The 253,766-nt window shown below is 38.6% G+C and overlaps 1 protein-coding gene across 1 annotated transcript; it reads right to left on the bottom strand.

Moving 5' to 3' along the window:
* Window positions 1-10,389: 10,389 nt before the first annotated feature.
* Window positions 10,390-150,368, bottom strand: LOC134531572 (sodium/potassium/calcium exchanger 4-like). Its single transcript, XM_063367283.1, has 8 exons — window positions 150,253-150,368; window positions 146,980-147,147; window positions 105,322-105,509; window positions 54,413-54,641; window positions 34,429-34,542; window positions 22,671-22,916; window positions 14,153-14,254; window positions 10,390-11,626 (listed from the first exon to the last, which is right to left on the bottom strand). Exons 1-8 carry the CDS (start codon window positions 150,320-150,322, stop codon window positions 11,298-11,300), a joined length of 1,446 nt encoding a protein of 481 aa, XP_063223353.1. The 5' UTR covers window positions 150,323-150,368; the 3' UTR covers window positions 10,390-11,297.
* Between the last annotated feature and the right edge of the window lie 103,398 nt (window positions 150,369-253,766).

The raw sequence follows: 253,766 nt of genomic DNA, 5'->3' as shown, positions 1-253,766 counted from the left end.
GTGACATAAATGCAGTACGAGTTATCGATTGGATTGCACAGTACCAGGCTGGAAGAAACATAGAAGAAATGAAGCTGCATGGCGAATTTTTTCATTTCCCATGCATGAACGCCATCCAGCAGTTGCGAGATTTGCGTGGAAACGTTCAACTATTCAGGAATACATTGACATTGTTCGCAGGAGATTTTAGGCAAACATTGCCTGTAATTTCTCGATCGACACCAGAGGGCGAAATAAATTCTTGCCTGAAATATTCAACATTGTGGCGACACGAACGTACATTGCAGTTGACTACGAATATGCGTGTCCAACTGCAGAACGATCAATTAGCCGAGGTATCCTCACGACATTTACTGGACATTGGGAACGTCAGCTGCCAGTCGATGAGACGTCAAGACGAATATCATTTCCTGATAACTTTTGTAATTTAGTAACATCGAAAGAAGAACTGATCGAAAAAGTATTTCATATTATTCAAATTAATCATGGGAATATTGGCTCAGTTAACGAGCTATCCTGGCCGCGAAGAATAAATATGTCTATCAAATTAATTATGTTATTCAATACAGCATTCAAAGTGAATAAATTACATATAAATCGATAAACACCATTGTGGAAGCAGATGAAGTAGTTAATTATCCAACGGAACTTTTTAACCCACTTGATCTGCCAGGGATGCCACCACATATATTCAAATTGAAAATAGGTGTGAAAATTATCATGTTGCAGAATTTAATCAGCCAAAACTCTGCAAGGCACGCCAATAAAAGTTAAAAAATTGATGAACAATGTAGTGGAAGCAACGATTTTAACGGGGCCTTTCAAAGGTGAAGATGTCCTCATCCCTCTAACTCTCATGATCCCGGCTGATAGACCATTTCAATTTAAAAAATTGCAATTCCCAATTCGATTGGTGTTCGCAATCACAATCAATAAATAACCAATCTTTAGAATTTTGTCGAGGACAGTTCCATAACGAATGTATTTCTGCAATACGAGAGCATGCAACACATATTATTTGCACAGTGTGTGTGTCAATAGGAGCTTTTTCATCGTACTGTTTAGTGGCGCGAGCTAGAGATCCAAAATATGATTGTGACAGTCTTCAGGGAAAGACAAAGGTTCTTCTACGAAAAAACGACGTATTGCCATAATCATCAACTGTCGCAAAGTGCCAACCCTCGTGTTCCAATTCTAGTATTCAGTGAAAATTTCCGACCGGATGCTTGCCCAAAATAATGTGTGCATACAGATAATTTACATAAAAGTGTCAAATGTAGGAAGAGGGGAATTCTAGGTCATAGCCAGACATGTAAATAATTTTGGCCATGGCATGACTGTGACTGACATTAGTTATGCCCCCACGCACAGCAGACTCCAAAAACAGGTAAATGTAAAGACTTGTGACCAGCTCCACGCGTTCGACTTTAGGCATCAACTGATTTCACGAAATCGCAAAGGAAAAAGCCCTTCCTTCTAGTCAAATTGAACTCCACATCGTCTGGAAACATGAATAGGGGTATGGTCATTTTTTCTGGGGTCAGACTTTCAGCGAGTGTCGTCAGATATGAATTTAAGAAATTTAGAGAGTCCATGAAATGCAGACTCACAGTGCGCTTGCTGCCGCCCTGCATAGTACCTTCCAAGGGAATGTATTTTCTAAAAGAATTATAGGTCTCCATCGTTATTCCAATACTCCTGACTGCACCGGCGTTGGTCTCAACAACATAAATATCCGGCTGAGGAATGCAATGCTAAACCAAATGTTTTATTAAAAAGTGAAAATTGTAGTGCTGCAAATCATGAAATATAGCAACCAAAAGGTTTTTTCACAGCCTGTATGCAAAAATGAATTTCAAATGAGCAAAATCTCGGATCACCCGTTAGATGATGTTAGTCTAATACGAACTGGTCACCTAACAGTTCCTTGCAAATGTGGCAGTGGGCTGGTCAGCCAGCCGAGCAGCCACGGTCGAAGTCTGCGTTTTTACTGAAACAGTTTCAGCATGTTATCACTGGGTTTACCTTTGTTTTTGTTAACGATTTTTTTTGCTATGATTAATTAATCTAGATTTGTTTATTTCTAGTAGATGGTAATATATTTTTTTAGTTTTTTTCTTCCGAACTTTCCCATGTGTGTGTGGTCTGGATGTGCGGACAAGTTGTGAAGTTGGTAACATTGTGAATGACCCCTTCGTGGCTATTCGGTGGAGAAGAAGATTCCCGAGTGAGGAGCCACGAGCGAGTGTGCGGCGAGCACCGCGAGAGGACTGCTGGTTTGGACGCCGAAGTGGGCACATCGGGAAGTGGCGGTGAGGTCTACAAATTGCGGCCGAGCACTGTTCGTCTTCCGGGCTACTGCAGTCCGAGGGTATGACGAGAGGCACCACGCGACGTGAGCAGCGTGGGCGAGTTCCCGGGCTCGGGAGAGCGCCGAGGTAGCGGCGTTTCATCATGGTGGATCGCAAAGTAAGGCAAAAAAATACATTATTCCCCACAATGAGTTTTCCCCAGTTGCAAGACATACCGGTAGTTGAATAGGACGAAGTATTTTGAGACTCGTGTGCACTCAGTCACTGCGAAGGGACTCACGTATTTTGGCTACTACACATTTCATATTGATGAAAGACAATGGATAATAACTTTTTCGTAAATAAATAATACATAAAATTTGGTACCATAATTACAACGAAATAGTGCGGTTTGATAATTGTACGTTGGCCATGTGGACTTATTAGTGAACTGTAAGTTCAAAATATATTTTTTTTTAATGTTTGTGTTACTACTTGGCTGTATAGTATTACCTATGTACGAGTTAATATGGTTGTTCTTGGATAGAGTCATAGTTCGTAACGAAAGAGGTGTATTAAATTTACGCGACTTAGTAAAGAATATTTAATTTTAGTTTTTGCTAATCTCGAACCCCATGGCCTCCCATTCCACATTATTATATACTTTTGTTTGTCGCTGGATCCTACACTGAAATAAAAGGGAAGGGCGAAGTTATGGATATTTTTTGGTTTTCCTGTAACAGTGGAGTGTGGAAGGTTTTATGTAGATCCCCGGTAGTTTTGTGTGAAGTCGGGCTGTAGCCCGGGGCTACAAGCATAGAATTTAGAAACCCATTTAGTCAATTTAATCAAGACGGAAACCATTTTGGCAAAGCAGTTCTCGCCGCTAAATAGCATACATCTTGAAAGCGAAATGTCATTCCTGCAAACCAACACTGCAGGCATACGGCATGTGCTCGCTCACAGACGTGACGCTAGATTTGCTGTCCATGGAAATGCAGGTATCACAAATCGCAAGTATGTCTCTGTATCGCAATACACCACAAAGCCCAGCATCTGCTGTTTACTTACTTTGGAAAACTGTGGTTATTTGTTCTGCTCAGTTGAGAATACCGAGCGAACGGCCACATGCTGGCGGCACAAAAAAAGGGGAATGTTTAATTTGTCCTCCGTGCGGAAATATTGGAGACAGTGCTCGCAAATACACTTCTTGTAATTACTGCGAGAAATCTGATGTCGCAGGAGACGATGCAAACTCTTACTCGTCATGAAATGCAAATGAGACTCGTCACCACTCGTGCGAATAGTCCAAACATTGGCATGTCTCTCACTTCGCTGAGGGGAAACGTGAAGAAGGCTGTATAGACGTGTTGTTAGGTCATTTGAAATCTTCAACAATGATCTCACAGTTTTTCCGCACACAAGAATACACTTTCACGGTTATTCCTTTGTGCCCTTCAAATACAGTAATTGGTGAAGGGTAACAGGAAAAGTCAAACCAGTTGAATCAAATTCGAAAGCGGGTTTCGGATAATAGTAGCACGTTAACTATATTTATCTGTCGGTGCCAATCTCGCCATTACAGAAAGCACTTATTCTCTGTACAGGCAATACTGATGGAAATTTGCTTTCGAACGAGGAAAACTTTTGGTGCATGGCCCCGACGGAAATGGGTGGTAAGGAAACATGTGAATGTCTAGCTGTGTCATTCGGTTAAGAGCTCAGCCAGAGCAGGGCCGCAACTAGAGTCTCTGGCACCCGGGGCATGAATGGATTCATGCGCCCCCCCCCCCCCCTCTTTTTTGTACATACCACACCAATAAAGCGGGGGGTCCGGGGGCCCTCTCACAGAAAAATGGTGCTATTTAAGCATTTTCCATACCTACATGTAACAGTTTCTGTGCTACTGTACCTTCCATGCATGAACTCACTATGTCCATAAAGTAGTCCGTATAATCACTAGACTTGTTCATTAAATATATGTTGAGACGTTATATTGTAAATCAGATTAGACATTCCTGGCATGCAAGTAAAAAAAACTTTTTACCAGTTACCAGTTGTAGTAGGAATTACAATGCAAGCGATTTCGGCGCCCCCACAGCTTTGCGCCCGGGGTGTATGCCCCGCTTGCCCCCCCCCCCCCCCCCCCCCTAGTTACGGCCCTGAGCCAGAGCCGCGCTATGCAAAGTCACTCGCATGCTTTTAAAGAACGGGTACGAACACTGAGTCGTAAATCTGGGCTCGAATATCCGCGAGCAACAGAGAAGTAGCCTTTGAAGAAAAGTTAAAGCTGATATTACTGGCATGCATGTCAGCGCCGGCCTTCTTGACGAAAGAGGCAGCATGACTTAAATTTTGACAGGGCGAGCAAGTCCTTCCACTAAAGCCAAAAAGGGATCTACGCACTTGACAAGAAAGCGAATATGGCCTGGATCAAATCCCACAGCATTGTTTTGTACGCGGTGATCGGCGAACAATTCCTGGGACGCGGTTGCCAAGGCGACGGCCTCGAGATTTTTTTAGGGGAGGGGGCCGTGGTTGGGGGAGTCACGAACCACGGCAAGGCGCTAGATGAAGCCTCGTCAGTGTGGCGACATTTGGGTGAAGTGGACATAGTAAAGAAAGAGCGGAAAACAGAAGAGGGCAGTGAGAGAGAAAGAGAGAATGGAGAGAGAATGAGTGCAGAGAGAGAGATAAATGTTGAAAGTAAGACATTAGCAGGTTTTGGTACAGTGAATCTGAGTTCAGAAAGACACATAATTGGTTAGGAATATTACTAAGAAACCCATTTGTGTGAAAAAATATAAAAAATGTAAAGTTTGGAAGCACATCAAAATTTCAATCACCTGAAATTTTTTTTAAAAAATTTCCGAACTTCATAATATAATAGCTAAGAACCCCTTCCATTTGGAAAAGCAACTACCGCCAATGCAATTGTTCGGGGTATAAAAAAATTCATTGACTTTCATCGATAGTGCCCTCTAGGAAACAGTGAGCCACGATCTAGGCTTCTGTACGCTGGGCTCAGAGGCTAGCGTGCGCAAATGTCATCAGTATCTAGAGCTCACAATAGTTAATATATTATAAAATCGCATCGCTCGGATGTACCGAGTTAGAAAACTGATGTTAAATACAAGCATTGTACTTTTAATGGGCGCAGTTAATATTAGGGAATTTTTTTACTGGTCATTCTGGCATGTGCCGTACGAAATACATGTCTGAAAGGCGAGGTGCACGTTAGCTGCGACCAGCGCCCAGATGATGCTGACACCTATTGGTAGAGAGGCGAAGCACGCCAGCCGCTAGCCGCTCCGACCCGTGCCGAGCGCACACGAGTCCCTGCGAGCTGGCAGCAGAACCAACATGGCGTCGTGGGACTGCAGACCCTCGGATGCGGTCCAGGGAAGGCTTACAGGTCGGCCGTTTGGCAGACTCGCAGGCCGGTAGTCTCGATGGCGAGCAGTTATCGGACAGATAACGAGCGTATGCGACCAGCACACCGCAGCGTGCATTTATATATGTGCGTTTGCATTGCTTTTTTTTAGGAGCGGGACAGTGGCCAACCTACGCGCGTGCGTGAAAGACACGTTTTATAGCTAGCCAAACTTTAAATTAAAAGAAAAAATCCTCATTTCGAAGCGGTTTGTTTTACTAAAAAGTTTTAACTAAAACTTTTTTTTTTTTTTTAGTCTTTCAAATTGGATTAAAATAGTAACTACTTCAGTACTTTATTTTTTATAAGATCTATTAATAGTAATAAAAATAATACAAACATTTAGACACAGCGAAACAATTTTTATTCACAATCCATTTCCATCACTATAAAAAAAATTCCCACACAAACATATATAATTTTTTGTTAAAAATCCTTTATTTTAATCTTAATAAACATTGTTTTACATTCCATTTCTACTAAAACTTTAAACACCTTAAAATGTTATAAATACACACACACACACACAAATAATAATATTATAAGGCGATTTTTCTACCGTGCTAGCATGAAAACGTAACATGACTGAAATTTTTTACATTTCACATAGTATTTTGTTTTTACTTTAACATTTTGTTTCAACTTTATTTTTTCACAATATTTTGTTTTTCACATAAAATTATATGTTTACTTTATTTTTCAGACAGTAACATATTTTCCTTTAACATCGTGTTAATTTAAAAACATTTGTATTTAAATTTTAAAAAATTGTAACTTTATTTTTCAAACAGTATAATGTTTTTTTCTTTAACCTAGAACATTATAATTTAATGTTAGACACGTTTTCTTTTATATTTTATTTAACAATTCAAAAAATAAAGACCGCCCAATGACTTAACTATGGCGAGCAGTCTCTCGTCCTGGTCCACGTGGTTTGTAGGTGGCGGCATGTACCATCACTGGCATCTTCAGTCACCGCGACAAGGATGGCGCAGCAGGCCTCCCGCGCAACACAGGGCGGCGACCAGGCGCTGAAATGTCGCCTCGGGCATTGGCGCGGGCGAAGTGGGCGAATCTTGCGCTGCTGCCATGCCGCGCGCATGCTCGTACACTTGGTCTACAGAGCATGGGAGTGGCATCTCCGCATGTGATCGACGGGGCAACGGCTGTAGATTGGACAGTCTATACTTCCATGGCAACATCGCTCGGTGAAGGATTAAGTCCGTGCAGAGAATAAAAAACACTGTCACACGATTCCGAGTACAGCTTCAGGACACCCTGAATCCAGCAGGTGTATTCGATCTTGGAGTACTGAACTACGGGCAGGTAGCGATTATTAGGATGAAAGTCCGTCTTTACGCCACAGTGACACAAACCACACTAGTACAGCTCTGGGTGTGTGTTTCTCTATTTATGATTCGTTTATGAGTTTGATTTATAATTCCAACAAAATGGTCGCACACTTGCACCAATCCTGCGCACATGACATTAAATAAATTTTAAAAATTTTGCTGCAAAAAATTTAACTGTCTCACATGCTGTAGGGTAAAAATGTTCCACACTGGGCGTTTTCAAATCATCGCACAAATGTTACCGGTCAAACAAATCCTTAACTTCACAATTCAATAAAAAAAAGTCTCGACATTCAAATTAAACTAATACATTCCTGGGCCATGGGATAACGCGGACCACACGCTGGACTGATCCTGCTACCATTTCTTCAACCAGGCCGCATTGCCACGCGAGGATAAAAAGCGGCCACACGTGGCTAGCTGCCCACACGTGTCCGGCTCTCGGTACGAGGCAAGGGTGTAGCCAGAGTAAAGGTAGAGTTCTCAAGGACGGACAGTCTAGTCCACCGTGGCCTTACCACATGCAGTAGTTATGTAACCACCTGTGCTGCTCGACTCCTGCCACTAAAACTGGTCTGGATAGGACTTTGGCCAATATCCTGGGCAAAGAGTCGTACCGAATTGTACCGTCGTTCCACCACAAGCCATAAATGTGTCTGGTTAGGCAAGTATGGGTACTTCCATGTTTTTCCTGAAGATGGTGCCATGGAAAGGGTGGCACAAACTTCCATAAAATAATTTTTTTCATCTTCATCGCTAGCTATGCTAAATTTCCTCAGGATGGTCCCATTCTGGGTGTGCAAGCCTTGTAGATCATCATTATGGATGGCGGTCTTGTTAAAACTGAGACATTTTCCCAAACCACATCAGAATTTTAACAAATTTGTCGTGCATGTTATATGTAATCATGCGGTCGTTTTTGATAAGCGTGTACGCCTGAGTGTTTTCTGATATGTTCATGTACATAACGATTTCTATTCTCAGGTCTATGATGTTCCCGCCAATTTTTTCCATCTGTTTTGTGAAATCGAAGACGAACAGAGCGGCCTTCGTTTTGAACTCCTGGGGGTCCAAAATTGGGGCACGCTCTCTCTCACAGAACAAATGCTGAAAGTTGGCAAATATATGGTCGGTTATGAGATATAGGCCCGTTGTAAAATTGGTGTTCATGTTTATGTAGGGGTATAATTCAGCATTTAGATACACTTTCAAATTACGAATGATTCTGTGGCCAAAATGGTATCCCTCCATGGTGATGTTTTCTTTCCCTGTTTGGAATGCCACTGTGACATAGCGAGGATGCCCCACAGAGAATGAACACATTACATTCCACTGAACCATCTGAGCCTCTGGGAGACATGGATATGTCTCTAGGCTCTAGGACCGAAACACCATGTCGATGTCACGTCTCTTATAGATGTGGCATAGCAAGAGCATGTGCTGCGCGGTTCTCACACTAATGTGTGGCATTAACCAATCGAACTAAGTCAAGGCCAAGGTCACAGGCTGCGGTTGGTTCGTAGTGCCGAGGATGGTATTTGTCTGAGAATTCGCGAATAATATCAAGAGCTCTTGTTTCGAATTTATGATTACATATTTGTAGTCTTCTGCGAATACGAGCAGCATGGACAGAGGAACACATACCTACTTTAAACTGACCATTCTCGTGCACCGGTAAACTATAGTCCTCTTCTAACTCCCAACATGCCATCTTTCTCACGGGCTTCTCATTACATGTCAGTGAGATATAGATTTCATTGAGGAAGTTATATCTACATCTCGAATTTGTTCCAGCTGCAATCCATTGAGTTCATAAGTTATCCTTCGAAGCATGTGCAAAACACCATTCCGCACAATTTTTTCATAGTCGGCCACCTGTCCTTTTGCTTTAGCGAACATACCGCGGATGCACAAGAGGCTTTTGGATGGTAAGCAATACATATCGCTGTTTTGTACTGGCACACGAATCTCTGAGGACAACTGGTGGAGCCCACTGTTCTACAGAGAGTAGCTATGAAGTTATAACTTTACAATTGGGTTCTCAATTAATAGCGTTTGCTGTATGTTGAGAATACTAGCATCTATTTTTAAATAACTTAATACCCAGATTCTTCAAAAACCTAATATTTAATAATGTAAACATATCATGTTCTACGGGTCCTGGGTTATTTTCCCCACTGTGTCTTTGTGTATTAAGTTGTACCTCTCTCCCATTATTGTTTCTTCAAATGCAGACGCAGAGTGACCTCCTCTGCTGTAATTTATCAGGTGACCTTCTTGGTCGAAGAAACGACATACCAAATCATGTACGACTTTCATCAGCACATGAAAATAAATGAGTGATTTCGGTCCATTTTTTTAAAGCCAGGCATTACCTTTGGAAAGAATTCATGGATTGTGTTATTCAATTTACCATTCAAGTAAGAATATCCGGTAAGTTCTCCTTAATACGAACGACGTTCACAGGGCAAATGTTTACCGACAGTGTCAATTCGTGTACGCGAACCTGTTTATATACATTTGGTTCAAAACCTAGCATTCCACCAAGCGTTTCACTGCCTGTAAAGTCCACTCGGACAATCATTGATTAAAGAGTATTGGGGTTCCCCCTTAACACAAACGACTCATCCACAGTGAGTGCCTATTTGAATGTATGCTTCTTAGGAATCCACGGCAAGATGGCCTGGTGCGTCAATTTCTCGTTTTACTTACTGTAATGGAAAATTCTGTTATTTTCGTCCATGTTTGGAATACCGTCCATTTTTCAAGTCCCGAGGGGAAAAACATGAAACAAAGTTCGGAGCCATAGCCACTGAGGATGATCGTGATTGGCATATTTCTTTCAAGTTGAACTGCGACCCACTATAGACCCACTTTTGTTTCACCAAAAGAGGCAGTTTAACATTTTTTAAGGTTTCAAATTCTGTTCTTTTCACCTCACAATTCCACAAAATAATTGTTTTTTCTATTTTTTTTTACCCCGTGTGTTTAAGTACCACTAAAGTTTTCTTCACTTCAAATATTTGGGACATCCATCGCTAAAATAAATTTAAAAATAAAAACAAATTAAAAGATGTATGGCAGATGTCATAAAATAATTAGAGAAATATAAAATTAAAATTCAAATAGCCTAATAAAAATTAATGGAAAAAATTACTTACAAAAATCTTTTTTGTGTGTGTGTGGCGTAGTTTCAGTGTCTATTTTTTTCGTCTTATGTAAAGAATTTTATTATTTATTTTTTATTCGTGTTCTAGTGAAAAAGTTTAACTTTCTCATAAAAACATTATTATTATCAAAACTGAAACATCTATTTATGGAATTTTCTTTAATACATTTCAGTAGAAGGCTTACAAGTGTTGCATAAATATGCGAGTATTCACAAAGTATATTTGCTAACATAAAAATGAGTATTATTATTTAACCAGCAGAAGAAAGTAATTACATGATAAAGTTACTAAGTCTAATTTATAATACCTTAATATCATAATTTTTAAATACATAAATAAAACATTCTGTTCAGCCATAATTACAAGTAAACTATAACATACCATTCGACCTTAAGTCGGAGTATTTGTAAATTAAAATCTCATATTGGAACTCATGATATCGAAACCATGGTAGAACTGTGCGGTTTGTTTGCAAGCCGTACTGGCAGAACGTAGGCCCTATGCACGTGTGGAGATGACGGCCGAACAGGTGGCACGAGAGACACGGACACTAGAACTGTTGTTCAAACAACTTTACCTACTTCTCCTGCTGATTCGCACATCTAGGCATAAAGATAATTTCCCTAGATTTTTGTTTGTAAATGTTCATATGCTTTGGTCGTGATTTAATTAAATCACGGTAAGGTTAACAACATTTGATACGTATAAAATAATTTTTACAAGTAATTTTCTATTTAATGTTAGTGAAATTTAAAATGGTAGCACAATGTTGCCAGGAAGATCAATACCTATATTATTACTTAAAGTTGTATCCTTATCTCGTTTTTGTGAACTTTCTAAGTCATGTGATAAGTTCATAAGACTTGAAACTTTTTCTCACTCAATTTTATGATAAATTTAATTAATTTTAGTTAAATTACTCACTTTACTGCAGTGGCAAATTATCTATAGTCCATGTCCATATGTGCCTCCACTCGTGTCGGGATGTAAGATAGCACATTGGCAAAGACCTAAACGGAAAGTAAATGTGCGAGTGCAACAGGGAGCCGGGCTACGATTCGCACACCGGCAGGTTGATCTGGAACAGCACGTTCATCTCCAGCAGCACAGCGAGCGTGATGAAGACCAGGTACAGCAAGAAGCAGCACATGCCCAGCTTCTTGGTCATCCTGAAGCGGAACAGCGCGATGGTGGAGTACAGGAAGACCACGCAGCCGAACAGGAACAGGCAGTTGTAGGTGAGTCCGTGCGAGATGATGGTGATCGACTTGGTGTCGTTGCTGGGCAGCAAGCACTTGATGAGCCACGGCAGGCTCAGACACAGCAGGATGTCCAGAGTGTTGGCGCCCATGGAGTTGCTGAGCCCCATCGACCCGACGCCTGCAACACGGAGCGAGCCGCACCCTCCACCATTATACATATGCACATTTCAATTGGAAATTTATTAATAATTTTTAGATATTTTCATTTGTATTGATGTGTAAACATCTTAACTCTCGGTTTACTGCATTTGGTATAAATAATTTCGTTAAAGGAACGGAAGTTGTTTGGAACGAAAATGTGTCCCTAAACATGGTGATGCAATCTGTGGAAGTCTCAAAAATCTTGACAGGATGTGTGTACCAGCGTGATTCATTCATTTATATTAACTTTCGTGAACATCGGGGGATGTACTAAGCGTATTGGTGCGCCAAACCAAATTTTATAATAGTAAAAAAATATTTTAATGAATTGTCTTAAATTATAATAAAAAATAAATAACGTTCACTTAAAAATTGTATTAAGATTTTGACGATTTAACACTGAAATGTAGAGTTAGCGTAGTGTTCGTAATACTTACTATAGAGACATAAATTATTAATGAGCATATATTCGACGAAACAAAAAATAAAAGAATTTGTGATAAAAATTTTATGGTTAAATCTTAAATATTGAATAAGCACAATAAGTTTTAGGTTTGTTCGTAGGAAATATTTACAGACTAATTTTAGTCGTTTAAGCAAACAAATTACCACACACACACACACACACACATATACATATACATATACATACATATATATATATATATATATATATATATATATCACGTGTTCTAATATGTGTTTTAAAATGTTTCAGGTAATTTTTTTAATGTACTGTTTGGACTGCAAATTTTAGTTTAAAAAATTTCTTAAAAGATAGTGCCGCGTTCCTAATGCTTTAGAGCAGATATTTCCAACGTTTTTGCAACTGTCTACCACTTGACATTTTTAGAAACGTCGGTATTCCACTAGACACTAGGCCTACATAAACTTTTCGTATTAGACATTAATAATATATAATTTAGTAATATGTTTTAAACTTAGAAAAAATAAAAATCTATTGTAAAATGGTAGTTTTTTTTTATAAAACATAACTATGAAAACAAACAATTGTAAACATTAAATCAATTTGAAGAACATAAAAAAAACTATTTTAGACAGTTATTTTTAATTGTGTTCAAAAATAACGATTCATAAAATACAGAATTTTTAGTGGGAATCTTGGTGCTATTTGTCCATTATTAAATGGAGCTTTACTTGACAGCACTTGATCGCGTACCACCTGCAACGTTGCCAGTACCACTAGTGGTACGCGGGGAAGCCCTGCTTTAGAGAACCTACATAATGTTAAATACCTTTATCGCCATATTTTTCCCAAAAACATTTACCTGGCTAATATATTATAGATACTTTTAATGTAGCGATTATATCGTGTTACAAATATTGGAGTTTACATAATGTATTCCATGATATTTTCACTACCACAAAATTTTCTTCGGCACACAAATACGCCTACTACCATGGACCTCTTGCACTGGCAAAATCGTGTATGTGAATGGGGTTGATAAACGTAAACGTCAAAACTATGTTTAAAAGAAAATTTTCTCTATAAGATATAATTTTACGTTTATTGTGTGCATATAGACCAAAATAAGGGCATTATACAACATACAACAAGCAACCATCCTATAGAGATGTGACTTGTGTCATTTTAAACCTCCACCCAAAACTTTTCCCTTCCCCCCCCCCCCCCCCTCCAACAAACACTCCAAGGAATTTCGTGGGCTTCACTTGCGATTCCTACAGATTTGCGCTATTAAATTTCCGTTCATTGCAATTCTGGTGAATACTACAATTTAGACTCAAAGCGCCTTAATAAGTATAACCCCAAAAAAGCAGGCGATGATATTTCCAGTCTAGGGAGGAATGTCACAGTTAACATTGAGGCATTTACATGTGACACGTACCGTACTTCTGTTGTTCGGATAGCCCTGAGTAATCAGTAGTACCATCTTGTTAAACGGAATAATTTTTCAGTTATAAAAAGGGAAAAAATATTTGTATAATTTTTCCATTAGGTGAATACTTCCGTATATTTCTCACGCTCAGCGTTTTTTTAAATAATTGTACTTTAATTTTCTTGCCATTGTTTTATATTTCAAGTTTATTTACAACCTGAAAATACATAAAACTGCCCGTTACCGAGGCGAGGGCAGATCTTCGCACGTCACTGGCGAGAACTCAAGACTAGAGCTCATTTTCATTACAATTTTATTATTAACATTCTTTCGCACCAAAAGTATAAATCTCACTACTTCCTACTTGCAAGTATATAGTAAATTGATGTTTTCAACTAACAAAAATACGTGATTAATATTTTTTTCTGTAATATTCAGTAACATATATTTTTTACTGTATGGCTAAGATGACTACAATTAGTACAGTTGGTTATGTCTGTTGGTGGACTTCAAAAGGAAGCGATAGTTAATTTTTTTTTTTATTTCACCTACAAAGACTCGAACTAAAACCTCTGAAGTATAATTTTGTTTATATAACTAATGTGTATCTATATGAATGCTGGAAGGCAGGCAGAGCACGGCACCTCGCAGCACCATGAGTGTGCTGGACACAGTCTCCGGCACGTCTCCCCCGGCCGCCACGAACACCAGCCCCATCACGGAGCTGGGGATGTAGAAGGTGTCTCCTGCACACAGCGCACAACTGCACGTCACCTCCTGCTTTCAGAACATCCTACACATCCAGCCACTTTCACTTGAATGAGGATTCACATTTGTTCAGTAACTGACGTAATTTAATTATAATCCGTCCTTTCAATAGCCTTTCTATTTATCTTGAGTAGAAGGTCAAATTAAAGAACAGTATGTGTACCTGTGTTCAGGCGTTTGAAGTTACACATTTATGGCTTTACTAAATAGTGTACCTTAAAATATTTTAGAACACTTACCTACTATGACACTAGACAGTGCCTAGGCCTATATGTTTATATATTTGTTTGTGATAAACGACATAAATGGGCTGTAATTACTTCCTACATAAAGACCCTTAACCATATTGAGATGATTCAACATTTATGTTTTAACGGTAAGAATATTATCACGAAACTATTTTATTCAACATGGCGTCAACTAATGTCACTTTTTGTTTCTTTAGTGTGTTGAATGTTGCGCTATCTATTGTTTTTGATGTTAGGTACAGACATAGCTTAATTTAAATACCAGCATTCTAACATATTTTTAAGTTAACATTATTCTTGATATTACTATAAATGATAGCAAAAAGTATTTCAAGATAGTTTTATTATTATTTTTTTTTTAATACAGGCTGTGTATGCGCAGGGCTAACGAACGAAATTAGTGACCTGGGGGGAAAGTAGTTTTTGGACACCCTCCCCTTTAAATAAATGTACAACTTTTCAAGCCTCACAATTAAAAATATAAATAAACTGTAAACCTTATAATGGCGATAACTATAAACTTATCAGTGTGTATCATATAACTTGTAAGGTTTCAAATGAATTATTTTATCAATATACTTTTAATTTTCGTCTCTCACAGTACACTGCGCATCGAAATTATCTTGTAACTCAAATAAGCGCACGGGGAATTGAACTCCTCCCATTGCCCCCTCTCATTTCCCCTTCTCTTTGGCCCTGTGGATGTTATGTGATGTGCACGAAAGCAGTGTATATGGATTAATCACGCTGACCTTCCATTATTTCTATATTTCTGCCCCTAAGGAAATATAACTTCCTTACATGCGCGCGAGCTGCCGAAAGCTTAAATTTCACTTCAAACAATGACCGTGAATAATGATGTTATTGAAAAAGTTTTTAAGCACTGATAAAACTTACATTTTGACCAAAACCTAACATTCTTTTAATATAAATATATAGCTTTTTTAAAGTTTTCTTCTATAATTGTATAGTGTTTGTCCAACAGTTGATTAGGATAAATAAAATCTAATTGTAGAACAAGTTAATTATTTTATATTTTTGAAGTAAACAATGGTTAAACACAAAAACAATTATGTCGTTTTATCTAAGTTGTGGCCAAGCCTCTAGCCAAAATTTGTCCATTTGTTATTTAAGACCGTTTGCTTATAAAAGCTTTTTCTGTTAAAATATTTTGTTAAAAATTTGTATGTCAATAATTTATTTATCGTATTTGCTAAGTTGATGTTTATTTCTTTTTAAATATTTTATGCTTTTAAATAGCATTTAAAATTTAAATATCTGTTTTCATTTAGTTCTTAGTTTAGATTATAAAATCTTAGGTTTTATATATTTCCGTTTACCTTTATTAATTGTATTAAGCTAGGGAGTTGCGCGGGGATTGACGAACCAGGTTATTAGCACTGGGTGGTTTTTGCGACAGTCGGCATCACTGAGTTGGTCAGCGCTTCGATGCGAGAGAGAGAGATGTGTGGGTGCGGCGGGCAGCAGAGAGTCCAGCGCGGAGCTAGTGGTCGCTCTGACGAGAGGAACTGAAGCACCGGCGCGCGATACGGCTCACGTGTCACGGGCTACGGGTGTGCGACCAACACCTGGAGCACGTTTGCTCGGCTGCGGGTTTGGGGACATAACACATATTCAACACTTTTATTGGCATAAAAATTAAATGCCTTTCGCTATAGCTAACGAGTGCCTTGTTCAACATCGAAGAGAATTTTAAGTACTTTGATTATTTCTGGTGCTGGAACGAACTTTTGTGACGTAATAATAGGATTGGGGTTTTCAGTTCTGAAATGGACAAATTATACGAATATGTGCATGGTTTTGCGCTCGCAGCAGGGATGACTGGTCGTGAAAAGAACCTTTATGGAAGGTTTGAAACTGACGTCGACATATAAATTAAATTTTTAATTGGTTCACGTACTCCCCAAATTTTTGTAGGACATTAAGTTATTAACTTTATGAAAATTATCATCTTAAATTTATAATTTTTAAGGAGTATTTTTTCAAGTGTAAAGTTTTGTTAATGCGAGTACGTAGTTTAGAAATTTTTGAACTGACAGCAGTATATGAGTAAAATTGTATTTGATTTAATGTATTATAAATATATATATTTAATTATATATTTTAATAATTAATAATATTATTTTGTGTGTATTTTAGTAATTATATTATAGGTGCATCACGGTTCATAAATTTATTGTACTCTGATGAACCCACATTTTTTTTAGTTACACATTTACATGATTTTTATAAAAAATATTTAGTAAAATTAAAATTTTTAAATGGTTATAACTAAAGTTTATTTAGATTTTACAAAATAACCACTTCGACACAGCTTTTTGATAAGTCGTCTGCTATTTTATTTTGCTTTACTGGGCTCGATACTTAGGCTAGGTTCGTATAGAAACATTTTTTATTTTCTTAATTAGAATTTAATTTTTTGTGGAACCATTTGGGTGTTGATATTGTTCTATCTTACTTGTGAAGAAGGCAGATATCACAAATTAAAATGCGTGTTATTGTATATTAGTTCTTTATTGCCCTAAATTGCACGTTTTTTCAGTTTATCTGAAAAAAAGCCATCGAGTATAGTCATAGTGTATATTTGTTCTTATATTGCCTAGTTTTAAGAATATTTTTGTCGAACCGATATCTACGATATTATTATAAGTGAATTTTTTTTTTATCTTGAGGTGAATTTTTGTTCTTAGCCAAGATGACTAATAAAAACTTTAATTTTACTTCAAATCTAAATAAATTTTTTCCGCAAAAATATCGTCATTCGGTGTGAGGGTTCCGGGATCAAGTCATACATAAATATAAAATTTACTCTCAGTGAGAGATTATAATAATTTATTTGAAGGACAAAATTGTAAAGAAATAATTATCAGTTACCTCCTTCATCCCGTGACACAAGTATGGTCTGCACCAGTACGAATATTCTTCAGTGTAGTTATTGCAACAATGAGATTCAATTAGAAAAAACAGCTAAACTTCAAAAATGTCAAGATTTAAGGATGACAAACTATGAAAAAATATGCATATTTTATAAAATATTTTATCTTTACTAACAACAGAACTGTTCGAGGCCAAAATATAAATAGTATCTTCAAATTTAATGAAGCGTAAAAAATTATATTTCGAACCGATAATAAACATAACAATACAAAAAGTCACTGTTTTAATAACTTTGCGAAATTACAACCCTAACGAGTAAAAAGGGTAAGCATATTTTTTTTATAATTATGGCTCGAAGTTTAAAAAAGCTAAATTTATGATTCGAATCACTAATAAACATACGAAAACTACCAACCAAAAATTTTATATTATGTGAAAAATTCAACTCCTAAATGGTGAAAAATAGGTAAGAATGTTTTGAAGAGTAATTATATTACTAATTTTAACTGACCATATTAATTAATATTGAAACCATAAATATAAATACAAATTCAAAAAACACAATTTTTATATTTTGCTAAATTCAACATCTAAACGGTAAACAAGGGTAGGTATGTTTGTAAATTTAATTATTATATCATTGAATTTGATCAAACGAAATACATTATATTGAGTACCAATGAAAATAATACTAAAACAAACAATCAAAAATTTGAAAAATTCAACCACTTAGCGGTGAAGAGCGGTAACTATATATATAAAATTAATAATTATATCTCAGAATTTAACAAGGGGTATGAATTATTTGGGTACAGATTATAAAAATATCTAATAACAGACAACAATTTATACATATAATATATATACATGGCAAAATTATAACTTTAATTGGCGAAAAAGAGGTAAGTATGTTTATAACAATAATAATTATATTTACGATTTTCTTAATCATAGTATATAATATTGGGTACCAATAATAAACATACAAAAGCTACCAATATTATTTTTTTTTACATTTTTGAAAGTCTAACCCTTAAGGTGTGAAAAAAGTTTAAGTTATTATTTAAGAATAATAATTATACCTCCAAATTTAATTTGGCATAGTAATAATATTGGCCACCAATAATAAACACACAAAAAATGACACTAGTTTTTAATATTTAAAAAAAATCATTGAGTGGTTAAAAAGTGGTAAGTACATTTAAATATAATTAATTAGGTTTTTCTGAATACAATTAAGAGACTAAATGATTTTGGGCAGTAATAATAAAAATAGGAGAACTGCCAAAAACAATTTTTATATATTTTTAGAATTTCAACTCTTAAAGGAAAATAAAGGAGCAAAGTAAATTTTCAAGAAAAATAATTATATATTACAATTTCAATAAGCGTAATAATTAATATTGGGTGGGTACCAATAGAATATATGAAAACAACAAATAAGTATTTTTTTTTCTTAAATTCCAACTCTAAGGAGTTAAAAAGGGGAACGTATTGTTTTAAGGAATAATAGGGAAAGGTGGGTAGCCGCGGACAGTGGGTATCCCCGGACACGTCGTAGTTTACCTTCTTCTCGCTAGGTGGCAGTACTGTCAATTTTTGTCCAGAACTCCCTCCGTATACAGTGCTGTCCGCAAACAGTTGAGATTTGTTCGTTTAAGCGTGTGGATGTAGTGCGTATGTTTGTGTTTTGTGGTAAAGATTTTTACAACGCAGTTAATATCTGAAAGCGTCTCACGACACTGTTGGTAAGCGAAATTGAATTATATGTACACAATGTCATATTTATAAGGCGTTTTTGAACATACCGTTTAGGGATTCTCGTATTGGCAACAGTTTTTATGTTATGTTTATTAGTTCGAGCTATTGCGTTGCGGGTAGCCACGGACACTCCAAAAGAGGGTAGCTGTGGACACATCATTTGATATGTAAAACATAAAATATTCTTTGTTTAGCAGGTTAATTATTTTTATTAATATATTGGGGTCGTATGTTACAGTTGGTTGACGCAACAATCATGCCGAAATTCAAACGAAGAACTACCAATAGGGGATCGTGGAGTGAAGTTACAATGAAAATTGCTGTAGAACATGTATTGAGTGGTAAAATGAGTGTACGAGATGCTGCAACACATTTTAATGTTCCAAAAAGTTCTGTTCAGGATAGAGTGTCACTGATTAAGAAAGGGTTTCAATGTGAACTGAAGCCTAAACTTGGACGTTTTGAACCAACATTTCCTTCAAATTTTGAAGAAGAGCTGGCACAACACATTAGAGAACTTAATGATAGGTTAGTGGGGTTGAATATAAAGGAATTTCTGAAGTTGGCAGTCGACTTAGCAGAGACACTTGGAATTCCACACAGATTTAACAGGGACACCAAATGTGCTGGGAAAGATTTTTACAACTCTTTCATGCAAATACATCCACATTTGATTTTGCGCTCACCAGAATCAACCAGTTTGATGAGGTGTGTTGGTTTTAATGAACCTCAAGTTAAATTGTTTTACGAAAAACTGACAATACTGGTAGAGATATACTACTTCCCACCTTCTAAAATGTACAATTCGGACCAAACTGGGGTTTCAACTGTCCACCATAATCAGAAAGTCTTGTCTGTTAAAGGAAAGAAGCAAGTTGGAAAATTGACATCAGCTGAAAGAGGCCGAAACGTTACAGTCATGCTTTGCATGAATCCTGTAGGCCATTTCATTCCACCTATGTTTATTTTCCCGAGGAAGAGAATGAATGACAAACTAATGATAGGAGAACCTGATGAAGCCATCGCTGCAGCTCAGTGAAATGATTGAATGAGTGCAGAAACATTCTTAGTGTGGTTGAAACATTTTGTTCGATACACTCAGCCTACACAACAGAACCCTGTTTTGTTGCTGTTAGATGGACATTCTAGCCACAAGGACATTGCTGTGATATGTTATGCTAGGGAACATAATGGCCACATGATAAGCACTCCTCCTCACACTACACACAAACTCCAACCATTGGACAGAACTTTCATGAAGCCATTCATTAATGCTTATGCTGAAAGTTGTGCTCGGTGGATTCGACGAAATGCTGGTCTAAGAATAACAGAAAATGAAATAGCAGGACTGGTTTCAAGAGCATATAGGAAGTCTTGTCGTTTTGATATTGCAAGCAATTGGTTTTCTTGCACAGGCATCTATCCTTTGAACCCTGGAGTTTTCTCTGACATAGATTTTATTCCTTCACTTCTGACAGAAATTCCTGAAGCACCTGAAGTCGAAAATACAAGAGCTCCTAACAATGATCTCGTTACTGCTGCACAACCATCTTGCAGTTCAATCTCTAATCAGGCAACAGAAACACACAGGCCTATTCCAATGACAGAAACCTCTGATGATCCTGTGAAATCGCCCAGATCAATCACTTTTAGGCCGAATGTTGAAGACAACAGCCATCCCTCAACATCAACGAATGTTACAAATGTTTTGAAAACTTTGTCACCTCTTACAGACGCCAGCAAAATAAGAAGTTCATGTAGGAAACGAAAGCTCTGCGAAGTGAAATTCTAACGTCAAGCCCTTACAAAGAAGCTGTGGAGCTTAAGACACGACCGAAAACCAAAAATCTTCTATAAAGAAAACCTAGCAAACTGTCACTTACTGTGGAACAGTCCAAGTCGAAACAGTGTCGGAAAAAATTGTCAAGTAAAACATATTTACCAGTAACGAAGACAATGTGCATAATCTGCTGTGAAAGTTTTGAAGAAACTGGATTCGTTTTGCATTCTGCTTTGCCCCTTCGGGCATCTCCGGACACCCTCGGGTAATCACCACCCCTCCCCCTTCTTTGGATGGGGGCAGTTACTTTCTTTAATTAGGCTCACCCATGCCCTTTTAAAGGATTTCGGCGGGCAGCATCTGGTCGGTACGGACCACGCGTCGCGATTCGCGAGAGTCCACCTCACTAGTACTTCCGAGACTCGACACTACGACATGTAGTCGCCAACGTCTAGGCATAGATGCCTTATTTTTCTAATTTGTATTTTTTTGGCTGCCTGTAATAAATTTTTTTTATCTAAATTATTTCTTCTTTTCTCGTCATGGCTTCCGCGGACATCCGCGCTGGGAATTGCCTTCTCGAATCCTGGAGCCAGCTAACGTGACTTCGCCCCGCTTCTTTGGGTAAGTGGTCTTCATACCTCCTCCCCCCCTCTTTTTGGCCTTTCCCTGGGCGTAGTCTTGCCCAGACTTAGCCGCCTGTTAATCAGTCTAAGCAATTTGGGACTTTGGTTACAGGCGGGGTGCAAGAATAACATACAAGAATAATGTGCAAGATTAGCCTGCAAGAATTAGAATGGAACTTCTCTACCAAAATTAGCAGTCCGTGATTGGCTACCATGCAGTCACAAGTTTTCCCCCCTCTCCGGTCGACATACAAGTTTTCTACATAAAATGATTTCTTCTGGAGTTTAATCTACCGAAACCTCCGGTGTCAGAACCTCCAGTTTTCAGGACACAGAATTTAGTTAAATTCATTTCCAAAGAAAATTAAAAACAAAATGTAATGGTTTTTCTTTTGAGCCTGCGAGCTCACTTAAAACCATGGTTATGTTTAAAAGATATGGTTGTTTTACTTTTATATGTATTTTGTTGCCCCGGGGCTCCCTTCTGTTTATAATTAAAATATGTTAATACATGTGTACTTAAAGATAAAAGAAAAACTAAGTAAATTATTTTAGTAAAAGGGCAGTTATATAAATCAAACCAGCATTCTTGTTATTTCATTATTATTCATCCTCGATCCACATAGCCTCCTAGAGTTCCTAGTAGGTTAAAGTTAAGTAAATTACTTTGTACAACGTCTGGGCACCTCTGTGATTTTGTTGTTGTTGTTGTTGTTGTTGTTGTTGTTTTGTTTTCTGGGCTGACGCTTCCAAAGGCCTTAATTTTTACTTATTAAATTATTGAGTGTTTACCTGCCGCCCAGCGTACGTTACATTTGCATTGAAATGATTTCTTCATTACTAGATTCAAAATACATTGGTATATACTATTGAAATCTTTGATCTAAGTAGTGACTGGATTTCCAGTTGAGGTTCAGAAATTTCTTTGAAAAGCTTTTTTTTTTTTTTTTTCAACAATGGTGAAATCTATTCTTTCATTTAAAAGTTTCATTAGCCTAACAATTGCCCTATGTAGATGATCTCAACAGCAGTGTTTTACTCGTAAAAACTTACACAAACGTTTAATTGTGTTGTATATTACCTATGATGGTGATCATCCAGGACACGAGGTAGGACGTCATGCCGATGAACACCACGCTCGTGACGAAGGTGAAGGGGTAGAGGTGCTGCTTGTTCTCGGGGCGGCAGTCGGGGATGGTCAGCGAGTACACCAGGTTGATGGGCCACGAGAAGAGCCACCACAGCTTCAGGACGAGTGACGAGTCCCCAGGGAAGTGCCACAGGTCCACAATCACCCACTCCTCGTCCTCGTCTTCTTCCTGCCGCCCTGCGGTCAAGCCAGCCGGTGAACAAGGCAGGCATTGCTTTTGTAAGTGTTCCTGACATCAGTTCTCCTGACCAGTTGATACGTTGCTTTATTTAAAAAAAAACAATCTGAAAAAAAAAAATTGTTTGTCTTTTGGGTCAAGAACACTTCAAGCAATTTGGTAACTTTTCCCCTGCACGCGTCGGGTTTTTATCCCTTCTTGTAATTACTGTGCTGTGTTATTTATTCCTAGTTAAGTGCGCGCGCATCCTAGGAACTATTTGGGGGCTCCTTAGCCTTGAATTGTTTTAGTATTAAATATTTTATGTATGATATTATCATTTTTTAATGTAAGGATGCTTCCATAGTTAATAAACGAGCGTTTTATGGGAATTAGTTACTGTTTGTTTTCGCTGCTTGTAAATTCTCTGAAAATCTTCATTAATATTTCCAACAGTTAATGTTAAGTCTTTTGTTTTAAATATGATAAAAATCTGTGTATCGTCAGCATATTAATGACATGTCATATTTTTTTGTAGTTTAAGGTTATGTATCTATATCTAAAACAAGAAAGATCATATTATTGATCCTTCAAAACTCCAGAGAAAATACCATTAAGAGATAAGTAATTTTCATATCACTTGATACTATTTCTACCAACTGAGGGCGGTAATTCGAGTAGTTTCTAAACCATGTAATGGCACTTTCGGATAGTTATCGTAAACATCTTATGAATAATGGTATTGACAGCTATTAAAAAATTTAACATAAATGGAATATTATTTGAGACTTATCTATTGCTTTGTTAATATTATTTGTTATATCTAAAAGAGTAGTACTTGTGCTGTAAGGAAGGGGAATCCAAAACACGATTTATTGTATCCCTGTGATGAGATAGGATCCCTGCGATAAATTCGTATTCTGTGATAAAATCGTATCCCTTCTATGAGATTTTATCTTTCTGATGAAATCGTATCCCGGTGACAAGATCTTATTCTGCGATGAAATCGTATCCTTGCTATGAGATTTTATCTTTTTGCTGAAATCGTATCCCTGCGATGTGATCGTATCTCTGCGATGAGATCGTATCCCTGCGATGAGATCGTACTCCTGTGATGAGATGATATCCCTGCGATAATATAGTATCCCTGCAATGTGATCGTATCCCTGCGCGGAGATCGTATTCATGTGATGAGATCGTACCCCTGCGATTAGATAATATCCCTGCGATATGATCGTATCGCTGCTAAGATATCGTACCATTTTGATGAGATCGTATGCCTGCGATGAGATCGTATCCATGAAATGATATCTTATTCTACCAAGTTGAATTTTCGTACAAATGTGTGTCCTGAGATATCTGGTCTATACGCCATAGACTGATAGAGCCAATGAAAGTTGGAGCCAAAGACTTTTGGAACCAATAGACTGTTGGATCTATAGTTTGTTGAAAGCTTTATATCCTATCATAAATTAGGTATCGAGTCCTACTGATTTGAATGATCGTGCTCATGTACGTCCTCCTGGTTAATTGTGCTTCCTGATTGTCAAATTATCGTCCAAATGTGCGTTCTTTTTCGTTAAATGTACTTCCTTTTAGTCGAATTTTCGTTGAAATGTGCGTCTTTTTCGTTAAATACATGTCCTATGTTAACATTACGTTTTAGGTGTGTAAATTGCGTGTTCATTAAGTGATCGGTGTGATCTAACGTGTTCATTATGCGTTCGGTGTATACATGTACATGCGCTACAATTATGTTGCTCACATGTGTCTGTTGGAGGTATGCACCTCTATGGTTACGGCCTCGCTGAAGACCACCGCGTGCACCAGCCGTGCTCAAGCGTTTTTTTTTTTTCAAATAAAAATATAAAAGTGAGTTTATGTTATAATTCTTTAGGAATGTTATGAGAAAAAAAAGGAGTGAATTTTTACGATGCGCTAGCAGCATACAACAAATATTGACAGGATGAAGAAAGGCTGCAAACAAATAATACATAAGTGAGGTTATTTTAAACTTCCTTGGGCACATTATGAAAAAAAAATATGAGAGTGAATTTATAAGATGCGTGCACAGCATGATACGAAATATTCATTCGATGAAAAATAAGCAACAAACAATATATATGTATGTGTGCTTTTAATTAATATACTTTAGTGATTGATACTAAATAATGCTCAACACAATTTTTTTTAACTCCATGGAAAGATAAGAACAAATAAAACCTAACAAATGAGTTTAATTTACACCCTTTTATATAGCTACTACCATATCTCTTTGATGATCCTTTATTTTTTCTGATATGAATGTCCTTAATGTATACATTAATCTTTAGTGTTTTTGTTTAGTGATATTTAATAAAATATTATTATTTTTTCAATACTTTTTTTAAATAAAACGAAGTCTATAGCACTCAGGTAAAATGTAGTAATATATTAATATATTTTCTGGCCCATGCTTAAGGCTGTGGAGCCATGAGCGGGTTAATGACCGACCTCTCTGATGTAACAGTGGCCATCTGGATCTGACCTTCAAATTTTGCCAAAAAATAACTCAAAGTTCCTAATAATAATTCCCTATTTCGTTTGAAAAATTAACACTTAGAGGGAAAATTCCCTGTTTTATTTCTCAAAAAAATAAAAATTCGAAATTCGAAAAAACTCAAAAGACTTTTGCCTTAGAAAGAACACAAATTAAAAAAAAAAAAGCCTGAGACTCCTTAAGCAAGCCACCATAAGCAGCTAATATCAGGAACTTGACCATAACTTGACCAAAAAATTCCGAAAAAATTTCAAAAAATATAAAAATATTGCTTACTTAAAATGTTTAGTTTCTTAATCGATTTCAGCCCTTTTTACGATTCCCGGTTGAGAGTAAACATGTAGTTCATTTATAATAAGTTTTTAAAATAAATTTTAAAAAAATTCTAACATCACACCCGACATCTTCAATTTTGACCTAAGTAGTATATAAATGGGACTCCTGGTCCAGGCTTCCGTAGGAGGTGCCGCAGAAGACGACCAACATCTTGGACTGTAACGTCACGGCAGCCATCTTGGATGACCTGGTCCTTGACCTTTGACCTTGAACATGAACTTGGCCTTCAAATTTTGCCCAAAATGTCCCAAAATTTTCACAGAATACGCCAAAATCCACCAACAAAATTAAAATTTATAGAAAAAATTAATTAAATAAATATTATTTTAATATCGTACTTACACCATGGAGTCCTTGGTTACAACCAGTGAGAGCAAAATATAAAAGGTTACCAATCCTTCCTCAACGGAAGCCACCACTAATGCCAATATATTTATTGTTACGATTTACCGCGGGTTCGTAAAGGATAGCCCAATTAAAGATTTTTATCACATAGTTTTATTTTTTGCCACTATTTACATTACTAGTTAATAATATAAAAATGCCAATTTATCAATTGTACTTTAAAAAAATGGGGTTTCCTCCAGTCACTCGTTTCTCACAATCCACACGCCTCGCTGGGCCGCACCTCTGTCGCAACTCTCGCCACAGCACCCCTCGTGGTCCTCCGTCGCAGGACTCCGTCGCTGCACTTTGCCGCCGCCGTCGCACTTCCCCTTCGCCGAGATCCCACTCGACGCCTCGCTCGGAACTTCGCTCGGGACTCCGCCGCACCCGCAGCACTATCGCCCAGAAACTTCGCCACGGGAAAACTCCCGACTCCACTCACTCACTCCCTGCCCTGGAACCTTCGTAAAAACACTTCGCCACTCAGTTGCACCCGCGGCACTATCGCCCCGGAAGCTCCAACGCGGGAAGACTGCCGCCTGAACTCTCTTTCTGAACTCCATGGACTCCCTTTCCTGACGTCCTCGGGCGCATATATATAGGCCCCGGCGCAATTCCAGAACTCACGTGAGCGGCCGGGGCCAGTCGCGTCATTCCGAGCCGTCCCGACGGCAGAAATCTCTCGAAAACACGTGTCGGCGGCTCGCGTAACTCCGCAGCTGGCAGGTTTCGGATGTCAAACTAACATTGCCGCGCAGGGGGAGCGGTAGGCTGGAGGGAGATAAAGCGGCGACCCAGGTGCGCACGGCACATCTCATGTTACGGCGTCATGTGATGCAGCCCAGCTAGCTCTGCGCCTGCACGTGACGTGGCCTTGCTAACGTTCGTAACATTATTATTAGCTAGTAAATGTTATGGCGGCCATCTTTTTTTCGTCTGCTGGAGGCTTCTATTTGGTTTTCGTTTACTAGAGTGCACTGCCGCCATATTAGAATTAATTTTACCCGCTAGAGTGCAGTTATCATTTTTTATACCTGTGGCACCTGCCATCTTGAAATATTGATGCCATATTGGAAATTCGTAATTATTTAGCTATAAATTTTGAAAATATTCCAACATTCATTTAGAAATTCTGCAATTAATATACTGATTGATTTGATCAGTTCCTGTCCTCGGTTAGATAATTTACCGATGTAAATATTTAAATTATATGTAAAAAAATTATTCAATAAAATATAATGAAAAGTCTTAGAAGAGGCATCCTTTTTCCCACTACCAGTCTACTATATGCCGTTATGATCACCATCTTCAGATGTTGTAATAATTAGCATAGAAACTCGGAAAAAATTCCCAAAATCATAAACAAAATCAATCATTAATTTATTGATATAATTTTGGATCCATGTGCTTGGTTCCAACCTTGGTCAATACAAATAATAAATTTAATTTTTTATCAAATCAATTTAACATAAAAGTAACATTTTCGCTAAAAAAAAATTACATACACCATTTAATACATAATTTATACTCTACTACAGGAATACTTGTTAAAGTTAGTAATCTTATAAACAATTAGTTCTGCATTGGCTTTTAACAGACTAATGCTTAGCTCCGATTGGTTTACTGAAACAGAGACCAGTCAGATCCTTTGCCTACATAGTCTTTATCTTCCCGACAGAGTTACTCTATATTGTGTTTAACAGATTGCTTCACATCGTCGGAATTGTAAAAAGGGAGTATTCACTTTCTTGAATGCACACATCTTCACTTTGTCCTGAAATGGATAAGGTTTTCCAAATACACAGTCCTACAACAAATTATATTTAAAAGGACCGTATATAGCTACTTCATCAGTAAGCTGATTGATAATGTTCTGCCTGATATCGTCAAGTACATATGTCTTTCGACTCACTAAAATATCTAGATAATAGTAGTCTTTTAACTTTACACGAAATGCAGATTTCGCCAAGTGTAATCCGTTATCATTTACATGTAATGCACCGAGCACAGTCTTAGGCTTAGATTTACGTCCAGAAGTCATCACATTCGTTTGCTGATCATCCGTTTTTGTGCTTGTACGCATAGGAGTCTCCAATGTAAAGCGAGAAGTCAAAATGTCTTCAGGTAGGTCATCAGTAGGAACACTGACTTTATTTTTGTATTTTTTTCTCATGCCGTCGCAAACTGTAAATTCGTAAAAACCAAACATAGCACTCATAGTAGCGAAGCTTCGTACGAGAAGGATTCTTTACACTTTTTATTAACTCATATCTTCGCGCATCATGGGAAAATGCGAACGACATATCACAGTATATGCAAGGATGTTTAGTTAATGAAGACGAACCTTTCAGACCCAAATAAAATGATGTTAACTGCATTTGTACCAACTCTCAATGTTCTCTTATGCATGACCTCTGCATGTCTTCATGTGCTTTTTCAAATTATTTTTTCTGGATAACTGCTTGTGACATTTCTCAAGCCAAACATTTTTCGAGGAGGAATCTTAGCACATAATTTCTTCTCGCGTCATCTAGTATTACTGTTGTTCGTGAATATCTTGTCACAGTAACGACGTCGATGCTTGATAGTAGTTGTCGAATCACCAGCCATTGAAGTCTCCATCGAGGGCGAAAAGTCGTCTGCAACCAGCACTGTAGTCATTAAGTTCTCTTCTACTGGTGGTAGCACGACTGTTGAAGTATCCTACAGTGTTTTCGACGTCGTTGCCGACGGGATCTGCGCCACCATCATCGACTCTGACGTCAGGGTTCCTGTACACGCTGGTACATCTTCCATCGTGTTCGACGGTAAAGACAGTAAAGATGCCATCGAGTTTATATGAACAGGTAATTACGCGAATTATGCACCAGAATAACTTAAACAGGCGATCCTTACACCAATGCAGCCAGTAACAAACTGAAAGTCCTTCCGTCTGGGACTCGATCGATTGATATACTAGTCAAAACAAGAATAATATTCTATAATACAAGAGTAAAAAAAAAAACTTAAAAAAATCTAAGCTCAACCAAAAAATGAAGCACATTTGGAAGCAAATTCGACAAAATAAATGGACAAGCAATAAAAACACTGTTCACGAAATGGACACACAATACACACAGAGGACAAGAAGTGTACACAAAATTACACACACAGGACAAAAAGTGTACACACAATAGCACACAAAATTCGCAAAGTACACACAATTACACACACTGGACACGCAATGTGCACGCAATGACCATGCAATGTACACACAGAACACCCAATAAACACATCAAACACGCAATGTACACACCGAACGCGTAATGAACACGCAAGATCACACCGATCACTTAATGAACACGCAATTTACACACCGAAAACGTAATATAAACATAGGACATGCATTTAATGAAAAGAACGCACATTTCAACGAAAATTCGACTAAAAGGAAGCACATTTCAAGAAAAAGGACGCACATTTGGACAATAATTTGACAATCAGGAAGCACAACTAACGAGAATAACGTACGTGAGCACGATCATTCAAATCAGTAGAACTAGATCACCAATTAAAGCTTCAACAATTTATAGATACAACAGTCTATTGGTTCCAAAAGTCTTTGGCTCCAACTTTCACTGGCTTCATCAGTCTATGGCTCCAACAGTCATTGACTCCAATAGTCTTTTGGCACCATAGACTGTTGATGGCGTTATATCCTATTATAAATGGGTAATTACGTCCTACTGATTTGAATTATTGTGCTCATGTACGTCCTTCTAGTTAAATGTGCTTACTGATTGTCCAATTTTCGGCCAAATGTGTGTCCTTTTTCGTTAAATGAGCTTCCTTCTAGTAGAATTTTCGTCCAAATGTTCGTCCTTTTCGTTAAATGTGCTTCCTTTTTGTAGATTTTTTGTCCAAATGTGTGTCCTTTTTGTTAAATGTGCTTCTTTTTTTGTCGAATTTTCGTCCAAATATGCGTCCTTTTCGTTAAATGCGTGTCCTCAGTATATATTAGGTATTCGGCGTGTACATTGCGTGATCATTACGTGTTCGGTGTGTACATTACGTGTTCATTACATGTTAGGTGTGTACATTGCGTGATTGGTGTGTACATTGCGGGGTAAATGCGTGGTCATTGCATGATCAATGCGTGTCCAGTGTGTGTATTGCGTGTTTATTTATTTTGTCGAATTCGCTTCCAAACGTGCTTTCTTTTTTGAATAAGCTTCCTGTTTTGAATGTTGTTTTGACTCGTGTATTATAGTAAAATGGCAGACGTGAGATCATACTAGCTGGCTGGCGTGGCATTAGTGGTGGGAGGTCAGTCCATAGAAAAGAGAGGGAGGGTCAGTCTGTCGGTGGTTTCCACGGAGGAAGGGTCTGTCGCCTTTTTATTTTATTTTTCCCTCACCTTTTTGAACCATGAACTCCATAATGTGAGTTTTGAAATAATAATTTATCAAAATTTGATTAAACTTTTTTATAATTTCTAATTATTTTCCATTATATTCTGATAATAATAACAGAGTTTCAAGATGGCGAACGTGACGTTATAATCCAAGGTGGCAAAGTGATTTTATTTAATACATTTATATTGTTTTTTATAAATTTACTTTTTTTTCGATTTTCTACCATTAAAAATATTGATTTAAAGATGGCGGCCTTTACGAATATTGCAACGATATAGAATTCAATATGGCGGTCGTAACGAAACGTGCAACGATGACGTCGTACACATTCACGGTGTGCGGGCGTAAAGAATTGTGCTACATTTCAAGAATCCAAGATGGTTATCGTAACAATATGTGCAATGGTGTTTTTTTAAAAAAATATATATTACATAAAAATTTATTAAACTTTATTAAATTTAATTTATGAAATTTAAATTTTTTCCGAATTTCTAGCCTTAAAAATTACGGATTTTCATGATGGCGATCGTAACGATAATAGCAGTTGTTAGGTCAAAGTATAAGATGGCGAGTGTGATGTAAGAAATATTTATTGATGTTTTTAAAAATGAATCTAATAATTTTTTTAAGTAATTATTAATAAATTACATGTTTACTCTTGCCGGAAAACGAAGCATGATATGAAATTGTTTATGTAACTAAACATTTGAAGTAAGCATTTTTTTTTTAATTTTTCGAAATTTTTCGGTTTAGTAAACTAGAAGGTTCTGATATCAGCGGCTTATGGCGGCTTGCTTTTATGAGCCTTAGCCATTTTTATAAATTTGTGTTCTTTCTAAACAAAAGTCTTTTGAGGTTTTTTTGAATTCCGATACTTTGAATTTTTTAGGAATAAAACAGGAAATTTTCTTAAATACGGGAATTTTTCCTCGAAATAGGGAATTTTGTAGGAGTTTTGAGACAGTTAGAGGCTTTTTTGTTTCAAATTTTGTAGGTCAAGGTCATTAAAGATAGCCGTCGTGACGTCAGAGAGGTCGGTCTTTGACACGCGCTCGGCTCAACAGCCTGAAGCCTTGGTCAGAAAATACATTTGTATACTACTAATGTAGGTTCCTATTAGTAAAAGAATTGTCAGAATTGGATCAGTAGTTACAGAGATTACCACTTCATACAAAAAAATACTTCCTTTTTATAACAGTAGTCTAGATTATAGCATATTAGCCTTTATACAGTTATAATTTTATTTGCTATCCAAATGCTAACCAGTTGACTTCAACTTCAGAACTGACGACTATTCTATATTATATACACCAATACCTATATGCAAGCAAAATAGTGATATTTTGCATACATAATAAAACACTCACAACACTTAAAACATGATAAATGCTTCAATGATAAAATAACCGTAATAAATTGGTCATAAATATATTTTTCTTTGATCGACGTATTTCATCCTTCACAGATCTTTGAAAATAGGACTGTTGTAACTCAATCCAGTACTCTTTGGTCCTGAATTGGACTCCAGTCCTTATTGAGAATGGACTTAAACAACACACTGATTCTCTTTGGAGACTGTCCTGATCAACTAACTCCAATTATTTTAGGGAACTTGAATGGTTCAACTAACTCCAATGTTGGTTTAGTATGGTAATGTGTGCTTAGGTAAAATTTTCCCACCTAGGTTCTTCAGCCTACTTTGTTTTTACCCGTAAATAAATCTTACTTTAAATTAGGTTATATGCTTATATGCTTCTGGCCTGTTAATCAACAACATTTATAATATAATTTTTATTGAAATAATTTACCGTTGACACATCAAAACAAAAAATTAAAAATAATTGAACGTTTTACTAGAGCAAGAAAGGCGTTCAGGCGAAGCATTTCCGAAGTTTTTATACCTTGTATGCTTGTACCATATGTACACACTGACATACATACGTATGAATACTATTTTAGTGCTAAAACTAATACATAATTATATATATTGGATAATAAGTATTAAAATTTTCGAACAGAACTTTAATACATTTTGAAGCTAGTCTAAAACCAAATTAAATTTAGCTTCAATTATAAGAATGTAATTATTATAGCGTCCTATTTAACCTGCCACCGATGTAAATTTACGTTATTTACCGAAGTTCTTCACCCAATAATTTTCACACAATTCGTTCTGTAAATATGATCCTGAATCTCGTACATTTTGAGCATTAGACCAACCTTCTTTTAAAACTTTGTTTAAATGTTATTGAAATTTTTTAATAAATTTTATTCAGAATATTTTGTTCAATTTATCAGCCTTATGCAAACAAATTTAAAAAAAAACATTACACTTTCTATTATTTTTCTGGTTTCTACAATTTTTTGAAATAACTTCAACTAAAAATTTATTTATTTTTTTGCATTTCATGCAGAAGATATGGATAGCTTTTATGTTGAAATATTTGGCATAATACCCCTCTTGTGGCCTGAAGATACAACTACCACGATATGTAGTAGGTATTTCAGTTACTTCAAAGTTAGGTTGCGTCCTTCCAATGAGTCAACTGCGCTTCATGCCCCGGGAAGTGGAGGACCCCTCCTTGCTGACCAATTAATCACTCATTATTATTAAGAATACAAAGTTGTTGTCATTTGTTGTCTTAGTTGAATGCAATATTAGTTTATTGCGATTACATTTGTAATGACAACGTCATGTACTTTGAATTCGGCGCGGCGTGGTCGTCACCCCTCATACCCATTCCCCCTCCTTTCCCCTTTAGATACGTCACGATTCCTTCTCCTGCCAACTGGTAATTGATCCCCCACCCTTCAGGTTTACTGCGCTTGCGCTGTTCCCCTTCTGGGGCGCGGCATTTGAGGATTTTCGGCGCTGGGTCTCGAGGCCTGTTTAGCTGTAGCCACCGACAGTGTCGGGTCACTTTGCATTCGAGCAGCATGTAGTTCCTTTTGTAACTCTTTAAGTCAGCAAGGGGTACGGTGATGGCGAGCTATCGACATGGTAAGCTTCTTCGCAGAACTTGGGTTTGTGTGCTTGGGCACCAACAGGTTGTGGCCCTGTTATTAACGTCATGTGATCGTTATGTAGCCTTTTGAAATTTTTTCTAAATAATTGTTTTGGCTTGCCACTTTGAAATATACGTTTGGAATTTTACAATAGGGTAACCATGTCATGTTGTCTCGTTGTACGTACTTTTTTGTGGCTCAATAATTTTTCAATTCCTTTTTTTTTTGTTTGTTGTAACTGTATCTTGCTTTGCCAGTTATTAATTATTGTCTGGTCTACGTTTAAGCCGTTTGAGGCATGATGCGCTGTATCTATTTGACTCTCTCTCTCTTTTTGTCATTCACAACTGGCTAGCTTTTCTTTGCGAGAGTCCGATTACGGGACCTGATATTGTAAAATATAATGGTTTCATGTTATGCTTATAATTTTGTACAAGTATTGAATATAACAGTTGCAGGGATCAGTATTATACATGTTTGAGCGAATTATCAACTATGTAAAAGCATTTTGTGTAAGAAACTATTTGTATCTATTTATAATGTACCTATTTGCAGTTGAAAGGATAATAATTAATGGAGACGTAAATATAAAATTTAACTTTGCTTGTACCTACAATAACACACCTCTAGTAGCCATTCCTAATCCAGCTTAGGACTTTGTCATTTGTTTTAAGGTACATAGGTATATTGTGAGGGTACTTGTTATAGTTTATCCATGCGTGGGTTGGAGGTTATTTGCTGATCTGCAACGAGTACCCTTCACATTAATGATAGAACACTGTCTAAATTCTTTCAAACCCACTGTTTTCTTCGTACTGGCAATAAGACCATGTTGTATTGTTAAACATAATATTGGTTAATGTTACTCACTCAACTGGTCCGCTTCAGTGTCTGCCAGAGACTTGTCAGACGCCGTCAAGTCTGCCGAGGAGTTTTGTGCTACACCATTCTGCTTGTCGACGGCTCTGGATATTGTCGATACACCTGCACAGAATAGCAGAGTTACAATACAGCCATGGTTTCCAGTTCAGAGCGGAACGACCAATAGGGAACAGCTCTGGCACAAGCACGAGACTCCGGGACCTGCAGCACAGACGGGAAGCCTAACATCTGGGACCTGGGACCTGGGACCTGGGACCTGGGAACTGGGAACTGGGACCTGGGAACTGGGAACTGGGACCTGGGACCTGGGAACTGGGAACTGGGACCTGGGACTTGGGAACTGGGACCTGGGGCCTGGGACCTGGGACCTGGGACCTGGGAACTGGGACCTGGGAACTGGGACCTGGGACCTGGGACCTGGGAACTGGGAACTGGGAACTGATACCTAGAACTGGGACCTGGGACCTGGGACCTGGGAACTGGGAACTGGGACCTAGAACTGGGACCTGGGACCTGGGACCTGGGACCTGGGAACTGGGAACTGGGAACTGAGACCTAGAACTGGGACCTGGGACCTGGGACCTGGGACCTGGGAACTGGGAACTGGGACCTGGGAACTGGGAACTGGGACCTGGGACCTGGGACCTGGGACCTGGGAACTGGGAACTGGGACCTGGGACCTGGGACCTGGGACCTGGGACCTGGGACCTGGGACCTGGCATGGACGAGGTTCTGTGCATAGTATAAACCGGTGAAAACGATGTTGTAACTTGAAAAATGCTCAATGTTCTCATTGTATAATATTGAGAAAGATGTATGTAATTTAGCGCAAATGAAATAAATTATTATTCTGCTTATATAAAAAAAAAGTGAATAAATATTATCTGTTCCAAATTGTTTTTATAAAATACGGATGGTATGGATAAACAACTAAGCAGAACATTCATAATTGAGAAACATTTATCATATCTTTATTTGTAAATAGAGTGTCTAAAATTTGCATATTCTTTTATAAAACCTTCTAACATTTAAAAAAAAATTTTTACAAAAAAAATTAAAATTTGCATTTTACGTTGCCAGTAGGTAGCCCACTGAGCATGCGAAACATTAAAAAAGTTATTAAAATATTATGAATTTCATAAATAATGTGCTTCAACAAATCATCCTTAAAGCATGAAGTAACACAAATCATGAGTGCATGAACAACCCCTGCTCTAGAAGTTAAACTTCAAAAGATAGAATTATGTGAATGTATAAGAATTTGTCAAGTATGCGAGTGATCTCGTTTGATAGTAAGTAAATATGCGAGTAAGAAATAGTAGTGCAAACTAGGGGAAGCTGGGACTAAGTTATTATTATGGGACTACGATTTTGTGGTAACTTCTTGTGGTGGCTTGCCAATCGTAAGGATTCGTTCATATTCTGGCGTGTTCTCCTATCGTTGCCTATGATCCGTATCTTGGCGGCCATCTTGAATGACACCACAACCACCATCATTGAATCCACTATTTTTAAAATCCGTAATTATTAAGCTCGATAATAGGAAGAAAAAAATTAGAATTCATCAAAAAGCACTTATTAATTTAGTGATTAATCAAATTGAATTCCTTCCTTTGGTCGATCCTTGCTCAAAGCAAAAAAAATACAATTTTAGTTTAAAAAAATACTTATTTAATAAAGTTTGGCGAAAAATCCTAAAAGAGGCTTAAATTCATCATCCACCAGCCGCCAATAAGCTGCCGATGCTATATCGGTGCCAACTTATTTTCAGTAATCGATACGAGGAGTGCACACATCATCTGCTAGAGTGCATTGCTGCCATAGTAGTTTAATTTTTATCCGCTGGAGTTCAGCAGTATTTACTACTGTGAAGCCCGCCATCTTGTCGTCAGTCGTGAACCATCATATTGAAAATCCATAGTTATTAGCTAGAAATTCGGGAAAAATTCCTAAATTCATAAAAAATATCACTTATGAAAATAAGTTTCATTGTGTTGATTGATATCAGTCCTTGGTTTGATAGCTGGACAACGCAAAAAAAAAAGGTAATTTATGTTAAAAATATTTATTAAACAAAATATTTCAAAAAACCCTAAAATCAGCTTAAGATCCTTGTTAATCAGCCTCCAGTAAGCCAATCATGACATATTGGTGCACCATCTTAGAAATTCGTAATAATTAACTTAGAAATTTGTGAAAAAATTCTAAAAATCATCAAATAAAGTCTATTATTGTAATATTAATTCGAAAGATTTCCGTCCTTGGTTCAATTCTCGGCCAGTAGTAGGGTAGACTGGGTACGGTTGAAACGGTGGACGGTTGAAACAAAGCGGGTATCTCGGCACCGTGCGTGATGCGGTGAGGAGTACAAGGGTAGAACGAAGCGGAAGACAATTCGAAACACGAATTTTAGTCGTGCGTCACTCTTCGCGCACTGTGCTTGTGTATAGGAGGCCCCATTGTGTTTTGTGACGGAAAAGTAAGTATTGTTTGTTCGCAAATTTTTGCAATTATTATGGTTTTATTAAAGTTAGAGTATTGAGAGTTTTTTATCGTTTTAATTGAAGTTTGTAGAATATATATGTATGATTAGTTTTTATTATAAATTATTATCATTAGTACTGTGAACCGTTTTATACCTAGAAGGGGGGGTGGGGACAGTTGAAACATTTTTTGTGGGTACGGTTGAAACAGTTTATTTATTTAGTTTTCTTGTTTCTTAGATGCCAAGGGTACGCCAAAGGAATACTAAGAGAGGCCAGGCTGACCTACCAGCATACAAACAAGCCTATGAAGATGAAAAAGCCGGGTCTTCGTTAAGAATAGCGGCAGAAAAGAATGGACTGAACCACTTTTCCCTGTTGAGGTATGTACATAAACGAGATGCAACTGGTAGCGATGAAAATCAAGAAATTGGATATAAGACTCACAATCGAGTGTTTAACCAGGAACAAGAGCATGAGCTATCTAAATATTTAATTATATGTGCAGACATATATGTTGGCCTAACTAAAAAAATATGTTATGAAATTGGCATACGAACTAACCTTCAAGTACGATTTATCATGACCTCGGACTTGAGATGACAACGAAATGGCTGGCGAAGAATGGTTTCGCATGTTTATGACAAGAAATCCTGAACTGTAGGTACATGCAACACAGGCTACAAGTCTTTCTAGGGCGACTAGCTTTAATTAAAATAATGTAGATGCTTTCTACGACAATTTGGCTACTGTCATGGACCGTAATAAATTTTAACCACTATATATATATATATATATAATGCTGATGAGACCGGCAAAACTACTGTGCGAAAACCCAACAGAATAATTGCTAGACGTGGTGCTCGTCAAGTAGGTTCAGTAACTTCAGCCGAGAGGGATATTAGTCACAGTAGCATTTGCGGTCAATGCCATCGGAAATGCTATCCCTCCATTCTTCCTCTTTCCGCGAGTGCGATACCAAGATCACTTTATCAGGGCTGGACTAATAGGATCTGCTAGAAGTGCAAATACTTCTGGCTGGATGCAGGATGAAACATTTATTAATTTCCTGGAACACTTTAAAAAACATACAAATGCTTCTCCTTCACATAAAGTCATACTTGTGATTGATAACCACTCTTCACATATTCACATTAACGCACTTGATTATAAGTATCGTGAAATACTTGAATATTAATAAAAATAAATTTCTGATGTTTAACTGTGTCATTACGAGTCGTAAAATGTTATTACACGATGAATAAACATGTTCATTTATTATATTTTGTATTATTTGCATTTCTTTCAATTGACCCCATGCACTGTTTCAACCGACCCTGGCATGGGGACGGTTGAAACAAATTACATTTTTTTTTTAAATTTGATTTTACACATTAAATACAATACAGTGATCTCAAATAACATTGCCCGTTAGCAAACAGATATATGGTCTTTTATTTAGTATATTTCCGTCATCGCTCGCTTAACTAATCCCGACGCAATGGACGATAAATGCTAAAATGTTTCAAATGTACTTAGTCTACCCTAAGAGTAAAAAAGCTTAAAATAGATCATAAATTATTTTTCCCATTACATTTCATGGAGTTTTTTTTAATCATTCTCTCTACGAAAAATGACTCTATACAAGATACCTGTCCGACGAAATAAAATCATTGTCGCTGTACCTACCATGGTAATCTAAGTGTCCGATACTTTAAATACCTTCCAACCAGTTCTTGTACAATGTTAGGAGTTTAGACCAGGCATCTCCGAACCACAAGGTCTATCATGGACTGACTAATGTCTTGTCGATAAACATTCAAAAAAAGGGAACAATTGGAAAAACATTTTAAAAAAGGAAGCACAATTGAAAGTACAATTAAAAAGGAAGAACAATTGAAGTTAAAGCACAATATTAAGCAAATTAAAAAAGTAACTATATCCAAAAACACATGCAACAATAAAGAAACCACAATCGGAAGAATAATGAGCGAAAAAGAATCATAATTGGACGTACAGACAACGAAAAGGAAGCACAATCAACAAAAAGGAAGCACAATCGGAAATACAATCAGAAAAAGGGAGCACTATTGAAAACACGTTTTTAAAAAAGAAAGCACATTTGGAAGCACATTCGACACAAAGGAAGCACATTTCGAAGCAAATTCGATAAACACTAAGCACAATTGGAAGCACAATTCAAAAAGGACAAAAACTCGGAAGCACATTCGTCAAAAAAGAAAGAACATTCAAGAAAAAGTAAGCACATTCGTCAAAAAAGGAACCTAATTCAAGAAAAGGATGCACAGTTGTAAGCACAAGCAACATAAAAGAAGCACATTTTATAGTACAATCACCACAATCGGAAGCACAATCCAAAAGGGGAACACGATCGGTAACATAGTCTATCTGTCAATAAAGGAACCACATTTAAACAAAGAAAGCCAATTCATCAAAAGAGGAAGCACGTGCTAGAAAAGGAAGCACATTTGGAAGCACTTTTCATAAAAAGAAGCACATTGGACAAAAGGGAAGCACTTTTGGCAACACATTAAAAATAAAACTTTCGTTAAAAAGGAATAACATGTGGAAGTACATTCATAAAAAGGAAGCACATTCAACAATCAGGAAGCACCTTTGAAAGCCCATTTAACGAAAATAAAGCACATTTGGACGAAACATCAACCTGTTATGATATAATTTCATCACAGGGATACGGTATAGTTACAGGGATACTAATTCATTTCATGGATATAATCTCAAAGGAAGGAAACGATAATAAAGGTTTGACTATGTACAATTACAAAAAAAAGGTATTACATTTACACGAAGATTCAACTCAGTAGAATATGACCCTGTAAGTAGGATACAGGATACAATGGGAAACTGCTTCAATTGATCCAAAGAAAGGCTACAGGGCTACGAGACTCCATAAGTATTTGGTTCCAACAGCTCCAACAAAATTTGACTACAGGGTTACGATGCTACAAAGCTACGATTCTACGAGGCTACATGGCTACAAGGCTACATGGCTACGACGTTCCAAGGCTACGAAGCTACGAGGATACGAGTCTACAAGGCTCCAACTAGCTACAATAGCTACATTCAGCAGAAAGAGTTAATTTACCTAAAGCAAAAAAAAATTTGTTGCAAGTAATACCGATTTTGCTAACAGATCTCGTTACATATTCTGTTGAGGTAAATATTATTTTTTATGAAGTATGCGAGATGCTCTCACGGTCGCAAGAAAAAAATAACTTTTCTAGACATCAAGGAGGTGGAAATCCGTCTTGTATGGCAGTGTTACACAACTGTTTCAAAAGATTTCTTGTATTTTAAGTAATGACTATTTTTATATGTTGTACAGACAGTCAATTTTTCATGTTAGAGATGCAGGATGCTCACTCACGATCGCAAGAGAAGGAGGGCTTCGCTTAATACCAAGGAGAAGTAAAATTATCTTTCACGATAGTATTTCTCAGCTTTATCAATGCATAGTAATTGACTGATTAATAATTTTATTTTATTTTTTGTTTTGAAGTCCACCTGAGATTTTTTCTTAGTTTTCTTAAGTCAATGTGAGTGACACGCAGATTTTCAACAAGCCCGCCAAACTAAGGATGCAGCTGATGTTACCAAACGAATAGAGTGGTTTGAGAACTATTCTCCCTTTCCGGCTACCAGCGACATCATGTATATTGCAACAGGGGTGGTTGGTGACAAAAAATGCTGTTACAGTTAGTAAACAAGCAAAGGCTAAAATGGTGAATTCTACATTTTCATATATCAAAATGTCTCGGAGAGATCGAGCACTCCCCCTTTTCGACAGTAAGCTCCTCAATCATGATTAACAACGAAAAGATGTCTGTGGATACTTCAATGCATATCCATAAGCAAGAATACCAACACAGATTTGTAAAATTATTTGAAATATTAATAGGCCTCTTTCAATTTGTCTACTTCAATGAGAGTGCGATGAGGAAATCGACGAAATCAATCCAAAAACCAAATATGTATATGGAAAACCATTTGACATTGTTATGGATGGAGGACTTCTCCTCCACAAAGTGATTTGGCAAAAATCACGACCTCATCAAAAAGTACCAAGGTCACTGATAAACAAATGCGGTAACGCCTTAGCAAGTCAGTTGACAGACATGGCAATCAGAAGACATTCATAAGTGTGAAGCAGGAAGACTTCCTGTCAAACACCTACAACAAAAATCGGCTGATTATCATGCTGAAGGTCACACTACAGGCACATGAAATCAGAACTCTTCAAAAAAAAACTATGTGGATGTCCTCATTGTAGACACGGCTGTGGAACGAGGATTCTTCACAGTCAAGGTCAAGGTTAAAGATCTAGTGTAATAAAATTAAACTAACATGAAGGTAGCGCTGTATAGCTGAAAAAAGAGATGGTGGCCTCAGGCAGACGAATTAAGTTGGCGGACATGACGTCATACATGGTGACGTAATACATATCTTGGTATTAGTGGTGGGAGGTCCGTCTGCCAGTGGCTTCTGTGGAGGAAGGGTATATCGTTTTTTTTATCACACCAGGTTCGAACCAAGGACATATTTGTGCTTTTTAATTAATATTTAATAAAATTTCAATTAATAATTTTTTTTGAATTTTAAGTTTTTTTTCATTGAAATCTGGTAAAAAAATAAAAAATTTAGATAGCGGAGCATAATGAAAATTGCAACCATCTAAAATCCAAGATTGTGTCCGTAATGAAACGCGCAACGATTATGTCATAGTCCAAGATGACGGGCATAACGAAATATGCAACTCCATGATGTTGACCTTTACGATATCTGCAAGGGTGTATATAAATTTGTTTGACCTTTACGATATCTGCAAGGGTGTATATAAATTTGTTTTATTAAAATTTAATGAAATAAACTTTTTTTATTATTTTTAGATTTTTTTCATTAAAATAGGATGATTACAGATTTTCAAAATGGCGGGCATAACAGAAATTCCAACGGTGACGTCGTAATCCAAGATGGTGGCCATAACATCCTAATTGACAAGGTATGGCTTTTAACAGCTGGTCGCTAAGGAATTTAAGACTTTTTAGGAATTTCGAAGCCGATAGCAATTTTGAGGAATAAGACGGGAAATTTTCCCTCAAAACGGTATTTTTTTCCAAGCAAATGGGAATTTTTTAGAAATTTAGAGTCATTTTTAGTCAATTTGGAGTCATTTTTGAGTCTAAAATGGCCGTCGTGACGTCAGAGAAATCGGTCATTGACCTCATCCACATTCCACAACCGTGAAGCCAGGCGTCGGACCACCATTTATACACTACTTCTACAAATAATTATTTAGATATGACTTTTTCGTAGGTCTAATAGCAAAAATTTTAGGTAGCATAAAAAGGCAAAAAAAAAGTAGGCATTTTTTTTTCTTTAAAAATTAGTGAAGTTCGAGATACGGTATCTCGGAAAATATTTTAGATAGCGATAGAGTGAATTGAGCAATTGTTGTGAAACATTTTATCAGCTTTAATTTTGCATTGAATGTTCTTTCCGCTATGACGCAAAGTTTTAGAGATAAAAGAGAAAAACCAAAAAAAAAAAAAAGACCTTTCGCGTGCCTCTCTGACCCCCCCCCCCCCCCCCTCCCCCACCCCTCAAACTCCTAAGAGTAATTTCATCAGTATCTGTGTCGCCGTGGGCGCCGCTACTATTGAGGTTTCTGCTGCTTTTGAATCCGCTGACATATTGTTCTCTGCTGCTGTTGGCGTAGTCGTCATCAGGTTCTGCACTGGTGATGGTAAACGGTCCATCAAAATCGACATTCGAAAACCAACTAAATTTCAGGATATGTACTGAAGAGAGCCGATTCGCACTGCACCAAAGTCAGACATGGACTAAACGTTCCGTCGTCTAGGCCTTACTTATATACTTATGATTGCTGGTATACTAAGTAAGATGTATCAAAAAATTTTGTTCAATTCAAATTTTAATAATTTATTCACAAATCCACCAATACATATTAGGTTAGGGCATTAAGCATTTTCATAAGCATAGACTTTAACGCTGCAGGAACTGTCTCATCTACCCATCCTTTTGCCTCGTTGATTCCAGTAACAACTGGTTCGACCACTCTGGCTGCAACTCGTATGCTAGCCTCAGGCTTGGGAACACAGGTATCCCACTGCTTATCTTCTGCAATACTTCCGGTGCTTCGTTGAAACACGGGCGACCATATCTACGACCACAGCTGCGACACCACATTGTCTTGGTGCTTCTTAAGACAGGAAAATTATCAGAGCACCACGAGACGTACATTGTAAGAGCATCTGCGTAGATTCATCACAGGTCACAAAAGGTTGCCATAAGTTTAATTTTGGTGTTGCAGGTGCAAACAAAGTACTACTTCTTCGATGCTGGCTGGAAGTATCTCGTGTGGTCTCATGGGATTGACGACACATTTTCCAGGTTCACATCAATCTAGCAGCTGCTGAGGCAGTTCATAGGACACAGAAAAGTGCGAACAACGACAGTGTTAAACGCCTACATAAAATGTTTCCATATATGTGTGCATCCCAGTAGCTGTACTCGACACTGCTGAAGCTAGGTCTTACGCTCACCTACACGTTAGCAGGATGGATCGAAAATATCGTTTTGCAGGTAGGACGACAACTTAAGGCACAAACCATTGCATGCCTTTTATATATGAAGGCACAGAGAAGTATACTCGCACGCGGATAACCATTTATGCATTAGATGTTATTTGCGCCAGGGTTATACTAATTAAATCTTGTCGCAAACAGATGTTTGCTCGCCATACATTGCACTAAGCTTGTGCAGGGAAAGAACATCATATACATTAAAAGCTGTCACAGGGGTTCCCCCCCCCCCTTTTCTTTTTTGACCCAGTGCTCTTAGCCGTTAGGCCCTACCGCCCTGGGGCCCCCATGGGCATGGATGCGGATACGCAGCATACGCAACCAGGAAGAGCGTTAGAGCTTTTGGCTATGCAAAGAGGCTGAGGCTACCCATCCCAGCTTATGCACCACCTCCGGCCCTCTACTCCACTCAGCTAACCAGCAAGTTGGATGCTCCCTTAGCCCTCCGGAGTTGTAATCACTTCTGGCGCCTACCCCAGTCTCCCGCTCTCACACTGGGACCCCTCAATCACCCAGTGAACCCGTGGTCCAGTGGAGGCCTACCCAACCTCTTCCAGCTGTCCAGGCTGGTAACCGGAGCTGTCCTCGTCGCTCACTACGTCAGCACGTCATAGGGCTAGGGAGTCCTGATACCTGCCCCTAAAGCACTCGGGGCACCACTCCCAAGTACGAGTCCTTCCCAACAAGAATCCTGGGTCTTTGAGGAAACCTCAGCGGGGCACCATTCAATCAAATAGTGTGTAAAGTTTACTTATTTAATTATGTCACAGTTATTGCTAAAGCCACTTAAATAAATGGTCTATGATATAGCTTTGCATTTACTTTAGTGGCAAGCAGGAAAAATTATCAAAATGTGAATATCATGATACCCCAAAGTAAGATAAATATAACTAATTGTATGCACGAAGTTTGGGAAAAATACTTGTCTAGCATTCAGGTAAATAAGGTATGAGATAATTTTTTTACAAATACCAAAATGAATGGTGAACAGGTTGTGACTTTCACTTTCTTCGCAAGATGTCGTAAATGTATATGTCATCAAAGAAACATGGACTATATGTAATGAAATAATAAATTCAGGATATATAGAAAAAGTTATTAATGTTTTAGCTGACGAATATTTAATAAAAATTTAATTTTAATAAGAATAAAATTTTATAAATTTATATTAAAATTGTTTCGTTATCATTCCGCAATGAAGTTCATTTGTGAACATACTGTTTTCTACTTTAAATAATTGGGTTCTTGGTTTAGACGTATGTGAATACTTTTAACATTACATGTATTGGAAGTTATTCTCCTACATACGGCAAGAAAAAGACAAAGTTGCTTTAATGCTTGAGGTAGGTATCGAACACATGGTCCTTACAATACGGGCGACTAGCATTTGTTATGTGTGCTTTCTCGTCTGACCTGCTTTTCTTTATAAAATAAATGGGACATGTTTTTTTTTTTTTTAGATGAATGTTAAACATTATTGGGCAAAGAGTCCTTTGTATAAAATACTAAGTGTGATATTTATTTTGTCTAGGTGTTAATTTAATAATACGTGTAAAGAATCGAGAAGATTATTTTTTGTTTCTAGATTTATGTAAGGATCTGGTAGTATACCACCTCACTTAAAGAACACTACATGATCTACAATTATAGACACTTGCCCTCATGAAACTACACTATAGGGGGAAAGAATTATGAGGTTCCTACGATTAAATGAATAGTGTTTTCCTATATAATTCTTTGATTTAATTTTGCTTGGGATGTTGGGTTGAAGGATTTTATACTTATTACTACTAGAAACACTTCTTTTAAAGAAATTGAAAACTATGTGGAATTAAGTGAAACTTTTAAAATCAATGATTGTGGTAAATCTCTGACAACATATATGTGTAAACGATATGATTAAATGAATGCTATTGATACAGCTCATGGTAATATTGCTGATAGGCACGAAGATGATGACTTCGAGACTGTGCTAGTAACATGGACTAGGGTATTTTAAGTATAAAATGTAAGCTTTAGCACACGAGACTTATTGTACATCGAGAGATAATTCAAATGATCGGTTTATAGAATAAAACTTCTTTTTGGTTCGTCAAATGCTGAAAATTTATACATCATCAAAAGAAATGTGCTAAGAAGTGCGGGTAATATAGAATAAAAACTATTTGAAATCTTATGTACATTGTTTCTAAAAATTATACAGTTTAATATTAAATAATTTAGTATTTTATTTAATATCATTCTTACATGCGTACTTTTAACTTTTGGTGTCTAAAGTATTCATGGAGTATATAAAACATTAGCATATCTGGTTCTACGATTTAACACGTTTAAAATTATATTTTGATAAAAGTCAATGACTGAAGTGATGCATGTTTTTAAATTTTATTCCTTTGATAACTGTTATTATGTTGGATAGTCCGCTTAAATGAAATAAATTAAAATGTAAATTTTGTGGCAGGATTAGTTTTGTGCTGTAAACTGCAAACGCGTGTATTGCGAGCCCATTCCTTGGGTAAAATTTGCTTCCATATGTGTTTTATTTATTTGATTTTGCTTATTTTTTAATGTTGTTTTTACTGGTGTATTAAATTAAAAGTTTCTTATTTTGACTAGGATCTTATTCAAATGGTTGCGGGTATATAAGCGAGTCCATAGAGGCGCGTCATCCAGTTTGTTACTGGCTGTGGTGGTGTAATGATCACCTATTATTTTTTTATCTTGTGCATAAGTCTCATAATTATCTGTTCTTGTAAACTCGATGGCATCGTTACCATCTTTAACGTCGAACTCGATGAAAGTTGTACCATCGTCTACGGGAACCTTGTTGTCAGTGTCGTCTATGATGGTGCAGATCCTGTTCGAAACATCTAAGACAACACTAGAGAGGAGACTTCAACAGTCGTGGTACCACCAGCAGAAGAGAGCTTAATGACTACAGTGCCTTTTGTAGAGAAAAACCACTGTGAACGTCTTATATCATTCGAAGGAAATTTAAATGATTGGTGATTCTTCAACAACAATCGAGCACCTAAGTCGTACTGTAACAAGATTTTCTCAAAAAACAGTAATACTCGACGACACATGAAGAAAGAATGTGCTAAGAATCTTCCTCGCAAAATGTTTGGCTGTGAGAAATGTCATAAGCAGTTTGCCAGAAAAGATAATATGAAAACGCACATGACATGCCAAGATCTCGTTGCCCATCAGAAAGTAAAGGTTTCGCTACATCGATTACTTGATTCGCTTGAGTGTACGCCCAGAATTGGTACAACTGCAGCAACATTAGTATTCGTTTCGGGCCTGAAAAGATTATCTTCGACAACTAGACATTCTTGCGGCTAGTGTGATATTTCTTTTGCATGTGACCTTGATTCACGATGACATGAACGGAATAAATGTATGAATAATCCATATCGTATGAAGTTTCGCTGTGATGAGTGCCATTTTAGTTTTAAACGTATTGACAATTTGCGACAGCTTGCAAAAAATGTAAAGGTGAAGTTTGTGTGCCTACTGATGAACTACCTGCAGACATTTCGACTCCTCGCTTTAGATGGAGACTCGCATGCGTACAAGCACAAAACAAATGTTCAGCAGCCGATAATGGTGAGACCTGGGCAGGAATCTAAGTCTCAAACTGTGCTATGTGCATTACAGGTAAATAATAACGGATTGTACTTGGCGAAATATGCATTTCGTGGAACGTTGAAAGGCTACTATTATATTAATACGTTTAGTGAGTTGAAAGACATTTGTACTTTTCCTGGCGATATCACAAAGAACATTATCAATCAGCTTACTGATGAAGCAGTTACATACGGCCCTTTAAAATATATCTTATTTTTGGACTGTTTATATGGCAAACCATATCCGTTCGAGGACGAAGTGAAGAATAGTGCATGCAAGAAAGTTCTAAATACTACAAATTACAATTCTGACGATGTGAAGCAGTCTGTTAAACACAGTATCGAGATAATCTGTCGGAAAAAAATACTATGTAGTCAAAGGATCTGGCTGGTGTCTCATTAATTAAACCGATTAAAGCTAAGAATTAGTCAGTTCAAGACAATTTATAACAAAGTTATTATTATATTTTTAAGTCTAGCAAGTGTTCTTGTAGTAGAAACGAAATTATGTAATAAATGGTATTTTTAAAAAAGTGTTGTTTATTGGAACTTATCACTGTTATGTTAAATTGATGTGATATATAATAAATTTAATTTTAGTTTTGCATTGATCAAGGATTGAATCAAGGACAGGAATCTAGCAAATAAATTAGTAAATTAATGAGTGATTTTTCGATGATTTTTGAAATTTTCCTGAATTTCTAGGTAAATAGTTAGAGATTTCCAAAGTAGCAACAAATATGTCCTAACTGACTTACTAGTGGCTGGTTGGGTAGGAAGCTAAGCTACTTTTAGGACTTTCCACTATAATTATTGAAATTATTATCTTCATTATCTTACATAAAATTACTTTTTTGCCTTGATCAACTATGAACCGATGGAGGATATCGATCAAATCAATCATTATATTAATTGAATGATTATTTAATGAATTTTGAATTTTTCCTTAATTTCTAGGTCAATAATAAAAATTTCCAAGATGGCATCTAAATTACAATATGGCGGGGGCAACTGTAATAGGCCTAATAAATGAATACTGCACTATAGTGAGCAAAATTTAAACTAATATGGTGATAGCGCACTCTAGCAGACGAAAACAAGATATAGGCCTCCATTAGACGACAACAATATGGCGGACCTGACGACATACTGGCTGACGATATACGTATATACCTTGGCATTAGGGAAGGGAGGTCAGTCTGCCGGTGTCTTCCGTGGAGGAAGTATCTGTCTCCATTTTTATCATGCGCTCACCCGGTCCTGACCAAGAACTATATGATGTAAGAACAATTTTTAAAATATTAATTTATTCAAAAATTGAATAATTAATTTTTTATAAATTTAAAATCTTTTCAATTCAAAATATGATTTTAATTACGGATTTTCAATATGGTGGCGTAACGAAAATTACAACGATCTAGAATCTCATATGGCGGCCATAACAAAAGTACAATGTTGATGTCATACTATTTCAAAATGTGGGAGTAATGAAACATGCAACGTTTCTATAATCCATGATGGCGACCGTAACTAAATGTATAATAGTGATTTAAAATAACATTTTATTAAAATTTGATTAATTATTTTTATAATTAAAAAAATCCCGATTTTCTAGCATAAAAATTCGAATTTTCAATATGGCTACCGTAACGAACATTGCAAGGGTGACGTCATAATTCAAACTGGCTGAAATGTCATCTTGATTGTCAAGGCGCGGCTTGGAGCGGCTTTTCCGTGGTGAATATAAGCCGCTTGTAGGCATTTTCAGGCATTTTGAGGACTAAAAAGGGAATTTTTCCTTCAGAACGTGAATTTTTCCCTCGGAAAAGGGAAAGTTTTAGGAATTATGGCAAATTTTGAGTCAGTTTTGAGGCATTTTGAAGGTCAGGGTCATCCAAGATGGCCGCCGTGACTCAGAGCAATCGGTCATTGACCCCATCCACAATCCACAGCCTGAAGCCTGTCCTAGGAGGAAATATTATACACTACTAATACTTATCATTGTAGTATAGCTTCTAACGGGAGTATCTAATTTTACACTCCCTTTTTTTATAAACGAAAAAGTTAAATAATAACACATATTTTCAATTTTTATTTCAAAATTAGTAGTGTTCAACATGTTTGAATATGTAACATTTATATAATTTAGGCACGTGCCAACTATTCTAGTTTGTGGTGGAGGTAGTGGAGGAGGGAGGAAGGAAACAAACTGTGAGATCTTTGAATAATATTCATAGTTGGATTAAGTTAACTTACATCACCCTCCCCCCTCCCCAATGACTCGGTACAGTTGAAACTTCACTTGAATATTTTTTTCAGTTGTTACCGTAAGATATCCTTAACCCAATTTTAAACTGTTACGTTATTATTTCGGAAAAATAATTTTTATTAGCTTTATCTTAGGCTTAAACCTACAACGTGAAAGCCCGTGTTCACATACGTAATTCCCACACAACTTCTGAGCAGGTATAAACCATAACCTATGTTAAGAAGTTGTAGGTTGCATTTCTGTCGTTGCAATAACAACAAGAAAGACTTAAGCAAACAACGTTTACGGTGGCTTTGTTCACGTGTGCCGTATTGGTTGAAACTTATGAATCTTAATGGATAGTGAGTGTAACGGAGTAAAGGTCATGGGTGTAAACTGTAATATAAGGGTCTAACTGCTATCACCTAATCATTTAATTGATGATGAGAAATTATTTTGTTTAATGTGTACAAGAACTGTAATATATTAAAAATTAATTAATTTTATCAAATTACATATTCAAATATTTTAAAAATATGTAAATTTTTTATGTGTTGATGTTTAACATCTAAACTCACGGTATACGACATTATTTGTTTGGAGTAATTCCGTGAATACAGTGGAAGTTAATAATGTAAATATGTAACAGATAATGATGCTACCCATGGCTTATATCGCGAACCAAAGTTCATAAATATACGCCTTACTCATGCTGGGTTTAAACCATGCAGGAGAGGTAGCATACATCGTGTGCTAGGAGGGGATTGTCCACCCATTGCTTATTCCCTTCACTTCTTAACTTTAGACTAAACTAGATAAATTGGTCCCAGGAAATACCTGCATAGACAAAGGGAAAACCCTGGGCACTTACATGCGGTATGCATAATTTCATGCATTAATTTATAGCAGGTTGGTTACAGAAAACAGTGGGATGGTTCAGTAAGAATAGTTGGACAGACTAGAAAGAGTCTACCATGCGGGGGCTGGGTGCTTGGACTTGTGTGTCCGCAATGGGTTTGTGGGACGCTGGTTCTTTCGGGGGCGACTTCATGTGGTTTCCCGCCAGGCTGCCAGCCAGCCTATCCTAAACTAGAAGGGGAAAGGTCTTTTTCTACGCCTATAAATTAATTTATATAAATAAACATAAAATTAAGAAACGTTCTTATTTGGTAATAATAATGATTCGCAAGCTACGAGTTATTTAATTAATATGTTTGACGCGAGTCTGTGCTTCGGGCTACATTCAGGAGTGGATAGAGCTTCAGGTTGACCGAGTTCGATTCCAGAAATTATCCTTTGCTTCATTGCGAGGCCCTAGCCTCAGCTTCTACTCATTAGTCGGCTACTTTAGTGTGTGTGCTGATGGTTTCGTTGAATGAGAGGAGGGGGGACGGTGGTATGGGAGGAACCTTAAATTTAAATTTAAATAAATCAATTCTAACTTAAGTTACATAAACTTCCAGCATACATGTATGTAGTACGCTGGTATTTTGTAGTACAATTGTAATACAATTGGATGCACACTGCTAAAGCAAAGGGCAGATTCATTTCCGCCAGTCCGCAAGGATTCGTTTGCAAACTGGCATGTGTGCGCACGCCCGGGGCCATAGGGCGACTGAGCTCTTCTTGGCGAGCGCAACTGGTTTTGTTGAAGTGTGGTCGCGCGCAACGTGCCGTCACTTTAATATATGTTATTTGATCAAATTAATTGTTGTATAATAATTTACAATTCTTTTACACATTAAAAAAAATTAAAAATTGCAATATGAAAACACTTGAATTTGTACGTTACTGTGGTTAGACGTTACACTTCACTGGCGAGTGCTATAAGACTCGCTCACATGTTTTTTTTTCTATATTTTAAAATATGTTAAATTAAAATTTTCGAAAATTGTTTTAATTTTTAGTGCGGCAATTGTCGAGTTCAAACATTGAGCTTCTGTAATCCGTGACATAAATGCTATTTTAAAAAAGTGTACATTGTTATTTTTTTTAATATAATGTAATTTTCAAATTCAAAATGGTGTCATAATATGGTGGGATGTAAAAATTTGTAAAATTATAGATGTGAAAATATAGAATGACGAATATTTATTGCATATTATTTTCTAAAGTCATTATCTTAAATCGGGCGGTTTTAAGGAAATAGAAGAATATTTAAAAAAAATAAATGCTATATCGCTTAACGATAAGTGTCTTGTGTAACAATTTTGTGTATCTGCGAATTTTCGTTTATTTTCAGGTCTTTTGATAGCACTTTTCTAAAAGGAATATAGGGAAATTTGTAATAACTTTAGGGAAAATTTCTACGATTTTTGAAGAAAAAAAAGACAGTTTTCAATATCAATGTCAACAGTCATAGAACATTACCAAGCATGGAGGCTTGAACCATGGTTTCACATCATCATAACTGTGCAAGTTTATACTATTTAATAAATAACATAAATAGTAAATTAAAACACATATTAATAATAAAATATTTTAAACAGTAAATGCTTTTGTATTAAAATTTATGTTTGAAGTTCATAAATAAAATTTTATAAACATTCAATTAATTACTATCCCTAAAAATACCCTTCACAAGAAAACAATTATATTAAAGTAATTTATGATATATGCATTTACACTAATCTTCAAGATTTTATGTTAAGGGTTTCACCAAGTCTATTGTGACTGCTCAGTACTGAGCAGTACCCAGACGAGGCTCAGACCTAGGACGGGAGACACTGAGGTTGAACTGGCGAGCGAGGTTTGAAGGCTTAGCTACTCGCTGCTCAGTACTGAGCAGTACCCAGAAGAGGCTCAGACCTAGGACGGGAGACACTGAGCCTGACCTGGCGAGCGAGGTTTGAAGGCTTAGCTACTCGCTGCTCAGTACTGAGCAGTACCCAGACGAGGCTCAGACCTAGGACGGGAGACACTGAGGCTGACCTGGCGAGCGAGGTTTGAAGGCTTAGCTACTTGCTGCTCAGTACTGAGCAGTACCCAGACGAGGCTCAGACCTAGGACGGGAGACACTGAGGCTGACCTGGCGAGCGAGGTTTGAAGGCTTAGCTACTTGCTGCTCAGTACTGAGCAGTACCCAGACGAGGCTCAGACCTAGGACGGGAGACACTGAGGCTGACCTGGCGAGCGAGGTTTGAAGGCTTAGCTACTCGCTGCTCAGTACTGAGCAGTACCCAGACGAGGCTCAGACCTAGGACGGGAGACACTGAGGCTGACCTGGCGAGCGACGTTTGAAGGCTTAGCTACTCGCTGCTCAGTACTGAGCAGTACCCAGACGAGGCTTAGACCTAGGACGGGAGACACTGAGGCTGACCTGGCGAGCGAGGTTTGAAGGTTTAGCTACTTGCTGCTCAGTACTGAGCAGTACCCAGACGAGGCTCATACCTAGGACGGGAGACACTGAGGTTGAACTGGCGAGCGAGGTTTGAAGGCTTAGCTACTCGCTGCTCAGTACTGAGCAGTACCCAGACGAGGCTCAGACCTAGGACGGGAGACACTGAGGCTGACCTGGCGAGCGAGGTTTGAAGGCTTAGCTTCTCGCTGCTCAGTACTGAGCAGTACCCAGACGAGGCTCAGACCTAGGACGGGAGACACTGAGGCTGACCTGGCGAGCGAGGTTTGAAGGCTTAGCTACTCGCTGCTCAGTACTGAGCAGTACCCAGACGAGGCTCAGACCTAGGACGGGAGACACTGAGGCTGACCTGGCGAGCGAGGTTTGAAGGCTTAGCTACTTGCTGCTCAGTACTGAGCAGTACCCAGACGAGGCTCATACCTAGGACGGGAGACACTGAGGTTGAACTGGCGAGCGAGGTTTGAAGGCTTAGCTACTCGCTGCTCAGTACTGAGCAGTACCCAGACTAGGCTCAGACCTAGGACGGGAGACACTAGGCTGACCTGGCGAGCGAGGTTTGAAGGCTTAGCTACTCGCTGCTTAGTACTGAGCAGTACCCAGACGAGGCTCAGACCTAGGACGGGAGACACTGATCCTGACCTGGCAAGCGAGGTTTTGAAGGCTTAGCTATTTGCTGCTCAGTACTGAGCAGTACCCAGACGAGGCTCAGACCTAGGACGGGAGACACTGAGGCTGACCTGGCGAGCGAGGTTTGAAGGCTTAGCTACTCGCTGCTCAGTACTGAGCAGTACCCATACGAGGCTCAGACCTAGGACGGGAGACACTGAGGCTGACCTGGCGAGCGAGGTTTGAAGGCTTAGCTACTCGCTGCTCAGTACTGAGCAGTACCCATACGAGGCTCAGACCTAGGACGGGAGACACTGAGGCTGACCTGGCGAGCGAGGTTTTGAAGGCTTAGCTATTTGCTGCTCAGTACTGAGCAGTACCCAGACGAGGCTCAGACCTAGGACGGGAGACACTGAGGCTGACCTGGCGAGCGAGGTTTGAAGGCTTAGCTTCTCGCTGCTCAGTACTGAGCAGTACCCAGACTAGGCTCAGACCTAGGACGGGAGACACTAGGCTGACCTGGCGAGCGAGGTTTGAAGGCTTAGCTACTCGCTGCTCAGTACTGAGCAGTACCCATACGAGTCTCAGACCTAGGACGGGAGACACTGAGGCTGACCTGGCGAGCGAGGTTTGAAGGCTTAGCTACTTGCTGCTCAGTACTGAGCAGTACCCAGACGAGGCTCAGACCTAGGACGGGAGACACTGAGGCTGACCTGGCGAGCGAGGTTTGAAGGCTTAGCTACTTGCTGCTCAGTACTGAGCAGTACCCATACGAGGCTCAGACCTAGGACGGGAGACACTGAGGCTGACCTGGCGAGCGAGGTTTGAAGGCTTAGCTACTTGCTGCTCAGTACTGAGCAGTACCCAGACGAGGCTCAGACCTAGGACGGGAGACACTGAGGCTGACCTGGCGAGCGAGGTTTGAAGGCTTAGCTACTTGCTGCTCAGTACTGAGCAGTACCCAGACGAGGCTCAGACCTAGGACGGGAGACACTGAGGCTGACCTGGCGAGCGAGGTGTGGTGCCGGCGAACCGCGCTACTATGGAGTCGGCGAAGCGGTGCAGCGGGTTGTTGAAGTACATGATGACCAGGTAGAAGAAGTAGAGCACGAGCAGGAAGAGTGCCTCGTACCAGTGCACGATGGAGTCCCACAGCACGGCCGTCATCAGGCCGATAGCTACCAGGTAGATGAGGCAGTCCCTGGTGAGCGGCCACCATGCCAGGGGCAGCGTCTGCAACCCGCACACACCCCTTCAGCTCGGCCGAGCGTGTAGTCGCTCAGTCTCCTGCACCCTTCGAGTGGAGAGTCTTGTCAATAATGTAACATATTCTGCACGGTTCTTTTACGGGCAGGAAATGAGTCTCGTCACATATATAATAGTTTTTTGATGCTTTGTTACAGTAGCTTCATTTTGAAGCAGAATAACTTGTCATTCCAAATTAGCTCTAACAATATTAAAGCTAAGTTTTTTTTTTTTTTTTGCTTCGAACAAACGAATTTAGGTATTACCTGGGTATCGGTCTCACACATAAACTACCCACTAAAGAACTAAGCACAAAATAAATTATTAATTTCCATAAAACCACACGATCCCCAAAGTAAAACAATTGCAATATTGTAGTAGTATGTAAATGGCGGTCCTGCGCCAGGCTTCAGGCTGAGGCGCCTGAGGTGCTGACCGCCATATTGGATTGTGACGTCACGGCGGCCATCTTGGATGGTTTTAAACTTGACCTTTGACCTTGACCTTGAATTTGTCCTTCAAAACCTGTCAAATCCGCCAAAATTGGGCAAAATTTGCCCAAAAATCCTCAAAATTTGCCAAAGTTACATTTATGTGGAAAAAAATTCCGCCAAAAAATCTCAAAAAATTCCACAACTTAAAAATTTCTAGTTTCGAGGAAAAAATTCCCGTTTCGAGGGAAAATTTCCCGTTTTTAGTCCTTAAAAATTCCGGCGGCTAGAAATGTCCATATAGAGGCTTAAGCATCCATGTCGACAGCCTCCTATAAGCCTCTGACGTCATCATGGAATATGTCATCTTGGATAATGATGTCACAGTTGCAATTTTCGTTATGGCCGCCATCTTTAACTTTTTTATTTACTATCCGATTTTAATGAAAAAATATTTAAAATTTATAAAAAAATTCACTTAATAAAATTTTAATAAAAATATTTAAAAAACAAACTTTTATGACATGGAGCTCAGAGTCCCCGGTTTGAACCCGGAGAGGCATTCAATCCTTCCCTCACAGTGGCTGGAGGCAGACTAACCCCACCACTTTTGTTAAAGTATATATATCGTCACCTAGTATGACGTCATGTCCGCCATCTTGAAAATCCGTAATTTCAAAGCTAGAAATGCGGGAAAAATTTCTAAATTCGTTAAATAAATTGGAAATAAATATACTGAATGATGCGATCGATTCCCGTTCTTGGTTCGATCCCTAGACGATGTAAAACATTTGATGTTATGTAAAAAATAATAATTTAAATAAATTATGATCAAAGTCCTAAGAGAAGCATAGTTTCCAAATCAACCATCATCCTATAAGACAGTACGACCGTCATCTTAGATATTTGTATTTATTATACCGATTTTAATAAGAAAAATTGAAAATTCATTAAATAATTCACTCATTAATAAAACATATTGATTCAATCGATTCCAGTCCTTGGTTCGATCACTGAACAAAGCTAAAAATAATTTTAATTTAATTATCAGAAAAGTGTCAGATTCGAGGAATTAAACACCGCAAGTTCTTTTAAAAACATAATATTTATTACATAATTTCTACTTTACTACACAAACATTTGCGAAAGCCAGCAATCCTATAATCATTTAGTTCCGCAGCGGTTTTACATGACTAATTCTTAGCTCCAATCGGTTTGTACTAGACAGAGTCCAGCCAGAACCTTTACAGACATAGTCCTCCTCTTCTTGACAGAGTTTCTGGATACCGTTTTTAACAGTTTGCTTCACATTGTTAGAACTGTAAATTACTGCAGCCGATGTCTTGAATGCACACTTCTTCACTTTGTCATCGAACGGATATGGCTTTCCATATATACAGTCCAACCACAAGTTATATTTCAAAGGTCCGTTTGTTGCTTCATCATCAGTAGGCTGATTGATTTTGTTCTGTCTTATATCATCAAAAAAATTACAATTTTTTTTTTCGACTCACCTAACGTATTTAGATAATAATAGTCTTTCAATGTTCCACGAAATGCAGACTGCGCCAAGTAGAAGCCATTATCATTCACCTGTAGAGCACCGATCACAGTCTTAGGTTTAGTTCCATGTCCAGATGCCATAACAATCGGTTGCTGCGCATCTGTTCTCTTGCTTGTACGCCTACGAGTCTCCAATCTAAAGCGAGGAGTCGTAATTTCTGCAGGTAGTTCAGTAGCAGGCACACGGACTTCACCTTTACAGTTTTTCGCATGTCGACGCAAATTATCAATTCGAGTAAACCATTAATAACACTCATCACAGCGAAACTTCATGCGAGAAGGATTTTTCATGCATTTGCTCCGCTCATGTTTTCGTGCATCATGGGAAAATGCGAACGACGTATCAGAGTAGCTGCAAGGATACCGCGGTGATGAAGACGAACCTTTCAGACTCGATCCAGATACTGACGTTGCCGCCGACGTACCATTTCCAGGCATACTCTAATGCACATCAATCATTCGCTGTTGTATAGACACCTTTACTTTCTGCCGCGCAACAGGTCCTTTGCATGTCTCCAAGTGTTGCTGCAAATTAGCATTTCTTGTAAATTGCTTACGACATTTCTCACAGCCAAACATTTTTCGATAAAGGTTCTTAGCGCATTCTCTCCTCTCGTGTCGTCGAGCATTGCTGTTGTTTGAGAAAATCTTGTCGCAGTAACAGCACCGATGTTCGTTGTTTGTTGTCGAATCACCATCCATTGAAGTCACCATCGAGGGCGAAACAGCGTTCGTCGAGGTTTCCTGTACAGCCAGCACTACCGGCATTAAAGTCTCTTCTGCTGGTGGTATCATGTCTGATGAAGTCTCCTCCAGTGTTGTCGTCGTCGTTGCCAACGGGATCTGCTCCTTCTCCGTCGTAGCTGTCGTCAAGGTTCCCGTAGACGATGGTACAACCTCCATCGAGTTCGTCGTTAAAGTCGGTAAAGATGTCATCGAATTCGCAAGAACTGGTAATTAATTACGTGACTGATGAACCAGAAGAAACAAACTAGGTGATCTGTACACCGTCGACGACAGTAACAAATTGAGCGACCTTCTGTCTAGGACTCACTTATAAACATGCCCCGAATGGAATAATACGCTAGTCAAATCAAGATCAATTTATTATAATACTAGAGTCAAAACAACATTAAAAATAGAAGCACCATCAATAAAAAGGAAGCACATTCTGGAAGCACAATAAAAAGGGCAGCACATTTGGAAGCACCGACGACGAAAAGGCAGCACATTCTGGAAGCACAATAAAAAGGCAGCACATTTGGAAGTACCGACAACGAAAAGGCAGCACATTTGGATGCACCGACAATGAAAAAGAAGCACCACATTTGGAAGCACCGACAACGTAAGGGCAGCACATTTGGAAGCACAATAAAAAGGCATCACATTTGGAAGCACCGACAACGAAAAGGCAGCTCATTTGGAAGCACCGTCAATGAAAAGGCAGCACATTTGGAAGCACCGTCAACGAAAAGGCAGCACATTTGGAAGCACCGTCAACGAAAAGGCAGCACATTTGGAAGCACCGTCAACGAAAAGGCAGCACCACCAACGAAAAGGCAGGACATTTGGAAGCACCGCCAACGAAAATGCAGCTCATTTGGAAGGACCGTCAATGAAAAGGCAGCACATTTGGAAGCACCGTCAACGAAAAGGCAGCACATATAAAAGTGCCTCCAACGAAAAGGCAGCTCATTTGGAAGCACCGTCAATGAAAAGGCAGCACCATTGGAAGCACCGTCAATGAAAAGGCAGCACATTTGGAAGCACCGTCAACGAAAAGGCAGCACATTTGGAAGAACCGTTAACGAAAAGGAAGCACATTTGGAAGCACAAGTTACGAGAACTAAGTCTTAGTTAGAAATCAGAATACAAGAAATAAAAACCTTAAATTTTTATAATTCAAATTATTTATTTTATTTCTTTACATTATACAAATGCAAGTAAAACAAGCCATTATTGTATGTAGTCAGATTTCCTCAGTTCTTTGAGTATGAAGGATATTTCTTTGATGCACGAATAGTTTCCTGCACAAAGCGAGCCATGTAGAAGTCTTAGCCGGTCAACCAATATGTTTGGATCTTACCATGATGTGTAATCAATCTCTTCTACCACCATATTACTTGCTTGTTTATTATAAATATTATGATCTCTGGTGTATTCCGTTTTAACACCAACCTCAGGGTAACTCTCATTATCGAGATAGTGATCATCACAAGCTTGATCAGATTTATTTAATATATCACGACGTTTCCATCGTTTCGGTCTCAGGACACCAACACAGTCTTCGATCTTGCCTGCTTTAGCTGCTTTATCACAGTCTATGCCTTTGTCAACAGCCTCAGAGTCGCTGTAGCAATCACCGTAGAAGGCATCATCTTCACCCAGATTACCGTAAGAATTCGATGTCGATGATGTCGAAGTGTCTTCATCGTCTTCATGCTTCCTTTTTAGGAGTCCATCATTTTTACAGAGTAGGAAAGATCTACTTAAAATACATAAACAGATTCTGCTAGTTTGTAAACTTATCATTGTTGAGCAAAGATAGAGTTCTTGCAAAAGCCAGAATTTTATGTATTTTTTTATTTTATTTCAATTTTTTTATTAATTTATTTTTATTTTTAAATATTTTTCCTGTAATTTTATGATATCAAAGAAAACATGTGGCGGTTTTCTCCGAGTGCTTCTGATTAATCTGGTCAATATTATGGTGGTTTTCTCCGTGAGCTCTTGATTATTCTTGTCAATATTATGATGGTTTTCTCCGTGTGCTCCTGATTATTCTTGCCAATGTTATGATTGTTTTCTCCGTGTGCTCCTGATTATTCTTGTCAATATTTTGATGGTTTTTCCCGTGTTCTTGCAATCATTCCTGTGGTTTCTTCAAGTGCTTCTGACTATTCTGAGAAACCGCTCTCTGCATGGATTTTTTTTTGTCTAATGATACATGTCATTTTATTTGGAGTTACATTTAATTCGATAATTTCTGCTACTAAATCAAAACTTGCAATATTTTTATCAGGTGTAATTTAAAAAATATCATTACTCAGTCAAATTAATAATATGCCATGAGACATCTGTGGAGCACCAACATGCAAGACGAACTTCCTTCTCCTTGATGTCTAGCGAAGCCATCCTTGTTTTGCGAACGTTAGTGAGCATCCCGCATACCACATAAAAGAACTAAATAAATTATGACTCAACACAACACGTGGCGACATCTCATGCTAATAATCGAAACCACATGTAACAATTTCTTTTGTATGAGGTAACTTAATTCTTGCTGATGAAATATTTAAAAAATTCTATTTAAGTAATGTATCTAATTTAATTCACTCAGTTTGCATCTGACAATAGTCTCAGTAACTAATATGAATCCTGATTCGGTGTCTGTTGCTGTATTGAAAGGACACAGGTGTAAGTTTTGCAGCAAAGAATTTATCTTCAGAAAGAATGGAAGACAACACGAGAAGAATGACTGTGTTAAAAATCCACTACGTAATATGATAAGTTGTGTAAGATGTAGCAAGTCGTTTACGCGGAGAGAGAGCTTAAAAAGACATGACAGAACTTGTAACGCCAAGCCTGCGTACAAGCTAGAGGACAACGATGGCTCTACTAGGCTAAGGAAGTGCGATTTGCATTACGACAATAATTTTCCTTGTCTTGGGAGAGATTATGTTCGCGGCTCTTCTGATCTCGACAAAAAACTTAAATTGAAGGACGATGATGATTTATGGAAGAATGAAGACAATGGAAGAATCCTTAACGTGAAAAGTGAGAATACATTCCAGCCGAATTCAAGTAGATCTTTCCTACTCTGTAAAAATTATGGACTCCTAAAAAGGAAGCATAAAGACGATGAAGACACTTCGACATCATCGACATCGAATTCTTACGGTAATCTGGGTGAAGATGATGCCTTGTACGGTGATTGCTACAGCGACTCTGAGGCTGTTGACAAAGGCATAGACTGTGATAAAGCAGCTAAAGCAGGCAAGATCGAAGACTGTGTCGGTGTCCTGAGACCGAAACGATGGAAACGTCGTGATATATTAAATAAATCTGATCAAGCTTGTGATGATCACTATCTCGATAATAAGAGTTACCCTGAGGTTGGTGTTAAAACGGAATACACCAGAGATCATAATATTTATAATAAACAAGCAAGTAATATGGTGGTAGAAGTGATTGATTACACATCATGAAAAGATCCAAACATATTGGTTGACCGGCTAAGACTTCTACATGGCTCGCTTTGTGCAGGAAACTATTCGTGCATCAAAGAAATATCCTTCATACTCAAAGAACTGAGGAAAGCTGGCTACATACAATGATGGCTTGTTTTACTTGCATTTGTATAATGTAAAGAAATAAAATAAATAATTTGAATTATAAAAATTTAAGGTTTTTATTTCTTGTATTCTGATTTCTAACTAAGACTTAGTTCTCGTAACTTGTGCTTCCAAATGTGCTTCCTTTTCGTCGATGGTGCTTCCAAATGTGCTGCCTTTTCATTGACAGTGCTTCCAAATGAGCTGCCTTTTCGTTGGTAGTGCTGCCTTTTCGTTAACGGTGCTTCCAAATGTGCTGCCTTTTCGTTGACGGTGCTTCCAAATGAGCTGCCTTTTCGTTGTCGGTGCTTCCAAATGTACTGCCTTTTTATTGTGCTTCCAAATCTGCTGCCTTTAAGTTGTCGGTGCTTCCAAATGTGCTGCCTTTTCGTTGTCGGTGCATCCAAATGTGCTGCCTTTTCGTTGTCGGTGCTTCCAAATGTGCTGCCTTTTTATTGTGCTTCCAGAATGTGCTGCTTTTTCGTCGTCGGTGCTTCCAAATGTGGTGCCTTTTTATTGTGCTTCCAGAATGTGCTTCCTTTTTGTTGATGGTGCTTCTATTTTTAATGTTGTTTTGACTCTATTACTATAATAAATTGATCTTGATTTGACTAGCGTATTATTCCATTCGGGGCATGTATATAAGTGAGTCTTAGACAGAAGGTTGCTCAGTTTGTTACTGTATCGACGGTGTATATATCATCTAGTTTGTTTCTTCTGGTGCATTAGTCACGTAATTAATTACCAGTTCTTGCGAATTCGATGGCATCTTTACCGACTTTAACGACGAACTTGATGGAGGTTGTACCATCGTCTACGGGAACCTTGACGACAGCTACGACGGAGAAGGAGCAGATCCCGTTGGCAACGACGACAACAACACTGGAGGAGACTTCATCAGACATGATACCACCAGCAGAAGAGACTTTAATTCCGGTAGTGCTGGCTGTACAGGAAACCTCGACGAACGCTGTTTCGCCCTCGATGGTGACTTCAATGGATGGTGATTCGACAACAAACAACGAACATCGGTGCTGTTACTGCGACAAGATTTTCTCAAACAACAGCAATGCTCGACGACACGAGAGGAGAGAATGCGCTAAGAACCTTTATCAAAAAATGTTTGGCTGTGAGAAATGTCGTAAGCAATTTACAAGAAATGCTAATTTGCAGCAACACTTGGAGACATGCAAAGGACCTGTTGCGCGGCAGAAAGTAAAGGTGTCTATACAACAGCGAATGATTGATGTGCATTAGAGTATGCCTGGAAATGGTACGTCGGCGGCAACGTCAGTATCTGGATCGAGTCTGAAAGGTTCGTCTTCATCACCACGGTATCCTTGCAGCTACTGTGATACGTCGTTCGCATTTTCCCATGATGCACGAAGACATGAGCGGAGCAAATTAATGAAGAATCCTTCTCGCATGAAGTTTCGCTGTGATGAGTGTTATTAATGGTTTACTCGAATTGATAATTTGCGTCGACATGCGAAAAACTGTAAAGGTGAAGTCCGTGCGCCTACTACTGAACTACCTGCAGAAATTTCGACTCCTCGCTTTAGATTAGACTCGTAGGCGTACAAGCAAGAGAACAGATGCGCAGCAACCGATTGTTATGGCATCTGGTCATGGAACTAAACCTAAGACTGTGATCGGTGCTCTACAGGTGAATGATAATGGCTTCTACTTGGCGCAGTCTGCATTTCGTGGAACATTGAATGACTATTATTATCTAAATACGTTAGGTGAGTCGAAAGACATTTGTAATTTTCTTGATGATATCAGACAGAACATAATCAATCAGCTTACTGATGATGTAGCAACAAACGGACCTTTGAAATATAACTTGTGGTTGAACTGTATATATGGAAAGCCATATCCGTTCGATGACAAAGTGAAGAAGTGTGCATTCAAGACATCGGCTGCAGTAATTTACAGTTCTAACGATGTGAAGCAAACTGTTAAAAACGGTATCCAGAAACTCTGTCAAGAAGAGGTGGACTATGTCTGTAAATGTTCTGGCTGGACTCTGTCTAGTACATGCCGATTGGAGCTAAGAATTAGTCATGTAAAACCGCTGCGGAACTAAGTGATTATAATATTGCTGGCTTTCGCAAATGTTCGTGTAGTAAAGTAGAAATTATAATAAATATTATGTTTTTAAAAGAACTTGCGGTGTTTAATTCTGCGAATCTGACACTTTTCTGATAGTTAAATTAAATTTATTTTTAGCTTCGTTCAGAGATCGAACCAAGGACTGGAATCGATCGAATCAATATGTTAAATAATGAGTGAATTATTTAATGAATTTTCAATATTTCTCATTAAAATCGGATAATAAATACAAATATCTAAGATGACGGTCGTACTGTCTTATAGGATGATGGTTGATTTGGAACCTATGCTTATTTTAGGACTTTGATCATAATTTATTACAATTATTATTTTTTACATAAAATCAAATGTTTTACATCGTGTAGGGATCAAACCAAGGACGGGAATTGATCGCATCAATCAGTATATTTATTTCCAATTTATTTAACGAATTTAGAAATTTTTCCCGCATTTCTAGCATTGAAATTACGGATTTTTAAGATGGCGGACATGACGTCATACTAGGTGACGATATATATACTTTAACAAAAGTGGTGGGGGTCAGTCTGCCTCCAGCCACTGTGAGGGAAGGATTGGATGCCATTTTTATTTTTTGCCCTCACCGGGTTCGAACCAGGGACTCTGAGCTCCGTGTCATAAAAGTTTTATTTTTTTAAATATTTTTATTAAAAGTTTATTAAGTGAATTTTTTTATAAATTTTAATATTTTTTCATTAAAATCGGATAGTAAATAAAAAAGTTAAAGATGGCGGCCATAACGAAAATTGCAACTGTGACGTCATTATCCAAGATGACATATTCCATTATGACGTCAGAGGCTTATCGGAGGCTGTCGTCATGGATGCTTAAGCCTCTATATGGACATTTCTAGCCGCCGGGATTTTTAAGGACTAAAAACGGGAAATTTTCCCTCGAAACGGGAATTTGTCCCTCGAAAAGAGAAATTTTTAATTTGTGGAATTTTTTGAGATTTTTTGGCGGAATTTTTTTCCACATGAATGGAAATTTTGGCGATTTTTGAGGATTTTTGGGCAAATTTTGCCCAATTTTGGCGGATTTTGACAGGTTTTGAAGGACAAATTCAAGGTCAAGATCAAAGGTCAAGGTCAAAACTATCCAAGATGGCCGCCGTGACTTCAAAATCCAATATGGCGGTCAGCACCTCAGGCGCCTCAGCCTGAAGCCTGGCGCAGGACCGCCATTTACATACTAGTTATTGTTAATTTTAATAGGAATAATAATAAAATATAATTTATTTATGATAGACTGTCACTATATTTAAGGTTAATGTGCACTTTCAAAAAATAAAAAGTACCACTTCAGCAATTTTTTAACAAGATTTGGTATATTTTGCATGTTTATACGTCATAAAAGATTTCTTATAGCCTGCTTGGTTATCTTCAGAGATACTACTTTAATCAGGGGCGGATCCAGGGCCGGGCGACCCGGGCAATCGCCCAGGGCCCCGCGCCTAGTGGGGCCCCGCGTCTGCCCTCACCCTGGCACCTGTCATGTAAGGTGTACACTCCTAATGTTTATTAGAACCTCTTTTATATGTATTATCCACAACATGCAGGGGACGTGTCAGATAATCGGGTTGGCAATATGTGGTTCACATTACCTGACACTTGCCAGCTGGCGATTCTGATTAGTGTTTGCTTCAGGGTACAGTTATCACAGATACGGCGACAACAAGGCTTTGCACTGAGTGTCGTTTTCCTCTGATATATCTCTGGGGATGGGCGGTGAAAATTACATACAGTTGTGCTTTTTTTGTTTTATGTTTATATTACTGCTGCCAGTTATCAAATAAATTGAAAGTGTAGGTCGCTATGTATACACTTAACTTCCTCTCAACCTTCTCAATTTACGTGACTAGTCAGCGGCTGATAATTAGCCTTCCCTTCCCTTTTACGTGTGAACGTACGCGTTACAGACCGATGTTGTTACTGCAGTGTCGCCAGATCAGTGGAAATATTAAGTCATGTTACGTGCAGTGCACATTTTGAATCTCTATTTGTTCGTCCTGTTATTTTGTTGTAACTACTTTCAAAGATATTTATTAATAGGGCTAGTTATTTTTAATTAGACAGTTTCATAATCAAAGCTGAAATTTTTATTTGTTAGTTTCAGTCAGATTAATTTACAATGACCTCTCGTGATTGTGACTTTGGTAGGAAATATTATTCTGGCAGTTCCAAAAGGAAAAAAAATTTGAAAAACGCAAAGAACATGAAAAAAAAAATTAAGTGGTTCTTTAACAAAATATTTTAAGACTGATAAAATTACTGGAGATAAGGAACAGTTGTGTGGTCAAGATTCAATACCATTAACAGAAGTTAAAGAAATAAAAATGGTACCCAGTAGCCAAAGTGAATCTCCCCTGAAAAACTATTAAGTGTTGTGTTCCGAGTGTATGTCTGCGTCATCTGAACATCTGTGCGTGCGAGATTCAACGATGGCAGAGGAAGAAGTTACTGTCGCTGCAGAGGTATGACTCAGTAGCCACAGTGATACACCTTTCGGAAGCAACGAGATGATGTATCCTGAGTCGACGTCATCATCATCTGCACATGTGCCATTAGAGGATAATGATGCGGACTTCTACATCCATGAGGAAATCGATACATTACCTACCAATGTAACTGTGAGTGACCCTTTTTTATGGCCTAAACAATTAAGTGTCTTACAAATAACTAGTATAGTTCAAAACGGCCCCTGTGATGGTATACAATAAATCTTACCCCAAAAATGAAAGTGGTCGAAATTTTACAGACACACATTATATAAAAACACTTATAAATGGTGAAGAGCAAGATAAGCGATGGTTAGTTTATTCCGAGACGAAATATGTTGTTTACTGTTTTGCATGTCGTTTATTCTCTCTTAAGACCTAATCCCAACAGCGCCCTTGGATCTAATGAAGGTATGAGTGACTGGAAGCATCTATCCGAGGTGTTCAATTCTCACGAAAAGAGCAAGTGTCACAAAGAATGCATGGTAAAATGGCTTAGTTTAAAAAACGGCCTTTCTTGTGAAAAAACTATTGATTCACAAACCCAGGCCCAGATTCGAGCTGTACAACAACGCTGGAGAGACATTTTAGAAAGGCTATTAGCCATTGTACAGTTTTTGGCTACTAATAACTTGGCTTTCAAGGGAATGAAGAGAGGTTGTCCAATTCGAATAACAGTGGAAATTTTTTGGATTTGGTCAATTTGATTGCACGATTTGACCCAACATTGCGAGAGCACTTGCACCAAACTATAAACAAGACAGTTTCCAGAAACCACTACCTGAGTAAAACTATTCAGAATGAATTTATCGACATAATGGCCAATCATGTTAGAGCTGAAATAATAGATAAAGTATTAAAGAATAAGTACTTTGCAATCATTTTGGACTGCACTCGAGATATAGCTCGGATTGAACAATTGTCATAAATTCTAAGAATAACAAACCAAGACACTGCAGAAATTGAGGAAAATTTTTTCAGAATTTGTAGCTGCAGAAAAAAACTACTGGTGAAAAGCTGGCCGATTACATAATAAACAAATTGGAGTACTTAGGCTTGTCCATTGTCAACTGTAGGGGTCAAGGCTATGACAATGGTGTTAACATGCGTGGGGAAAAGAGCGGTGTACAAAGAAGGCTACTCAACATTAATCCTCTTGCATTCTTTGTACCATGTGGAAGCCACAGCTGGAACTTAGTATTGGGAGACGCTGCTTCATCTTGTGCTCAAGCGCAGATATTTTTTGGTCTTTTGCAAAGACTGTACGCAGTTTTCTCTTGCTCAAGTGAACAATGGGGTATTCTGAAGTCGCATGTCAACATTTTTTCTCAAACCTCTTTCTGAAACCAGACGGGAGTGCCGAATTGAATCTTTAAAAGCTGTGAGGTATCAGCTAAGCAATGTTTGTGATGCTTTGTGAAGTCTTCGGAAGAGTAACACAGACTGTGGTTTAATAAGTGAGTGTCAATCATTAGAAAACGAAATTACTTCATACGAGTTTGTTGCATCTCTTGTGGTGTGGTACGATATTCTTGTCAAAATAAACACCATCATTATAGTATGGCAAAACGTAAATGTGCATTTAGGTGTGGCAGTTAAGCACTTAGAAACATTTGTCAAGTGGTTAGATGAATATCGTCTGAGTGGCTTCAATGCGGCATTGGTAACAGCAAGAGAAGTAGCAGAAGAAGTGGGCATCAATAGCGTGTTTAAGAGCAGCAGAAGACGGCATAAAAAGAAAATGTTCTTCTATGAAAGAGAAGATGAAACTCCCTAGCTTCCACCTGAAGATAATTTCAAAATAAACTATTTTCTGGTGATAGTAGATGCAATACGAATGAGTTGTCACCCAAGATTTTCAGCTTTGAAGACCTATAAAAGCAAGTTTGGCTTTATGTATCAAATCAAGGGCCTACAGAACATGAGTGATGAAGATCTGATGAATAATTGTCAAAAGCTACGAATTTAATTGAGCGCCGGAGATAGTGATATTGAAGCTGTGGAACTCTATGAGAAATTAAAAATGTTGGTCCTTATCTACGATGGAGAATAAGACGATGTATTTTCAGTTCTTAAGTACATTGTACAAATAGCTTGATAGACGTATTACCAAACATTTTTGTAGCATTGAGAATAATAGGTACAATTCCTGTGGCAGTAGCATCTGCAGAAAGGAGATTCTCCAAGTTAAAGCTTATTGAGACTTATATAAGATACTCCATGACACAAGATCGACTATCATCTTTTGCCCTCCTCTACATAGAAAACTAGTTGGCAAACATTCTAGATTACACTGTTCTCATAGAAGACTTCAGCGGGAAAAAATGTCGCAGGGTTACATTTTAACGAAGTGCAGTAAAAGCAAAATGTCAAAAGAGCTTGTATTGTGAGATGAGTTGGTGTTGTAATATTTTGCCTTGAAATGTTGTAGTTGGGTTTTTTCCCTAAAACCATTTATTTTCACCCATGTGATTTTAGTACCAAATTAATTTTACGACTAATTTACATAATTATATAGCCTAAACAGCTATATAAATTAACCCTCATTTACATGTGGCATATATTTGAGTATTTGTACAAAAATAATTCAAATTTATTTTCGTATTTTTATTTTTTTTCTTTGTATAATTTTATTTTATGTGAAAAAATATCGTATGTATGTAAATTAAAAAAAGAAACATTATTGATTTTTGTTTTTGCTTTTGATTTTTTATATTTTTTAAGATTTCACTTTTAAAAATATTCACAGCTTTTATAGACTTATAATATGACCAGATTCCACCAGAATTAAATTGTATGCATTAATAAAACTAACCCAACTACAATTTACCACGAAAGAAAATTTCTTTACCATCGTTACATGTAGGCTCAAAAGTTTAATTTTCCGGGAGAGTGACCACAAATCCCCCTTTCCACAGTGGTATTCCATACTCCAGTCTGATCCCCCCTTCCCCCCGATATACAAGGGCCCCGCTGAAATAAATTGTCCAGGGCCCCGCAGAGTCTCGGTCCGCCACTGACTTTAATAGTAAAAAAAAATGACCGCACTTCATTTAGCGTTCGAATGTGAAAAAATGTTAAATGTTTAAAACTAACTTTTCTTGGTAATTTCTGTATGTTTATTATTGGTACCTAATATAATTGTTTTTACTTAATTGCTTAGTTATATCTAGAGATATAAGTATTAACCTTAAAAGCATTATTACCCATTTTGTATCCCTTAGGGATTTAATTTTGCTAAATTTAAAAATTTTCGTTGGTATTTTTCGTATGTAGATTATTTCTACATACATACATATATATAATGCTCAACAAAATTTTGAGATATGATTAATCTTCTTTAAAACATAAGTACCATTTTCACCTCTAGGAGGTTGAATTTAGCAAATTACAAAAATGTGGTTGGTAGTTTTCGTTTTGTAATTGACGGTACTCAAAATTAATTTAGTACACTTATATTCGGAGATATATTTATTAATCTAAAATGCTTAATTAAAATTCTTTCATCCATTTGGGTGAATTTTTCAAAAAATTTAAATTGTAATTGGTAGTTTTTATATATTAATTGTGTGTATTCAACATTATTTATTAAACTTTATTGTATTTGGAGATATAATTATTAAAATTAAAAACATACTCATTCCGTTTTCATAGCTTTGGGGTTGACTTTTGTAAAATATAAAAATTGTGTTTGGTAGTTAATGGATATTTATTAATGCTAACCAATACCATTTATTACGCTTAATTATATTGGGAGATATAATTATTGATCTTTAAATCTACCTACCCTTTTTAAACTCCTAAGGGATGAATTATACCAAAATAAAGGAAATTGTGGATGTTTATATTTGTACGTTTATTAATGGTATCCAATATAATTTATGGCATTCGGAAATATTATTATCATCTTTAAAACATACTTTCGCCGTTTTCATTCCTTTGGGATTGTATCGCAAAAAAAAAAAAATAATTTTGGGTTGGAATTTTGTATTTACATTATTGGTACCTTATGTTTTTTAGTTAGCTTGATTTGTTTTAACGATATTATTAATTAATTTAAAACCATGAGTAGTATAGGAAAGTATGTCCGGCCACAGGGTTCAGGGTGTTATTTATGGCGGTTTCTGCTGCCTTGGAACATACATCTCCGATAACGTCACGGCGGCCATCTTGGATTACCGTGACCTTTGACTATGACCTTGACCTTTGACATTGAACTTGACCTTGGCGACCATATTGGATCAACCATATTTGTATCCGCCATCTTTAAATCAAGCGCCCCACTCACTCTAGATGAAATTTTCGCCACGGCCGCCATATTGATTTTTTTTTCTGTTCCGTTGGAGGCCAATATCTTAGATACCGCCGACTTTATTCTGCTGATTGTACCTAGAGAGCCATGGTCACTCTGTCTCATCACATAAGGTCGATGTTACATTACCTACCAGAGCTATTATGGTCCTTATCTACATATTAAATTTATTTTTTTATGCAAAATACACTGGAAGCACAGTGATTTGAACCATCACAGCTCTGATCTCTAGGTTGTAAAACATACGCCTTTAAACGCACGGCCATCGAGACAGTTACCAGACTGAGAATTAAATAAGGTTTATATAAAATTAACATGCATATTCGGACTTGAATTTTTTTTTAAATTGAAGTAATAATATCAACACTTGTTCGATACAGAACCACCATCTTGTTTTAAGACGTAACTGTTGCATGTTACGTTACAACCGCCATCTTGAAAATCCGTAAATTTCAATGCTAGATATTCCAAAAACAAATTTTAAAAAAAATTTAAAAATTTGCCTACTTCAAATGTTTAGTTTTTTTAACGATTTCGGTCCTCGGTTCGATTTCCGGTGAGAGTAAACCGATAATTTATTAATGTATTTAAAAAATTCTCAATAAATGTAATAAAAACATCTTACTGCACACCCGACATTTTTAATTATGTAACCTTTGTATCAATTATCGTTACGGATGCCATCTTGAAAATCTTTATTTATTATTGATTTTACTGAAAAAAAGTTCAAAATTCACCAAAAAATTAACTTATTAGAATACTGATTGATTATATCGATTCCCATCCTCGGTTCGAAACCGGTAGGAGCAAAAAATAAAAAATGACAGATCCTACCTCCACGGAAGCCGCCTAGACTGACCTCTCACCACCAATAACAAGGTATATATCGTCAGCTGGTTATGACGTCATGTCCGCCATCTGTCCTTCGTCTGCTGGAGACCACCATCATGTTTTCGTGTGTTAGAGTGTGCTGATGCCATGCTAGTATGATTTTCTGTTCACCATACCTTTGACCTCGACTGTTGGCATTGAACTTTGACCTTCACCTTGAAATTTGTCCTTTTAATTTGACTTTGACAATGAATTTTGACTTTACCTTAAAATACGACCTTGACTTTGAAATTTGACTTTGACATTGAAATTTGACTATGACCTTACCTTTAAATTTGACCTTGACTTTGAAATTTGACTTTGACCTTGACCATCATGGATCCGACATGTTGTGTTCAGTACATGCTACCACCTGTTAGAGGACATTGCCACCATCATGTTTTCGTCTTCTGGAGGACACCATCTTGTGTGTGTACTTTCTTATGGAGTGCATTACCATCATGCTAGTTTTATTATAACCCGCTACTAGAGTGCAGTAATCATTTATTATTACTGTGATGTCAGCCATCTGGATATTTGGGAGCCATATTGGAGTCATGTAATTATTTAGCTAAAGATTCGGGAAAAAAATCCAAAATTCATCAAAAAATTCACTCATTAAAGTATCGATTGATTCGAAACTTTGTTCGATCCCTGGACGATATAAAATTATGTAATATAACATAAATTTAGCTTAATAGTGGCAGGTTCCAGAAATAAAACACAGCAATTTCTTTTACAATCATAATATTTATTACTTAATTACTATTCTATTATAGAATCACCCTGCGAAGGTTAGCAATCTTAAAAACATTTAGGTCTACATACCCGTGAAATGACTAATTCTTAGCTGCAATAGGTTTACACTAGACAGAGACCAGCCAGAATGTTTATTGACATAGTCCTCCTCTTCATGACAGAGTTTATGGACACCATGATTAACAGTTTGGTTCACGACGTCAGAACTGTAAATTAATGCAGCAGATGTCTTTAATGCACACTTCTTCACTTTGTCATCGAACATATATGACTTTCCATATATAGAGTCCAGCCTCATGTTATACTTTAAAGGAACTTTGTTGCTACATCATCAGCAAGCTGATTTATAATATTCTACCTGATACCCCCAAGGAAAATAAAAATGCCTTTGGCTCCAAATGCTTCAACAGCACCAAAGCTCCAAAGCTCCAAAGCTCCAAAAGCTATAAAGCTCCAAAGCTCCAACAGCTCCAAAGCTCAAACAAGTCCAAAGCTCCAACAGCTCCAAAGCTACAATAGCTCCAAAGCTCCAACAGCTCCAAAGCTCCCACATCTCCATAGATCCAACAGCTCCAAAGCTCCAACAGCTTTAAAGATCAAACAGCTCCAAAGCTCCAACAGCTCCAAAACACTCATTCTCCAACAGCTCCAAAGCACTAATTCTACACCACTCCAACAGCTCCAAAGCTCACACAGCTCCAAAGGTCCAAAGTTCCAATAGTCATTGCTCCATCTTTCCATGACTCCAACATACTTTTGGCTCCAAAGCTCCAAGCTCCATTAGATTTAAAGCTCGAAAATTCCAACAGCTTCAAAACTCCAAAGCTCCAACAGCTCCAAAGCAAAAAATGCCCCAAATGCTCCAATAGCTCCAAAGTTCGATAAGCTCCAAAGCTCCAAATGCTCCAACAGCTCTAAAGCTGCAAATGCTCCAACAGTTCCAAAGCTCTAAATGCTTCAACAGCTCCAAAGCTCCAAATAATCCAACAGCTCCAAAGCACCAAATCCTCCAACAGCTTCAAAGCTCCAAAAGCTATAAAGCTCCATAGCTCTAAAGCTCTAAAGCTCCAACACGTAATGTCCACGCAATTGACACGCAATTTACGTGCAATACACGGAATGAATACACAGTACACACAGGAAACTGAATGAACACACAGTACACACAGTACTGTGCCGAATCAGTTCTACTTTAGACACGATTTTTTTTATTTTCTTAGTTTAACAAAATTTTAAATTTTTTTTATAACTTTAATTTTACTCTTTCGCCCGCTGCTTTCGCCCCGTCCAAACTTGTTCGGTCGAGTGTACCGGCAGGTTAGCTTGTTGAGCAGTATAGTGCTCTCACCGCCGTTTCCCACCAAATTTGCTGGGTCTAGCCGACTACAGGGCTATCATCAGCAACGGTATCCACTGGCCGTCGCGTTTAGTCACGAGTTTAGCGCTACGCGTGACGAAAGTAGCCGCCCTAAGCTTCCCAGGGTCACCTCCACCCCTTCTCGGAGGTGTGCTGAAGTTTGCGGTCTCTAACACGTTTTGGTGTCCTTTTTCAAGCTCCGCCGCACGTCCCGACGTCTGGCCGGCGAACTCTTCCAGGGCAGGTCATTCACCGGACATACCCCCCTCCATCCTAGCCCACAGCGGTCATCGGCCAGCCGCGGCAATGACCAACCTCAAGGCCAAAATCCCCCCCCTTGCAAAATGGCGGCCACCAAGTGCCGCGATGGTCTCTGCGAGACTCCGATCCGCATGCCCACACCATCTATCGGCGAAAGGACGAACCAGCTGAGAGCGAGAGCGCACTACTGACCACCCTATCCCCACCAGGAGAAACAGTCGACCTCACACTCAGTCGATAGGTCGCCGGAGCCCTTTTTTTTTTTTCGGAGCCCTTCGGAGCACTTCAGGTTTCCCGATCCCCTCCTCCAGAGGAACAGACGACCGGACTTAATTTTAAGTTAGCGTCCCGGCGCCATTTCAGGGATTTTGAGGGCAGCTCTCGTCCAGCGCGCATCTTCGCAACAGGTCGCAGTAACGACCAGCAGCTATCGTGATCCGCTTTCGGCAATAATGTAGTTGCTTTTTGAGCCAAGCCATGTCGCCTAGATTTTTTTTAGTTTTTCTTCGTAGCTGCCCAAATAGTTAAGTTTAATTTTAGTTTTTTTTTGTTTTCGTCATAATTATTTCTTCTATGGCTACCGCGAGCTCCCGCGCCGCGCGTCCGCGGATCACCCCCAGGGACAGCCACTATCTACTTCACCCTGCCAGCTAAGGTAAGCTGCACTTCGTCCCACACAAACCTGTTAGGTTGCCTTTTTTTGGGCTTAACTTCGCCCGGCATAAACTGCCTGCTAACCAAGCTAATCCAGGTGGATCATTGGTTATAGGCAGGGTTCCAGAATCCCAGAGGGTTCCAGAATCCCAGAGTACTCAAGAATTCCAGAGTGCTTCAAGGACCCCAGACCAGTTCAAGATGGCGGCCCAGTTCCGGCGCCACATTTTGCACCTCAAAATGTAACTCGTGAGCCTCTATAACGGAGTCTCCCTCCATCTTTCGGCACCCCTCAAAAAGAAGTGAAGAACAGCTTTACAACTCCGCCAGTTTTAGGACGTTTTCCTTATTATTATAAAATATTTTATTTTAAACACATATATTTGTTTTATGAGCCTGCGAGCTCAATGTTCCTAAACAGTTGAATTTAGTATAGCATGAAATGGTGTCCCCCCCCCCGCCTCAACCCTTTTTACTTCTATTTTATTCGTACTCAATGTAATGTATCAAAGATAAGAATCTAACATTGTTACCAGTTTTGTTTGTAATGGCGGTAATACCGTAAGATATTTTCAAATGTAAGAATCCGGCAATGAAAAAGATACTAAACTACTAATCAACAGTAAAAGCCTCTAATGAAACCAAACCATACGATTGTTTTCATTTGCTGCTACTTGAAACCACAATCCACGTAACCTTTCCTACTGTCAGGGAGGTTAATTTTAAATTGTGTTTGTAAGTGGGCTCTGCCCCTCTGGCAAGTTCTTTTAGATAATTAGCCTGACGCTTCCACCGGACATTTATTATTAATAATTATGGTTTTATCCTGAGCACAGCACCACGATTACAATTTGTTAGCAGTTAGCGTGGTTACTGTTACAATGTGGTAGCAGTTTGTGTGGTTATGGTTACTCTTAAATTGTTAACTGTATTTTGGTTTGATTTATGAGAATGCTTTAAATTTATTTGGTATAAATATTTTTTTGTTTGTCACTAAGATTTTCGTTATATAGTATTATTGTAAGTCCTAAAACTGGCACCCAATCTGATTCACCCAAAGTGAGTTAAATTAAAATTTGTCGTATTTTACGTCCCGCTGTGACTGTGTTTGCGCGCGGTGAGACACCGCACGGCCCCGTCGGCGCTACGTCCGTGGAGGCAGCGTGCCTTATCAGGCGCGCGTGTCATTCTCCCTGTCACCTCTTCACCCCTCCTCTTCACGCCTCACCGGCTGGTGGAGGCAAGGTCATGTCGTTGCCCCCGTGTCCAGCAGCGAAACAATGCGTTGCAATCTAGTTTGTTCCTCACGGCCGACAGTGCCCTGAGTTGGTTTAAATTTCTCCTTTTATTTGTGTTTTTTTTATAACACATCCGCCTGCAAACCAGGCAATCTTTGTGAAAAACAGATAATAGAATTCGTTTCGGACATCGTGGTTTTTTTTGTTTTGTCTGTCGGCGTCTTGCGCGCGCCGACATGTTATCTCTCCACATAACAGGGCCGCCAACCGCGCGGAACTCTTCTCTACTCCACCCACGTACCACGTATTTTGTAAACAAACTACCCATGCTTTGTATGTCCTAATAATATAATTTTTATGTCACAAAACAAGCACTATAAATAATCTATACTACCTTAAATCTAGCAGCAAAGTATTTTCTTAATCTAGGGTTACTAAAATATAACATAATAATTTTATATATACCTTTTAATAATATTAACAATACAAATAATGTGATAATATAAACCTTTTGTTTTAGCTAATGCTAAGAAACTGCCATTGTTTACACTTCCTAAGTATCTTAAAATTAACGATAAAGTATTTTAATAATACATAAAATAAATTTATAAAGGGTCAATTCATTACGTAATATAAAAAAAGGTTATGCTCTTAAGTAATATTAACAAGTACTCTAATCCTATTGCATCGTTCACAAGCAACGTGAATATACTTCGACGTACCATTTCATTGTGTTAGTACACACATCCATGTGCCTAGTTTTTGTTTAGAGTTATTTCGTGATCACCCAACGAGAGGTGCAATCACTCATGCCTTTAAGAAAAGGCCTGAATTAAATTGTTTATTTACATGGCTTGAATCCCCAATACTTTTTACGCTAGCCATGAGGTGAGGAATCTATTGTAAGATAGAGTACTATACTTTTTTAACGTCGAGTTTTCTATAAGCTATTTACCAATTAATCTAAGAAGGCTAAGTAAAGGATAAATAATATTTTTGTGATTATGATTTTTGAGTAAACCATTTACTAACTTTTATATTTATTTTGGATCGGTATCAATTTCTTTTATGAGGTGGCGTACAACTACGTATTTAAAACTGAGCACAGTAGCTCGTGCATCACTGTACACTAAATTTGATTGTTTTCTTGCTCTCTACCTAAAATTATTAGTTTGATGTTCATTATTATTTTACAGTGTTTAGCAACTGTGACTTCCAGGGTGGCATTAAGGTTTATTTTTGTGTATTTCTAAAGTCGAGCTAGGTCAAGCTAGTCACAGTGCAGCACTATATTCAGGCGTTAAATCGCGAGAGGTCCTCTGAGCCAATGAGCCAAGACCTGGCCCTCTAGGTGAAAAATCCTATGACCATAGAGTGTTCCCTGGGTTACATCCCCAGCACTCACCCTTTGGACGACCTATGTTCAAACCCCCTCTTAGGCAGTGTGAACTTTTGTGCCTGCCATGGAAGATCCGACAGCGAGATTATAATTAATTTAAAATTAGCTTTTTTTAGGATATAATGTAGCATTTTACGATGTTACTTATAGTTGTTTTTATTAAATTTGAGTGCAAGAATTATGATTTATTAAAATTATATAATAATAACTACAATATTATATCAGTCAATCTCTTATAATCTAAATTTTCTTTACATGATCAATTTTTCATCCAAATTCGTTGATCTTTCGGGTTTCAAACCCGAACTAACTCAGGGGTGAAATACCCTCGTAGGTCTCTCTGCTTCAGCCTGATGGTCTGATCAACCGTCAGAGCTTGAACATATTGAGCCTATGTGAGTTAATAAATGTAGGTATCAGGGACAGAGGTGTACTTCGCTTTTTAAGCAAGTCATAAATTCATATCATTCGTCTGATCCATCGTCAGATTGTGCAGAGCTATGACTCAATGCCTTCGACTTCTTATGGACAGCGAAACAATTATGTACAGGGGTTATATTCCCAAATTTAGTTTGTAAGTTACGTGTTACCATACCCATTTACAGGGGGTTACAGTCCCCATTAGTCACTGAGTGCTCAAGGACGCATTTCCCTTGTTTCGGCCTCAGTGCTTTTCGGCCTCCCTCATAGCGCCCATTTTGTGTTCCTACACGATATCCAAAATCTGAGATCAACGGGATGAATTTCATTTCATTAATATAACAACGGCATAAATAGTTGTAAGCATACAGGTACTTTAAATTTAAGCTTTGAAATTAATATTTTTTATTTATTATATGATTTTAAGGATTCATTTTGAATAATTCAAACCAAGTTTAAATGGACCCTATTTAATTATAAACCTTGTGTTTGACTCATAAAGTGTTACAGACAAAGGACATGGAATTAATTCGGCTTCTATTACAAGTAGTAGGGCAACAGACATATCTTTTTATATTTTCTTTTAGCTCATTAATAATAATAAAATCAATCATATTAAAATACGCATTCCCAGAAATTAAGCAGCTACGAGGTGACTAGTCTCATTTTAATATTTATAGCAATCATCAAGAGTGGTGAAATACTTTCAACCCCCAACGAGAGGTCCACTTAATTAATTTGGGTATGTTTGAGCATCCCGTTTCTAGGCTAGCACACTCTAGGTAATTTAAGATATTTTAATTTCTAATTTTTACATACTTAAGTTCAGTCTTTAACAAGCTACTTGACGCAAATAGTTTTAATGTTTTTTTTTTACTCAGAAATACCTCTCTGATATTTTTTGAATCTTCATGAAGTTTGTTCCACGATTTTATATATAAGTTTCTGATTACGTTCCTTTTTTTAAAAAAAACATAATTCGTAAAGTAAGCAAGAATAATGTTTGTAGTGTTTTTTGTACTGATTTTGCGTTAATACTTGTACATGTTTATTTCTTTATTTTCCCTTGCACGTAAATGTGATTTACAGTGACGTACATAGATTTTGAGCACTGAAGCTGTCACATCTAGCCATTTTCCTTTTTCTTTTGCATTCTACCCCAAAGTTGTATTTCTTTTACATCGTTTTTGATGAGATGGTTTATTTAAGTAAGAGCTATGTGACATCCAGACGGCAAACTGGTTTCTTTTATGTGTTTTTCTAAAATAGGAGCTAGGCCAAGCTAGCCAACGAGCGGCGCAAAAGTTAGGGTCCTCTGAGCCAACGAGCCATGACCATGTCCTCTGAGTGAAAAATCTCATGACCATTTTCGAGTGTTCTTTGGGTTACATTCCCACCATTCATCCCCTCTCAGGCAGTGCGAAGCCTATCAGCAGTCATGGAAGATCTAACCGCTTTATTATAATTTATCCCTTTTTGATTAATAATTGTTGGTTTATTGCATTTTACATTTCTTTAAATAATTTAAATTTGAGTGCGAAGAGTCGTTAATTTATCATTTGGTTTGCAGAATACTTCTAAATAATAAATATTAGTTAATAATAATAAGCATCAGAGTGGTATGCGCTGAAATTTCTTAATTTATCGAATATTAAATATTTTTAAATTCATTCTTTCCTACGGATTGTTGATCTGTTGGGGTTTTCATCCCCAATCATTTAAAATTCCGCCAAGGGAATACCACCCTTAGGCCATGTGTCACTCTGGGACTGAGGCTCTGTTTCGCCTTCGAGCAAGCAGCAAATTCGACTGTCTTCTCCATCGCCTGACTGTGCAGGGCTGAGTCCCAATGCCTTCGGCTTCTTATGGAAAAACTATGGTACAGGGGTTTACATTCCCACTTTCATTATTTTCAGGGGTACACAAATCCCCACCTTCAAAACTGGCACCCGACGGACCAAGTTCCGGTTCCGGCCCAGTGTTTTAGGCCCGCCTCACAGTACCCATGTTTAGAGTTTTTGTCACGTGACACCATTCCCAACATCTGAGATCAACTTTCCTCATAACATAATTCACCGATAAGGGTAATTTAATTAATTAAAATACACCTTTGAATTGACCATAAAAAATTTTTTTGTAAGTAGTAGGATACAGGCGAACCTGGTACTAGTTTTACTAATAAGTGTAAGTTTGTTTTTTATTTTCCCTATATGCTCCGCATTCAAGCGGGGGAGAATGTGCCGAATCAGTGCTACTTTAGGCACGATTTTTTTTATTTTCTTAGTTTTACAAAATTTTAAATTTTTTTTATAACTTTAATTTTACTCTTTCGCCCGCTGCTTTCGCCCCATCCAAACTTGTTCGGTCGAGTGTACCGGCAGGTTAGCTTGTTGAGCAGTATAGTGCTCTCACCGCCGTTTCCCACCAAATTTGCTGGGTCTAGCCGACTACAGGGCTATCATCAGCAACGGTATCCACTGGCCGTCGCGTTTAGTCACGAGTTTAGCGCTACGCGTGACGAAAGTAGCCGCCCTAAGCTTCCCATGGTCACCTCCACCCCTTCTCGGAGGTGTGCTGAAGTTTGCGGTCTCTAACACGTTTTGGTGTCCTTTTTTCAAGCTCCGCCGCACGTCCCGACGTCTGGCCGGCGAACTCTTCCAGGGCAGGTCATTCACCGGACATACCCCCCTCCATCCTAGCCCACAGCGGTCATCGGCCAGCCGCGGCAATGACCAACCTCAAGGCCAAAATCCCCCCCCTTGCAAAATGGCGGCCACCAAGTGCCGCGATGGTCTCTGCGAGACTCCGATCCGCATGCCCACACCATCTATCGGCGAAAGGACGAACCAGCTGAGAGCGAGAGCGCACTACTGACCACCCTATCCCCACCAGGAGAAACAGTCGACCTCACACTCAGTCGATAGGTCGCCGGAGCCCTTTTTTTTTTCTTTCCGAGCCCTTCGGAGCACTTCGGGTTTCCCGATCCCCTCCTCCAGAGGAACAGACGACCGGACTTAATTTAAAATTAGCGTCCCGGCGCCATTTCAGGGATTTTGAGGGCAGCTCTCGTCCAGCGCGCATCTTCGCAACAGGTCGCAGTAACGACCAGCAGCTATCGTGATCCGCTTTCGGCAATAATGTATTTGCTTTCTGAGCCAGGCCATGTCGCCTAGATTTTTTTAGTTTTTCTTCGTAGCTGCCCAAATAGTTAAGTTTAACTTTAGTTTTTTTTTGTTTTCGTCATAATTATTTCTTCTATGGCTACCGCGAGCTCCCGCGACGCGTGTCCCCGGATCACCCCCAGGGACAGCCACTATCTACTTCACCCTGCCAGCTAAGGTAAGCTGCACTTCGTCCTACACAAACCTGTTAGGTTGCCTTTTTTTGGGCTTAACTTCGCCCGGCATAAACTGCCTGCTAACCAAGCTAATCCAGGTGGATCATTGGTTATAGGCAGGGTTCCAGAATTCCAGAGGGTTCCAGAATCCCAGAGGGTTCCAGAATCCCAGAGTACTCAAGAATTCCAGAGTGCTTCAAGGACCCCAGACCAGTTCAAGATGGCGGCCCAGTTCCGGCGCCACATTTTGCACCTCAAAATGTAACTCGTGAGCCTCTATAACGGAGTCTCCCTCCATCTTTCGGCACCCCTCAAAAAGAAGTGAAGAACAGCTTTACAACTATGCCAGTTTTAGGACGTTTTCCTTATTATTATAAAATATTTTATTTTAAACAAATATATATGTTTTATGAGCCTGCGAGCTCAATGTTCCTAAACAGTTGAACTTAGTATAGCATGAAATGGTGTTCCCTCCCCCCCGCCCCAACCCTTTTTACTTCTATTTTATTCGTTAGTGTACTCAATGTAATGTATCAAAGATAAGAATCTAACATTGTTACCAGTTTTGTTTGTAATGGCGAAATGCCGTAAGATATTTTCAAATGTATGAATCCGGCAATGAAAAAGATACTAAACTACTAATCAACAGTAAAAGCCTCTAATGAAACCAAACCATACGATTGTTTTCATTTGCTGCTACTTGAAACCACAATCCACGTAACCTTTCCTACTGTCAGGGAGGTTAATTTTAAATTGTGTTTGTAAGTGGGCTCTGCCCCTCTGGCAAGTTCTTTTAGATAATTAGCCTGACGCTTCCACCGGACATTTATTATTAATAATTATGGTTTTATCCTGAGCACAGCACCACGATTACAGTACACACCGTAAACGAAGTTACAAGCATTGTTTACGCAATTGACGCACAATACACGCAATGTACACACAATTTACGCAGTGTACACGCAATGACTACACAACGTTCATGCAGGTCAAGCATTTAATGAAAAGTAAATACATTTGGGCGGAAATTCTACAAAACGGAAGCGCATTTAACGAAAAGGAGGTGCATTCTCGCGTACATTCAACTCGGTAGGATGCGATCGTCAATGTTAATTTAGGATATAATATCTCCAACAGTCTATGAATCCCAAAGTTTTTTGTTCCAAAAGTCATTGACTATAATAGTCATTGGCTCCATTAGTCTATGAATCCAACAGTCTTTTGGCTCCATCAGTCATTGGCTTCAACAGTTTTTGGCTCCAACAATCAATGACGTAAAAAGTATTTGACTCCAAATAGTCTTATACCTAGCGCTATTTGATTACAAGACTAGGAGTCTACGAAGAGACGAGACTACAGGACTGAACGTCTACATGAGTACTGGTCTACGCAGCTACAGGTCTAAATGGTTCCGATTGCTGCAACTGTCACCAGCAGAATTTTCTCTTTGACTCCAACTGCTCCAGCAGCATTATGTTATAAGGATTACAAGGCTACTTTGTTACATAGCTACAAGTCTACGAGGCTCCAAGGCATCATGATTGCGCGACTACGACTTATAAGGTTACGAGACTACGAGTCTACAAGGTTACGCGACTACGAGCCATGAGGTTACAAACCTAAGAGATTACGCATCTACAAGTTACGAGACTGCGAGGATACAGGACTACGAAGCTTCCAGAACACAAGGATACATGATTGCGTGGTTACAGGAGTACGAGTCATCTAGGACACAAGGTTACATGGCTAAGAGACTACATGGCTCTTACTGACAACAATAGCACCATTCAGTGGTGAGAGTTAATCTATCTCATGCAAAAATAACCTGTTATAAGTAGTCCCGATTCTTGTCAACGGATGACGCCACGTGCTGCTTGCAGGTAAATAAAAATTAGTTATTTTATGTGGGATGCGGAAAGCTCACTAACGATCGCAAAAGAAGAATGGCTTCGCTACACACCAAGGAGAAGGAAGTTCGTCCTTCCTATTATTTTGTTTCAATTTCATCTGATAAAAATATTGCAAGTGCTGATTTAGTAGCAGATATTTACTAATTATATATAACCTTTAATAAAATTACATGACTCATTCAGTAAACAAGCCTTCATGCAGAGTTCGGTTTCTCAGAAATAATCAAGAGCACACGGATAAAACCATCAAAATATTGACAAGAATAATCAGGAGCACACGGAAAAAACCATCAAAATATTGACAAGTATTATCGGGAGCACATGGAGAAAACCGTCACACGTTTTCTTTGATATCATAAAATTACAGGGAAAAAATGCTAGTAAATAAAACGTGAGACGGCTTGTCATTAGTAGTGTGCAATAGTATTTCCTGAAACTGGCGCCGGCGCGTGGATTGTGATTGTCGGTCCGCCATCTTGGATTGTGACGTCACGGCGGCCATTAATGACTCAAAATTCCTCAAACTTCCTAAAAAAATGACTCAAAATGACTCAAAAATTCCCGTTTTGAGGAAAAATTTCTCGTTTTCTTCCACAAAAATTCGAAAATTAGGATTTCTAAAAACCACAAAAGTCGTTTTACCTTAAAAACCACGAAATTCCTAATATAGGCTTAAGCATCCATGTCTACAGCCTCCGATAAGACTCTTTTAGGATTGTGACGTCACCGTTGTTACGGCAGCCATCTTGAAATTTGACCTTGACCTTGATCTTTGACTTTGACCTTGACGTCCATCATGGATCCATCATTTTATGTTCAGTACATGCTACCAGGAGCTACCATCTGCTAGTGGTCGTTGCCACCATCATGTTTTCGTGATGGGACTTAGAGGTTTGGAGCTTTGGAGTTTTTAAATCATTTGGAGAGTAGTATAGTATAGCCGGTCCGGGCACTGGTGCTGGCGCGTGGTGCCGAGTGCCGGTCCGCCATCCTGGATTGTGACGTCATGGTGGCCATCTTGGATGGTCGTGACCTTGAACTTGACCTTGAACTTTACCTGTGACCTTCATAATTTGCCAAAATGTGCCAAAATGTTCTAAAATTTTCCTAATATTCCTCAAAATTCCCCCAAATTTCCATTTTTTGTAAAACAATTTTGCCAAACAAACACAAAAAATTTATTAATTCAAAAATTAGGATTTCAAAATACCTCAAAATACTTTTTCCTTAGAAATAACTCAAAATCCTAAAAGCGGCTTAAAAGTCCTTAGAGCTAGCCGCTCTTAGCCGCTAACTTCATCTAGGATTATGACATCACCGTTGCAAATTCCGTTACGGCCGCCATCTTAAAATTTTTATTTATCATCAAATTTTAATTAAAAAAAATTAAATTTATAGAAAATTTTAAATAATAAAATATTAATAAAAAATATTTAAAAAACTTACTTTTAGGATATGGAGCTCGGAGTCCTCGGTTCGAACCCAGTGAGGGAAGAAAAATAAAAAATGGCGACTGATCCTTCCCTCACGGTGGCTGCTGGCAGACTGACTCCCCCCACCACTTATGTCAAAGTATATATATCGTCACCTAGTATGACGTCATGTCCGCCATTTTAAAAATCCGTAATTTTTATGTTATAAAATCGAGAAAAATGTTAAAAATCATAAAAAAATTAATCAATCGAATTGAATAATAAAAATTTAATAAAATAATACTTAAAAGCCACTGTTGCACTTATCGTTATGGTTGCCATCTTGGATTATATAAATGTTGCATGTTTCGTTTTGCCCGCCATCTTGGTTGAGTACGATGTCATCGTAACACTTGGCTACGTGAACGAGTAGTCTTGCAATCTTATAACATAATGCGGATGGAGTAGTTGGAGCTTTATAGACTCGTAGGCAGTTGGAGGAGTCTTGTAGACTCGTAGAATTGAAGCTATGTAGCCAAGTGGTCTTGTAGCCATGTAGCCTTGCAGTCATTTAGAGCCGATTAGACTTGAATCCTTGTAGCTTCATAGACATGAAGTTTCGTAGCCACGCAGCCTTTTAGCCATGCAGTCTCGCAGCCATGTATAACTCGTGACCAGCTAGATCCTTGTAGACTCGTAGCCTTATAGCCTCATAGTCTCTTAGACTCGTAGAATTCTAGCCAAATATGATTGGAGCTGTGGAAGCAAAAGGCAGTTGGAGCCAATGACTGTTGGAGATAATGACTTTTGGAGCCAATGACTTTTGGAGCCAAAAAACTGTTGGAGTCAATGACTGATGGAGCCAATGCCTATTGGAGCCAATGCCTTTTGGAACTAAAAACTGTTGGATTCATAGACTGTTGGAGACATTGTATCCTAAATTTACATTGACGATCGCATCCTACCGAGTTGAATGAACGGGAGAATGCACCTCCTTTTCGTTAAATGAGCTTTCATTTTGTAGAGTGTGCTTTTTTTTTTACTGACGGAGCGTCCAAAATGTGCTTCCTTTTTGTTGATTGAGCTTTCAAATGTGCTGCCTTTTTGATGATGGTGCTTCCAAAATGTGCTGCGTTTTTTGATTGTGCTTCCGAATGTGCTGCTTTTTTGTTGATGGTGCTTCCAAATGTGCTGTATTTTTGTTTATGGTGCTTCCAAAATGTGCTGCCTTTTTGTTGATGGTGCTTCCAAAATGTGCTTCCTTTTTTGATTGTGCTTCCAAATGTGCTTCCTTTTGTTGATGGTGCTTCTTAAATGTGCTGCTTTTTTGATTATTGTGCTTCCAAAATGTGCTGCCTTTTTGTTGATGGTGCTTCCAAAATGTGCTGCCTTTTTGATGTGATTCTTGGTCCTCTTGTAAGCGTAAAATCATGTTACGATGGTTTAATTGAATATAATTAGCTGACTATGTAGAAGGTCGTGAGGTTCGGAAATAACTGGTCTATACGTCTGACATTGTTTATGAGCCGACCTTGCGGTCTATATGTATGGATGGCTTTTTTCATTAACAGTTTAGAGGTTATTCTAAGTATCAAAAACTAGACTTTATTGTTAGACTTATCTGCAACGTATTTAATTCGTCGAAAAATATCGTATATTGTCTTGAGTTGTTTTTCGTAGAGTGAATAAACTCCGCGAAAGGTAATGGAAACCAAAATATAAAATTTATTTAATATTTAATTACACTTGTCACTGTTCAAGTATCGAACCAAGGTCAAGAACTGATGTAATCGATTTGTAAATTAATTGTAAATTTTTTTGGTGAATTCTGGAATTTTTCCCGCATTTCTAGCGAAATAATAACACAATGCCAATATTGCGCCCAAATTTCAAGATGGCGGGCACCTATGTAATAATAAATTATTACTGCACTCTAGCAGGTTAGAATAAAACTAGCGTGATGGTAATGATGGTAATGATGGCAAGACGAGTACACACACAATATGATCTCCTCCAGCAGACGAAAACAAGATGGCGGCAATGTCCTCTAGTTGGTGGTAGCTCCTTGTAGCATGTACTGAACACAACATGTCAGATCTATGATGGTCGTCAAGGTCAAAGTTAAATTTCGAAGTCAGGTCAAATTTCAAGGTAAGGTCATAGTCAAATTTCAATGTCAGGGTAAAATGTTAAGGTAAAGTCAAATTTGAAGGTCGAAAGTCTAATTTCAAGGTCAAGGAGCAAGGAGAAAGGTCAAGGTCAAGGTAAAAATTCAAGGTGAAGGTCAAAGTTCCAGGTCAAAGTTCAATGCCAACAGTCGAGGTCAAAGGTATGGTGAACAGAAAATCATACTAGCATGGCATCAGCACACTCTAGCAGAAGAAAACATGATGGTGGTCTCCAGCAGACGAAGGACAGATGGCGGACATGACGTCATAACCAGCTGACGATATATACCTTGTTATTGGTGGTGAGAGGTCAGTATAGGCGGCTTCCGTGGAGGTAGCATCTGTCGTTTTTTTATTTTTTGCTCCTACCGGTTTCGAACCGAGGATAGGAATCGATCTAATCAATCAGTATTCTAATAAGTTAATTTTTTGATGAATTTTTAACTTTTTTTTCAGTAAAATCGGACAATAAAAAAAGATTTTCAAGATAGCATCCCTCACGATAATTGATACAGTGGTGACATAATTCAAAATGTCGGGTGTGCAGTAAGATATTTTTATTAATTTTTATTGAGAATTTTTTAAAAACATTAATAAATTATTGGTTAACTCTCACCGGAAATCGAACCGAGGACCGAAATCGTTAAAAAAAACTAAACATTCGAAGTAGGCAATTTTTCACATTTTTAAATATTTTTTCTTTTTTTTTAATATCTAGCATTGAATTGTACGGAATTTTAAGATGGCGGTTGTAACGTAACATGCAACAGTTATGTCTTAAAACTAGATGGCGGTTCTGTCTCGAACAAGTGATGATATTATTACTTCAATTTTAAAAAAAAAATTCAAGTCCGAATATGCATGTTATTTTTATATAAACCTTATTTAATTCTCAGTCTGGTAACTGTCTCTATGGTCCGGTCGGCCTCCGTGGCGCAGTCGTTAACGCACCGGGCTACAGTGCGGGGGCTCTGGGTTCGAATTCCGGGTATACATGGATGTAATTTGTGTTGTCTTAATACGCCAACATTCTCAACTCCAATTTCGCAATGTCTCGGGGTGACATAACAATACAACGTTAAGGGGGGGAGATGATTGACACACTGGTTACTGTCAAGACTTGCCTGTGTGGCACTCATATTATTAAAAATATATATATATGGTCGTGCGTTTCAACCTAAAGATCAGAGCGGCAATGGTTTGAGTCACAGTGTTTCCAATGTATTTTGCATAAAAAATAAATTTAATATGTCGATAAGGACCATAATAGCTCTGGTAGGTAATGTAACATCGACCTTATGTGATGAGACAGAGTGACCCTGGCTCTCTAGGAACAAACAGCAGAATAAAGTCGGCGGTATCCAAGATGGTGGCCTCCAGCGGAAGAGAAAAAAAATATGGCGGCGTTGGGAAACTTTCATCTAGAGTGAGTGGGGCGCTCGATTTAAAGATGGTGGATCCAAAGATGGTGGATCCAATATGGCCGCCTAGGTCAAGGTTAAAGTCAAAGGTCAAGGTCATAGTCAAAGGTCACGGTCATCCAAGATGGCCGCCGTGACGTCATCGGTGATGTATGTTCCAAGGCTGCAGAAACCACCTCAAACCACACTCTGAACCCTGTGGCCGGACATACTTTCCTATACTACTACCATGTTTATCCCTTTGTAACACTCTTAGGGGAAGAATTCCGTTATTTTATATAGCTTAGGTTTTTAAGTTAGTAAAATATATTTCTAATAAAACGAAGTACAGCAATATACGTTAAAGTTTCCAATGAATGGGCAAACAAACGACAAACATACAAACAGACAAACAAACAGTCAAATAGACAAAAAAGTTGAAAAACTATATGTTTTATTCTTAATTTGAGTATATAATAGCCGCTTCTGGTTCAATGTATTTCTTATGTGACTAGTGCTTGATGGCTTGTTGGTTGGCCAATCGTGAAGATTCGGCCATGTTCGGGTGTGTCCACCAATCGTTGACTAAGATCAGGACCTCGGCGCTAATTTTTGACGATGCCACATACGTTATCATGGAATACCCAAATTTTTAAATCGGTAATTGTTTAGCTAGAAGTAGGGAAAAAAATAATAATCCAAAAATTCGCCTAATAAAATCATTATGGATTAGGTCGATTTCTGTCCTTCGTTAGATCCTTGCTAAATGCGAAAAATTTATAATATCAGGTAAAAATATATTATTTAATAAAATATGGTTTAAATAATTCTAGAAGAAATATAAGTTTCTCATCTAAGAGCCTACAATTTACCCGCTCGATTCTTGGCCTTGGTTAGATCATTAATAAATAAAAAATAATAATTTTATGAAGAAAAAAATTTAAGACATCCTTATAGTGGCTTAAATTAATGATAAACCAGCCCCCAGTAAGCTACCGATGCCATCTTAGCCGCCATTTTGGAAATCTGTTATTATTAACTTGTAAATTCAGGAATAAATAAATACTTTTTTTTTTCAATTTCTAAAAAAAAATTATCTTATCAAAAGAAAATATGTCTTAGAATCCTCAGTTCAAACCAGGTGAAGTCATTTGGTCAATAGTGTAGATGGATCCTTCCTCCTTGGAAACCAGCGAAAAATTGATCTCTCACCACTAATGCCAAGTCAGATATTGCATTCAGTCAATATGACATCATGGCAGCCATCTTGTGATTGCCATCTTGTTTTCGACTGATGGAGGTTTCAGTAATGTTTTCGTCTGCTAGAGTGCGCTACCGACATATTAGTTTAAATTTTGATCGCTAGAGTGAAGTATCACCAAACAGTCTACTGTCGTGACATCCTCAATCTTGTCGGTCGTCTTAACCGCCATCTTGGAAATTCGTAATAATTCACCTTGAAATTCGGGAAATAATCAAAAAATAATAATTAAAAGTTTATTAAAATAATCATTTACTCAGTCGATTTCCGTCCCTGTGTCGATGCAAGACATGGAAAAACATAATTTAACTAAAAAATTACCAAAAAAAAATACAGATTTTAGAAACAAAAATGATTTATTACCTAAATTTTACACTACCACAAGAACAAAAAAAAACAAGGAATTTACTAAAGTTCCAAGGTTACTGCAATCTGCTTAGAAGGAGAAATGAGTACTTAGAATTTATTTACACATGACAGTCGATCAAACATACACGACCAGTTGGTAGCTAGGCATATATTCGAATGTTAGGCACGTCCAGTAGGTGGCAATATGCATCCATCTGGAAACTAGGCACATATTCGATGGTCAGGTAGCAGTAGGTAACAAAGCGCGATCATTCGGTGGCCAGTCATATTTATTCAGCGGTCAGGCATGTATTAAGCGGAAACGCACGTTCAGTTTGTATACTAGACACATCCAGTTGGTGGTTAGGCACTACCAGATTTGATCAGGTTAACACGACTAGTATGTGATCAGGCACATACAGTCAGTAGCCAGGCACGACCATTTGTTGGCTAGTCACCTCCTTTCTGAGGTCAGACACATCAGATAGGTTGGACAGACATATCAGACGTTTGGTCAGGCTAACACCTCACGTTGGGGAAATGTATGCCAGTCGGTAGCTAGGCACGTCTATTAGGTGTCCAAACACGTAATCGGTGACCAGCCACGTCTTCATGTAAGCAATGCATGTCAGTCGGTTGGTCAGGGTAACACGCCTAGTTAATGGCAAGGCATGCCAAATCGGTGGCTATACACGTATTTTCAGTAGCCAGGAACGCATGTCTAGTAGGTGACCAAACCACCTCCAGTTGATAGCCAGGCGTATCCAATAGGTGGTCATAAACATCCAGTCAGTAGCCAAGATGTATTTAACGTCGATACTAGGAGAACATTTTAATCAGTTCATATAAAATGTCATTGGCATAGGTCAAGCATCTCCTAACCAAGAAATATTTTTCTTCGATAATCAGGAACCCTTTAAACAGGTCATGATCAATATCAGACTTATATACCAGTCGTCACCGAACCACAAGACTAATCTGGTTCTATGTATAGACTTTTCGATACTCATCAAAAAGGTTACTAGTCCAAAATTAATGTTAGGCGAAAAAGAAAGTTAATTCGGAAAAAAGGAAGTACATATAAAAAATAAGGCACATTTAACAAAAAGGACACACATTTGAACGAAAATTCAACATGGTAGGATACAATCTCATCAGAGGAATACGATCCCATCAATAGAATACGATATATCGTAATATGTGGTAAGATACAATCAATCCAACAGTATTTTTCTCCAAAAGTCATTGGCTACAAAAGTCTTTGACTTCAAAATCGTTTGGCTCAAAAAGTCATTGCCTCCCAAAGTCATTGGCTATAAAAGTCATTGACTCTAAAAGTCATTGGCTCCAACAATCTATGCCACTAACAGACTTTGGTTCAAAATGCCATTAGCTCGAGAAAAAAAATTGGCTCCAAAATATTTGGCTCCAAAATCATTGGCTATAACAGTCCTTCTCTTTAAAAAAGTCATTGGCTCCAAATATCTGAGCCTACACCAGTCTTTGACTAATAACATTTCTCTGGCTTCAATATTCATTGACTCCAGCAGTCTTTGGCAACAAACGTTATTGACTACAAAAGACTTTATTACAAATTGTCTTCAGCTCTTTCTGTATTAGGCCTAACTTATCAAGCGACATTTGGCTACACAGCGCTTGGTTATAAAAGTTGCCAGACTACAATACTATTTGGTTGTGGCTACGAGACTACGAGGCTACAGTAATTGTGCCGTTTATTGGTGTGTTTGGCACAGATTTTAAATTTCAAGTTTAAATTGTCATTTTAAATTTTTGCATTTTTATTCTTATTTAATTTTTGTCAGACTTCTGTTCACTCTTATCAAACCTTTTTCATCCTAGTTCTCTTTCCCTTGTGTTCAGCGCACTCTAGAGGCCGTGTCCTGAAGTCTCTCCCTCTCTCTCTTCTTTGGCCGCCAGAGCGCATTCTTGTCCCCCCCCCCCCCCCTCCGGCCTTTTAACCCAATCTGGTTGCAAGTCACCTAGCGCGAGATTTGCGAGTCGAAGTTAAACTTAGTTCGGCTGCGCCTCCACAAAGCGCGCGTCGCTCGACGGCTATCGAGGTTTTTACCAAGCAACAGACTTTATTTTACCTTGCCTCGGACGTCTTCGGCTCCGTTCGGCGCTGAGCAATATCCCCCACTCCTTCGTCCTTACGGGTCCAAGCATCCTTTTTTTTAGTCGATCTAGACGCCATGATGGAATTAATTCGCGGCCTGTTGGGCTGACTACATCGGCGTCTCTATCGAGTTGCACCTCGACTAATAAATCGCGTGTAGAATTGCCTTCTACTGCGCTATAGGATGTAATAGTCTCATCCGAGGGAATTTTTCCCTAAACTTTTCTTTATCTTCTGTTAGTTAGTCAGCCAACCCGAATAGCTACGTTTTAGTATTTTTTTTTAATTGCTTTCCTTTGTGCTTCCGCGACATCTCCGCGTCGCGTGTCCTAACTGGCGATTGCGCAATATGAGTGGAATCATCTGTCATCACCCTGCTTCGAAGAGTCTTTTGCTTTCAATTTTTCCCCCATTTCGCTCCTTTATAGCGGGCTTTTGCCAGATTGATGGTCTGTCTGCGATCTGGTCTAATCTCAGTCTATATTGGACCTTGTTGCAGGCAGGTGCAAGAGATACCCACCGATGGAAGAAACACCCCCGTCATCAGAGAGCCACCCCTGCACGAATGGTCGTGATTGAAAGTCAATTTAGGGAACCGCAACAAAATTTATTCTGCTCTTCCCGCCGTATTTTTCTCTGGTCGTGAGTTCTGAACGACAAAATTTCATCAATCTTGGTGTGCCAGTGGACAGGGGAGAAGTTTTTGTTAACGATGTAAAGTTATATCTTCAGTAGTTGTGACTCAAGAAGAATCAACCCTTATCGGACATGGTGATATTGTAATTTTTTTACATAAGATTCAAAACCAAGGCAATTATTCTATTTTTTTAAACATTTCACTATGGCTAGGACCTTCTTAAATTTTCGCTAGATTCGCGGTCCGGACTCGCTAGCACTATAAATTGTGTTCATGTTTTCTTCATTAATGATTGCTAAGATATTAAAATGCTAATTTGTTGATCGATGGTTAATATGCCTTGATGTTTTCTGGTAAAATCTATTAAAAGAAATTTTATACACTACATAAAAGAATATTAATATAAATAAACCAGGAAGCCTATAGATCAAATGACGTATTTTGTTGTTTTTATTTAATTGAGTACCTATATATATCTACCGATCCACTAACTACCAAATGGATTGTGTTTAGGGAGTTTCTAAATTGTTATGTCATTTTTGTAGCTTGTTGATCAGCTGTTTCCTAAGACTTTTAAGAGGTGTTTTAACACTAAAAATCAAGGGCACAGGGGTGTTACAGAATACAAAACTTCGAAACTACAAGTCTAAGACACTACAAAGCTGCAAGGCTACGAAGCTACAGTTCTACGAATCTACAAGTCTCCAAGGATACGAGCGTATGAGGCTACAGGTCTACGAAGCAACAAGTCTACAACACTACTAGACTACGAAGCTTCGAAGCTACGAGATATAAGGCTACAAGACTACGAGACAACGTGACTACAGAGCTACAGACTTCTTGGCAACAAAAGTAATAACTTAGAGACTATAAGGCTACAAGGCTAAGAGGCTTCATGAGTAGTGTAGGATAGCCGGTCCAGGGACTGGGCTTTTTGTGAGGTGCTGGGTTGGATTGAGGTGTTGGTCCGCAATCTTGGATTGTGAAGTCACGGTGGCCATCTTGGATGACCTGACCTTGTCTTTTGACCTCGACCTTGCCCTTCAAAATTGGCCATAAATGACCCGGAATGATCCACAATTTGCCCAAAATTCACCCAAATCCGCCAACATTTCCAGTCATCTGGAACAAAATTCCGACAAAAAAAATCAAAAAATTTAAATATAAAAATTTCTCTATTTCGAGGGAAAAAATCTCATTATGAGGACAAATTTTCCATTCTATTCCTTTAAAATGCAAACGGCTTGTTATCCATATTGAGGCTTAAGAATCCATATCTACATTCTCCGATTATCCTATGACGACATCGTGGATTATGACATCACAGTTGCAATTTTCATTAAGGTCGCCATCTTGAAAATCCGTAATTTTTATACTAGAAATTTGGAAAAAATTCTACAATTTATAAAACAAATAATAATGCAAATTTTAATTTTAAAAAAAAATAAATAAACACTTTTACGTCCTTAGTTCAAACCCAGTGCAAAATAATAAAAATGGCAACTGATCCTTCCTCCATCAAAGCCGCCGGCAGCCAGACCTCCCACAACTTATTCCAAGGTATATAAATCGCCAGCTAGTATGATGTCATGTCCACCATCTTAAAAATCTGTAATTATTATCCCATTTTAATTTAAAAATCTAAAATATATAATAAAATTAATTAATCAAAAATTAATAAAATATTATTTTAAAAAACCATTGCACATTTTGTTACATGATTGTTGCATTTTTCGTTATGCTTCGCCATCTTGAAAATATGTAATTTTTATGCTAAGAATTTTGTAATAATGTTTAAAATTTATAAAAAAATTGATTTATCAAAATTTAATTAAATATGATTTAAATATTTAAAAATCGCACTTACGTTTTCGGTTCTAACCCGGCGAGGACAAAAAAAATTGACATCAGAACCTACCTCCGTGGAAATCGCAGGCAGAATGACCTCCCATCACTAATGCCGTTGTATATATACATTGCCAGCTAGTATGAGACCACATATGCTATCATGTTTTCGTCTGCTGGATTCTACCATCTTGTTTTCGAATAGCTATAGAATGCGCTACCATCATGTTAGTTTAATATTTACATGCTAGAATGCAGTAATCATTTATTATTACTGTGGCGTCACCATCTTGACATTTGGACATTTTGGAAATTCGTAAATATTTAGCTATCATTTCGGGAAATATTCCAAAATACGTTAATTTTTATTATTATTATTTTCTTTAATTTTCTGATATTAAGGAAAATGTGCGTTAGTTTTCTCCGTGTGCGCCTGGCTATTTTTGACAATATTTTGATGGTTTTCTCCATGTGCTCCTGATTTGGATTCTCAAAGTGCTTCTGGTAATTCTTGTGGTTTCTCCACATACTTCTGGTTATTTCTGAGAAATCGATCCCTGCATGAAAAATTTTATTTGATGAGTCACGCAGTTTTATTTTGAGTTACATATAATTATGAATTTCTGCTACCAGCTTATAACTAAAGATAAATTTATCAGGTGGAATTAAAACAAAAAACATCCATTACTCAGTCAAATAATATTCTTTGAGACAGCTGAGAAGCACTAACATGCAAGACAAACTTCCTTCTCCTTGTTGTCTAGCGAAGCGTTCCTTCTTTTGCGTTAGTTAGTGAGCATCCCGCATACCACATAAAATAAATACATAATATTTACCTGCAGGCAACACGTTACGACATCTGTTGGCAAGAAACGAGACTACTTACAACAATTTCCTTTTGCATGAGATAAATTAACTTCACGCATCTAAATAAAGTCCAAAATAGTTAGAGCCAAGTAGTCTCGTAGCCACATAGACTTGTAGCCTCGTAGAATTGTAGCCTATTAGTCTTATAGCCTCGTAGTCTTGTAGACATGTAGTGTCGTAACTTCGTAGCATCCTAGTCAAGTAACTGAATAGCAGCTACGCCTAAGACATTTTGAAGCCAATATATGTTGGAGCCAAAAGACTGATGGAGCCAAAGACTATTGGAGCCTAAACACTGATAAAGCCAATGACTGTCGGAGCTAAAAGACTGATGGACCCAAGGACAAATGGAGCCAATAACTGTTGGAAACAATTTATGGAGCCAATGACTGATGGAACGAATGACTGTTAGTGTCAATGACTGTTTATATTCTATCGTAAATTGATGATCGCATCCTACTGATTTTATTGTATCTACATGTACGTCTTTTTTTAGATGTAGGTCTTTGTACTCGAATTTACGTTCAAAGGTGCGTCCTTTTCGTTAAAAGTGCTTCCTTTTTGTAGAATTTTCGTCCAAATGTGCGTCCTTTTCGTTAAATCTGCTTCCTTTTTGACGAATTTTCGTACAAATGTGGGTCCGTTTCGTTAAATATGTGTCCTGTTTATACATTGCGTGCTCGGAGTGTACATTGCGTGTTTGCTGTGTACATTGCGTGGTCATTGCGTGTATATTGTGTGTCCAGTGCATAAATTGCGTGGTTATTGCGTGTATTGCGTGTACATTGCGTGTCAATTGCACATAAGAGCAATTGGAGCACTTGGAGCAATTTAAGCAGTTGGACCGTTGGAGCACTTGGACCAATTGGAGATGATGGATTAATTGGAACAGTTGGAGCTGTTGCAGCAATTGGAGCATTTGGAACTTTAGAGCTCTTAGAGCTGTTGGCCTACTGGAGCCATTGGAGCATTTGTAGCTTTTGGAGCAATGGAGCTCTGGGAGCGATTGGAGATTAAGAGCTCTGGGAGTACTTATAGCACTTGGAGCTTTGGAACTTTGGAGCACTTGGAGCACTTGGAGCATTGGTGTAGTTGGAGCCTCTCGTATATTTGCGAGATCGTATCACACCACATCGAATTTTCGTCCATATGTGCTTCATTTATAATGCACTTCTTTATTATTAATGAGCTCTTTTTAGAAACTGCTTCCGTTTTTTAGATTAATGTGTATAGATAAGTCTGTACTCAGGGAATGATTGGCCTCATGGTTCGGAGACGACTGGTATATTGGCATGACATTGAACATGACCAGTTTAAAATGATGGTCGCAGTTCGCTGAATGAAACCTCTTTGTTTGGAGACTCTTTGCCTATGCGTATGATTTAGTACACGGACTGTTTAAAATGTGCACCGAGTATCGACGAAAAATATTTTTTTGGATATTGACTGGATGTGTTTGACCACCTACTGAATGCGCCTGGCTACCAACTAGATATGACTTGTCAACTAATGAACATACGTGCCTGAACGCTGAATAGCATTCCTGGCTAGCGACTAGGTGAGTAGTGACACCTACTGGACGTGCCTGACCACCGAATACATGCCTGACCACCAATTGGTCGTGCATTGACGCTGACTGGATATGCCTAACTGATAACTGGTCATGTTGACCACAAACTCAATGCTCCTGGACACGATTACGTTCCTGTCTACTGAATAGAAAGGCTTAACTTCCAATTCAATACATCTTGTCACCTACTGGATGTCCTTGCTGACCACTTAATATATGTGCCCGACAAAAGGCTGGAGGTGTCTAGCCAAAAACTAATGGCTTTTTCTGGCCACCGGCTGGATGTGACTGACCACTAACTAATCGTGTTAACCTGACATCAAACATCTAGAAGTGCCCAACCACCAACTGGACGTGTCTAGCCAACAGCCTGAATATGGTTGTACTCTAAATACATGCCTGACCACTGATTATACATGACTGGCCACAGACTGGACGCGCCTTGGCACCTACTGGACGTGCCTTACCGATGAATGCGTGCCTAACCACCGACTGGATGTGCCTAACCACCGACTGGATGTGCCTAACCACCGACTGGATGTGCCTGGTCGCCTATTATATGGCTGGCTACTGAATAGACATGCCTGGTTAATCTACTGATATGTATAACTGACTCAAAAACACATGTTAAGGCATGCAAAGGACTCGCTTTGTCTTCTAAGAAAACTGTACAAATTTGAGAAAGCAGAGTAATAAGATTGTCTGTATTTCTATAATTTACGTAATAAACATTTTATTGGAATTTGTGTTGCTTTATTTCTCGAACTTGTAACCTTTGTGGTATTTTATATAAAATTACCATTTTTGCCGTGACCAAGGCTCGAACCAAGGACAGGAACAAATCGAATAAATCAGTATATTAATTGAAAATTTATTTAATGAATTTATGGAAGTTTTCCCATAATTATAGCTAAATAAATACGAATTTCCAAAATGAAGTCCGAATTTCAAGATGGCGACACAACAGTAATAATAAATGGTTACTGCATTCTAGCAGATAAAAATTAAACTAATGTGATGGTAGCTCAATCTATCATTCGAAAACAATATGGTGGACTCCAGCAGACGAAAACATGATGACAGATGTGACCTTATAATAGCTGGTGATGTATATATACAACGACATTAGTAATGGGAGGTCATTCTGCCTGCGGCTTCCATGAAGGTAGGTTCTGTTTTCAATTTTTATGTCCTCACCGGGTTCAAACCGAAAACTTAATTGCTTTTTTAAAATAATATTAAATTAAATTTTGATTAATTATAATTTTTATAAATTTTAAATCTTTTTACAAAATTTTTAGCATGAAAATTATGTATTTTCAAGATGGCGGAGCGTAACAAAAAATGCAACACTCTAGAATCCAAAATGGTGTCCGTAACTAAACGCGCAACGATTATTTCATACACATCTAAGATGGCGGGCGTAACGAAATTTGTAACATTTCTAGAATCCAAGTTTTTGACCATAACAAAATGTGCAATAGTGTTTTTAAATAATATTTGATTTAAATTTGATTTATTAATTTTTTCATAAATTTTAGAATTTATTTCATTAAAATCGGATAATAATGACAATTTTTTTTAAGATGGCCGACATGACATCATACTAGCTGGCGATATATATACCTTGGCATAAGTGGTGGGAGGTCAGTCTGCCAGTGGCTTCCGTGGAGAAAGGATCGTTTACATTTTTATTATTTTGCACTCACCTGGTTCGAACCGAGGCCATAAGTGCGTTTTTCTAATATTTTTAAATTAAAGTTTGATTAATTAATTTTTTCATAAATTTTAAAACATTTTCCTAATTTCTAGCATAAAAATTACGGATTTTCAAGATGGCGAACGTAAATAAAATTGCAACAGTGACGTCTTAATCCATTATGGTGTTATAGGCTTATCGGAGGCTGTAGATATGGATGCTTAAGCCTCAATATGGACATTACAAGCATTTTGCATTTTTATGGAATAAAACGGGAAATTTTCCCTCAAAAAGAGATTTTTTCCCTCGAAATAAAGAAATTTATTATTTGTAAAAAAATTTGAGATTATTTGTCGGATTTTTTTCCCAGACAACTGTAAGTTTGAGCGAATTTTGGCTAATTTTTGGCACATTTCGGCACATTTTGGGTCATTTTTGTCAAATTTTTAAGATCAAGGTCTATTTCAATAGACAAGGTCAAGGTCATCCAAGATGTCTGCCATGACATCGCGGACCGGCACCTCAACCCAACTCAACACCTTAAAAGAAATCCAGTCCGCGGACTGGCTATTCTACACTATTTACATGGCAACAAAGACTACTTGGCAACGAAGCTACAATTTTACGAGGCTAAAAGGCTCCAATGCTACGAATCTGGGAGTCTACAGGACTACATGGCTGCGAGATTACGAGACTACATGGCTACAAGTCTACAGTGATTTAACTAGCTACGAGACTACAAGGATACTAGGATATAAGTCTACGAGGTTACGAGACTTCATGGCTCTAACTGTCATTGGCTACATTCAGGTGCGAGATTTGATTATCTCATGGAATAGAACTTTGGCAAGTAGTTCCGATTTTCGCCAATATATGTCGCCACGTGTTGTGTTGAGGTTATATTATTTATTTTTTATGTGGGAGGCAGGATGCTCAATAACGATGGCAAGAGAAGGAGGGTCAACGCTAGATGTCAAAGAGAAGGAAGTTTGTCTTGCATGGCAGTGTTTCTCAAATTTATCAAGGCATAGCAATTAATTGATATATATATATATATATATATATATATATATATATACTTATATATATATTTTTAACTAAATACCACCTTGTAAAAATATAATGGATTGGTAGAAGAAATTCACTAACTAAAGATATTCCGAACGAATAAATTTGCTTGTCTAATTACGATTATATATATATATATATATTTATGTGTGTGTGTGTGGTGTAGGTGTGTGTGTGTGTGCAGAAATACTTATCTCGGGAGTAAACATAAAACTAGAAGAATATAAGCAGAAGTCTTGCCAATAATAACCAGGAGCACACAGATAAATCTAACAAAATATTGACACGAATAATCAAGAGCACGCGAAGAAAACCAACAGAAAAATCTCGTCAGGAATAATCAGAAGACGCACTTGGAGAAACCAAAAAAATACTAACAGAAATAATATGGAGCACACGAAGAAATCGAATGCACGTTTTCCTTAATAAAGATCATTGAATAACAAAAAAAAATTAAAATAAAAAATAAATTAATAAAATTAACTAAAAAATTAAAAACATATTCCGTCTCATACTTTGATAATTTCATTGCTGAACAAAAAAGAAGTTCAAAATTAACATAAGTTGTTTGTAAATTTATAATTTTTATTTATTTATTTTATATTGTTTAGTTTTAACATAATTGTTTTATTCACTGATGTTGATTTAGGTAAACGTGCGTTAGTTTTCTCAGTGGGCTCCTGATTATTTCTGTCAATATTTTGTTGGTTTTCTCCATATGCTCCTGATTATTTCTGTCAATATTTTGTTGATTTCTCCAAGTGCATCTGGTCACTCATGGCGAGACTTCTGTTGGTTTTCTCCGTATCCACTTGATTATTCGTGTCAATATTTTTTTGGATTTCTCAGTTTGCTGATGGTTATTTTTGGCAAGACTTCTGCTGATATTCTCCTAGTGTTTCTGGTTATTCCTGAATAAAATATTCCTGCTTTTTTTTTTTTTTTTTTTTTTTAGTATTCAGACAAGTGTTTTTCTGCAACCAAATCATTACTAACAATATTATTATGAGTTGAAATTCGGACATATATATATATATATATATATATATATATTACACAGTCTATTACGATTTCTTTCGAAAGTTGAGAAACACTGAAATGCAAGTCGAACTTCGTTATTTTTTTAAGTATAGCGATGCCCTCCTTATCTTGCAATACAATATAAAAAATTATTAATATTTACCTCAACTCAACATGAGGCGACATCTGTTGACAAAAATCGGAACTACTTGCAAAAGTTCTATTCCATGAGATAAATTAAATCTCGCAGCTGAATGGAGTCAGAGACAGCTAGAGAAATGTAGTCTCGTAGTCTCGTAAACTTGTAGCCTAGTTGTATTGTAGTATCGTTTTTCGTTGAAGTACTGTAGACTTGTAGCCATGTAGTCTCGTAATCTCGCAGCCACATAGTCTTGCAAACCTGTAAACTCGTAGTCTCGTAGCCTTGGTGCCTTTTAGACTGGTATACTTGTAGCTTCGTAGCCAATTAGCCTTTGTTGCCACGTAGCCTCGTAGCTTTGCAGACTTGTAGTATCACGGACTTTTAGCTTTTTGGCCAAGAAGTCTCGTAGTCTCGTTGTCTCATACCCTTATATCTCGTAGCTTTGAAGCCTCGTACACTAGTACCGTCCTAGCATTGTAGTTTTGTAACCCTGTAGCCTCGTAGTCTCGTAGCCTTTGAGTCTTGCAGCCTCGTATAAATGTAGCTTCGTGGTCTTGTAGTCATCTAGCCTCGGAGCCAAGCAGCCTTGTAGTCTCATAGACTTGTAGCTTCGTAGCCAAGAAACCTGTATCCCTGTCATCTCGTAGCATATAAGTCTTGTAATCCTGTAGTATAGTAGTTATGTAGCTAAGTAGCCAAGTTGTCTTGTAGTCTTGCAGCTTCTTAGTCAAGTCGCCTTGTAGCCAAATCTTGCTGGAGCAGTAGAAATGAGATGGCAGGAGCCAAAGACATTTTTAAATGAAAACTTTAGGATTCAATGACTTTTGGAGCAAAAGACTGTTGGAGCCAAAGACTTTTGAACCAAATGATTTCTTGAGCCAAAGACTGCTGTAACCACAGACTTTCGTAGCCAATGACTTTTTAAAACCAAAGATGGTCGGAGCCAAATTCTTTGGAGACAATTACGTTTTTGGAGGCAAAGACTGTTTTGGCCAAATACATTTGGAGCCAACGACTTATGGAATCTAAGACTTTTGGAAGCAAAGACTGTTGGAGGCAAAGACTTTTGGAGTCAAAGACTGTTTGAGCTAATGATTTTAGAGCCAATGAATTTAAAGCCAATGACTTTTGGAGCCAATAAATTTTGGAAGCCAAAGACATTTGTAGCCAAAGACATATGTAGCCAATGACCTTGGAGTTAAAGGCGGAATAAGAAAATATTTCTGTGGTCAATGAATTTTGGAGCCAGTGACCTTAAGAGCCAACGATCTTTTGAGCAAAAACTGTTGGAGGCATTGTATCTTACCACATCTTTCGATCGATTGTATCCTACTGATGAAATCATATTCTTCTGATGAGACTGTATGCTACCATGTTCAATTTTCGCACAAATGTGTGTCTTTTTTGTTAAATGTGCTTTATTTTTTTAATGTACTTACTTTTGTAGAAAGTACTTTTTTTACGACTAAGCTTCACTTTGACTTGATGTAAGTTTTTGGACAAACGCCATTGCTAAGAACTTTTTCTGTTGAAGAAAAACTAAAAAATAAAATAAAGAAATAAATAAATAAAGATACCCAAAAAAGACAAAAAACACAAAAAATTAAGCAAACAATTGCTGTTGTCAACAAGGATATGAACACCACAAAATATTCCGTAACAGGAATATGGTCAACAAACAAAGAAAAACAAAGAAAAATGTACTTGTACTTTTTCCAGCCCCTTCTCAGTCGCACCTGTGTTTCCATACCATGTGCGTCTCTGCCTGAGGACGGGAGCAGATAGCAGTTCCCGAAACGTCGCTTGTTTCTGTTTTGGTAAAACTATTGTGTTCGTTTGTCTTTTCGTTTTGTCGTGTTTTTGTCTCGTTTCAACTGTTGTGCTGAATTATTTTGGGTTCAATATTTTTCTGTTGTCATCATTTGTGGGGTTTTTTTTTTTCGTTATCTTAGTACATTTTTCTTTGTTTTTCTTTGTTTGTTGACCATATTCCTATTACAGAATATTTTGTGGTGTTCATATCCTTGTTGACAACAGAAATTGTTTGCTTAATTTTGTGTGTTTTTTGTCTTTTTTGGGTATTTTTTTTCTTTATTTTTTTTTTGTTTTTCTTCAACAGAAAAAGTTCTTAGCAATGGCGTATGTCCAAAAACTTACATCAAGTCATGCACTCCCATTGCACAAATCATTTAAAGATAAGCTTCACTTTGTACTTGTATACATTTGATGATTATCGACGAGTCTGAACTCAGGATATGATAAGCCTCGTGGTTCGGAGATGACATATATATGCCTATAATAAACATGAGATGCTTGATCTATGCGCTTGTTTTGTACATGACCTGTTTAAAATATTCGACAAGTATCGAAGAAAAATACATCTTGGCTACTAACTTCATGTCTCTGACCACCTACTGGATCCGCCCGGCTACCAACTGGAGGTGGTCTGGCAACCTACTAGACATGCGTTCCTGGCTACTGCATAGACGTGTCTGGCCACCGATTTAGCATTCCTTGGCACCAAATAGGCGTGTTAGCTTGACCAACTGACTTTGCGTGCTTGGTGAACCAACTATTATGCAAAGCTTACATCAAGATGTGGCTGGTCACCGATTACGTGCCTGGCCACTGAGAAGAAATGCCTGACCACCAACAGAATGTGCCTTGCTACCTACTCAAAGTGCGTTCCTGGCCACTGAACAGACATGCCTAGTCTCCGACTGGCGTACCTTGACACCAACTTGGGGTGTTAGCCTTTCCAAACGACTTATGTCTCTGTCCAACCTATCTGGTGTGCCTAGCCACAGGCTGGAGGTATCTAGCCAACAAGAGGTCTTGCCTGGCTACTGACTGAATGTGCCTATCCACCAACTAATCTATTTAGTCTGACCACAAACCTGAAGTACCTGACCACCATCTGGACGTGTCTAGTCTACAAATTGAATGCGCGTTCCTGCTAAATACAAGCCTGGCCACATAATACACATGTCTGCCTACCGAATTGACGCTCTTTGCCACCTACTGCATGTGCCTGACTATCGAATGGGTGCCTAGCTACCAACTGGTCGTGTATGGTTAATCGACTGTAATGTGTAGATGTCCTGAAAACACATGTCAAGGCATGTAAAGTACTCGTTTCTCTTTATAAGTCGATTACAGTAATCTTGAAACTCTATTTATTTCCTGGTTTTTATTCTAGTGTTAGTGTAAAATTTATGTAATAAATGTTATTTTTTAATTTTTGGTTATTCCTCAAACCTGTAATTGGTTTGGTGATTTTAATTATATTATCTGTTGCTTTTTTTTGCATCAGTCAAGCATCGATACAAGGATGGAAATCAACCGAGTAAATAATTATTTTATCAAGCTTTTTTATTATTTTTAAATTATTTCCCGAATTTCTAGGTTGATTATTAAGAATTTCCAAGATGGCTGTCAAGACTACTGACAAGATGGCGGATGACACGACAGTAGACTGTATGATAATACTGCACTCTAACGGGTAATATTTAAACTAATACGTCAGTAGCGCCCTCTAGCAGAAGAAAACAAGCCTGGGACCTCCACTTAAACGAAAACAAGGTGGCTTTAATGACGTCATTATTGACTGAATACAATATCTAACTCGCCATTAGTGGTGTGAGGTCAGTTTGCCAGGGTCTTCTGTGGGGGAAGGATTCAACGCCAATTTCAATTATTTTACTTCCCCTGGTTTGAACTGAGGATTCTGAAATGTAATTGCGTGTTTTTATTAAAATTTTATTATTAGAATTTAAAAAAATTCAATCTTAATTCAGAATTCATAGGTTAATAATTACGAATTTCGAAGATGGCGGCCAAGATTGCATCGCTAGCTTACTGGCTGCTAGTGGATGTGGAATTCAAGCCACTGTAAGTTTTTTAACGATGGTTTTTAAATAAGTGTATTTTACATAATGTTTTTCTATCAAGCAAGGATCTAACCAAAAACAAGAATCGAGCGAATCAATTGGAGGCTGGTAGATGAGAATAGTACCTAAACCTTTTAAAGAATATTTTGACCATAATTTATTAAATAAATATATTTTTACCTGAAATTACAATTTTTTGCATCGAGCAAGGCTCCAACCAAGGTAAGACGAATTTTTGATGGTTTTTTGAATTTTTTCCGAATTTCTAGCTAAATAATTACATATTTTCAAAATTTGTGTATTCCAAGATGGCGTATGTAACTTCGTCAAATGAGCGTGGTGGTCCTGATCATAGTCAACGATCGGCGGACACGCCCTAACATGACCGATTCCTTACGATTGACAAGCCAACAAGCCATCCATCCATCTAGCTGTAGTCCTGTAATAAATAGACACTTTTGTCTAGAACTATTTAATTATTGTTTTATATAATGTGTTTAAGTGTTTATTGGTGACATAATCGCAGTGAATATTTTCGTTTAAGCCAAAAAATATTCTTCCGAGCTTCATCTTTCTCACAGTATCCATAATAATGAGAGAATCACAAAATGGAATTACGATTTTATGTACCATTAGTTATTTAATTATGAGATTTTCTGGTTCATAACAGAGCATTCAAGGATGTATGACAACAGAAATGTTATTTGTAACCCTCTTCATGACTCATACAAAATAAAATATATTAAGTGCAGGGGTTTGTGTAGTTAAAAAACAGAGTGGTTCTAAGTTATAAAAGTGTGTGTGGAATATTACAGTTTAAAGCATTGTGTGTGAACGGTATATTGAAAATTTAATGAGGACAGCAAACTAACTAGGTAAGAACATCAGGCAAACTATGTGCATGAAAAAGTTAAGAAACTTGTTTTGTAAGGATGGCAAGTGGTCTTGGTATGTGGGAGCAGTGGTAAGTAGACAAGTTGTGTAAAGGTGGCCAATTTTTCTCTAGGTGATTAAGAACTTATATGAACAAGATGTATTCGTATGGTAGGTGGACTAGCGGTGAGTATGGCAGGTGAAATATATGTGTAAGGTTGGTAGGTGGACTAGCGGTGTGTATGGCAGGTGAAATAGATGTGTAAGGTTGGTAGGTTGACTAGGTGTGTGAGTATGGAAGGGGGACTAGGTGTGTGAGTATGGAAGGGGGACTAGGTGTGTGAGTATGGAAGGATGACTAGGTGTGTGAGTATGGAAGGAGGACTAGGTGTGTGAGTATGGAAGGGGACTAGGTGTGTGAGTATGGAAGGGGGACTAGGTGTGTTAGTATGGAAGGGGGACTAGGTGTGTGAGCATGGAAGGGGGACTAGGTGTGTGAGTATGGAAGGGGGACTAGGTGTGTGAGTATGGAAGGGGACTAGGTGTGTGAGTATGGAAGGGGGACTTGGTGTGTGAGTATGGAAGGAGGACTAGGTGTGTGAGTATGGAAGGGGGACTAGGTGTGTGAGTATGGAAGGGGGACTAGGTGTGTGAGTATGGAAGGGGGACTAGGTGTGTGAGCATGGAAGGGGGACTAGGTGTGTGAGTATGGAAGGGGGACTAGGTGTGTGAGCATGGAAGGGGACTAGGTGTGTGAGCATGGAAGGGGGACTAGGTAAGGGAGTATTGCAAGTATACTAGGTGTGAGAATAAGACAGGTGGACTAGAATGAAGAGGCAAGAGGCTCGGCACGCACCATAGGCGCGAACATCCCCGCGATGCCGACGACGGCCAGCGTGTTGTAGACGGCTGAGCCGACGATGGTGCCCACCCCCAAGTCTGACTCCGTCAGGAACGTGCCGATAATGTTGACGAACATCTCTGGCATCGAGGTTGCCATTGCCATGAATGTCGCCCCCGCCACATCCTTCGAGATATGTAGCCCTGCAAGCAAACCATACCACTCAGCGCATGCGGCCCCCTTCTACTTGTCCTCTCCTGCAAACAGCTAGATGTTCACAATGTGTGACACTGCAAGCACACCATAACACTTAGTGCATACAGCCCCTTATTCTCTTTTCACTTAAACACTAGGCTATATGATCAACTTGTGTACCCTGCATGACCACCATACTAAACTGCGCATGCAGACCACTCCTCTTTGGACTTATACAACCAGTTAGATATTCACTATGTGTAACCCTGCATGCATACCATACCACTCAGCGCGTTCAGTTCCTTCTCTTTTCTTTGCTCTTCAAAATCTAGCAAGTTGTTCAAAATTTCTAAATCTACAAGCACACCATACTTCTTAGCGGATCCCACCCACTCCTCCCTCTGCTCTTATATGTCCAGCTAGATGATCACCTTATGTAACCCGGCAAGCACACTACAATACTTAACTCATGAAGGTTTACTCTCGCTACTTTGCAACAAACATCTAGATGTTCGCTATGTGTAAACTTGTAACCACACCATAACACTCAGCGCACGCAGTCTCCTCCTCACTATGATTTTCTCCACACATCTAAATTTTTATTATGTGTAACCTTGCATGTACATCATACCACTCAGAGCAAGCAGTCTGCTCCTCTCTCTCTACTCTTTTACATACATTTTGATTTTTACAATGTGTAACATTACATGTACACCATTAAACTCAGTTCATAAAGTTTACTACTCTCTCTGCTCTTCAAAATACATCTATATTTTTACCATGTGTAACCTTGCATTTATACCACACCACCCGGAGAATGCAACCCGCACCTCTCTCTGCTCTTAAACTTCCAGCTAGTTGTTCATAATGTGTAATGCTGAAAGTACACCATTATACTCAGCCCGTGCAGCCCCTTCTTCTCGCTGCAATTTACATCCTGCTATAAGTACACAATATTGACACCCCTGCATGCACACATTACCACTCATCCCATTCAGACCCTTACTATCGCTCTCTCTCTCTCTCTCTCTCTCTCTCTCTGATCTTTACGACAAGCTATATGTTCACTTTGTTTAACCCCGCAAATCCCCATACCAGTAAACCCATGCAGTCTCTTTCTCGCACTGCACTAAAATTGACCATATTTAACATTGCAAGCACACCATACCACTCAGTCCATGCAGCCCTTTCCTCTTTCTGCTCTTTGTATCCAGCTATATGTTCAACATGCTGAACCCTGCAAGCGAAACATACCAATCAGATAATGAATTCCCTATATCCTACTAATATTATAAACGCAAAAGTTTGTACGTATGGATGTTTGTTACTGTTTCACGTAAAAACTACCGAATGGATTTCAATGAAACTTTACAATTATATATCTTATACATCAGAATAACACATAGGCTACATATTAATATGAAATTCCATCCTAAAGTAGTGAAAAAGTGAAAATTTCATTTTATAACAGAAAAAATCATAGGTCATAGACATACAATTAGTGAGTGAAAGTCATTTCTCTATGTCTACCGCACGATCATACACATAGTAAGGTCTTGCAAATTCATATTTTTCTCCTTGGTGAGACCAGCCCGCTTAGTGGAGCTCGCAGCAGCTAGCAAAATAATGGTGCTAATAACAGTTTGGTTCTTAATTTCGTCAATAGATAGAGTTGCCTTGAATTTTAAACGCACCTTCGTTCGATGCGTTTGTCATGTCTTTAATTTTCGTTTGTTTGTGCCGTATGCGTTCCTATACCATTTATCCGATTGGGATTAAATTTTGGTGATTTGTTATGCGCATGCCGTGGAGGTTTCTGAGATGGTATAACTATTTTGCAATAGTTGGAGCACGAATCGTTTTAAAAAAAATGTGTTTATTTCATATTATATAGCGGCACTTCGTCTGTTTTTGTTGTCTAAGTGCGCACGCATGAGACAATTTATTTAAATATAAAAGATAGACAGAGATAGAGTGATATATATATACAGAGTGATAATGAGAGAGACAGAGAGATAAGTTGAGATGGAGCGAGGTATAGAGAATGAAATGGGTTAGATAAAGAGATATATAGATGTATAGCGCTATATAGAGATTTAAGTATTGAAGAGATAGAGATAGTGGGAGTTAAATATGTATATATGTAGATATAAAGAGATAAATATATATTTAGAGATATGGATGGATGATTTGTATATGTGTAACTACTTTAAACATATTACAAAACAAAACTGAATGAGGCATTGCAATGCATGCTGAGCATTAGCTAGATAATCGAATCATTTCGATATTAGTAATCTCTTATTTTACAGCTTTTTTCTATAGTGCTTTATAAAGTCTAGATTACATACAGACCACCAATTTTTCTATATATACAGGTAAATAACTATACACGGGCAGAACAACGTCTGTCGGGATCTGAAATTGATATAAATTATTTTGCACAATTGACATTCAAATTAAGAAAACAATTACTAACTACATCTGATTTCGAAAAAGGTCCCCTTCACCCTTTTTCAGCCCGGGCAACGCCGGGTACTGCAGCTAGTATATATATATATATATATATCCCTGCTCTTATATTCACTGTGTTTTACCTAAGTATATAATAGGGGCTCCGAGGACTGGCTTCTGGCTGTGGTGTGCGGTTTGTGGTGTCGACCGCCATCTTGGATAGTGACGTCACGGCGGCCATATTGGATGGTTGTGATCTTGACCTTTGACCTTGACCATGATCTTTGAACTTGACCTTGACCTCTACGGCCATCTTGGATTCGCCATCTTTAAATCGAGCGCCCCAATCATTATGATGAAATTTTCGTCATGACCACCATATTGACTTTTTCTGTTCCACTGGAGGCTGCCATCTTGGATGCCATCGACTTTGTTTCTGTTGTTTGTTCCTAGATAACGCTAGCATCGCTCTTGATTTTTTTCTGTTCTACTGGAGGCCGCCATCTTGGTTACCGTCGAGTTTGTTTCAGCTGTTTATTCATAGAGAGCGTCAGTGTCGCTCTGTCTCATCACATAAGGTCGATGTTCCATTACCTACCATAGCTATTATGATCCTTATCGACATATAAAATTTAAATTATTATACAAAATACATTGGAAGCGCTGTGATTTGAACCATCGCAGCTCTGATCTCTAGGTTGGAAAACATACGCCTTTAACCGCACGGCCATCGAGACATTTACCAGACTGAGAATTAAATAAGGTATACAGGCTGTATCAAAATTAATGTTACAATGCTTGAGGGTTCAAAGCTCTTATTATTTGCAAACATTTTTGCCAATATACATGTTGCCGGAAACGTGTAGTTAAGTGCCTGTAGCCCTAGATAGAGTCAGCGTAGGCAACCCGTTGTAGAGTGTTATGTTGTGGATGTGCGGGCATTCGAGTAGAAAAATTGCCTTTTTAATCGTGGCACAGATTTTAATTTCACTCTGAAATCAATCACAGCTTCGGCTTTGTTTCACAACATTGAAATTATTGCATACGTTTTAACAACGTGACAGCCTACAGCAACGGCTCAAAAACACCCCCACCTTGAGCGACACAGAGGTGGCAACGGCGAATCATGTTTTCACGGATACGCTGGAGCATGTGTGGAGTCGACCTTATGATTTCAAACGCTTCAATGATTCGCTGTGTAAGCTCTTCTACCGTTTCTACTGGTGTAGCGTAGATAAGCCCTTTTATGTAACCCCACATAAAGAAATCTAACGTGGTTATGTCCGGTGACCTTGGCGGCCATGCGACAGGGCCCGCTCGTCCAATCCATCGGTTTGGAAATGTTTGGTTTAAATACTCTCGCACTTGCAGGGAAAAATGAGGTGGTGCCTCGTCATGTTGGTACCACATCACACGTCGGACATGAAATGGAACCTCTTCAAGAAGACCTGGTAGTTCGTTCTGAAGGAAGTGGAGGTATCCGGCGCCGGTAAGTCGTGGTGGAAGAAAAAAAGGCCCGATGAGCACGCCGTCAACAATACCGGCCCACACATTAACTGAAAAACGTTCCTGGCGAGCTGTAACACATGTTTCATGCGGATTGACATCATTCCAAACATGACTGTTGTGCGAATTGAGAATAGAATCTTGAGTGAACTTGGCTTCATCGCTGAATAAAACCGCTAACTCGGGGTTCCTCAATACTCTGAGAATGTACCAACGAGAAAAGGTCATGCGAACAAGATAGTCCGCCGGACCCATGTGTTGCACTTTTTGAAGGTGGTACGGGTACAAGAGTTGCTCATGAAGAACTCACCAAACAGCCATTTTGTCAGCGTCCATATCGGAACCTTCTGCCCTTGTGCTTGTATCCGGACTCTCCTCAAATCTCTGAAGTACATCTTCTTCAAAACTGAGAGTACGAACCCTGCGTGGAACACCAGCATTTGGTCTTATGACGGCACATGTACCAGTATCACGCATTCGCTGAGTAAGTCTTGCAAACATGGTGTGAGCTGGAATCCTACGACCCGGATATCGTTCTTCGTACAGACGACGGGCGGCTCGTCCATTTTGTCTAGCTTCCCCGTAAACAAGTAGCATGTCCGTGTACTCACTAAACGTGTACTCCATTGAGCTCAATTAAAACGTTGCCCTTTTCAGAACCACAGCGAAAGAAATGACACCACGAGTTTGCTTGTACGACAGAACAGTCAACGACAGACCACCAGTGATTTCAAAACACACTGCGACACTGCGATGTCACGCTGCGCAGTGCTATGGCACGGCACGAACGGAAGAAAAGAGATGAGGGCGTCACTAACGAATGTAAAAAGGGGCGGGGGTCAGCATTCGACATCGTACAGTCCTCTCGAGCGCTGCCCGGCGTCGTAAACACGTAATTCACCACAGCATCGTCTGTCTCGCACAAAGCCTAAAGGGTTGCCTACGCTGACTCTTTCTGGGGCTACAGGGGCTTAACTACGCGTTTTGGCAACATGCTTACTGGCAAAAATTGTTGCAAATAATAAGAGCTTTCTACCCTCAAGCGTTGTAACATGAATGTTGATACAACCTGTGTATAAAAATAACATGAAAGTCGGAAATGTAATTTTTTTTAATTTGAAGTAATAATAACACCACCTGTTCGAGACAGAACCACCATCATGTATTAAGACATAACTGTTGCAATTATCGTTACGGTCGCCATCTGGAAAATCCGTAATTTTTATGTTAGAAAATCGGGGAAAAATTTAAAAATCATTAAAAACTTAATCAATAAAATTAAATAAAAAAACTAAAAAACACCGTTGCACTTTTCGTTACGGTCGCCATTTTGACAATTCGTAATTTCAATGCTAGAGATTCAAGAAAAATGCCAAAATTCATAAAAAAAAATTACCTATTAGAATACTGATTGATAAGTTAGATTCCTGTCCTTGGTTCGAAACTGCTAAGAGCAAAAAAGACAACAGTACCTTCCTCCACAGAAGCCACCTACAGACTGATCTACCGCCACCAATACCAAGGTATACAGGTATATACCATCGGCTGGTATGACAAGTCCGCCATCTTGTCTTCATTCGCTAGAGACCACCATCTTGTTTTCGTCTGCTAGAAGGTGCTGATACGATGTAAGTATAATTTTCTGGTCATCATACCTTTGTCCTCAACTGTTGGCATTGAACTTAAAACTTGACCTTGAAATTTGACCTTGACCTTGAACTTTGACCTTGACCTTGAAATTTGGCCTTGACCTTATAATTTGATCTTGACCTTGTAATTTGATCTTGACCTTGAAATTAGACCTTGATCTTGAAATTTGACTTTGACCTTGACCTTGACCTTAAAATTTGAACTTAAAATTTTACTTTTACCTTGACGACCATCATGGATCCAACATTTTTCGTTCAGTACATGCTACCAGGAGCTACCACCTGCAAGAGGTAATTGCCACCATCATGTTTTCGTCTGCTGGATGACACAATCTTGTGTGTGCAATCATCTTATAGAGTAAATTACAATCATACTTGTCTAAGTTTTTACCTGCTAGAGTGCAGTAATCATTTATTATTACTGAGGTGCCCGCAATCTTAAAATTTGGGCACCATCTTTGAATCGTGTAATTATTTAGCTGGAAATTCGGGAAAAAATCCAAAATTCATTAAAAAATTTACTCATAAAAGTAATGATTGATTATATAAATTTCTGTACTTGGTTCGAACCTTGGATGATGCAAAAAATTTATTTTATGTAAAAAATAATTATTATAATAAATTATGATCAAAGTCCTGAAAGACACATAAAATCATCTACTACCATCATCCTTCAAACCATTACGACCGCCATCTTAGATATTTGTATTTATTGACTTATTAGTTAGGGAAAAATTCCAAAATTCACACATTATTTTACATATTAAATAGAAACTTGCTTCGATCTATGGACGAAGATGAAAATAAATTTAAATAACAGAAAAGGGTCAGGTTCGAGAAATAAAACAGAGCAAGGTCTTTTACAAACATAATATTTATTACATAATTTATATCCTACTACAGGATCACTTACGAAAGCCAGCAATCTTATAAACATTTAGCCTTGCATAGACGTGAAACGACTAATTCTTAGCTCTAACCGCTCCAACAGCTCCAAATGCTCCAAATGCTCCAACTGATTTCAATTACTTTTTTTTATCGAACTTGACATGTTTACATGGATGACTTTATTTGTAAACATTTTAGATGTCAGTGGTGACGTTTTTACACCTTTAAGTTATAAGTTTTATTTAGAAATGAGCTTTCGAGTAATGATAAAATACATTTTAAAAAAATATTTATTTTTCTTCAAGTTTATACACATGCATTTAATTGAAACCATTATTTTATGTAGCCAGCTTCCCTCAGTTATTTAAGTATGATGGATATTTCTTTGATGTTCGAATAGTTTCCTACACAAAGCGAACCATGTAGAAGTCTTAGCCTGTCAACCAATATGTTAGGATCTTCCCATGTGGTACAATCAATCTCTTCTGCTACGTTCATCTTCCTTGTATGTTTATAATAAATATTATTATCCCTGGTGTCTTCTGTTTCAACACCAACTACAAGGTCACTTTCGTCATCGAGCCAGTGATTATCACAAGCTTGATTAGGATAATTTATTTTATTACGTCGTTTCCATCGTTTTGATCTCAAGCCATTATCACTGTCTTCGCTATTGACCGTTTAGGTGCTTCAGCATAGTACTCAATCATGTCAGCATCACAAACTTGATCTTCTTCAGCACAGTACTCAATCATATCAGCCTTACATGTGTCAGCACAGTCATCGATCATGTCAGCCTCAGATGTGTCACCAAAATCTTCAATCATGTCAGCTTCAGATTTTTCATCACAGTCTTCGGTCGTGTCAGCTTCAGGTGGTTCTACTTCTATCACCTTTTTTATGGAGATGACTAGATATTGGTGTAAATATCTTTTCATTTCAAATGAAGTTGCTACTTTCTTCGTTTGTTTTTAATTTTTAATTATTGTCTTGATCTATATCAGTATTTTTAGCATAAGCATTTTTACATTCTTCATAATCATTATTGTCGTCTAATGTTCTGCCTTCGCTCCTCTTCCACGATGTTGGAGCACAGTCTTCGTTATCTTTATTCATCTTAGTTGTACAGTTCTTGCAATGTCTATCCAAGTAATATCTTCTACCAAAGGATTATGACACTGACTGCAAATAAATAGTTTTTGACAAGGACCCAAATTACACTCGCTTCTCTCATGTCGTTTAGCATTCTTTCTGAAGGTAAACACCTTGCTGCAGTATATACACTGATGTCGGTTTGCTACAGCTACAGGCAACGAACCAGGGTAGGCTACATGTTAGCTTCTGTGACTATTGGCAGATGCAAACTAAGAGTTTTAAATTAAAACCATTACTTAAATAGAATTTTTTAAATATTTCGTCAGCGATAGTTAAGTTATCTCATGCAATAGTACTGGTTGTAAGTAGTTCTGCTCTTCATTAACAGATGACGCCACGTGTTGCTTGCAGGTAAATAATATTTATTTCTTTTATGCGGGATGCGGGATGCTCACTAACGATCGCAAAATAAGAATGGCTTCACTAGATTCCAAGGAGAAGGAAGTTTGTTCTTCCAGCTAGTGTTTCTCAGATTTCTCAGGGCACATTTTTTGACTGAATAACGATTTTTTTTTAAATTCCACCTGATAAAAATATTGCAAGTGGTGATTTAGTAGCAGAAATTAAACAAAAATTTTAAAACATACTAAAAATTCTGGCTTGGACTGTAACTCTAACTTTGCACAACAATGAGAAGTTCACAAGCTAGCAGAATCAGTTTTTGTATATTTTGTAATTTTTGTTTAATTTTTTTTAAATTTGTTTGTAATTTATCAAAGAAAATGTGTGGTGGTTTTCCCGGGGGCACCCGATTATCCATGTCAATATTATGATGGTTTTTTCCGTGTGCTCCTGATTATTCTTGTCAATATTTTAATAGTTTTTTCCGTGTGCTTGCGATCATTCCTGTGGTTTCTCCAAGTGCTTCTGGTTATTTCTGAGAAACCGATCTCTCCATGAAGGAGTTTTACTCGTAATGAGACATGTCATTTTATTCAAGGTTACATTTAATTAGTGAAATTCTGCTACTAAAACACCACTTGCAATAATTTTTTCAGGTGGATTTAAATAAAATCATTATTCAGTCAAATAATATGCCCTGAGAAATCTGAGAAACGCTAACTGGAATAACATTCTTCCTTCTCCTTGGAGTCTAGCAAAGCCATTCTTATTTTGCGATCGTTAGTGAGCATCCCGCATCCCGCATAAAAGAAATAAATATTATTTACCTGCAAGCAACAAGTGGCGTCATCTGTTGATAAAGAGCAGAACTACTTACAACCAGTACTTTTGCATGAGATAACTTAACTATCGATGACGAAATATTTAAAAAATTCTATTTAAGTAATGGTTTTAATTTAAAACTCTTAGTTTGCATCTACCAATAGTTGCAGAAGCTAACATGTAGCCTACCCTGGTTCGTTGCCTGTAGCTGTATCAAACCGACATCACTGTAGATACTGAAGCATGGTGTTTACCTTGAGAAAGAATGCTAAACCACATGAGAGAAGCGGGTGTAATTTGGGTCCTTGTCAAAAACCATTAAATTGCAGTCAGTGTCATAAATCCTTTGGTGGAAGATATTACTTGGATAGACATTGCAAGTACTGTACAACTAAGATGAATAAAGATAACGAAGACTGTGCTCCAGCATCGTGGAAGAGGAACGAAGGCAGAATATTAGACGACAATAATGATTATGAAGAATGTAAAAATGCTTATGCTAAAAATACTGATATAGATCAAGACAATAATTTAAAATTAAAAACAAACGAAGAAAGTAGCAACCTCATTTGAAATGAAAAGATATTTACACCAATATCTAGTCGTCTCCATGAAAATGAGAAAGATGGAGAAACACCTGAAGCTGACAAGACCGAAGACTGTGATGAAAAATCTGAAGCTGACATGATTGAAGATTTTGGTGACACATCTGAGGCTGGCATGATCGATAACTGTGCTGACACATCTAAGGCTGATATGATTGAGTACTGTGCTGAAGCACCTAAAGCGGTCAAGATCGAAGACTGTGATGGCGGCCTGAAACCAAAACTGTGGAAACGTCGTAATAAAATAAATTATTCTGATCAAGTTAGTGATGGTGACATGACTGAGTACTGTGCTGAAGCATCTAAATCGTGCAAGAGCGAAGACTGTGATGGTGGCTTGAGACCAAAACGATGGAAAGGCCGTAATAAAATGAATTATTCTGATCAAGTTTGTAATGCTGATATATTTGAGTACTGTGCTGAAGCACCTAAACGGTCAATAGCGAAGACAGTGATAATGGCTTGAGATCAAAACGATGGAAACGACGTAAAAAAATAAATTATCGTAATCAAGCTTTTGATAACCACTGGCTCGGTGACGAAAGTGACCTTGTAGTTGGTGTTGAAACAGAAGACACCAGGGATAATAATATTAATTATAAACATACAAGGAAGATGAACGTAGCAGAAGAGATTGATTGTACCACATGGGAAGATCCTAACATATTGGTTGACAGGCTAAGACTTCTACATGGTTCGGTTTGTGCAGGAAACTATTCGAACATCAAAGAAATATCCTTCATACTTAAAGAACTGAGGGAAGCTGGCTACATAAAATAATGGTTTCAATTAAATGCATTTGTATAAACTTTAAGAAAAATAAATATATTTTTTAAATTGAATTTTATCATTACTCGAATGCCCATTTCTAAATAAAGCTTATATCTTAAAGGTGTAAAAAAGTCACCACTGACATCCAAAATGTATACAAATAAAGTCATGCATATAAACATGTCAAGTTCGATAAAAAAAATAGTAATTGAAATCAGTAGGAGCATTTGGAGCATTTGGACCTGTTGGAGCATTTGGAGCATTTAGAGCATTTGGAGTTGTTGGAGTGGTTGGAGCATTTGAGCAGTTGGATCTGATGGAGCATTTGGAGCATTTGGAGCTGTTGGTTCATTTGGAGCTTTAGGACATTTGGAGCTGTTGGAGCATTTGGAGCATTTGGAGCTGTTGGAGCATTTGGTGTTTTTGGAGCCTTTGTAGCATTTGGAGCTGTTGGAGCATTTGGTGCTTTTGGAGCCTTTGTAGCATTTGGAGCTGGTGGAGCTGTTGGAGCTAAGAATTTGTCGTTTCACGTCTATGCAGGGCTAAATGTTTATAAGATTGCTGGCTTTCGCAAGTGATCCTGTAGTAGGATAGAAATTATATTAAAAATATTATGTTTGTAAATGAACTTGCGCTGTTTTATTTCTCGAACCCGGCACTTTTCTGGTATTTAAATTTATTTTGAAGCTTCGTCCATAGATTGAAGCAATTTTCTATTTAATATGTAAAATAATGTGTGAATTTTTCGGTGAATTTTGGAATTTTTCCCGAACTAATAAGTCAATAACTACAAATATCTAATATGGCGGTCGTAATGGTTTAAAGTATGATGGTAGTAGATGATTTTAAGTCTATTTTAGGACTTTGATCATAATTTATTATAATAATTATTTTTTACATAAAATAAATTTTTTGCATCATCCAAGGATCGAACCAAGAACAGGTATTGATATAATCAATCATTACTTCAATAAGTGAATTTTATCGGTGAATTTAGGAATTTTTCCCGAATTTCTATTTAAATAATTACATGATTCCAAGATGGCGCATAAATTTCAAGTAATAAATTATTACTGCCCTCTAGCGGGTAAAACTTAGACAAGTATGATGGTAATGTACTGCATAAGACGAGTACACGCACAAAATGGTATCCTCCGGCAAACGAAAACAAGATGGTGGCAATGACCTCTCGCAGGTGGTAGCTCCTGGTAGCATGTACTGAACGCAAAATGCTAGATCCATGATGGTGGTCAAGCTAAAAGTCAAATTTGAAGTTCAAATTTCAAAGCCAAGGTCAAATTTCAAGGTCAATGTTAAATTTCCAGGTCAAGGCCAAATTTCCAGGTCAAAGTCAAATTTCAAGGTCAAGGTCATATTTCAAGGTCAAATTTCAAGGTTAGCTCAAATTTCAAGGTCAAGGTCAAAGTTGAATGCCAACAGTTGAGGACAAAGGAATGATGACCGCAAAATTATACTTACATGGTATCAGCACACTCTGGCAGACTAAAACAAGATGGTGGTCTCCCGTAGATGAAGACAAGATGGCGGACATGTCATACCAGCTGATGGTATATACCTGTAGGCCTATACTTGGTATTGGTGGTGGTAGATGAGTATGTAGGTGGCTTCTGTGGAGGAAGGATCTGTTGTTTTTTTGTTCTTAGCAGTTTCGAACCAAGGACAGGAATCTAACTAATCGATCAGTATTCTAATAGGTAAATTTTTTGATGAATTTTCGAATTTTTCTCGAATCTCTAGCATTTTAATTATTGATTTTCAAGATGGTGAATGTAACGAAAAGTGCAATGGTGTTTTTTTTAAGATTTATATTATTTAATTCGATTGATTAATTTTTTAATGATTTTTAAATTTTTCCCGATTTTCTACCATAAAAATTACGGAATTTCAAGATGGCGACCGTAACGATAATTGCAACAGTTACGTCTTAATACATGATGGTGGTTCTGTCTCGAATAGGTGGTGTTATTATTACTTCAAATTAAATTGTTACAAGTCCGAATATTCATGTTATTTTTATATATACCTTATTTAATTCTCAGTCTAGTAAATGTCTCGATGGCCATGCGGTTAAAGGCGTATGTTTTACCAACCTAGAGATTAGAGCTGCGATGTTTCGAATCACAGCGCTTCCAATGTATTTTGTATAATAATTTAAATTTAATATGTCGATAAGGACCATAATAGCTATGGTAAGTAATGGAACATCGACCTTATGTGATGAGACAGAGCGACGCTGGCGCTCTCTATGAACAAACAGCAGAAACAAACTCGACGGTTTCCAAGATGGCGGCCTCCAGTAGCACAGAAAAAAATCAAGAGCGACACTGGCGCTATCTAGGAACTAACAACAGAAACAAAGTCGATGGCATCCAAGATGGCGGCCTCCAGTGGAACTAAAAATATCAATATGGCGGTCATGACGAAAATTTCATCATAATGATTGGGGCGCCCTGATTTAAAATTAACGGATCCAAGATGGCCGTAGAGGTCAAGGTCAAAGGTCAAGGTCACAACCACCCAAGATGGCCGCCGTGACGTCACTATCCAAGATGGTGGTCGACACCACAAACCGCACACCACAGCCAGAAGCCAGTCCCCGGAGCCCCTATTATATACTACTAACCTACATGCGCCCCAAACACTCAGCACATGAAACCGTTTTCTCTCCTATGCTTTTTACATTCAGCTAAACTTTCACCATTTTTAACCCATCAAGCACACTATATCACTAAGCCAATTTTGCCCTTTTCGTCTCTCTGCTATTTACATACAACTATATGTGCAACATGTTTAACCCTGCTATAACACCATACCACTCTGCCAGTGCAGCCCTTTCCTCTCTCTGATTTTTGCATCAATTTATATGTTCACCTTGTTTAACCCAACATGCGCACCATACCACTCAGCCCATTCAGCTCCTTACTCTCTATTTGCTCTTTACATCCAGCTGTATGTTCTACATGTTTAATTAACCCTGCAAGCGCACTATATCACTAGTAGTTTAGGAAAGGTGCTCCGGTGCCTGGGTCCTGGTTGTGGAGCCGTGCAGCCGATCCACCATCTTGGATTGTGACTTCATGGCGGCCATCATGGGTGACTTGTACTTTGACATTTGACCTTGACCCCGGTGGCTATTTTGGATCCTCCATCTTGGATCCACCATCTCTACATCGAGTTCCCCACTCATTAATGTTGCACTTTTCGTTATGCACAGGATCTTGGATGTGTATGACTTCTTCGTTTAACTTTTCATTATGGTCGCCATATTGGATTCTGGAACATTTCACTTCTGATGAGGCCATCTTATTGAAAATCCGTAGATATTATCCAATTATAATGGAAAAATTTAAAAATTTATAAAAAAATGAATTGTATTTTTAACTAAAAAAAGTTCTGCAATTTTTAAATTTGTCCATCATACTGAAATTCCATAATTTTCATACAAAAAAATTAGGAAAAAGTTTAAATCAAAAAATTAATAAATAAGAAAATTTTAATAATAAACACATTCATTTCATTAAATTTGGAGTCCTTGGATCAAACCAAGCGAGGTCAATCGATTAAAAATCGTGACAGATTATTTTTTCCATGGGAGCCACCAGCAGACATACTTCCCACCACTAATACCAAGGCAAATATTATGTCAGTTGGTATGATGTCATGGCGACCATCATGTTTTCGTGGGTTGGAGGCGACCATATTCAACCTGAAAATGTTTTCGTTTGCTAGAGTGTGCGAACGCCATATTAGTTTAATTTTTACCCACTAAAGTTCAGAAATCATTTATTTTCACGATGGCCCGCCATCTTGTCCACCATCTGAAAGTCTGTAATTTTTAAGCTAGAAATTTGAAAAATGTCTAAAAATTTAAAAAAAAACTTTAATTAAATTACTGATTCATTCGATTACATTAGTTCGATTATAGACATGTGATAAAAGTAACTAAAGCTTAAACTAAAATTAATATATGTTTCCCAATATATTTTGTGGAGTTTATTAATCAAACTCTCTACGAAAAACGACTCTATAAAAGACACCTGTTTGACGAAATAAATATGTTGTCGTTATGCCTAACATGGAAATCTTGTTTGTTGGAATACCTTCCAACCAGATCATGTACAATTGTTTATGCATATGCCAAGCGTTTCCGAACCACGAGTCAAATCATGATCTGACTGCAGTCTTGATTATGCACATTTAATGATACGACACGCATTAAACAAAAAAAAGAACATGAACACGCACTCGACACGCAATGAACACAATACACGCGTTCACGAGAACTCAGTATTAGGTATAAATGACAGGTTCGAGAACTAAGAACACCACAATTTTAACAAATAAAAATTCATTACATAATTTTTATTCTATTACAAGTACAAAAACAGGGAGACAAATTCTGTTCAACATTTATTTCTTCATTTCATGTTGAGCAGTTAAAGACACTGTAAATCTGTCAGTTCCGATTTCTTAAGTTGATCAGCGAAATTATTAAATCACAGAATACACACATAAATCTTATGCTGATGTTTTATAGCCTAAGATTTCATAAGCCTGGAAAATTATTTGATGTAACAGTCGTGTGCAGCATTGCTTTAAATTGTCAGAAGCAACAAATCGACATGACCTTCCCTTCATTGTGTAGTTAAACATTAACTTAGACCACAGGATTGTTTTTCTCAACAGGATTTATCTGATCTAATAGAGGTAGGCAGACTAGACCACTAAATTCGTACTTATTCCCCAAAGCACAAAACCTCTTATGAATTAATCCAACAGTCACGTCATAATCCAAAACTGGCGGTCATGGTGGTCATGACATCCTAATTGTTAAAGTCATGACCTCGGAGGTTTAGGGAGGCTGTAAATATGGATTCTTAAGCCTCATAACTGATTATTCAAGCTTTGGCATTTTTGAAGACGATAATAGGAGATTTTCTCTCAAAATATGTATTTTCTCCTTAAAAAAAGAAAATAAATAAAAAAAATAAAGATTTTTTGACTGATTTATTAAAAAAAATTATATTTTGAAGGATAATAACGAATTTTTGGCAAATTTTGGGTAGATTTTGGTAAATTTTGAAAGTCAAGGTCGAGGTCAAGGTCAAAGTCATCAAAATTTGCCATCGTGACATCAAAATCAAAGATTTCTGTCGGCTCCTCTTGCTTCTCCTGCCGAAGCCTGGCGCAGAACATAATATTCTACACTTCTATGGAAGAATCCTTAACAAAGGAATTGCGAATACATTCAAGGCGAATTCAGGTAAACCTCTATACTTTGTAAAAAAAGATGGACGTTTAAAAGGGGAGCAGACGACGAAGAAGCTTCAAAATCAACGATTTCGAATTCTTACAATAATACAGGAGAACATGATGACTTCTTCAATGACTTTGAGGTTGACGATTAAACAGAAGACTTCAAAGATCTTAAAAATATCAATAATGAATATTCCAGGAAGATACAGGCAGCTGAAGAGATTGATTACACGTCATGGTAAAATCGTAACATTTTGGTCGATTGTCTGAGACTGCTACTGATATCGATTTGTGGAGGGAACAATTCGCACCTCAACGAAGTAGCCACCATACTCCGTGAACTAAGCTGTGCAGTCTTCATATAATAATGACAGGTTTTACGTGCTTGTGTATAAATTTAAAAAAAAAGTCAATTATTTGGAATAACCTTTTTTTATTTCTCAAAATCTGATTTCTAACTACGACCGAGTTCACTCGACTGTGTGTCTAGGGTGTGCACTTTCTGTCGATTGTGTGCCCAGTTTTTGTTTTGTGTGTATTTGTGTGTGCATTGCATGTCCAGTGTGTGCATTGCGTGTCCATTTTATGGCCTTTTTTTGTTGAATATGTGTCGTTTCTTTAAATATGCTTAGTCATGACTGTAGTCAGCTCACGATTGGCCTTCGGGTTTCGGAATGCGCCTGGTCTATACGCTTGACATTGAACATTATCTGTTTAAAATGTTCGCCTATATCGACGAAAAATACCTGTTGGTAAGAAGGCGCTTGGTCTGTATGAAGTCGTTTTTGTGGCTTTTGGCCTGGATTCGACTCTGTGTTAGATCACCTGCACTACTTCATATTTGGCGGCACAAAAGTTACTTTGGTAGGCTCGCTTTCTTCTCTCGTTCTGTTTGTCGTACATTGAAGCCATTCCAACAAGTAATTACTTTTTATGTATTGGCTTGTGACTTCAGTTATGTTTTTAATAATTGGCGTGATGGTCGGTTGTTCGCGTGTCTCGATCGAGCAGCTGGATTGTCACCCGACGCTCCTGCAAGCTTGAATATCTGTCCCCGTGCGTGTGGTCAAAGTTTTAAACTCCGCTTCATATGCGACTCACGTCTTCGTCCAGCCTCGGGAATATTTTCAAAACCTTTTTTGTTTAACGTGCTTTAATTAAGGTACATTTACAGGACATATGGGAATACATTTAACTTCGCATTTATTTATTTTTATTTTTCTATGCAAGGCAAGAAAAAATACAAAGTTAGCGGATTGGATATCAATCACATGGTCCTTACCACATGAGTGACTGGCACTTAGTGTACTAACTCCTTTCTGCTCTGCTCTGCTGTTTCATGTGATATTGATGTTTTTTTTATTTTTTTTATTTTGAACCTTAGATTTTTTCATATGCATATATTTTTAATTACTTAAATTAACTCTATGCTTCCTGGTATCAAACCGCTTACAGGAATCAATCAAATCAGTATTTTTTGTGTTTTTTTTTATGATTTTAGGATAATTTCTCAATATCCTGTTTGATGATTAGGATTTTCATAGATGGGGAATTTTTATCAGCATAATACTGGAGGCTAGTAGGCTAGTTATTTAAGCTTCATTAATTATTTTTCACTATTATTTTTAATATGAGTGATTTTGATCGTCCAGTGATCGAAGCATTGCAAAGTATTTATTAAATCAATAATTATTTTATAAGCGTTTTCTGTATTTTTTTTTATTTTTCCTGAATTTCTATGTCAATAATTATGTATGTTCAAAATGTTCGGCAAGACGACCAACAATATGGCTGATGCCATGAGTCTTGTGATTGTCACTCTAGTGGGTAAACAATAAACTAATATCGTAGCAGCGACCTCTAGCAGTCGAAAATGAGATCGTGACATCCAGCAGACGAAAACAAGATGGCAGATCCATTATAGCTGCCATGAAATCATACTGGCTGATGTAATATTTGCCTTGACATTATGGTTTCACGTCAGCATGCTGGTGGATTCAGTTGATGAAGGATCCATCGTCATTTTCAATCGAATGACCTCACCTAATTCAAAACCAGTAATTTTTTATAAATTTTATTTTTAAATTTTAATTAATGTTTTTCCATGAATGTTTAAAATTTCTTTAATATTTTAGTTTAAAAAATACAAATTTTGCAATATGTTGGACATATTTCAAAAGGTGGATTGATGTTTTTTTTTTTATTTTATTGTTAATTATTTTTAACACTATAAAAATTTTACTGAATTACTAGCTTAAAAATTACATATTTTTAGCGATGGCGACCGTAACGAAAAGTACAACAGTGACATCATACACATCCAAGACGGTGGCCGTAACTAAATTTGCAAAGATTGGAATTGGAGCGTTCAATTCCAAGATGGCAAATTTTAATATGACGACTGAGGTCAATAATCAAGGTCAGTGTCATCTAAGATGGCCGCTGTGACGTCAGAATTCAATATGGCGACTAACGAAAAGTACAATGGTGACATCATCATGAAAATTGGCCACCATGATGTCAGAAATAAAGATGGCTGTCGGCACTGGCAAAGGATCCAGGACGCAGGCGTAGGACCTACTATTATATACTACTACCACTGCCATTTAAACCCTTTGGAAAACTCTTGGATGTAAAGAAAAAATGGTGGGGAAAAAACCTGATAAATTAAATATACAAAACAAAATCTGTAAAGGTACGAACTGAAATGTGATTGGCTCCTTAATGTCATGTGGCTTGTGGATGTGGATGGATGAATGGCTTGTCCTCAGTGTAACTCTCAGTTTGCCTCTACTCATGGGATAGTGCAGAGAGATTCTCCTGGCTATTATTCTACACACCTGTTACCTATGTTAACCGAAATTAATTAAATATTTTATACACAGACTAGTGATAGAACTAAAGACAGGAATCTATCGGATCAATATATTGATAGGTATCTATTTTTATTAAGATTTTTTGAATTTTTATATTTTAAAGTACCAGATTTTCAAGATGGCAGCCAATATGACAGACAAAATGGTGGACGCTATGATAGCTGACGATCTGATGATTGATACAACTGCATTCTAGCAGTTAAAGAAAAAACAATATTGCAGAAGTGCCTTCAAAATGACAATAGGAAAATCCAAAATGGCGGATAAAATATGGCTGTCTGGCGTAAATAGTGGCGAGAATAATATATCTCTTCGTATTAATGGGCGATATCACTATGCTGGTAGTCCCAATAAGTAAAGATATATTGAAATATTTCAAGCGCATTCACCGAGTCGAACAGAGGACTTTAAAGTCCATGATGTAAGCAGTTTCTTAGTTAAACATTAGTTACATATAATTTTAATTTACCATGAATTTTTTCTAGTTATTTTTTTTAGATAATCAAGGATGTACAATATGGCGGGCAAAATTGCAGATGCTACGATAGCTGACGACCTAGTAATTGGCATTTCTTGAACTCTGGCGGATAAGAAAAAAACTATGATATGGCTGCAGCATACTCTAGCAGACGAAAAAACAGAAACGTAACCAGGATTTTGCGAAGGATGAGATCTAGTTAAACCACAACTTATTATTATTAAGTTTTCTTCCTGACTGAATTACAAAAAAAAATGTCACACTAAAACTCCAACGTTCACACATTGATTTTAAGTAATTAATTTGGTCCAGAAAATAAAACTAAGATATTATTTATTTTATTTTATTGTTTTAAATACTTTGTTCTTTAATCAATTGTTTTGTTAAAGACAGTCATAAATACATTAATTTATTAATGTTATTAAATACATGAATCACACATGTCAAGTTTGTATGAAAGACATGCTTAGAGAAGCACGTATGCAAACCGGCATTAAATATAGACCATTTGACAACATAATTCCTGCCACTTTTGTGTATGAGGCATGTCGGGCTGTATTGGGGAGAAAATAAACTATTGTAGCCTACTAAGGATTACAACAGCCCTTCAAATTAATTTCTATGTATCCTTATGAAGTGTAACTGCTGTAATTTTTTTTATAGTCACTTTTTTTTGTTATTTTTAATCCTTACCGCCCCCTGGCTGCGTCCATAGAAAAAAATTATTCAAATGGAAGTTGCCGATATGTTTGCAGTGAGATAAAATGTAATTAATTTATATATATATATATATATATATATTGGTAGTATTAGTTGGAGTAAGTTTGCTTGCAGACATCATGGATGAAGGTTTCATTAGTTTTGCCCTTATCAGTTTTCAACCGAGGAATATTAACTCGATACTTTTTTAATAGTGTTAAATTAATTATTAAGAGGTTCTTTAATTTTTGTTCTGAATTTATAATTAGTAATTTATATTTCAAGATGATGGCTAAGGTCTGATGGGGCCTACTAAGTCAATTGGACCTCCGGATTTTCTCGAGGAACACAAAAGGAAATTTTCCCCAAAACCCAGAATTTGTTTTTAAAAAAATGTTTGACTACACGAATTTTTTTGTGTGGGGTTTTTGTTCTGCAATCTGGATGTTTTATAATTTTTTAGGACATTTTGAGTAATTTTTGGCAAATTTTAAAATTCAAGGTTGTGGTGAAAGCTGAAATTAACATGACGTCACACTCCAAGATGGCAGTCAGTTCCAGGCTCCAGGGCTCAGAGGAACTATTGTTTATGTCACGAAGTCAGTGATTTGCTGTTTTATTAAAAACTAGCTGCCCTACCCGGCTTCGTACGGCTATACTAATGGAAAAAAATTAAGCCACATCTCCCATTTACAGTAATGGTAAATTAAAAAATTCAGTGAAAAAGTATTACAATGCTGTATAATGTACCGGAGAGAAAATAAATAGCACTGATGGTTTCCCGACTCCTGCACGCAACGTTCAACTGATGTACCCGTACTTCGCTACGGCAGTCTACAGGCAGATCACTCTTGCGCCGCTCATTATACATGCCCCTCCTTGTGGGTACGCCACTGCCGCGCGATGCCCGTTGCCATGGAGACGCAGAAGGCTGCTTGCATGGTTTTAACACGATAATATTGTCAGGCTGCTCGTAATTTAGTTATCATGCATTACACGTGTATGTGTAATTTATAATATACTAAATTATGATATTATTGCATATTTTTTAAAGGCTTTATCTTCTTAAAAGCAATAGGTCTTTTTTTACCGGTTACATATGCACATAAATAAATGTAAAGTTTACATATAAGTATTAATTTATTTTTGTTTTAGCAGAATTTTCCTGTCGTCTTTTTTGAAGACGGAACCCAGTGTCTTTTATTTTTATGCATTTTCTTATGACTAAAAGTTTCTTCTCAATAAATAATATAAATGTTTATTTATATTTACTTTTAATGTAACGTGTTTGAAACTACAGAGTGAGTTCAAACGATTCGTATGAAGGTGCTCCATTGAATAAAGTTCGCAACACCATTAGCATGCTGATTCAATTTTGCCTTAAATTCTATTCGCGATCAATTTAATCATTTCATTAGCGCTGGAAAATTGACACAACAGTGTTTGGTAGATTCATTTTGCAAGTGGAGCCCAACAAATTGAATGATATTGACAAAATTACACGGCCAAATCGGGGCAAACGAAGCCACGGCTCGATACTTTATCACTAAAAATGCTAAAACTATTGGTCTCGTAAAATATGTCCCTATGCCTTCATACACATTATCTTTGCGCCACGGACTCGGCAGCAATGCTAAGGAGGAACAGGTTAGCAAAGAGCAATTAAAACGTCACTGTAAGCGCCAGAAAACAGAATTCATACGGAGTCAGTCAGTGAAGAGCGTAACTATAGTTATATCATAATTTTTATAACTTCAAAAAAATAGCCTTGGGCAATTGGACTTAGAGTAAAAAATAGCAACTATGATAATTTTGGTAATGGGTTTTGTCACAAAAAACCGTTATCTATACAAATGACGCACGGATAGTTTGATAAGAGTAAAATAACTGAATGGAAACAATAATGCTTTTTATTCTTAAGAATCTTAGATATTAAAATTCATAAAAGATTGGTTGACGTCATAGCACGAATCTTTTTTAATTACTGATAAAGGTTTACGATATTACTGTTGCGACGATTAAAATCATTCCCAGCAAACATTAATAAATTTATATTTTAATCGGTTTACTTAGACGAAATGGTGTACCAGCATTATAGTCAACAAAAATATGTTAATGTTAATGGTTCAGCAGTTATAGAAGATTATGAGAAATCTTGTGTAATTTCTTTGAAAATTTATAAATTAAATTTCGTGAATGAAGGCAAAGTTAAAAACTATCTAAAATTTGTTTATGGAACCTTCGGAGATAAATTTTCATGGACAAGAAATTATATCAAGCCATTATTGAAACAATACTCATTTTCATTTAAGTGTATTTTTAATATTAATATTAATGAATGAGTTGTTACTAAATAACATTTTATTCCTTAGCCATTTAAAAAGCATTATTTGTTTCTAATTAATTAAGCATATTATCAGTCGTCTGAAAGTTTAACTTTATATTAGTATTTAGACTATTGTAATCTGACCTTACAATATTTTTAACTAATGTTTTAGCATCGCGTAATGTCGGAACACGCTAAAATAGATGTTCTAAAATCGGACACTTTATCTATACTACAAAAAATTAAAAAGGCTTACGCTAATCCATTTTGAAAAATGGCATTCTTACACGGTTTTGTTATTTAATAAATCTTTCTTGCACCTATCAAATTAATTGTGTCTATTTATTTTAAAAAGTATATGTGTTTAAAATTAATCACGTAGCTTTCTTTCAGTGGTAAGATTTTAACAATACTCTGAAACTGTGCGAGCAAAGACGAGGGTTTTAAGTTAGTTAGAATACAAATGCACTATCTTATATTTTTGCCGTGTTTATTGAAATAAGTTGGACGAAACCACAATGCGAATGGAAGTAGTGAGGAATAAAAAAAGATTTTTTTTTTAGTTTAAATAAATACTGTGCATTTTTTAAGTGAAACTTATTCATGCACGATGAGAATAAAATTTCAAGGCCGTATTTATAGAGCAACGTTTTCAGGAAACGTTTTTATAAAACGTTTCTGACGCGAAAGGGATAGAGAATAGGTACTTGGGCAAAGATATATCAAAATACGACTGTGGTATATACTGTTACGAACGTGAACAAAGCCACGTCACGCTCAGGTGCAAAGCTAGCTGGGCTGCATCACATGCCGCCGTAACATGAGATGTGCTGTGCGCACCTGGGTCGTCGCTTTATCTCCCTCCAGCCCTCCGCTCCCCCCGCGTGGCACTGTTAGTTTGACATCCGAAACCTTCCAGCTGCGGAGTTACGCGAGCCGCCGACACGTGTTTTCGAGAGATTTCTGCCGTCGGGACGGCTCGGAATGACGCAACTGACCCCGGCCGCTCTCGAGAGTTCTGGAATTGCGCCGGGGCCTATATATATGCCCGAGTCAGTCAGAGTTCGGAGTCAGTTCGGAGTGTTCAGTCGGGAGTTCTCCCGCGGCGGAGTTTCCGGGCGACAGTGCCGCGGGTGCGGCAGAGTGGCGAAGTCCTTGGACGAAGGTTCCAAGACAGGGATTGAGTGAGTTCAGTGGAGTTGGGAGTTTTCCCGCGGTGGAGATTCCGGGCGATAGAGTCGCAGGCGCGGCGGAATCCCGAGCGAAGTTGCGAGCGAGGAGTCGAGCGGATCCTCGGCGAAGGGGAAGTGCGTCGGCGGCGGCGGCGGAGTGTGGCGACGGAGTCCCGCGGTGGAGACCCATGAGGGTGCTGCGCGCGAGAGATGCGCCAGAGGTGCGGCCCAGCGAAGTGTGTGGAACGAGTGTCTGGGGAATAGACCTTTCTTTAAGTGTTATTAATTATTTGCCATTTTAGAATATTTTTGTAAGTGGAATAAGTAGTGGCAATAAATTAAACTGTGTAGTGTTATAAAATCTTTAATTGGGCTATCCTTTATGAACCCGCAGTAAATTGTAACAATACGTTGCCGGAATCGTTTTCGTTCTCCTCGTTGTGCAATGGCTCGTCTCCCGACCAAAAAAAAAAAAAATATAATCAAGAGAAATAGTTCAACTAAAGAATAAGACAGTTGTGGGTGCAAGTGATTGTTTCAGAAAATAGATATAGGTATCGTATACAGTCAGCTGTCAATGCCTTGAATTTTATATTTTCTACCCGCACTCTCGAGTTCCTCTTTGTTAAACCAGCAGTGTAGAGAGTGCTGTTGAGATATGCTCTGCATTTCCCGCACAGATAGTGCTACCTGTTACTAATTTAATATTTCGTTCAGAGATTTGACACGTTCCAAATGGCAGATTTGTTTGAAGAAACAGTAAACATGTGGAGTTTTTTGTTACGGTGTATTTCAACAGTGAGTAATTTTTATTGTTACTTAATCATTTATAATTGATAAATAATATTAATAGCTTAAGCAGTTTTTCGAAGTGACTTATAATTTTGTTAATTTGTGTTTATTAATTTTATTTGGTTTTAATAACATTTTTGATAAGTACAACAAAGTTAGTATTCTTAAATCTAAGCCGAAAAACAGCCGCTTTGTGTTACTTGTTTCTCATCATTGTGTAATATGGCATTTCAATATTTTGGGAAGTTTGCCAAAAATTTACAGTTCAATGATTTGTTTAGGTTAGGAAATTAAAACTAATTTCATAGATTTGTGGTAAACCCTCGTTTTAAATATTTTAAACGAGTGTGAATGGTTGCTTATGTAAGTTACATATTTTAGTTACCATGAAGTGTAAATAGTGAGGAAATAAATTAAAAATTATACTGTATTTGGCTTTAATTTTTTCATTTAGATTCTTTAAATATTTTCCTAAATCCAATTCATATGATAAGTTTTATTTAGAAATTTTCCTCTTTATCTCTTACATCTCTCTGCAGTTTTACCTCTCATTCTATACTTACGAGTCGAGGTTCAAATTACCAAAGAAGTTTTAATTCAATCACGTATCCTGATTTACCCTCGTTCTTTTTTTTTTTTTTTTTAATTTTTGTATCTTTGTTTGTTTCGGCATCACTCTAAAACTACTTGACGGATTTTAATTAAGCGTTTTATTAGAAAGGTTTTTGGTTATCTTAAACACTAGGCTAAATAATTTTAAAGACTTCTATCCCTAAGGGTTGTACTAGAATTAAATATAGTTTTAATAAAATTAATTAATTATTTAAACATCATCCTTACAATTAAAGTTTTTAATACCAATATTAAATATAACATAACTATCAACAAAAACTTTACCATGTTTGCGAAATTTCTAAGAGTTTTTAAGATTACTAATTATATCTCCGAATATAAACAAGCATAAGAACTAATAGTAAATATACAAAACTAACAACAAAGATTTTAACTTTTTTTCGAAATTCAAACATAAGGGTTGTAAAAAAAAAGATCCATGTGGTTTTGAAACAAAAAGTTAGAACTTTCTATTATATTTATACTTGATATAATAAACTACGGTATTGTGAAATTTTTAATATATCCAAATTTAGTTTTAAAGCTTGTGTTAAGGAGTATTTATTTTTTTCATTTATTCCAAACAAATTTTATCTGAGACACTAAGAAGGTAGGACGTAAATTAATATTGGTAAAAATTATATAATAACAAACCACACATTATTTAAATCTTTTACAAGATTCCGCCCCTAAGGGTTGTAAAAGGGGTAATCTGATTTTTAAGGAGAAAATGCATACTTCCGAAGTAGTAATTATACGAATCTTCCTCCGGAAACTGGCTTCTGGCTGTGGAGCCGGGAGCCGGTCAGCCATATTGGATTCTGACGTCACGGTTGCCATCTTGAATGGTTGTGACCTTGACCTTTGACCTTGACCTTGACCCCGGAGGCCATTTTGTATCCGCCATTTTGGATGATGTCATTGTGTTCTAGAAAATTCCGGTGATGTGTTTTCTGCCATATTGGATTATGAAGTCACCGTTGCAATTTTCGTTACGGTCGCCATCTTTAACTTTTTTATTTATCATCCGATTTTAATGAATTTTTTTTTAAATTTATAAAAAAATTCACTTAATAAATTTTAATAATTTTTTTATAAAAAAAGAAACATTAACGACACGGAGTTCGGAGTCCTCGGTTCGAACCCGACGAGTGCAAAAAAATAAAAATGGCCGCCGATTCTTCCCTCACAGTGGACGCAGGCAGACTGACCCCCACCACTTTTTCAAAGCATATATATAGTCACCTAGTATGACATCATGTCCGCCATCTTGTCTTCGATGCTGGAAGCCATCATCATCATTGTATCGTCGGCGAGAGTGCGATGACGCCATGTTAGTTTAGTTCTTATCCGCTAGAGTGCAGTAATCATTTATTACTGTGACACCCGCCATTTTGAAATTTGGCCACCATCTTGAAAATCCGTAATTTTTATGCTAGAAATTCGGGAAAAGTTTCAAAATTAATTAAATAAATCACTCATTAATTTACATATTGATTCGATCCGCTCCTATCCTCGGTTCGATACCCAATCGATGCAATAATGTTTAATTTTATGTAAAAATAATAATTCCAATAAACCATGTTCAACATTCTTAAAGAGACTTTAAATCCTCTACTACCATCATCCTATCAGACATCAAGACCACCATATTGGAAATTCGTAATTTTAATGCTAGAGATTCGGGAAAAAGTTCAAAATTCATTAAATAAATATAATGATTGATTAGATCGACTAAGGTCATTGGTTCGATCCCTGGCTGATACAAAACAACTTTAATATTTTAAAAAAGTACCACTAAAGTGACAGGTCTGAGAAAGTAAAAACACCGCAAGTTCTTTCACAAAATAAACTTTTATTACATACATACTACACTACTACAAGTACAAAAAAATACACAGTCAAATTACTAAAGTCTTGGTTAAGATTTATTTCCGCATTTAATCTTGTGCTGTTCAAGACACTGTATAGCTGTGAGTCCTGATTTTCGAGGTCGATTAGCGTAATACTTAAAGCACATCTTACACATATAAATCTTATGTTGATGTTTTGTAACCTGGGGTCTCACACGTCGGGAGAAGTTTTTGATGTAGCAGTAGTGTGTAGAACCGCTTTCATTTGTCACAAGCAACAAATCGAAATGATTTTTTCTTTTTTGTTTGGTTACCCGAATCGGACACACATTATCCTCATTTAGCGCATACACATTAACTGAGACTTCAGGGTTATTTTTCTCAAAAACTTTTATCTGATTTAATGGTGGCGGATAGCACAGTCCATCGAAGTTGTACTTATTCTCCAAAGCATAATACCTCTTATCAACACGGTTTTGATGACTTCCCTCGACAAATCTTGCCAAAATACTCCATTTAAAACAAAACTGATCCTTCAAGATTTGGCAATTGACTACTGCTCTTTTGTTGACTATCGCCTCAGGTAAGGCAATAAATGACGATGTCTGATGGTATGGAAGCATACTATCACTTGATTCGTTTCCTTTGCACATAATCTTGTGACTGTCCAGACTGTTACAATGCGAAAAAACCTTATCGCATTTGTCGCACTTATATGTCTCTCGAGAGATTGTAAGAGACCTACTGCAGGTTATTGATGCACCACAATATTTGCATTGATGCGATGTACGCTCTTCATTAATTGATGTCTGGAATGCAGATGATGAAACGTCAGCTGATGGTGGAACAGCACGTATCGTTGTCTCCTCTGCAAATGGTATCGGGATCTCCGACTCCATCATCGTTGCTGCCATCGAGGTCCCCGCTGCTGTCGGTAAACATTCTGTTCCGGTCGACATAACTAAATCTCACGAAACTTAATGGAGAGAGCACGTCCGTACTGCATCGCAGCCAGAGGTGAACAGCCGGTCCAGTCGTCTGAACCTCGCTTATACACCTGTGGTCTACTGGTATGCTACATGAGTCAAAATATTGTCTGTATTTAAAATTTTATCAGGTACCTAAAAATTGTAGAAATAAAAAACACACGAGTTCAAGGTTTACACATTTATTTATAAAGAGTACACAAATACATATTAGGTTAAGGAATCAAGCATTTTCACAAGCAAAGTCTTTAATGCCGCACGAACTGACTCGTCGACTCTGGTTCCAACTGGTTCGTTGACTCTGGTTCCAACTGGTTCGCCGGTCACGCGATCAGGAACACAGGTTTCCAGCTGGTCATCTTCTGCGACGTCGACAACTCCGACAAGACATGGTCGGTGACGTCTGTGACCACGTCTACGCCTGGGCTTAGGCTCAGTGCTAGTTGGGACAGATTCACTGCCTGAACTGCGACGACGAGACGCACACCGTTTGGAAATCTGCGTAGAAGCATCACAGGTCGCAACAGGTTGCAACACGTCCATGTTTGGTGTTGCACGTGCAGACGAGGCGACTACCTCAGCGATGCTAGCAGGAAGGATTGTGTGTGGTCTCATGTGATAGACGGCACAGTTTCCAGGTTCGCAGCAATCTACCAGCTGCTGAGTCGGTTCGTAGGACACAGGAAAGTGCGCAAACCGCCAATGCTGAGCGCCTCCATCACAGGTTTCTGTATATGTACGTATATACCCGGAATCCCAGTAGCTGTACTCGACACTGCTGAAGCTAGGTCTTGCGCTCACGTACACGTTAGCAGGATGAAACGTAAACATCTTCTTGCAGGTCGAACGTCAAATGAAGGCACGTACATAGGTACGTCATTTATATATTCAGGCTCCTACTAACACTGTGTGTGCCATTTCTGCATTAACTGCGAGTTTGTACAGGCACAGACACGTTCAAACTTGTCACGTGGCTGCACGTCGTATATTGCACAAAGCTTGCGCAGGGAAGGACAGCCGTAGTCGGTCTGTAGGTCTACAATTACAACTGACGCATCACACAACTTGCTCAGCCATTTCTTCTGTTCAGGTCCAGCGACGTAGATTATTTCTTTTTGAACTAGTAAATCTTCAATAGTGTTTTTCACTTGGTAATATGGAATTTTTCCTTCGTCCCACTCTAGTCCGTGATAATATTTACATAGCCATTCATTCGACCGTTTACTTTTTTCGTCTAGTAGTTTCCACGGATACGGAGGTCGGAAGCTGCGGGTTCGAGTCTTGTCTCCGGAGGTGACGCTAATTTCCTTGAGCACGAATCCATTTTGACTCTGGAAACCTTGCAGGTTGCAGTACATCTTGTCGCTAGCAATGCTCGGTCGTAACTAAATTATTTCGAAAACGAAACAGTATTTATGTCAGAATTTTCACAAGTTTGTCTTGACAATTGTACGAAGCAAGCCGATCGTGAAGTATCAGACAAAAAACATATGTGTTTGGTGTAATATTTCCGCTAGTCGTTATCTCGATCCTACAGTCGATGATGTTTGAATTTATAAGATCATCCTGTTTGGAAACGTCAAACACCAATAACGGTGCCTTGTTCTTGAAACTGTCGGGACTCAGTATCGGTGACTGTATCCGCCCATAGTAAGCTTGCTGAAACTTGGCATACATTTGATATGCGAGAAGAAATCTTCCACTTTCAAAGTCCATGTTCATGTCAACGTACGGATAAATTTCGCTGTTTAAAAATATTTTTACATTGCGTATTTGACAGTTATCGAATACGGAGCGACTTACTCCTGCATTAAGCTGTCTTCCGGTCTGAAGCCCGACGATGATGTATCTTGGTTTTTCCGTAGCGAAGCTGGACTTTACTATCCAATTGATACGCTGACTATGAGGCAAGCCAGGATAAGTTTCCAGGCTCCAGGATCGAAATGGCACATCGAAGTTCTTGCCATTTTCTATGTTCTTCAACATCTTGACTCGTTCAACGGTGCTCACTTGGATGTGGGGCAGCATCCACTCGGTAGACTGTAGTGTTAGCGAGACATCTTGAGGGTTTTCTGCAGCGGCGACAATTGCATTAATGTGCGTGTTGGCTAGAAGCAGTACGAGCTTTTGTTTAGAATTAATGATTATATGCTTGTAGTCCTCAGCGAATCCAAGAAGCATGGACAGAGGAACAAAAACTTCGAACTTCCCTTCGACATAAACCGGAAGCTTATATTCATCCTCGAGAGCCCAACCGGCCATCTTTGCAGCAGACAGTTCATTTGGAGTGAGCGAAAGGTAATTTTTAATAGCAGCTGTTATGCCTACATCTCTCGTCTGGTCTACCTCGACGCCATTGAGTACATAAGTAATGCGCTCAATTAGGTGAAGAATACCATTGCAGGATAGTGATGTCGTTGTCGGGTGCGTACCATCCGCTTTTGTCAGCGTGCCTCTTATACATAGAAATGACTGCGAAGGTAAAGTACAAATATCTTGGTGCTGTACAGCAATGCGTACTTCCGAAGGTAGTGCGTACGGTCCAAGCAGGAAAGGCTGGTACTCGTGCAATTCCATTTTTGTAATGCTGTCATCAAAAATGACCGGATCTTCCACGTTGAGGATTTCGTCTTCATATTTACTCGGCACTTGTCCAATACTGAGAAGATACTTTATGCTGCCAGGTGTTAATGCACCGATGTCTGGTAGAGAACTGTTCTTATTCACGGCAATACGATTTCTTTTATAACCGTTCGGTATTACGAACTTTATGCCCATCGCTTCAAGTGCAGACGTAATGTAATTTCTTCGTCTTGAAAATTCACCAATCGTCCTCGCTGGTCAACGATTCTGACGACGACTTCGTGTGCGCACTTCACGACGACTGGAACGTAAATGATACTTTGCGGTACTTCGACCAGTTTATATCCTGGCAGGACCATCGGCGAAAACTCGTGCAGCATGTTGTTTAGTCTTCCATTGAGATACGTTCCACTTGTTAAATTACAGTTTATTATTATGACATTCACAGGCAAAATGTTTACTGCGCGCGTAGATTCGTACGTTCTTCCTGTATCATACACCTTTGATTCGAATCCGAGCATCGTACCTATGGTCCCAGGTTTCGTAAAGTCGACATTTTCACTGCATGTTAGAATACTTTTTTGAGTGTTTGGATTTCCACGCAGTTGAAAGTCTACATCCTGTGGTAACATATCCCTGATGTAATTTGCAATGTCGTCAATTTCGTAAGAGCCAACAGGTAACTGTATTTCATGAGCGGTCCCATCGCTTTTCAGGAAGCAGATCTTGCAGTTTTCTTCGTCGATATTAGGTATGACATTAAACGTTTGAAAATCTACGAGTCCGATACACCATTCTCCGTCTAAATCCAGAGGCGGGAAATGAACCGCCCGCAGCTCAGATGCGTGACCTGTCAAGGTAAGTGTTATCGACATTACTAATAAATTATCGTCACTGCACAACCTTTAAGTAGCAATTTTTATCTGCCAGCTAATTTTTGTTTGTTAAAAAGCGAAGACACAAGTGTCCGCAGTTTGTTTGATTAGGCCTCTGTTCCGTTTCGTAATTGTAAAACAACGTAGTGTACCGGCCCAGGTACAACCTAAGTTCTGGCGGAGGCCGTAAAATTCCAAAACTATCGTAGTACTCGGCCATTTTTCCAGACTTTACATAGGCCACCCAGTGCGTGCCTCGACCCGCCGACGTGTCTAAATTAATTATGACGAACTCACGTGTCTTTGGCTTGCTGGGCAAAGTGTCTCGCATAAACACGCCGCGGAAATTTGATTTTTTCAGTTTGCGCGCGTACTTTATTTAATCTACGTTGGTGAGCGGACGTTTCGGCAAAGAACTTAGGATTTTTTCATTCGTTTCTTTCTCATGCCTCGACCTGATTTGTGAGGTTGCAAGTAGAGTCCTGCGCCGTTTTTTTTACCGATGGCAATGACTTCCATGCTGGCATTGTGTCGCTGTGCTTCTTTTAACTGCTTGTGCTCGTTCTTCGAAGTGTTGACTGCCCGCACTATACCGCTCGTTGCACCGATGAGGCCGCCGAGAGCACCCAATGCTGGCAAAAGCAAAGGAAGAAATCCTCCTATAATCTTCTTGTCGAGAGTCTGTAGTTTTTGCTTGGCTTTTTGCACGCCTGCACCAGTCTTGCGTTTGGTCTTGCGTGAGTTAGTTTTTGACTTGATGGAGCTGGCTCGACGAGCACCCAGTCCTAACTTCGTCTTTGCCTTCATGATTTTGGAAACGCCCCACGCTGCGATTTTCTCTCCTAGTCCCGCGTTCGACGATTTACTTATATCTTTGGCTTCCTGTGCCAATATCTCGTCGGCCCGGTGTCTGGATTCCAGATCCTTGCTTAATGAATATGCGATATCGTGCTGCTTGCACTTTTCGTCGAGAGAATTAATGCCCACGTCACCGCGAGCTAACCTTTTCGCTAGTTTAGTCCCGGGGCCGCAGAATCTGTAGCCGGGAATGTGTAGCTCGAATGGTAGGTTGTTTATCAGAGAGTTTACGAGTCCCGCGCCGATGTGTTTTTTTTTCTTACCTCTTCGAGACATTAAACACAACTGACCAGAAAGTATAAATGTGTTTGATTTTATGCAATTACTTTAGTACAATGCAGGTCGTCAAGCAAGACGTGTGTTTGCCCGTGCGCATTACGCAAGACGATGTATTTAGTGCGCGTGAATCACGACATGGTATATTATTACCGTTTACCGTACGATGCATAATGGCGGGTCCGTCAAACTGTGGCAAGACGTGTGTTTTACTAAGTTTACTGGAGGAGCCAAATGGTCTTCGGTTCGAGAATGTTTACTTGTATTCCAAGTCGTTGCAACAGCCAAAGTACCAGCGCCTAGCAACTGTTCTACGCTCGGTGGATGGTCTGGAGTATTTTCCGTTTAGCGATAATGCGGATGTTGTACCTCCAAGCGAAGCAAAAGCTAATTCCGTGTTTGTTTTCGACGATGTAATGTGCGAGAAACAAGGCATAATACAAGAGTACTTTTCCATGGGCAGACACGCCAAGGTAGACTGCGTTTACCTGTGTTCAGATGTACAGTCGTATTCCAAAACATCTCCTACGAGACAACGCGAATTTCATAGTTTTGTTTCGCATGGACGAACTTAATTTACGCCACGCTTACGACGATCACGTAAACACCGACATGTCGTTTCAGGAATTCAAAGTCTTGTGCTCCTTGTGTTGAAAAGAAGAACACGGATTCCTAGTTATTGTCAAAGACTGGCCGCTATATAAGGGCAGGTACAGACGAGGTTTCGATCAGTTTATCGCCAAACATGAGTCATAGCATTTCGAAATTCGGTCGTAGCAGTCGAGACTTACGTACTGCTCTCAAGTCTCATGACGGCGATATCCGCAAATACATTTCGCTACTGGCTCAAAAAGTAGACAGTGTGAAAAAGGAATTACTAGAGTATCTCGGTGCCATCGACCAGCGTGTGGAAGCCTCGGATTCTCGCATTCGCGACATGATCGAAGTATCGAATGCACAAAGACGTGACGATCTGAGGACTTTTCAAAGTAGTCTGAAAGCATCACTATCTCACTTGTCAACAAATTCAGATTTGGCCAAACACAAGAAAGAAGTTTCTGCGAACGAATAAAAAAGTATAAAAGGCGGTCTTGCAATAAGTTTTCAGCCAGTACAGTATCGGACCTGGCCAGTGACCTTCATCGAGCTATACAGTCTGTTCGTGAAAAATATTTACTTGCTAGACGAACCAGACTTGCACGTGAGATGGAAAATGAGGAGATATTTAAACCAATCACTAGTCGCCTCGACGAACTTAAAAACAAGGAAGAACCAGCCATCATTGTGAAGACAGAAGTTGAAGATGAAATGCCAACTGTAAAGAAGAGAAAGCATGAACCGGATGGAGAAGAAGAGGACTTAACAAGTACAGAGTCCATGCACAAGAAGAAAATACCGAAAAAGGGACATCAAGTTAATGCAATGGTCAGATCATACCTGATATCGTTTACGAGCCGGAATAATGACATGACCTACGGAGTGTACAGAAAACATAATAAGTGGTCCCTCGGTGCTAAAGAAATAGACTAAACAAATATGGCAGTATTAAAAAATGGTAGCCTTCAGCAAAACAGAAAAATCTATGATGGCATATGTGATATCATCCTTTAGCAAACGAAAGCAAGATGGTAGACGTGAAGTCAGCATCGAAAAATATGACTATGATGTCAGATTCAAGATGGTGGACATGATGTCATAATTTAAAATGGCGGAATGATCTACCGTAACGAAAAGTGTAACATTCGGAAAGGGGAGCGCTTGGTATCAAAATGGTGGAAACCAATATGGCGGCTGAGCTCAAGATCAAATTTTAAGGTCATTGGTTAAGGTCAAATGTCAATATGACGAACATAACCAAAAGTGCAACGGGACGTCATCCAAGATGGCCACCGTAACGTCATGGGGTGGACCAGCTCCTCGCTCCTCAAACCAGAACCAGTACCTGGAGGAACCAATATGTACTACTCATGAATAACTTAATTTATTTTAAAATGTAAATATAACATATTTAGTCATTCGACTCTAAAGACAGAGTATATTAGTTTTAATAGTAATAAATCATATATTCACACAAATTAAGCTTAATGTAAGAAACCGAGCAAGTATAACGTGCATTATATGCTTCCATAGAATGTATTTTTAACCTTTAATATTTTCTTTATTTGACCGCAAAAGGGGTGAAAATGCGGTCATGTTGGTTTTATTGTAAAAATCAAATCCTTGAAGGTACTCACTTGGGATGTAAGTTATGCAGTATTATATATAAACATGCAAAATGCCTTAACTCATTCTCACTACTTGCTGAAATTATATTTTTTAAGGGGTGAAAAATCATAAATATAATTTTAACTTTAAAAAAATCATATATTCTGATTAAATCAAACTTATATTGAGATGTTTGGCAATGATTAATAAACATATCTTAGCCACATTTTATAGTTAACAAGATTTTTTTTTAAATATCGTCTCTTCAGTTATAATAAGGATTTATATTTATTAAATCAATACCTTATCGATCCACTTGATCAGTTTTGGCAAAATCAATTTAAACTCAATATAATTGGAACTTATTACAAATGTTTTGTATTCGTTATCTGCGGTAAAAACAAGTAATGGGATGAGTTTTGTTTCATTTGGTGAATTTAATTGCCATATTTACTAAATCTGTAGTTGTAATTTTTTGCAAAGGCATCCTTGAAGAAATGTTTGCTGCCATCGCTTCGGAACTAAAAACCTTGGGTTTGATTATTGAAGAATGCCGTGGAAAATCGTATGAAATACCACAAATATGTCTGGCATATACAATGGCTTACAGGCTAACATTCAAAGTCAAGCACCGTTTCCTTTTTTCGTTCCTCTAAATCGGTAGTTGTAATTTTTTGCAAAGGCATCCCTGTGATAAAAAAGGAGTGGTGTTGAAAATTTTGTGAATTTTGTTAAAGTAAATACAACTAGGAATTTTAATTCAAAATGTGATTATTTGAAAATTCTTAAAATAATGTAAATATATGTACTAATATAAATCTATATAATTATTTTTAACACAGCTTTAACAAAAATAAACGAAAGTGTAAGCGTAAACGATGGCATAACCTTAATTTAAATTAAATATGCTTGTATTTTTTTCTATTTTTTTTTATTTGGCTATTTCATGAAATGAAAACGAAGTGGGATTTTGTCAAATGTAAAATATATACTTGAAACATACTAAAACGAGGAATTAAATTAGATACTTATTCTATAATAAAAATTAAAAAGGCTTAGGCACAACGACTTTAGAAAATATCATTTTTTCGTTTTTATTAAGAATCAAATATTTTATACATGTGACACTACAATGTGTTTATTTCTTTAGTAAAAAGTTTGGAACTAAACAATACATTTCTTACAATGATAAAATATCTTATATACTGAGAATGTGCGAGCGAAGCCTTAGATTATTAGCAAATGTTAGAATACGTCTGGAAAAAACCTGATGTAAATAGTAGAAAATTGTATGTTGGTGTAATAAGTGAAACATATTTGTTGTGTGATAAGTTATATTAGTGGAAAGAGATTAAATGTATGAACATGAAGTATACAATGCAAGTATAGATACAAGTATAGATTACCTATGTTACTATATGTATGGAGTTGTAAAGAATAAAATGTAATATCAAAATAGTGAAAACTGTCATGGAAAAATTCCATATAAGGGAGAGTGTTGATACAAAACAGATCATTTAGGACATATGAGTAGGTGTATACAGTACTATCTTTTACCTGCGGCTTGGCTCGCGTTGATGTCCTTAAATAATTATCAATGATCATTGCATATAAAAAAAAAGAATATGGTAATTGGCTTTTTTTATTGCGTGACTGGAATCATCAGTATTTTAAATTCTAACAAACAATGTAGTTTAAAAAACTCAAAACATGCTTTATTGAAATGAGTTTCACTATTACCTAAATAAATAAATAATTTTAAATACTGAAATTTTAAAAAGTCCAAAGTATTAACGGATAATAAATTAATTTTTCTTTAAAATAGCTCAAATCAGGGTATTATTCTAGGATGCTCCTGTATACCATGTTAAATGTTTTTCTGTTCGGTGCAAATATGTGTATATTTCGGTCATTGGACACACGCGAGCCATGGGAAAAGCATGGCTTTTCCAAATGCACCCCTACTGCCTGCAATGTTTGCAGGTAGTATGTTTGTTGATGGTAACAGCAAAACTAAGGGCCGGTTTCACAAAGTCTGGGTATCGTCCGGTTATCTTCTGATTAAAATTTAAGTGCTGGTTAGCAGAATTACCTGTTTCTCAATATAGGGTTAACAGTAATCGGCCGATTAACTGATGGTAACCAATGGTTAAGTTAAACACAAGAAGAGGTTCTGATTAGTTGGCTACTGCTGATAGTTTTGAGGTTATGTATATTTTTGAAGCTGTTTGAAACCACATAGTGTGCAAAACAGAGATAATTGATTGAAGTGCCGCAGTGATGATGGCGAATGAATTGAACATTTTGTTTGAAGATGATGATGAAGAAATTGTTTAATATTTAAATAGACCACGAATATTTCGAGTAAGGCCAAATCACTTTCAAATGAATGACAGTGGATTTGCAATGAGGTTTCGGCTTAGCAAAAATACGGTCCTAGCACTGTTGCTTTGTGCCATATTTTTTGTATATTAAGCGCCCCATGCTTTTTTCTCATTTATACTAGTATTGCTAATATACTATTGTCATAAATTAAATTTTAAAATTATTTTTTACTTTTTAGTTTGATAATCTTTAAAAGCATGTTTCTTTAGTTTTTTAAACTATATTTATTTTTAACTTTTTAGTTTGATATTCTTTAAAAGCATGTTTTTTTTAGTTTTTTAAACTATATTTATGAATAATTATCATAGGGAAATGAGTTACCGACACTACCTATTACCATCTGAGATAACTATTTGGAGTTGCAACGTCACAAAGAAATGGTAAAGTCTCTCCGAATCATTTCCAGTTAGATGTATGGATATAATCTTAGAATTTACCGGGAAAAAAAAAAATTATTTTCGGCGTGACCGGGAGTAGAACCCACGATCGCTGAATCCGAAAACTGACGTCACAGAAGTCGCGCGCCTTAGACCGCTCGGCTAACGAACGTAATGAAATGGGTGGGACATTTTACAGTGATAAGCTCTCACTCTTAGTCGAAAGAGTTACAGACGGACAGACAAACAAACATACAGGTGAAGCTAATATAAAGCATGTAAAATAGAAAGACAGTTGGAAGTGTTTGACATTGTTTTAGGTAAAATTTTCCACTAAAGATATAAGTAATTCCGTTTCCGAAGCAAGAACATTTCCGGATAGTGGCCGCTTATTTTCGTCCATATTGATGTTTGTTTACAATTTTCTCTAACCGAACCTTAAACACTGGCCAAAAGTAACAAACGGAGGTAGCACGACAGCCAATCGCGATCCAATACGTCATCGCCTGGTTGCCATATTTCCCTTAACCGTTGTTTAGTTAAACACTCGTTAAAAATACGTTGGGAAACAGTCAAATGATAATCAGTACTTTAATGTCCTGTTTAAATTAATCGTTCGATTAGATAACCGAAACTTTAAACAGACTTTGTGAAACCGGCCCTAAGCCTGTCGGAAAACTGAACTGTTTTGAATTGGAACGATAGATCAGTGCGGATAATTGGAATTCGAGGTATGATAACACTTTCCCCTTTACTGACACCTGTTAAAATAGCTGCACCAAGTATATTCTGCCCCAAATGTGTGATCCAAAGCCTCGTTCCATTACATAGTCGAGGAGCATCTAGATTTCGCATAAGCATGAATTGTACATTTAGTTTCATTTGAAGTTTATGTGAGGGTACACCCGAAAGTTCAGGTTAATTTAAAAACTCCGCAGGATATAAAGTGCTTTGTTCTGTATCCATAATTGTATCTATTGACGAATACTCCTTTATTTCCCCTTGTACCTCTTTTAAAATATAAGTGTTGATTTTATTAACGACATCATTTTTTGGCGCCAATATTGCTCTTGTGCACAACCACTGATCGTAATTCAAATTTTGTTGAAAGTCCGGAAAAACTTGAGTACTTAAGATCCACATCATTTTCTACTAAATAACAAATTCTTATGAAAGTAAAATATAACCTTCAGCATCAACGTCCAAACAACAATCACCGAAGAAAATAAACAGACACCTAACCTCAAAAATTAAAACAATTTAAGCATTGCTTGGCAGTGACAGAAAAATAAAAATAAATGTGAAATTGACTGCCGGTATTAGAGTATTATATTTGGCGAATTATTTAATTTACTTATTGAAACGCCAGATGGAGTCAAATTTCATTCAAATTTCTCAAACTCTCAGTCGGACGAATATCAATTTTTTTGCCCTTCGGAAAAAATATTTTGTTTTATAAAGAGTGTCCTATTTCCTTTACTTAATCCTTGAAAATATTCGCACAGAATTTCACGATGATCGGTTGAGTAGTTTCCGCGTGAAAGCATAACAAACAAACAAACAAAGAGACTCACATTTGCATTTATAATGTTAGTAAGGATGTTCTGTGGTACTGGCTGCTGACCCGGGAGCCTGTAGGCGGCCGGCTGCCATCCATTATTCCGCCATATCCATCTGCCATCTTGGATAACTTCATCCATTAATCCGTTAATACATCCGTCATCTTGGTTGGCATCCATTAATACATACACCATCTTATATTTTACCTTGACCTTTGCCCTGACCCTGGCAGCCATCTTGGCTGCCGCCATATTTTTCTAAACCATTCCGCCATCTTAGATACTTTATTTTGGGATTGAGACATCACCATTTGACAATTAGTTATGACCGCCATCATGGATATGTGTGGCATCACTATGGCACTTTTCGCTATGGTTACCTTATTGGATGTGCAATTCAAATTTTAGAAAATATTTTTTTTTTAATTTCATTTTGGCCTCAGACACCTTTTTGTTTTTGTCTACTGGTAACCGCCATATTTTGTACATAAATCGAGGTCACCCACCAAAACTCCAACCATACTCGATCGAGTTTAACTTTTCCAAATGTAAAATTGAAAACATAAGCCCTTTTCCACTGGGCTAACAGATCAATTGGAGGATAAAGAAATTAATAATTTATATATTTTCTTAAAGTATGTTCTTAAGCCAATAGTAGTAGTAATGTATGGCAGGGAGTGCTATGTCCATGGCTCCCGGCACCACAATTTATGCTGATACAATACTGCGGGACTTTGAGACTTCTTAGATGGGTAATTAAAAGAACGTAAAAGCATGCTGACCAGTAGCGTCTGTTGGCTTCATGACCTCTCATCTTCACATTGTACCTCAAAACAAAGCACTACTTGAATTTTATAGTGGTAAGTTTATGACTATTTCCATGCAGCCTGGACTTTGCACCCAGTGACTTCCACTTGATCCTTTACTTAAACTTACATCTTGCGGCTGGAAACTTCCAGGACGATGGTGAGATCAAAACTTAAGTTGAAATTTTATTTCGACAATTATGCGGTTAACTTCTATGACTGTGGAATTCAAATGCTTGTACCAATACTTAATCATTTATTGGAAATATGTGGCAGTGCGACAAAATATAAGGCAATGCAATAATTAAAAGATTTGTAAATGATCATGTTGCATTGTACCATTAATTTTCGAAAATACCTTGTATAATAGAATTTTAAGTAATAAATGATTTCACTTAAATGTTTTATTTACATATTTTATCATACCTGGGATCCATTCGAGTATATTCATTATTATTTTAACAGAAAATAATCATTAAATAAGGATATATTTATGAAATAAATTATTAGTAAATACATTATTTTAATTTTTAATTAAATGTTTATTGACTAGAGATCAAACGAAAGACCGCAAACGATCATATCACCCAGTATGTTAGTAAGTAAATTCAAAATTATTTCATAAATTTTTTAGTGATATATAAAAAATTAATGGTGGTCAATATTTCTGAAAATATGTCAGTCGGTTAGGTTAGATGTGATTGATTCTAGGGGCTCTGGTGGGTAACAAACGAAGAAATATGGTGACCAACACTTCAACACTACAGCAGACAACAATATAATCCAACATGGCAGCCAACATGACTGCTGCGACGTCACATTGGTTGGAGTTAATTAAGTTTTGGAATAAATAGTAATGGTAGTCGGATTGCCTGTATAAATCATGGAAGAAGACATTTTTAAGTGCATTCATAGTAATTTAACCAATGACTTTAAAATCAGGGACGGAAATACTTTTATATGAAAATTAAAAAAAATATATGTTTCGTGTTTTAAATTTTTTATCAAAAATATAGGTATTTTTTCTTAGGTGAAGATGAACCGACGGATTCATAATCGATTTTGAAAGCGTGTTTCATTTAATCTTTTGTTATTTATTCTTATAAAATATGGAGGCCAAGATGGTGTCAGTATCTTACTGGTGGACGATTACGGTAAAACTATTTTGGGAAATATAAGGCCTTTAGTGATTTTTTAATTTTTAGAATTTTGGTGGAAAATATTTTCCTCAAAATGGGAATATTTTATAAATTGTAACTATTAAGTTGCATTAAGTAATCACTAGTCAACATTGATGCATTCTGGTTCAATTTTTAAGTCAAGGTTTCAAAAATGGCATATGTAGTATGGCGGATCCCCAGCTCCAGCCCCATGCTTCAACTCCAGCTGTTATATATAACACCAACAATGTTCACTGACGGACAAGGAAACAAATATGTCGGCCAATATGGCTATCATAACATCACATTTACCAACGTCAGGTAGGTGGGGATATGCGTTGGTAATATTGGCGGGGGCCAATATGCTGACGTCATTAAGTTGGAAAATTAGTCAAATTTTTTATAAGTGTCTCGTACGGGTATTGAACTGACGATTGTCTTAAAAACATTTATGTAAATGCTTTTATAATCGATTTATTTTAATTTATTTTATTATATTTATTTCATATAAAATTATAATATGGCAGAGTGGTTAAGATATTGGTAAAATTTTAACCTAGACGGAGGAAGATATGTCATTCAAGACTTGGCTATGACGTCAAACAGTTGGAGCTCAGCTCATCGGCTCCTCAATCTGACTCCTGTTTTCGTAGAATACAATAAATACTACTCAAACTGATATTGCAGATTATTTATTGAGACTGGAAAATAGCCGAAAGTATGGTACTGTACGATAAATGTATCATTAATATTTATTTCATATTGTACTTGAGAAGTATTATAAAACTGATACACCAAAATATACATAGTACTATGATATAGAGACTTTGAAATGGAAACGCGGCACTCCAAAGAGGAGCTCCACAAAAACTATTAATTACACTGAAATCTCAAAACTTCCCCAGTACGTGGTTCACATGAAAGCGAAAAAAAAAAAATAATGTGTTACCGAAAAATATAAATAGGGGAAAACTATTTTCTGAATATAAAAATAAACGGCATTTACGTATTGTCATAAGCGAGGAGAACGAGTGCAGTCAATGTAGTGCACTAAGGGCAGTAAGTAGTCACAGCGACACACCTGGAATAGTGTCAAATGTGATGGATCAGGGCAGGAAGGCCTCTACTCACTGTGGCATATGCAGTGAACAGAGGGCAGGAAGAAGTCGCGACACACGATGGCGATGGCGGAGAAAGCGAAGAAGCCTGCCAACACGTGCAGCAGCAGTGCGCCATGCTGCCTTTGCTCGCGAGAGAAGAGGTCCTCCGGAAAGTCATCAGAGTCCTGCGGCGTGCAGTCTAAAACAAAAACAAAAACAAAAAGACATGCCCGAACCCACTTACCACTTCGTTAAATCAAATACATCAAACCATGAAAAGTCAAAATTTACTAAATTACTTCTTGCACCCAAGTAGCCCTCATATTAATTTTCCTTCTGCGACCAAAAAAATAGGAACCAAGAAGTCAGAAGTCAGTTTCATTTTAATAGAAATGCTAGGCACAAGAAGACTTTGGTGTGTCTAGCTCTTCATTGGGACACTACAAAATGGGATTTGGCCTAGTTTTGTTGCCGAGGGTTTCGGCTGTTATGTTCTTTAAATAATTTTTACAATATGAAAGTCTGATTTCACTTAATGTGTTGGGCTTCGCCAATGCTGGTATGTGATATTTTGTACTAGGAAGTTAATATTTTAATGGAAAGGAAGGTATACCTAATATTAGCACGAAACCATCTGTGGCATTAATTAACAATGCATTTTGTAGCTTGCTGGCTTTATATATGTTATTTATATAGTTCTGTCTGAAGTACCCGGCGTTGCCCGGGTGAAACACATCACAATATAAAGAACATCACTACCGAATTTCAATTGTGTAGGGCAAACACTTATAAGACTGTGAAATTTTGATTTTGAATTCCCATTGACTGTACATTCTCAGTGCATCAAGGCAAAACTTCATTTACGAAGTTCTAAATCGTTTAAGTGCCTTTAGCTCGCTAGCAGACGCGAGCTTCACTAAGCGGATGGGTTTCGTCAAGGAAAACGATAAGAAGTTGACAGACCTTACTTATGACCGTGTGGCGGACACAGAGTTGACACAAACTCATTTGTGTGCATATGACCTACGTACTATGATTTTCTATTGTAAAACTCAATTTACCCATTTTTCACTCTCTTAGGGATGTAATTTCCTAATTATATGATGTCTATGTAGCACACTGACACAAACTATCTATATGTAAAATATCATGTCGTTTCATTGCTGCATTGCTTCGTAAAATAAGGACAAACAGACGAAAACACTTTCGCAATTATAATATTTATTATGTATTACTTACTGTCAAGATTTTTATGTTATTTTATAATCAAAACAACTGATACCTTCCAGGAAGTGAAGTTGAGTGTCACTTAACAAAGTAAGGCAGAGCAGAACATTGAAGGCGTCAGCCACACCTGTGCACATCCATACCGTTTAGACATTTGAAATTTTTTTACAAAACTGTAAAAGTTGGCTGAAATTGTTTCAGAGCAGAGATGTCTTTTGAGGACTTTTCTCCTGGGTACTCCCGTTTACCTCACCCAACCTCATCACATAGTCTCTTATTATTTCTAATAATTTCGACGTAGACAAGAAGTTAAACACAATCATTCATTCATCGAACAACCAAAGGTCAATGGTTCGGTTAACTGCTTTCAGCTGCAGGTTTCTAGTTTCCCTATATTAATAACAGTTATTTCTGATGAAGTGCTTAACACAGGCAGTCACCCTCATAAGTCTGCAACACGTACAGCAGGTGAAAATAATAAATTGATATGTTTCTGTAGTTTTAACCTTACCTAACATGTCTGCCCCAGAAGACACAAGAGTCCATGGCCAATCTTTTATTGAGCCACAATGACTTGACCACCACAGAGAACGGGATATTAACTGAGAATTCCTCTCATAGCAAAGTCAAATTTGTTTTATGCTAATTGTAAACGGTACTATATATTCACAGAAGTAGAAATAGGTTCATAAATATTACAGACAAAATTGTTTGATTAAGTCTTCCATTTATATGTGAATCCCACTAACCAACTTAGTGAAAATCTATGCATTCTGCTGATCATAATTACCAGTTATAATTATGATTACACAGACACAAATAATTTTTCACCAGGTCCTTAGCATTTAATTCAATTAGTTCTTAATGTAGCTATCCTTAATTTTCAAAATGACACAAAATTCTTTCCTTCCAACTGGCTAAACTTCACAGAGTACTCAGCTTGCAAGAGCTATCTATAATAATTATGGGATATAAGCACCAGGAAGCAAAGAGGATTAATTGTTTAACGTGTTAAATGTTTCCAGTATGTTTCATGAAAGGAAATTATTCAATTTAGCTTTCAGTAGCAAGAGTTATAACTGGAGCCAACTCAAAAAAATCAAGCAATTTCTTATGTGTCCAGAGCATTATGAGCGCTTTTTTTTTGCAGTATTGTACGTGCTAAGATCATTTTAACATTTGTTTTGTCAACTTAAAATGTTATTGAGGTGGGTTGATGTAGTGCATTATAAAGTAGTAATGCACGGAGAGTTGAATGATTATTGATACATCTTTCATTACATATAGGTATTTTATGACTGGCCAGTGAACTTCCCAGAATTGCCGCAATCAAAAACACATCATTAAAATTGACACTGGAATGCAAACAGACCTGTTGGTAGCAAACCAATATTGTTTACCTTTTTGTGTGAACTGCTATATTTATGCACAAGATCAAAATAGATCACAGGGTTAAGATTAAACTTACTGAAAGTTCTGCTGGTAAAAATAATTATAAGATAAGACAAAATTCACCAATGTAAGGCTTATGTCCAAATCTGAGTAAACATTTCATTCAAAATTCCATGTAAACACAAAAATGTAAAATGTAACTTACAAGAATGTTGCACAAGTTAGTTTGTTGCTGTGGTATAGTGTTGTGTGTGTCATTTAGACTAAATCTACAGAAAATTTTCACTGACGCTTTTACACCTACATATAATTTTGTGTGGCAACTTGTTCCTTGAAAACCATACAAATAAAATTAATCTTAATTTCAGTATTCGCAAGGCAAAAAACAATGGACGATAGTACTCACTGCGCTCTTTAGGCAATGAGAAGCCGGTGTACGAGCAAGGAGAACCACGGGATATCCGACATTGGGCAGGAGTCGCCAGACGGTGGTAATCAATGCGCTCTTCAGGCGATGAGAAGCCAGTGTGCGAGCAAGTAGAACAGCGAGATATCTGGCATTAGTAAGGCGCCACCTGACAGTGGTACTCACTGCACTATTCAAGCGAAGAGAAGTTATTGTGCGAGCAAGGAGAACTGTGTAATAGGTGGCATTGTGCAGGAGCTACCGGACAGTGGTACTCACTGCGCTCTTCAGGCGAATTGGTTTCACTGCTATTGGTGAGCGCTGCCAGCATGACGCCTAGTCGCAGCATGTCGAGGCCGTGTGAGTGACGGACGCAGCGGTCGCTCTACTTATCTGCTCAACCCTCGATAACACCTGTTCACTTGGCGCGACGCGGCACTTCAGGAGATGGGCGGAGCCTGGCTGATTAGTTTGGACTTTCTGACACTTCCCACTGGCGCTTCTCACGTGCTTTCCGCAGTCTGCTGAATGCATTGAGTTAGTAAATATTCTAAATATATTTCGCTGCACGGAATGAAGAAAATGTTTAAATTATATTTTTTCTGTAATATTTTGGTGAACATATAGGATGTTATGAAAATGTTTCGGGAGTTTATATAATTTTCCAAAACATATCCAAAAAATGAATAGGTACTTCGAAATATACCTACGCCTGTAGTTTGCGCCAAAAGGGATTTTTTTTGTTAATAGAATTTTTTTTCTTTGAATAAGGGTTTATGTTGGTGCGTTGGAGTTAATTAAGTTAACGTGGTATCACTCTTTGACTCCATAGAGTGATTTAATCAAGTGTGCGGAACAGTTACAAGCAGGCCTTATATCAAAAAATCTGTTTTAAAAGTGTGAAAGGGAAATGGAGTTGATTTTTCGAAATCTCATATAGACATGGGATGGAATTAAATTTTATTCGTAATTAGATGTAGACAATCACATTTCTCTTATTTTGAAACTCAATAATGAAAATGTATGTGTGTGTAGTTATTTAAGTGTTTGGCAAAGTTGAATAGGGATATTTTGTCGAGATTTTGTGTTTAGAATTGAATTTTTAAAATCCTATAAAACGATTTTTACTCTCTTTTTAAAAGTAGTAGCTAAAATTTTAGAAAGAAGCACCAATATTATAGTTTGTTTAAGGGACGATAATTGGTAATGCGGCAGACTTTTTGAAAAATCGGGTACACAGGGACCTTCCTTTTTCTTGTAGACTCAAAATAAAAAACGTATATTCATATCAGTATAAAATTGCGGATAGGAAAAAAAACATACAAATATAAACTATTTTTTAAATCAATACCTATCTATGCATAGATTCTTAAAATTATTTAGAACAAAAAATTTCATTTTCTGATTTGGCAAACAATTTACTTATTACAACGCACAATAAGTAATTTACTTCTTAACATATTCTAAAATTTGCTCATATGTGATAAATAAAAAAAACTTTATTCGTTTCTGTTCGGAAGTTTTGCCCAAGGTCTAAAATCTTTTACTGGTGTAATTGTATATGACATTAAGACGTTTCTTTTAAAACAGTCAAACCCCATAAATAAGTTACATATGTATAAGCAAGCTAAAGTATGTTTATTAGACTCATATTCTTAGTTTAACTATGAGTAATATGATTTTACTACTTTTATTTGTTAATAGATTTTAATTATTTTAATTACATTTGTAGTACTGAAACCGACATCAAATGCTGTGTTGAAACTTATATTTTATCACATCTTAATCACGTATACTAAGTTACTTCTGCGATAAAAACATTAAGTGGAAATCAATATATATTTTTATAATGAATGAGATAGCAGTTTTTAAAAATAATATCGATAAAGTTATGAGATAACAATATGAAACAATGTCAGTTAAGGACAAAGCACTATTATTAACTTTGACCTATGCAACCAGCGAATAAAATTCATTGTGTATACAAAACACGAAAATTTTTAATGAACTTTGGCTGTTGTGAAGTAATTCCTTAACATAGCCACACTGACAGAGAAATTCAAGTATTCTGAAGCAAGACTTTAGAGAAAAGAGGCAAAGTACACTTAAACAAGACAAGAGAGAAAGAAGGCTAAGTACACTGTAGCAAGACGCGTCAAAACTTAGACTAAGAGCCGCTTGCAGAGTCAGGGAAGTAAAATCTAAGCAAAAATTTCGCAACTTAATTAAATGGTCAAATACTTTACTTCGCTTCACGTCACGATTGTGAAAGCTGGCTTAAGTACACTAAAGCAATACGAGTCAGGAGAAATACTGAGTTCACTAAAGCATGACTAGAGAAAAAGAAGACTTGACTACACTGAAGAAGACAAATCAAAAGGAAAAACATGTTATAAAGAGAAAACTTTGTAAACTGAAGCACTACAAGAGTTAAAAAAGACTGAGTACACTAAAGCAAGACGATTAAGAAGAAAGACCGATAACACTTATTCAAGATGAGTTAGGAGGTAGAGTGAGTACCTACACTGAAGCAGGACATGTTAGAAGAAGAACTACCTAGATTTTTTTTGTCCGTTTTCCGTAACAATTCTTGCTCTTGACCTTTTCACTTTTTTTTATCACTGCGTTGCCCTTTGTTTAGCAGTGGGGTTCAGTGTGCCGGTTAGAAGCTCCGAAAACAGAGTTTCGAATTTACAAACCATTTTCGCATCTTTCTGGACCATTCACATCTCCATCCATGAACATCCTCTTGCATGGCATTGCCTTCGCGTTCCGCCCAGCTCGCTTTGAAGATGGCCTTGTTGGGCCACTAACCTCAGCTGAGCAAGCAGGCAGATAAGTCTTCGGGAAAAGGAACCTTGATTAATTATTTATAAAAAAATACACTGTTAAAATCGGAACATCATCAAAATACTATTTTTAATACATTAATTATTTTAAAAAAGTATTTATTATATAAAAATTGGTCAAAATCCTTTTAAGTTTCAATAGTTTTTTTCTTGTTTTAAGGTACACCATTGGAGTCAAACATTTAAATATCATATAATTTGATCTGCGCCGGCTGGCCCGTGAAACTTTCGTACAAGACTGTAATTTTTAAAAAAAAGTTTCCTTTGTGAATTTTTTTATGTACGGAATTTCTGTATAAGAACGGAAATAATCGGAATATATGTAGTTCCTTGTTTTCAACAGTAAACTGTCTGTTTTAACACATAATAATCAACTGGAAATTCCGGCATATTATTTCCTTTATTATTAGTAGTATATAATAGGGCATCCGGGGACAGGCTTCAGGATGTGGATTGAAGATTGTAGGTCAGCCATTTTGGATTGTGTCGTCACGACGGCCATTTTTAATTAGCGTAACGGGACACAGCGTAACGGGACACATCGTAACGTGACAAGAAGATCACGGTGGCCATTTTGGATCCACCATTTTGGATGACGTAATTTTGTTTTCTCAAAAATTCCGGTATTGTGTTTTCCGCCATTTTGAATTATGACGTCACCGTTGAAATTTTCGTTACGGTCGCCATCTTTAACTTTTTTATTTATTATCCAATTTTAATGAAATTTTTTTTTAAAAATTATAAAAAAATTCAATTAATAAAATTTTAATAAAATATTTAAAAAAGCCTACATTTACGCCACGGGGTTCGGAGTCCTCGGTTCGAATACGGTGAGGGCAAAAAATAAATAAAAATGACGACCGATCCTTCCCCCGCGGTGGCTGCCGGCATACTGACTTCCATCACTTTTTATCAAAGCATATACTAGAACCTCGATAATCCGAGCTGGATGGGACCGGGGCCAACTCGGATTATCAGAACCTCAGATTATTGGAAATACGAATAAAAACACGCAAAATCAATTTCTAATACATATGTCGATGTTTTAATAAAAATAAAATACAAACATATTGAAAGGCAGATTAGAAATATATACATAATTATTATTTTTTAAAATAATATATTATTGTTTTTTGTTTTTTTAATGCTCCTCGCTTCTCAGCTGCTCGTGTGCTCCACTTCTTAAAAAACATTACGTCATTTGGCATGACGTCATCTTGCTGCTCCACGTATTCGAGTGCCTTTTCTAAACGTAGAAACCCATCTGCATGGCTAATTTTTTTGTTGGTTTCTTCTTCCCCTTGTTCGTCTTTTTCGGTGTCCTCATCCCGGTTGTTGACCATTTCAATAATTTTCTCATCTGTCAATTCTTCAATTTCATCACTGTCTAACCACTTCTTAACCTCTTCAGCACTGGATTCCATTTCGCAGCCAGGGATTGCCACCATTAAATTCAATAGAGTCATATTATCACAGTCATCTTCAACTGTTTCTTCTTCTTCACTTTGTGAAACTCTCGGTTTTATAAGTTTTGACCAGGATTTCTGTATAGTTTCCTGTTTAATTTCTGACCACGCATCAACTAACCAATAGATAACGTCTTTTATAATAACTGTTTTTAGCATATCTACTAATGAAATTTCTTCTTCTTGCAAAATATATGTCAGAAGCATGCGTCTGTACTTTTTCTTTATTGTCGCAATGACGCCTTGGTCCATAGGTTGAATGAGGCTAGTCACATTTGGGGGCAGGAAAACAGTTTTAATTTCATCACTTGAAAGCTCTTCTACGTTTGGATGGGATAGAGAGTTGTCAATAACCAACAGTGCTTTTCTCGGTAATTGTCGTTCTTTTAAAAAAGTTTCTACTGAAGGAACAAATTCCTCGAAGAACCAATTTTTAAAAATGGTCGTATTCATCCACGAGTTCTTTTGATTTTTGTATGCGACGGGTAGTGCGTTCATATTTACATTTTTAAAAGCTCTAGGTTTTTTTGATTTTCCTATCACCAAGGGACGAAGCTTATGTGTCCCAGAGGCATTGGAACATGGCATAACAGTAATTCGTTCCTTGCTCTTTTTATGCCCAGGAGCGGAAATCTCGTCTTTGGATGCTAGACTCTTGTCAGGTAGCATTTTAAAATTTAACCCAGTCTCGTCACAGTTATATAATTGATCATGTGTGTAGCCCCCTTCTTCGATCATGCTTTGAAATTTTTGAACATAGTTTTCAGCACCAGCAGCATCAGCTGAAAGCTTATCTCCTGTGATATGCAATTGCCGCACACCGTATCTTTTTTTCCATTTATCCAGCCATCCTTTACTGGCATTAAAATTGCTTTCACCTTCTTGTAATTTATTACGAAAATACTGCGTTTTTTCTTGTAATATAGGCCCAGAAAGAGGGACACCTTTTTGCCGCTGTGCTAAAAACCATGAAAACAAAGCTTCACTTGTTTTTTCGTACTCACTTTTTTTCATACGAGATCTGGATGTTGTAGCCTGAGAAAGATTTTTTTGAGTTTGCCATAACTCCAATTTCTGTCTGTTGCGCCTCCAGTCACCCACAGTAACAGCACTCACTCCTAAATCACGCGCAATTGTTTTTAGCGGCTCACCTTTATCAACCCGCGTCAGCGCTTCTAATTTATCACTTAATGATATTTCAGTATGTTTTCTTTTACTCATACTGGTTCGTAATAGAACTGGGAGTAACTACATAGATGTGCTCACGGCGAAGAACTTATGGGAACTAAAAATTGCCCTCTGGAGGGAACGCGGGGAAGTGACGAGGGGGCGGAGGATCTAGGCCGACGGAGAAAAGGGGTTTCCCCCAATGTTCTAAAAATAGATGCTTGCGACTTCTGCAGGGGTGGGCGGCTACCTGCTATGTACAGTCACTTACCCAACTCACCCCATCAGGCCTTCCTCCTCAATGTAGCCCTGGCCGTCCCTACGTGTATGTGTGTTTGCAAAATTCATATTTTTTTCTTTCTCATAACCCCCGAAACTGACTCGGATTATTGGGAACTCGGATTATCGGAGCTCGGATTATTGAGACCCTAGGTATATCGTCAGCTGGTATGACGTCGTGGCCGCCATCTTGTCTTCGTCCGCTGGAGATCAATATCTTGTTTTCGTCTGCTAGGGTGTGCTGATACCATGTTAGTAAAATTATCTGGTCACCACACCTTTGACATTGACCTTGAACTTTGACCTTGACCTTGAAATTTGACCTTGACCTTGAAATTTGACCTTGAACTTGAACTTTGACCTTAACCTTGAAATTTGACCTTGACCTTGAAATTTGACCTTGACCTTTAAATTTGAACTTACCTTGAAATTTGACCTTACCTTGAAATTTGACCTTACCTTGAAATTTGACCTTGACCTTAAAATTTGACCTTGAACTTGAAATTAGACCTAAACCTTGAAATTTGACCTTGACCTTGAAATTTGACCTTGACCTTGAAATTTGACCTTCACCTTGAAATTTGATCTTGGCCTTGAAATTTGACCTTGACCTTGAAATTTGACTTTGTCCTTGTCGACCATCATGGATCCGACATTTTATGTTCAGTACATGCTACCAGGAGCTACCACCTGCTGAAGTACACCATCTTGTGTGTGTGTGTACTTGTATTATAGAGTACATTTCCATCTGGATAATTTTATTCTAGCCCGCTACAGTGCAGTAATAATTTATTACGGAGGTGCCCCCACCATCTTGAAATCATGTAATAATGTAGCTAGAACAGCGGGGAAAAAATCCAAAATTCATTTAATAAATCACTCATTAACTTACATATCGATTCGATCCGCTCCAGTCCTTGGTTCGATCCTCGATCGATGTAATAAAGTTTAATTTTCTAAATAAAATAATAATTCCAACAAACCATGTTCAACATTCTTAAAGAGACTTTATATCCTCTACTACCATCATCCTATCAGACATCAAGAACACCATATTGGAAATTCGTAATTGTAATGCTAGAGATTCGGGAAAAAGTTTAAAATTCATTAAATAAATTTGTAATCTAAATACTGATTGATTAGATCGACTAAGATCCTTGGTTCGATCCCTGGCCGATACAAAACAAATTTAATTTTAAAAAAGTGCCAGGAAAGTGTAAGGTTCGAGAAATAAAACACCACAAAGTCTATTACAAACATAATATTTACTACACAATTTCTATCCTACTACAGAATCACTTGCGAAAGCCAGCAATCTTATAAACATTTAGCCCTGCATAGACAAGCAACGACTACTTCTTTGCTCCAACAGCTCCAAATGCTCCAAATGGCTCCAAATGCTCCAAACGGTCTCAAAATGGCTCCAACAGCTCCAACAGCTCCAAATGCTCCAACTGCCTTTTCTTTCAACAGCCACAATGATATTGGGCTACAATACTACGAGTCTAAGAGACTACGAGGCTACAAGGCTACGAGTCTAAAAGGATCTAGCTGGTTCCGAGTTATACATGGCTGCGAGACTGCATGACTAAAAGACCACATGGCTACGAAACTACATGTCTATGATGCTACAAGGATACAAGTCTACTCGCCTCCAACACGCAATGTACGCATTGTACGCGCAATACATGCAATTTACATGCAAAAAATGTAATTATTACACAGTACACACAGGAAACGGAACGTACACACAGTACACACAGGAAACGAAACGTACACACAGTACACACAGGAAATGGAATGTACACACAGTACACACAGGAAACGGAACGACGTACACACAGTACACACAGGAAACGGAACGTACACACAGTACACACAGGAAACAGAACGTACACACAGTACACACAGGAAACGGACGTATACACAGTACACACAGGAAACGGAACGTACACACAGTACACACAGGAAACGGAACGTACACACACATACAGTAGCGGAAACACACAGGCTTAGTTGGAAATCAGAATACAAGAAATAAAAACATTAAATTTTTACTTTCAATATTTAATTACTTCTCAACATTACACAAATACAAGTAAAAGAAGCCATTATTGTATGTAGCCAGCTTTCCTCAGTTCTTTGAGTATGAAGGATATTTCTTTGATGCACGAATAGTTTCCTGCACAAAGCGAGCCATGTAGTAGTCTTATCCGGTCAACCAATATGTTTGGATCTTTCAATGATGTGTAATCAATCTCTTCTACCACCATCTTACTTGCTTGTTTATTATAAATACAGTTAATATCACAATCGTCCCAGTGATCATAATAAGCATTATCAGATTTATTTATTATAACACGACGTTTCCATCGTTTCGGTCTCAGGACATCGCCACATTCTTCGATCTTGTCAGCTCTAGGTGCTTCATCACAGTATATGCCTTTGTCAACAGCCTCAGAGTCACTGTAACAATCACTGTAGAAGACATCCTCTTCACCCAGATTACCGTATGAATTCGCTATCGATGATGTCGAAGTGTCTTCATCGTCTTCATGCTTCCTGTTTAGGAGTCCATCATCATTTTTACAAAGAATGGAGGATCTACTGAATATAGGCTTGAATGTATTCTCACTTTTCACGGTGTTGATACTTCGATTAGTTTCAGTCTTCCCGAAGCCATTAGCATCCTTCAATTCATGTTCTTCCTCACGATCGGGTGAGCTAATACCATCACGCTCAGGACAAGGAAAATTATTGTCGTGTGCAGATCACTCTTCTTTAGCCTAGTGGATCCATCGGTGTCCTCTATGCCGTAAGTAGTCTTGACTTTACATGTTCTACCATGTATTTGTAAGCTGTCAATTCGTGTTAACAACCTGCTACAACGATTACAGCTTAACATGTTGCATAGTGGGTTTCTAGCACAATCATTCTTCTCATGACGTCTAGCATTCCTTCTCATGACAAAATCCTTGCCACAGTATCTACAGCGGCTTCCTTCCGATTCAGCTGCAGATAACAAACCATGATCCATGGTAGCTTCTGTGACTTATGTTAGATACAAACTGTCAGTTTTCTCCAATTGGAACCATTTCTTAAATTGAATTTTTTAAATATTTCATCAGCGAGAGTTAAGTTAACTAATGCAAAGCAAATTGATGCAAGTAGTTCTGACTGTCATCAACAGATGTCGCCACTTGTTGCTTGCAGGTAAATAATATCTATTTCATTAATGCGGGATGTGGAATGCTCACTATCTATCGCAAAGGAAGGTTGGCTTCGCTAGACTCCAAGGAGAAGGAAGTTCGTCCTTCCTGTTAGTGCTTCTTAGATTACTCAGAGATTATTATTATTCGACTGAGTAATGATTTTTTTTTTAATTTCCACCTGATAAAGTATTACAAGTGATGATTAAGTAGCAGAAGTTCACTAATTAAATGTAACTCTGAATAACATGACATGACTCATTAAGTAAAAAATCCTTCATGCAGAGACTGATTTCTCACAAATAATCAGGAACATTCGGAGAAAACCATCATATGTCTAGCCAGAAATAATTAGGAGCACTCGGAGAAAACCATCATATGTCTAGCCAGAAATAATCAGGAGCACTCGGAAAAAACATCATATGTCTAGCCAGAAATAATCAGAAGCACTCGGAGAAATCCATCTAAATATTAACAAGAATAATCGGGAGCACACGGAGAAAACCATCATAATACTGGCAAGGTTATTCAGAAGCACTCGGAGAAATCCATTAAAATATTAACAAGAATAATCGGGAGCACACGGAGAAAACCATCATAATATTGGCAAGGATATTCAGAAGCATTTGGAGAAAACCATCAAATTTTATCAAGAATAATCGGGAGCACACGGAGAAAATCATCATAATATTGACAAGGATATTCTGGAGCACGCGGAGAAGACCATAATAATATTGACAAGAATAATCAGAAGCACACGGAGAAAACCACCACAAGTTTTCTTTAAAATTATAAAAATACAGAAAAAAAAATTTTAAATTAAAAAATTAATAAAAAAATACATAAATAGATTCTGCTAGCTTGTGAACTTCTCATTGTTGAGCAAAGATAGAGTTCTAGTACAAGCCAGAATTTTATGTATTTTTTTATTAATTTTTTAATTTAAAATGTTTTTTTTTCTGTATTTTTATGATATTAAAGAAAACTTGTGGTGGTTTTCTCCGTGTGCTTCTGATTATCCTTGTCAATATTATAATGATTTTCTCCGTGTGCTCCCGATTATTCTTGATAAAATTTGATGGTTTTCTCCAAATGCTTCTGAATATCCTTGCCAATATTATGATGGTTTTCTCCGTGTGCTCCCGATTATTCTTGTTAATATTTTGATGGATTTCTCCGAGTGCTTCTGATTATTTCTGGCTAGACATATGATGGTTTTCTCCGAGTGTTCCTGATTATTTGTGAGAAATCAGTCTCTGCATGAAGTATTTTTTACTTAATGAGTCATTTCATGTTATTCAGAGTTACATTTAATTAGTGAACTTCTGCTACTTAATCATCACTTGTAATATTTTTATCAGGTGGAAATTTAAAAAAAAAAAATCATTACTCTGTGGCCCCCAGGCCACATTTATGTTATTTATTTTTTTAGTTATTATTGATTTTATGAATTATTTTTCATTTTAAATGATTTCTTTTTGTTAAATCTTATTTAATGTTATTTTGGTTAATTATTTAATTATTGTGATTTGTTCCTTTTATAGTTTTATTCTGATTTGGTGTCATTCTAGTTTTATTGTTATTCTATTTATATATCGATTGTGTTTTCATGGCCGGCTACTGGGAGCGCGGGTTCGATGCACCGATGACGTCATGAGCGGTCGAGTGCCGGCGGGGGCGGACTAAACTGTGCGCCGCTGTCTGTTGGTTTTGGGAGTCGCCGCGACCGGACGTGTGTCGTGAGGCAGGGAACACGGCTTTTCGACTCTGCACCGGCCAGTCCTCGCCGGGGCCTGCTGAGATGGTGCCTTGCCTTACCCAGAGGCATTTTCAGCGGCAAGATATTCGCAAGTTACGCTAAGGTAAAGAGGCAACACATAGCTTTGGCAGTAGCGGGTTGTGGATCAAGATTTATTATTAAAAAGAAGCATAGTTTTGTGATGCGAAATTTTATATGACTGCGTATAACGGTGCAAGCTTATGGGTTAGACCTTCCTGTTCTATAAAATGGATCAATGCACCTTGGCTGAACTATGATAAAGGTGGAGTGTAGAAATTGCTGCTATGCCCTAAAGAGATTTATTTTTTATATTATGTCTACCTGCGAGATTTGTCCTCAGAACTAAAAACGTTTTTGGTGCAGCCGCCTCATTGCGATTGAGTGATATTTTGCATGGCGCATTTGACTGAACTATATCTACGTATTTTCTGAAGGTCACGGTTATCAGCTGTTTGATTCTTGGAAGCAAGACCTGCAAATATTCATGATCGTGCACGTAAATAAATCCGGCTCCCAGTAGGACTCTTTTTGAACTATTATAATTATTTGTTTTTATTATATAGTTTTTTTAAAGTATTGGTATTTTCTGATTATATAGGTTTTTTGGATGTTTTGAAAATGCTATTACTAATAAAATTTTGAGTAACCTTATCTGTTTGATTGTCGAAATGAGCCAAAGTCTTGCTGTATACGTTCGTAGTATTTATGCCTTTCATAGCTCGACCGCCCGGGTTCGATTTTTTGGAGCAAATTATTATTTTTTGATTTCCTTTTTTTTGTATGCATAGTTACCGAGGGTAAGTCGGGGACGGGACCTCCCTTCCAATTTGACCGGAAGGCGGGTTTCAACTCAGTCGAATAATAATAATCTCTGAGAAACCTAAGAAGAACTAACAGGAAGGACGAACTTCCTTCTCCTTGGAGTCTAGCGAAGCCAACCTTCCTTTGCGATAGATAGTGAGCATTCCACATCCCGCATTAATGAAATAGATATTATTTACCTGCAAGCAACACGTGGCGACATCTGTTGATGACAGCCAGAACTACTTGCATCAATTTGCTTTGCATTAGATAACTTAACTCTCGCTGATGAAATATTTAAAAAATTCTATTTAAGAAATGGTTCCAATTGGAGAAAACTGACAGTTTGTATCTAACATTAGTCACAGAAGCTACCATGGATCATGGTTTGTTATCTGCAGCTGAATCGGAAGGAAGCCGCTGTAGATACTGTGGCAAGGATTTTGTCATGAGAAGGAATGCTAGACGTAATGAGAAGAATGATTGTGCTAGAAACCCTCTACAAAACATGTTAAGCTGTAATAGTTGTAGCAGGTTGTTAACACGAATTGACAGCTTAAAAATACATGGTAGAACATGTAAAGTCAAGACTACTTACGGCATAGAGGACAATGATGGATCCACTAGACTAAAGAAGAGTGATCTGCACACGACAATAATTTTCCTTGTACTGAGCGTGATGGTATTAGCTCACCCGATCGTGAGGAAGAACATAAATTGAAGGATGCTAATGGCTTCGGGAAGACTGAAACTAATGGAAGTATCAACACCGTGAAAAGTGAGAATACATTCAAGCCTATATTCAGTAGATCCTCCATTCTTTGTAAAAATGATGATGGACTCCTAAAAAGGAAGCATGAAGACGATGAAGACACTTCGACATCATCGATAGCGAATTCATACGGTAATCTGGGTGAAGAGGATGTCTTCTACAGTGATTGTTACAGTGACTCTGAGGCTGTTGACAAAGGCATATACTGTGATGAAGCACCTAGAGCTGACAAGATCGAAGAATGTGGCGATGTCCTGAGACCGAAACGATGGAAACGTCGTGTTATATTAAATAAATCTGATAATGCTTATTATGATCACTGGGACGATTGTGATATTAACTGTATTTATAATAAACAAGCAAGTAAGATGGTGGTAGAAGAGATTGATTACACATCATGGAAAGATCCAAACATATTGGTTGACCGGATAAGACTACTACATGGCTCGCTTTGTGCAGGAAACTATTCGTGCATCAAAGACATATCCTTCATACTCAAAGAACTGAGGAAAGCTGGCTACATACAATAATAGCTTCTTTTACTTGTATTTGTGTAATGTTGAGAAGTAATTAAATATTGAAAGTAAAAATTTAATGTTTTTATTTCTTGTATTCTGATTTCCAACTAAGCCTGTGTGTTTCCGCTACTGTATGTGTGTGTACGTTTCGTTTCCTGTGTGTACTGTGTGTACGTTCCGTTTCCTGTGTGCACTGTGTGTACGTCCGTTTCCTGTGTGTACTGTGTGTACGTTCCGTTTCCTGTGTGTACGTTCCGTTTCTTGTGTGTACGTTCCGTTTCTTGTGTGTACTGTGTGTACGTTCCGTTTCCTGTGTGTACTGTGTGTACGTTCCGTTTCCTGTGTGTACTGTGTGTACGTTCCGTTTCCTGTGTGTAGTGTGTGTACGTTCCGTTTCCTGTGTGTACTGTGTGAACGTTCCGTTTCCTGTGTGTACTGTGTGTACGTTCCGTTTCCTGTGTGTACTGTGTGTACGTTCCGTTTCCTGTGTGTACTGTGTGTACGTTTCGTTACCTGTGTGTACTGTGTGTACGTTCCGTTTCCTGTGTGTACTGTGTGTACGTTCTGTTTCCTGTGTGTACTGTGTGTACGTTCCGTTTCCTGTGTGTACTGTGTGTACGTTCCGTTTCCTGTGTGTAGTGTGTGTACGTTCCGTTTCCTGTGTGTACTGTGTGAACGTTCCGTTTCCTGTGTGTACTGTGTGTACGTTCCGTTTCCTGTGTGTACTGTGTGTACGTTCCGTTTCCTGTGTGTACTGTGTGTACGTTTCGTTACCTGTGTGTACTGTGTGTACGTTCCGTTTCCTGTGTGTACTGTGTGTACGTTCTGTTTCCTGTGTGTACTGTGTGAACGTTCCGTTTCCTGTGTGTTCTGTGTGTACGTTCCGTTTCCTGTGTGAGTACTGTGTGTACGTTCCGTTTCCTGTGTGTACTGTGTAATCATTACATTTATTGCATGTAAATTGCATGTATTGCGCGTACATTGCGTACATTGCGTGTTGGAGCCGAGTAGACTTGTATCCTTGTAGCTTCATAGACATGTAGTTTCGTAGCCATGCGGTCTTTTAGTCATGCAGTCTCGCAGCCATGTATAACTCGGAACCAGCTAGATCCTTTTAGACTCGTAGCCTTGTAGCCTCGTAGTATCTTAGACTCGTAGCATTGTAGCCCAATATTATTGGAGCTGTTAAAAGAAAAGGCATTTGGAGCATTTGGAGCTGTTGGAACTGTTGGAGCCATTTTGAGACCGTTTGGAGCATTTGGAGCCATTTGGAGCTGTTGGAGCCATTTGGAGCATTTGGAGCTGTTGGAGCAAAGAAGTAGTCGTTGCACGTCTATGCAGGGCTAAATGTTTATAAGATTGCTGGCTTTCGCAAGTGATTCTGTAGTAGGATAGAAATTGTGTAGTAAATATTATGTTTGTAAAAGACTTTGTGGTGTTTTATTTTTCGAACCTTAAACTTTTTGGTCCTTTTTAAAAATTAAAGTTGTTTTGTATCGGCCAGGGATCGAACCAAGGACCTTAGTCGATCTAATCAATCAGTATATAGATTACAAATTTATGTAATGAATTTTTAACTTTTTCCCGAATCTCTAGCATTACAATTACGAATTTTCAATATGGTGGTCTTGATGTCTGATAGGATGATGGTAGTATAGGATATAAAGTCTCTTTAAGAATGTTGAACATGGTTTATTGGAATTACTATTTTTTTCATAAAATTAAACATTATTGCATTGATCGAGGATCGAACCAAGGACTGGAGCGGATCGAATCGATATGTAAGTTAATGAGTGATTTATTTAATGAATTTTGGATTTTTTTCCCGCTGTTCTAGCTACTTTATTACATGATTTCAAGATGGCGGCCGAATTTCAAGATGGTGGAGGCACATCCGTAATAAATGATTACTGCACTGTAGCAGGTTAGAATAAAATTATCCAGATGGAAATGTACTCTATAATACAAGTACACACACACACAAGATGGCGTACTCCAGCAGGTGGTAGTTCCTGGTAGCATGTACTGAACATAAAATGTCGGATCCATGATGGTCGACAAGGACAAAGTAAAATTTCAAGGACAAAGTCAAATTTTAAGGTCAAGGTCAAATTTCAATGTGAAGGTCAAATTTCAAGGTCAAGGTCAAATTTCAAGGTCAAGGTCAAAGTTCAAGGTCAATGTCAAAGGTGTGGTGACGAGATAATTATACTAACATGGTATCAGCACACTCTAGCGGACGAAAACAAGATGGTGATCTCCAGCGGACGAAGACAAGATGGCGGACATGATGTCATACCAGCTGACATTAATTATGCTTTGAAAAAAAGTGGTGGGAGTCAGTATGTCAGCAGCCACCGTGGGGGAAGGATCGGTCGTCATTTTTTTTTTGCCCTCACCGGGTTCGAACCGAGGACTCCGAAGTCCGTTTTGTAAATGTATCTTTTTTTAAATATTTTATTAAAATTTTATTAATTGAATTTTTTTGTAATTTTAAAAAAAAATTCATTAAAATCGGATGATAAATAAAAAAGGCAAAGATGGCGACCATAACGAAAATTTCAACGGTGACATCATAATTCAAAATGGCGGAAAACACAATACCGGAATTTTCGAGAATACACAATTACGTCATCCAAAATGGCGGATCCAAAATGGCCGCGTGATCTTCTTGTCCAATTACAATATGTCCTGTTAAGCTGTGTCCCGTTACGCTCATCCAAGATGGCCGCCGTGACGACACAATCCAAAATGGCTGACCGACAATCTTCAATCCACAGCCTGAAGCCTGTCCCCGGATGCCCTATTATATACTACTATTATTATATTGCTGTTACGAACGCGAAAGACCATACCGCGATGCTGGCAGCCCTGCGCGTATCACTTGGCCACCACTGACGTAAGGCATGCCAGGCGAGCTTTGCGGGATTACAAGGGTCGTCGCTACCCCCTTTACCCTCTGCACCCCACATATCATCCTGCCACGGCGCCTTTATCTATCGCTGTGCGGCCTTGGGAATTTCACGGTCCACCGCGTGCAGTCACATGAAGAGCGACGCTATTCGGGCGTCAGGTCGGCGCGGGATGACGCGACTGGCTCCAGCTGCACTCGTCAGTTCTAGAAGACAGAGAATACTTTAGCTGGGACGCCGGCCTCCGCGACAGTTTTTAGGCACGTGATTTCTTGTAGCGTTGTTGGATGGCGAGAGTGCGTGGGTGAGACGAGAGTTCAGCGACGGAGTTGCGCGAGGAGAGTGGCTCAGTGAGGAGTGCGGTCTACAAGAACTTGACAAACACTGAGTGACTTGGGAATGAAAATTTTTTAGTGCGAGTAATTCTTTATTAGGCATTTTGAAGTAAAATTATTTATATAAATATTGGTAATCAATAAAACTGTGCAATAAAACTTAATTGGGATATCCCTTACGAACCCAGCAGTTCTCCCCACACATTATTTAATCGTGACATTACTATATTAACCATAATTGTATGTAAACAATCCGCCTTTATACACATCTTGTGAGGTGTCTGCTCCACTAAATCTTTTTGTGCATCTTAATTTTCCGCCTCTTGTTTAGTAACATTAATTTTTATTTACCAATTTCGATATCCAAAACTATAGGCTATTTATTCACCATCAAAAGGAAAAATTGAGTGTGTTATAGTACACTGAAGCCAAACGCGTCAAAAGGAAGACGAAGCTCTTGAAAGTAAAACCATTAAGAAAAAACGAAATACACTGAAGCAAGACGAGTGAGGGATAGGTGTTATTAAAATACAGCAAGATTTTCAAGGAAAAGACATATTGCACATTAGCAAGACGAGACAAAATGAATTTACATACACTTGAGCAAGACAATTAATTAGAGAAATTCAATACACTAATGCAAGAAGAGACTGGAGATAGACTAAGTACAACTAAGCAAGACGAGTCAGGAGAAAGACTAAGAAACTGAAGCAATTCGAATTAGGATAGATACTGATATCACTGAAGTAACATGGCAAAACTAAAGCAAGAAAATTGTCACCGAAGCGAAAGGAGACGGAAAGATAAGTGAAAACACACAAGTTAGACAAGTCAGAAGGAACAACTATTACACTTAAAAAGATTGAAGAGAAAGACTGACTACACTAAAGCTAGACGAGTCAAAGGGAAGACTGTGTATACTGAAGAAATACGATTCAGGAGGAAGCATTATTCACCAGTGCTAGACGAGTTAAGATGAAAAGTGAGTATGATAAAGTAAGACTATAATTTATGAAGAATTAGTTCATAAAATAAGACCAGTCAGGGAAATATTGAGTACACTGAAGCAAGGTGATTCAAATGAAAACTGAATTCACTGAAGCAATACGAGACAGAAGTTACACTCAGTACATTAAATCAAGATGAGTTAGGGGTAAGACAGCATACTTATTTAAACATTCAGGAAGAAGACAAGTTAGGATAAACACTGAATAAACGAAAGAAAGATAATTAGTATTATGTATTGGCCGGTCCGGCGCCAGGGTTCAGGGTGTGGTGCCTGGTGCTGACCGCCATCTTGGATTTGTGACGTCACGGTGGCCATCTTGGATTCAAAAATTCCTCAAAATTCCTCAAAAATGACTCAAAATGACTCAAAAATTCCCGTTTTGAGGAAAAATTTCCCGTTTTAGTCCTTTAAATACCAGCGGCTAGAAATGTCCATATTGAAACATAAGCATCCATGTCTACAGCCTCCGATAAGCCTCTAACATCATCTAGTATTATGACGTCACCGTTGCAATTTCCGTTACGCCCACCATCTTGAAAATCTTTATTTATTATTTGATTTAAAAAAAATTATAAAAAAATTAAATTACTAAAATTTTAATAAAAAATATTTAAAAAACATACATTTACGACATGAAGCTCGGAGTCCTCGGTTCGAACACGGTGAGGGGAAAAAAATACAAATGGCGACCGATCCTTCCCTCATGGTGGCAGACTGACCTCCTACCACTTATGTCAAGGTATATATCGTCAGCTAGTATGATTTCATGTCCGCCATCTTGAAAATCCGTAATTTTTATGATTTAAAACCGGAATATTATTTAATAATCATTAAAAAAATTAATCAAAGGAATTAAATAAAAAAAAATGAATAAAATATTACTTTAAAACCACTGTTGCACTTATGGTTGTCATCTTGGATTATATAAATGTTGCATGTTTCGTTACGCCCGAAATCTTGGTTGAGTACGATGTTATTTTTACACTTTACGTTACGACCGCCATATTGTATCCTATTAATGTTGCATGTTTTGTTACGGCCGCCACCTTGAAAATCCGTAATTTCAATGCTAGTATTTCCGAATAAATTACAAAAAAAAAAAAAAAAAAAAATTTTTAAAAATAGCCTACTTGAAATTTTTAGTTATTTAAACGATTTCGGTCCTCGGTTCTATTCCCTACGAGAATTATCCAGTAATTTATTAACATATTTTAAAATTACAATAAAACGTAATAAAAATATATTTCACCACACCCAACAATTTGAAATATGTCACCACTGTATCAATTATCGTTACGGAGGCCATCATGAAAATCTTTATTTATTATCCAGTTTTAATGAAAAAAGTTCAAAATTCATTAAATAAATTTTCAATTAATATACTGACTGATTCGATCGAATCCTGTTCTTGGTTCTATCCATGGTAAATGCAAAAAAAATTCATTTGATGTAAAAATAATAAATTCAATACATCATGTTCATAATCCTAAAAGAGGCTTAAAATCATCTACTACCATCATCTTATAAGCCATTACGACCGCTATTGTGGATATTTGTATTTATTTACTTATAAATTCGGGAAAAATTCCAAAATTCACCAAAAAAAACTTATTAATTTACATATTGAATCGGTGGGTTCCTGTCTTCTGTTTGCTTCTTGACCAGTGACAAGTGTAAATAAATATTAAATGAATTTTATATTTTGGTTGCCATTACCTTTCGCGGAGTTTATCAATCATTCACTCTACGAAAAACAGCTCAAGACAATATATACAACAATGTTCGACGAATTAAATACGTTGCGGATAAGACTAACATGAAAGTCTAGTTTTTGATACTTAGAATAACCTTTAAAATGTTTATGTACAAAACCACCCATACATATACACCAAGCGTCTTCGGACCACAGACCGGGTCATGAACAATGCCATACATATAGACCATGAACACACAGTACTCACAATACAAAAAGTAAACGGAATGAACAAACAGTACACACAGGAAACGGAATGAACACACAGTACACACAGGAAACAGAATGAAAAAAATAGTACACACAGTACACACAGGAAATGGAAATAACACACAGTACACACAGGAAACGGAATGAACACACAGCACACACAGGAAACGAAATGAACCCACAGTACACACAGGAAACGGAACGAAAACACAGTACACACAGGAAACGGAACGAACACACAGGAAACTGAATGAACACACACAGTAGCGGAAACACAGGCTTAGTTGGAAATCAGAATACAATATATAAAACATTACATTTTTGTAATTTAAATTGTTTATTTTATTTCTCAACATTATACAAATGCAGGTAAAACAAGTCATTATTGTATGTAGCCAGCCTCCTTCAGTTCTTTGAGTGTGAAGGATATTTCTTTGATGCACAAATAGTGTCCTGCACAAAGCGAGCCATCATTCTCTTCTGCCACAATTTTCCTTGCACGTTTATTATAAATATTATGATATCTGGTGTCTTCAGTTTTAACACCAACCACAAGGTCACTTTCATCATTGAGCCAGTGATCATCACAAGCTTGATCCAATTTATTTAATATAACACGACGTTTCCATCGGTTTGGTCTCAGGACACCATCACAGTCTTCGATTTTGCCTGCTTTAGGTGCTACAGCACAGTCTTCGATCACTTCGCCAGCTTCAGAGTCACTGTAGCACTCACCGTAGAAGTCATTGTCTTCACCCAGATTACCGTAATAATTTGATATCGATGATGTCGAAGTTTCTTCAATGTCTTCATCTTTCTTTTTAAGTGTCCATCATTATTACAAAGTATGGAGGATCTACTGAATATGGGCTTGAATGTATTCTCACTTTTCACGGTGTTGATACTTCCATTAGTTTCAGTCTTCCCAAAGCCATCAGCATCCTTCAATTTATGTTCTTCGTCACGATCGGGTGAGCTAATACCATTACGCTCAAGACAAGGAAAATTATTTACATCAACCAGCACACTCTTCCTTTGTGTAGTGTCTTTATTGATTTCCTCTATGCCGTAAGTAGACTTGGCTTTGCATGTTCTACCATGTATTTTTAAGCTGTCAATTCGTGTTAACAACCTGCTACACCGATTACAGCTTAACATTTTTCGTAGTAAGTTTTTAACACAATCATTCTTCTCATGATGTCTATGATTCCTTCTCATGACAAAATCCTTGCTACAGTATCTACAGCGGCTTCCTTCCGATTCAGCTGCAGATATTAAACCATGATCCATGGTAGCTTTTGTGACTAATGTTAGATGCAAACTGACAGTTTTCCAATTGGAACCATTACTTAAATATAATTTTTTTTAATATTTCATCAGCGAGAGTTATGTTATCTTATGCAAACAACTTGTTGAAAGTAGTTCTGCTTGTCAACAACAGATGACGCCTTTTTTTCTTGCAGGTAAATATTGTTTAATTTATGTGGGTGCGGGATGCTCACTTACGATCGCAAAAGAAGGAAGGCTTCACTAGACAACAAGGAGAAGGAAGTTCGTCCTTCGTGATAGTGTTTCTCATCCGTCTCATAACATATTTTTGGACTGAGAAATGTTTTTTTTAAATCCACCTTATAAAAATATTGTAAGTGCTGATTTAGTAGTAGCAGAAATTCACTAATTAAATATAACTAAATAAAATTGTATGACTCATTAAGTAAAAAATCCTTCATGCAGAGAATGATTTCACATCTGTAACCAGAAGTGCTTGGAGAAAACCATCAGATTTCTAGCCAGGAATAATCGGAAGCACTTGGAGAAATCTATCAAAAATTGGCAAGAATAATCAGGAGCACACGGAGAAAATCACCATAATATTAACAAAAATAATCGGAAACACTTGGAGAAACTACCATAATATTAAAAAGAATAATCGAAAGCACTTGGAGAAAACCATCAAAATATTGACAAGAATAATCAGGAGCACACGGAGAAAACCACCATAATATTGACAAGAATAATCGAAAGCACTTGGAGAAACCACCATAATATTGACAACAATAATCGGAAGCACTTGGAGAAAACAACCATAATAGTGTCAAGAATAATCGGAAGCACACTGAGCAACGCACCACATTTTTCTTTGATATCATAAAATTACAGAAAAATAAATAAATTAATAAAAAATTTAAAATAAAAACAAGAAAATACAAAAACTGATTCTGGCTTGTACTATAACTCTAACTTTGCACAACAATGAGAAGTTGACAAGCTAGCAGAATCTGTTTTTGTAACTAGTATATAAAAGGGGCTTCGGCGCCAGGCTCCAGGCGGTGGATTGTGATTGTCGGTCCGCCATCTTGGATTGTGACATCATGGCAGCCATCTTGGTTGAGTGTGACCTTTACCTATGACCTTGACTCCGGCGGCCGAATTGGATCCGCCATCTTTAAATCGATCGCCCCACTCACTCTTGATGAAATTTCCGTAATAGTCACCATATTGATTTTTTTCTGTCGCGCTGAAGGCCGCCATCTTGGATGCAGTCGACTTAGTTTCTGTTGTTTGTTCCTAGAGAGCGCCAGCATCACTCTTGATTTTTTTTCTGTTCCACTGTAGGCTGCCATCTTGGATACCGTCGACTTTGTTTCTACTGTTTGTTCCTAGAGAGCGCCAGCGTCGCTCTGTCTCATCACATAAGGCCGATGTTCCATTACCTACGATAGCTATTATGGTCCTTATCGACATATTAAATTTAATTTTTTATGCAAAATACATTGGAAGCGCTGTGATTCGAACCATCGCAGCTCTGATCTCTAGGTCGGAAAACATACGCCTTTAACCAAACGGCCTCCGAGACATTTACCAGATTGATAATTAAATCGTACTAATATTATAAACGCCTTAGTTTGTAAGTATGGATGGATGTTTGTTACTCTTTCACGTAAAAACTACTGAATGGATTTGAACGAAATTTGGCCTACAGCTAGCTTATAACCTGGATTAACGCATAGACCCCATTTTAATATGAAATTCCATCCCTAAGGGAGTGAAAAAGTGATAATTTTATTTTATAACAGAAAAAATTAGAAAAAATTGGTTGTCTGTAAAGTCGGTTTACGGACGATAGTTTAACGTGACAACGTCATAACAAAACATTGATGAAATTATTGATCCGGAAGAAAAGGAAATATATTCGGCCTGAGACTGAGCCGTAATAAGTTATTGCAACCAAACTATTTAGGCATTAAAAATATTATATTATTTGAGGAAGAATTTGTTTTGTTAAATTTTTCTATCTTTTGTATGATAAAATCTACCTCTGTATACTTTTATGAATAAAATTGAATCATTTTTATTGAATTATCACTATTTTGTATGGATACAAAGGAGTGAAATGAAATATACAATTTAATTAATAAATTTACTTTTATCTGCATTCATTATTCAAATATATTTATTATTTTTGAAATGTTACGTGCGCCGTATTTATTTTTACAAGTATAAAAAAAAATTCGCACCTCCCGGGATTCGAACCGACAACCTTACAACTAGAAGATAGCGCCACTGATCGCTCAGCCACGAGGCCATATTCAATAATAAATAGTTTCAGATGTTATATATAAATTTATAAAAATTTTGTTCACGGTAGGGGAATAATATTATTTAGTTTTTATAACTCGATTTTATAACAAATACGCATCCCAAATACACCAAACATATTTATAATGTGTTACAATATTTTTTAAAACATTGTGCAAGATCCCGGTTGTAATTTGAATTATAATGTGTAACTGTAAAACACCATTGTTGGTTCAAAACGTATTTGAATATTTAACATTACTTTTAAATAACTGTACCGATTGTCCTGAAAATCGGTGGACGATCGTTAAATTACATAATATTAATAATTCAAACGACGAAAATATGATTGAAAAGTCAAATCGATGGTCGTTCCAATCGAGTGGAAGAGAGATGCCACGCATGCGTAGACCCTACAATGAGCATGAAGAGAGATTCCACGCATGCGTACAATGAGCAAATAGGGCACATCCGTAGTGGCACATCCGTAGTGGGACACTTTTTCGTGCGTGCAGCCGGCGATCATCGATTTATTAGACGTTATCACGTCAAAAATCATAGGTCATAGACATACAAATAGTGAGTGAGTGTCATTTCTCTATGTCTGACACACGATCATACACATAGTAAGGTCTGGCAAATTAATATTTTTCTCCTTGGTGAGATCTGTCCGCTTAGTGGAGCTCGCAGTGACTAGTAAAATAAAGGCGCTAATAATAGTTTTGTTCTTAACTTCGTCAATAGATAGAGTTGCCTTGAATTTTTAACGCACCATCGTTTGATGCGTTTGTCATGTCTTTAATTTTCGTTTGTTTGTGCCGTATGCGTTCCTATACCATTCATCCGATTGCGATGAAATTTTGGTGAATTCTGCGCATGCCCATGGAGGTTACTGAGACGGTATAACTATTTTTCAATAGTTGGAGCACGAATCGTGTCAAAAAATGTTTTTATTTCATTTTATATAGCGGCACTTCGACTGTTTTTGTTGTATAAGTGCGCACTCATGACACAATTTATTTTAATTATAAAAGAGAGACAGAGATAGAGTTATATATATATATATATATATATATATATATATATATATATATAGAATGAGATAGAGACGGAGAGATGAGTTGAGATAGAGCGAGGTATAGAGAATGAAATGGGTTAGATAAAGAGATATACCTATAGATGTATAGAGCTATATAGAGACTTATATAGAAGATATAGAGATAGTGGGAAGTATATATGTAGACATGAACAGATACATAGTAGAGATATAGAGATACATATATGTATATAGATGTAGATAGAGATAAATATATAGAGAGAGATGGATAGATGATTTGCATATGTGGAACTACTTCAAACATATTAAAAAACAAATCTGAATGAGGCATTGCAATGCAGGCCGAGCATTAGCTAGATAATGGAATCTTTTGAATATTAGTAATCTCTTATTTTTCACCTTTTATCTATATTGCTTTATAAAGTCTAAATTACATACAGACCAGATAAATAACTATAAACTGGCAGAACAACGTCTGTCGGGATCTGAAAGTGATATAAATTATTTTTCACACTTGACATTCAAATTAAGAAGACAATTACTAACTACACCCTGTGTCCAGCCCAGGCAACGCCGGGAATTGCAGCAAGTAAGGTATATATAAAAATAACATGCACATTTGAGCTTGTAATTTTTTTTTTTAATTTGAAGTAATAATATCATCACCTGTTCGAGACAGAACCACCATCTTGTATTAAGACGTATCTTTTGCAATAACGTTACGGTCGCCATCTTGAAAATCTGTAATTTGTATGCTAGAAATTCCGAAAAATTTCCAAAAAATAATTTAAAAATTTCCTACTTCAAATGTTTAGTTAAAAAATATCAGTCCTCGGTTCGGTTTCCAGCGAGAATAAACCAGTAATTTTTTATTATTATATTTAAAAAATTCTCAATACAAAGTAATAAAAATGTCTTACGTCACACGCTACATTTTGAATTATGTCACCACTTGTATCAATTTCCGTTACGACAGCCATTTTGAAATTATTTATTATTCGATTTTAATGAAAAAAATTCCAAAGTTCATTAAATAAATTTGTAATCTAAATACTGATTGATTCGATCGATTCCTGTCTTTGGTTCGATCCCTGGCCGATACAAAACAACTTTAGTATAAAAAAAATCGCGAAAGAGTGATAGGTTTGAGAAAATATAAACACCGCAAGCTCTTTTAAAAAAAAAAATGTATTACATAAACTCAACACTACTACAAGTACAAAAAAAAAACACAGACAAATCACTAAAGTCTTGTGGATTTCTCGATTCAAACAGTCTTCTTATTGTACAAAGTAAGTCCTTTACAAGACTGTAAATGTCTATTCAGTTTAAGAGGTCGACATATTGGTACACCACAATTTTCACACAAAGACGAATTATCGACTTCATTAAAAGGAAAGTGATATATTTCATGTTGTTTTGCACTTCGAATATTTGCTGATGTTTTGTTACAAAATATATAGCTTGATTCTGATGAATGAAGATCCAGTCTATCACAATACCTGAGGTGCCGTTTTAATCTTCCATAGTGTATAAACTTGCTTAAACACCTGTTGCACTGATATTTAATGCGTTCAGAGTTATTATTACAATTGTGTATTAGATAATCCCGTAATTTCAAGTTTTTTATCATCTCACAGTATGTACAGTTGGGTGATGGAACACCGTTGGATGCTCCTTCCTTCAGCAACGTCACTGGAACTGTTGTCAACCATTGTAACACTGCTGAAATGTTAACTTCTGACGCCATTGAGGTCTGCTCTGCGGAAGATTTTGCACGCGTCAAAATCTCCTGCTGTGCTGAGAGAGTAGATGTAGCTGTAGACGACGTTGTCATCGGTCTCTGCACTAATGATGGTAGACCTTCGTACCAGGTCGGTGTTGATAGTGGTAAAGATGCCATCGAGTTCTCAAGAATATCTAGATACTGGTCTATTACGTTAGTCAAGTCTGACTATCCGATTCTTTCATCGCCGCAGCCAGAGTCGGACTGAAGTTCATATCACCAGGGTCTCACTTATATATTCGCATTAGCTGGTACAACACATGAGTCAAAACAATAACCATTTTCATTATACTTGCACTTAACTTTCTCGGAGAATTTTTTATAATGACTATGTAAGCTATCGAGACGTGAAATTAATTTACTTCACTTGTTACACTGAAACTCTGTTCTTTTCGGTAAATTATTCGGACAACTGCTTCTTTCATGTCTGCGCGTGCTTGAAGTGATAGTAAATGATGCGCAACAGTATTTGCACTGATGCGATGTACGCTCTTCATTCATTGAAGTATTCAATGCTGATGTTGAAACTTCAGCTGATGCTGGAACAGCACATATCGTTGTCTCCTTGGCAGCCGGTATCGGGATCTCCGACTCCATCATCGTTGCTGTTATCGAGGTCCCCGCTGCTGACGGTAAACAGTTTATCCCGGTTGGCATTGGAACAGTAACTAAATCTCACGAAACTTACTGAAGAGAGCTGGTCCGTACTGCACCGCGGCCAGAGGTGGACTGAGGGTCCAGCCACCACCGATTCATCATATTGTCATCCGGGGCAGTTCAGTGTGGGCGAGGCCAGAAACCGAAGTTTCTACAACTCGCTAAGTGCATTGTAAATCAGGTGCACCCCACACTGGTGAAGAATCATTTGAATCGACGGTGGGGGTGCGTGTCTTGTGGGATAGGTTTGGCACACGGGCCTGTGTGTGCGCTGGTATGTAGTGTAATGCTACGATAATTTACGTGTAGGGTAGACTGGGGGAAATCGGGTCAATTTTTTGAAATTCCTGAATATGTATAAAACCAATATTAATTTACCATAAAATAATATACAGTAATATCAGTCATACATTTATGTACATATTTACATACACACATTAACCAATCTTCCTTATGAATTGACATTAAACTTGATAAAAGGAAAATGAAATGTTTTGACCCGATTTGGACAGAAGTGGGGTAAATCGGATCACAAGTGGGGCAAATCGGGTCAACAGATTTTCTTTACTGTTTTGACAGACACATTCCGCATACAAACTGTTTACACTGAAAAGCATTGACACTGCGCTCATGGTACCACATTTTGCAAGAATGGCACTGAATCCAGTCTCCAGCAGTGCAGCTTCTGATGTCTTTGTATGCAATTTTGCACATATTGCAGAGAACATCTTCCTCATCATCCTGGCCTTCTTCCAAAATTTCCAACTCGGATGTGTTTTTAGCTTTTGTTCGCTTCTTCGTCTTCAGAGGTTCAATTTTGCTGTGCTTTGAACTTAACACCTGCTTCTTGCTTTTCAATTTCCTGGATTCCAACAATGTGCGATTCTCTTTTGACAGTAGCCTTAGAGAAGCAACAGGTTTTCGTTTACCTATTCTCTTTGGTGTTAATTTTTCCGGTGTTGGTAACAGACCTCTCACTTCTTCTGTGGTGCTCCTTCCACTTACATCTTTGGCAGTGAAAAGGTTATGTTCTTTTCTGATGTCCATAGATTCAATTTGCTGGATCGACGGGGAAGAAGATGTGGTAGGCATATCAGAGATCGAAACACAGCTCTGTTCCAACGACTCAGGAGAAAACACTATTTCTGACAAAAATTTGTGGCTTGAAATAGCAGTGGTATTGAGAGGGTAAATACCAGTTGCTTCAAACCCCTTCACCACATTCCCAACTGTTGCAGCCAAGTTCCAAGCATTTTTAAAAATTCCTCCAAAACTTAATTTTGTAATTGGTCTGTTCGGATTGCTGTGTTGCCACGACGTTGCTTGCTGGTGGTAGTAAGTCTTTAGTGGTTTGAAAACACATACATCAAGGGGCTGAAGTGCATGTGTTGTATGTGGGGGTAGTAGCAAAACTTCAATGTTAAACTTTTCGCACAAATCAACTGTTGAAAGTGAAGTGTGGGATGCATGTCCATCAAGAATCAATATTACTTTTCCTGGTGTTCTGTGTTTGTTAAAGTGTTCCAGCCACTTGCTAAAGGCCTCCTCATTTACCCATCCCGATTCTGTCATGCACACTTCTGTTCCAACTGGCATGTTGTCACAATATTCATTCTTCATCCTCTTTCCTTTAAATATTACAAAGGGTGGTATGTATGTACCAGTACCTGAAACACATGCAATCACTGTGACATTTTCTCCACGTTCCACATTTGTCATTGAAACAACATCACGTGAACCTTTCAGAGCTACCACATTAGGAGGTTTATTGTTCATTGGCAGTCCTGTTTCATCTTGGTTGTAAATGCTTTCCGGCATGCCTTGAAGATTGCACTCCACTGTCAGCCGCTTCAATTCATCATAAAATTGATTTACTGTCTCACGCTGCATTCCATTTATTCTGGCACGTGACAGACCTTCAGCTTTTCTAATTGAAAGCTCTGGATGTCGCTTCATAAATCCATGAAACCAGTCTTCCGCAGCCATGTTCTTTTCAGTGTTGAAGCTGTGCTGTATTCCATGCATTGTGGCATACTTGAAGGCATATTTGCGTATACTGCTCGGAGTTAAGCCAAAACCTCTAGTAGATAAGTATATAAGCCTCACTGCTAGTGCTTTCTCAACATCAGGTGGTAGCACCGATTTACGACCGACTGCGGACACTGGCGAGTTCTCTGGAGCAGATGTTCTTCTTTGCAGAGAAGAAAAAGGCTTGCCAAACACATTAGCTGCTTTCCTTACAGAATACTCGCCATCTTTTACTGCTCTAACAGCTTCATCCATCACAGAGATTGACCAGGAACCATGAGTAGTTTTTCGGATGTAGTTCCTCGGCATCTATAACAGATAACCCAGGCAGCATAAATGCATTTGTTTTTTAACACAGTAGTTTTCGTCTAAATTATATGTTAAAGAGGATGCAGTTATGCTGCTTTTCAACCCTAGTATTTATTGTCCTTGACATAAGTTAGGCCAACTATATGATAACAAATGGAATTCTATTTAAATGTAAAGGGTGTTTATATTTTAATTTGATACAACTTATATGCGGAATAAACTAAATAATAAGCCTGTTCACTTTTTCCACTCCAAAACTACAGAGCTGTTTTTAATTTAAATGTTAATTTTTTTTTATTTTTAGATTCTGCAAAATCTTGGTGGACAAAATTCAAGTTTTGCATTAACCATGCACATAAACTAAACTCATACTATTAAACTTAAAAAATTCAACATCGCACAACATTTATCTTAACCTAAAATATTGTTACGATTTACCGCGGGGGTTCATAAATGATAGCCCAATTAATAGATTTTATTTCACACACAGTTTTATTTATTACTACTACTTGTCACTTACAAATAATCTTCTAAATTGGCAGATAATTAATTACAGGTAAAGAAATGTCAATTCCCCAGTCACTCGTTTCACACACCTCGCTGGGCCGCACTTTTGCCGCAACTCTCGCCGCAGCACCCCTCGTGGGTCTCCGCCGCAGGACTCCGTCGCCGCACTCCGCCGCCGCCGACGCATTTCCCTTCGCCGAGATCCCACTCGACGCCTCACTCGGAACTTCACTCACTCCGCCGCGCCCGCGACTCTATCGCCCGGAAACTCCGCCGCGGGAGAACTCCCCACTGAACTCCAAACTGACTGACGTCCTTGGGCCTACCTCCTTATATAGCCCTTGGGTTTCCGTCCAGAACAATCGGGAATGTCTCCGAGATATCGCGCGACCTTCGCCGTCGAAATGCCCAGAAACGCGTCGTGAGTCCTCGAAGGACGCGGCGGCTGCTCAAAGAACGCCGATAAACGCAACAAGCATCGGGTTCACACAAAACGCGCCGATAAACATGTCTGAGTCCTTTTATGCCGCAGTGCGGCCTCTTTTAATTAACTCGATCTGAGGCAGGTGCGCGCTGCGACGGTCAGGATGTTGCGAGATAGTATGACACGAGATACCAGGGAGAGGATGCGGGTGGAAGGGGCCGCAGACAGGCCGAACGAGCGCGGCGACGCCAAGCACTGCAGCCAAGCGCGATCGTAACAATATTATTAAACTTAGAAGATAACCTGGCTCAAAACTATAGAAGGAGTGTAGATGACTTGGTTTCGAATACCTGGCTTGGCATTACAAAATGTGTAACGTTTTTCATTATTTATTAATTTAGCGTGTTTACATATTCCTCGTTAAAAATCATTTCGTCAATAAAATAAACGACAATATATATGTTGTCAAACTCTCTGCTTCATTTTGAACTCGTTATTCTATATTTACATGGATAATATTTTCATTATTTTAACACGTCCTACACTTCAATATTATTATAAGTACTTACAAATTTTAACTTAAGTTGAAGTCATGTGCCTTAAATTCATTTTTACACTTATTTAAATTAGGTCTTAACTTAAAAACTGAGAAAGAAGAATAAAGTGCTTCACAATATAGAGCAAATATGAAGCGACCCGATTTCCCCACTGTATGCAGTGACTCGTTTTACCCCAACGGCAGCGACCCGAACTACCCCATTTCGCACTTTTAAGAAAAGAAAAATATTATAAATTCTGTCAAACATGTAGAGCTTCAGTAATGCAGAAGAATGTTAATTGGGTACATATTTTCGTACTCCATTACTTAAACTACAATACTTTTTCGAAATGCGAACGTAAAGGCTTACGTAACACAAAATAAAACTTACATTGTTAAGAATTTTCCACTTCAGGACTGCACAGGTTCGGGTTCATGTCGCACAGACTACCAGAATGTTGTCACAGACGATGTTCGTCTTGTAGTGGACGGTTGTATAGACAGATAGCAGCACTCTTCGGTAGGTTCCGTAGACTCCAGTTCATTCTTTCGCCGCAAGATAGCAGATCTTGTTACGATGACCCGGTTTACCCTGTGACCCGATTTCCCCCGGTCTACCCTACCTAATTTAGCGGGGGAATGAAGCTCCCCACCAGCTAGATCGGCTAGCTGGCATGATGTAGTGTCATGTTGGTGTGCATTAGAGGCTTAATAGTGTGCTGTATTTGCAAGTGATCTAGTTCAACTCGGGTGTGGCGTGTACTGTAAAGTTGAGGATCCAGTCGTCTGAACTTCGCTTATATACCCGCGGTCTACTGGTATACTACATGAGTCAAAAAATTGTCTGTATCTAAAAATAATTTTTACGAGGTACCCAAAAATTATATCAATAAAATCAAACAAGTTCAAGTTTTACACATTTATTTCTAAAAATTACACAAATACATTTTAGGTAAAGCAATGAAGCATTTTCGCAAGCAAAGTCTTTAATGCCGCACGAACTGCCTCGTCGACTCCGGTTCCAACTGGTTCGCAGGTCACGGGATCAGGAACACAGGTTTCCAGCTGGTCATCTTCTGCGCCGTCGACAACTCCGGTGAGACATGGTCGATGACGTCCGTGACCACGTCTGTGCCTTGGCTTTACTGCAGTGCTAGTTGGGACAGATTCACTGCCTGAACTTTAACGACGAGACGCTCGTCGTTTGGACGTCTGCGTAGAAGCATCACAGGTCGCAACAGGTTGCAAAACGCTCATCTTTGGTGTTGCACGTGCAGACAAGGCGACTACCTCAGCAATGCTAGCAGGAAGGATTGTATGTGGTCTCATGTGATAGACGGCACAGTTTCCAGGTTCGCAGCAATCTACCAGCTGCTGAGTCGGTTCGTATGACACAGGAAAGTGCGAAAACCGCCAATGATGAGCACCTCCATCACAGGTTTCTGTATATGTACGTAGATACCCGGCATCCCAGTAGCTTTACTCGACACTGCTGAAGCTAGGTCTTATGCTCACGTACACGTTAGCAGGATGAAACGTAAACATCTTCTTGCAGGTCGAACGACAACTGAAGGCACGAACGGATGTACGCCTTTTATATATGAAGGCTCCTACTAACACTGTGTGTGCCATTTCTGCATTACCTGCGAGTTTGTACCGGCACAGACACGTTCAAACTTGTCACGTGGCTGCACGTCGTACATTGTACTAAGCTTGCGCAGGGAAGGACAGCCGTAGTCGGTCTGTAGGTCCACAATTTCAACAGGAGCTTTACACAACTTGTTCAGCAATTTCTTCTGCTCAGGTCCGGCAACGTAAATTATTTCGTTTTGAAATAATAAATCTTCTATAGTGCTTTGTTGTGTTTCAATATTTCTTGTTTGTTTATTAAATTATGACAATACGCGGAAAAATTTATTCATGGTAAATTATAAAAATACTTAATAAAACTGTGTTTATGTTTTTCTTACATGACAAAATTAAATCATAACAATACAATCTGCTTGCAAATTCGGGTAAAAAATACCAAACAAAATTATTAAATATTACATTCAAGTGGCTTTGAACCAAAAATATTTCATAATGTTATATTTTTTTACCAAACATGGTCAACATTTTTATACATTAAACTACAATGATATTCCTGGAATTAATACATACGTTCCATAGTTTTTACATAATTGCGCGTCGAAATACAGATACAGGTGCAACTCAATTAGGCAAACATTGTGTTATTAGCTCAGTTTTATTTAAAACAAACCGTAACAAAGTTATCATTCAGTATCTTAGTACTCTTTCAATCCTAACATCTTCATTTCTATAGTTTAACCCCTACATTGACCTACGAATATACGAAAACTATGGATTATAAAATACAATTACTTGCGAACATGTAAAGTTAAATAATTTTTGTTAAAATGTAAAAGTACGATTGTTTTTTTTTTTGAGCACCTTTTGAACTAACTATAGACATAGTAAGGTTTGAGTTTCTATAGATAACATCGTTGAAAGTCCACAACCCCATCACCAACAAAATAGTCGTCAAAGAAGTCTCTAACTGATATTCCTTCATTTTGTTGATCTCCTGCCCCAGAATTATTCACATCCTCGAAAGGATACATTTCAGAGTCCTCGGCATTTATACCGTTCCGTTTACGCACGAAGTTGTGTAATATGTAACATGATTTTATAATGTCATCAACAAGATCAGGTTCCACGAGAATAGGAGTGTGGAAAATCCGCCATTTATTGGCCATAAGTCCAAAAGCACATTCTACTGAACGCCTACATCTTGACAGCCTATAGTTGAAAACACGTCGACGATAATTGAGGTCGCGTGATGGAAAGGGTCTCAGAAGATTTTTATTGATTTTGAAGGCTTCGTCTCCCACAAATACAAAGGGTTGAGGCTGCTCGTTTGTTGTGTATGGCAAACACCTCGGTTTTGGAAGATTTAGTGTTCCTGAATATAACTCTTTCCCTAAAGGGCTGTCACGAAACACTGTCGAATCTCCTTCTTTGCCAAACGCTCCAACGTATATTGCAACAAAACGAAGATTCGCATCCGCAACAGCCATCAGTACAACGGAAAAATACTTCTTGTAGTTGTAGAATAATGTGCCATGCTTCCTTGGATTTCGGCACCCGATGTGTTTCCGTAAACCGCATCAGCACAGTTAGGAAAATTCGTTTTCCTAAAAAAATATATCAGCTATTTCCAACCACATTTCTGTTCTAGGTTCAGGCATTTCCCATTCCTGAAGACAGGACCAGACAGCTCGGCATGTTGATCGAACTATAGCTGCAATAGTGCTCCTAGCGATGTAGAATTCAAATTTCAGCGCGTCAAAATTTGTTCCAGTGGCCAAATACCTTAAAAAAACATTTAACCATCATTAGCCTATGTAAATTTTCTGAAACTACTTTTGGTTCCCAATAACACCTATGAATTGCACAGTCAAAGTTTTTAATAAATTGATAAATTTTAACAACATGGGCCTCTATTGTTAAAATATTGGATCAAATTACACATGCAAATTGTTGGTAATTTTACATTTTTTAAATTTATTTCTTAAAAATTTGTTTCTGCGATATTGTGCAATAAAAAAATACTATAAAATAATTATATTTACCCATATTTATCATATTTTTACTCTATTGTATTGTAATATATTATTTATTTTTCTGTTGCAGTGAAGGACTTAAAAAACAAATGGAGGCATATAAAAGACAGTTACTCCAAATACGTAAATCAAGGAAAAAGTGGTGATCCTGCAACTAATAAAAAGAAATATGTGTATGCTGATTCACTGGCTTTCCTACAACATACCGTGGTAAAACGAAGGTAATATAGATTTCTTGATGGCGGACACATTTAAATAAATAAGTAGACTGAATTTGTACGTCATAGTTGGTTGTAATAAATTGAGGAAATTTTTAATACCTTGCCATTGTTAAACTGTAACACTTTTTATTTTATTCTTCATCAGTAATAGTTTACATTTTGGCTTGAAGATCGTAATTCGCTTTGAAAAATTAATTTTGGGAAATGTCTTTTCTTAAATTTTAAATGTAAGACAATTGTATTTTGTAGATAAATACGGCCTTTTGAGTTTTAAACTGAACACTGATTTATGTTTAACACAATTCCAGGTTTTTGATGCGAAAATAATTTTCATTGATGTTAAAAATGCATAAATATAAATTTTTTATAGTTTTTCTGGATAAAGTTTTAGCATTTTCTGCTAGCACTTCTGGAAACATCGATGTTAATGACGAAGAGGAAAATGAAAGCGAAGCAAGCAACAGAGAAGAGTGTGGTGCTAGAAGTGGTGGCAAAGAGGAAATCGAATGTGACAGGTCATCGAAGGTAGGAATGTGAGCTACTGCAAAGCGAACCAAATCGGTAGTTACTGAATTTCAAAGAAGACTACTTGAAAAGTTAGACAAACACATCCCCGAAGAAGAGGATGGGGATAGAGCATTTCCGTTGTCACTGCTCCCCAATGTTAAGAAACTGAATGATGAAGAGAAACTTGAGTTTCGTTTGTACGCCCTACAATTTTTTCGTGACTTGAACCAGAAAAAGAAACAGACACTTAATCAGAGCACTTCATCTCTGTCTCATTTCCCTTTCTATCCTCCAGGCAGCCAGTTACCGTCACAGTTTTGCCTCCGCCAGCTGAAACCTTCCCTACATGCCAGCAGATCACACCTTCCTATCAATACAGTCCGTGCAATCGAACGCCTACCCTTCACTCAGCAATTTCGTCTTCTCTCCAGCAAAATTCAATCTCATAATGCTTTATTTCTCTCTCTGCAATTACAGTAAATTTAATAACAAATGTTTATGTATTTTAAACTCTTATTAAGACAGAAATGAATTATTATTTTATATTTTAATGTTACATCTTTTAATTGTAGTACGAAAACGTTGCTTCAAAACCAATTGAATATTAAAGTATATAATTTACAGTTAACGGATACAATTTTATTAACTCTTACCTTAGTGTGATTGTCAATCTTTTCTCCGCACTTATTGGGTTTCTCATGTGCGTGTTCTGCTTTGTTACATGAGGTCTTATAATGTTCAGCAACTCATCAAAAGAAGACCTTGACATTCGATAATAATCAAAAAATTTATTTTTGTGCTCCCGAATACTGTTGTAAAATGTTAAAAACCTCTGGCTGTTTTCACGATCACAATGAAATGGGTGTACCTACCCAATACTGTCTTGCCACTGATTCTATAAGACAACCATCGGCTTCTGACGCGCAAACCACTGCGAGCTTTGTAAACATGTCGAATGCACTGTTTGAATTCTGAGTTTGAACTGGTCCTGGCGAGCGGGAAAGTGTAGTCGGGCGCAGGTCATCCCGGAAAACGGGATGCGGACATGCGGGTCCCGGGAAAATGGATAGTGTGTCTCCAGCCTAAATGTGAGTCGCAGCTCTCTCCTGCGCGTGATCGTATTGCGGAAAGTGATACGGTGTGTGTTCAGGAAAGTTGCGATCTCCTTAAGTTTTGCAACTTCCCTGACCATGATTGGTACTCCCTTGTGCCTGTTTCCGGCCGCGGTTGTGGATTGTGGTTGCGAGTCTGAAGGCTGATTTGCCAGTAAGCCGTAGCTGTTCTGCAGAGGATCGCGGAAGTCCCTGGAAGTCCCTGCTGTCTGCGGCTGTGTGGAGTCTCGCCTGGCTGGTCGCGCATCCTCACTGTTTCCCGTCGCCTACCGAGGGATTGGCTCCGGTCACGTGAATTTCTTTTCTCCGCAAGGCTTTCTTCCGCCCGACTTGCTGGAGATCAGTGTTGTCGTCGGTGCGTTCACGCTTGGCATTGGCCTGTTCGCCATCCCTGTCCCTGTCGCGGCTCGCGGGCTATCCGACCCGCCGGACGCCTAAAACCTAAGGCAGTGGTGGCTGTCAAACGCTGGTATGAACAGCGAAGCTAGGCCTAAGAGAAGCTGTCCTCTCTGCACCACTTCCTGGTACGATGTTGGAAAAATGAGGGTATTTATCAGAGAATGGACTAAATCTTGCTCAGACAATGGCAGACAAGCTGTCTCCCCATTGGCTGTGCACCATGGAATGTTTCTGAGCGGATTGGTTATGTTAGGTTGATTATTGGCTATTGTTTTGTACTGCAGGGATGATTCTCTCTTAATCAAAGGGATCCACATATATTTTTTAATTCAATTCTCTGCTGGCTGAAAATATTTTTATTGCTAATAATGAAGGCTGATTCTTTGATTTTCCTTTTTATTTTATCGGGTTCCTGTATGAGTGGTCTGGAGTCTTCCCAGAGAATTTTGTGGTTATTTTCCCATGTATGTTCAGCAAGTCTGGATTTTAGGGTTTCACCCGTCTTGCAGTTGTTTTTGTGTTCTTTGATTCGGGTGGATAGAGCTCTGTAGAAGGATAAATACACCATATAATATTCCATAACAGGAATATATTTAACAAACAGAGAAAAACAAAGAAAATGGACTAGGAGAACGGAAAAAAAACCCACAAATGATTAATTGAACCCCAAAAATTCAGCACAACAGTTAAAACGAGCCACCGGGGCTAAATACACCGCAGAGGACAAGGCAAACGCAGTAGCAGACCTACTGGAGAAACAATTCTCCCCGAACACCGACGTAAATGACAGAAACTTCACCCTAACAATAACACAGGCGGTAAATATTTTTCTACAAACAGGCACGCAAACTGTCCCTGAACCCATAACCTTGAGAAAACTATTAAAGCTAATTAAAGACAGTCCGAACAATAAATCAGGCGGCACGGACGACTAAATTTCTAAACACTAAAAAAACTCCCTCTAGAGGCACTTGAATATTTACTGGCGATATTCAACGCTATACTAAAACATAAAACTTACCCCGAGTCCTGGAAACTAGCAAAAATAATCACAATTCCTAAACCAGGGAAAAACCCAGACATTCCCGAAAACAGGTGCCCTATAAGCCTATTAAACAGCATGAGCAAAATTTTTGAAAAAGCTTTACTCTCGCGCCTTCAAACACACGCAGAGGAACACAACGTGATTCCAGACATTCAGTTTTGTTTCAGGAAAGGTCACTCAACAATCCACCCCTTAATTAAAACCGTTGAAGTTACTACCGACGGATTTAATAACCCATCTAAAGCCTACACAGTAATGACAATGCTCGACGCAGAAAAAGAGTTCGACAAAGTCTGGATTCCAGGCCTTATTCAAAAATTAATAAACTTCAATTTTCCAGACACACACACTCACACACACACATATATATATATATATATTCCTGGTGGCCCACTATCTATGGCGTCGTAACTTTTATGTTGCTCTGGACGGGGCTAAATCGACTACTCGTGATCTTACAGCTGGGGTGCCGTAGGGCTCCCCTCTCTCTCCTTTCTTCTATAATATTTACACAGCCGACATACCGCACGCAAATGCCTATGTACAAATGTATGCGGACGATACAGCGATAATATGCCATGGTATGCGTCCAACGGCAGATAACAGCACTTGAGCAATTTTACACTCGGTGGCGAATTAAAATAAATGCAGCTAAATCAACCCCGCTTGTAATATCAAAACGTAGAGGCACACCAGACAAGGAACTAGAAGTTTTTCAACAACCTATCCCTAATGTTACACAGGCAAAATATCGGGGACGCACCACAACGCCGAAATGCCAAATTGACCACAACGCCGACAGCTAGAAAACTGCTGTGTACCACAACGCCGAATTACCACAACGCCGAAATACACTAACGCCGAAAAATTTCATTGCAGGACTGCCACAAAGGTTAGGTTAGGTTAGACTAGGTTAGGTTAGACTAGGTTAGGTTAGGCTAGGTTAGGCTAGGCTAGGCTAGGATAGGCTAGGTTAAGTTAGGTTAGGTTATATTACGCTAGGTTAGGTTAGGTTAGGTAAGGTTTGGTTTGATTGTGGTATTTCGTCGTTAAGGTACATTTAAGAAACACACACAAATTCATTCAGTTGTTATTTCGGCGTTGTGGTACACAGCAGTTTTCTGGATGTCGGTGTTGTGGTCAATTTTGACATTCGGCGTTATGGTATTTCAGCGTTGTGGTAACGATCCCAAAATATCTAGGACTCACGCTAGACAGATCATTACTGTGGGACAAACACATCGCTAGAGCAACAAACATTGCAACAGGGTCCTTAAGAAACCTGTACCCAATGTTAAAAGCGCCTAATTTACCACGTAGGAAAAAACTCGAACTATACACTCAAATTGTACGCCCGCAGCTGCTATATGGATGTGAGGTCTGGGGTTATGCTGCAAAACACCATATAAATCGGCTACAAGTCAAGCAGAATAATTTCCTAAGGGCCATAGTAGATTGCATTAGATATACAAGCAATGAAACTGTACACAAAGCAATTAAAATTCCGTACATCCGCGAAATAATCTCAAAGAATAACAATAAAATGTATCTAGATTTACCACAGCACGAAAACGAACTGATAAACTCAATAGCGATCTACGACCCGTCCGAGCAATGTAAACATAAAAAACCTCGACTAAATTAAAACAATAAGTATTAAAAACGAAAGCGACATCGATTCAGGTATTAAAAAGTCTTCAATAACTTTCAAATTACATAAAATAGTTTTCCGAACACCTCGTGCTCAGACTGTTTGCTTAATCAGACAACACTGCGACACAGTGTATTGTCATCATAGCTTCTGCGGACCTCGTGGTCCGGATGCCAGAACCCAGCCTCGAACCAAGGGCCCGCGAAGAGTTCCAGGCCGCGGAGTGCCGCCCACTACATCTTGTTGTGAAATAGAGTTTATGTGTGGATGTCTGTGAAAAGGATGATACTGGGTTACTTATAAGGCGGTGTTATAATTTGTTTCTCTAGCGGGATCGCGGTAGGGAATCGAACCCATATGCTGTTGTGGGCATTGTGATGAATAAAGATAGAAGTCACTTCTTTTCCTTGGGCTATCTGCAACCGATGTGGGCGATTTCTTGTGGACATGAGTGAGATGACACACTGCGCAGGAACACGGCCCCTGGGAGCTCTCCCCGCAAGAGGCCGTCACTCAAGCCTCCGCCCGCTCCAGGAGACTGCTAGCCATGTGTTTGCACAGCCAGTGCTCGGGCTCGCTGCTTGCGCGCACAGCTACGCGGTCGGGTTCCTGATACGAGAGAGAGCCGGCACCACTGTCCCACCTCCCCCTGCACTCGTTGGGTCAATGCCAGGGTCGTGGGTTCGCGCACCGGTGACCCAGCTGTTCCTGTCTCGCCTTGCACTACCGGCTTGGAGTCCCCGAGAGAACTCGCGGCTGTCGCACTGCAGGCGCGCGCGGGCGCCAGTACAGCCGCGGCGTGTTGATCGCTGCGCCTGCCTGCCCCTCACATATTTGGAGGCGCCTTTAACGACTGTGTCCCGAACACCTCGTGCGGTGGCCTGCGGGGAACCGACCAATCACAGGCCAAGGAGCGCGCTGATTGGCCGGGCCACCGAGGGTCGTCAAACAAAACTATTTCTCCGTCTGTCCCCAGGACAGGAAAAGAGGTTCCAGCTGCGCTTCGGTGGAGGACGGACGTGTTCCGGAGCTGCTCTACCAGATCTTCCAGATCTTCGCATCAGCTGTGGCTAGCACCTTGTGCTGCCCAGCGCTCGCCGCCCAAGCTGTGGTTAGCACTTCTTAGTGCTACCCAGCGACAAAGAAAGGTGCATGTGTGCTAAATGCGCACAGGCGGTAAAGGTTGACAGTGTAAGTGAAAGTTGACGACCGACGACCTTGGCAACACCCGGGGAGTTAGATCCCCTGTAGCCTAGCCTGCACCCGGCTAACTAGCCCCGGGGGACGATCAGTGGGTGGAACCAAGCGGCAGGCGACAAAGAACAAAGAACAGAGAACAATGACCAGTGAAACTGTCGAGATGGCAGTGCCGAGCTCTGACGACACAAGCGGGTGGACAATGGTCACCGGCAAGCGCGCCAAACGCCTGCACGCGGAGGTGTCCGGTGCAGGCAGTGACGACGAGGCGGGCCCCGCCCCCCGCCCTCAGCAGCCAACCACGACCGAGGGCGCCGCGCGTAAAGCCCCTGTTCGTGTTCCTGGATCAGGGGCATACACCGCCCTGAAGCAGGCCGTGCAAGACGACGAGATCCAGGGCAATCTCGCGTCCGTCCCCGACTACCACAGGGCAGTCAAAGCACTGCAGGCCATCGGTGCTCAACACTCCGTCCTCCTTCAGAGGGACGAAGTGCCGAAGAAGTTTGTGTTGCGCGGAGTGCACCGCCACACCCCCTCTGAGTTCCTCCAGGAGCCGGTCCAGAACCACTGGTTCCTGGAGAACCGGCAGCGCCGTGAGAAGTGCGATGCACTTGTCATCGAGGTGCCTCAGAGCTGCGACTCTGAGCGCATCTACGCACTAAAAGAGTTCGCCGGCATGCTCGTGCGTGTCGACGACTACCGTCGCCCCTCAGGCCCCTCCCAATGTAGCGTCTGCCAGCGCTACAACCACGTTGGCAAGGCCTGCCACGCGGCCCCTGTGTGCCGGTGGTGCAGCGGGCCACACCGCGCTCCCGACTGCCCCAATGGGGGCAATAGTGAGTTCAAGAAGTGCGCTCACTGCAAAGAGGCACACTGCGCAAACTACAAGGGCTGCCAGGTATATAAAAAAGAGACCCGCAGGCACCTCCCGCCCCAGGTGCTCAAGCAGCGCGAGCAGCAGTCTCGCCGCGACTTGCGCGACAACAGGCGAGCTGCAATGCAGCCCCAGCCGCAACCGTCGCATAGGGCCCCACGAGGCTACTTCGGCCCCCCGAGGCACAACCCCTGGGGTCCACCGAGGCACCCTCCTCCCCAGAGCTTGGCGACTACCTGCAGCAGGCAGGTGGCAACCGATTTGCGCCCCTGGAGCAGCACTGTGAGCCCAGCTACAACGAGCTGGACTACCCAGTGCTGGCGAACAACCCCTGGCAGCGGAAGGGGTACAAGAAGCACCCGACGGGCCATAAAAATGGCCAAGGCAAGCCCCCGAGACCCACCCAGGACAGGCCCCCGCAGCCTGGGCCGGACAGGCCGCGACAGCCTGCCCAGGACAAGCTCGTGGCAGCCAAGGCTGCGCCAGCCCCGGCGAGGCGCACGACCGCGCTCTCCCGGCCGCAGGTAGCCCCGCACCTGAGACAAGCATGGCGGTAGACGCAGCTCCAGTGCTGCCAACTGCACCGCCCGCGCCCCAACAACAGCCAGCCTCGAAACCGGGCATGGCTGACTTCCAGAAAGTGCTCGAACAGTCGCGCACTTTCAACACGGATGAAAATCTGGCGGCCACAATTGTCCCCATGTGCCAGCTTATGGTTATATGGTGCGACCCATCTGTTGCCCTAACAGAAAAAGTCCATGCGATGATGGGCTTCGTCCAGTCACTGGCTGCCAAGCTCAATGGCAGCCACTAGACAGGCCCCGAGTTGCGTATCAACCCCGGCCGATAGGTTAAGTCTACACTCCCTCCTTTTCTGGAATGCACGTGGCATTAAACATAAATTACCGGAATTCATCCACCACCTGGAAAAATATAAAATCAAAATAGCTGCGATCAACGAAACACACTTGCAGCCGACCGACTGACAATACTAAACTATACAGTTTATAGCCGCGATAGAGAACAAAATAGATGGGGAGTAGCTCTAGTAGTTCACCGTAGCATTAAACATACTGTATGCCAACTACCCATTTTTCAAAATATAGAAGCTGTTGGTATAAGCTTAAACATTAACCAACAAAAAATTAAACTCATTTCAATGTATGCTCCACCAGGTAGGTCTCTCAGTGTGGCTGATCTGGATGCCCTGTACGGGGCCGCTCCGAACTTCCTCGCTGTAGGTGATATTAATGCGAAACACCTGGAGTGGCATTGCAGGCATGCGACGGCAAATGGCGGGCTTCTCTATGCGCATCAGCTTGATAAAAACTATCAGGTTAATGCTCCTACTGACTCAGGCAGACTGAACCAGCTGCCAGACATACTAGACATCGTGCTTATCAAGCGTGTCACCTCGGGGTTCGAACTCGAGGTCGTACACGACATGTCGTCCGACCATTTCCCTGTTCACTTACATTTCGACAATGCGAACACGGAAACCAACCCGCCACGTAAAATTCGGGACTACAAACACGCCGACTGGGAAGGATTTAAAACTCAAGTCGCGCAAAATTTGTCAGACATCGCTGACATAAATAATAGCGAAAGTTTAGACACCGCAATTACTAAATTTACTGCGGAGATCCAGGATGGTATAAGCCAGTGCGTCCCAGAAAAGGAGGTTAAGTTAGTACACGACGAGCTGCCAGTATACATACGCGTATTGATATCGCGCAAAAACAGACTGCGTCGTGAATACACACGACGACGCACTATCCAAACAAAACAAAGAATAAACGAATTGCAAATAATTATTTCAGACGAAATTTCACTGTGGCGAAGCAGCCAGTGGGAAGCAAAAATCGCTCGTTTAAATATTCAGGGCGGGAGTGCCTTGACTATGACGAAGCGATTTTTGAATAAATCTGAAAAAATTCCGCCCCTTGAAATCAATAATGGCCTAGCCTTCAAACCCTAGACAAAGCACAAGCATTTGCAAATACGCTGGAAACAGCCTTTCAACCAAACATGGTGCATTGCGATAGGCAATACACAGCGCAAATTTACCGCGAATTACGCGACAAATTGCGCCAGCCCACTACTTCTGAGCCTCTATTAACTCAGGCACAGGAAATCAAGCGCGCTATTAGGAAAATGAAGCCGCGAAAAGCACCTGGGAATGACGGCATACAAGCTATCGTTCTCAAACAGCTCCCAGATGAAGCCCTGGAATATTTAGCTGAATGCATTAATGCAATGCTCAGACTTAGTATTTTCCCCTCCCAGTGGAAGGAAGCTAACGTAATAGTTTTACACAAGCCAGGCAAAGATAAAAAAACTGCCCCAGAATTACAGACCAATAAGCCTGCTTAGTACTGTGTCAAAAATAGCCGAAAGCATAATATTGCATAGACTAAATTGCCACATGCACGAAAACAACTTTCTGCCAAATGAGCAATTCGGCTTTCGCGGTGCTCATTCGACTGTTCACCAGCTAGTGCGTCTCACTGAAGAGATTACTAGTGCATTTAACGTCCAAGACTATGTTGTCGCGACGTTCCTAGACGTAGAGAAAGCCTTTGGCAGATTGTTTCATGCAGGGCTTCTCTATAAATTATACCAAGCTGATTTCCCTGACTGCTATGTCAAGTTAATCACGTCCTACCTAGCAGGCAGAACCTTCAGAGTATCAACTGAAGGAGCCACATCAGACCTAAAACAGATCAGAGCAGGAGTGCCACAGGGCAGCATCCTAGGCCCTGTTCTATTCAATGTATATGTGCGAGACATGCTACGTCCCGCACATCGACTCGTCAAGCTAGGCTGCTATGCGGACGATACTGTCCTATATAGCAGATCACATAACCTACAGCTGGCCGCGACTAGGCTGCAAGTTGCGCTCAGTGAAATAGAACAGTGGTGCACAACGTGGCGCATTAAAGTGAACACAAAGAAGTCAGAAGCTATTGTGTTCACTCGTAAACACCTCCCGCCAATAGACCGCAGGCCGCAACTGAGTTTGTTTAACGAACACATCCCGCATAAAGATGTGGTTAAATACTTAGGTGTACACATGGATAGGAAATTAACATGGCGCCATCACATAGACATTAAGCGAGCACAGGCTCAGACTAGACTGTGCTCTTTGTATACAGTTATGAGTAGACGATGTGGCAGCAGATTTAAAACCGGCCTACTGCTATACAAAGCCCTCATACGACCAATAATCACGTATGCAGCCCCAGTATGGGCCACTGCAGCAAAGACACACTTAATAAAATTACAGCGAATTCAGAATAGATGCATTCGAATCGCCACAGACGCCCCAGTGTACTGCCCTGTCGAAGCATTGCATCGTGAAACCAGGGGCCTATTCCACCAATAAACTTTGCAACTTTTCACTTTGCACTTTGCACTTTTCTTTCTTACTTCTGTTCCACGAAAATTAGAATTCGCAAAGCATAAATTGAAAAGTGCAAAGCGAAAAGTGCAAAGACTTTGCACTTTTGAACGTGTTTCTGTTCCACAATAATCTCTCTCTGCATAACTCATCTATAAATATTTGCAAAGTTTTCAGAGGTTTTGCAAATATCATTTTGCTTTTGCAGTTTAGCTTTTTACTGTGTGATCTTATTTAAATAATTTGTTTGAGGTGGTTAAAAGTGTTGTTTGTTATAAATTTAGCATCTAAGTAATTATTTAATTTAATTTAATGTTGTTTAGAGAAATGAAAACATAGGTAGTAACATAAACACATAACCTACAGAAGTAAAAGAAGGAAAATGAGGAGGTGTATTTTATTGCATTCAGGTGATGAATCTGATGAAGATGACAAGAGTTCCAGTAGGAAAGTGTACAGATTAAGAATAAATTTCATGATTGACAATGATATTCATTGTGCTTTTAAAAGAACGTCAGTCCATTCATTCTCTTTTTGTTTCTGTGTTACTGTACCTACTCGAGAAACTTGCAAATAATGTATCTTTTTTTTCTTTTATAAGTTCTAATACTGCTAATTTTTTATGCACAACTTCTATTTTCTTACTCATCATGCACTCTATAACCTACAAACTAGGCAACAGTAATGTAAACAATGAATAAAATAATGCAAAGACTTTGCAGACTGGCTGTAGGAATGCAAAGAGGTTAAAAATTTTGGTGGAACACATTTACTTTGCACTTTTCAGTTATATGCAAAGTGCAAAGTGCAAATTGAAAAGTTGCAAAGTTTATTGGTGGAATAGGCCCCAGATTGGAAACTTTGCAAGACTTTTACATCCGCACAACTCAGACTTTTTATGATTAATGCGTAAATAGTCTGAATACACATATTACTTCTCTAGGGAACTATGATCCGGACGATTATTTTTCCTAGCCTAAGTTAATTCTAAGTGTGTAGGGGAGGGTCCAGGTTAGGGGAGGACCTAAGTGTGTCTCAGGCCGAAGCCTATACACTCTACCATGCGGGTTTTTAACCATGCAGGACAAGGGCGCGTGCATCGTGTGCTTATTGGGGTGTACTGGCCAGCCATGGCTGCGATTGGCGCCATGACTGACGCCCCATTGGTCGCCTAGCTTAAAAGCTAGCTAATGTGACCCAGGTAAAACCTGCATAGACACAGGGAAAACCCTGGGCCGGTTCATGCGGGGATCAAATAACATGCATTACGCAAGCAGGTAACTACTGGACAAGAGGAAGAAGGGTCCAGGTAAGAAGAGTTGGAGGGGCTGAAAAATCAACCTTGGTGGAGTTGGGTGCTTGGGCCTTGCGGCCCGCATTTCAGTTGGGAGCTCCTGGGTTATTATTAGCCAGGGGCGCATGCGCCCCCAGGGGCGGGCGACTTCACGTCAGCCCAGCCACAGCTGCTCAGGCAGCCACAGTTAAGACAGAAGTGGGCAGACGAGCCAGTAAACCGGCTCGAACTGCTGGCTCTCGGAGCGAAAGGCAGCCTGACGTTGCGCCATCTTCATCTTCCTTCTTCAGGTCAACAGCAGTACTTTTCAAGCCAGGGTGGGGGGAGGGAACCAACCTCGCCACCCAAAATCCCCGAGACGGTTTAAGGTCGCGCCGCTCGAGGCTACTGCTGCCACAGCTACAGCAGCCCCAGCTGAAGGTTCCTGATGTCTTCCTTCGGAGTTCCGATGCAATTCAATTCCGTTGCGCGCGCAGCAGTTCACAGCTCCGCAAGTTCCAGCCCGCAGTTCGTCTACACTTCGCATTTTTCCAGCACATCGAGCTCCCCTGCGGTGCCTTCGCCGACGAAGCTGCTTCCTGCCACGCGCCGAGCTACATTCAGGCTACCTTTCACCCCGACAGCCGTGATAACCACTCCACAGGCCGGCCATTGGTCCGCGGACTGCTATTGGTTATTCACAGCCACCCCAGCGAGATTGCAACTCTCGGGCTGGGCTCCCGTATCCGCCACCCGCGGGACGCGGTCGGTAGCAGTTGGCGCTGCTAGGCCGCCCCCAGCACGCACACAAAACCCACACGCACTGCCAGCCTTCGGGTACCCAATAGGGCGCAGGGAACTCCCAGCCAACAGCCCGCGAGAGAGATGCGCACGCCCCGAGAGACGACCACCGAATCGCGATCTGGCTGAGGCCAGACCCCAACACTGCGGTTGCGGACTGGCGAGAAAATTCTGCCTAAGCTGTAGAACGCAGCGTGACACTCGTATGTCTGGCAGCTCATACAATTTAATTTTAAGAATATTATTATTAAGTTTAAATATTAAGTATTGATCAATAGGATTCTGACCATGTGCCTGACCACATCTTGCGGCGAAAATGCCCAGGCTGGCAGCATAATGTGTCGGAATTAAGGCCTCCCACAAACTCCCAGTACAGTCGCCGAGCCGCACGCTGAATCTAGTCGCGTTTTTGGCCCAGCGGGGCTCTAATGAATACATCAACATCACACACATTTATCCTGACATTTATTGACCCTTAGTTTAAGCTATATAATTATTCAGTGAGCAGACTCACTATTGATTAATAGGTGTCTGACCATGTGCCTGACAGTAGATGTATTTGGTTCGTTCTGGGACAGGGGAGGGGGGAGGGGGATTCGGGGATTATGTCACTTCCTTCGACCATGCACACACGAAAAAGTGTCCCGTTATGTTCATCAGCCATGTACGCACGAAAAAATGTCCCGTTACAGTAGTTGGAAATGGGGGGTTCAAGCACAGGCGGAGGAGCCAGGAGCCCGCCATCTTGGATGACGTCATCGGCGGCCATCTTGGATGACGTCATCATGTCCTTTGACCTTGACCTTTGACCTTGTCAATCTATGCTAATCTATGCTAATCTATGCCAATCTATGCCAATCCGTATGCTAATCTATGCTAATCCATGCCAATCTACGCTAATCTATGCTAATCCATGCTAATCTGTATGCCAATCCATGCTAATCCATCCGCCATTTTGTATTTCTAGAAATTTCCACCAACTTCGAATCGTGACGTCACCGTTGCACTTTGTGTCACGGACGCCATCTTAGTTTTGAATTTTTTTTTCGAACTTTGAAATTCGATGTAAACATCAACCGCCATCTTGTTTTCGTCTACTGGTGGCCGCCATCTTGTTTTCGTCTGCTGGTGGCCGCCATCTTGTTTCGTCTGCTGGAGGCAGCCATCTTGCGACGTCATATAGTTCTGTTGGTCACCACCAGATAGCAGCAGGGATTATTTTATTTTATCTAAAATAATTTCAGTGCCGAGGCTGGGATTCGATCCATGGGACGTGAAAACGTCCAGGATGTCGTGGTTACGAGGCGGACACCTTGACCACTAGACCACGAGACCAATTGGGATATGGTGGAATAAATAATCTATATATGCCACATACTGACGTCAAGTTTTATGATAAAAGGGGGGAGGGTGTCTTTGCCTTCCCAAATGCATGAAATTCAAATTATTATTATACCATCGCCATCTTTAATTCCAGCACAGACTACCAGATGGCGCCAAATTCAAATATTAGTTAGGGAGTCGGCAGGCAGGTGTCGCATGCCGCCATCTTGGTTCTCAAGTTGGCTGGTAGATGTCGCTAGTATCGCGCGCCAAATTTAAAAATTAGTTGCCAGAGACGCCGCCATCTTGGTTCTCAAGTTGGCTGGTAGATGTCGCTAGTATCGCGTGCCAAATTCAAAAATTAGTTGCCAGAGGCGCCGCCATCTTGGTTCTCAAGTTGGCTGGTAGATGTCGCTAGTATCGCGCGCCAAATTCAAAAATTAGTTGCCAGAGGCGCCGCCATCTTGGTTCTCAAGTTGGCTAGTAGGTGGCGCCACCGTCGCCATATTTTAGTTCATACAATCGATACCAGATGATGCCACCATCGCCATCTTTAGTTCCTAATGTTGCTACCAGAGTGTGCCACCGTCGCCATCTTTAATTCTTAAAGTTACCGCCGGAGCGCACCACCATCGCCATCTTTAATTCATAAAGTCGCTACCGGATGGCACCAGAAATTTTTTCAGAGACCTAACTCACAAGTAATATTCTCTTTTCATGTTTGCATACTCGTATTTAAAAAGCTGCATGGAAGCAGATATTTTTATTGTCTGTGTATAAATACATTTTACCATTCTCTAAGACATTTATAAGTATCAGAACATAAACTGAAACAGAAACTATACAACAAAAATAAACTATACACCAAAAAATTGAAACTTTACAACAAAATGAAAACTATAAAACAAAAAATGAAAACTATACAACGAATAGAAACAGAAAACAAACTACCAAACTATTTAAAAAAAAACTATTTACAGAAAAAAAAAATTATTCGTCGCCTCCGATATAGCCGTGGGGGACCGTGCGGATGCCGTCTTCACAGATTAAACGTTTGTCATCCTCCCATGTTATGGCTAGCTTATTGCTGTATTCGCTATACAGTACATGCTTTCTCGACCATATGGCTCTAACACCTACCCTCCTTGTGCGATGGTCTTGCAGGGCATCCAGGTAATCACCGAATGTGATGTGGTTTTTGACCACACAACGCTGGATGCCCTTAGCCTTCTTCTCGACCTTGCCACCGCACCTGTATGCATAGAGTTTGGCCCGCAGACTGACAAACTCGCTCATTACTTCTCCCCCACATTCATCTTTGAATTTGCCAACAACTTTCTTGTTGATGGGGGAGAAGCATGGGTGGTCAGGAGGGTAGCAGCTGGTGTCGAATTCAGACATGAACTTAGGGTCGGCTCTTAAATCATGGTAGAAGTCCTGTGTCTGAATCTCATACACAAAGCAGTCTGTATCCATATATGCCAGATGAATATTTTCCTGGTATTTCGGTTTCATATTATTATAGTGGAAGTCGTACATGAGTGTTTTTGATAGATCAAGTACTGCGAGTCCGGCATAGATCGGCTTGTCGAAAACGATGGTCTCATGGTTCAGGTGGACAAGACTCAAGTTTGGCTCATACATCGTGCGGTCCTTGAAGGACGGACGGCACACCAACTTCTTAAATCTCTTCTCAGAACACACCAACTCCATTTTGAGCCTCCGCCTCTTGTTTTCCATCAGTTTGCCAAATGTCGAGTTCACAGCGAGCTTGAAGAACTCCTTCTCGAACTCGTTGGCTGCTGCTTTGCGCTTGTTGGTGTTCAGCCGAATATAGGGCTCCAACCATGCCGACTGCTCAAACTGAAGAACTTTATGTATACTTATGATTTTTAGACCATGCGATACTGCTTGCTGTAGGTTTTTGTAGTGAACGATGTAGTGCTCTTTATTTTCCAGCGTTGTCATCAGCTTTGATTGCTTTGAGCCGGGCGGACACTGATTTACGGGAAGAAATGGCAGGTCGTTGTGACTTTCGTGGAGTTCGAGAGGGTACTCCACATCACACTCGATAATGTAGCCTGTGGGTGAATTTTCCGGAATAGACATGACATCAATTGATGTGTCTGTCCATTGGAAATGACGAATGGGGAGCGGCAGAGACATCGCCCACCCGTACAAGTTGTTTGCATCAATGTACTCCAGGAATGTGGATGGCTTGGAAGCATCATGTGTTTCTGGTACGTATGCGTTATTGGCTACGCAATGACGTTTAATGCTTTGCGCTACACCACCACGAATACCAGCCTCCACAAACATATACATGTCATAATCTGTGAGTAGCTCTAGCTGTACACCTGTGGTTCGAAGCATCGCGTCGAAAGCGAACCCAGGACAAGAAATGTAGTGAGACGAATCTAAACTATATGTTTCCAAGCAAAGACTGCGGAAATTCTCGAATACGTCCGCCAAAATCAGAACATCCGTCTTCAGGTACAAGTCAGCGTACTCCCCTAAGGTAGCACACTGAAACTTGTCCCAGACATTTTGTGCGTGAGCGTAATCCGCCTCGGAAATACTAGAATCAGTCAGAATATTAAAGAACTCATCGATGGATGGAAGAATAGTATCGTCTAGTCGAGCAAAAGAATCAACGAAGTCGTAGGGGAAGACTCCCTTGCGGGTAACCAACTCCAACTCATCAGGAGCGAAAAACTCAGCAGTACTTATAAACTTGTCTGCAGGCAAGAACTCGGCGAGCGAAGCAAGACCCCGACTCATGAAACGGAACGTATCGACAATCTGAATGCTGAACTTATCATGTAACTTTTTGGAAATAGTTATCAGCTTCTCCTCTGAATTCGGAATGATGAAGATGTCTTTACTATCATACCCCAACTTCCTGATAATGAAGTTCTGGTCGTATGCCAGGTTGTGGAAGAACACAATCAACTTTTTTGGTCTGCGCCTGAGAAGGTTGCAGTCATTACATGCAGACCCAATAAATTCGCCGGTGAAGTGATTGTGGTCACGAACTTTCTTTACAGCCCCTCCAAACTTTCCCCCACAGTAGCAACAACACCTTGCTTGCAGAAAAGCAGTGTTCTGTGCATGTGTGAGCGGAGTCATAGGAACAGACGTAGAAAAGATTTTCTCGACATCCTGACCGATTTCGACAATGCGAGAAATGAATTTATCTTCTGCATCACACCCCCTGTATACTTCAGGCTGTGAAGGAAGTGAAGAAGTGAGGTGTGCAGGAATGACTGTATTATCTGCTTTCACGTAAATGCAGTAGCTGTATGCCTTATGCTTTTGGTACTGCAGCGTACATGACTCATCAGGATTCGGGTGACACGTATGGATTTTCTCCAGAATAGCTTCAAAGTCGCAATATACCACGATGGGCATCTTATCAAAATGATGGAAGTTTTTGAACTTCAGAACAGGAGGCAAGCCATTTTGATCGAGCGATGGCATTTCCATCCTAACAGCAGCATGCTGTTTGCAGAACTTACTGTGTTTTGCCAAACACTGAAGACCAGTGAGCTCACTAACCCTTTCCCGATCATCATAATGCTTGAAGCATCTTTTACAGACATGAATAGCATCATGATGTGAAGTGATTTGGGACCGAACCAGGGCAGAAAAATTAGTGATGTAGGTGAAATGGGACGAATTGTCATTAACCAAGAGCAGAAGATCGAAATGATGTTCTTTTTCTTCAGGAGCGACTCGTGCAGGTACAATTTTCTGGTTCTCATCGATACTGTAGAGGTTGATTGAGACTCCAGGGTTCTGTTTTTCGAACAGAGGTATTTGCCGGATTGTAGTAGGAAACTCGATGTTGTTGAAGTTGAATTTCTCTTCCAAGTCATGGTAACGCTGGTTCACACGTTCAGGATGCTCACCTTCCACATACTTGACCAGGATCGCCCACTTAAAGCACATGTGGTCTTCAAGATTTTGCGGATTTATCACTGCTTGTTTTGTTTCGATGCATGTAGGTAATTCGATGTAGGAGCTTGCACGGAGTGGATCGAGCTTGTTTATTCGTAGTTGAAGTCGCTTAACGGCCGACAAAGTCCATCCGGACCCCTTTCCCAAGTAGTCTTCCTCCTCCTTGCAGATCTTAGAGATGGACACAGTAACTGCCTCCTCCACCTCATGAACTGTGTAGAGGGGAACATTCATGGTTTTGAAGGCCCTCTTGTCTTCACTGGCATCTACTGGTTTTTCGTAGTCGCACTCGAGTACGATATTGAATTTTAGAGGTCCGTTCTCTTCAATCTCCTCCACAAGTTGGTTTATTATTTTGTTCTTGATGGAGTCCATGTACGTACAAATGTCCTTGGCAGAACTTGACGTATTAACAGCAATGTAAGTCTTCAAATTACCCTTGAATCCTACTTCAGCGGTGATGAAGCCATGGGTATTGACCAAACCCGCGCCGGTCACCACCTTTGTTCGGCTGGTCGATGGTTTAGGCAGTACTGCAGGCTTAACTGCTGCCATCCTCTGCTTCTTTGTCGGAGGCGGAGCAGGCCCCTTGCACACCTTGATGTAGGCTTTCAATTTGTCAGCCCTGACGAACTCCTTGGCACAGTTGTCACAGGTATGTGCTATGCGGTTAGGGTTGAGACCACAAGCAGACTTCTCATGACGTCTAGCAAAATCAGCACGGGCGAAGACCTTATAGCAGAAACTGCACCGCATGCCTGATGTCGTGGCGACAGCTCCAGCACATGTTGACAGGTGCTGCTGCATCTTGTCGCTGCGTGCGACCATCTTGCCACACAGATGACACTGCTGGAAGTCACGCTGCATGTTGTCAGCACACTGACGTTCGTGACGGTAGCGGTTGTGGGCCAGCGAAAACACGGCAGGACAGAAACGACATTTCTGCACGGTAGATGCCATCACAGCAATCGGTAGTCCGGTCTCAACGTACAGAACACGTGAAGGCAGCTCGATGTACGGAGAACTATAACAGAAGAATTAAGAATACAATGTAGCTAGCCATTACACGAAAACAAACATAACCTCAAAACTCTAGCCCTCAAGCTTACTAACCTAAACTCTTAGCAATGTTACTAAATATAAAAGTTGCAAAAATAACCTCAAAACTCTAGCCCTCAAGCTTACTAACCTAAACTGTTAGCAATGTAACTAAATAAAAAAGTTGCAAACATAACCCCATAGCTGCTCCTTCATGTACAATCCAAAAAATGGTATAATATTTAAAGTACTGGTAAAAGTTAAAGCTGAAAAAGTATTCAATGTTAACTAAAAATGATTGATTACATAACCTCAAAACTACTCTAATGCACAACCCAAAAATGCTAGAATATTTAAAGTACTGTTAAAAGTTTAAGCTAAACAATTCCTGTTTACCCACACATAAGTGTACAGAGAAAAAACTAGCTATCTTATAACCTACAAAAAAGCTGAGAAACATAAAAATATTAACGAAACATGTAGCATACCTCAAAAAACGATGAAGTGAAGCTGCAGAAGATGATGTAGCGTTGGCGGTAGGAATCGTGGTAGCAGCGAAACTCACACACGAACTAACTTACTCAATCTCTAAGAACACACTGAAGCTCCGACAGCTAATCCCGGCCTTTTATAAGCAGTTCTGCTTTTCAACAACAGATGACACCAGGTGTTGTGTTGAGTCATAATTTATTTAGTTATTTTATGTGGTATGCAGGATGCTCACTAACGTTCGCAAAACAAGGATGGCTTCGCTAGACATCAAGGAGAAGGAAGTTTGTCTTTCATGTTAATGCTTCTCAGCTGTCTCAAATCATATTATTTGTCTGAGTAAAGTTATTATTTTTTAAATCCACCTGATAAAAAAATTGTATGTTCTGATTTATTGACAGAATTTCACTGATTAAATGTAACTCTGAATAAAAATGACATGACTCAGTAAGTAAAAAATTCTCCATGCAGAGATATATCTCTAACAAATAATCAGGAGCACTCGGTGAAAACCATCAGATGTCTAGCCAGGAATAATCAGAAACACTTGGAGAAAGCCATCAATATAATATCAAGATTAATCAGAAGCACTCGGGGAAATCCATCAGATGTCTAGTTAGGTATAATCAGAAGCACACGGAGTAATCCGCCATAATATTGTCAAGAATAATCGCAAGCTCACGGAGTAAACCGCCATAATATTGTCAAGAATAATCAGGAGCACACGGAGAAAACCACCATAATATTAACGATAATAATCGGAAGCACACGGAGAAAACCACCATAATATTGACAAGAGTAATCGGAAGCACACGGAGAAAACCACCACAAGTTTTCTTTGATATCATAAAAATACAGAAAAAAATATTTAATAAATAACAAAAAAAATTAATAAAAAATTTTAAATGACAAAGTAAAATACAAAAATACATAAACAGATTCTGCTAGCTTGTGAACTTCTCATTGTTGAGCAAAGATATAGTTCTAGTACAAGCCAGAATTTTATGTATTTTTGTATTTTATTTTGTCATTTAAAATTTTTTATTAATTTTTTTTTGTTATTTATTAAATATTTTTTTCTGTATTTTTATGATATCAAAGAAAACTTGTGGTGGTTTTCTCCGTGTGCTTCCGATTATTCTTGTCAATATTATGGTGGTTTTCTCCGTGTGCTTCCGATTATTATCGTTAATATTATGGTGGTTTTCTCCGTGTGCTCCTGATTATTCTTGACAATATTATGGCGGTTTACTCCGTGAGCTTGCGATTATTCTTGACAATATTATGGCGGTTTACTCCGTGTGCTTCTGATTATACCTAACTAGACATCTGATGGATTTCCCTGAGTGCTTCTGATTAATCTTGATATTATATTGATGGCTTTCTCCAAGTGTTTCTGATTATTCCTGGCTAGACATCTGATGGTTTTCACCGAGTGCTCCTGATTATTTGTTAGAGATATATCTCTGCATGGAGAATTTTTTACTTACTGAGTCATGTCATTTTTATTCAGAGTTACATTTAATCAGTGAAATTCTGTCAATAAATCAGAACATACAATATTTTTATCAGGTGGATTTAAAAAATAATAACTTTACTCAGACAAATAATATGATTTGAGACAGCTGAGAAGCATTAACATGAAAGACAAACTTCCTTCTCCTTGATGTCTAGCGAAGCCATCCTTGTTTTGCGAACGTTAGTGAGCATCCTGCATACCACATAAAATAACTAAATAAATTATGACTCAACACAACACCTGGTGTCATCTGTTGTTGAAAAGCAGAACTGCTTATAAAAGGCCGGGATTAGCTGTCGGAGCTTCAGTGTGTTCTTAGAGATTGAGTAAGTTAGTTCGTGTGTGAGTTTCGCTGCTACCACGATTCCTACCGCCAATGCTACATCATCTTCTGCAGCTTCACTTCATCGTTTTTTGAGGTATGCTACATGTTTCGTTAATATTTTTATGTTTCTCAGCTTTTTTGTAGGTTATAAGATAGCTAGTTTTTTCTCTGTACACTTATGTGTGGGTAAACAGGAATTGTTTAGCTTAAACTTTTAACAGTACTTTAAATATTCTAGCATTTTTGGGTTGTGCATTAGAGTAGTTTTGAGGTTATGTAATCAATCATTTTTAGTTAACATTGAATACTTTTTCAGCTTTAACTTTTACCAGTACTTTAAATATTATACCATTTTTTGGATTGTACATGAAGGAGCAGCTATGAGGTTATGTTTGCAACTTTTTTATTTAGTTACATTGCTAACAGTTTAGGTTAGTAAGCTTGAGGGCTAGAGTTTTGAGGTTATTTTTGCAACTTTTATATTTAGTAACATTGCTAAGAGTTTAGGTTAGTAAGCTTGAGGGCTAGAGTTTTGAGGTTATGTTTGTTTTCGTGTAATGGCTAGCTACATTGTATTCTTAATTCTTCTGTTATAGTTCTCCGTACATCGAGCTGCCTTCACGTGTTCTGTACGTTGAGACCGGACTACCGATTGCTGTGATGGCATCTACCGTGCAGAAATGTCGTTTCTGTCCTGCCGTGTTTTCGCTGGCCCACAACCGCTACCGTCACGAACGTCAGTGTGCTGACAACATGCAGCGTGACTTCCAGCAGTGTCATCTGTGTGGCAAGATGGTCGCACGCAGCGACAAGATGCAGCAGCACCTGTCAACATGTGCTGGAGCTGTCGCCACGACATCAGGCATGCGGTGCAGTTTCTGCTATAAGGTCTTCGCCCGTGCTGATTTTGCTAGACGTCATGAGAAGTCTGCTTGTGGTCTCAACCCTAACCGCATAGCACATACCTGTGACAACTGTGCCAAGGAGTTCGTCAGGGCTGACAAATTGAAAGCCTACATCAAGGTGTGCAAGGGGCCTGCTCCGCCTCCGACAAAGAAGCAGAGGATGGCAGCAGTTAAGCCTGCAGTACTGCCTAAACCATCGACCAGCCGAACAAAGGTGGTGACCGGCGCGGGTTTGGTCAATACCCATGGCTTCATCACCGCTGAAGTAGGATTCAAGGGTAATTTGAAGACTTACATTGCTGTTAATACGTCAAGTTCTGCCAAGGACATTTGTACGTACATGGACTCCATCAAGAACAAAATAATAAACCAACTTGTGGAGGAGATTGTAGAGAACGGACCTCTAAAATTCAATATCGTACTCGAGTGCGACTACGAAAAACCAGTAGATGCCAGTGAAGACAAGAGGGCCTTCAAAACCATGAATGTTCCCCTCTACACAGTTCATGAGGTGGAGGAGGCAGTTACTGTGTCCATCTCTAAGATCTGCAAGGAGGAGGAAGACTACTTGGGAAAGGGGTCCGGATGGACTTTGTCGGCCGTTAAGCGACTTCAACTACGAATAAACAAGCTCGATCCACTCCGTGCAAGCTCCTACATCGAATTACCTACATGCATCGAAACAAAACATGCAGTGATAAATCCGCAAAATCTTGAAGACCACATGTGCTTTAAGTGGGCGATCCTGGTCAAGTATGTGGAAGGTGAGCATCCTGAACGTGTGAACCAGCGTTACCATGACTTGGAAGAGAAATTCAACTTCAACAACATCGAGTTTCCTACTACAATCCGGCAAATACCTCTGTTCGAAAAACAGAACCCTGGAGTCTCAATCAACATCTACAGTATCGATGAGAACCAGAACATTGTACCTGCACGAGTCGCTCCTGAAGAAAAAGAACATCATTTCGATCTTCTGCTCTTGGTTAATGACAATTCGTCCCATTTCACCTACATCACTAATTTTTCTGCCCTGGTTCGGTCCCAAATCACTTTACATCATGATGCTATTCATGTCTGTAAAAGATGCTTCAAGCATTATGATGATCGGGAAAGGGTTAGTGGGCTCACTGGTCTTCAGTGTTTGGCAAAACACAGTAAGTTCTGCAAACAGCATGCTGCTGTTAGGATGGAAATGCCATCGCTCGATCAAAATGGCTTGCCTCCTGTTCTGAAGTTCGAAAACTTCCATCATGCTGATAAGATGCCCATCGTGGTATATTGCGACTTTGAAGCTATTCTGGAGAAAATCCATACGTGTCACCCGAATCCTGATGAGTCATGTACGCTGCAGTACCAAAAGCATAAGGCATACAGCTACTGCATTTACGCGAAAGCAGATAATACAGTCATTCCTGCACACCTCACTTCTTCACTTCCTTCACAGCCTGAAGTATACAGGGGGTGTGATGCAGAAGATAAATTCATTTCTCGCATTGTCGAAATCGGTCAGGATGTCGAGAAAATCTTTTCTACGTCTGTTCCTATGACTCCGCTCACACATGCACAGAACACTGCTTTTCTGCAAGCAAGGTGTTGTTGCTACTGTGGGGGAAAGTTTGGAGGGGCTGTAAAGAAAGTTCGTTACCACAATCACTTCACCGGCGAATTTATTGGGTCTGCATGTAATGACTGCAACCTTCTCAGGCGCAGACCAAAAAAGTTGATTGTGTTCTTCCACAACCTGGCATACGACCAGAACTTCATTATCAGGAAGTTAAAGTATGATAGTAAAGACATCTTCATCATTCCGAATTCAGAGGAGAAGCTGATAACTTTTTCCAAAAAGTTACATGATAAGTTCAGCATTCAGTTTGTCGATACGTTCCGTTTCATGAGTCGGGGTCTTGCTTCGCTCGCCGAGTTCTTGCCTGCAGACAAGTTTATAAGTACTGCTGAGTTTTTCGCTCCTGATGAGTTGGAGTTGGTTACCCGCAAGGGAGTCTTCCCCTACGACTTCGTTGATTCTTTTGCTCGACTAGACGATACTAGTCTTTCATCCATCGATGAGTTCTTTAATATTCTGACTGATTCTGGTATTTCCGAGGCGGATTACGCTCACGCACAAAATGTCTGGGACAAGTTTCAGTGTGCTACCTTAGGGGAGTACGCTGACTTGTACCTGAAGACGGATGTTCTGATTTTGGCGGACGTATTCGAGAATTTCCGCAGTCTTTGCTTGGAAACATATAGTTTAGATTCGTCTCACTACATTTCTTGTCCTGGGTTCGCTTTCGACGCGATGCTTCGAACCACAGGTGTACAGCTAGAGCTACTCACAGATTATGACATGTATATGTTTGTGGAGGCTGGTATTCGTGGTGGTGTAGCGCAAAGCATTAAACGTCATTGCGTAGCCAATAACGCATACGTACCAGAAACACATGATGCTTCCAAGCCATCCACATTCCTGGAGTACATTGATGCAAACAACTTGTACGGGTGGGCGATGTCTCTGCCGCTCCCCATTCGTCATTTCCAATGGACAGACACATCAATTGATGTCATGTCTATTCCGGAAAATTCACCCACAGGCTACATTATCGAGTGTGATGTGGAGTACCCTCTCGAACTCCACGAAAGTCACAAAGACCTGCCATTTCTTCCCGTAAATCAGTGTCCGCCCGGCTCAAAGCAATCAAAGCTGATGACAACGCTGGAAAATAAAGAGCACTACATCGTTCACTACAAAAACCTACAGCAAGCAGTATCGCATGGTCTAAAAATCATAAGTATACATAAAGTTCTTCAGTTTGAGCAGTCGGCATGGTTGGAGCCCTATATTCGGCTGAACACCAACAAGCGCAAAGCAGCAGCCAACGAGTTCGAGAAGGAGTTCTTCAAGCTCGCTGTGAACTCGACATTTGGCAAACTGATGGAAAACAAGAGGCGGAGGCTCAAAATGGAGTTGGTGTGTTCTGAGAAGAGATTTAAGAAGTTGGTGTGCCGTCCGTCCTTCAAGGACCGCACGATGTATGAGCCAAACTTGAGTCTTGTCCACCTGAACCATGAGACCATCGTTTTCAACAAGCCGATCTATGCCGGACTCGCAGTACTTGATCTATCAAAAACACTCATGTACGACTTCCACTATAATAATATGAAACCGAAATACCAGGAAAATATTCATCTGGCATATATGGATACAGACTGCTTTGTGTATGAGATTCAGACACAGGACTTCTACCATGATCTAAGAGCCGACCCTAAGTTCATGTCTGAATTCGACACCAGCTGCTACCCTCCTGACCACCCATGCTTCTCCCCCATCAACAAGAAAGTTGTTGGCAAATTCAAAGATGAATGTGGGGGAGAAGTAATGAGCGAGTTTGTCAGTCTGCGGGCCAAACTCTATGCATACAGGTGCGGTGGCAAGGTCGAGAAGAAGGCTAAGGGCATCCAGCGTTGTGTGGTCAAAAACCACATCACATTCGGTGATTACCTGGATGCCCTGCAAGACCATCGCACAAGGAGGGTAGGTGTTAGAGCCATACGGTCGAGAAAGCATGTACTGTATAGCGAATACAGCAATAAGCTAGCCATAACATGGGAGGATGACAAACGTTTAATCTGTGAAGACGGCATCCGCACGGTCCCCCACGGCTATATCGGAGGCGACGAATTTTTTTTTTTCTGTAAATAGTTTTTTTTTAAATAGTTTGGTAGTTTGGTTTCTGTTTCTATTTGTTGTAAAGTTTCAATTTTTTGGTGTATAGTTTATTTTTGTTGTATAGTTTCTGTTTCAGTTTATGTTCTGATACTTATAAATGTCTTAGAGAATGGTAAAATGTAATTATACGCAGACAATAAAAATATCTGCTTCCATGCAGCTTTTTAAATACGAGTATGCAAACATGAGAAGAGAATATTACTTGTGAGTTAGGTCTCTGAAAAAATTTCTGGTGCCATCCGGTAGCCACTTTATGAATTAAAGATGGCGACGGTGGCACACTCTGGTAGCAACACTAGGAACTAAAGATGGCGATGGTGGCGTCATCTGGTATCGATTGTATGAACTAAAATATGGCGACGGTGGCGCCATCTACCAGCCAACTTGAGAACCAAGATGGCGGCGCCTCTGGCAACTAATTTTTGAATTTGGCGCGCGATACTAGCGACATCTACCAGCCAACTTGAGAACCAAGATGGCGGCACCTCTGGCAACTAATTTTTGAATTTGGCACGCGATACTAGCGACATCTACCAGCCAACTTGAGAACCAAGATAGCGGCGTCTCTGGCAACTAATTTTTGAATTTGGCGCGCGATACTAGCGACATCTACCAGCCAACTTGAGAACCAAGATGGCGGCATGCGACACCTGCCTGCCGACTCCCTAACTAATATTTGAATTTGGCGCCATCTGGTAGTCTGTGCTGGAATTAAAGATGGCGATGGTATAATAATAATTTGAATTTCATGCATTTGGGAAGGCAAAGACACCCTCCCCCCTTTTATCATAAAACTTGACGTCAGTACGTGGCATATATAGATTATTTATTCCACCATATCCCAATTGGTCTCGTGGTCTAGTGGTCAAGGTGTCCGCCTCGTAACCACGACATCCTGGACGTTTTCACGTCCCATGGATCGAATCCCAGCCTCGGCACTGAAATTATTTTAGATAAAATAAAATAATCCCTGCTGCTATCTGGTGGTGACCAACAGAACTATATGACGTCGCAAGATGGCTGCCTCCAGCAGACGAAACAAGATGGCGGCCACCAGCAGACGAAAACAAGATGGCGGCCACCAGCAGACGAAAACAAGATGGCGGTTGATGTTTACATCGAATTTCAAAGTTCGAAAAAAAAATTCAAAACTAAGATGGCGTCCGTGACACAAAGTGCAACGGTGACGTCACGATTCGAAGTTGGTGGAAATTTCTAGAAATACAAAATGGCGGATGGATTAGCATGGATTGGCATACAGGTTAGCATGGATTAGCATAGATTAGCGTAGATTGGCATGGATTAGCATAGATTAGCATACGGATTGGCATAGATTGGCATAGATTAGCATAGATTAGCATAGATTGACAAGGTCAAGGGTCAAGGTCAAAGGTCATGATGACGTCATCCAATATGGCCGCCGATGACGTCATCCAAGATGGCCGCCGATGACGTCATCCAAGATGGCGGGCTCCTGGCTCCTCCGCCTGTGCTTGAACCCCCCATTTCCAACTACTGTAACGGGACATTTTTTCGTGCGTACATGGCTGATGAACATAACGGGACACTTTTTCGTGTGTGGATGGTCGAAGGAAGTGACATAATCCCCGAATCCCCCTCCCCCCTCCCCTGTCCCAGAACGAACCAAATACATCTACTCCTGACCACGTCCTGCGGTGCAAATAAGCAACATTGGACTAGCCGATGATTGACATGTCCAGGCTGGCAGCATAATGAGTCGGCATACACGACCGCGGCGACTGGGGCAACCTGGGCGCTGCGGCCGTATAATTATCATATAATTATTCTCTTAAACTATTCGGCTGGCTGGCAGCCTGGCGGGAAAAGTCTAAAGTCGCCCCCAAAACAACCAGTGCCACCAAATCCAAATGCGGACAAATGTCCAAGCTCCCGCCCATTTGCATAGTAGTCTTTCTACTCTGTCCAACTCTTCTTCCAGAACCATCCTTCTGTTTCCTGTAACCAACCTGCTTGTAATTAATGCATGAAATTTTGCATCCCGCATGTCAGAGCCCAGGGTTTTCCCTGTGTCTATGCAGGTTTTACCTGGGCCCAACTTATCTAGTTTTAACTTAGAATAGTCAGTGAGGGGAGTTAGTCATGGCTAAAACTTTGCCATGTCTGGCCAATCCCCTCCTAGCACATGATGCATGCTTCCTCTCCTGCATGGTTCATAACCTGCATGCTTAGAGCGTATAGGCTTTGGCCTGAGACGCACTTAGAGTCTTCCCTACCCAGACCCCTCCCAAATACACTTAGTAATTATTTAGGTTAGGAAAAAAAAAACCAGGACAGTCACACTCCAGCTCCAGGCATGTCCACACCGCGCGGAGCCTACAGTTTAAAGTTTAAAGTTTACACTGCCTATATAATTCAAAATGGTCTAAAGCACGCAGGTGCAGGATTGGCCCACTAGGGTTCGCTGCCTGTGTTGCCAGGGCTGACTCCCGATGTCTGAAGGGCGCGACCCGCCTGGAAGGCTTCACCTCCAGTGACGGCTGCATTTTGGAAAGGCATGGGATTTTGAATTACCAAAGCTAGTTCCGTAAACCAACCATCACCAAATAAATATCTTCCCTTCCCTGGGCTAAATAAAATTTACAGCCGCACCACTACAACGCGCGCGACAATCCACACACACGTCGTAGCACCTTGTCAAGGCAGAATCATGCAGGTGAACTGGCAGAGGGAGCTGCCCCAGCCCTCGCTGGGGATCCGGGCCGAGAGGCATGCATGCCCGTCAGGGCAGGGCTCTGGGGGCATGTACAGTAGCATTAATGTTATCTTTAAAAGATTTGTGCAATGGGAGTGCATGACTTGATGTAAGTTTTTGGACATACGCCATTGCTAAGAACTTTTTCTGTTGAAGAAAAACTAAAAACTAAAATAAAGAAATAAATAAATAAAAATACCCAAAAAGAGACAAAAAAAACACAAAATTAAGCAAACAATTGCTGTTGTCAACAAGAATATGAACACCACAAAATATTCCGTAACATGAATATGGTCAACAAACAAATAAAACAAAGAAAAATGTACTAAGAGAACGAAAAAAAAAAAAAACACAAATGATGACAACACAAAAATATTGAACCCAAAATAATTCAGCACAACAGTTGAAACGAGACAAAAACACGACAAAACGAAAAGACAAACGAACACAATAGTTTTACCAAAACAGAAACATTTATTTATTTCTTTATTTTAGTTTTTAGTTTTTCTTCAACAGAAAAAGTTCTTAGCAATGGCGTATGTCCAAAAACTTACATCAAGTCACAGTAGCATTAAGTCTAGATTTAATTTGTATAAAAACGGGAAAAAAAAATCAAAAAATAATAAAAAAAAGTAATAAAAAATAATAAAACAGGACGACCTTCAATGGAAATAAAATCCACTAACTTCACTCACTATTTTACAGGTTCTATCAGACAACAGCCAGGGGGCTAGCTACAGCAATACTGGCTTAGCCTAACATTGACCGAGCTATGTCGGAACGCAATAGTTCGGTCCCTAAGGCGGCCAGTAGAGTACTAACCTATGTCTTTTCTTTTTTCGTTCACCAACACGACCACACGATGATATGCCTGCGCGAGTGTCGGCCTGAACTACCTGTTACATGCACATAAGGGCTAACTACCCATGCATGTTCTGTGTTCCTAGGGGTTCGGAGGAGCGGCTCGCACAGCTTTACAGTACACGCCACACCCGAGTTTAATTAGTTCACTTGCAATTACAGCACACTATCAAGCCTCTAATGCACACCAACACGACATAACATCACGCCAGTTAGCCGATCTAACTGGTGGGGAGCTTCACTCCCCCGCCGAATTAGGTACACGTAACTTTTCTAGCATTACACAACCTACCAGCGCACATACAGGCCCGTGTGCCAAACATATCCAACAAGACACGCACCCCCGCCGTCAATTCAAATGATTCTTCACCAGTGTGGGGTGCACCTGAATTACTATGCACTTAGCGAGTTATAGAAACTTTGGTTTCTGGCCTCGCCCACGCCTACTGCCCCGGATGGCAATATGATAAATCGGCGGCGTCCCACCAGTAAATATACTTTATCACTTTTCACTCACGAACTCGCGGCAAATTTTCACTAAATCTCGTTCAGTATGCAAGGATTGAGAAGTTGTCTAATGAAATAAAAGGCGAAATAAATTTACACAATAAAATTATGTCACCATTGATATTATATTACAGCAAATATGAACAAATATAAAGAAATTAATATTTAAAAAATACATACTAGTAGTATGTAAATGATGGTCCTGAAACAGGGTCCAGGGTCCGGAGCCGAGAGCCGAGCCACATCTCTGATTGTGACGTCACGGCAGCCATCTTGGATCAGCGTAACGGGAAACAGCGTAACGGGACAAGTGGTACCGTGACCTTGACCTTGACCGCGGCGGCTATCTTGGATCCGCAATCTTGGATCCGCCATCCTGAAATCGAACACCCCACTCATTATGATGAAATTTTCGTCTCTGTCGCCATATTGATTTTTTTCTGTTCTTCTGGAGGCTGGCATCTTGGATACCGTCGACTTTGTTTCTTCTGTTAGTTCATAGATAGCGCCAGCGTCACTCTTGATTTTTTTTGTTCTACTAGAGACCGCCATCTTGGATATCGTCGAGTTTATTTCTGCTGTTTGTTCATAGAGAGCGCCAGCGTCGCTCTGTCTCATCACATAAGGTCGATGTTCCATTACCTACAATAGCTATTATGGTCCTTATCGACATATTAAGTTAAAAATTTTATACAAAATACATTGGAAGTGCTGTGATTCGAACCATCACAGCTCTGATCTCTAGGTTGGAAAACATACGCCTTTAACCGCTCGGCCATCGAGACATTTACCCTACTGACAGTTAAATAAGGTGTATATAAAAATACAGTAACATGCATATCCGGACTTGTAATTTTTTTTTAATTTAAAGTAATAATATCATCACCTGTTCGAGACAGAACCACCATCATGTATTAACACGTAACTGTTGCAATTATCGTTACGGCCGCCATCTTGAAAATCCGTAATTATTATGTTAGAAAATCGGAAAAATTTTTAAAAATTATAAAAAATAATTATTAATTGAATTAAAAAATAAAAATCCTAAAAAAAACACAGTTCCACTTTTCGTTATGTCCACCATCTTGAAATCGTATTATTTTTAGCTGGAAATTCGAGAAAAATTCACCGATAAAATCACACATTACTTTACATGTTGAATCTATACTCGGTTCGATCTCTGAACGAAGCTAAAAATAAAAATAAAAACATCAGATCCTTCCTCCAATAAAGCCGCTGGCAGACAGACTCCCCCCACCACCAATAACAAGGTATATATCAACTAGTATGACGTCATGTCCGCCATCTTGTCTTCGTTTGCTGGAAGCCACCATCATGTTTTCGTCCGCTAGAGTGTGCCAATACCATGTTAGTATAATTTTCTTTTCACCATACCCTTGTCCTCACCTGTTGGCATTGAATTTTGACCTTGAACATTGGCCTTGACCTTGTCGACCATCATGGATGCAACATTTTAAGTTCAGTACATGCTACCAGGAGCTACCACCTGCTGGAGTACACCATCTTGTGCGTGTACTCGTCTTATAGAGTACATTTCCATCTGGATAATTTAATTCCAACCCGCTACAGTGCAGTAAACATTTATAACCGAGGTGCCCCCGCCATCTTGAAATTTGGGCGCCATCTTGAAATCGTGTTATTATTTAGCTAGAAATTCGGGAAAAAATCCAAAATTCATCAAAAAAATCATTCATTAATTTACATATTGAATCGCTGGATTCCTGCCCTCGATGCGATACTTGAACAGTGACAAGTGTAACTAAATATTAAATAAATTTAATATTCTGTTTTTCCATTACCTTTCGCGGAGTTTATAAATCATTCTCTCTTCAAAAATAAAAAAAACACAAGTCAATGTACGACAATGTTCGACGAATTAAATACGTTGCTAATAAGCCTAACATGAAAGTCTAGTTTTTCAATAATCTGAATAACCTCTAAACCATTCATGTACAAAGCCATACATACATACAAATAGACCAAGCATCTTCGGACCGAGAGACCGGGTCATAATCAATGTCAGACGTATAGACCAATATTTCCGAACCTCACGTCCTTCCTCATCGTCTGCTAATTATTTTCAATTGAACCAACGGACCATGTTTTTTACGCTTCCAAGAGGACCAAGAATCCAATCAAAAAGGCAGCACTATTAACAACAAGGAAGCACATTTGGAAGTACCATCAACAAAAAAGGCAGCACATTTGGAAGCACAATTGGAAGCACCATCAACAAAAAGCAGCACATTTGGAAGCACCATAATCAAAAAGACAGCACAATTGGAAGCACCATAATCGAAAAGGCAGCACATTTGGAAGCACCATCAAAAAAGGAAGCACAATTGGAAGCACCATCAGAAAAGGAAGCACATTTGGAAGCACCATAATCAAATAGGCAGCACATTTGGAAGCACCATCAAAAAAGGAAGCACAATTGGAAGCACCATCAAAACAGGAATCACAATTGGAAGCACCATCAACAAAAAGGCAGCACATTTGGAAGCACCATAATCAAAAAGGTAGCACATTGTGGAAGCACCATCAACAAAAAGGAAGCACATTTTGGATGCACCATAATCAAAAAGGCAGCACATTTGGAAGCACCATCAAAAAAGGAAGCACAATTGGAAGCACCATCAAAAAAGGAAGCACAATTGGAAGCACCATCAAAAAAGGAAGCACAATTGGAAGCACCATAATCAAAAAGGCAGCACATTTGGAAGCACCATCAAAAAAGGAAGCACAATTGGAAGCACCATCAGAAAAGGAAGCACAATTGGAAGCACCATCAAAAAAGGAAGCACAATTTAGAGCACCATCAAAAAAGGCAGCACATTTGGAATCACCATCAAAAAAGGAAGCACATTTGGAAGCACCATCAACAAAAAGGCAGCACATTTGGAAGCACCATAATCAAAAAGGAAGCACATTTTGGAAGCACCATCAACAAAAAGGAAGCACATTTTGGAAGCACCATCAACAAAAAGGCAGCACCATCAAAAAAGGAAGCACAATTGGAAGCACCATTAACAAATTGGCTTGGACTAGAACTTTATCTTTGCTCAACAATGAGAAGTTCACAAGCTAGCAGAATCAGTTTTTGAATTTTTTGTGATTTTTTTTATAAATTTTTTTTCTGTAATTTTATGATAACAAAGAAAACTTGTTTTCTCCGTGTGCTTCCGATTATTCTTGTCAATATTATGGTGGTTTTCTCCGTGTGCTCCTGATTATTCTTGTCAAATATGATGGTGGTTTTCTCCGTGTGTTCTCGATTATTCTTGAAAATATTATGGTGGTTTTTCTCCGTGTGCTCCTGAATTTTCTTGTCAATATTTTGATGGTTTTCTCCGTGTGCTTCTGATTATACTTGACAATATTTTGATGGTTTTCTGCAAGTGCTTCTGGTTACAGATGAGCAATTGATCTCTGCATGAAGGATTTTTTTACTTAATGAGTCATGTTAATTTATTTAAGGTTATATTTAATTAGTGAATTTCTGCTACTTAATCAACACTTGTAATATTTTTATCAGTTAGAAATTTTAAAAAATATCATTTCTCAGTCAAATAATAATAATAATCTCTGAGAAATCTAAGAAGCACTAACAGGAAGGACGGACTTCCTTCTCCTTGGAGTCTAGCAAAGCCATCCTTCTTTTGCGATCGTTAGTGAGCATCCCGCATCCCGCATAAAATAACTAAATATTATTTACCTGCAAGCAACATGTGGCGACATCTGTTGTTGAAAAGCAGAATTACATGCATCAAGTACCTTTGCATGAGATATATTTATTCTCGCTGATGAAATATGAAAAAAATTTTATTTAAGTAATGTATCTAATTTAAAACACCTAATTGGTATCTGGCATTAAACTCAGTAACTAATATGAATTCCGATTTGGGATCTGACGCTGTATCGAAAGAACATAGGTGTAAGTTTTGCAGCAAAGAGTTTATCTTGAGAAAGAATAAAAGGCAACACGAGAAGAATGACTGTGTTAAAAATCCACTACGCAATATGATAAGTTGTGTTCGATGTATCATGTCGTTTACGCGGAGAGAGAGCTTAAAAAGACATGGCAGAACTTGTAACGCCAAACCTGCGTACAAGCTAGAGGACAACGATGAATCTACTAGACTAAGGAAGAGTGATCTGCATTACGACAATAATTTTCCTGGCTCTTCCGATCTCGACAAAGAACTTAAATTGAAGGAGGTTGATGATTTACGGAATAATGAAGACAATGGAAGAATCCTTAACGTGAAAAGTGAGAATATATTCCAGCCGAATTCAAGTAGATCTTTCCTACTTTGTAAAAATGATGTGCTCCTAAAAAGGAAGCATGATGACGATGAAGTCACTTCAACATCATCAACATCGAATTCTTACGGTAATCTGGGTGAAAACGATGCCTTCTACGGTGATTGTTACAGTGACTCTGAGGCTGTTGACAAAGACATAGACTGTGATGAAGCACCTAACGCTGACAAGTTCGAAGAATGTGGCGGTGTCCTGGACCGAAACGATGGAAACGACGTGATATATTTGTAACGGGCGGCATGGGCGCCCGTGCACACGGCCTTCCCTCCCTCTCTTTCCCTCCATTTACTTTTGCTTGAAAACCCTCCCCTCCCGCTCCCTTCTTTACGTTTCTTCGGTCGGCGGTTGACGACGCTAGCGCCACCTGGGTAGTTTTTATAAGGGCTTGTTTCCCCTTCCTCTTCCTGTTTCGACGCTGGGACTCCGACCGATCAACATACTTTTGCTCTCGCTGATAAGGTACGGTTGATATTGACTTTGAGTGATTTCTGATGGGGCGCGGTGGCCGCCCCCGTTTTTTTAACGTAAATGTTTTAAATTTTCCTTACTAGTTTTTTTTTTTAAATCATTGTCTCGGCTGCCACCTTCTAAATTCTGTTTTGAGTAAATCTTATAGTTTTTCCTCCTTTAGTCAACCGTGACTCGCGCGATGTATTTGTGGTTCGCGCACTGCGAGACAATTTTCGTGAGGGCTCTGTAATTTACCCGTTAGGATAGGATTGTTAGTCCCAGCGTTGGCAGCGAAGCTTATCACTTTTTATTCTTTGTGTAATTAATGTGCGCACATTCTTTGTTTGTTCTTTACCAAGTCTTTCCTTTTTTTTATATAACTATTTAGAGTGCAAATTTATGATGTACGGCGTGTTAACCACTTTTGTATGTTTGTGCCTTGAGGATCATTTAAGATGGCTCGCTTTGTGTAATATGGGGCTTTCTGCCGCGTGTGTCCAATGAGAATGAATTTGTAACCCTCAATATTTAGTGTGAATTTATAATCTGCATTGATAAAGGAACATATTTAATGACGAGGGACAGTAACGTGTTAATAAAATAAAAACAACTTTACACATACTTGAGATCATGATAAAGTATGCTCTTGTTAATAACTTGCTCTTGGAAAGCATGTTAATGTGAAATTCCCATGTTTGAACATATGTAATAAACTTTGGCAGTTGTTGATCGCCCTAGATAAACTATTTAATAAATTGTTCTGGTAACAGTCGTTTTACGAAACCCCTCGTTAGCTTGTTATAGCACTGTTGTTTATACCTTTTGTAACGGCAATCAGATTAATCATTCTGAGAGCACCCCTCCCAGAAGGGTCCTATAATATTATAGAAACACTGTTAAAACACGCGTGGGTTCATATTAAATAAATCTGATCAAGCTTGTGATGATCACTGTCTCAAAAATGAAAGTTACCCTGAGGTTGGTGGTAAAACGGAAGACACCAGAGATCATAGTATTTATTATAAACGTGCAAGGAAGATGGTGGTAGAAGATAATGATTACACATCATGGAAAGATCCAAACATATTGGTTGACCGGCTAAGACTTCTACATGGTTCGCTTTGTGCAGGAAACTATTCGTGCATCAAAGAAATATCCTTCTTACTCAAAAAACTTAGGGAAGCTGGCTACATATAATAATGGCTTGTTTTACTTGCATTTGTATAATGTAAAGAAATAATATAAATAATTTTAATTATAAAAACTTAATGTTTTTATTTCTTGTATTCTGATTTCTAACTAAGAATTAGTTCTCGTAACTTGTGCTTCCTTTTTGCTTTTTTGTTGATGGTGCTTCCAAAATGTGCTGCCTTTTTGTTGATAGTGCTTCCAATTGTGCTTCCTTTTTTGATGGTGCTTCCAAATGTGCTGCCTTTTTTGTTGATGGTACTTCCAAATGTGCTTCCTTTTTGTTAATAGTGCTGCCTTTTTGATTGGATTCTTGATCCTCTTGGAAGCGTAAAAAACATGGTCCGTTGGTTCAATTGAAAATAATTAGCTGACGATGAGGAAGGACGTGAGGTTCGGAAATATTGGTCTATACGTCTGACATTGATTATGACCCGGTCTCTCGGTCCGAAGATGCTTGGTCTATATGTATGTATGGCTTTGTACATGAATGGTTTAGAGGTTATTCAGATTATTGAAAAACTAGACTTTCATGTTAGGTTTATCAGCAACGTATTTAATTCGTCGAACATTGTCGTACATTGACTTGTGTTTTTTTTTATTTTTGAAGAGAGAATGATTTATAAACTCCGCGAAAGGTAATGGAAAAACAGAATATTAAATTTATTTAATATTTAGTTACACTTGTCACTGTTCAAGTATCGCATCGAGGGAAGGAATCCAGCGATTCAAATATGTAAATTAATGAATGATTTTTTTGATGAATTTTGGATTTTTTCCCGAATTTCTAGCTAAATAATTACACGATTTCAAGATGGCGCCCAAATTTCAAGATGGCGGGGGCACCTCGGTTATAAATGTTTACTGCACTGTAGCGGGTTGGAATTAAATTATCCAGATGGAAATGTACTCTATAAGACGAGTACACGCACAAGATGGTGTACTCCAGCAGGTGGTAGCTCCTGGTAGCATGTACTGAACTTAAAATGTTGGATCCATGATGGTCGACAAGGTCAAGGCCAATGTTCAAGGTCAAAATTCAATGCCAACAGTTGAGGACAAGGGTATGGTGACCAGAAAATTATACTAACATGGTATCGGCACACTCTAGCGGACGAAAACATGATGGTGGCTTCCAGCAAACGAAGACAAGATGGCGGACATGACGTCATACTAGTTGATATATACCTTGTTATTGGTGGTGGGGGGAGTCTGTCTGCCAGCGGCTTTATTGGAGGAAGGATCTGATGTTTTTATTTTTATTTTTATATTCGTTCAGAGATCGAACCGAGTATAGATTCAACATGTAAAGTAATGTGTGATTTTATCGGTGAATTTTTCTCGAATTTCCAGCTAAAAATAATACGATTTCAAGATGGTGGACATAACGAAAAGTGCAACTGTGTTTTTTTAGGATTTTTATTTTTTAATTCAATTAATAATTATTTTTTATAATTTTTAAAAAATTTTCCGATTTTCTAACATAAAAATTACGGATTTTCAAGATGGCGGCCGTAACGATAATTGCAACAGTTACGTGTTAATACATGATGGTGGTTCTGTCTCGAACAGGTGATGATATTATTACTTTAAATTTAAAAAAAAATTACAAGTCCGGATATGCATGTTACTGTATTTTTATATACACCTTATTTAATTGTCAGTAGGGTAAATGTCTCGATGGCCGAGCGGTTAAAGGCGTATGTTTTCCAACCTAGAGATCAGAGCTGTGATGGTTCGAATCACAGCACTTCCAATGTATTTTGTATAAAATTTTTAACTTAATATGTCGATAAGGACCATAATAGCTATTGTAGGTAATGGAACATCGACCTTATGTGATGAGACAGAGTGACGCTGGCGCTCTCTATGAACAAACAGCAGAAATAAACTCGACGATATCCAAGATGGCGGTCTCCAGTAGAACAAAAAAAAATCAAGAGTGACGCTGGCGCTATCTATGAACTAACAGAAGAAACAAAGTCGACGGTATCCAAGATGCCAGCCTCCAGAAGAACAGAAAAAAATCAATATGGCGACAGAGACGAAAATTTCATCATAATGAGTGGGGTGTTCGATTTCAGGATGGCGGATGCAAGATTGCGGATCCAAGATAGCCGCCGGGGTCAAGGTCAAGGTCACGGTACTACTTGTCCCGTTACGCTGTTTCCCGTTACGCTGATCCAAGATGGCTGCCGTGACGTCACAATCAGAGATGTGGCTCGGCTCTCGGCTCCGGACCCTGGACCCTGTTTCAGGACCGTCATTTACATACTACTCATACTAAGGAATTAGTGTGCATTCTTATCTGCCCTGGATGTGCTACTTTTGAGAAATAATTTATTTATCTAAATAATTTTTGTACTGCTTTTTTGGAAAAGCATTAAAAAATAATTCGTAATAAAAGAAACTTTACCGCAAGAAAAAGCGATGAAGAAGAAAGAGATATATATATTTTTTTGTAGTCCAGGCGTATTTATTTCCGGCGCAGAAAAATTAATAACTGCAACGATGATTTAGACAAAAGAATGATAGAGAAACATAAGCTGCTTGTAACAGTGTATACTACACATTTTATTCAAGAAAATTGCAATAAGTATAGATATACTAGCTGTCCGACCCGGCTTCGCACGGCTATACTAATGGAAAAAAATTAAGCCACATCTCCCATTTACAGTAATGGTAAATAAATAAAAATTCAGTAAAAATTTATTACAATGCTGTATAATGTACCGGAGAAAAAATGAATAGCACCGATGGTTTCCCGACTCGTGCATGCAACGTACAACTGATGTACCCGTACTTCGCTACGGCAGTCTACAGGCAAATCGCTCTTGCGCCGCTCATTATACATGCCCCTTCTTGTGGGTACGCCAATGCCGCGCGATGCCCGTTGCCATGGAGACGCAGAAGGCATGAACAATGCCAAATCCTGTTCTCATGCAGACAAAGTACGCACTGTTGCCTGGTTTTAACCACCCATGGGATCTAATTTTCGGAAAATGTCATCCTGTGTAACATAAGAAACATTGCTGTGAAGTTTCAAGTCTGTAAAATATATATACTTGAAAAAAGGGGCAATAAAAAAACAAATTAAACACAGAGAGAGGAAAAAAAACAATAGTTTATGTTTGCTATTTAAAGTGATAAAAAGTATTTAAATACTAATTGAACTCTTATGAGGGTAATGATTGCTTGGTTGTTAATATCACACGGGTGTTTTTTACTTGTATGGGAAAATTAAGAATGAAAGGCATCTAGTGCATAGCAACAATGTTAATAGGCAATAGGAAATAAACTTCTAGCGCTGCGGCATTGTCAACACACACTTCGTACGTGTACTGCATGTTGTATCTAACCCCCTCCAACGCATTTGATTCTAAATTGGACTTTTAGTAAGAATCCCTTATGTTATTGATACTATAATATAGCCTATAGCCTTCCTCGATAAATGTACTATCCAACACTGAAATAATTTTTCAAATTGGACCAGTGGTTCCTGAGTAGCGCGTTCAAACAAACAAACAAACAAACTCTTCAGCTTTATAATATTAGTATAGATTTATCAAACAAATCATGTCGCCTCCAATATTTTTAAATAGTGTAAAATGTCTTTATATTACTGCAATCCCAAAAAAATTGTTAAATTGCGTCCATACCTATATGTATACATTTGGTTAACAGTATAAAATACATGTTGCAGTACATTTATGATTCTTATGCGTTTGAAACTTAAGCCTCAATATGGACATTTCAAGCCACTGGCAAAAACGGGAAAATGTTTCCCTCAAAACAGGAATTTTTCCCGCGAAATTGAAATTGTTTTTAGGAATTTTGAGTCATTTTGAGACATTTTTGAGGAATTTTGAGGACCAAAAATGGCCGCCGTATTGTCAGAGCAATCGGTCATTGACCCCATCCTCAATCCTCACCCAGAACCCAGTCCCAGGAGGAACTATTATACACTACTGACATGTTTTAGTAGCACGTGAACTGAGTGTAGCCGCATAGACTGATGAAATTAAGTTCAGAGCCAAATGCAGATTGTTTAAAGGAAATAAATATATTTGTTGGCAGACTACTGTATGTGTGTAAATGAATGCTAGAGACCTGATAGAATTTCTCTCTCTATTGCTCTATCTATCTTTATCTCTCTATCTCTATTAAATATATTTCTATCTCTCTTCTATACTTTCTATATTTCTCTCTATCCCTCTATCGTTCTATCTATATCTTGACTAGCGCACCACCATTATTATTAGGACCATAGAAAAAAGGAACTGTAATAAAACACTTACTGGTACACACGCACCACCTTCAATTCTGCTTTAAGGGTTGATTTTATCAGAACCGCCCTTATACAGTGACCTTCCTCGTGTTTCAAAGGTCAAGTGTGCAATATTTCATTGAGATGGTATGAACGATATGCGAACGCATAGAAGAATGTGGTGTTCTTTTACTTCCATGTTAATATTACAGATTCTACACATTGTAGTAAACAGAAAAGGTTTTGTTTATTTGGTAGACAGATTCAAAAATGTTTGTAATAGTTAGAGATGTGCAAGAGTAACACCAGGTAAATCTAAAAACCGATAAATAAATAAATTGTAATTAAAATATTTAAAATAAATTTTATATTCTGATTAAAATGGCCAGTTACAAAAATCTACACTCTTTGTGTGGATGGACACACACATATAAACTGCAAAAAAATATTAACTGTTTTCTCTCTCACCCATTTTAGAACATTATATTCAAACAGATACAAAGTCACATAACATTCTGATATGTCAATTAACAAACAGGGTTTTTTATGGCTATGGTACAACTTTTCTTGTTAATATGAAGGGCACATGTAATGTAGCAAAAGTCTGTAACAGTGTCTTTGTTCCGAACGATAAACAACAATATCACAAAACTTTATTTTTTATTACAATAAAACATTAAATAGGGATTTTTTGCGGCTAACTTGAACACTGGTGAGCAAGTTTTACCATTTAAAAAAAATACCACTAGGTCTGAGAGCTAGTTCAAAACGGTATTAATAATTTTACCGCTAAAATGTTCACTTGTAGTTTAAATGTTATTGCTTTTTAGGCTCAGCTTGTGCTATGATAAATATGTATTTTAATTAAGTAAAATAACTTATATTGTGTTTAAATGTCACACTAGGCATATTTAAGCGTAACAAATGAAGCTGGAAGACTACGTGTTTGTAGGAGTATAGCGATGGCGAAATGCACTTACATAATTCACTTGTAAGCGCGATACTCAAGTAAGTATCGCTCTAACACACTAAGTAAACAAAAACACTTATAATCGTCAAATAGCATCTACAGCTGCTATTTCCAGCTAGCACTATCGGATATGTCCGAGCTTTATGCACACGTTAATCAGTCATGGACCACCATTGTAGAGAATAATTTTTGATCGTTCGAAAATTATTTAGTTGAAACCAAGCTGCAGATTGGTTGGCAATCAGCTCTGATCTACGTTTGTATTTGTAACTATTATATAACTATATATTTAACAATACTGCATATATTGAAAGTCACTGTTTTTATCATAAAATTACACTGGAAATATAACAGTTCACATAAAAATGCTATTTTATAAGTCGGTTGACAGAGTCAATTGTTCTTTATAGGGGTTAGCATATTGCAACTGTACTGGACCAGGATGATGTATAGAGTACGTGTGTCGTAGATACGACTTAAGCTTATTGAGACAGATATTGCTTAGTAGGACCAAAATGTTAATAAGGCAATACATATTAAAGATTAAAAGTTAATAAAAACATCTGTACTGCACGTTTTAGCACAACATGTACATATAAACATTCATTATTATATATAAAGATACACATATTTGTTGAAACGACTTGTAAAAAATATTTTACTGATTCAAAAGCCTTCGCGGGCGGGCCTACAGTAACTCAACAAAGTTTCATCGCAATTCGGATGAAAGGTTTGTTAACGCATAAGGAACAAACATAGAAACAAACATTTCATTATATATATTGATAATTAACTAAACTACATTTAAAACATTAATTATTGTATTTTACAGCTATTTTAGAGTTGTTTGTAATCAGTATATTAAATGGCTTTTGTAAAACGGTTGAGTTCGTGCACCCAAAGTAACTAAAAACGCCTACATTGACGAAATGAATTTCCCAATTATTATATTTATTATTATCGTTTCTTTCAGAGCTGAGTATGCGTAGTCTACCTTCCAAAACACATAGGCAAAGAAACATACACAAAAATCTGGTCAAATTGTTTATTAACATAGAATGTTAAAAGTAAATTGAATTAATGTAAAACATATAATTGTAGTTAAAAAATTAGATTTAGTTCTTTCCAATTAAAATAATTCATTAAACAAAATTTCAAAAATTTCTCGCAAACACATGCACTAGTATCTATCTTATAACTGATAAAAATAATAGTACCTATCTAAACCAGTTAACATTCAAATACACTTTTGAACAAACGTTTTTACACAATGTTTGCTGATAGCATGGTAACATGTAATAATTTATAATCTATAATTTATAAAAATATTTATCTCGCATCTGATAGAAACGTTCTTTTAAAGGAATCATATTTATTGAAAAATTATGTAGTTTTCCGAAGTTAATCTATGGTTTTGAAAAATTACTTTTATCTCGCTAGCATTCCTGATAAGATATGAACAAATTTTTACAACGATGTGGAAAATGGAAAGAAAAAAATCTTTTTGTGGGTAATTAATAAAAAATTGTAAAAATATATGTAAAAATTTCAACAAGGTTTTGCTCTCCATATTTTTCACACGTGCCCATGGTTTTTAATGGTATTATGAAAATAATTTCTTAAAATTGCCCACTTTTTGCACATTCTTCTTATAACTTAAACATTCTCACCATTATTTACAATCTTTTTGCACATTTTTTAACACTGTTGCATATTTTCCGTAATTTTAACATGATAAAGCATATTTACTTTTGCTTACCTTACCCTTTTTTCTGCACATTTTCGCGCTTTATCTCACCTTTAAACTTTCTTCAATCGTTCTTATAGTAAAAAATATATATCTTGAAGTTAATTGAACGGTAGTTAAAATATTGAATGTACTGTAGTAACATATCCCATATATATTTACTATGTGAAGATATTGATGTTTGGATGATTGTAATTTAATTATGTTTTTAATGTTAAAACGAGTTTGATAAATTTAAATAATAAATGTTATTCATAATGATTCCGTGAAAATCACGGTTTCTAAAAAAATAATTTAAACTCATTTAGAAATTTATGTTAGGGTGCCAAGGGCTGCCATATCGAGCGTGAGGGGAGCGAGTATTAATACATGTATATGTGTAGCCTTTTGGCTTGCGATGATCACTGGGTCGTTGACGTAAGTGACCAAGAGGCTGGTTTTAAAACGGAAGACTCCAGAGATCTTTCAATATTTATTATAAATATGCAAGGAAGATAATAGCAGCCAAAGAGATTGATTACGCATCACGGGAAGATCATAACATATTGATAGACAGGTTACGACTTCTTTATGCTTCGCTTTGTGCAGGAAACTATTCGCACATCTAAGACGTATCCTTCATACTCAAAGAACTGAGGGAAGCTGGCTACATAAAATAATGACGTGTATTACTTGCATGTGTATAAAATTAAAAATAAATTGGATTTCAAAATTAAATGTTTCATTCCTCGAAATCTGGTTTTTTATTTAATGCCGTGTTTTCGTAATACAACTTCTAACTTAAAGATTTAAAAATCATCAGTTAAAATGGAGAATAATAATAGTCATAATAGCAATCAGACCAAGTTCGTTCAAAAATGTATTTGAAATCAGCATTTGGAGCTCAATGTAGATGGATCTGTTGAAGCACTTAGAACAATTGGACTACTTAGAGCATTTGATCAATTGAAGTAATTGGAGAAGTTAGAGTAATTAGAGCATTAGAGCAATGGCTTTAGGAGCCAATGGCTGTTGGAGCATTGGATCTATTGGAGCTTTGGACCTCTTGGAACAATTGGTGCTCTTGGAGCATTGGAACACTTGGCGCTCTTGGAACTTTTGATCAGTTGGAGTACAATAGAGCAGTTGGAGAATTGAAACAGTTAGAGATGTTGGAACACATGGAGCTTTGGTGCACTTAGAGCGGTTGGCCAATTGGAGCAATTGGAGCATTGGAGCCCTTGGAGTAATTAGAGCTTTGGAGCATTTGGATCAATGGAGCACTTGAAGCTTTGGAGCACTTGGAGATTTTGGAGCAATTGAAGCATTGGAGCATTGTAGCATTGACATTTGGAGCCAATGACTGTTAATGTCAAAGACAGTTGAAGCCTAAGACTGTTAGAGCCAAAGCCATTTGTACTTTTCTTGGCGATATCAAGAAGAATATTATAAAACAGATTACTGATAAAGTATCAACGTAATGGTCCTTATAATATAACTTGTGACTGAACTACTTGTATGGTAAACCATATTCGCTCGAGGATCAAGTGAAGAATTGCTATCCAAGACAGTGAATACGCCTTTTAACAATTCTGACGATGTGAGACAGTATGTTAAACACAGTATCGAGAATATCTGTCGGGAAGAAAATGACTACTTAGGAAAATAATCTGGCTGGTCTCTGTCTTCGGTAAACCGTTTGGAGCTGAAAATTAGTCATTTCAAGCCAATTCAGAAATATATATATTTATTAGATTGCTTTCTAAAGTAAGTGTTCCTGCAAAAGGGTAGCATTTATATAACAAATTATAAATGTAAAAAATTTATTTTTTTATTTCTTGAACATGGTACTTCATTTTAATTTTAATTTTTTTTTTTTGCATTGACAAAGGACTGAACCAAGTACAGGAATATATTGATTCTATTGGTATATTTTTTGATAAATCTTGGATTTGTACCCGATTTTATAGGTCAATAATTACAAATTTACAATATGGCGGTCATTTCAGCTTATGGGAGGCTGTAATATGAGGAACTTAGCTCCTTTTAGAATTTTTAACATGATCTATTTAATAAGTGTTTTTCTCTACAAATATTTTTTGCCTTGATCAAGTATGGAACCAAGGACAGAATTCGATTGAATCAATCAATATACAAATGTTTGAATTTTTTGATGAATTTTGGAAATTTTCCCATATTTATAGCTAAATAAATATAAGTTTTCAAGATGACGGCCATATCTGCTTACTGGAGGCTGGTATATGAGAAACTTAGGACCCTTTTAGGATATTTGAAAATGATTTATTTGTATATGTGTTTTTGTATAAAATAATGTTTTTGAATTGATGAAGTATCGAACCAATGGCAGGAGTCAATTAAATAAATCAATATATTAATTGCATATTTATTTAATGATTTTTGAGTTTTTCCCGAATTTATAGCTAAATGATTACGAGTTTACAAGATGGCACCCAAATTTCAAGATGGTGAACGCCACAGTGATAAATGAATACTGCACTCTATTGGAAAAAAATTCAACTAACATGATGGTAGCCTACTCTAGCAGACGAAAACAAATTGGTGGATGTGACATCATACTAGCTGGTGATATATACCTTGGCATTAGTGGTGGAAGGTCAGTCTGTCGGTGGCTCCTGTGGAGGTAGGATCAATCGCTATTTTTTTATTTTGCTCTCACCAGGTTCGTACTACGGACTTAATGATGGAAGTGCGTCATTTAAATAATTGATACAAATTTGATCGATTACATTTTTTATTAAAATTTTAAAATTTTTCGGATGATAATTACGGATTTTTAAGATAGTGGCCATAACTAAAATTGCAACAGTTACGTCATTATTCAAAATGGCGATCGTAACTAAATGTGCAACATTGACATCATACATATCCAAGATGGTGGGCATACCGTAACATTCAAAATTTCTAGATTTTAAGATTGCATACATAACAAAAAGTGCAATGGTGTTTTTGAAAATAAATTTTATTAAAATTTTATTCTTGATGTAAGCTTTTGGACATACGCCATTGCTAAGCACATGTAGGTATGTCTGTAGAAGAAAACTACAAAAAACCAAAAGACAAAAAACACAAATTAAGCAAATATTGATGTTGTCAACAGGATATATACAACACATAATATTCCATAACAAGAATATGGTCAACAAACAAAGAAAAACAAAGAAAATGGACTAAGAGAACGGGAAAAAAAAACACAAATTATGAATTGGACCCCAAAAATTCAGCACAACAGTTGAAACGAGACAAAAACACAACAAAACGAAAAGACGAAACAAACACAATAGTTTTCCAAAACATAAACAAGCGACGTTTCGGGAACTGCTATCTGCTCCCGTCCTCAGGCAGAGACGCACATGGTACGAAAACACAGGTGCGACTGAGTAGGGGCCTGCCGAACTCTAAGTGTCACATGTTTGCTGTATCTCTTTTTCTTGTGACCACTATCTTTTCCGGTTTAAAGGAGTAGTACTAATTAACCTTTATAATTAATTATTGTTTAGGATTAGAAAATATATGTATTTTTAGTGTTGTTCATTTGATTTTCGTTCAGTGGTGATTGATGGTGATGTATAAGGTGACTGCCCTGCGCGGTGCTGTGATGCAGCTAGAATTTGCAGTGGAATCGTGATTGCGAGGCTACGGACTCCTTGTCCAGTAAGTTATGGCACGCCCTCAGTTCCTGGAAATTTGGAAGGTAGTCCTCCTGGGTGAGATTGTGTTTGTGGGGGGAAGAGGTAAGGCATTACGGACAGTAAATTCGCGCCTAGAACATTGTAGCCGCGCGTATAACAGACTTGCTGGAAGGTAATTTGGCCATAAGGGTTGGTGTTGACCTTCCTCGTGTTTCGAAGTTATAGTGTGAAAAAATTCATCGAGATCGGATCAGTGGTTTAAGAATGCATAGAGAACAAAAATAGAAACATTCAAAAGTAATTCTAAGTAGCAATTCCCATACAAAATTACCAAATTCGATTTTTTCGATTTTTCGGCTGTCCCTTTGGGTTTTTCATAATTTCATTTTTTCTTAAACTATCCCTGCAACGAGAAAAACAAAACAAAAAAAATTCAAATCGGTCGAGCTAATTCTAGTTTTAGCGAGACTAAGACACGGCAATTGATTTTTATATAGAGATTGAACTAAGACATTGTTTATAAATTAATATCTGAGTCACCTGAAATTTGGTTGTTTATACTGAGAATTATACACTTTTCATGCCTATGATATATGTAGATGTATTTTTACAATTGGAAAAAAAAATTATTTGTGTTTATCAGAAATCACCTACAAACTTTATAAAACCAGGGGCCCTTATTAATGTTTTCTAAAGACTAAGATAGTCCAGGGGCAAACTATCTATTCACGTGCAGTGCCAATATTTGAAGTAAGGTACCTGTACCCTATATGGCCTAGTACTCAATATGGCCTAATGACTAGTTCTTAGTAATATCATTATCTATACAAAATATGGCGCCAGCACCCTTTTATAAAAGTAACCAGAAGAGTGTGTTTCGTTTACCAGGTGCATAGTATCCATGAGCTGTTGGTGGGACGAGTAAGTGTGTTTATTTATTACAAGGCATTTGTGTGTTATAAATTTAATGTTGGTAACTTATAGTTTGTAAAATTATAAAATAAATTGTAACAAATTTTTGATGTGTTTTTAACAGTTAGTAGTGCCTTGTTTAAAGTAGTGTCATCGCAGTTCGCAAAAAAATTAATAGCAATTTTTTCTAACCTAAAAATCTTTATGTATTAGGCCATATTGAGTACATTTTTGATTTGCACTTTCTCTCCCTCTCTATATAAAGTTACTTTATTCAAATATGATATTTTTACAACGGGAATTATTACATTAACTTATTGTATATCTTTGATGAAACTTTCTAAAATTTCGTCAGATTTTCGATACAGTGCACAGAATTCGAAAGAAGTTGTGTTAAAATCTTGAAATTTATAAATAACTTATCATTACTTTGTTGTCCACAATAAATGGTCTCTTATTTTCAGAAATGAAGTCGCCATCAAAGAAAAGAGGCAGGTGGAGGCAGGAGGATCTAGAAAAAGTCCTACAAGCAATTAAGAAGAAATAAATGTCAGATTACAAGGCAGCGGAACATTTTGGTATTCCACGAAGGACCTAGCGAAGATATTTAAAATATGGCAGAGTTACCAAATCAGAGTTAGGATGTAAGTTCGCTTTGTCTGAAGAACAAACTAAGGAACTCTGTTCTCAAATCAAACGTCTTACCGAAATTGGTTATCCTATTACACCGAAAGTTTTAAGGTTGTGAGTGTACAAGTTCTGTGAGACAAACAACATCAAACATCAGTTTTCTGATATAACGCAAATTGTGAGTTGTAAATGGGCAAGATAATTTCTGATACATTACCCTAGACTTTCAATCAGGAAAGGGCAAAACCTGAATCCTGCTAGAGCGCAAAAATTAAACAAATCTGTAGTTGAAGACCATTTCAGTAAAATCAAAGCGATTTACGAGGATAATAATATTTTTGGGAAACCGGAAAGACTGTTCAACATGGACGAAAAAAGATGAAGACTTAATTTACACAGAGAACCAAAAGTGCTAGCAGAAAAATGTTCCAGTCGAGTTCACATCATTGGCAATGAGCACGGGGAAAATTTGACGATTGTCACTTGTGTGAGTGCAGCAGATGTAGCCATTCCCCCAATATATTATTCAAGGGAAAACGAATGAGGCCAGAATTACCTGATGATTTGCCAGTAGGATAAATTTGCAGCATGACTCCGAAGGGTTCCTTGACAACGAACACCTCCATTGAATGGCTGCACAATTTTGGACATTATAAACCATCAGGTCGTTGTATCCTTATTTTCGATGGTGCCAAGAGCCACCGGGACTACGAAATAGTGGGCACTGCAGAGCGGTATGGTATTGTATTAAAACGGCCTTCCTTCTAATACAACACATGAACTGCAGCCTCTTGATAAGGCAGTTTTCCATTTCTTCGAATACCACTGGGATGAAGAGGTAATGTTGTACTGGTACCATCATGGTGAAAGAACGTTATCAAAACAATGTTTTGGAAGAATCTTCAAAAACGTATGGGACAAATCACTCACAATGTCAAACAAAGTCTGGTTTTAAAGCAACAGGTCTGCACCCATATGATCCTAGTGCGATTCCTACGATTGCATTTGCACCAAGCACAGCATCTGAATTACCAGATCCTGGACCACCACATCTGGAACCACCAAACTTAGGACCATCACAGCTGCAGCAACCACAGACTGAATCATCACAGCTGCAGCAAATACAGCCCGAACCATCACAACTGCAGCAACTACAGCCCGAACCATCACAATTGCATCAACTGCTACACAGTTTATTCTTCATTGTTTTAACGTAAATGTCCCCTTAAAATAACTTTGGGAAATTGGTGGATCTTTTAGTTTCAAATGTAAAAGAATAACCAATGCGATTACGTCTATAAATAAGTACCTCTATATTTATTTTACTATTAATTAAATAAACATAAATCAACAAAACATTATTTCAACAAACAGGTTAAAAAAGTATTAATTTACATATATGTATTGCCAAAGCTATTAAAATTATAAGTATTTAACGTATGGGTTGACAAATATATTAACTACAACATTTAAAATATGGACCGGCCCTAACTATAATATTACTATTAGGTTTCATTTGACATAGTTAAACAGAATCAGAAACAATGGATTAAAATAAACAATCCCAGAGTAATCCTCTTTGAGCTTTGAGTTATTAAAGTCCAGTGAGAAATAGTTTCGATTATTCTAGTCTCTTTAACAGAGTTATCCAATTGTCATGCTGTAGACATCACTGAGAATTTGGAGGACTGGAGATTTGAAGTTAGCTGGCCGAGGGTGACATGTTACATGGTACCAGGGCACCTTACCTGTCCTGGGTCCCAGAGAAAGGATACGAGGATGCGGTAGTCATGTCCGCACCCGGCCTGTGAACTAGTTCACAGACAGTCAGTAAATTGGCAAAAAATTCCACTAAAAACTGTGATGGTCGGGGAATAAAAGGTTGGCAAAAATTCACCAGACAGGGAGTGACTCCTAGAGCTCAGCAAAGTAGCCAGCCAGGATTCGAGCCGAAGACCAGAGCTGAACACGCGAGGTTGCCGCGGACTTTTCCATAAATTAAAATAATTATTAATTTAGCGAAGCATAACTATCTCTACGAGGCATGCCGACTGTCTAATTACTGGTAAAGTGTAGAGTTTAGGAACAACATCCCTTGACAAGCCGACTACATTTTCGCACGACGACCGATTGAAGTCTTGCTGTATGTTGGCCGAAGATCCGAGGTTTTCAGTCTGCTAGAGCGGCGCGGAGTCTCTGCGTGGCGATAGCGACTCGTAATTAAAAACAGGGGATGGCTTTCGAAAGAAAGGGGGGACTTGGCCTCAGGGCCAAAAGGTTCCGAAGATTTCTGAGGGGGTGGTCGAGAAATACTGACTTCGATATCTCGACGTTGGCGTTAGTGGCCGATCGCAGCGTGACCTACAGAGGGGTGTCCGAAACAATTAGAGATAAACTCGTGCATCTCTCGCACGAGGCGACTTCGAAAGCATGGGGCTTATGGAGGGGACTAGTGCAGCGCTCTGGAGGCCTGAAAATGAATTATGGGGCACTGCTTGTGGCGTGAGGCACCAGGGGGCAAGTGTTTAGTGGGCATTCAAACACCTAAGGCAAATAACTAGCAAATCCACCACGAGAGTGCAGAGGTGGTACTTTCGAAGACCGATGGATGTCCTTGGCTTCAACCGGGGTTTGTGGCTGGTCAGTGCACTGGACATGGTTCCCTGGAAAGGCAGTAGAAGGGGGGGAGTTAGAAACCGCCCGACGGTGGGAAATTAAGCCAGAGACGTGCTGATACGTTGAGAAAAACGACTCGCGGGTGTGCCTCTAGGCTGCTTGCCTCAGGAGAGCTCCGAGAAAAACAAGGCTCTGGCAGAACGCCGAGATAAGCCATCTTGATCACAGCTCGGAGGAGAATTACAGGCGACGGGCGTGCATCAAAGTGGGGATACCACGAGCGCCCCTGTTAGCTCGCAAAGACTTGACAAAATCAGATTAAGGGCTGGGAATGGATTGGAGAGACTGGCCTGATAAAGATTAAATGGGAGTGTACAGAAGAAGAAAATGTTTAAGTTTTAGCTGCAAAATTACTGGCAAAATTACTGTTTCAAAATTCAAATAATTCAACATTGTGCTAAAAATGCTAATTGGCGGCACAGAATACAGCCCAAACCATTACAACTGCAGAAACCACCGACTGGATCATCACAACTGCAGAAACTACAGCCCGAAATATCACAACTGCAGCAACCACAGACTCGATCATAACTACAGCAACTGCAGCCCGAACCATAACTTCAGCAAACACAGACTGGACCATCACAGTTGCAACCGCAGCCTGAACCATCTGTGGAACAACTTCGCAAAGTAATTTTTTGTCCCGATAATCGGTACAAAAATCCTCATTACAGTTCATTTTCTGATTTACTGTCAACCCCAAAGAAACAAATTCTAGCAATTAAGAAGGGGGAACATGCTTTAAACAGCAAAGGTGTTCTCCTGAAGAAAACATTGTTTTCGAAAAATGTGTCCACCTTTTCTAAGCCATCGCCACAATCAGAAGCCCTTCCAAGCAAACGAGCAAAAAAGAAGGCCAAGTTAACTTCAGATAAAACTCAAGATTCTTGGTATTGTATGGTATGCAACGAAACTTCTGTGAAGGACATGTGTTTGTGCATTTGTTGTGGACATTATCTTCATGAAGAATGTGTTGGACTGACAAAAGATGACAAAGACTGTTTTCGTGGTCCATACTGTAATAATTTAGACTAGAAGAAATTTATTTCTATGTGAATGTGATTTTTTTAATGCCACTTACAGGTAGGCCATGTTGAGAACACCGTGTATCCAACATGGCCGATGTGAACGTTTTTTAATATACATTATTATGTAATTCCCTACATCTTGATATTTTCTCACCATCTCTCTAGCATGTGTAAATAGCATTTATTCTTTAGATTACAGGTGCCATTATGCAAGCCTATGTCATTAAACAATTAAAAACAATATCTGCAGCTTAACTAGGCCATATAGGTTACAGGTAGATACCTTACCATATTCATCTATAATGAAACTTTGGCTATATTAGTAACTCATACTTGGCTACATGTAAATGGCAAAACTATTACCAGAAAACTGCTAGTATTCTTTCTGTTCACTAATTAGTACACCAAGAATTTTTTGTATAGGTTTCTCATCATATTACCATGATTTAAAGTTTCACTATATCAAATGTACCTACTTAATGTATTTTAAATAAATTATAGTAACCAAGTACACATGTTTCCAAATGTTTCAAGCAAGTTATATACTTTAAATTTTACACAATTATTGTCACAAAAATAATGGTTATTCATTGATTCATAAAATTAAAAAAGGTACATTGATGTATGGGTGGATGTATGAATTGTACATGACTATACATACATGAGAGATAGAAAAATTCTTATAAAATATATATTAATTATTTAATTTTGGTTCTTTGATTACTAAGAAGAGAAAAAAAAATATTTACTTGTTTGATTATAAAAGAAATATAAATATTTATCAAGATAATTAAAATTAAGTATTAATATATGGGTAATTCTCATGAAATTCCGAAATTAAGTAGAAATAAATTAATATAAGATATTTAATTTTTTTTTTCTGTCAATTTTGTAGTGCTTATGTTACTAGATTGTAGGCTACTAATGTAGTGGTCCTGAGAATAAACTTATTTAAAGCGAATTACAAGAATGATTTTAAAACTTGAAAGTAAGGGAATGATGACTAATGTGAGTGAATTATCTTAACAGGAAATTCATAAATCTTAATCAATTTAAAAAAAAAAATTTGAAGAAAATCTTACTATTTATTTTGAAAATTTTTTATAACTTTTCTAAGGAAAATTAACTTAATAATTATAAAGTACTAGCTGACCCGGCGAACTTCGTACCGCCTAACAGTCAATGAATGTCGTGTTAACATTTAGCTAAACTTAATTTGTGATTTTATTAATGTAATAATATGAAAACTAAAAATTCAATAAAAGTACAAAAATCAAGTATTTCAATGGCGTGTCAGCTAGACGTTTGCTTTAATTAAGCTATGTATTTTGCTGCATCGATTGCACTCTGGTTGATTCTCTTCAGTGAAGCACTTTGTGATATACAACATTTTTCGTTTTGTTATCAGACGCAAGAACAAATAAAGCGGCTGGTTTGCCGACACGTGAACATGTCACGTACAATTGACCACGAGATAAACATGCATTTTTTATATTCAGACCAAAAAAACTTAAGTATTGGCCTTGTGATTTGTTAATCGTCATGGCGAATGCAAGACGAATCAGAAATTGAATTTGTTTTAATTCAAAGTACTTATCGGTTGGGATCATCGGAATCCTCGGAATAAGAACTTCCTCACCTTTGAATTTTCCTTTGAGTATCATCGCGTGAATCACATTGATCATCAGTTTTCTTATCACAAAACGCGTTCTATTGCATAGTTTTGGTTGGTACCTATATATTTCGAAGCATGTTAACTAACTTCAGTTGTAAATTGTGCGGTGGTAAGCCAGGCACACCCAAGGAGTTTAAAAATTTAGTTGGATAATTGTTGGCTTCGTCTTCGTTTGTTACATAGTCAATATATTTGAATGAATGCAGAGTACCAACTATTTTATTCTGAATTACGAGGTTTAAGTCATCCACATCTTTGTTCTTAGCCGCCAAAATTGCTCTCTCACTCAACCATTTGTTATTTGTGTGGTTAACAATGATGTTTGTGAACACTTTGTTGATGAGCACGTCTTTCGATGAGACGAAATTGCAAAAATTCGGAGGTAATGAAATCAATCCGCTCGATTCGTCGACAGGAACACGGCCATTACCGATAGTCAACAATTAATTGGAGAAATCTTCAGCAGATAGATCATTCAGCAATGCAACTCTTATGTTTGCTGCCAGCTGAAGTTTCTTCACATAGCGGCACAGATTTGATGATTTGAGGCAAGCGTTTATTTCATCGGCAGCAGTCGATCTTGGAATAATTGGCAGTGTTTGGCGGAAATCGTTAGACAGTAAAATCATTGCGCCTCCAAAACATCTCAAGTCATTGCGCAGATCTTTCAATGTTCGGTCAAGTTCTTCCAACGCTCGATTGGGCGCCAATTTCATTCCAGATGATGATTTTAGATACTACTAAAACTTTGGCCATTGCGGAGTGTTTCCCAATTTTACATGTCAGTTGTTCAGTTGTTTGAATGTTTAACGACAATCGTAACGCTGAATGAGCCGTACGGCATCCTTCTAACATTGTGGCCGCTATTCCAGAAAAATAAACTGCTACCGCAATGATGGATCTCGCACGAAAAATTGTCAAAATCAATGACATGAGGAATGTCTTTCCCAGTACCAGCGAAGGCATCCAGGAAAAATAAGCACCATTTCCTTCGTCCATTGCCTTCATTAATGTATCATACACTTTCTTCTCTTAGGGGTTTAACATGGGTACATTCATTTGAACTGATTGGTCTAATTTATGTCAACCATGTTCATGTTCACTTTCCAATTCTCGATTAAATACGTCATTCATTCCACGATCTGGCGCTGGCATTTTTAACCTGACTAACAAACTGCCACACATGAGGTAACACATGTCTTCGATCAAGAGCAAAGCCTAGCTATGCATCTCCTAATTCACCTCATTTCTTGAACTTACACAAATTCGTTGTAAATATCTTCTGACGTGTTATCCTTGTATTTGTTCCACAGGTCATGTGGATTCGATGGGAAGCATGTCGAAATGATGATAGCAAGTAATGTGCGTATCTGACTTGGAGATGCAGAAATAATTTCTTCAGCGATTGTAGTATTCCAATGAGTATCGTTTTCAAGAAAATTGAGCTCTTGATATTCAGCACGAAATGATGTGCACACTATACCATTAACAGTTCGTAGTGATTCAAATGATGTTGGCCCGCGAACATTCACCAGCAACAACCGAAAATAGAAGCATTCATCATTCTTCAGATGAACTGTAACAATACGACCAAGAGCATCAGGAGAACGCACATCTGGATGACCAGGAATCGCATCGCCTTGCTTCCGACGTTGAAATTTCTTCGATAAAGTGTTCCAATTGTAATAACGTGGCATCTCCGAGTAAAGCAACGTTCGTGCAAACGGAACGCTTTGGCAAATAGTAAATAAACTGGTCAATGTTGTTACTGAAGGTGCTTCAGCATGTTGAGCAAAATTCTACGCGGTGAAATAAACTCGTTGACCATTCTCCAGATGCACCGCCAAATGTTCAACAGTGGGATGACGTTCGTGAATAGATAATGAAAATAAACGCCAAATCGCCTCATTGCAGTTCACATATCGATCAACTTGATAGCACGTATTTTATCCTTGGTATTGGATGTTTGGTTCCCAAAAACCGCCATATCGCTGCCTTTCGTGACATTTTTGCAGGTGTATTTCATGAACTTCACCGATGTTGCAATGTGTCTTGAATGTTTTGGAAAGAAGTGGCAAGTATGGAACAATCCAACTGTTGTCGACCACAAAATTGTTTCCTTTCAATTTCATGATATTTCAAGAAATTTAATTAATTTTAATGATAAAAGTAAACAATAAACCACAAAATGGGTAAAAACAACTGTCCCAAACATGGCGACTACAAACGGTTCAGAGCTTTAGTTTTTCTTACTCTCTGTACTTTATTCGTTAGAATAGCTTCGCGGCTATTGCTTAGGGGACATAGAGAAATAACACTCACAGTTTGTACGTCTGTAACTTTGTATGTCTATGGCCCACCTGCATGACATGAGCTGTCTGTTGCGGAATATGGCGGAGTTCCAACCCTAATTTATTGGAAAATTATTTTGTTTAAATTTTATAAATATATTAATAGTTATTCTGCTATTCGCGGCGGAGACGAATCCAAAAAAAAATCATAGATCATTAAAAATCGGTCCATCCATTCTTGAGTTATAAATGGTGTAACTAACCCGACTTTGTTTTATATAGGGGAAGGGGAGGCAAGATGGGGTCGTGAGGCAAGATGGGGCAGGTGTTTAGCTGTCTGCATGGTGCTGCCATCTTGCGGGAAACGATTGAATCACGAAGAGCAAGTCACGCTGGCTCGGCGTACAAGATTTTAGTAAGCTTGGAGTATTTCGTTGTGTTTGGTGGCCATTTTAATGTATCTCTCTGTTGTGATCTTATTTTAATTGGTTTTGGCAAGGCCAACAGGTAAGCCACGATTTAAAATGTTATATTTCTTGGATTGTTTTGAATAACATAGTGTTTGAGGTATTTAATTCTGTAACTGCGGAAGTGACTAATAAAGCTGTAAAGTTATTATACTTCTTTTAAGTTTTATGCTACAGTTGAGGCAAGATGAGGACGTCCCCATCTAGCCCCTTAACATTGTTCGCATCTTGCCCCTTAAAAGCTCCTAAATATTGTCACGCCAAGAGTAATACTTTTGATAAGTTGTAGTTATATTATTGGTTTGAAAACCACACCAGCTCGTTTGTAATAGTCTAGTAAAACATAAAAACGTACGGGTTTTGGGGGAGTAGGATGCACATACGCAAAAGTCCACATTTTCTCTAACAATATATTTTTGACGTGACAACGTCTAATAAATCGATGAATGCCGGCTGCACTCACGAAAAAGTGTCCCACTACGGATGTCCCACTATGGATGTCCCACTACGGATGTGTCCTGTTTGCTCATTGTACGCATGCGTGGCATCTCTCTTCCACTCGATTGGAACAACCATCGATTTGACTTTTCAATCATATTTTCGTCGTTTGAATTATTAATATTACGTAATTTAACGATCGTCCACCGATTTTCAGGACAATCCGTACGGTTATTTAAAAGTAATGTTGAATGTTCAAATACGTTTTGAACCAACAATGGTGTTTTACAGTTACACATATTAATTCAAATTACACCCGGGATATTTTGCACAATGTTTTAAAAAAATATTGTAACACATTATAAATAAGTTTGGTGTATTTGGGATGCGTATTTGTTATAAAATCGTGTTATAAAAACGAAATAATATTATTCCCCTGCCGTGAACAACATTTTTATAAATATGTATATACCATTTGAAACTATTGTTTGTCAAGTATGGCCTCGTGGTGTGGGGTCAGCATTGATAACTTCCAATTCATAGGTTGTCGGTTAAAATCCCAACAGCTGCGAAATTTTTGATGTGTCAACGTCTAATAAATCTATGAACGCCGGCTGCACGCACGAAAAAGTGTCCCACTACGGATGTCCCACTACGGATGTTCCTGTTTGCTCATTGTACGCATGCGTGGCATCTCTCTTCATGCTCATTGTACGCATGCGTGGCATCTCTCTTCATGCTCATTGTACGCATGCGTGGCATCTCTCTTCGACTCGATTGGAACGACCATCGATTTGACTTTTCAATCATATTTTCGTCGTTTGAATTATTAATATTATGTAATTTAACGATCGTCCACCGATTTTCAGCACAATCGGTACGGTTATTTAAAAGTAATGTTGAATATTCAAATACGTTTTGAACCAACAATGGTGTTTTACAGTTACACATAATAATTCAAATTACAACCGGGATCTTTTTCACAATGTTTTAAAAATATTGTAACACGTTTGGTGTATTTGGGATGCGTATTTGTTATAAAATCGAGTTATTAAAACGAAATAATATTATTCCCCTACTGTGAACAAAACATTTATACATATATATATAACATCTGAAAGTACGAATTATCAAATATGGCCTCGTGGCTGAGCGGTAGTTCCGTGCGGGTCGCCGCCGAGTGCACAGCGTGTTCCGAGCGCGGCGCGGGTCACTCACGTGACAAACGGGGTAACGTCTCTGAAGTGAGACGCCAGTTCTTGATTGTGTCGCATATAGTGTCAAGTAAACATGTCCAACGTTCGAGTAAATACGTTGCGTATAGTTTTTGCTAAACGGCCATCTGCCCTTGAAATTCACGAGTGGTTAGATACAGTTTTGAATGTAACGGAAGACCAAATCGAGGCGTTACAGCTTGACGGTCACCAAAACTGTATATTTTTGAAATTCGTTTCGTCTGGACCATGTGAAGCCATTTTGCGTCGCACCAACGGACTGTCCTCATTCGTCACTGCCGATCAAGAACTGATCAGCGTCTCCATTGAATATGCCATTGACAACTTAAAAATGGTAAGAATCCTGAACCTGCCTCTAGAAATAGAAAATCACAAAATTCGTACAGAACTAGTAGGATACGGCCGTGTCGTAACTTTGCAAGACGAGGTTTGGGGCACGAAATACAAGAATCAAGTAAAAACGGGAGTTCGTCTTGCGAAAATGAAAATTAAAAAAGACATTCCGTCCTATGTAACTATTGACGGGTATCGGGGTGTAGTTATATACCCGGGACAGCCGCGAACATGTAGCTACTGCCAGTCCACTGCGCACGAGCGCATTGCTTGCCCGAGCCTCCAGGAGAGAGACGCGCGTGCCATGCGCCGGTGGGGCGCTCCAAACACGGCTGAAGACAGCTCACGTAATCGGGCCACTGAGACTGTCATGTCTTCTGGGGACGAGGATTTTCCTACGTTACACTCGCGTGACCGGGAACCACCCGTGCAGACGCCGGCTGCGAAAACAGTTGAGGAGCGAGCTGTCAATCTAAAGTCGCATTTGACCGATGCGCGTCAGGCGAAGGCGGGAGAAACAAGTGGCCAACACACTACGTGTAACGACAACTTAGAACACACACAGGGTGGTTCACAAATGGAACACGTATTGCAACCTGGTTTGTGGGCGGATGACATGGAGGCAGGTGAAAATGTAGACCCGGACACACGCAAAGTGACAAAAAATAGCGCGCAGGATAAAAGACCGCACGAACGTGACAGACGTACCGGAAGTAAAAGCCCAGCAAGGAAATCAATGGCGCTCTCCAAATCGGAACAACCCGAGCAAACTGACCGACGTGAATCCTTAGAACTTGCCAAATCGGTAATTGAAAAAATTCGTAGTTCACAATGACAAGATTGTACGGTAAATTGTCCAGCGGACTTACACGACTGACAGGCATTGCGAATGTAAACAAAACGATACAACTCTTTCCTCAAGTCTGTTAGGCTAGCTATTGTTTGCATGTGGTTGCAGTTTAGTGTAGCTTTCCTTTATTAATGATTACAGTCCTCACCATAGTGACATTAAATATTTGTGCGGTCTCAGTTCCTGCACGAATATCGGCTCTCGAAGCATTTCTTCGCACCCAGGCAGTCGATATTGCGTTTTTACAAGAAGTTGTGAAACAAGATTTTTGCGGCTTCCAATCTTTCAATGTGTATACCAATGTTGGCGATTGGGGACGGGGAACAGCGATAATAACCCGCGCTGGACTGGAAATACAAGACCTCCGTTGCCATCCGTCAGGCCGCGTGATGGCAGGACGTATCCACGACGTACTGCTTCTGAACATTTATGCGCCCTCCGGAACTCAGGCGAGACGGGAACGAACAACCTTTTTCGAAGTAAATTTGGTACCTTTCTTTAACACTGCTTGCAACCAGGTAGTTTTTGGTGGCGATTTCAATTGCATCACTCAAGCAGATGACCACCAGGGTGGCGTGTATCCCACAAACGCAGCCCTCTCTACATTGATAACTCACCTAGAAATGAGCGATGTAACTACCGGCAGGATAAACAGACAATTTACGTTTTTTACGACTCATACACGATCACGGATTGACCGATTTTACATCAAAACACGACATTTAAATAAAGTGCATCGATACGAGGTACTACCGGTAGCGATCAGTGACCATTGTGCGGTGATTTTCACGTATGAAAATTTTGCCGAGATTACACGGTATGGGCGAGGCACGTGGCGTCTCAACACGGAACTGCTACAAGATACAGAAGTGACAGCTGACTTCACAGAACAATGGCAACGATGGCGAGGACGTAAACAACAGTTTCCTTCGGTCGCTATTTGGTGGGAGAAGTGTGTAAAACCGAACGTCATGAGGCTTTTCAAACTGCATGCATATCGACTGGCAGAGGAACGACGGGGGACTTACAACTTTTATGAAACCATGCTACACGAATTACAGCAACACGCAAACAGAGGGGAAAATGTAATGCACAATATACGCGCCACCAAACAAAAACTGTTAGATTTATACACTCAAAAAATGCAAAACCGTCATATACTATTACATAATAAGAGCCTTTTTGACGATGAAAAAATCAGCTTATTTTCCATTATTAAAGAGCAACAGCAAGTACGTCGTAAAGCCATTACCAGGATCCTGAACGACGATGTTATAACATTGCACGACCAAATCGAAATAGTGAGTGTACTACGACAATACTTTTCACAGCTGTACAAGAAACAGGAGACAGAACCACATTTGATTCCGGAAGTGATGCGGGAGTGTGTAAATAAAGTCAGTGATGATGTTAAGGAAGTGATGGAGGCGACATTATTGGACGCAGAAATAAATAAAATAATACAGCAATTGCCATCAAAAAGGTCGCCAGGCATTGATGGGATACCCTATGAGTTCTACAAGGTCCTGTGGGAGATTATCGGCCCCGACTTCTGTGAGGTTGTACGTGACATTCTTACACGAGGAGAGCTCTGCAAGTCCCATAAAGAAGGCATCATTGTTCTAATTCCGAAAAAGCAACATGCAGTGAAACCTACAGACTATAGGCCAATAATGCTTCTTTGTACGGACTATAAAATAATAGCCCGAATATGCGCAAAACGTTTAAAGTTATGACTGAGTGATGTGATTGGTCCTGGACAGACGTGTACGGTACCAGGAAGATCCATTATACAGGGAGTACTTGCATTGCGTGATGTGCATCTACTTTCGACATGGAGAAGGCTTTCGACCGGGTTGATCACAATTATTTATTTCAAATAATGACACACTTTGGATTCCCAGACACTACAATAACTTGGGTAAAAATGGTATGCACCGGAATATCCTCTCGGCTGATGGTAAATGGTTTTCTTACACACCCTATACCGATTGAGAGCTCTGTCAGACAAGGTTGTCCATTGCCAATGGTTTTATTTACAGTTGCCATCGAACCTTTATGTCGAATGCTAGAAAACAAATTGCAAGGCTTTCCTGTAAACCACTTGTCGTTTAAACTTAATGCATATGCAGACGATGTCACATGCGTCATTCGATAAGAAGATGAAATCACAACAGTTGCAAATTGTCTAGAACTTTGCCGTCGTGTATAAAATTTGAGAGTAAATGCTACAAAAACAGCGGTGTTGCAGCTGGGTAGTGTGCCGTGTATTAGGGATTTAGGCACGTTTTATTTAAAATTTTGTAATCTTAAATATTTTTGGAAATATTTTATTTTCTCTCATCTTATTTTCTTTACAGCCAGGCCCTTATCCTCTGTTCTCAGAGGCGAGCTGATTTTCTTTCCCAGCCTCATGCTAGGCTAGCATTCTGGCTAATATTTCTCCCACCTCCAGGCACGTCGGGGGCCGGTAACTTTATTTCTTCGCGTGACTACTTTTGCCTAGAGCAGCTTGTGAAGCAGTGCTGAGCCCTGCTAACTCTGTCACGAATCGGTATAAGGTTCACTAGCAGCAAGACACGACAGGAGGATCCCGTGGGCCTTGCGTCCCACAGACCATGCATTTTTTGAAGCCATCCCCCTCCTGCTCACCCACCCTTTCTTCTCAGAAGTGAAGCTAGGAGCGACGACCGCTCGGGTACGTTAACCGAAGTCAAGGCCATCTCAGGCTTGACAGCCATAGTTAAGATTCTGCACTTTAACGACATCTAGCGACGGCTGTGGTCACTAACGCCACTTGTGGGCGTCGGCAGCGCTGACACTACCACGCTCGCGCGGAGGTAACAACCTCTCTCCTCCTTATGTCTCGGGCCGCTAGGTGGCACCTCTGGTTACTCCATTACCCCCTTGCTTGACACTCTCGTCAGTCACAAGTCGATTTATTAGTACTTCTTCTCGCCACCAAAAGATAGCGCCTCAGTCGCGCAGTCACTCCAGTAAGATCTAATTTTTTTTATGCCGGACACCTTCGGGTGGGCTCGGTAATTTTCGGCTCAGAGCCTACTCCCCTCCCATTCTCTAGAGACCCCGCGCTTATGATATTCTGGTGATATCCCGCTCTGAACTTACTTCGGTGCGCGCCTCCTGACTGACTGGTACCGTTAATAACTGCGATCTTCGGTAAATCATCGACATCGCATCGTATATTATGTAGTCTTCTCAGACTAGAGGGATGAAGTCCCTATCCAAAATTAATATTAACCAGTCAGTAGTTTAGTTGAAAGTAGAGAACCTTAATATTTTTTAATTATATATACTTATTTTTTTAACTCATGATGACTTCCGTGTCTACCGTGCATCGTGGTTCGGGTTTTCGGAGACGAGACGCCCTCTCCTGAGCGCCAGGACGAACACCCTGTTTTGGTAAGTCTTGACATCATCCCCCCCTTTAATTTTCCTTCTATTGGCCTTTTGCGCCATTTAAGTATACTGTCTGGAAACAGGTCTAATTCTTTGGAATTTGGACCTCTGTTTCAGACAGGGTTCCAAGTTTGGGGCAGCCAAATTCCTCTGCCAGAACCTCTGGAATCGGTTCCTGAGCAGAATCCACCATCTTTAGGCCTACTACCTCGATCACCGTCTACCTACAGCCCCGGGTGATACCCGCATGATTCTATCATTTTATTCACGAACTCAAAAATAGTGTAACCCAGTTAAGACAGCGGACAGTAAAAGCAGTTTGAGGAGACGAAATTAATGTAATGTTTTGCAAGGACTATATGTACAACCTGTAAAGCTAGCGATGTTAATTTCATTCATGTTTTTAAGTATTGTTATTTTTGTTAAACATTCAGGGCCGGCCCGATAGTAAATAAGTTCAAAGAATATAATATAATAAGTGTAATTGTGAGGAATTTAAGTAAGATCACTTATCAATGAAAAACAGATGTTACTAAGGAAAATTTAATCTATAAAAAAAGAAAGAACAATGATTAATAAAATAAGGAAGTCTATAGAAGTAACAGTTGTTTTTATTTATTTAATATATAATAACGATCCTTTTTCTCCCAAGTGTTCGCAGGGAGTCACTAAATTTTTTTTGTTTACTCCTAGTGTCGCCTCTGTTGTTGACTTTTTATAGTTATTAATTGAGGGCCCCAGTAATCAGAGTTTCCAAATATTTTACCTTATTATTTAATTATTCTTTAAGACACTTGGGGTATTACAGTGGCACAGACGAGATTTTTGAAGATGTACGCCCTTTTCGATCCATGGATAAGATTAAAATACTAGGTGTGTATTTTCAGGCAGATATAGCTCGTACTGTGCAACATAACTGGGACGTAGTCACCAATAATTTGCGCACTAGTAAAATCAGCATGAGCTATCGACGTACGAACATCTTGCAACGGGTATCCCTAGTAAATACTTTTTTACTGGCAAAATGTGGTATGTGTCACATTTTTTTCCTATACCAAGATAATATAATGCTCGTGTTCTATCGTACGTCGGTCATCTTCTGTGGAAATCGCATATATTTAAATTAGCCCGGCCACAACTCTACCTACCTACGAACCAAGGGGGGCTGGGACTTGTCGATCATGGCGCAAAATGCGAAGCAATTTATCACGCAACAGCTATCGCCACTGTATTACGACAGACGGACATGTACGCGGATCTCCAGAAAAACGTCTGGGCGGAAGCAGGGCGATTGCCGTTCATATATCGAAGAGCACAAGAAGCGCTTGCTACTGTCGTACGAGCCATGCCTGAAGACTCAACTGCCTCAGTCAAAAATTTGTATCACAGAACCATACAATCCCGGGAGACAGTACCAGTCATAGTAAGTCGCACGCAAAGTATCCATTGGATGTGAACTTGGAGAATTATTGCGGACAATAATATTTCTTCAGATTTACGATCGGCAGCATACAGTTTCTACAATAATCTAACGGCCACTGCAATGCGGAAATACAGGATACATCTAACAGACGACCCTACATGCACGCTCTGTGGTAGTATTGATACAGCCTTGCACAGAATAAGTGACTGCACGTATGCGGTGCCAATATGGCACTGGTGTCGCACAAGAGTGCGAAGACTTATCAACGATGGTCAAGGTGACGTCAGCGACGAGCGTCTCATACACTGCGACTTCTTCGTGTTCCTGTCAGTGAAGAGAAGAGCGGTGGCGTGGTTCATCGTGCAAGTCCTGCGACAGGAGCGGTGGAACATGGCCCGCCGCGGCGCGCTCCGAACATGGTTTGGAACATTCTTATTTTCGTTTTGAAAGGACAAATTTAAATCTGTCTTGGCCACGTAATGAACTGAAAACTAAAAGTGTATTTGTATGTGTCTGTAGATCTATTTTACTTTTTATATTTATACCTACTACTACGTACTACGGACCTCAGATGAATTGCCATTAATTTTTTTTATATTTGTATTATTTATTTTGACTGAAAGTATTTAAGTCTTGTTGTATTTGTTTTTAAATTTGTTTAAACAATAGTTTTTTTTTTGAACACAGGAAAAGGAATAGCATGTAGTATGTTGTCAAATATGTTAATGACATAATTTTCCATTGGTTTTGTGTGCATTATATGTAACTTAATATAATAATAATAAATATTTTAAAAAAAGCGGTCAGCGGCGCTATTTTCTAATCGTAGGGTTGTCGGTTCGAATCCCGGCAGGTGCGAAGTTTTTTTTTGAACTTGTAAAAATAAATACGGCGCGCGTAACATTTCAAAAGTATTAAATATATTTGAATAATGAATGCAAATAAAAGTAAATTTATTAATTAAATTGTACATTTCATTTCACTCCTTTGTATCCATACAAAATAGTGATAATTCAATAAAAATGATTCAATTTTATTTATAAAAGTATGCAGAGGTAGATTTTATAATACGAAAGATAGAAAAAATAAAATAAAATTCTTCCTCAAAGAATATAATATTTTTAAGGCCTAAATGGTTTGGTTGCAAAAACCTATTAGGTACAGCTCAGTCTCAGGCCGAATATGATATTTCCTTTTCTTCTGGATCAATCATTTCATCAATGTTTTGTTATGACGTTGTCACGTTAAACTATCGTCCGTAAACCGACTTTACAGACAACCGATTTTTTTTATGGCTATGGAGCTTTTGTTTATTGTTTCTACCAGTATTTTAATGGATGTAATAATTGTTTTTAAAGCTAAATTATGCGGATAATAAATGATATAACTGAGTCAGATAAGTGCAGTTCTGTTTACTAAACTATTTTTTATAGAAAATAATTTGAACCACCTTTTAATTGAATTGTGGGCATATTTAATCTGGCTCAGAGAGGGCTCTGTCGTACTCGCGTTTACGTCACTCTCATGTCACAGAGAGCTTTCTCTGGCGGTTCCGATATGCTCAGAAATAGTGCCATACACCATGTTGATTTTAAAACTTCAGATTTTGGCTCTCTCTCGACATCCTTTTAATTGAGAAAAGGCAACCAATTACAATATTGATAAAGTTAGACCATAATATTATTAAGTAGAGCACATGTTACCAAATACATTTAAACAATATATTCCACATGTCTTTGGTCATTTTAATATTGTCCCTAATTAATATATTTTTTTTCAGGCAAAATGGTACGGACCTATAAAAGAAAGACAGATCGACAGAAGTGGTCCGAAGAGTCGATGCAAAAAGCAATTGACGAAGTTGTACAAAAAAATGGGTTATCGTAAGGCATCTGCTGCTTTTAATGTCCCACAAACAACACTAGAGAGGAAGGTGGCTATATTTCGACAAAATCCTCATCAGCCACTCAAGGTCAGTTTGGGACTATTTGAAACAGTTTATAGTCTTGAAGAGGAAGATGAGCTAGTAGTTTACTTGAAAGAAATGGAAGGCATATTGTTTAGTCTAAACACTGCTGGTCTGAGAAAACTAGCTTTTCAATTAGCTGTGAAGAATAACAAGAATCATAAGTTTGACGTTGCCAAAGAAGAGGCGGATTTAGACTGGCTTAAATGTTTTATGGAGCGACATCCGGATTTGTCTCTTCGAAAACCGGAACGGAAGCTACTTCTGCAGCGAGAGCAGTGGGGTTCAACAGAGCTGGGGTTACCAACTTTTTTGAACTATTAGGACAGCTGTATGACCAATACCAAATTACTCCAGACAGAGTGTACAACTGCGATGAAACAAGTGTGTCATCAGTGCCAAAGTCAAGATCAAAAATCATCTCTTCGAAAGGAAGAAAACAAGTTGGAGCTCTAACATCGGCAGAGAGAGGACAAACAGTAACTGTAGAACTTTGTGTCAGTGCATCAGGCGTTTACATGCCACCAATGATGATAACGAACTGTTGGATGGGTCTGTACCTGGAACTTGGGCCGAATGTCATCCATCAGGCTGGATGCAGTCCGACATTTTCGTATGGTGGTTCAAGCGGTTTTTGCAATTTACTAACGCCTCCAAAGATAATCGTGTTTTATTACTGTTTGACAGCCATTCTACGCACACAAAGAATCTTGAACTAATTTATCTAGCAATCCTCTGTTTCCCGCCGCACTGCACACATCGCCTCCAGCCACTGGACGTTATATTCATGAAGCCACTCAGCACATATTATAAAGTTGCAGTAACCAATTGGTTGCGATGCCACCCAGGGTGTGTTGTCACAATGTATCAGATAGCCAGCTTGTTTGGAAGTGCTTTTCTACGAGCAGCCACAATGACGACAGCCATCAATGGTTTCAAAACCACGGGAATATGGCCAATACACACTGAGGTCTTTCAGGATAGTGATTTCTTGCCTTCCAAAACAACTGACAGACCAGCGCCTAGTGTCGTTGAAGGAGCCAGCATACCAGAATCTTCGGGTTCTCAAGTATGCAGGGATAATTGTGTTCCAAGTTGTTCGTCCAAAACTACTGACAGAATAATGCCTGATGATGTCACTGAAAAAGATAGCACACCAGAGTCCTCGAATCCTGTAGTAAACAAGAATTGCATATTTCCTAGCTGTTTGTTCTCCACTATACAAAGTAACACTGGTGCATTTAGTCGAGTATCCCCAAAAGATACAATGCTGTTTCCCCATGTCGGCAAAGAAAGGAACAATTCTAGTGATCGGCGCCGTGGGAAAACTGCTATTTTAACTGAATCGCCATATAGAAATGACCGGAAAGATCAAACTGGAAAACTTGCTGTTTCTTGCAAAAAGAAGCTGAACCTAGAGCACAGAATGGAATGATGACAACAAAGAAGAGTAGGCCCACCATCAAACAGAAAAAGGACAAAGGTTCTGAAGTGAAAGAAACTGACGATGCTAAGTGTATTTTTTGTGGTAATTTGTTTTCTGAATCAACGGAAGCGTAGGTTAAGTTTATAGAATGTCAAGGGAGGGCTCACTGTGCATGTGCTGGAGAAGACGATGAGGATGAAGACACCGCTTATTTATGTGACATGTGTAAATAATGGCACCCCATCTTGCCCCAAGTTATGCTCCATCTTGCCCCATGTATGGGGCAAGATGGGGTATTATCGTGAGATCTTAAATGTTTTGCCATTGTTTTCAGTGAGTAATCCGTAACTATTATTTTGGTTTACATTGATAGTCTGACATTTTGTGCACCTGTAGTGATATTTGTCGCCATATTAGCAACAACCATTATTTTTAAGGCAATTTCTTCTTAGCGTCCCCATCTGCCCCCCTTCCCTATAAAGATTACTAATATTGCAATTTGAAGATGATATTACTTTACTTGAAATTCATTTTTGTATATAACACTTAATTACAATGCGATTGCAACAATAAACTATAAATAGATGATTAACAAAACTATTTTACTGCCTTAGAAACTTTAAAAATCTGTTGTAGAGATTTTAGAACACGCTTTTAAAATCTTTATATTAGCCTATTTAGTCTCAAAGTTAATAATATAATAGTCGTTCATAGATCACAGTCTACATTACAATCTTGCTATCAAGTCTAACTTTAAATCTTACAACTTTAGCTGCTATATTTCTCTTACTGAATAACATCCTCTTCTGATCGATTTTTAAGGTTTAATTTTTTGTAGAACATCTGTCCAGGGGTACAAGTGCTCATCCTTGATTGTTGGCCACCTCCAGGATTTCATTCCTCTTTTCATACACGTGGCCTTTTCAGTAACTGAAATTATATTCCCCAAGTAAATTTCGTCTTTCCATCTGATAAGAACTTGTTGTAAAGTGTAGCTGTATTATAGTTGTTTAAGCTTCTTTTTCACTATCTTAGAAACTATGACTTTTTTAAAAGTGCTGATACTTTAGCTTCAGAACGGTTTTGGTTTGCCTTTGACATATTTTACGATTTTTTTTTTCTTGTTTCTTCTTTCAAACCTTTCTCCAACCTGGCTATTTTCGCATATTGTTTTGCTCTACGCCTTCTTAGTTGCATCCTTCTATGAGCAGCTACTAGGCTTTGACGCTTAATATTATTTTGAAAAACGGGTTCTATAATATGTCCTGAATTAGGTGTTTTTTTCAGTTGAAAGTCTTTTCGAATTCTGACGGACTTTTGCTTTTTGGTCTCTATATGTTTTGCTATAATTCTTCCAATTTTTTCTCTTTAGTCTTTTTTTCTGGAACTCATAACCGATATAGATTTCACTTGGTCTTTCTCCTTCTGCAGGTATTTAGCCCTTTCTTTTTGGCGAAGTTTTCCTAAACTCTCAAGATTAGAATTTATTTTTTTCGGCGCTTTGTATCGTATTCCTCCTTTTTTAATTTTGCTTCTGCATCAGATTGACGTCGTCCCAAGTGCTCCTCCGGCTCGCTGAGGCCATAATTGCCCGTTGCTGCTTCAGGCTTGCGTGTGCGCCGGCGCCCGTGCGGAAAAGTGTAACAAAGGTTTTGTTTATGTAATTATATGAGGGTATAAATATCTATTTGTCTTGTTGTGTACCTGTAGATGTGTTTCCCGGGCGACTGAGTCGCGTCTCCCCGCCTGTGACCATGTGGCTCCACGCACTCGCACACGAAGGGAAGAGGGGGGATTCATGTGCGCGCGGCAAGGGGGGAGGCAGCTGAGACGTCGCGGAGCGTGGGTCGAGTCAGTTGCCTAAGTGGCATGAGAGAGTGCGGTCGCGAAGTTGTGAGTGAGAGTCGAACGGACACTGTTAGTCGTGTCACCGTTGTCACGTCACCGTCATTCGCGTTGTCAGTCACGTCACCATCAGTCACGTCATCGTCGTTCGCGTAGGCAGTTACGTCATAGTCTTTCGTGTCATCATCATTCGCGTCACTGTCAGTCACGTCACCGTCAGTCATGTACAAGTCATTCGTGTCATCGTCATTCACGTCACTGTCAGTCATGTTACTGTCTTTCACGTCACCGTCAATCACGTCACCGTCAGTCACGTCACCGTCGTTCGCGTCGGCAGTTACGTCAGTCTTTCGTGTCATCGTCATTCGCGTCACTGCCAGTCACGTCACCGTCATTCACGCCACTGTCAGTCGCGTCACTGTCATGTCACCGTCAGTCAGGTCACTGGTAGTGTCGTGTCGCGCTCAAAGTGCGTGGAGCCGGGCCTCGCCCTGATGGACTGTCACAGAGGGGAGCCGTGACAGCCCATGTACAGTGTGTGACGTGTGCATTAAACCCAGCTTAACGTCATAAACTCTTTTATTTCACCCGAGTTAGGGTAGTTCCCTTGCCACGTGGCACGTACCCTCTCTACCGGAGCAGCTGGCCAGCGACTCCGAACCACAGGAACAGCCCTAACCTCGATAAAATGGCGCCCAACTAGTGTGGCTGACCATGAGCTATTACATAGAAACGGACATGAAAAGTGCGGATTTTCAAAACTTTCGGGAGCCGCGAGGATGCTGCAGGGAGTCGAGCGTGGACAAAAGCGGCGCAGGAGCGGAAGCCGACGCACCAAAATGGTGTGAGATTGCGCCGTCAAGCGATAAGAGCGCGTCACACAGGTTTCGGGTTTCATTCGGCCGCGCGAGTGAGTTCACTTTTCCCCCTTTTCCCCTTCAAGAAATCGCGCCGGATGACGCAGGCGAATTGCGCCCTTCGGGTCGAGCGGGAGCCGAGTCCAGCCGAGTCGGACCATTCAAGATCACCGCGCCGCCGGGTCAACTTCCGCGGGACGAAGAGCGTGCGGAAACGGGACCTCCGACTGTGGAGGGAGGGAGGCGGGACCTGCCTGTCTGTTCCC

This window comes from Bacillus rossius, chromosome 5 (genome assembly GCF_032445375.1).
Source record: "Bacillus rossius redtenbacheri isolate Brsri chromosome 5, Brsri_v3, whole genome shotgun sequence".
Taxonomy (NCBI): Eukaryota; Metazoa; Arthropoda; class Insecta; order Phasmatodea; family Bacillidae; genus Bacillus; species Bacillus rossius.
The sequence above is the reverse complement of the archived record's forward strand: the minus strand, read 5'-3'. Positions and strand labels throughout refer to the sequence as shown.

Excerpts from the sequence above, each read along its gene's own strand:
- LOC134531572 (XM_063367283.1), bottom strand. The coding sequence starts at position 150,322 with ATGCTGCGACTAGGCGTCATGCTGGCAGCGCTCACCAATAGCAGTGAA. Across the intron at positions 147,148-150,252 it reads CAATTCGCCTGAAGAGCGCA|ACTGCACGCCGCAGGACTCT; the intron begins GTGAGTACCACT and ends TTTTTGTTTTAG. Across the intron at positions 54,642-105,321 it reads CGGGGATGTTCGCGCCTATG|ACGCTGCCCCTGGCATGGTG; the intron begins GTGCGTGCCGAG and ends TGCGGGTTGCAG.